Source organism: Calliphora vicina, chromosome 1 (genome assembly GCF_958450345.1).
Source record: "Calliphora vicina chromosome 1, idCalVici1.1, whole genome shotgun sequence".
NCBI classification, from domain to species: domain Eukaryota; kingdom Metazoa; phylum Arthropoda; class Insecta; order Diptera; family Calliphoridae; genus Calliphora; species Calliphora vicina.
In genome coordinates, this window is record NC_088780.1 from 20,727,629 (window position 1) to 21,015,986 (window position 288,358).

Genomic DNA, 288,358 nt, shown 5'->3' on the forward strand with positions numbered 1-288,358 from the left:
CTGTTGACATGTTATTTTTATTGTTTTCGAAATTTTATAGCAAATATAGAATATATTTAAAAAAAAAATTTCGAACCTTCGTAGGCCCGCCATATCATACTATAACTTACATATATTAACATTTATTTTGTAGATCTCCTTATGGACTTTTTGAAAGGCCTCTTTTTTCTCAAAAAATTAGTCAAATTGACACCTAAAGAGAGGATATTATATTTTTTTCAGTTAGTATAATGCTACCTTCGATCAAAAAATTAAAACTTTGACCCACTGTAAAAAAAAATTCAGACCAGCTGGACTATAAGTTTATTCTACAAAAATTATCTACTCAACATGCCCTTTCAGAATTATAGGGTCGCTAGTCTGTTCCAAAAATGCTGTTGGACAGTGTAATTGGCAGGCATTCGTTTCCAATGTTTTCTAAAGTTTAGAGCCAGTAGTAGATAACCAATTTAAGTTCATGTCTTTACAGAGTCATATTACTTAATTGCGATTACTTTCCGTGCTTTAAGGCCCAACTATAATATTCATAAGCTAGCTTAAGGTAATGTCAAAACCGAACGAAAAGTCTGTCAAATGCTTAAGGAAATTCAAAGAAACTTTTAGGTGGCTATAATGTACTTACGTGCATTCAAAACTATTTAGCCCCATTTGAACATTTATGTGCAACTTGCAATTAAAAAAATACGTATTTCTTATTATTTTATCAAAATATATAAATTTTCTTCATCCTTTTCATTTATTTCTTTATTTTCTTTGTATAAAATAAATAAACAGCTGATTCCGTACGGAATGTGCGACCAGCTTCGCACTTTGCTTAAGCAAATACAATTCGACGAAACTTGACGAAACTCTCTTAAGTACATTATAGTTTGTCACATACATTTTATATGTATTCGCACATTTGCTTAAGCTGACTTAAGCTAGTGTATGCATATTATAGTTGGGCCTTTATTCTGCTATAGTAAGCAAACAAATCACATCACAAAGCCATATTTGCACTATTGAAGTTTAAATAATGCATCCTATTCTCGATCGAAATTGTTAGACTACTTCCAGCGTTGCCACTGAACAAATCTTATTCCTACCAAATTTTTGTCAAAAAACTACCAAAATCGTTTTAAACCTACCATTTTTTTAAAATCATATACATATGTATGTATGTATGTCAAGAATAAAAAATAAGTTTTTATTTTATTAGACATACTTTCTGCCAGTTCTGCTGCTCTTATACCATTTACGTCATAAAAACGTGATATAAAATACAATTTTAAACTGTCCCATTGTTCTATAATTCTTGCAATAACACCTTCTAAAGATAACGATCTTGTTTGGCAAACACCTAATATTTTATGAGATTTTACAGAACAGTATTCCTGGGACTAGAAAAAAGTATATATATTACCACAAAGAAGCTCAATATTTGGCTCAATATATGCATAACTGGAGCAGAGTTGGAGTGAGTGACATGTGCACTTAATGTAAAACAAGTCAGTTTCATTAGTAAGTAACGTCACCAGTCATAACGTTAGCACCGTCTGTTACCAATCCGATCAAGTTTTTTAAAGGAACGTTATGTGTAGGGTTTTTATCCCGGTACAAATTTCCCGGGAATTTTGCCAATTTTTCACTACCCGATTCCCGGGATTTTTAGTCGGGAATCCCGGGAATTAAAAACTGACGAAAATACATTGAAAACAACTAAGAACTCCATTTTTTTCGCCAACAAACAGTGAAAAGTTTTTTTTACAGTTTTTTGCTTATATCTCGGCAATAATATATCGCTTACTATTATTATTTATTTGTGGTTTTTCGTATGAAAATTTAAAAAGTGAATTCATATTTATAGAATTTATTTCTTATTGAATCATTCTAATTTCTTTAAATTTCTTCTTCAAATCCATAACAAAATAGCTTCTCAAATTTATTAATTGATTAAATTTTTCTTCAATTCAAATCTAGTACAAAAAGGCTTAAGAACATTTGTTTCAATTAATATTGTAAATGATTTGATTTAACAAAAATTTAATCATTCAAAGTTGGAATAAATTCTGTTATTAATTAACTATAAATTTAATTCAGTTTAAACAAAGGCTTTGGAATGAATCTAAAAAATTAAATATTAGGAATGGATTTATGGAGTAAAATGCTGACATTTTTCAATTTAATAATTATAACGCTAAGTTTTTATATGAAATTTGGCTATAATATTCCTAATTTACAGTATCATTATATATTTCGGGTACCCGGGAATGTAGAAAAAAATTTCCCGATTCCCGGGAATCAAAAAAGGTTGGAAAATTAAAAACCCTAGTTATGTGCCGAAAAGAAATCTGTTATAAGTTGGAAAATTGAAACTGCATCTGCCTTAGTGATCTCTAATAATGCGATAAATCTATCTTGTAAATAAATACACAGAGAAAACAGATTCGTGATAGCAACCGAATTTGTTGCCAATCGAATGATACTATCTTAGTGACCGAATTTTACAGTTGTGGCTACCATATTTTGGAAGGGGTAACTAAAGTTTGGTTGCCTCAACTGAAATTCTTCTTTATCAACTGACTTTTTGTTAGAACTGAGAAATTCTATGTGTGCAACCGAATCATTCGATTGGAAACAAATTCGGTTGCTATCACGAATCTGTTTTCTCTGTGTACTTTTTGATCCAACCTACCAAAAATCAATTTAAACTACCTTCCTACCAAACGAAAAAAATCCTACCAAATTTGGTAGGAAAAGCCCAAAACGGCAACGCTGACTACTTCTATTTAGCTATTTTTCAAAATATTATAATTCAGCTCTCATGTAAAGATTGCTACCTAAGTAGAGTGGTCAAACCGGTTTTCGAATCATTCGAAAAACCGGTTATTTTCCAATTTTCCGGTTTTTTTTAAACCGGTTTTCACAAAAGGACGGTTTTCGAGTTATTCGACAAACCGGTTTTTTTGTCTCGAATTATTCGACAAAATGGAATATTTTTTTTAATTTATTTTAAGATTTTGCGATTACTTTTAATAATTAGTGATTAATTTACACAGCACTTTTCTTCTAAATGTGTAATATGATTTCATGTTCAAAGGCCGAACTATAATATGCATAAGCTAGCTTAAGGTAATGTCATAACCGAACGAAAAGTCTGTCAAATGCTTAAGGAAATCCGAAGAAACTTTTAGATGACCATAATGTACTTACGTGCATTCAAAACAATTTAGCTCCATTTGCACATTTATGTGCAACATGCAATTAAAAAAATACGTATTTCTTATTATTTTATCAAAATAAATTAATTTTCTTCATCCTTTTCATTTATTGCTCTATTTTCTTTGTATAAAATAAACAAACAGCTGATTCCGTACGGAATGTGCGACCAGCTTCGCACTTTGCTTAAGCAAATAAAATTTGACGAAACTTGACGAAACTCTCTTAAGTACATTATAGTTTGTCACATACATTTTATATGTATTCGCACAGTTGCTTAAGCTGACTTAAGCTAGTTTATGCATATTATAGTTGGGCCTCAATGCCATTAACAAGTTATGGATTTTTTCAAATCATAATTTTTTTGATAAAAACGGCTTTTTTGGGATGTATTTTGTATATATTTTATTAACTAATATTGTTAATGTTCATTTAATATTCATTTAGTAAAAGATAATTTTATTAAAAATTTATTTAAAATGATAAATCATATAAAAACTCAAAACGCATCGGACAAAACAAAAGCACCCTCTTATAAAATGTTTAAAAATTTGACTCGGTACTGCATATTTGCAATGTGAGTTATCGGGAATCACAATGAATGGACTTAAAAACTCCAAAAGATAAAAATATAGGAAGACGTAGTGTGCAAAATTTATGTTTTATACAGTTTATTGTGAAAAAAACAATTACAAGGAACAAGAACTCCAGTAAATTTAAAATTAAAGTTATTGAAGATTGGAAGACGGGCTTATCACTACATGAATTTAGTAAAAAATATTCAATTAACAGATCAGTTATTTCCAGGCTCGTTTCCAAATTTTTTAAGACTGGTCGAAAATCTCCGGTGCATTCTAGAGGTCGTTCGCGAAAGAAAACACGATATTATGATTCCTTGATCAAAAGAGCAATACAAAAAGATCCTGCAGCATCAGCTATTCAAGTACGAACAAGTTTAGGATTATGCGTTAGCGAAAGAACAATCCGTAGAAGAGTAATAGAAGCCCGATTATTCAGCTGACGACCAGCAACAAAACATTTCAATCAGCTAAGAACAAGAAAGCTAGACTGAAATTTGCCAAAGCCCACATCGACTGGAGTGTCAAAAATTAAAGACAGTACTGTTCCCTGCCGAATCCAAATACAACTTAAAAAGTTCCGCTGGAATAAGGCGTGTATGCAGACCAAAAGGAGGAAGACTGAATCCTAAGTATTGTAAAGGAACAATTAAACATGGAGGAGTAATGTAATGGTCTGGGGTTGCTTTTCTGGTCAAGGATTTGGGCGAAATCATAAAATTTATGGGATTATGGATCGGTTCATGTACCGTGATGTATTGAAAGCTGTAATGTTGCCTTATGCCCGTGAAGAGATGCCAATTATAGGGAGCTTTCAACAGGATAACGATAAGACTTGGCTACACAGCAATAAGATTCAAGTTCTTCATTGGCCTGGTCAATCTCACGATTTCAATCCTATTGAGAACTTGTGGCACATTGTTAATATGAAAATAAATCGTGAAAATTGTTGAAATAAGGATCGGAAATTTTCACGATTTATTTCATGCCGTTAAAATAGCCTGGGAAGGAATATCGAAAAACGCCATAAAAACATATTATCTTCTATGCCAAGAGATGTTCTTGTGCCATCCAAAACAAAGGATTTGCAACAAAAAATTAACTAAAATTTTTTTTATAGTATATCCTTGAAGAGGTGCTTTAGTTTTGTCCGTTTCATTTTCTACCTTAAAATATTTTTTGATTTTAAGTTGCCTCTTATAGAAACGTTAACTTTGAAAGTATTTTTTTTATCAATAGTAAACATATTAACAAATGAAAATAATACATAATATATATATATATTATGTATTATTATAAATTATAAATATATTTAAAACTTTGATTTGATACAAAAAAATACCATATGAAAAAATTCATCAAAAAAAAATACATCAAGTACTAGGCGCAGTCGCGCGTTATTGTAATTTTTTCAGGGTAATTTTTGTTTTATGCCTTTGAAAATTTTGCGTCTGTTTGATTTAGCTTCGTATAACGGTTCCTGTTCTACGTAGTTTATACCAACCGCTTGTCTTTGATTTTAATAACAAGATTTAATCGTTCCAGCTTCCTATACGTAGATATAGGTTTAGAATATATTGAATGTGACTCGCAAAATTTAGAAGCTCAGCTCAGTTTAACAGTAAAAGAAGTTCGAAATCCACTAAAAAAATAGTATTACAACAACTAGCTACTTAAAACCAGATTTTGATTACTTTTTTCAAAAAGTTAAAATAAAGTAAATCTTTTATACAATGCAATTTCAACTATAAGTGAACGTGTTATTTCTGTTACTGTTTTAATCAAAAATAAATTGAGGAATCGTGTGTCCTCAAATATTATTTTAAAAAATACAACTAACTATTAGTATGTGTTAACATTATATTAATATATATCATTTCGTTTGATTTGAAATAGTTGTGTTAAATAAATTTAATTTAATTTAAATACATTTTTAAAAGGCTGAATGATTTTTTAATTAGCTTTCATAAAAAAAAATTATTTAAGCTTAATTTATACCTCAATTGGCAAAAAATTTAAAAACCGGTTATTCGAACCGGTTTTTGATTGAAAAAACCGAAAACCGGTTTTTAAAAATTACGCTTTTTCGAATTATTCGAAAACCGGTTTTTGGAATATGTCGAATATTTAATCACTCTATACCTAAGCTAATACAGAAATTAACTATCTCTAGCTTCAGGAAGAGATATTAGTATATTAGGCTTCAACTGCGTTTTGTAAGTCCATATCTAAAAAGACTTGAAATATTTCTCAGCAGTGATAGAAACAGCTATTTATTATGGGTCGAGCTCAATCTCGGCCACAACGGAATTTAGTAAACCACTTTTTATAGCCTACACCACCATAGTGGGGAGGGTATAATGCGTTTATAATGCGTACCATGTAATCCTGATGGCCCACAAATAAGACTTTTAATGAAAGCCAACGATTTCATACATTCAGTGAATTATTTGTTGCCGAAAGTATTTACGAAATCAGAACGAATTTGTAATAGACCTTTTAAATCTTTTAAAATCTTGGATGTAATATGACCGTAAAAGTACACTATCTTCACCGTCCTTTAGACAAGTTTCCTGAAAATCTTGTATCGTATAGCGAAGAACGGTTCCTTCAAGATTTAAAAGTGATGGAAGATAGATACCAAAGTCGCTGGGATGAACATATGATGGCAAATTGCTGTTGTAGTATCACATGGGAGACTCTGAAGGACGTCCATCGTTGAAAATCTAAAAAAAAAACTTCTAACTTGTAAAAAAATTTTGTAAAATGTGGTAAAATCGTTTATTTTCGTTTTATACCCCTGCAATTTTTAAAAATCTACAAGTAGCATTGAAAAAAATAAGTGTAAAGTTAGCATCAGGATATCGAATACCAGTTTTAGTTTTGGCGACACCTTAATCATTGTAGACCCAAAATATTAATCCCCAAAATTGTCATATTAATGAATATACCGTTACAAAAGCTTTTGTTCTAAAGTTTAAGCTACAGAACTTTTTTTTGGGGGAGAAAAAGGTTTGTGTATTTGATACAGAGCTTTTAGAAAATTTAGGCATTACTACAACCACCTAAAAGCTTTGAGGCATTTACTGTTAATTCCTAAAAGCTTTAGCAAAAGCTTTTGTATTAAAGTTCCACATAAATGTTTTAAATAACATTAAAACACAGAGAGAAATTTAGGGCAGGAAACAAATTAACAGCAAACTAATGATTATATTTGTTTCAAATCAATTTTTTCTTTGCAACAACAAAATATTAAATGAACTAAAAATGTGTGGCCTTAATGAAAAATGTACCAGTTGATGGCTCATAAATTCCTTTATTTTGTTGGAGTTTTCTCTGTGTATTAAAAGTTAACATGGATGTGTGTGTCTCCTATTTAGCCTGAAATTATTTGTTTTTCTTTTTCTTAATAGTTTTTCTCTGGTCGCTGTGTTGTGTTGTTTTCTTTTCCTTTTGAATTTAACACGTTAACAGAACAACAACAAATAGAAAGTAGTGGAAATATAACACAACAACCACATGATGATGTTGATGAGTATTTACGTCACATTTCACGTTGTCCTTGCTACCGCAAAATTATGTTTCTTTTCTTTACTCTTCGTTGCTCTTGCTCTCACTCTGTCTCTCTCGTATATCAACTGTTGTTGTGTTTCAGTGTCAATGTGTGTGTTTTAAATGTGTTTGTGTATCTGTGTTTTTTTTTAAGATAAACATGTGTATTTTTGGTTGTGTAGGTCTGTTTTTTTTAATTTTTATTCCAACTGAATAAAACTGACTTCTGTTTTCTTCCTTTTTTACTGCTTGTTTTTTTTTTGAATGTGGATGAATGAAATGTTTGTTTATTTTTTGTTTTTTTTTTATTTGTTGTTGCTTATTTTACGTCTTTTTATATGAATTTTTGTGTTTTTTTTTATACATTTCATACTGACGTCAAAAGAACACCTCCTAAACACCACCTTTGGTAATTTAAATTTTAAATTTTCATAGGAAAATATCTAAGAGTACATAGCAAAATACATCTATTTTAAAAGAAACAAAACAAAACGCTGTAGTTGGATATAATCAATCTGTATACAAAACTATGAATAGTCCACAACAAAAGGAATGAAGAATAAACTAGAACCTCTTTTTTTTAGCCGGTATTCTAAAGAGTGAATTTAAACAGAAAATTTATATTTTTCATATTATTTACAATACAAAATCATGGTTTTTGAAAGAGTTTTAGAGACAAATTTAAATATGTTTTTATAGTTTTACCTCTATAAAGAATTTTAAAATTTATTTAAAGGTTTATAAAATAAAATTTTCATACAAAATGTTATTTAAAATTTGTTTAATTTCACTGTCCAACAGCATTTTTGAAACAGACTAGCGACCATATATTTCTGAAAGGGCATGTTGAGTAGATCACTTTTGTAGAATAAACTTATAATCCAGCTGGTCGGAATTTTTTTTTACAGTGGGTCAAAGTTTTCATTTTTTAATCGAAGGGAGCATTATACTAACTGAAAAACATGTTGTAAGTTGAGAGAATTCTTATTGTCAGAGTTATATTGTGAAATTTTATGGGGATCATTTTTGTGGAAGATCTTAACCCTCTAGCTCCTCTTTTTAGGGGTCAATTTGACATTTTTTTCGAGAGAATCAAAAACAGTCCTTTTAAAATGCACATTTAATGATTAAAATATTCTACGAAAATGTTTGCCAGAAAATTTCAGTGGGGTCACCAAAGATACCAAAGTTGTAAATAAAGCTATTTTCGCTTAATTAGCAAAATTATACGCTACCTTGGGTCTTAAATTTTTTTAAAAAAATCACCAAAAATGTATTTATAATCAGAATGAGCTGATATTTAAAATCTAAATAGTGCTAGAGAAGATCTACAAAAAATATATATAAATATGTAGGTTATCACTTTTAGGTCAAGAGTTATTTAGGTTTTTTTTTCAATTTAGCTCCATCTTTTTTTATTTTTTTAGATATGTCGGTCCTACGGAAGTCCGAATTTTTTTTAAATTAAAATTTCAAATACTAACTTGCTAACAGTTATTTTGTTCCTATTAAAAGTTAGACGCATCAAATTGGGAACATGTAAAAATGACCTTATTTTTTAGTTTTTTTTTTTTCCAAAAAAGTCCCTACGGAAGTTCGATTTTTATAACCTACACCACCATAGTGGGGAGGGTATTATGCGTTTGTGCAGATGTTTGTAACGCCCAAAGATATTAGTCTAACACCCACCTTAAAGTATACCGATCGACTTAGAATCACTTTCTGAGTCGATTAAACGATGTCCGTCCGTCCGTCTGGTTGGCTGGCTGGCTGGCTGTCCATGCAAACTTTGTGCGCAGAGTACAGGTCGCAATTTTGAAGACATTTCGATAAAATTTGGTACATGTTATTTTTTCGGCCCAAGGACCAAGCCTATTGAAAATGGCTGAAATCGGTCCATTATTTCACCTAGCCCCCATACAAATGTCCTTCCGAAATTGGACTTTATCGGCCATAAATGTTTAATTTATAAATGTATCTCCACAAATTGTGCTCCAAATAAGTTTTATATACACAAAATTCATGTCACCAAATTTTGTTACGATCGGTCCATAATTAGTCATAGCTCCCATATAGACCCGCTTCCGAAAATCACAATAACGTGCATAAATCGCTTAAAAATGTTGGTATACTCACAAAATTCAACATAGTAAACTTTCATAGAGACATAAATCACACGACCTAATTTCATGGTGATCGGTCCATAATTAGTCATAGGCCCCATATAAGGCAAACTTCCGAAAATCACTCAAAAATATAAATTATTGAAATTTTAAAAGAAAATTGTTTTTGCTCTTTTACTTAGTGTAGGGTATTATATGGTCGGGCTTGACCGACTATACTTTCTTAATTGTTTTTTCTTAAATAAAAATTTCGAATACTAACTTGCTAACAATTATCTGGTCCCTATAAACTTAAGAGGACCTAGTCGCCCCCAGACCTAACCAAACTTGGCCAATTTAAAAAAAAAATTTTTGATTTGAGTAAAAAATTCTAAAAGGGCAAACCACCGATCCTTGAAAAAGCTCCATGCTTGTATAGCCCTATATATTATTTATATACATACAAAGTTATTTTGCTATCGCACGGTAAATAACGTCACAGTAGCTATTTAAAAAAAAACTCAGTTTTTGGAACACATTTTCCCCCTTTTACGAATTTTGGTATTTGAAAATAAAAACTGTCAAAAATTAAAATGCCATTGATTTATGGACATTTGGATCTACATTATTTCCAAATTTTGTTATAATATCTTTAACCGTTAAAAATTTACATTAATTCAAATTTTATATTTTTGTTCATTGAAAATTCCTATATTAATTTTTTTTTGTTTCTGAGGAAAATGACGCCCGAAAAATTCATAAAATTATTTAATTTCACTAAATTGTTAATCTTCAAGTCCTAAGGTTTTCACCAATACCAACTACTTATACAAAAAGCTTATATCTTTTCATCAGGAGCTCCACAAACCTTGCTCCCTTTTAAATAATGTTATATATTCCATGCAAAATGTGTTTTGGAAAAAATTTAAAAACATGAAACTCGAATACATATGCCAAATTTAATGTCAACTAGATCAACCAGTTACAAATTGCAGATTTATTAACAAAATATTTTTATTCTGCCCCCCATTTCTGCGGTGCTTTATATCTTTCCCCTTAAGTACACTCTTTTAAATACCTGTCTTTATTATTAACAAACTAGTAATTCTATTCATAAATAAATTACCAAACACCTGTTCATTATTATGACTCCATTCCAGGAACAGAATGGCGTTTTAATTTAAGCAACAAATTAAAACACACACACACTTTTCTCAAATCCCAACAAATGAACATAAATTTACGGCGAATTATGTTAATTTTTCTTGGTTAAGCATGTTGTTCCTTCCACCAGCAAAATAATTTTAATTCACAATTTAATAAATGTATTTTTGTCTTTCCATTGCTGTCATTTTTTCTAAGAAATCTATGTCCTATTTTAGTTTAATTTAAATTGAGTATTGGCGCCATTTTGCGCCACGTGCTACAGTAATAATCATAACGCACAAACCAACACAAAAAAAGGAATTAAAATCCTTTTGAAATGAAATTTATACAATTTCAAAACTTGAAATTTATAAGGCCTTTTTTGGTTGGTTTCTATAAATAAACACATATTTATTCCTTTTGCCATTTGAGTATTATTGGCATACAAACCTTAATATCAATGCGTATTCTTGTTTTCAATGATTTAGTATTAAAAAAGGATTTAAAGGATCTAGAAAATTTGGAGACAAAAATAAAATCTTTTATTTTAAATAGTGCTTAATAAGGTTAATGTGCCCACACTTTGTGATGTCTACTACTTACCATTTGCATTACTTAGATGTAGTTTAGTAACGAAATAGACCACGACCAAAATCATTACAAACGAAAACAAGTAAGAAAGTATGGTCGGTCAAGCCCGACCATATAATACCCTACACTAAGTAAAAGAGCAAAAAATATTTTTCTTTTAAAATTTCAATAATTTTTATTTTTGAGTGATTTTCGGAAGTGGGCCTTATATGGGGGCTATGACTAATTATGGACCGATCACCATGAAATTAGGTCGTGTGATTTGTGTCTATATGAAAGTTTACTATGTTGAATTTTGTGAGTATACCAACATTTTTAAGCGATTTATGCACGTTAAAGTGATTTTCGGAAGCGGGTCTATATGGGAGCTATGACTAATTATGGACCGATCGTAACAAAATTTGGTGACATGAATTTTGTATATATAAAACTTATTTGGAGCGCAATTTGTGGAGACACATTTATAAATTAAACATTTATGACCGATAAAGTCCAATTTCGAGAGGACATTTGTATGGGGGCTAGGTGAAATAATGGACCGATTTCAGCCATTTTCAATAGGCTTGGTCCTTGGGCCAAACAAATAATATGTACCAAATTTGATCGAAATATCTTTAAAATTGCGACCTGTACTATGCGCACAAGGTTTACATGGACAGCCAGACAGCCGACCAGACTGACTGACGGACGGACGGACATCGTTTAATCGACTCAGAAAGTCGATCGGTATACTTTAAGGTGGGTGTTAGACTAATATTTTTGGGCGTTACAAACATCTGCACAAACGCATAATACCCTCCCCACTATGGTGGTGTAGGGTATAATGACTTCGATTGTTGGATTAAATTTTGGAAAATCTTAGATTTTTTGTTCAATTTGAGATAGATATTTTAATAATTTATCTTCAGAAATTATTTATGTATTATATTCGAATAAAAACCCTAATAATTTAATCGATTAATTCAATAAATATGGGAATATGTTAACTTTTTATGCAGTTTAAGCTTGATATTTGAAGAAGTTTTATTTTTTATAATTTTAAATGAAACTTATTCGAATAAAAAAACCGAATAAAACCCTAATAATTTAATCGATTATTCCAAGAAATTTAGGAATATGTTAAATTTATTTACAATAAATATGTAAATATGTAAGCTTGATATTTAAAGAAGTGTTTATTTTGATAATTTTAAATGAAAATTATTCGAATAAAAAAACTGAAAAATTTATTCGAATAACATTTGGAAAATGAAACTTTTTTAAGTTAAAGATTGATATTATATGAAGTTTTATTTTGCTAATTTTAAATGAAAATTATTCGAATAAAAAAACTGAAAAATTTATTCGAATAATATTTGGAAAATTAAACTTTTTTTTAATTTTTTATGAATTTTGTAATTTTTTTATGAAAAATATTCGAATAAAAAACTGAATAATTTATTCAATTATACGAATAATTGGAATATTAAATTTTTTGGATAGTTTAGATATTGTAATAAGTTTTGTTTTGTAATTTTTTATGAAAAATATTCAGAAAACAAACCGAATAAATTATTCGGAAAATTTGGTAATTTTAAATGAAAATTATTCGAATAAAAAAACCGGATAATTTATTCGAATATCATTAGGAAATTTAAACTTTTATTCAAGTAAAAGTTTGATATTACATTAAGTTTTGATTTCGTAATTTTTTTATGAAAAATATTCGAATAAAAAACCGAATAATTTATTCAATTGTACGAATAATTGGAATATTTAATTTTTTAATAGTTTGATATTGTAATATGTTTTTGTTTTGTAATTTTTTTATGAAAAATATTCAGGAAAAAACCGGATTATTTATTCGAAAAATCTCTAATTAATAATTTTGAAAAATTTTGGAATACGATAAGTTTGTTTGCAATTTAAGCTTGATATTTTAGTTATTATTAATGAAAAATATTCGAATTAAGAACCAAATAATTTATTAAATTGTGGAATTTTGGTAATTTTAAATGAAAATTATTCGAATAATTTATTCAATTATTCGAATAACATTTGGCAAATTAAACTTTTTCAAGTAAAAGTTTTAGTAATTTTTTATGAAAAATATTCGAATAAAAAACCGAATAATTTATTCAATTCTACGAATAATATTTGGAAAATTTTACTTTTTTTAAAGTTAAATTTAGATATTATAATAAGTTTTAGTTTTGTAATTTTTTATGAAAAATATTCAGAAAACAAACCGAATAATTTATTTGGAAAATCTCTAATAAATCATTTTTAATTCGAATAAAGATCCGAATAATTTATTCGGAAAATCTCTAATAAATAATTTTTAATTCGAATAAAGAACCAAAAAAAACTAAGTTAAAGTTTTATTTTATATTAAATTTTGTAATTTTTTATAAAAAATATTCCAATGAAAAAAATGTTTTTCAATATTTGAAAATATTTCCTTTTTTTATAATTTAATTTTGATATTACATATAAGTTTTGTAATTTGTTATGAAAAATATTCAGAAAACAAACCGAATAATTTATTCGGAAAATCTCTAATAAATAATTTCGAATAAATTTTGGAATATGATAAATTTGTTTACAGTTTAAGCTTGATATTTTTAAAAGTTTTATATGTATTTGTAATTATTCATGAAAAATATTCGAATAAAGAACCAAATAATTTATTCAATTATACGAATATTATTCGGAAAATCTTCAAATTTTGATATTTTAAGAAGTTCTCTTTAGTAATTGTTCATAAATTCGATTATTCGAATAAATTTTCAAATAATATTAAACAAAATTAATTTATTTGGCAAAAACATGAAAAAAATCAAATAACTTAATCGATTAAAATTTTTTAAATGTCCAAAAATATTTCTTTTTTTTTTGCAAAAATCTAAATTTCAGAAAAATTTTGTTAAATATTCTAAAATTAATTTTTTAAACAAAAATATGAAATTTCTGAAAAATTTCAAATAAAACGAATAAGTTAATCGGATAAATTTTTTTGGCAAATCAAAATTTCTGAATAATTCAAAAACATAAAAAATTATTCCATTTAAAATTTGGAATATTCGAATAAAAACCCCGAATAATCGATTACAATATTTTAAAAAATTTATTTTCTCGAGAATATATGTATAAGATTTTTTGAAAATTTCAAAAAAAAACAATCGAATAATAATCTGAATACATTATTCGATTAGAATTGTACATTTTTATTTTATTATTTGCAAAATATAAGATTTAGGGAAAATTGTGAATTTTATGAAAAATAATCGATTAAAAATCCTATTAAATTATTCGATTAAAATTTTATAAAATGAAAAATTCAAAAACATAAAATATTTTTCCATTTAAAAATAAATTGAATATCCGATCAAAAAACTTGAATAAATTACTCTATTAATCGACTAAAATTCGGTGAAAAAATTTCCCGAAAATATCAGATTTTTAAAAATTTTAGGAAAATTGTGAAGTCTATTAAAATACTTAATTAAAAATCCTATTAATTTTGCGATTAATCGATTAAAATTTTATAATATTTTTAAAAATCTTATATTTTCGGAAAATTTTTTCACCGAATTTTAATCGATTAATAGATTAATTTATTCAAGTTTTTTGATTGGATATTCTATTTATTTTTAAATGGAAAAATATTTTATGTTTTTGAATTTTTCATTTTATAAAATTTTAATCGAATAATTTAATAGGTTTTTTAATCGATTATTTTTCATAAAATTCACAATTTTCCCAAAATCTTATATTTTGCAAATAATAAAAAAATTTTCAAAAATTTAATTTTTTCACAGAAATATAAAAAGTGATTCTAAGTCGATCGGTATACTTTAAGGTGGGTGTTAGACCAATATTTTTGGGCGTTACAAACATCTGCACAAACGCATAATACCCTCCCCACTATTGTGGTGTAGGGTATAAAAAATCCAAAAACCACATAAATTACACGATTAAAATTTTGAAAAGTTCAAAAAAAAACCCGAATAAACCGTTCTTATTGTAAACTGTTGGAATAAATTGTTTCTCCATATAAAAACAAATAATACGGCATCATTTGAAATTATTGGTGTTGTGCTAGAGAACGTCAAATCTTTTCGTTGTCTTGGTAGCGAATAGTGGCTGCAGTACTTCTGCTTCCTTCCTGCATCTTTTGTTTTCTTCTCAGCTATAAAAATCAATATATCGAAAACCGACTAAATCATTAATATTGATAATTTTTTTCATTATAATAACTACTCAATTGTATCCCCTAATGTCACCAATTATCACCTTATGTCTTCAAATCTAATATTTTGCATTAACCAATTATCAAACGCTTACATATTTTCATTTCCTTAAAAACTAAAACACAAATATTATTCCTCAAAACCAAGATAAACTTATAATTTAAAAACATATTCTCCAACACGTGCTGTTATTTAAGACACCATTATCACCTCTCACAGCAAACTCTGGCAAGGGAAGCAGAAAAATTTAAATTAACCCAAAGTGTTAAAAAGAAACGTGACAATATTATGAGAGTAACTAAAGAATAAACAACCTTTTCGGAAAAATGTATTCAACAGCAGCTAAAGAAATCAAACACAATTACTAGCTTATACACACACTCATACTTCTTCTTACTTGCAACAAATAAGAATCTACTCGTATTGAAAACTCTGATTTAAGAAAACTATACTCTAAGGAATAAAGGAATGTGTTAAGAATAAAGCTGTTGTACAAAGGATGGTGAGAGGTAGTGGGAAACCTCACATGTTTAGAAACATATTTGAGATTAATGAAGGAAATTTTTTAATAAAGAAAAAATATAACAAATGTTACTTTATTGTTACGAGATGAAACTATATAATTAGAGTTAGGTTTATTCGGCGGAAGATGGCAACGAATTAGGAATACACTACATATTAAAATTCAAAACCAAAATAAGTCATGGATCGAACGTCATCAAATTAGGTCGCCAGATACTAACTAAAAGCCGGAGTTGCTGGCATCCATAGTCATTAAGAGGATGTGCGTTGGTTTCGTAAAGACTTGGCTTTCCGTTCAACCCTCTTATAGGATTGACAATCAACCCGACCAAGACGATTTATTTGCCATTTTTATATCCTTCACCTTCGTGAGAAGGGTATATATAAGTTCGTCATTCCGTTTGTAATTTCCACAATATAATCTTCCGCCCCTATAAAGTATATATATTCTGGATCCTTATAGATAACGGAGTCGATTAAGCCATGTCCGTCTGTCTGTTGAAATCAATTTTCTGAAGATCCCAGATATCTTCGGGATCCAAATCTTCAATAATTCTGTCGGACATGCTTTCGAGCAGTTTCCTATTTAAAATCAGCAAAATCGGTCAACAAATGGTTGAGATATGAGGAAAAAACCAGGACAACCTCGATTTTTGACCTACATATATCTGGATTTTTGACCTATATCTGGATTAATATAGACAATATGGATATCTAATGATAGATATTTCAAAGGCCATAGTAAGTTGGACCTACAATGGGTCAAAATCGGAAAAAATATTTTTTAAATTTTGTTTACCAAAAAATATTAAAAATTTTTATTTTGAAGTATACTTTGGTGAAGGGTATATAAGATTCGGCACAACCGAATATAGCTCTCTTACTTGTTAAAACTCAGATGGCTCGACTATTTAATGCCCTCCTAAACTTAACTTGTTCTGGTGAACTAACGGGATGCACATTCTTTGTGTCATGTAGCTGCGAAACTCTTTAATCAGTCAGTCAATGTATAAACCTTGCTGACTGTTATTATGGCTATCATTCTCCTCATTCATGGAAATACACCGAATACTTTTATTTGCAAATAAAATCAATTTAGTAGTTTAAAATATACAAGAATGCAGTTGATGTTAACTCTAACAGCGCCTGTAATAAATTCACTCGCTACTGCAACCGCAGCCATTATTTATCTTCATTCGACAAAACTAGAATACTCGAATTCTAGAGCTTTCAATGTTAATGTTAGCAGCTTAAACATTTAGTGTTGGTTAATCGAATATTAGAATCCATTACTAGAAGATTACAATCGATTAATCGAATATTATAATCGATAATTCGAATATTATAATTGATTAATCGAATATTATAATCGATTAATCGAATATTATAATCGATTAATCGAATATTATATTATAATCGATTAATCGAATATTATATTATAATCGATTAATCGAATATTATATTATAATCGATTAATCGAATATTATATTATAATCGATTAATCGAATATTATAATCGATTAATCGAATATTATAATCGATTAATCGAATATTATATTATAATCGATTAATCGAATATTATATTATAATCGATTAATCGAATATTATATTATAATCGATTAATCGAATATTATATTATAATCGATTAATCGAATATTATAATCGATTAATCGAATATTATATTATAATCGATTAATCGAATATTATAATCGATTAATCGAATATTATAATCGATAATTCGAATATTATAATCGATTAATCAAATATTATAATCGATTAATCGAATATTATAATCGATTAATCGAATATTATAATCGATTAATCGAATATTATAATCGATTAATCGAATATTATATTATAATCGATTAATCGAATATTATATTATAATCGATAAATCGAATATTATAATCGATTAATCGAATATTATAATCGATTAATCGAATATTATAATCGATTAATCGAATATTATAATCGATTAATCGAATATTACAATCGATTAATCGAATATTATAATCGATTAATCGAATATTATAATCAATTAATCGAATATTATAATCGATTAATCGAATATTATATTCGATTAATCGAATATTATAATCGATTAATCGAATATTATAATCAATAATTCGAATATTATAATCGATTAATCCAATATTATAATCGATTAATCGAATATTATAATCGATTAATCGAATATTATAATCGATTAATCGAATATTAGTATTATAATTCATTGATCGAATATTGTAATTGATTAATCGCTATTTTTTTTGATTAATCGAATATTAGAATCGATTAATCGAATACTGGAATCTATTGATCGATATTTTCGAATTTTAGAATCCAATAAAATCAAACAAATATATCCAATATTAGAATCCATTAATCGAATATTAGGATCCATTAATAGAAGATTATAATCGAATATTAGAATCGAACGGCATGTTGCCGTATAGATGAATGTTGCTGGCTGTCGTTACAGATCGTTAAATTCGAATCGATATTTGATGCGTTTGACACTCTCTCTTAGAGTAGTGTGTGGGAGAAAGGCTTGTGTGGAAGGCCCCAGCTCTATGTTAAGGAAGAGAGTTACATTACTGCTGAAAGCGAGATTGTTGCAAGATCATCCTCCACTAAATCTGAACTTTTCCATTTGTCTGGCTCATGTTAGGGACAAACTGTTTATTTGGTTTATCTGGCTCTGATCTGGTGAGGAGATGATGGACTGTCAGTGACAAAGGGTGGGTGTGGTATAAATGCATAAGATGTTGTGGTTATCTGCTGTTATTCTTGATATTCTCATCATTGCTGGAACTCTAAAAACTCCATCCAAGTGTTAAGAAAAAATATATGCTCCAAAAGTTGCCATTGACAGAGTTCAAACTTTCAATTAGTTTAATTTAATCTTTAATGGAAAGTTTAACAAATTTGTTGAGATATTTTTCTTCCAAAAAACACATATTCCCACATTGCTGTTGATTCAACACTCAAAAGTTTGACAAACTCTTGTCATTATTTTAGTTTAAAGAAAAAAGATCTATGATCAACTCTCCCTAAACTGCAATAATATTTGTAATACTTTTCATTACATTTTCCACCATATTGCAGCTGTCCAGTGTCCTGCTAAGAACCAACTACTTCTTAATCATTCTTACAATACCCAGACAAAATGATTGATTAACTTGGTATACCAACAACAATTTTACAAACCCCAAGCCAAACTTTCACCAGTTAAAAAGAAATCATCAAGGATACATACTCCGATATAACAATATCCTATTAACACGCTGGCAAATATGTATGTAAGAGTATATGTCTATGTATATGAAAAAGTAGTGGCATGAAATTCTTACACGTGCAATATTTTCTCGTTTTTACTCCGCCAACACTTGAGCATGTGATAAAGGATTTAAAGGAGGGAATCAAAAGATGTTGCAAAGAAACAAAAAATAAACTTCATAACTGTTGACTTGTGTGTTTATATGTATATTTGGCTGTATAAGTGTTTGTATAATAATGATATTAATCTAGAATTTGTCCTGTTACATGGCGAACATCCTTAGAAATTGTTTGCTGGCTTGTTTGCCTTCATTGTTTTGATTCATCTTTTTAACTCATTAAAAGATGACTCATCTTGTACGGAATCATTTATACAAGCGGGGGTATTCAAACATTTACACTAGGGTGGACCTTAATTTGCAATTTTAAAATTTTCTATGCTCCCAAATGTTCAAAATTTAGTGTGCAGAATTTTATAGGGTGATTAATTTCTTAAAACTTTCAATGACTTATGTCGAAATTTATGTTAATATCATTATATAGGTGTTATAAGGGGGATAGGGACCCCCATGGGGACTAGGTGAAATCATGAACTTATACTACCCATTTTATCAACAGAGAGTATTTGTAGAAAATATCAGCCAATTAGCCCCTTTTGTTTGGGCCCTATCGTGAAGGACGGACATAGCTAGATCGTCTTAGAATCTTATTTGTGGGTCTGCGATGAATATATCGATGTGTTACAAACGGAATGAAAAAATCAATATACCAACCATCTTGTTATAAAAATCATCTGGGTATAAAAACAATTTTGGATTTTTATACGCTTCACCTTCGTGAGAAGGGTATATATAAGTTTGTAATACCGTTTGTAATTTCCACAATATAATTTTCCGACCCTATAAAGTATATATATTCTGGATTCTTATAGATAGCGGAGTCGATTAAGCCATGTCCGTGTGTCTGTCTGTTGAAATCAATTTTCTGTAGACCCCAGATATCTTCGGGATCCAAATCTTCAATAATTCTGTCAGACATGCTTTCGAGACGTTTCCTATTTAAAATCAGCAAAATCGGTCCACAAATGGCTGAGATATGAGGAAAAAACCAGGACAACCTCGATTTTTAAAATATTTTTTACCTATATATCTGGATTACTAAGTCATTAATATAGACAATATAGATATCTAATGATAGATATTTCAAAGTCCATTGCAACGACGTATATAAGACCATAGTAAGTTGGACCTACAATGTGTAAAAATCGGAAAAAATATTTTTTAACCCGAATTTTTTTTCACCAAAAAAAATTAAAAAACCCAAAAAAAAATTTTAAAATTTAAAAAAAAAAAAAAATTTTAAAATTTAAACAAAAATTAAAATAACAATTTGTATATAATATAGCTAGCTCTCTTACTTGTTTTTCATAATTAAGTTTTGGATTTTTTATACCCTACACCACCATAGTGGGGAGGGTATTATGCGTTTGTGCAGATGTTTGTAATGCCCAAAAATATTAGTCTAACACCCACCTTAAAGTATACCGATCGACTTAGAATCACTTTCTGAGTCGATTAAACGATGTCCGTCCGTCCGTCTGGTTGGCTGTCTGGCAGGCTGTCCATGTAAGATATATGTCGCAATTTTTAAGATATTTCGATCAAATTTGGCACATATTATTTTTTCGGCCCAAGGACTAAGCCTATTGAAACTGGCTGTAATCGGTCCATTATTTCACCTAGCCCCCATACAAATGTCCTTCCGAAATTGGACTTTATCGGTCATAAATGTTTAATTTATAAATGTATCTCCACAAATTGAGCTCCAAATAAGTTTTATATATACAAAATTCATGTCACCAAATTTTGTTACGATCGGTCCATAATTAGTCATAGACCCGCTTCCGAAAATCACTTTAACGTGCATAAATCGCTTAAAAATGTTGGTATACTCACAAAATTCAACATAGTAAACTTTCATAAATCACACGACCTAATTTCACGGTGATCGGTCCATAATTGGTCATAGCCCCCATATAAGGCCCACTTCCGAAAATCACTCAAAAATATAAATTATTGAAATTTTAAAAGAAAAATGTTTTTGCTCTTTTACTTAGTGTAGGGTATTATATGGTTGGGTATTGTATATTCGGAATAAAGAACCGAATAATTTATTCAATTATACGAATATTTTAGAAAAATCTTAAAATTTTGATATTTTAATAAGTTCTCTTTACTAATTGTTCATAAATAACATTCGAATAAAAAACATTGACCAGGAGCAAATTTATTAAGAACGAAAATTATTTCGTAAAGTTTAAACTTGATATTTTAATAAAAAACAAGTAAGAGAGCTATATTCGTCTGTGCCGAATCTTATATACCCTTCACCAAATTATACTTTAAAATAAATTTTTTTAAATATTTTTAGGTAAACAAAATTTAATTTTTTTTTTTAATTGTTTTTAAATTTTTTTTTTTTTTAAATTTTTAAAAAAAATTTTTTTTTTTGGAAAAAAAATCTTTGATGAAAAAAAAGTTCGGGTCAAAAAATATTTTTCCCGATTTTGACCCATTGTAGGTCCAACTTACTATAGCCTTATCTACATCGCTGCAATGGACTTTGAAATATCTATCATTAGATATCCATATTGTCTATATTAATGACTTAGTAATCCATATATAGATCAAAAATAGGTCAAAAATCGAGGTTGTCCCGGTTTTTTGCTCATATCTCCGTTATTTTTGGACGGATTTTGCTGATTTTAAATATCAAACTTCTCGAAAGCATGTCTGACAGAATTATTGAAGATTTGGATCCCGAAGATATCTGGGGTCTTCAGAAAATTGATTTCAACTAACAGACGGACAGACGGACATTGCTTAATCGACTCCGCTATCTATAAGGATCCAGAATATATATACTTTATAGGGTCGGAAATGAAAAATGTAGAAATTACAAACGGAATGACAAACTTATATATACCCTTCTCACGAAGGGTATAATAATCGATTATTCGAATAAATTTTAAAATAATATTAAACAAAATTAAGTTATTTGGCAAAAACATGAAAAAAATCAAATTTATTAATCGATTAAAATTTTTTTAAATGTCCAAAAATATATACAGAAAAATTTGGTTAAATATTCTAAAATTAATTTATTAGACAAATATTTTTTTTTTTTTGAGGCATCGAAAATTTGCTAAAAGTATAATATAAGAACCACCCTAATACACATAATGTAAGTGTGTGTTTTAGACCCACATATTCATGTATGTATGTTTTAAAGGATATGTTTGTATGTGTGATGTTTGAATATAGATTAATGACGCCATGAAACCTTGACTGTCATGAACAGTTTGTAATCATCTGGTGTTTTGTTATTTTCAAACACACACGCTTTCCACTCCTTTTCTATAGTCTGGTAAACAGTGTTGCTGTGAGTAATATTTTTGCCATGCTTTTGTCTGTCTGTCCGTCTGTCTATTTGGTTGTTGTTTTTTCTTTAATGGTAAATTGGCGTCTCATAATTCAAAATAATGGAAAACCTCCCCGCCTAAAATAATAACAATTTCTTAACTTGCAGGCATTTTATTAATATATGAGAGCATGAGTCTTTATAGTTGTTGAGCCTTTTGTTGTCCTTTTTTTATATTTCTTGAGTATGAAAGCGAGGGACGATTTTATTTTTTGTTTCCAACATGACAACAATTTTTGTGTTAGGAAAGTGTTGTATTTTTTTGTTTTGGTTTGTTTAAGTGGACAGCCAAACTACGGAATTAATTGGTAATGGCGAAAATGTTTATGAATAGCTTGATTTGTAATAAAATAGGGTTAGTTGTAAGGCGGTGGTAGAATGTTTTGAAAGGCCGGTGTCTGTGTTATTTATAGAGATTTTATGAAAAAAGGGGAATTTTGTAAATGTTATGAAGGGAAAACACTTGAATGATTCATGTATGATTCAATGCAGTTGTATATAAAGAAATATAATCAAATGAAATCAGGCCGAAATAACCGTTATTATTAAAATATCTCTACCGATAGAAGCCAAAATACCGTTACCGAAATATTCCAAAAGCCGTCACCATTGAATCGCTTCGAATCGGTAGCCAAACTTTTATCATAAAAAATCCATTTTTCCTATAATAACGAACTGAAATATAAACGTGACTCTAAGTCGGTTAATAGAGGTCCTAATGCAAAAAGGATGGTAATTTCCAATTACTTATAAAGGGTATTTTTCATAGAGGCGTAAACCCTTTAATTGAAATAAAAGAGAGAAAAGCGTTTTTAATATCCATATAGGGTTCCTAATCGGGAATTTTGTGCCAAAAAAGCTTTTTGTACCGAATCATTACTTGCGATAAAAAATGGATCCATTACGGTAACCCAAAGCGTAAGAGATCGTATTTGAAGGCCAGCCAACCAGGGTAATCGACACCAAAGCTGAAATATATATGGCGCTAAGGTGATTCATTGAATTTGGTGCGACCAAAAGGGTCATATATATTATGAGTTCCAGAAATCTGGTCAAACCATTCCAGGGAATCTGTATCGAACGCAATTGGCCGAAAAACAGCCAGACATGAAACCGTAATATTTCTTTATGACAACGCTAGGCCACATGTTGCCATACCTTTTAAAAACTACTTACAAAAAAATGGTTGTGAAGTTTTGCCTCACCCGCCTTATAGTCCAGACCTTGCCCCGTCCAACTACTATTTGTTTCGATCGATGCAGAACGTTCTCTCTGAGATACTCTTCACTTCAGAACAGAGTATCCAAAATTAGCTTGATTCGTTCTTGGCCTCAAAAAATGAGCAGTTCTTTTGGCTCGGATTCCATATGTTGGCACTAAGATGGAAAAGGTCATAGCTAACAATGACAAATACTTTGAATACATTTTGAATGTACTAATGTTTCAAAATAAATGTATTTTTCATGCCGCACTCACGAGTCGAATATTCGCTTCAAAGTGCTCGATCGTTTCTGGTTTATCTGCGTAGACCTGAGGCTTTACATAAACTCATAGAATATAATCGAATGGCATAGAGTATAATCCAACAGATCGATTTCGTTGGCCAAATGTTTCCCTCCGTAAATTGAGTGTACGTATGCCTTCCAATAGAGGCAAGAAAAGGATAGTGAGCTTGTCTCTATATCACTCACTTGACAGTAGCGTTCTGACCATCATTATTTGTGAAGAAATATGGACCAATAATTCCATCGACCCATAAAGCGCCCCAACCAGTGACTTTTTCTGGATGTAATGGTGTTTCGACAATAGCTTGAGAATTATTATCGCTTCAAATGCATGACAATGCCTACATTTAACCATAAGTGTGCTTCATCACTGAACAAAATTTTCAAATGGAATTGTGGGTCATGTACGAGTTGAATCGTGTAAGAACACACAAACCAATATCCTTTCGCAAGTTTAATTATTGAGCACGATGACGAATTGATACATTTGGATCATCATCAACACTACGCTACAATTTAAAGTTCTACCAATTTTAAGTTCTCCGAATCTATAAAAAACATGCTTTATTTCCAACCGAAAATCGATTTTTCATATGAGAATTAACTGAAACCTAATTGAAAATTGATTAATTAAGAGCAATTTGAGTTCTTGTCTGATCTTGTTTTGTTCTTTTTAAAAATCCTTACCTATAGGTTAGATACTCCATCAACAAGTAACAAACTTTCTCAATAATAATAATTCTATATAATTGAAACATTTAATACTTTATTTAAATATTCCATTTCATCAAACTTTATACCGTAAAAGGAAACTATTTACATACTATCTCCCATTTCCAATAATACACAAATCATCAAAGAGTTACTGGCAATTACTTAGTTTTCCTCTTTAAATGAAACAATATCATGCGGTGATGTTACTTCATATACCAAGTAATTGTTGTAATATAAACAACCAACAAAAAGCCAATCAATGAGACAACGACGTCATATATACGTCAATGTTAACAGCAATTTATTAAAAAAAACATGTAAATTTTAAAGCACAAAAAAAGTAAAAACTTTCAACTTCATAGGAAAAAATAGTCTAGTTATATTAAACTATACACTGACCCCCTTTACTTATTACTCTAGCAATCGTTGTGATATGGGTGAAATCAAAAAATGTTATACTTTTTAATTAATTTTAAAATTTTGAAGATTTGTTTTATTACAATCTTCACAATGTCAAATAATATTGATATTAAATATGTCCGTTTAAGGTATCGTAATATTTTTATTTTTTAAATTTAAATAGATTTGTTATGTTTTTAATGAATAATTTAAAAAATATTTTTATAAAATTAATGCAATTGAATAAAATGCTATATTCTCAAGGCTACGATATATTTAAAAAACAAGTAAGAAATCTACATTCGGCTGTGCCGAATCTTATATACCCTTCACCAAATTATATTATATTTTTGGGTAAACAAAATTTTTTTTTTGAATTTTTTTAAAAAAAAATTTTTTTTTTTAATTTAAATTTTTTTTTTGTTTTTATTTTTTTTTTAATTTAAGCGAAAAAAACTTTTGGTGAAAAAAAAAATTCGGGTTAAAAAATATTTTTTCCGATTTTGACCCATTGGTCAAAATTGGTGCGTCGTATATAAGACCATATGGTCTTATATACGACGCACGGTGCTTTGTCTCATAGCCAAAAATCAAAAAAAAAATGTTTTGTCTCAAAATATGATAAAATATATATTGATCGATAGCTACCAACACAACTCAAAAAAATTTTGGGGAATTGATTTTATTTGACTCTCCTAGACTTCACCAGAGGTCGCTAAATTCAGTCAAATTTAATTCAATTGCTTCAAAAAAATAATACTCAAAAATTCATTTTTTAAAAAATTAATTTAAATTTTTGTGTTTTGAGTTCTTTAGTATTTTCAAAATTCGATAGTATTAAAATTTTTATTAAACATTTCGACTAAAATTATTTTTTATCGCTCAAAAAAATACATGTTTTTCCAACAAATTAAAAAATTACAAAAGTTTGGTGGAATTTTAAAAAAATCTTATAAAATCGTACATTTTTTTATTTTGGTTTTTCTTAGTAAACAGTGTTGTTAACCCAGATATGCCGATTGCTTGAGCTTGATCATTTTAAAATTAATTTTATATTATTTTGGAAGCAAATGAGAAATAAAAAACAGAGCAATTAGAGTTTTTTAAAAATTTATTGAAAAAAGTTTTTTTTAAGTCGTCCAATATAGAGGATATTGGGGTCACAACAACAAAACTAAAACGCAATAAGGAAACATTCATGCATATAACAATCAACCAACTCTTCATAAATATAAATTCCAAAAAAATATAGTATTTATTCACTTGTAAATGTACAAAATTTTACTTTCCGTAGAAACGAGATATGTCCATAATGACTGAATATGGGCATTATGAAAATATCACAAATTAAAAATTCAATAACTCAAAAATAGTAGCAAAAAATAATGCGATCACACAATCTCCCATGAGGTATTGGTGTGTACTAAGTATGTGAACAAAAAAAATGGTATTTTAAAATAGGTCTAAATTTTTACTTAAATTGTATGTATTATAGAGTAATAATGTTAAAGTAATGTTACGAGATATATGAAATAAAATTAATATCTTAAATTAAATTAAAGACATTTATTGTATGGAAGTCAAATTGTGACGCAAGACTTTTTTTCAAAAATATGGGAATCAAAAATGGTAGCTGAGTTTACGAGATTTGACACTTATATAGAAATTTTTGATTGTGAATTTTTATTGAAAATCCCACAATTCCCAAAAATCCCATAAAATGGTATTTTTAGATTTCTCTTTACAAGAATGGTTTTAATTTTTTAAAAGCACCTATGCTTTGGAACTTGCAGTTATAAAATTTTTCAAATTATTTTTCTTTTATAGTACTTTCCATAATATAACAATAAAAGGTAGAATCACTATAAAATATGTTCTCAATTATACATGCCTTGAATTGTCAGACTAATATAAAATAAAAAATAAAAGTACAATTGAAATAAAACATCAAAAATCAAAAATTAACTACATAAATAAATTGAAAAATAATTTAAATTCAATTTCATAATTTATGAAGAAACATGCGTGTTAAATGTTGTTTGTGTAAATCTTTGTCTTTGTGTAAATGTCCTGAAAATAAAATTAAAGAATGGAGTGCAGCCATCGGTGTTGAGCTGAAGAAACACTCCCGGATTTGCATGCATCATTTCAATGACTCCGATTATATTGAACTGCATCAAGCCACAAAACGTGCACGTCTAATACCAAATGCGACATCTTCTCATGAGCCAGTAAAAGGCGTAAGTGATTTTTTTTCGTATTTCAAATATAAACAAAATATTTCTCAATTTTCAGTTGTTATTATTCGTATTTTCTTATTTCTGTTTTTTGTTTTTCTATTAATTGACGTAACAAGGCATAGCATTTTAAACTCACTCCCTAGTGATTCTACCTTCTAATGGTTGTATCATGGTACTTTCCAAAATATTACCTTTGAAAAAAATATAAACACATTATTATACCCTACACCACCATAGTGAGGAGGGTATTATGCGTTTGTGCAGATGTTTGTAACGCCCAAAAGTATTAGTCTAACACCCACCTTAAAGTATACCGATCGACTTGGAATCACTTTCTGAGTCGATTAAGCGATGTCCGTCCGTCCGTCCGTCTGGTCGGCTGGCTGGCTGGCTGTCCATGTAAACCTTGTGCGCAGAGTACAGGTCGCAATTTTGAAGATATTTCGATCAAATTTGGTAAATATTATTTTTTCGGCCCAAGGACCAAGCCTATTGAAACTGGCTGAAATCGGTCCATTATTTCACCTATCCCCCATACAAATGTCCTCCCGAAATTGGACTTTATCGGTCATAAATGTTTAATTTATATATATATCTCCACAAATTCCGCTCCAAATAAGTTTAATATACACAAAATTCATGTCACCAAATTTTGTTACGATCGGTCCATAATTAGTCATAGCTCCCATATAGACCCGCTTCCGAAAATCACTTTAACGTACATAAATCGCTTAAAAATGTTGGTAAACACACAAAATTCAACATAGTTAACTTTAATATAGACATAAATCACACGACCTAATTTCATGGTGATCGGTCCATAATTGGTCATAGTCCCCATATAAGGCCCACTTCCAAAAATCACTCAAAAATATAAATTATTGAAATTTTAAAAGAAAAATTTTTTTGCTCTTTTACTTAGTGTAGGGTATTATATGGTCGGGCTTGACAGACCATACTTTCTTACTTGTTTTGTTTTTCTTTTCTGTATAACTAAATGTAAGTACTTTTTTTCGAATAAAAGTTCTTAAAAAAACTACTTTTTAAAATATTATTAATTTAAATGCACATAACTTTTGACTTAGTAAAGATTTTTTCCTATTACTAATAGATTTGTTGGTAATTCAAAAATGTATATTTGAGGATTTGGATCGACTAAAACTTGAAATTTTAATTTTCAAATGTTTCCTGTAGATTTTATACCTATTAAAATCATTCAAATCAGATCGAGATTTTAGCATCATTTTTAAAGTCCAAATTCAAAACTAAAACGCAGCTACACTACCTCTATAGCTATGGATTTTTATTAACTTCGGACTGTTGGTGTAGAAGTTATTAGTTATTTCCACATTTTTTTCCTTACTACCCTGTGCTCGAGAGGACATTTGTACGGGGGCTAGGTGAAATCATGAACCGATTATGACCAAAATTAGCAAAGTTTGTCCTTGGGTCGAAAAAGTGATGTGGACCAAATATCATGGGAACATGTTTAAAATTGCGACATATACCTTGATTAACAAATCTAAATGGAAAGACGGACAGACCTATATATGGAGGACGGACAAAGCTTATTCAATCCAAAAAGTTATTCAATAAATACAAATAAATATACCAAGTTTCATTACAATCAGATCATTTTTGCAAAAGTTATAGAATTTTTACAATTAAGGATATATGGCAGGACCAATAGTCCTTTCTGTAATCACAATAACAATTAACAGAAAGATTGTAAGCTTAGTGCGTATAACAAATGCAGATTTTCATGATTTTTAGATCAATTATGCCAAAACTAAAAATTATGTTTTTGGCATATATGGGGAGATAGGCGTGTCCTTGATCCAATTTTTTCCAAAAATTAAATTTTTCTTACCTAAGGTATTTTATATTGACATACCAAATTTCAAAGCTCTACGGCAACTCCTTCTATTTTTGTCCCATCGTTATATAGGGACAAAGCACTGTGCGACGTTGCAAAGGTCTTTGAAATATCTATCATTAGATATTGTCTGTATTAATGTCTTAGTAATCCAGATATAGGTAAAAAAAAATCGAGGTTGCCCTCATATCTCAGCCATTTGTTGATCAATTTGCTCGATTTTAAATAGCAACCGACCCGAAAGAATTCCGGAGATATTGATGTATGAATCGTGTATGTAAGTTATTTGGGGAAATTAACAAGTGAGAGAGCTATATTCGGCTGTGCCGAATCTTATATACCCTTCACCAAATTATACTTAAAAATATTTTTTTTTAAATATTTTTATTTAAACAAAATCAAAATTTTTTTTTAATGTTTTAAAATTTTTTTTTTCCAAATTGTTTTTGAATTTTTTTTAAAAAAAGTTTTTTCAAAAAAATTTTTTTAATTAATTTTTTCGGAAAAAGAATTTATGACAAAAAAAATGTTTGATGAAAAAAAAATTCGGGTTAAAAAAATATTTTTTTTCCGAATTTGACCCATTGTATGTCCAACTTACTATTGTCTTATATACGTCGTTGCAAAGTTCTTTGAAATATCTATCATTAGATATCCATATTGTCTATATTAATGACTTAGTAATCCAGATATAGGTCTAAAATCGAGGTTGTCCTAGTTTTTTCCTCATATTTCAGCCATTTGTCGACCGATTTTAAATAGCGGCCGAGCCGGAAGAATTTCGGAGATATTGATGTATGAATCGTGTATGTAAGTTATTTGGGGGCTTCGGAAAGTTGATTTCAACACACAGACGGACAGACAGACATGGCTATATCGATTCCGCTATCTATAACGATCCAGAATATATATTCTTTATGGGGTCGCAAATGAAAAATGTGGAAATTACAAACGGAATGACAAACTTATATATACCCTTGCCACTCATGGTGAAGGGTATAAAAACGCAGTGACAGACTTATCGAAGGTGAACGGTATAAAAATACTTCAAAACTATGATCCCTCAATTAGATATTAAAATGGTACGTGGTTATGCAACATTCTATGATTTCACCCATATACACAATAAATAAAACAGAAATTCCCTCGGAGCTACAAACAAAAAAAAAATATTAAAGTTATTTTCAGAATCAATAATAATCTAAATATACGATGTATTCGTACTGTGTGTGAATAAAAATATTGTTGTACATGATGATGATGGTGATTGTACTACTGCCAGTGCTGTTGTTGACTGACGACGACGACGATGTTGATTATAGTGGGAGTGCAACCGCAATTTAAGTATTTAATGTCAATGACGACATTAACCATGAACATGATACAATGACACAAACTCACAGATACAAAATGCAAACACAGGCTCACCACCCAGTAATTGCAATTGTACAATACAAATGAATGGTTGCTACAACAAGTGTATTTTTGTTTTTAATTGTGTGTTGAATTTTTCTTTTGAAAATAACACTCACACATACACACTGTGCAGAGAAAGTACCCCGTTTTTGAAACAACACAGCCATAGATACAAAAGGACATGTACATGCCGAATTACAGGCTGAGATACCCATACGGTGTCTGACTCTCGGAGAAGAGAGCAGAAGATATTTTTAAATATAATTACACGTCTTTGTTTGTTTTGTCAGTCGTACGAGGGTCTTATGAAGAGTGATTTCTGGCAGTTTTGATTTGCGAAATTTTTTCCAATTTTTGGCTTTTATTTATGACCTTTTCTCATCTTTCTGGCAACATATGGATTCCGAGCCAAAAGAACTGATCAGCTTTTGAGAACAAAAATGTATCAAACCAATGCACAGTGGTTTAGAAACACTTTTTTTTGGAAATATTTCGGTATCTTGGGAACTATTGGAGATATTGCTATTTCACATGGTTTGAGCTGAGGTGTTTTTGAGTTGATTTACGTTTGCTTAGCTTCCTAGCGCTAATGCGGGCCAGTGCAAAGCCCCTCAAATTTGGTAACATCGGGTCTCAATTTTTTTTAAAAAAATCGTCAAAAATCCATTTATGATCCGAATGAGCTGAAATTTTAAATATAAATAGTCCTTGAGAAGATCTACAAAAAATAGGCCTACAAGTGTAAGTTATCTCTATTAGTTAAAGATATATTCAGGTTAATTGATTTATTTTTTTTTAATTTTGCTCGATCTTTTAATGGTTTTTTAGATATGGCTGGGCTACGGAGGGTCGAAATTTATTTTTAAAATATCAGCTATATTCGCGATAAAATTCTAAATACAATAAATCAAACTTGCTAACAGTTATCTCCTCCCTATAAAAAGTTATACTCATCCAAATTTGGAACTTTTAAAAAGGGCCGTATTTTTTACGTTTTTTCCCAAAAAAGCCCATATATTTTTTCTTTTGTAGAAACAAAATTTTCTTCCAGGCTATATAAAATTTTTATATGAGCCGGAAAGATAACTTAATAAAAAAGCATATAAAGAAAAACTTGGCTCACTTTAGCGGACATATCACCCCCCAGACCTATCCAAACTTGGCCTATTAAAAAAAAAAAAAATCCGGTTTGAGTAAAAAATTCTAAAAAGGCAAAGCACCGATCCACGAAAATGCTCCATATTTGTCTAACCCCATATGTTTCTTAAATACTTACTAAGTGTTTTTACTATCACACGGTAAATAACGCCGCGTGGGCACTTTTCTAAAAAAATTCAGTTTTTGGAACACATTTTCCCCGTTTTAGGAATTTCGGTATTTGAAAATAAAGAATGTCAAAAATTCTAATGCCATTGATTTAAGGACATTTGGGTCTATATTGGTTCCAAATTTTGTTAAGATATCTTTAACTGTTAAAATTTTACATTAATTCAAATATTATATTTTTATTCGTAGAAAATCACAATATTATAATTTTTTTAGTTTTTAAGGTAAATGAAGTCCCAAAATTAAAAAAAAATGATTTAGTTTTACTAAGTTATCAATCCTCAAGTCATAGTGTTTTCAACAATATCAAATACTTATATAAAAGGCATTTATTTACTCATCAGAAGTTCCACAAAGCTTGCCCCCTTTGACATAATTGTACCTACGTTTTTTCATATAAAGCGTACAAAATGTTACTAACATATCAAATGTAACATTATATGAAAAAACGTACAAATTTATCAAATGGGGCAAGCTTTGTGGAACTTTTTAGGAGTAAATAAAGGCTTTTTATATAAGTATTTGATATTGTTGAAAACCTTAGGACTTGTTGAGTGATACTTTAGGAAAATTAAACAATTCTATGAATTTTTGGGGCGTCATTTACCTTAAAAACTTAAAAAATTATAATATGGTGATTTTCCATGAAGAAAAATATAAAATTTGAATTACTGTAAAATTTTAACGGTTAAAGATATCATAACAAAATTTGGAACTAATACAGACTCAATTGTCCTTAAAACAACGGCATTATAATTTTTGACATTTTTTATTTTCAAATACCCAAAGTCCTAAACCGGGGAAAATGTGTTCCAAAAACTGAGTTTTTTAGAAAAGTACCTACTGTGACGTTATTTACAGTGTGATAGTAAAAACGCCTTTTCAAGTGTTTAACAAGCATATAGGGTTATATAAATATGAAGCTTTTTTGGGGATCGGTGCATTACCTTTTTAGAATTTATTACTCAAATCTAAAATTTTTTTTTAAAAATTGGCCAAGTTTGGTTTGGTCTGGGGGGTGTTGTGTGCGCTTTAGTAAGCCAACATTTACTTTACACGCTTTTGCATTAAATTCTCTTTCCGGATCATATAAAAATTGTATATAGTTCCGAAGAAAATTTTTTTCTACAAAAGAACAAATATATGGGCCTCAAAAAAATACATCACTTTTTCCAAGTTCCACTTTTGGATGCATGTAATTTTTTATAGGGACAAGATAACTTTTAGCAAGTTGTTTTTATTTTATTTAGAATTTAATCGCCAATGTAGTTGATATTTTAAAAATAAATTTCGACACTCCGTAGGGCCGCCACATCTAAAAAACCATAAAAAGATCGAGCAGAATTTAAAAAAAAAATTAATAAACCTAAATATCTTAAACTAATAGAGGTAACCTACACATGTTAGGGTATGTTTTATAGATCTTCTTAAGCACTATTTATATTTTAAATTTCAGCTCATTTGGATCATAAATGGATTTTTGGCGATTTTTTTAAAAAATTTGAGACACGAGGTGTCCAACTTTGAGGCGTAACGCACTGGCCCCCATTAGCGCTAGGATGCTGAAAAACTGCAAATCAACACGAAAGCAACTCAGCTCCAACCATGTCAATATAGTTCCCGAGATACCGAATTATTTCCCCAAAAAAATAAATTGTCTAAACCACTGTGCATCATCACAACTAATGAGTTGAGGGAATGGACTCGACCGACACCGATTCATATAGAAATTAAACGACGAAAATGGTCCTGACTTGGAAATACCCTACGCATACCACAATATGATGTAACAAGACAAGGAAACCGAAGGATTCGTCCATTCGTTTCCTAGTGGAAATGAAAGCAGCGGAGGCTGATGTATCCTGGAGCGAAATCAAATATATTGCTAACGACAAACCAAGGTGGAAAACTCCGCATATTCTGGGCGTTTTTCGGCCTTTGCTCGCTTCAAACGAATGAGTTGTGTTCGGTAAAGGTTCCCTGTGATGGTCTGCCCAGATTTCAGCAGCTCATAATAGATAGAACCCTTTTGCTGCGACCAAATACAGAGCATTACCATAGCGCTATTGATATTTGGCGTTGGTGTCGATTCGGCTGATTGGCCGAGGGGGAGGGGTCGTCCATCCAAAACCTGGCGCAGACTTTCTTTTATTGCTTTGAAGCAGCATTTCGTCTTTCAAGGTTTCTCAGCTTCAGTTCGTATGGTACCCAATTTCCCTGATTTTGGATGAATCCTGCTGCTCGCAAAAGTTTTGAAATTGCTGATTGAGTTGGTCCCAATGATTTCCAAACTCTTGTTGAGTTTGACAACAATCTTCCCGGAGTAATGCCTCCAAATCTTAGTCTGCAACTTTTTTGGTTGGCCTCGATTCATATCTCGTAAAGTAAAGCAAAACTTCCCGCATATGAGATTTGTTGGCACAAAATTGAATATTTTCAATAACTAAGTGAGAATAAATGACAAATATGTACCGTTCCAAATTACACATAAGTTAAAAAAAAAACCCCGTTCAAAAGATCCCGCATTTTAAGTCATACACCCAATAATACAATTAATAATATGTATTTTTCTCTGCTTTTGAAACGAATCTTACAGCCCTCTCTCGTATCATTATTAGTCATGCTTTCTATTCTACATTTCACCATAATTCTATTCTTATATATATTCCCATTGTCTGCTATTGTTTGAATTAATATTTGTATCCTAAGTATTGTAGAACTAGTATGTATTTGAGGGATTTTTTTCTATTTTTTTTAACATTTACAATTGCAATTATTTGCATTATACGTTTAGTTTAATTTCTTTATACATCTATAAGTATAGAAAAGTGTTGGTGTAACTTACTACGAGCTCAAAATTTAGTGTATTACGAAAACTAAAAAGCTTTTCATTCATTAAATTTGTTTGCGTACTTTGTTTTACGGAATTTGCTTTTGTTTTCTATTCCATGAGTTTCTGGCGTTTACTTTTTTTTCTCTGTTAAATATGTAAAGCTTTTTTGTTTTTCTTTTTTTCATGTTTGCTTTGTGTGACGTTTTCTCTTTGTTTTTCTCAATTTCTTTTCATTTTTCTTTATTTTTGTTTAGCTAGAACTTGACGAAACATGATGTTTTGTAGGTGTTTGGGTTAAAGTTGTTATCGAAAATAAAGCATTTTGTTTGAAAAAAAAGGAAAAATAACTTACCTAAAAATATGCTTGTATTATGCTTTCAACAAACTAAGGGAAATCTGTAAAAAAAAAAAAATTAAGTAAAAGTAAAATATTTTACTAAATTTCTCTTTCCCTATCAACAATAAAGAATAATATAAAAAATCCCTTGAAGGAATTTTTTTTTAAAAAAGGGAAATTTTTTTAATTGTATTTTATATGAATTATACAACTAATAATAATCATAATTGTTAAATTTTGAAAATTTACTTAAATATAAAATTTCCTTGAGGGTAATTTTTAAAAAAAGGGAAATTTCTAAAATTGTTAGCTAAAAGTTTTAAAAATTCCCAATTAATATAAAATATACCCTGAAGGGAAATTGGTTGAAAAACGGAACATTTTTAAAACTTTATGTTATTTTACTTAGTTGAATAAACTGAAACATAAAACAAGACCAATTTCAAAAATTGTCCAGAAATATGAAATATTCCTTGAAGGGACTAACCAAAAATAAACAAAATTAAAGAAAAATTTCAAAAATTTAGCAAAAAAAAAATTTCCCTTGAATGAAATTTTTTAAAAAAAGAAAATTTTTAAAAAAAATTTATTTCAAGGAAAAAAAAGAAAATTTAAAAAAACCTTAGACCATTTCTCTTTCCTAATTAGAGTAAAACTAAATTCTAGAAAAATTTCCAATAAATACAAATATCCCTAGAAGGGAAATTTATTAAAATTTTATGTTATTTTACTTAGTTGAATAAACTGAAACATAATGCAAGAAAATTTTCAAAAATTGTGCTGAAATATAAAATTTCCCTTGAAGGGGACAATTTTTAAATAAGGAAAATTTCACAAATTGCAAGCTGTTTCTCTTTCTTAATTAAAAATAAACAAAATGCAAGACAATTTTCAAAAATTGAGCAAAAAATAAAATTTCCCTTTAGGTAAATTTTTATAAAAAAAGGATAATTTCTAAAATTTAATGTTATATGAATTATATAACTATAGATGCAAAATTTTACTTAAATATAAAATTTTAAATACAAAAAATTCCAAAAATATTTCTTAAATATAAAATATCCCTTGAAGAGAAATTTTTTAAATAAAGGGAAATTATATTATCTAGTTTTAACTTAATTATATAATTAAATAAAATCATTATAGATAAACAATTTTTAAAGTTTTGCTCAAAGGGAAATTTCTAAAATTGTTAGCTATTGCTCTTTAGTCCCCATCCATACTGTGAAACATTTGCTGCAAAACATTTGAGTTTGTTGATGAAAGGGGAAAGAGGAATGGAAAAGGGTACTCTGTTTCATGTACATGAAGTTTTTGTTGAGTATGTCATCCACATTTATTCGTTCATATTCGTTCTGTACAGAAATGTCAAAAACTGAAAATCAAAAACTTCACTGTGTGGACACGAATGTAGTTTCAAAGGAGAATTTAAAAATGTTTTAAAGCAAAACAAAATGCAAGAAAAATTTAAAAAATCTGAAATATAAAATTCCCTGGAAGAGAAATTTACATAAAAGGGGAAATTTTATGGTATTACTTTTTCCTTTTTAAAATTAAATTAACTGCAAGACAAATTTCAGAAATCTATCTTAAATATAAAATTTCCCTTGAAGGGAAATTTTTTAAATAAAGGGAAATTTCTAATCTTTAATTTTAAATTAATTATATAATTAAATAAGTCATTAAAGATAAACAATTTTAAAAATTTTACTTAAATATAAAATATAAATTTCCCTTTAAGGGTAATTTTTGTAAACAAGGGAAATCTTTAAAATTCTTAGCTATTTCTTTTTACTAGTTAAAAATAAACACAATGCAATAAGAACTTCAAAACTATTTCCTAAATATAAAATTTCCCTTAAAGGGAATTTTTTGTAATAAAAGGAAATTTCTAATATTTAATTTTAAAAAATTGTATAAATAAAAATAAACAAAATGCGAGAAAAATTTTAAAAATCTTTCTTAAATAAAAAATTTCCCTTTAAGGGAAATTTTTGTAAACAAGGGAAATTTCTAAAATTGTTAGCTATTTCTCTTAAGTAATTCAAATAAACAAAAATCAAGAATAATTTCAAAAATATTTCTTAAATATAAAATTTCCCTTAAAGGGAAATTTTTGTAATAAAGGGAAATTTATAATACTTCATTTTATAAAATTTTATAAATAAAAATAAACAAAATGCAGGAAAAATTTTAAAAATCTTTCTTAAATATAAAATTTCCCTTTAAGGGAAATTTTTTTAAATAAGGGAAATTTCTAAATTTGTTAGCTATTTCACTTTACTAATTAAAAATAAACAAAATGCAAGACAAATTCCAAAATTATTTCTTAAATATAAAATTTCCCTTGAAGGGAAATTTTTTAAATAAAGGTAAATTTTTAAAATTGTTAGCTATTGCTCATGTTTAATTAAAAATAAACAAAATGCAAGAAAAATTTCAAAAATATTTCTTAAATATAAAATTTCCCTTAAAGGGAAATTTCTGTAATAAAGGGAAATTTATAATATTTCTTTTTAAGAAAATTTAATAAATAAAAATAAACAAAATGCAAGAAAAATTTTAAAAATCTTTCTTAAATGAAAAATTTCCCTGGAAGGAAAATGTTTGTAAACAAGGGAAATTTCTAAACTTGTTAGCAATTTTCCTTTATTTATCAAAAATAAACAAAATGCAACACAAATTTCAAAATTATATCTTAAAGGAATATTATCTGGAAGGAATATTTTTGGAAAAAAGGGAAATTTTCAAGTTTAAGGATAAATTAATATTATTATAAATGAAAAATTACTAAAATTTCCTTAAATATAAAATTTCATTAAAAGTTTTTTTGTTTAAAAAATGTAAATTAAAAAAATTGCTTTGAGATACAAAAATTTATAAAATTTTACTTAAAAATAAAATTTCCATAAAGGGAAATTTTTTAAATTGTAAACTTTCTCACTTTCCAAATTAAAATTAAAAATATCCAACAAAATGAAATTTTCCTTAAAGGGAAATTTTATGTTTATCACTTTTTAGATAAATTTAAACAAAAAGCAAAATACATTTTCAAAATAAGAGTGGAACAGCCTTTTAAACTTTCCATCTAAACAAATAAAACTTTTACTCTCTAAAACCTAAGTGAAAGTGTAAATAATTTCCTTTTGGCATTTTCCCGCCTAAAAGCTTTTGCTTTCTGTTTTCAACTTAAATATCAAACTATACAACTTTAAGGCCTTAAACAAAAACGTAACACCGAGTAACATCTCTAAAAATGACCTACAAAAACTCTGTTGCAAAACATATACATGGAAAAACAAGCAAAAGCTTTCGTTAAATTTCGTTAAAGCTTTTACATTTTTACAATTCCTTTTTGGGGGCTTTTAGAAAGCCATTAAAACAATTTGACAGCTGGGCACGCAATGTGAAACTTCGCCAGCGAGAAGAAGAGTAGATAAGCAAATGGCAAAAAGAGTATACATATATGCAAAGCTTTTGTTACTTTAGTACTTAACGGTATTTCAAAGATTACGGACATAAAAATAGAAAAAGCGGTAAAATTGGAAAATATTTAATAAATTTTGGCAGCCACAAATCATACATACACACACAAACACACACACACATCAACAACTAACTACTCTACATACAAAGAAAATCAAGTGAAATTTTGTTTTAACCAAGAAAAAAAAATTTGTAAAAAAGAAAAAGTGTCCTAGAAATTTTTGAAGAAATTTAGAAAGAATTATTTAAAACAAAAGTGTTGGAGTTTTAGAAGGTTTAACAAAAAAGTTTAACAAATTCTTTAACTTTTAACAAAAAAAAAGAAAATCTACAAAAATCAATCTTCATTTCTTACGCATTTCCTAACCCCTTACAACTTTTTTTTGGGCCTCTTCTTTGTCCCAAAAAAAAAACAAAAAATACCAAAAAAAAAAGAAGAAATATGAAACAAATGAATAAAAGAAAGTAAAAAATTGTGTGTGTTTTTTGTGCTTTTTCAAACTACATTCATTAAAGTGAATTTTAAGTGAGTAGAGTGTGTAAATATCCTCAGCTTTTCTATTCTATTTGGAAGACAACAAATAAGAAATTAAAAAATATAAATAAATTTAGTTGGTTAACAAAGCTACTTTATCAATAATTTATTTTTATAATCAACGCTCTTATTATTAAATACTTTATACAACGCTCCCTTCTAGCGCCTGCATGTCATCAATATTCATTTTTTGCTCATTTTTTTATTCAACATAATTTTTGCTTTTTTTGTAAAAACCAAAAAAATAGAAAAAAAATGTTAATACTAAGTTTTATTTGCCAATTCATCGTTTTGTAAAAAAATTAATAGAAAATTTAAATCAAAATATTTCTAAAATATAAAAATAGCTTAAAAGTGTTAAATAAAAAGCTTCAAAATTACTTAGCTAAATAAATAATAAATATAATTCTAACTATTGATAAACAAGTGCTTTTAAAATATAATATAATGCGTGTTTTTTTTTAATTTGTCAGCCAAAAATTAAATTTACGTTAGTTCTCCTCATTTGACAATAATTTTTAATGTTATCAGAACAATTTACGCCGTCTAAGGCGTTTAATAACAATTTACCCCTAAATGCTGCAACTGCAACTAATCATACAACATCAACAACAACTATAACAAATCATCTTAATAAAAGGAGTTCAAAAGGTAAAATACTTAAAATGTGTTTCAGAGCTAATAATTCAGAAATTTGTTTTAAGTTCAAAGTGAAATTTTCTTTTTTTTTAAATTTTTCTAATATTTGTTCCAAAGGTCCTTGACAGGCGTAACGAATGCCATGAAAGAAGCCGGTTCAATATTGAAATTATTAAAATCGCACTAATTTAATTTTTCAATTAAAATCTATGCCAACAATAGTATTGAAAATTTTAGGTTAGGTTCCATTTTAACCCCAAGTGCAATTAAGGGTTAATTTTATTTCTTGTGCTTTTAGTGTAAATACTAGACCTTGTATTACTGTTTCCTTAAGTTTCATCAAAATCGGCCCAAAAATATATAACATTTCGCTATCTTTCCATGAGAAATTCCAAATATTGAAAAATTGACCTTTGACTTTCACGATTTAAGGGTTTTAGTAAAACTTTCAGACTATATTTAGAACTACATGTACTATAATATTCTGAATAGGTTTTACTTAAAATTCATAACAGTAAGGAAATTGGTGCGATCATTCGCCAAAATATGGCCAAATAAAATCGCAAAATTTAAATCTCAGGTATGGAAAAACTATAGGAGGTATTGTCATATTTTTTCATATTTTTATTTCCTATTATGTTCTCAATAAATCCCAATGTGATGATAAAAAAAATTCTGAAATTTGTTTAACAAACTTTTTAACAATTGGAAATTGGAGTTTTGAAACTGCCATGAGAAATTCCAAATATTAAAAAAAATTACCTTTGACTTTCACGATTTAAGGGTTAACGTTTACCGATTTTAGTAAAACTTTCAGACTATAATTAGAATTAACTGTACTATAATATGCTGAATAGGTTTTACTTAAAATTCATACAACTAAGGCAATTCAGTTCATTGCCCAAAATATTGGCAAAAAAATTAGTTTTTCTCGAAAATCGAAAAATTTAAATCGCAGCACAGTGCGGCCAAAAGCACCTTGATCTATAAGTTTGCATATGGGGGTTTTTGGGGTCGCTGATTACGAATCCGTTATAAGAATTAGAAAATTCAAAATGGCCGACCTAATATGGCTTCATTTCATACGAAAACAAATTAAATGAATTTTTTAATTTATTAAAAGCTTTTGTTTTGTTATTAGTAGGGTATATAATTGAAAATTTATTAAAAATTAACAAATTTACAATGGTGAAATGCAATATGGCGATGTTAGAGTACATTCAACAAATACATGCATACGTATTTGTGTAGCTCTACCTTAGTTCACGTTTTCGAGAGCAAAAAAAATGCGCCGTAAAACCTCTAGTAAAAATGTTTGCAAGGCAGTTATCAAAAAAAAATTTTTTTGCCGAACGTAGGGCAACTTGCAAATACGTGCAGCTGAATTTTATTTTACTTTGTTAAAATACTTTGACTTATTACCTCCAATAGCTGAGAGAGCAGGAAAATGCAGGAAACAAAATTTCACTCAATTACATACATTTTTTTTAACAAATTAAAAATAAAAAATAAATAATAGAAATTTACATTCAGATTTTGATTTTACGTATTAAACTTACCTTCAGCTGTAGAATCCATTTTGTTTCGTTTGATTTGCTTGATTATAAAGACTTTGACACGTGTTTAACGGAAACTCCTAGTAGTCGATCTTTCCTACGGCAGTCTGTCATTCGTGTGAAGTCCTCATTCAAGCTGAAATTATGAATGGCATTTGAGGCAAGGGACCTTTCTATGATAATTTTTTATCTCCTAGAGCATTTCTTTAACCAATCCAATGACACAAAACCTTGTTTTTTCGTCTTTTGGCCGGACAAAGGTGCCTTTGGCCGCACTGTGCGCAGGTATGGAAAAACTATAGGAGGTATTATTGTCGGACTTTTATTCCCTATTATGTTCTCAATAAATCCCAATGTGATATTAAAAAAATTCTGAAATTTGTTTAACAAAATTTTTAAAAATTGGAAAAACGAGTTTTGAAAATTAAATTGTTTTGGTTACACCTGCGAATAGGTTAACGGCATCCTACGAAGACAAAAACTCATATAAAAGTAAATATTGATATATTTTAAGTAAAAATAAGCTTTCATTTTAATATTTCACAAAATATATTAATTTTGTTTCTTTATTTCTTGTTCTAAGGGCCTGAGGCACGTTAATGGCCTGGGGAATATTTAATAACTTTTTTAACCAATTTCCATTTTGTATGTCTCATTAGAACGACAATTACGTACACATTTCTATTCCTTTAAATTTAATTGCAAAAGTAATTTTTTAATGACAACATTTTTACAGAAACTCTAAAAATTGAATTTTTTTTCCACTTGTAAATGCATAACAAAACTTGCAGCGGTACTGCAGCGGTACTTTTTTCAAACTAAAACTTCCCGCATATGACTCTTTATTGGCACCAAATTCGACATTTCATTGCAAACAAAAACTTTGTTGTTTACACTATAATGTTCAATAACTAAAAAAAACGCATTTTGAAGTCATACACCCAATATATAAAACTCATTTGTTAAAAAATGTGTGTGGGTATCGATATAAGTCAAGCATTTATGGCCGATAAATTCCTATTTCGGAATATCATGTAGAAAATGTATCGCTATCTTTAATTGTCTTTAGAATAATTTTGCAACAACTTTAGTTTTCTGTAAAACAATTTATCGATAACTTGAATTTTATGTAGAAACTTTATCGATAATTTGAGATTTATATTGAAAATCTATCAACGAATTTCGATAACTTAAATTTTCTAAAGAAAATGTATCATTAACATGAATTTAATGTGGAAAACTATCTTTAATTGTCTTAAGAAAATTTATCAATAAATTATAATTTATCGATAACTATGAGACTCTACTGTGCTGCTCATAAGGGGCCTTTGGCGTCCGTCGTTAAAAAAAAAATTAAATAATTTGTTCGATAATAATTTTTCTATGCATAGTTTATCGATAACTTGAACTTTTGAATAAAATCTTTAATTTTCTAAAGAAATTTAACAATAACTTATGGTTTCTACAGAAAATTTATTGTTATTTTGGATTTTCTATAAAAAAATTTTTAAATATCTTTACAAAATTTAACTTTAATTTTTTTATCTTAAATTTTATATAAAAAAAAACATTTCAATAACTTGAAATTTCTATGCAAAACTTTTCGATAACTTCCTAGTAACTTTTAGAAAATCTATCGATAACTTTAATTTTCTGAAAAAAAATAACATGAATTTTTATGTCAATCTTTCGATAACTTAAGTTTTTTGTAAAAAAAAAAAAAATTGTATTGAAAATTTAACGATAAATATTAATTTCCATGGAAATGTTTTATTTTTATTTTAATACCTGAATACCAGAAATTATTTTGTAATTTCAATTTCTGTTGCTAAAGAAAAAATGCTTTTGTTACAGAATGTATACTTTTCATTGGCATTCGATTAAAATTGCAGTTAAATAAATGTTAATTTCATTGAAATTACAAGTAAATTTTTAATGCAATTAAGTGCATATTTTTGTAATTCACTTTGCCAACATATCAAACAATTGTAATGAGTAAAATTACCTTGTAGCCTCAGGCAGGCAACTGCTTTGGTAGTTTACGAATCATTTATACATTCAAAGGGGTAATTTGCTACTTTTTTTCATCCCTGTGATGGTACTTTTTGTTTGTTTTCTTTCATTCATGGTTGAAATAAGGATTTGTCGATATGTCACCAACTTTTGGTGCATTATTTCCAAAGGGCTCAATTTATGGTACTTTTTCATCCCAGTGATGGAATGGGATGCTTCTTTTCTTTTCTTCACATTTGAAATAAAGATTTAGCTATATGCCTCTTAGTTTTGGCACATACAAAGGGGACATTATTGATACTTTTTCATTCACAGTTGAAATAAGTATTTATATCTTTTGTCACCAAACTTTTGGTACATTATTTCCTAAGGGGTCAATTTATGGTACTTTTTCATCCCTGTGATGTACCTTTTTCCTAAGGGGTCAATTTATGGTACTTTTTCATCCCTGTGATGTACCTTTTGCTTATTTTATTTCGTAATCTATATGTCTCTAACTTTTTATATATATTTTCCTGAGAGAATTAAGGAACCTACAAATGGTTCAATAAATGGTACTATTTCTTCCCTGTGATGGTATTTTTTGCTAATTTTCTTTCTTTCACAATTAGTGGATTAAGAAACCTACAAATGGTTCAATTAATGGTACTTTATCATCCCTGTGATGGCACTTTTTAGTTTTTTTCTTTCATTCTTTCACAAATGAAAAACAGATTAATCTATATGTCTCTAAGTTTTGGTACATAATTTCCTGAGAGAATTAAGAAACCTACAAATGGTTCCATAAATGGTACTACTTCTTCTCTGTGATGGCACTTTTTGGTTATTTTCTTTCATTCACAATTGAAATAAACTTTTGGTACATACTTTTCTGAGTGAATTAAGAAAAATACAAATGAATCAATTTATGGTACTTTTTCATCCCTGTTATGGTACTTTTTGCTTCTTTTCTATCCTTTACAGTTGAAATAAAGATTTAGCGATATGTCTCTTAGTTTTGGCACATACAAAGGGGACATTAATGATACTTTTTGATCCCTGTGATGGTACTTTTTGTTTAATTTCTTTATTTTATAGTTAAAATAAAGATTTATCCTTATGTCTCCAATTTTTGGTACATTATTTCCTAATTGGTCAATTTATGGTACTTTTTCATCCCTGTAATGGTACTTTTTGCTTAGTTTCTTTCATTCACTGTTGAAAAAAAGAGTAGTCTATATTTCTCTCTAAGTTTTGGTACATAATTTCCTGAGTGAATTGTGAAACCTGCAAATGGGTCAATTAATGGTACTTTCTCATCCCTGTTATGGTACTTTTTGCTTTTTTCTTTTCTTTACAGTTGAGATAAAGATTCAGCGATATGTCTCTTAGTTTTGACATACAAAAGGGACATTAAAGATACTTTTTGATCCCTGTGATGGTACTTTTTTGTACATTATTTCCTAAAGGGTTAATTTATGGTACTTTTTGCTTATTACCTTTCATTAACGGTTGAAATATGTCTGTAAATTTTGCTACATACTTTGGTTCAATAAATGGTACCTTTTCATCCCTGTGATGGTACTTTTTGCTTATTTTCTTTCTTTCACAATTAAAATAAACTTTTGGTATATACTTTTCTGAGTGGATTAAGAAACATACATATTTTTTCCTCCCCGTGATGGTACTTTTTGTTAATTTTCTTTCCCTCACAGTTGATGTAAAGATACACAGGGGACATTAATGATAATTTTTAATCCCTGTGATGGTACTTTTTGTTTAATTTCTTTATTTTATAGTTAAAATAAAAATTTATCATTATTTCTCCAATTTTTGCTACATTTATGGTACTTTTTCATCCCTGTGATGATAATTTTTGTTTAGTTTCTTTCATTCACTGTTGAAAAAAAGAGTAATCTATATTTCTCTATAAGTTTTGGTACATAATTTTCTGAGTGAATTGTGAAACCTGCAAATGGGTCAATTAGTGGTACTTTTTCATCCCTGATGGCATTTTTTGCTTTTTTTTCATTCCTTTACAGTTGAAATAAAGATTCAGCGATACAAAGGGGACATACAAAGAGGACATTAATGATACTTTTTGATCCTTGTGATGGTACTTTTTGTTAATTTTCGTTCTTTCACTAAAGGATAAACTTGTGGTACTTTTTCATCCTTGTGATGGTACTTTTTGCTTATTTTCTTTTATTTACGGTTGAAATAAAGATAAAGAAGATATATGAATGTAAATTTTACTACATACTTTGGTTCAATAAATGGTACCTTTTCATCTTTTGGTTTATACTTTCCTGGATGATTTAAGAAACCTACAAATGGAACATTAATGGTACTTTTTTAACCCTATGTTAGTACTTTTTGTTTATTTTCTTTCTTTAGCAGTTTAAATAAAAATTTTAATTTTTGTGTCCAGAAGCAAGTGACAACCTTCATTGCTATTTTGTGTACTTTTCAAGTACATGGGGGTATGTCACAAAAGGTCACAAATGATTTCAGTTCTTTTTTTTCTCATATCACAAAAAAACTTTCTGTAAAACCGTTTTTTTATTCATTTTCAAAAACAAACAAATGTTAATTGAATTGTGATACTGTGACCGTAAAAAAACCGTTTGCTACGCACTTTGTTTAAGACTTGAGGGAATGTTATCAAATCGTTAGGTCAAAGGTCAGTTCAATGGTACGAAAATTTGTAATTGTTTTCTGTAACAGTAAGGATGATTTCCGTCTATTAAATTCTGATTTGATTAAAAGAATCAATGGTTTATTATACTCTCTAATAAAATCTAATACAAAAAGTTTAATATTTTATAAATATTGGCTTTAAACCAAATTTTTTTCTCGAGGCTTTTTCTAAGTGGAAAATAAATTTAAGTTCATAACACATTAGCTGACAAAGAATAACAAAAAGAGAAACGCTAACTTTAAGAATGTTTTACTAAAATGTTTTTTTATAGTTTTCATTCTGTTTACATCTCTCTCAAGTATGTTAAATTCTCATAGTACTTGTATGCGAGAAGAGAGAGATGTTGTTGTTGTACAAAAATTATTATTCTTATAATATAATAATTTTTGTAATTTCAAAATTTGAAATTCCTTGTTTGTTTAAAACAAAAAATTCTCAGAAAGCTTAAATAAATTAAGAACTGTAAATTTCACAATGACCATTGGCATTTTAATAAATCGTTATTAAATTACAATAAAACCTCAAAACATAAATGCCTATATTAATGATATTTACAATTCTTGGAAGAAATAATATTTAATTATGTGTTAAAATTTATGTAAATATCAAATTCCTATTAATTGCCCACATAAACTATGTAAACTGAGTAACGTAATTTGTAATCAAATAAAATTAAATGTTTTTACCAGAAAGAAGTTTTCTCTAAATTCCTAGAACAGCTAATAATTCAACAGATTTGTTGGCCTTCATTTAAACACTTTCAAATAGCACCTTGCCCCAACAGCAGTTTGCCCCACCAAACTGTCAAATAAGTATTTTCGTAATGCAACAATCTTTTACTTAAACAGTAGAGTATGTAAATTGTACTCACCCAACAGTTAAGCAAGTAGTCTCAATGTATCCCTTATAGTCAGTAATTGTCACTTATGTCTGTTCAATTGTCTGGCTCCAATTCATATATTTCGGGTCATTTGGGTTAGTGTTCTTTGTAGTGCAGAGAGAAGTCAATTGGTTACTTTATACAACCCAGGTAATTTAGCGTGAAGGCAATTGTCACTTTAGTGTCTCGAAGTAATCTAGAGTATAGTCACTTTACACGTTCATTTTGTACTGCAGCCTTTTATAAGTAACTCATACAAACTGATGACACATATCTGCCATCCCAATGATTTTGCAAGCTCAACAAGAGCTTGCAAAATCATTGGGAGCTACTTAAGTAGCAATTTCAAAACGTTTGCGAGCAGCAAGATTCATTCAAAAGCAGGGAAATCGGTTACATACAAATTGAAGCTGTGACACATTGCAAGTCGATTTAGCATATACGAAATTAAGCTTGAAAGCTATAAAAAATCATTTTGCGATGAAAACTGGATACATTACGATAACCCGAAGCGTAAGAGATCGTATATGAAGCCCGGCCAACCAATTGAATTGACTCTAAAGCCAAATATCCATTTCTCTAAGGTAATTCCCTATACTTGATGAGAGTCCTATATATTACGATCTGCTGAAATCTGACCAGACCATCAAAGGGAGCCTGTACCAACAGCATCTGGTTCGTTTTAATCGAGAATCGGTCGAAAAACGACAATGCCATACATGAAACCTTAATATTTCATCATGACAATGCTCGGCCACATGTTGCAATACCTGTTAAAAACTATTTACAACGAAGTGGTTGGTAAAATTTGCCTCACCCGCTTTATAGACCGTGCCCCTTCCGACTACTATTTGTTTCGATCGATGCAGAACGCTCTCTCTGGGATACGATTCACTTCAGAACAGAGTATCCGAAATTGGTTTGATTCGTTCTTGGCCTCAAAAGATGAGCAGTTCTTTCGACTCGGAATCCATATGTTGGCAGAATGATGTGAAAATGTCATAGCTAATAATGGCCAATACTTTGAATAACCAATAACCAATTATTCTCATACAGTTTATTTGTTTTTCGCTTATATATGTAAGTATACTGACATCCCATGTAACTTAGCGTGAAGTCAGTGGTCATTTTAATGCCTCTAAGTAACCTGGAGTGTATATATATTCCTTCCTATGGTTCCAAGGTTGAACAAAGGGCCACAACAAAGATTTTCCATAGTGATCTATCCTTTGCTATCTGCTTCACTTCGGCCCAGAACATTTCAGTTGAGTTTGTTTCAGTTTTGATTTGTCTTCTTAGTTAGCGGGTCTGCTTCATCTTCTACTGCCTTGGGGGTTCCATTTTGGTGCGTCTGAGAACATGGCCAATCCAACTTAATTTACGATTGATGATCTGGATATGTATTTCCCACAGGTCTCTGTTTGACATAATCGTAACATTCTTCCAAAATATCTTGAGCAGTTTTTATTACGAGCGATTAATGAATACCTGCAAGGATTACAAGTCTCTAGCTGTGGTGTTTCTGGACGGAACACGTGTTAGATGAAAAGATGTGCAGCTTGATCCTCAGATGAAGTGATAGAGTGATTTTCATGATTTTTGCAGTGCGATTTGAAATATCGTTTCGCAAACCTAATACTGATATGGCTCTACCCAGATATGTAAAAAAGTTGTCTATTTGGAACTTTTGCGAGTTTCTGGTATTTAAACGCAATACCTTGGTATTTGCTATGTTAACTTGAAAACCAGCATTTCCCCTAGTTTTGCTGCATAATCGTTGAATGTGTGGGCTAGGAGACATATGTTGTCGGCATAATCGAAATATTAGAGGAGTCCAGTTAGGCCCCAAGTGTTGCCTCTTCTAATGGTTGTTACCTTAAGCATTATAACGTCATGTACTACAGCCTTGTCGTATACCTGCCTTAAATCTAAACAGTCTTCCCAGATTGCGTCCATGTATCACCAAAACATGTTGTTTTCTGATATAAGGCACTATATGAAACAGCAATGGAGAAACTCAGCCTTGTAGTACGCCTGCTTTAACTCTAAGTGATCTTCCCAGATTGTGTCCATGCTGCACCATTCATGTTGAATCCTGGTATAAGGCACAGATTAGATCAATCAATTCATGTGGAACTCTTTTGCACTGTAGCGCTTGCCAAATAGCCTGCTGGTATTGAAGGCTTTATCAAAGTCTATAAATATGGTGGCGGCATTGTGTAGTGGTTGAAGTGCTTGACTACAAAGCCAAGCACCTCAGGGTCGATCCCTGGTAGAGGACGAAAAATGTTCATCATGGTTTTCGAGTTTTTAAAAATTAACCCACTGACCTACCCTCCCCCTGAAAAGAGGATAACATCATGGTAAATATCAGGCAGCCCGCCACCCCCTGGTAAAAAAAGTAGGAATCAAAGAATTAACAAGGTTCCCCACCACTACACAGGATACACAGAGGGTGTTGTTTCTAGGCAACGACAGATGGCAGCCCCATTATCCTAGACCAGCTACAGCAGACCAATCCATACTTAGCTGGAATAACAAGCGTTTAACGAAACTGATACAAAATAATAATAGACTGGTTGTAATGGCAACAACGTACAAGGTGGCGCAAAAGTAATCCTCCTATCAGAAAATGCTATAAATTTTGCGATTGGCCCCTAATGTCAGTTCTGTTTTGACATTTGTGTAGTAAACACATGCGAAATACACGTTAATAAACAATGTTACGCTACACTGCTCCATAACGCGGAATATTGCTGACTATTTATTTGACCAATAATCGGTCGGTTTTTTCATCAAAAATAATCATAAGTAATAAGGCCCATTTCCATCTTAGCGGGTACGTAAATAAGCAAAATTTATGCTTCTGGGACACTGAAAATCCGCGTGTAACCCACGAAGAGCCATTACAACCGCTCAATGTCACTGTATGGTGTGCTGTTTTCGCTGGAGGAGTCATCGGACTTTTTTTCTTCGAAGACGTCGTGGGCCAAACGGTTACTGTGAATGGTGAGCGCTACAAAGCAATGATCAACGAGTTCTTTTTGCCGCAACTTGATGAATTTGGATTGGAAAACATGTGGTTTCAACAGGACGGTGCAACGGCACACACTGCATGTGCCACAACCGATATGCTGAAGGATGTATTTCCCGGAAGGATGTATTGACCGCTCCAGACTTCTTTTTGTGGGGCTTTTTGAAGTCGCGGGTTTATGTCAACAAGCCTCAGACTATTGCAGCTCTTAAAGACAATATCCGTCAAGAATGTGAGGACCTATCGCCGGAAGTTTTGACCAAAGTGATGGAAAATGCCATATAAATGGCTCAAATGACAATCAACTGTGGCGGCGGCCATTTACATAACATCATATTCTCGACTTGATGTAAAAAAAATTAAAAGACCAAATAAAAATAATCCACAAGAAGAATCAAAGTTTTTCATTTTTTTTTTAATTACAGCCAAAAAACATCGGAAGTTTACTTTTGCGCCAACTTGTACAAGGATACGCACGATACTCCAATAACAAGGACAATGCATTCTACATGGGAAATACGCAAACAAATCGTATAAGATGGAGATGCTTTGTGGAAGTAAAAAACAAGAGGAGTAATAGAGAAAAAAAAATAAATATGCAATATGGAGGGGATCGCCCTTTCACCGATTGTTCGGTAATACGAAGGCTGTTCATGTGATCCGTGCATGAGTGATGTGCGCTAAAACCAGCCTGCTCAGATCGAAGATGGAAAGACGATATGTTATTGGACTGTCTATGAGATGACTTTTGAACTGAATAGTTGAGGTCAATAAGCAGCCGTATATTTTAAAATAATCAAGTTAGGTAGCTAGTAAGTTCACTTACTCTATGTAAACGGTATGTGAATCCAATGCGTTGACTACTTCGGACAATCTATCAATCAATGTCTCATTGTAATCCAAAAGGGTCAATTGACCCCCTACTTAGGACAGGAAAAATAACTAATCACGTAGCTAGTTATGTAACTAGTTGTCACCCTAAATGATAGATAAATTCACCAGTCCGGCACAATCTCCCAGAACTGCTGTGCTACTGTAGTTTTTAGTCAATTTAAATATTATTTCAACCTTAAACATTTTTGAAGGATAATAATTTATTTGAAAGTGTGTGTATGTATGTATGTGTGCAAGAGAGTGGTCGGTCTTCTGGACTGTCGTATAATTTAAATGTTTTATTTTTGCTCATATATTTTACTCTTTTTGAAACAAGTACATGTCTCAAGGGTAATTGAAAGAAAAATAAACACACAAAACCAACTAAATTAGGTGGTAATTTTAAAATTATTATAACTATTATTTGTGTGTGTGTGCTGTATTTGCCAACACTTGGCCCTTTCTCTTTTTTTATTGTATTATTTTTCATTGGCAATTTGTAAATGATATGTCTGGTTGGTATTTTACATAGGCAGAATGAAAAGTTTCAATACATCCCGCCAGAGCAATTAAGCATGAAGTCAATGTGTCCCTTTTATACAGTAATTGTCACTAATGTCTGATCACTTGGCTGACTTCACTTTATATATTTTGGGCCATTTGACAAGTATGCGCTCTTTGTAGTACAGAGAGAAGTATATTGGTTATTTTATACATCCCAGGTAATCTAGCAAGAAGACAATTGTCACTTAAGTGTCTCTAAGTAGTCTAGAATGTAGTCACTTCAAACATTTATTGTGTATTGTAATCAGGTAACTATTTAAGTAACTATTTGCCACCCTAAGTGGTAGGAAAAATCCCTACTTCCGGACAGTCACCCAGAACTGCTGGGAAAGGAGAAAGCTCCCCCTATGCAGTGACTTTTGTTAAACACCAATACAGTTCAGTCCTAGATTTTCCATTGATTTATCACATTTCCCTCGTACTATCCATAGTGTTTATTATCAAGTGTTGACGACTGCTGGTGTGTAATTTACTTGACGAGGTTACTGCAATTCATTTACACACTTTACATTGTTCAATTCTCAATGTGTGTTGTTGCAAAGGACGAACCAACATATCCAACAACAAATACATACATATCGACAAACAGAGCCAACAATCAACCACCAGTTAATAGCATGACCAAAACAACTCACAAAACTACATGCTTGTCTAGCAAATGGGTCTTTGAACAATTCAAATAATTGCTAATAACACTGACCTAGGCAACTGGACTGGTAGAGGCCTGCCTCAACTGCAACTGTGAATATAAGGCTACAAGGTAATTTCACTCATTACAATTGTTTGAGTTGTTTCGCAAAAGTTAAATACAAAAATATGCACTTAATTGCATTAAAAATTAAATGTAATTTAATTTCAATGAAATTAACATTAAATTTAACAACAATTTTAATCGAATGCCAATGATAAGCTGGAATTCAGCAACAAAGGAATTATTTTTGTTTAATTTTAATTTCCGTTGAATGTACATATGTTTATATGCAAATAAAGAATGCTTTGAGCCCTGATGCATTCCCAGGAATACTGACATATAAAGACCGAAATAGAAATAAGGCATTTCTAATGAAAGTTAAAAAGTTATTGATAAAATTTCTAAAGAAAATTAATGTTTGCTATAATTATAAAAAAAATATTTTGGAAAATAATTTTTCTATAGAAATCAAAAATTATTGATAACCTTTCTATAGAAAAATGTAGATATCGATAGATTTTTATAGAAAACTCAATATTAATATTAAAAATATCGATAAAATATCTACACAAGTAAGAGAGCCTATATTCGGCTGTGGTTTTTTTAATTTTTTGGAAAAAAAATTTTCGAATTATTTTTTTAAAATTTTTTTTTTTTTTCAATTTAATTTTTTTTTATATTTTACACTTTTTTTTTGGATTTTTTTAATATTTAGCGAAAAAAAAATTTTTGGTGGCCAAATTATACTTCAAAATAAATTTTTTTTCCAATGTTTTTTTAAATTTAAATTTTTTTTTTTTGTTTTTTCAATGTTTTTTAAATTTTTTGGAAAAAAATTTTTCTTCACATCAAAATTATTTTTTCTTGGAATTTTTTTTTTTAAATTTAAAATTTTTTTTTTATAATTAAAAATTTTTTTTTTAAAAATTTAAAAATTTTTTTTTTAATATTTAGCGAAAAAAACTTTTGGTGGCCAAATTATACTTCAAAATAAATTTTTTTTCAATGTTTTTTTGGAATTATTTTTTTAATTTAAATTTTTTTTTTTTAAATTTAAAAATTTTTTTTTTGGGATTTTAAATTTTTTTCATTATTTTTTGAATTTTTTGGAAAAAATTTTTTTTTTAAATTATTTTTTTAAAATTTTTTTTTAAATTTAAAAAAAAATTGTTTTAAAATTTAAAAATTTTTTTTTTGCTTTTTTCAATTTTTTTTTAATATTTAGCTTTTGGTGGAAAAAAAATCGGTGTCCTAAGTAAGTTGGAAATCTAGCAAAGGTCTTTGAAATATCTATCATTAGATATACATACATATTGTCTATATTAATGACTTAGTAATCAAAAATCGAGGTTGTCCTGGTTTTTTCCTTATATCTCACCCATTTGTGGACCGATTTTCTCCATTTTAAATAGAATTCCGGAGATATTGATGTATGAATCGTGTAAGTTATTTGGAGGCTTCGGAAAGTTGATTTCAACAGCCAGGCGGACATGGCTTAATCGACTCCTCTATCTATAAGGATCCAGAATATATATACTTTATAGGGTCGGAAAATTATATTGTGGAAATTACAAACGGAATGACAAACTTATATATACCCTTTTCACGAAGGTGAAGGCTATAATAAAATCAGTATATATAAAAAAATAAAAATATTGATAAATTTTCTATAGATAATTAAAAGTATTGATAATTTTTTATAGCAAATTAAAGTTATCGATAAATTTTCTAATTTAAAATTATCGATGAGTTAGCTGTAGAAAATATATTTTCTATAACAAACTGAAGTAATCGATACATTTTCTATAGACAACTGAATTTACCCCTAAAAAAAATTAAGTTATCCAACATTTGATTATAGAAAATTCAAAATATCGATAGATTTTCTTTAGAAAACTTAGTTTTTATATAGAATTTCTATAGCAAATTAAATAAAGCAATAAATATTGAACACAAAACTCAAGTTTATTTATGTATTTAAAGTCTATAGAATTAAAAAAAAAATCCTTACAGACTATGAGAAAAAAAAACTTATAGTTATCGATAATTTAGATAATTTACTGATAACTTAAGTTATCGATTAGTTTCAATAGGAATTTTAAATTATAGAAAAATAGTCCATAGAAAATTATTCCCAGCACTTCTAGGAGACTGTCTCGAACTAGTGATTTTACCTATAATTTAGGGTGACAACTAGTTACATAACTAGCTACATTTTAATACGTGCATGTCCTAGCATTTTTTGATAATAATGAGACAATGACTGATAGCTAGTGCAAAGTATTCAACTCATTGGATTCATATATCGGTTACATAGAGTCAATTACCGTATTAGCTATCTAACTGGTTACTTGATTAGCTACATAACTAGTTATTTTAACATTTACGGGAGCTAATTGACCTTAAAAAAAGACATCCCCTAAACATTCCAATAAACGATTGCTTGTAAACAAACCTTCCTCCCACAATTCTCCAATAGATTGGAGACTAAAATAACTACACCATTTCCAATTGTATTTCAGAAGTTTCTAATTGTATTTCAGAAAATTCCAATTCAATTTCAGAAATTTCCATTTATATTTCAGAAATTTCCATTTATATTTCAGAAATTTCCAATTATATTTCAGAAATTTCTAATTGAATTTCAGAAATTTCCAATTATATTTCAAAATTTTCCATTTATATTTCAGAAATTTCTAATTGCATTTCAGAAATTTCCAATTGTATTTCAGAATTTTCCAATTGTATTTCAGAAATTTCCATTTGTATTTCAGAATTTTTATTTTGTACTTAAAAAGTTTCCAATTGTATTTCAGAATTTTCCAATTGTATTTCAGAAATATCCATTTGTATTTCAGAAAATTCTAATAGCAATACCAATGAATATTTCTGAAATACAAATAGAAAATTCTGAAATACAATTGGAAAATTCTGAAATACAATTAGAAACATTTTAAATATAAATTAAAAATTCTGAAATACAAATGGAAATTTCTGAAATACAATTGGAAAATTCTGAAATACAATTAGAAAATTCTGAAATACAATTAGAAAGTTCTGAAATATAATTGGAATATTCTGAAATATAATTAGAAAATTCTGAAATATAATTAGAAATTTCTGAAATATAATTGGAAATTTCTGAAATATAAATGGAAATTTCTGAAATATAAATGGAAATTTCTGAAATTGAATTGGAATTTTCTGAAATATAATTAGAAATTTCTGAAATTCAATTGGAAATTTCTGAAATACAATTAGAAACTTCTGAAATACAATTGGAAATGGTGTAGATACTTTCTAAAGCTGTACAAAGTAAAAGTTTAAAGTGGCTACCCTCTAGATTACTTAGAGACACTAAAGTGACAATTGACTTGACGACGAGGTAACATGGGATGTCAGTATACTTAAGCAAAAATAAAATAAAAGAATTATTTACAAAAAAAAAGTGCAGTACAAAATAAACTTTGAAAGTGACTACACTCTAGACTGCACAATTAACTTCACGCTACATTACCTGGGATGTAAGAAGTAACCAATTGATTTCTCTCTGCACTACAAAGAGCACATCTGGGCAATTCCACGAGAATCGCTACCACGACTGAAAAACAAAAACCCTTGAAACTTTTTTCAAGATGATTTGAATATTAGAAAATAATAAAATGTTACTATGTGAAAGTATTTAGAAAATATTACAACATTTTAAACACAAAAATAATAGTTTAAACTGATTGGCCCATAATCATAGTCAAACACTAAAGTCGATTCTTTTTAGAAACAACTTTAAAATAAAAACCAGCTTTTAATTATTTTGCAACTATAGTCAAAATTAAAGTGTGTTTTAAATGGAACCAATTTTAACTGGGTGGCACCTCAAATGTAGAAAATCTTTTCATACAATATAAAAAAAATATAGACAAGTGGCACCGCTGAACAGCTGACATAGAAAATTAAAAAAACAAAAAAGGTAAACAATAAAAGTAACAGCGAAATCTAAAGAAAAAAAGCAAATTGTGGTGGAAAAATGGAATAAATAAGATTAATATCATATTTAAGATATTTTGGTACTAATTTTATTGACAACTGTTCAATAATTGCAAAATTTCTGCCAATATCTTGTAACATAAACATTTATGACTTGTTGTTGAAGTTTTTTACTTGAGGAAGATGAGTTAAAAACAGCTTCAGCTGGTTTTATATTTACAGTCGACTTTAACGTTAAAAGTATATTTTATCTTGTCTATGGTAGACCTAAAGTCCACTCTTAAGTAAAGACGACTTTATTTCTCTTAAAATATACTTTATTTCTGACTATGATTATGGGTCATTATATTTAAATTTTATTTATTATAAAATCATCCAAAGATTGTTTTTATTTAAATATGACAGATTGTAAAGGAAAAATATTTCGTTTAGTGTAAGAAATTAAAAGAAAACCTAACGAATCTCACGATTCGAATATTTTCGCATATTTCTACTTGTACCTCAAAATGAGTTTCGTTTTATGTTACGGCCGATATACCCTTATTTCGCTCAATATTTTGGACAACAATATTTCGAAAGAAATCACCCCCAGGTGATTTTCGGCAAACAATGCCAGTCAACGCCAGCCGATTTGAATTTTAAGATTTAAAGTGAAATTGCTGTCGTATTGAGGACGTACAAATCGGTGGATTGCATTACTTCCCAAAATGATGTCGTCAACTAAACAACACATACCATTTCTTTGTTTACCATCCGATTTCAAAGATTTTTAAATTTTTGCAAAGCGCTCGATTAGGTATATAATTTCCGAATTATAGGCATTTCAAAATTTAAATTTTAATATTTTTTTTTAGTTAGAAAACTAAATTACCAATAATATACAAACAATTTCAGAGTAATATCAATTATGGATCCAAAAAAAAACGATTTTCAATTTAAAAATAGTAAATTTATACTTTAATGATTTTTTTTATTAAAAAAAAGAACTCTATTTAAGAACATTTAACAATTTTATATTTTTCTGGAAGGTATCTTTACGGAGAACATTTTGGTATAAAAATCATGTCCTATTTTTCTTAACATGTCGCCACTACGACCTATGGAATTTGACCTATTTTTTATCAAAATTTCAATTTTGGGCCCCATGTTCTAAAATCCCAAAGCTAGGATCAGAAAACAGAAAGCAGCTTTGGAAACCTTGACGTGTTCTCTATTTATCCCCAAAGTATTTTCCCAGCCCCAAAGGAAATGTGTATCTTATAAGCAAAATTGACTGCAATTTTTAGGAATTGTGGGATTCCCTTTGACATTTTGACAAGTTTTTTTGAAAATTTTATTGAGTTCGGTTAATAATAAAGATTTTATTACATATTTATTGAGTTTTTAAAACTAAAATTTGTATCAAAATTTTAATAGGATTGCAAATATTAGGAACCATTTGAACTCACTTTTTTTGTTTAGATAAGTTAATTTTTGGTCTTACAAAAAAAATATCAAGTCAATATCTCAATTAGATTAAAAAATGTGCCACTTTAAAACTCCGTCCTTCAAAAATATTGCAATTAAAAGAAGTAAAGCAAATTTTCCCGCATATGACGCTTTGTTGTTTACATTATAATGTTTAATAGCTAAGTGAGAATAAATGACAGATATGTACCCTTCAAAATAACATATGTATATGTTATCTATATATATAAAAATAAAATGGTCCATGTATGTAATGTCATCACGTGAGAACGGCTGGTGCGATTTGGCTGTTTTTTTTTTATTCGATTCGAAATTTTCAGGAGATGGTTGTAAAGAAAAAAGTTCAAAAATTCAGGGTAAAACTCGGAAATTCTTTTTTTTGTGAGTCCAGTCAACTTTAATAAAAAAAGCTCCCTAAAGTATGCAGTACAAATTTAGATATTTCATTTGCAAATAAATAAGAACAGGCTGGTGTGCGTGGGTTGGAGAAACTTGAAGAACTAACATTAGTGAATGCTACCGGGCGAAACCGGGGCGATCAACTAGTTAAACATAAAAACCGAATTCAAAAGATACGCCACCCATTCTAAATCCCGAATTTTTAAGTCTTAATTTTCTATCGGAAACATAAGATATCGAAAGTTTCCTGCCTAAAATTTCCATTATTTTTTTAAGTAATAAAATTAGTATTTATTTATATTTTCTTTAGATAAAATCCGTTCTCTTTAACTGGAATTATTAAATAAACTAACAAAACTTAAGTCCTATTACTTATCCCATCATTATCAACATTAAGTATTAAATGTTGTATAAAATTGACTTTAAACTGAGTCATCAGCCATATAATCAACCCTTGTCTTTACCAACAGCATTTAGTTTTCCATATTTGACTTAATGCTCTAAAAAAAAAAAAACAAAAAAAAAATATAGGAAAAGGAAAAAAAATGCCAAACAAAAAGCCAATACTGGCACGTAATATTTTAAATATTCCTTAAGCCATTATTGCACTTCCTTTTAGTGAAATCTTGGCTGTATGGCGCGTTGTTCTTCAGTTATTGGTATCAGTTGGTGTCGCCCATATCGGGCTGGCTCCCTTGATAATCTATTTATAATTTACAATACGATTACAAAAAAAAATAAGTAAAATAAAGAACCATAAAGACGCTACACAACACTACAGTGCAGTGCCAGAAGGTTAGTTATTGAAAAGAATGGCTGCAGCAGCAGCAGCAAGAAATTCAATTATTTTATTTCATTCTGTTTTATTTTATAAAACAGAAAATTCGATTAAACGGATAATAGTGCCAGCGAACGAGCGAATAATAAACGTTGTGTAGTTTGGTTGGGGACAAACAGACAAACTCAAACAAAACACAACCTTAAAGCTTTTGTTTTAAAACAGAGCAGCAGCAGTAGCAGCAGCTTTTTGCCACTATTTGTTCATAAAACAACAGAAATGTCAGTGTATAAAGAGATTTATAAATGTATGCTATGTGTGCACAACAGCAGAGAGAGAGAGAGGAAGAGGAAATGCCATTCAGTGTTGGTTAAAGTTGCGGAAGGAAGGAAAGCAAGGGTTAATATTAAATGTATTTTATACTTATTATTATTTTTATTCTTTATCATGTACAATGACGGATGCGAACGTTTTTAAACTGCGAAATAAAAAGTAATAATGGTTGAAATTGTTATTTAAAAAATGCTACGTTTCGGTTTGACTGGTTGGCTGCTGCTGACTGACTGACTTGTTTTTGTGGTATAAAACCGGGGATTTTCATTTGAATTTTTTTATTTTCGTGTCCTCAATGATTTATGGTTTACTAAATGCAATAAATTTTTACTTTTACATAGAACAAAGTGTGTGCAAAAGTGTGTCTTCACAGTAAGAGCATGTTGCTTACATGTGACGTATGAGTAATATTCTGGCCAAGTGATAAATGTTCATACAAATTGAATATTACTCATACGTCAGTGTGTCAAAATAAGAAAAATTATATTGTTGTGAATGTGCATAGTACATAACTATTTAAATTAATGATTAAATAATATATTGCCACAAAATAGAATTAAAAAAAAAATGGGGCAAAGACTTCAAATAACAAGATGTTCTTAGATTAATTGATAGAAATTAAATGTATAGCCAACTTAACCTTAAAATCTGAATATATCAGATATAGGATATTAACAAATCTTGTATAAAGATAAAAGATACTTAAATTATAGATACATTTTCTATAGCAAACTTAGGTTATCAATATGTTTTACAACTTAACGTTTCGATAAATTTTCTATTGAAATATTATTCAATATTCCATTGATACAAAATTGAAATAGAACACTTTGGAAAATTAAAGTGGTGTATAATTTTTTATTGGAAATTAAATATATCGTATAGTTTTTATGTAGATATTAGGTTATCGATACATTTTCTACATCAAACTTGAGTTATCGATAAACTCTATATTAAAAATTAAAAACATCAACAACATTTACGGTTAAAAAAATGTTAACATTAGAAAATAAAAGTTATCGATAACTTTTCAACAGAAAATAAAAGTTATCGATATATTTTCTACAGAAAATAATAGTTATCGATAACGTTTCTAAAGAAAAAAAAATTTGTCGATAACTTTTCTACAGTTATTGATACCTTTTCTATAGAAAACAAAAGTTATCGATAACTTTTCTATAGAAAGTATATATATCGATAACTTTTCTCTATTAAAAATAAAAGGTATCGATATCTTTTCTATTGAAAACAAAAGTTATCGATAACTTTTCTATTGAAAACAAAAGTTATCGATAACTTTTCTATTGAAAACAAAAGTTATCGATAACTTTTCTATTGAAAACAAAAGTTATCGATAACTTTTCTATTGAAAACAAAAGTTATCGATAACTTTTCTATTGAAAACCAAAGTTATCGATAACTTTTCTATTGAAAACAAAAGTTATCGATAACTTTTCTATTGAAAACAAAAGTTATCGATAACTTTTCTACTGAAAACAAAAGTTATCGATAACTTTTCTATTGAAAACAAAAGTTATCGATAACTTTTCTATTGAAAACAAAAGTTATCGATAACTTTTCTATTGAAAATAAAAGTTATCGATAACTATTCTATTGAAAATAAAAGTTATCGATAACTATTCTATTGAAAACAAAAGTTATCGATAACTTTTCTATAGAAAATCAAATATATCGATAACTTTTCTATTAAAAAAAATTATCGATAACTTTTCTATTAAAAAAAAATTATCGATAACTTTTCTGTTGAAAATAAAAGTTATCGATAACTTTTCTATTGAAAATAAGGTTTATCGATAACTTTTCTTTTGAAAATAAAAGTTATCGATAACTTTTCTTTTGAAAATAAAAGTTATCGATAACTTTTCTATAGAAAATAAAAGTTATCGATAACTTTTCTATTGGAAATAAAAGTTATCGATAACTTTTCTACTGAAAATAAAATATATCGATAACTTCTCTATTGAAAACAAAAGTTATCGATAACTTTTCTACTGAAAATAAAATATATCGATAACTTCTCTATTTAAAATAAAAGTTATCGATAACTTTTCTATTGAAAACAAAAGTTTTCGATCAGTGGTCTATTGAAAACAAAAGTAATCGATAAGTTTTCTATTGAAATTAAAAGTTATCGATAACTTTTCTATAGAAATTAAAGATATCGATAACTTTTCTACAGAAAATAAAATTATCGATAACATTTCTATAGAAAATTAATATCGATCACGTTTCTATAGAAAATAAAAGTTATCAATAACTTTTCTATAGAAAATAAAAGTTATCGATAACGTGTGTAACGAAAATAAGGGTTATCGATAACTTTTCTATAGAAAATAAAAGTTATCGTTAACGTTTCTACAGAAAATAAAGGTTATCGATAACTTTTCTATATAAAAGTTAGAGATATCGATAACTTTTCTATAGAAAACAAAAGCTATCGATAACTTTCTTATAGAAATTAGGGATATCGAAAACTTTTATATAGGAAAGAAAGTTATCTCTAAATTTTTCATAGAACATTTAAGTTATCGATAACTTTTCTATACAAAATCAAACTTGTCTATAACTTTTCAATAGGAAATAAAAGTTATTGATAACTTGTTTTTAGAAAATTAAAGTTATCGGTAAATTTTCTATATACAATAAAAGTTATCAATAACTTTCTTATAGGAATTAGAGATATCGATAACTTTTATATAAAAAAAAATGTTATCGTTATGTAACAAAAGTTATCAATAACTTGTATTTAGAAAATTAAAGTTATCGATAACTTTTCTATAGAAAATTAGAGAAAATCAAAGTTATCTTTAACTTTTCTACAAAAAATTAATGTTATCATTATATTTGCTATAGAAAATCAGAGCTATCGTTAACATTTTTATAGAAAATCTAATTATCGTTATTTTAGCTATAAAATATGTTATCGATAACTTTTCTGTAGAAAAAATAATGATATCAAAATTTGTTTATAGAAAATAAAAGTTATCGTTAGGTTTTCTATAGAAAAATTTGGCAGAATACCGAAACTGTTATATGAAAAACATGGATTGTTGATCTTTAAAGGAGAAACAACTTTTGCATGTAATAAATATAATACAAAAACATATATTTTATTGTAAAATTACTAAGCATTACTGTAAGAGGAATCCACAAAAAAAAAACTTCAGTTCAAAATGATAAAAAAAGATTAATGGACTCTAGAATATAAATTCGATGCTGCAGGGCACATAAAAATGAGATAAAACATATTCTGTAATTGATATAATAAATATTTTTCGTAAACTAATAGTACATTTGAAAAGTTTGAATTTGTTTCGGATTAGATTTTTTTGGCCCAATATTAGTTTCGGTTCGATTTCATCCTAAATCCCCGGTTGCGGTCACCCTCTAAAAATTTGTTTATAAAAATCTTAAGCTTTCGATAAATTTTGTATAGAAAAATAAAGTTATCAGCAATTCTTTGTATAATAAATCTAAAATATCCATAATTTTTCTGTAAAAAACGTAAGTTATCTAGAAATTTACTATCGCAAACTAAAGCTATCTACAAATAATATATATTTCCTAAAAATTTCAACAAAAACTCTCTATAAATCAACTAATTAGCAAATATTTCATATTTCATTTGAACATTTAAACAATCATACTTATTACCATATATTATACTATTAAAAAAAAAATCCAAAAATAATAATTCGCTTTAATTAATTATTACACTATAATTAAATTCATTTTAATTAAATTTCATTATGATGAGAGCACTTTCATTCAGTTAGCTCTAAAATACTTATGCTCCAATTAAAATGTGTCAAAATGTCATTCCCACAGTTGCTGTTGTTGTGCTTGCTCGCATTGTCTGATTTCATTTTGTTTCAATTCATTCAGTTTTCAGCACAAAAATACTCTGGCGTACAAAAATATAAAAGTGTCGTCATACACATGTCGTACAAACGACATGTACATTTTCATATTTATGTATTTATTCGTTTATTTTTTTGTTTCCTCTTTAAATGATTTTTTGACTTCATCAAAAAGTTTTTGTTGACGTTCGAAAGCAGTAGCAACAATCAACAATAATAACAATAACAACAGCAGAAAACAGTAGATAATTTATGATCTAGTGTCACGCATAACGTCATTCGCGTACATCAAGTTTTTGCGAAATTAAATGAAATTACATCTAGGGAGGAAAGAGGAAGGAGCAGGGAGGATAATTTAAAAACAAAAAAAAGTTTATTATGTGTAATAGGGTGGCCCTAGATCTTAAGGTCTACGATTTGTATACCCTTCACCTTCGTGAGAAGGGTACATTCATATAAGATTGTCATTCCGTTTGTAATCTCCACAATATAATTTTCCGACCCCATAAAGTATATATGTATATTCTGGATCCTTATAGATAGCGGAGTCGATTAAGCATGTCCATCTGTTTGTCTGTTGAGATCAACTTTCCGAATCCCCCAACTATCTTGCATACACGATTCATAAATCAATATCTCCAGAATTCTTCCGACTCGGTTGCTATTTAAAATCGAGAAAATCGGTCCACAAGTTTTTTTAAATTTAAAAAAACAGTTTTTTTCGCTAAATATTAAAATTTAAAAAAAAAAAACAAGTAAGAGTGCCAAATTATACTTCAAAATTTTAAATATTTTTAGGTAAACAAAATTAAATTTTTTTTCGATTGTTATTTTAATTTTTTTTTTTTAAATTTAAAATTTTTTTTTTAAATTTAAATTTTTTTTTTTTAAATTTAAAAATTTTTTTTTTAAATTTTAAAAAAAAAAATTTTTTGAAAAAATAAATTCGGGTTAAAAATTTTTTTTCTGATTTTGATCCATTGTAGGTCCAACTTACTATGGTCTTATATACTTCGTTGCAAATGTCTTTGAAATATCTATCATTAGATATCCATATTGTCTATATTAATGTCTTAGTAATCCTGATATAGGTCAAAAATAGGTCAAAAATCGAGGTTGTCTTGGTTTTTTCCTCATATCTCAGCCATTTGTGGACCGATTTTGCTGATTTTAAATAGCAAAATTCTCGAAAGCATGTCTGACAGAATTATTGAAGATTTGGATCCCGGAGATATCTGGGGTCTTCAGAAAATTGATTTCAACAGACAGACGGACATGGTTTAATCGACTCCGCTATCTATAAGGATCCAGAATATATATACTTTATAGGGTCGGAAATGAAAAATGTAGAAATTACAAACGGAATCACAAACTTATATATACCCTTCTCACGAAGGTGAAGGGTATAACAAGTAAGAAAGTATGGTCGGTCAAGCCCGACCATATAATACCCTACACTAAGTAAAAGAGCAAAAAAAATTTTTCTTTTAAAATTTCAATAATTTATATTTTTGAGTGATTTTCGGAAGTGGGCCTTATATGGGGGCTATGATGAATTATGGACCAATCACCATGAAATTATGTCGTGTGATTTATGTCTACATTAAAGTTAACTATGTTGAATTTTGTGTGTTTACCAACATTTTTAAGCGATTTATGCACGTTAAAGTAATTTTCGGAAGCGGGTCTATATGGGAGCTATGACTAATTATGGACCGATCGTAACAAAATTTGGTGACATGAATTTTGTATATATAAAACTTATTTGGAGCGCAATTTGTGGAGATACATTTATAAATTAAACATTTATGACCGATAAAGTCCAATTTCGGAAGGACATTTGTATGGGGGCTAGGTGAAATAATGGACCGATTTCAGCCAGTTTCAATAGGCTTAGTCCTTGTACCAAATTTGATCGAAATATTTTCAAAATTGCGACCTGTACTCTGCGCACAAGGTTTACATGGACAGCCAGCCAACCAGACGGACGGACGGACATCGTTTAATCGACTCAGAAAGTGATTCTTAGTCGATCGGTATACTTTAAGGTGGGTGTTAGGCTAATATTTTTGGGCGTTACAAACATCTGCACAAACGCATAATACCCTCCCCACTATGGTAGTGTAGGGTATAAAAATTCGAAAAAATTTTCACCAAAAGTTTTTTTTTCGCTAAATATTAAAAAAAATTTAAAAAACAAAAAAAAATTTTAAATTTAAAAAAAGTTTTTTTTCGCTAAATATTAAAAAAAAAATTTTTTTACAAAAAATATAAAAAGATATTTAAAATTTTTATTTTGAATTATAATTCGGGGAAGCGTATATAAGATTCCGAACAACCGAATATAGTTCTCTTACTTGTTCTTCCTCAATTAGAAATCAAATTCTGAAAATTTGAGCAAAATCGGATGACGTTTAAAGGTTGCACGTATATTTGAACATTTTCTTGTTACTTTGACATTATCCGATTTTGTTAATATTTTCAGCATTTAATTTTTAGATGATTTGAAGCATCGAAATTCCATAGAGAGCCACCCTAATGTGTAAATTTACAATTCAAGTTGTTAAGTATTTGTAGTTGATTTGAAATACTAGAGTTTAAGTAGGAGAGTGAGTGTGTGTTGGAGAGAGAGAATGATTGGTTTGACGTGTCTTTAATGTATGTGTGAATGCAATTTTTGATTGACATTATTAGTATTGTTGCTGTCGTTGGCTGTTTTATTGCATGTAGTAGTTGTTTATTATTAGAAAAAACTATTTAAACATACGAGTGCGGTTTGTAAAGTATATTTATTTCAGAACAGGTTTGACATCAATCATTATACTTCCAGCATGAAATAAATCAGTTTTACTATTAATTAAAAAATCACTGTAACAATTTAACATTAAATATTGGTAAAAATGAAATCCAACCTCAAATATGACAGCTGTGTGACAGCTTGCCACTCAAAATCTTTTATAAAAACTCTTAGATTTCTTAATAACTTTTCCTTTTAAGCAGCTACTTTTGCATTGTAAAATTCTAAATTTGTGTTAATTGCATTTATGATCGTTTGATTAGCGTGCTTTAAGTAAATTACATTAATTATTGTGGTTGGTCATTGTTGTTTCAGCTGCTACTACAACTTGTTATTGCCATAAATATAAATATAAATTTTAATTTTGTTGTATGACTGTCATAGTAGTGACGTTTTTATTTTGTGAAATGACAACACACGAATAATTTTACAACACGCCACCACTCATTTAGCAGTAGTACTTGTGAGTTATAAATAAGTGTGCCCAGTCACAAAGGCATTTCAAAAATATTCTCTGTGGTTGATTTGTAAGTTGTGCTGTATTTGAAAATCCTTGATATTGGTATTTAGTTTACACACATACACAAATGCATTACATTCACATACACACTTACAGTGAATATATGAATACTAAGGAAATGAAGGATTATTGCGTAGGTCTTTTAAATTATTAAAAATGAAGGATAATTTACTTGTAGGAGTTTTATTCATTGAAGGTTTTTTCTGCTGTTCTTGGGTATTAAAAAGAAAATTATAAATAAATTAAAATATTGGAAATATATTGGTAATTTTAAGTGAAATGTTTATAAATATAGATTTTAAGAAGCCAAATCATGATCGATTAATGAAAAATTTTTTCATTTTATTTTATATTTCGCATAATGTCGCGTTCTTGTAAATTTTTGTTATCAGTACTCTTCAAATGTTCTAAACAAGTGGATGAAATTTTTAATTTAAATCAAAATTTAGTGGCTTTAACTTAAAATTATAACAACACAAAACATTTAGTTTTTTAAAAAAATGTCGTGTTCGCTATAGTAAATGTTTTTTTTTTCTTTCAAAAATAAAAGTGTTTTTGTTTTAAACTGCATATTTAGATGGATAAAACGTAATTTTTCCAAAAAACCGTACAATTTAAAAACGATTGGTTTAGATTTTGGGTTAGTTTATTAAATATTATGATAATATATAGGGACAATAATGTCCCTATATGAATCATGAATATTTTGTGTTTTAATCCTCTAAATCTCGGATCTGTGTTTCACAAAAAGGAAAATAAATATGTATTTCATCTGAAAATCGCATTTGTCACAATTAATAAATGCTAGGCAACAATCGAAATAATTTGGTGGATGAATCATCAGGATCAAAAATCTTGTTATATATTGTTAGGTCAGCTTTAGTATCAAAATTGATTTTTTTTACCTTATCTATACCCCTTTTATCGGGCAATATATAATTTTAAATGCAAATACTTATTTTTCTGTTACATATTTATTCAGAAAAACTCATGTATTACAGAAGTTTTGAATATTTTATGATAGATTTAATGCACGGAAGCAATATGACCAACCTGGTCTTGACGCACAGCTTGTGGTGGAGCATGTCGAGCCGGTCATTTGGACTTTTTTGCTTTAAAATCTGGTTCAACTGATCTCGTTATTATACCCTTCACAATGAGGGGCATGGGTATATACAATATAAGTTTTTTATTCCGTTTGTAATTTCTACATTTTTCATTTGCGACCCACAAAGTATATGTCTATATTCTGGATCGTTATAGATAGCGAAGTCGATATAGCCATGTCCGTCCGTCTGTATGTTGAACTTACAAACATTATTGATACATCAATATGTATCGCGAATTCTCCCGGCTCGGTTGCTATTTCGAGAAAATCGGCTAACTAATGGCTGAGATATAAGGTTAAAAGCGGGACAACTTCGATTTTTGGCCTATTTTTTATCTATATATGGATTACTAAGTCATTAATATAGACAATATGGATATCTAATGATAGATATTTCAAAGTCCATTACAACGATGTACAGTGAGGCCTCGATTATCCGTGAGTCGATTAACCGGCAACGATTTCGATTTAATTTTTTTTTGCCTCGATTAACCGTAATTACCTCTATTATCCGGGATTATAAGCATAATTTTGTTCGATTATTTTTGAACAATCAATTTGAACAATGTGAATAAAACGAAAAAGGGGAATTCCATCTATTGCATACGATGATTCGGAAGCATATACAAAAGTAGATTTTGCTGTTTATGAATGGTTCCGGAATTAAAGATTTAAAGGAACTCCAATTTCTGGATTAACAGCGAAGAAAAGGCTAAAATATTTCACTCAAAATTAAATAAAAAAGCGACATTTTATTCACAAACTTAATGCAGCAGGAGAAAAATATGCAGCTGATTATATAGCTGCTACAATTTTTGTGGAAAAATTAAATGAATTCATATCAATGAAAAAACTCATCAATGAGATAATGGAGATTAAACAAAAATTTTTTGAAATTTTTTACCTGAGAGCAGTTTGCCTTAATGCTGAAAACGTTATTGTGAACGTTTGTCCACCAAATTGGACGATATTGATCCAACTGATGGATCAGGGTGCAATAAGAGCCGTAAATGTCATTATCGAAAAACTATATGTATTAAAAAAACTACTTAAAATTGGTACTCAATTAACCGGGAAAATTGATTATCCAGAATGCTCCCGGTCCCGACCATTACGGATAATCGAGGTCTCACTGTATGTATATTAGGCTATAGTAAGTTGGACCTACAATGGGTCAAAATCGGAAAAAATACTTTTTAACCCGATTTTTTTTTATCAAAAGTTTTTTTTTTTGCTAAATATTAAAAAAAAAATTTTAAAAACAAACAAAAATTTTAAAATTTAAAAAAAATTTAATTTAATAAAATAATTGGAAAAAATTGTTTTCAAAAAAATTATAAAACAACTTTGGAAAAAAATAAGATTTTTTTAAATAAAAATATTTAAAATTTTTATTTTGAAATATAATTTGGTGAAGAGTATAAGATTCGTCACAGCCGAATATAGCTCATATATAGAAAATAAACTGCTCATCTTTTGAGGCCAAGAAAGAATCAAGCCCGTTCTGAAGTGAAGCGTTCTGCAGTTCATAATAGTCAGGCTCACGTTGAAACCGATTGAACACATTTACCATAAGCTTCGGTGTGCTTCAGCGGCACTTTCTCTTCAAATTATAGAAGTAAAGCAAAACTGCATATGTCGTTATGTTGGCACAAAATTCGACATTTTCGAATCAAAAAAAACTTTGTTGTTTACACTATAATGTTCAATAGCTAAATGAGAATAAATGACAGATATATACCCTTCAAAATAACGTATGAGTAGCCGCGGAACAAAATGTACTTTTTCGAATTTTTTCAAAAATTGTTTTTTTTTTTGTTGGTATTTTTATAATATTTGGGTTGAAATCTTCTAGAAACAATCAAGTTAGCAACATTTCTTTAATTTGTTTACTAAGTAAATGGTACAACACTAGTATAAAACGAAAAATAAAATATTTAATTTCAATGTTTAATATGTTTATACATACAGTGGTGGTCAAAACATATGCAACTAGCAACAGAATTTTACAAAAGTTGTTTAAACTAGTTTTAAAGGTAAACAAAAATATTCATTTGCTTATAATATTTGTTTATTAATGCTTTAAAAATGAGAATATGAAATTTAATTCAGAATTTTTAGCATCGAAAAGAAAAAAAATTAAAAAAACTACGAATGGGTTGATATTTCAATGGCCAAAACATATGCAACTAATTGCTTCTAAAACATTTATGTCTATAAAACTTAATATTTGGTGGCAAATCCTATATTTTCAATGACGGCCTTACATCGGCAAGGCATTGAAGCTATCATATTGGGAATAAAATTTGCAGGAATAGCGTTCCAAGCATCTACCAATCCTTGAAACATAATATCTGAATTAGTGCAATTTTCGGGGTCGATTCTTTGATTAACGATTTCCCAAAAGTTCCTAATGGGATTTAAATCCAGTAATTGTGGTGGCCATTTCATTACTGAAACTCTTTCTTGTGCTAACCTCGATTTAACAACATGTGAAGAGTGCTTGGGGTCGTTATCGTACTGAATAACTCATGGAGGAGGCATATTATCCTCAGAATTTGGAAGCATTACTCATTCCAAGATGTCTCTATAGATAAATCCATCCATTATTTCATTAATTTTGAGCGATGGGCCAACTCCAGCAGCTTAAAAACAGCCCCCATACCATTATGTTACATCCTCCATGTTTCACTGTCTTTTTGCAGTATCGTGCTTGAAGCCGCGTGTTAACTGGTCGTCTTACGTAACACATGAAATCACTTCCGATGATATTAAATTCGGGTTCGTCGCTAAATAGGACGACTGGTCCATTTGTTTTCTGACCAATTTAAATGCTCCATAGCAAACTTCAAACGATTCTTTTGATTACGTTTTGATATAAGCGGTTTTTTGCGCGTAGGGAAAACGTCGTTGAAGCATGCAGGATGCAACGTAATGGTATGGGAGTTGTTTTTCAGCTGCTGGAGTTGGCCCATCGCTCAGAATTAATGAAATAATGGATGAATTTATCTATAGAGACATCTTGGAAAGAGTAATGCTTCCAAATTCTGAGGATAATATGCCTCTTCCATGAGTTATTCAGTACGATAACGACCCCAAGCACTCTTCACATGTTGTTAAATCGAGGTTAGCACAAGAAAGAGTTTCAGTAATGGAATGGCCACCACAATTACCGGATTTAAATCCCATTGAGAACTTTTGGGAAATCGTTAATCAAAGAATCGACACCGAAAATTGCACTAATTCAGATATTATGTTTCAAGGATTGGTAGATGCTTGGAACGCTATTCCTGCAAATTTTATTCCCAATATGATAGCTTCACTGCCTTGCCGATGTAAGGCCGCCATTGAAAATATAGGATTTACCACCAAATATTAAGTTTTATAGACATAAATGTTTTAGAAGCAATTAGTTGCATATGTTTTGGCCATTGAAATATCAACCCATACGTAGTTTTTTTTAATTTTTTTTTATTTTCAATGCAAAAAATTCTGAATTAAATTTCATATTCTCATTTTTAAAGCATTAATACAAATATTATAAGCAAATGAATATTTTTGTTTACCTTTAAAACTAGTTTAAACAACTTTTGTAAAATTCTGTTGCTAGTTGCATATGTTTTGACCACCACTGTATATTAGATCAGGATTAAAAACATTAATTTAAAATGTTACCGTTAAAAAAAACGCTAAAAAAATTACTTTTTAATTTTGTTTTTAACAAAACGTACTTTTTTTATTTTTTAACAAAAGGTTCTTTTTCCGATATTAAAATGGTTTTATATCAAACATCCTTAACATTTAATGTGGTGACTTATGGCAGTTAGATGTATCTACTGATAAGCAAGAAACTTGTTAACATTTCCAGGTTCATGCAGTTTTGTAAGGGGGCGAAATAAATAGAACTCAATTTCCCAAAAATTTTAAATGAGCGAAAAAGTACCTTTTGTTCTGCGGCTCCTCTTATAATTTATTAAAAACAAAAACCACGTTAAAAAAAATAAGCCATCTACTGAAAATCCCGCATTCTGAAGTCATACACCCAATACATTTGGTCTGTAGATTTCTGTGTTTATAGAATAATTCGTCTTCAAAAAATGCAGTTGCAGTTTTGTCTTACAACAAATTTGTACGTATGATTGATATTTTCCCATACAATTGACATTCATATTAATCATACGCCTCTTATGTTTGAATAAAGCGTTAAAATTATGAATGAATTTGTAATGAAATTGATATTGTTCACTGTAAGATTTAAAGGAGAGCATCTTAAATAAATAATACATTTTATTTTCATGAGAAAGGGAAATATGCTCTAAAAAGCGTTTTTAAGGCTTTTAAAATATCATGTAAATGTCGAAAAAATATGCTCTAAAAATTTTAATAAATATGCTACAAAAAGCTGAATATGTAACTAGTATATTCCGAAAATGATTATTATTAAATTAAAATTTTGTTGAAAAATATTAAAACACTTAAATATAAAATTAGCAAATATTGCTCTAAAAAGCCAAATATGCTCCCAAAATTCACAATATGCAATAAAAGCTAATACATGCAAAAATATGACCTCAAGGGCAAAATATGCACTAAAAAATCGATGCCAAAATCCTTAAAATGTTCTGAAATGAATAAACTACTTATGCACAGAGCCATAGGACGATTCCGGTTTACCTGATCATAAGTATAGAAAAATATTTTTTTCTAAATAAAACATAATTAAAATATATTGATGGTTATATGTATGTTGACATTTCGTAACTAAAAATTGTTTTCCAAGATGCCAAACATCATCTTCATGATGGAGGAATCAATTAATTAACAAATATAAAGAAAATCTAAAGACTCAAGGTCAAGATTTTGACAATTCATCACAAAATTGTCACAATTTTTTTTTTTAGTTGTCGGTTTTTCTTAGCTTTTTCTCGCTTTTTTGTGTTTATATAAGTAATATTTGTTGTAGATCTTTTTATATTAATCATTTTTCTCACACTATTAAAAAGACAAATAGTGTTGACTAAGGAAACAACTAACATTTAAGACTAATTTTTATTTATGTATCTAGTTGCAATGTTGTTACTTATTCCAAAAATCCTCTATTACTTACAAATTATAAAAAGTTACAAATAATACCATATCATATACAACAGTTAATAGTATCAGTATATAAATAAATGTACCTCTTTACCATAATTTCCGTTAACTAATTTATTTCAAACATAAAGACTATTTGGGGCCAACAGAAATTTATTTTAATACTAAAAGCTTTTTATTTTTTTGCTTTTCTATTTTGCGGTAAATACTCCTACATTAAAATATATGTATGTACACACAATCACACACAAAATTCATTCACAATTACCACATACATACAATAAAAAAGCAGCTAACAAATAAAATGAACCATTCAAATCTTCATAAATTTAATTGCTTTATTCACACTATCACATGCTAAAAACCTAAACATGAATTAGACAAACAAACATTGTGTGTAATATTTAGCAGAATATCAACAACAAAAATCTATTCATTCACAAATGTTTGTTTTTCCTTTTCTAAATAAAAATATTCCTCAATTTATCAACATTAAAATACTTATACACATAGAAAAACAGAAAAATTCAACATTTTATATATTTTTTGGATAAAAAAAAGAATGCTAAACATCAAAAACATACTACTACTTACTCTCAAACATTTGGCCACTTTGTCTTGCACATGCTGTTACCAACAACAATAAGTCACATGTCAAAAACTCAACACACAAAAACCCCAACAACCAAAAAAAAACACAAAAAGGAATAACGAAAAAAATGAAAGTAAATAAAGCAAAAAAAGAACTAACGGCATCAAAAAATATGTATATACTCGTTAATGTTTGAAACTGTATGTATACAAGTTTGGAGAAACTAAAAGAGAGCTTTTATTTTTGGCTGTAATACATATTTTTCGTTAAAAATCACAAATAGAAGTACACACACACTTCCTTACTTACACACTATAGACAACAACAAATAAGATAAAAAAAAATGGCAGCTCTAGTAAATAGTAGTAATAAAAGCAACAACAACAAAAACATCATGCCCAAATGTAAGGTTAACTAGGGTTATACTCACTTCTTGTACTCAAAATTTGTACTCAGAGAATGTAAGTAATGGAAGGTATGGATGGTATGGTAGGATATTAAACAGTTAGAGAAAGGAAAACAAAACAACAGCAACTACATTAATTTTAACTAAAATAAAACAACAACTGGTTGTTTTTTATTACCTATTTGTATGTAAATATGTTGCTTACTCTGTTTTCTTCTTCTTCTTTTTTTATTGTCTAAGACATCATGCGAGAAAGTGTGTGTACGTTTGTGTATCATATCATTATTTTTTCTGTTTTTTAAATATAGAACTGACGCAGGTTTATTTTCATTCATTTTTTTATTTTGTAAAAAGAACTAAAACTTACAACTAGAAAAAAAAAAGAAAACAATCCTGCATACAAACACGCATTAGAGCATTTGTCAGTTTGACAGTTTAATAGACTGACAAAGGCAGGGAAGTATGCAACAGTAAGAGCTGTGGATTTAATGGATGTTTTTCTATAGTTTAAAGAAACTGTTAAAGAAAATAAATGTAAATAAACTGCAGCTACTACGTCTTTATTGTTATTAATTTTATAAATATGAGTCATTGTCAAATGCATTAAATTAGTAAACTACACAATTTTTAAAGCCTTCACCATGAGTGGCAAGGCTATATCGTCCCCTTAATAAAACAATAGTGTATAATTTTTTGCCATTTCGATATAATTGAGTTTAAAATTTTTGTGTTAGTAGACATCTGGAACAAAAGTAATGTTTCAATTGATCTTTTGACCCACTTTGTGGAAGTAGAATTTCACCAAATTTTTATCACATATAAAATCAGTTATGTATATTATTATTATTCAATAAAAAAAATAATGGTGTATATGCTTATACACTATTGTTTTATTGAGGGGACGATATATAAGTCTGTCATTCCGTTTGTAATTTCTAAATTTTTCATGTAAGACCCCACAAAGTATATATATTCTGGATCGTTATAGATAGAGGAGTCAAAATAGCCATGAATCTGAAATCCGTCTGTATGTTGAAATCAACTTTCCGTAGCCCCCAAATAACTTACATACATGATTCGTACATCAATATATCCACTATAGACCCGGTTCGGTTGCTATTTAAAATCGAGAAAATCGGCCCACAAATAGCTGAGATATAAGGAAAAAACCAGGACAACCTCGATTTTTTACTTATATCTGAATACAATTCATTAATATAGACAATATGGATATCTAATGCTAGATATTTCAAAGACCTTTGCAACGACGTACATATATAAGACTATAGTAGGTTGGACCTACAATGGGTCAAAATCGGAAAAAAATATTTTTTAACCCGATTTTTTTTTCACCAAAAATTTTTCTTTTGCTAAATATTGAAAAAAATAATTTTAAAAAGAAAAAACATTCTAAAATTCAAAAAAAAAAAATTTTATTTAAAAACAACTCGAAATTAAAACATGTTAAGAAAGTATGGTCGGTCAAGCCCGACCATATAATACCCTACACTAAGTAAAAGAGCAAAAAGATTTTTCTTTTAAAATTTCAATAATTTATATTCGTGAGTGATTTTCGGAAGTGGGCCTTATATGGAGGCTATGACCAATTTGGACCGATCACCATGATATTAGGTCGTGTGATTTATGTCTATATGAAAATTAATTATGTTGAATTTTGTGTGTATACCAACATTTATAAGCGATTTATTCACGTTAAAGTGATTTTCGGAAGCGGGTCTATATGGGAGATATGACTAATTATGGACCGATCGTAACAAAATTTGGTGACATGAATTTTCATCGAAATATCTTCAAAATTGCGACCTGTACTCTGCGCACAAGGTTTACATGGACAGCCAGCCAGCCGACCAGACGGACGGACGGACGGACATCGTTTAATCGACTCAGAAAGTGATTCTAAGTCGATCCGTATACTTTAAGATGGGTGTTAGACTAATATTTTTGGGCGTTACAAACATCTGCACAAACGCATAATACCCTCCCTACTATGGTGGTGGTGCAGGGTATAAAAACAACTTTGAAAAAAACAAGTAAGAGAGCTATATTCGGCTGTGCCGAATCTTATATACCCTTCACCAAATTATACTTTAAAATAAAAATATTTTTAGGTAAACAAAATTTAAATTTTTTTCCAGTTTTTTTTTCGAAATTGTTTTTAAATTTTTTTTTTTATTTTTAAAAAATTTTTTTTTTTAGTTTTTAATTTTTTTTTTTAATATTTAGTGAAAAAAAATTTTGGTAAAAAAAAAAATTCGGGTTAATATTTTTTCCGATTTTGGTCCATTGTAGGTCCAACTTACGATGGTCTTATATACGTCGTTGCACAGGTCTTTGAAATATCTATCATTAGATATAGACAATATATATTAATGATTTAGTAATCCAGATATGGGTCAAAAATAGGTCAAAAATCGAGGTTGTCCTGGTTTTTTCCTTATATCTCAGCCATTTGTGGACCGATTTACTCGATTTTAAATAGCAAACGAGCCGGAAGAATTTCGGAGATATTGATGTATCATTCGTGTATGTAAGTTATTTTGGGGGCCTGAAAGTTGATTTCAAGACACAGACGGACAGACGGACATGGCTATATCGACTCCGCTATCTATAACGATTCAGAATATATATACTTTGTGGGGTCGCAAATGAAAAATGTAGAAATTACAAACGGAATGACAAACTTATATATACCCTTGCCACTCATGGTGAAGGGCATAAAAATAAATTTTGTTTACCTAAAAATATTTAAAATTTTTATTTTGAAGTATAACTTGGTGAAGGGTATATAAGATTCGGCACAGCCGAATATAGCTCCCTTACTTGTTTTAATTGAAAAACGCTTATTTTTTTGGATCCACAATTTCTATTGCTCTTAAATCGTTTGTATGTTATTATTAATTTAGTTATCTAACTAACAGAAAATATTCGAATCAATTCTTTCCAAAAGTACGCCCAATATTTTTCAAAAAAGTAGACCAAGGTATGGACAAATTTTAAATTTACAATTTTGAAATGCCTATAACTCGGAAATATGTAAAAGATAAATAGCACACGCATGTTTTTTCAAGATCTAGACAAGCGCTTTCCAAAAATATAAAAATCTTTGAAATCGAATGGAAACAAAAAGTAAATGTCGAAGGTACTCTACATTATGCCCCTATAGAACTTGTAGGGCCCATTTTAATAACTTAAACTTGAATTCTCCTTGGCTATGCTCATGTCAAAAATTTTATTTAAAAACAAAATTTTATTTAAAAACAACTCGAAATTAAAACATGTTAAGAAAGTATGGTCGGTCAAGCCCGACCATATAATACCCTACACTAAGTAAAAGAGCAAAAAGATTTTTCTTTTAAAATTTCAATAATTTATATTCGTGAGTGATTTTCGGAAGTGGGCCTTATATGGAGGCTATGACCAATTTGGACCGATCACCATGATATTAGGTCGTGTGATTTATGTCTATATGAAAATTAATTATGTTGAATTTTGTGTGTATACCAACATTTATAAGCGATTTATTCACGTTAAAGTGATTTTCGGAAGCGGGTCTATATGGGAGATATGACTAATTATGGACCGATCGTAACAAAATTTGGTGACATGAATTTTCATCGAAATATCTTCAAAATTGCGACCTGTACTCTGCGCACAAGGTTTACATGGACAGCCAGCCAGCCGACCAGACGGACGGACGGACGGACATCGTTTAATCGACTCAGAAAGTGATTCTAAGTCGATCCGTATACTTTAAGATGGGTGTTAGACTAATATTTTTGGGCGTTACAAACATCTGCACAAACGCATAATACCCTCCCTACTATGGTGGTGGTGCAGGGTATAAAAACAACTTTGAAAAAAACAAGTAAGAGAGCTATATTCGGCTGTGCCGAATCTTATATACCCTTCACCAAATTATACTTTAAAATAAAAATATTTTTAGGTAAACAAAATTTAAATTTTTTTCCAGTTTTTTTTTCGAAATTGTTTTTAAATTTTTTTTTTTATTTTTAAAAAATTTTTTTTTTTAGTTTTTAATTTTTTTTTTTAATATTTAGTGAAAAAAAATTTTGGTAAAAAAAAAAATTCGGGTTAATATTTTTTCCGATTTTGGTCCATTGTAGGTCCAACTTACGATGGTCTTATATACGTCGTTGCACAGGTCTTTGAAATATCTATCATTAGATATAGACAATATATATTAATGATTTAGTAATCCAGATATGGGTCAAAAATAGGTCAAAAATCGAGGTTGTCCTGGTTTTTTCCTTATATCTCAGCCATTTGTGGACCGATTTACTCGATTTTAAATAGCAAACGAGCCGGAAGAATTTCGGAGATATTGATGTATCATTCGTGTATGTAAGTTATTTTGGGGGCCTGAAAGTTGATTTCAAGACACAGACGGACAGACGGACATGGCTATATCGACTCCGCTATCTATAACGATTCAGAATATATATACTTTGTGGGGTCGCAAATGAAAAATGTAGAAATTACAAACGGAATGACAAACTTATATATACCCTTGCCACTCATGGTGAAGGGCATAAAAATAAATTTTGTTTACCTAAAAATATTTAAAATTTTTATTTTGAAGTATAACTTGGTGAAGGGTATATAAGATTCGGCACAGCCGAATATAGCTCCCTTACTTGTTTTAATTGAAAAACGCTTATTTTTTTGGATCCACAATTTCTATTGCTCTTAAATCGTTTGTATGTTATTATTAATTTAGTTATCTAACTAACAGAAAATATTCGAATCAATTCTTTCCAAAAGTACGCCCAATATTTTTCAAAAAAGTAGACCAAGGTATGGACAAATTTTAAATTTACAATTTTGAAATGCCTATAACTCGGAAATATGTAAAAGATAAATAGCACACGCATGTTTTTTCAAGATCTAGACAAGCGCTTTCCAAAAATATAAAAATCTTTGAAATCGAATGGAAACAAAAAGTAAATGTCGAAGGTACTCTACATTATGCCCCTATAGAACTTGTAGGGCCCATTTTAATAACTTAAACTTGAATTCTCCTTGGCTATGCTCATGTCAAATTTTATCCCGATCGGACCAGCCGTTTAGAAATGCCAGATTTATTTCCAAAAAATTTTGATTCTGCCCCACTGTGCACAGTTATTTGGCTTTAGAATCGATTCGGCTGATTTCCCGGGACGATATCTTATGGTTCGGGTTATCGTAATCATACATGGGCATACTGCATTACTTTTTTACTGCAGTAAGAGTTTCAGTAATCAGTAAATGCTTACTGATAATGAAATATAATTTTCATTACCAGTAAATTTTTACTGATTACTGAAAAAAGAAATCAGTATTCAGTAAATTTTACTGATTACTGAAAAAAAAATCAATTCAGTTATCAGTAAGTTAGATTGCAGTATCTTGAGATTTTCACAAAAAATTAAAAAAAAACTTCAATTGATGTTAATTTTAACACGGAAATGTCATTGAAGGCAAGTACTTAGTAAGTAATGGTACTTCAAAGGGCCCATCTATGGTACTTACATTTTTTTAGTATCTATTAAAAACGTCCGGATACTGCATTCTTATCAGTTATCAGTAATCAGTAAAATTTACTGATTTTTTTTCAGTATTCAGTAAAATTTACTGATTACTGAAATTATTTTTCCAGTAATCAGTAAAAATTAATATATACTGATAAAGTACTGGTACTGCAAAGTGCCCATCTATGATCGTAATGGATCCATTTTTCATTGCAAATACTGAATCGCTGCAAAAATGATTTTCTTTTATAGCGTTCAGATATCATTTTGGGACTTGCAACATTGTCTTTCAACATCTCTCGGTTTAAATTCCTAGAAACTTCCCGTATAATTTTAACCCTTCCATATATTAAAAAATGATTTAAAGACTTTTTTAAAAAAATAAGCAAACAAGCTGTTTCTTCTTCTGTAATCAATTTCCCAAAAGCTTTGTCATAAAACAATGTTCTATATTTGAACTTTATAATAATTTATTAATATTGCTTTCAAAAATTCCATCTTTATAAATATAAATAGCTAAAATTTCCAATTTCCCAAGGGTAGCTTCTCATTTAAACCACAATAAATATTAAACACTAAAAATGCTACTAAATAAATTATTTATAAATTAGTTATTTAGACTTAAAACTTTACAGTTACTAGTGAAATATGTACTTCCTTTCAACTTCGTATTGGAATAATAACTTATTTAACTTTTCGTTTCCGTTGCAGATGAGCATTATCTACTTAACTCAGGCTATAAACAACTTCATACAACTACCAGCAACTGTCAACTTTCCACTGCAGGAGCAGCAGCAACAACAACAACATCGACAACAACAATTTCCTGTTTTGCTTACAACAACACCCCAGCAACTACAGCAACATCTACATCTACATCATCTACCACAAACTCATCTATTATTGCAGCAACCACAACAAAATTTACTCTTAATCCAATGACTAAACAATTGTCTAGCAACACAACACCCTCAGGAGTTACCACTGCTGCAGCACAAACAGCTGCAGCGGCAGCAGGAGCAGCAACTTCCTCCCCAATTAATGGTGTAGTAGTGGCTACCGCAAATGGTAGCATTGCAAACACATTTCTCAATACAAATCTAACTCCTACAATTATATCACCCACGGCCTCTTTATCACCTGCAACCAATTCACCACAATACTCCTCCATAACGGGCACCATACCCAAGAAAACACAATTGCAAATACCCTCCCACAACCACTCCCACATAATAAACCACAATACACAAGCAGTAACAGCTGCAGCAGCAACATCTCTATCGCCCACCTTTACGGCAACAAATCACGGGACAACAGCCACAACAACAACTTCACCCAACTCGGCAACAGCAACTGCAAAAACAACATCGGCAGCAGCTGCAACAGCCAAAAAATCTTCATCTTCTTCGTCCTCTTCGAATGATGCCAATGGTCGTTCGGCTGCCTTAGAGCGTGCCTATGTCCATGATGTCTATGAGAATTGCGAGGAGCCAACTGGGTCATTACGACCGCGTGTTGCTCAATTTCTTAGTAATTTAGAAGCTGGCTCAGTGGTCTGTGATGTTGGCTGCGGTAGCGGTCGCTATTTGACACAATGCAATCCCTCCATCTGTACGGTGGGAGTGGATCGTTGTTATCGTTTGAGTCGTGTGGCCAAGGAAAAGGGTGGCGAGGTAAGTGTGCAGAGATTTATTTATTTTTTGGGGGGTAATAAACAAACAAAATAATAAATATGAAAAAGTTTATTTGAAAAACAAAGTGTCATCATACAGTTGACATAGTTTGGCTTTTGGAAAGATAGGAAAAATATAAAAGTATGCACTTGTTGTTTATCGAGGGCTGGGGAAGCTGTTATTGGTAAAGTTTTGATTTAATATTTTAGATTTAAATGTAATTGTGAAATTTTAGTGTCTGAGCTAGTTGAAAGACTAGGGATTTCAATACAAAGTTTTTAGTTTCAAATTTCCTGTATAAATTTCCTGATTTTGTACGGTTTTTGGCGGTTTTTTACAAAGAAATTTTAAATTATGGTACAGCTTTGTAAAGTTCATGCTATTTCCTTTCTATTGATATAAAATATGTCTAACTTTTGTTTACCTAATGTCCAAAAAAATAAGGCAAACTTTACTCCCAACGAATTTTGTTCTATATAATGTTTGCATAAATTTCCTTACCCCCTGTCTATACTTGATATATTTGTATCATGATAAACTTCAAAATTATTGTCAAGATAAAAATTTATTAGGTATAGTCCCCATTTATTAGTATTATTGCATCGTTATGACAAAATTGTTAGTGCTTATGCTCAGACGACTTTGTCTTGAAAACAAACGTCATTTATTGTTTATTGATAAATACTTGGCAAGTGTAGACAGGAGGTAACATGTTCATTGATATATAACATAACTAGCTTTTAATTACCATTTGCCTAAAAAAAGGACCACAAACTTAAATCCACTTGCCTGGTTTAAAGAAGAAAACTAAAGATTGTTAAGTTTGAGTCCATTTTTTTGGCAAATGTAGGGAGGAAAATGTATTGAAATGTTATATCAATAGAAAGGAAATTATGATTTGTTTTTAAAACTTTAAAAATATTGAAACAATTTGAATATATATTTAAAAAAAAATCATCATAAAAATGTGGTTCAAAAAAATATTTAACAAAAAAAAAAATGTTTATATAATTTTATTATATTTTTAATAAAATATCAAAATATTTTTAAAAAATTAATATTTCTGAAAAGTAGACACAATTACCTTTCATTTGATATACAACATAGCTATCTTCTCTTATGCATGTAAGACAAAAAATTAGCTCAAACTTCAATACCTTGATTAAAAAAACCTTCTGAAAGTGCAATTTTTTAATAGATAAACCCCAGCTTTAACTTAAATCCTTTTTAAAAATAACTGCTTTAATATTAACATTTAATACCACAAAACCTATTGCCTTAATCCCACATGAAAAAAAAAGAAACCAACGCTTTTTAGTAACACACAATCGCAATATGCATTGCCTTTAACAGCAATAGACTGGAATGCATTATTATTGGGTCATTATAAAAGCCAATATGAAAAAAAAATAACATAATTATGCCCACAATGAAACCCTCTTTCTACAGCTCCGCTAAAAGATAAAAATATCACAAAATGCCACAAACAATAATGAAAAAAGCGTGTAAAAAAATAAACTAGGTCAAAAATATTATTGAAAAAAAAGAGAAAACTGAAATAAAAACGACAGCATAATAAACTGAACAGATTATAAATGCAATAAATAATGGCTTAAAAACAAATTACAACACAAACTCTCTTTAATGTTAAAATGAAATTACAATATAAATTAAAAATATTGCAAAAATGAACATATAAAAAAATCATAGATAAAACAAGTAAAGAAAGCTGTAACGAATCTTGTATACCCTCCATCTACAGTGGTGGCCAGGAATTTAAGACAACAATTGTTTGCTAAATTCAACGTGATTGTCAATTATTTTTCAAATATTTCCACAAATATGTATGCATGAGGACTGTTTTAACACACAAGTGTGTTTTATTCGACACATACAATTTTTCTAAAACTAGACCAAAAAAATTTTTTGTAAATAAACATATTTTCTCACATTTATATCATTATATTTTTATTATTATAAAATATTCGGACCAAATTTCGTATTTTTAGTTCCATTAGTTTCGCTCATATCATGTTATTAACAGCGGATGTTCGCTGAGGTGGGTCAACGTATTTCCACATATCTTTGCCCATATATGTTTTACCGATTTTTCCAAACATTTTTCAGAAACTAGAAACATTAATAATAAATTTCATACCCTTAGAGGTCCTTTTATTTTGGCTCTATCGCACTTAAAATTCAGTTGATGAAAAAAATTCAAGTATTTGTCTTAAATTGGTGGCCACCACTGTATATGTAGTTTTGGCCCTCTATGGGGACTTGGCGCAATTAAGGACCGATCCTTACAAAAGTTTGTAGAAAGACTCAGGTTCATATAGAACTGGTTTATGTCAAATTTCATCATGATACTATTGGTTGGATGACTTAAAAATGCGGGATTTTTTTGAAAAATTTTAGCTTTTATTTTGAAACATTTTTACAATATAAATTTATAAGAATCTTTTTTTTTGGAAATAATTCGGTATCTCGGGAACTATTGGAGATATTATTACGAAATTTCACATGGTTGGAGCTGAGGTGCTTTAGAGTTGATTTGCAGTTGTTCAGCATCCTAGTTCTAATGAGGGCCAGTGCGTTGCCACTCAAAGTTGGTCACCTCGGGTATCACATTTTTTAAAAAAATTACCAAAAATCCATTTATGATCCAAATGAGTTGAAATTTAAAATATAAATAGTGCTTAAGAAGATCTATAAGACATACTCTAACATGTGAATGTTATCTGTATTAGTTGAAGAGATATTTAGTTTTATTTATTTTTTTAATTCTGCTCGATCTTGTTATGGTTTTTTAGATGAGTCGGGCCTATGGAGTGTCGAAATTTATTCTTAAAATATCAGCTATATTGGCAATAAAATTTTAAATCAAATAAAAACAACTTGTTAACTGTTATCTTGTCCCTATAAAAAGTTACACGCATCCAAAGTTGGAACTTGGAAAAAAATTTTCCCAAAAAGATCCATATATTTGTTCTTTTGTAGAAAAATTTTCTTCGGAACTATATACAATTTTTATATGATCCGGAAAGAGAATTTAATGCAAAAGCGTTTAAAGTAGTGTTAACTGTTATCTTGTCCCTATAAAAAGTTACACGCATCCAAAGTTGGAACTTGGAAAAAAAATTTCCCAAAAAGACCCATATATTTGTTCTTATGTAGAAAAATTTTCTTCGGGACTATATACAATTTGTATATGATTCGGAAAGAGAATTTAATGCAAAAGCGTGTAAAGTAAATGTTGGGTCACTAAAGCGCACACAACAACCCACAGACCTATCCAAACTTGGCAAATTTTTTTTAAAAAAATTTAGAATTGAGTAAAAAATTCTAAAAAGGCAATGCACCGATCCTCAAAAAAGCTGCATATTTGTATAACCCTATATGCTTTTTAAATACTTGCAAAGTTTTTGTTACTATCAAATGGTAAATAAGGTCACAATAGGCGGTTTTCTAAAAAAAAAAATCAGTTTTTGGAACACATTTTTCCCGTTTTAGGAATTTAGGTATTTGAAAATAGAAAATGTCAAAATTCTAATGCCATTGATTTAAGGACATTTGGGTCTATATTGGTTCAAAATTTTGTTATGATAACTTTAAGTGTTAAGATTTTACATTAATTCAAATTTTATATTTTTCTTCACGGGAAATCATCATATGGTTACGTTTTAACCTTTTCAAAACGTTTGTTTATTTCCTTTAAATAAACCGGATACTTTTGATTGCAAATAAAAGCCGTTTAGTAGTTTGAAAATGGTAACAACTCTTTATTTATTCAAATGTACAACAACAGAATTAAATAGTCACTCAATGTTTTTTATACACGTTTATAAATTCTCAGAAATGCAGACACTTTATAATGTATGCGAATTCACTTGAAAAAAACACAACACACTTTAAGGCACTCAGTTGATGTTTATTCGAAAAGCGTCTCTGATAAACTGACTAACCACTGCAACCTCTGCCACTATTTATAACACTGCATTACCATCTAGAAAGCTCTATTTCTACAATGTTCTTTAACTGAATATTCGAATATACGTTCGCAGCAAACAGCGTTGCCAACTTACGATCAATGGTCAACTGAAAGCTTTTATTTAATAATGCCCACAGATATGTTACAGTTTGCTATTACAGCACTGTTATTTGAAAGTATTATGCTACTTTTAAATCAGCCCTTAAAATCGTTATATTTGAATTCAAGTACAATTTCGTAACAATATTATAATTTTTGAAGTTTTTAAGGTAAATAACGTCACACAAATTTATAAAATTTTTTAATTTTACTAAAATATCAATCTTCAAGTCCTAAGGTTTACAACAATATCAAATACTTATATAAAAAGCCTTTATTTACTCCTTAGAAGTTCCACAAACCTTGTCCTCTTTGAAAAAAATTTTACGTTTTATTCATATATTTCATGCATTTTTAAACACATGCCATTTTTTGTTTCCCATCCGCTATCAAATATTTTTTTATGTTTTTGGAAAGACATTTAAAAATTTAAATTTGATAATTTGGCCATACCTTGGTCCACTTTTTTAAAAATATAGGGCGTACTTTTGGACCAAAGGAACTCAAATAAATTGCTAGTTAGACAACTAAATTACCAATAGTATACAAACGAAAAATAAAAGATTTACAATTTAAAAATTGGAAAAAACAGTAAATTTTTCTTGTTTTTTTGGACGAAAAGGTGACTTAACTCTTTCTTTGTAAAAAAAAAAAAATCTTTCTTTAAGAATATATAACAATTTTATGTTTTTCTGTAAGGTATCTTTACCAAGAGCATTTGGGTATAAAAACATGTCCTATTTTTCAAATATGTCACTCCTACGGCCTTCGGAATTTGTCCTATTTTTTATCAAAATTTCAACTTTGGACCACATGTTCTAAAATCACAAAGCTGGGATCGGAAATCGGAAAGCAGCTTTGGAAACCTTGATATATTCCCTATTTATCCCCAAAATATTTTTCCAGCCCCGAAGGAAATGTGAATCCTATGAGCAAAATTGTAAAAAATATTATTTTTGGAAATTTTTGCTGCAATTTTTAGGAATTTCCGGATTTTCTTTGACCTTTTGACAATTCTTTTTACATTTTGTTATTAAGAATGACAAAATTAAAAAACGTTGGAAATTTCATAGAGTTTTGTTAATAAATAAAGATTTTATTACATATTCATTGAGTTTTTAAAACTAAAATTTTAATAGAATTGCAAATATTAGTAAAAATTTGATCCACATTTATTCCGAACAATTTCTTTTTTGTTTAGATGAGTTACTTTTTGGTCTTACAGAAAAAAATTCAAGTCAATATCTCAATTAGATTCAAAAATATGCAACTTTAAAACTCCATCTTTCAAAAATATTGCACTTTTCCATAATAAACAAGTAAGAAAATATAGTCGGACAAGCTACATACCCTACACCCGCCTCTGGAGCATTTGTATGGTCCATTTTCATAACTTAAACTCGACTACTCCTTGGTTACGTCCATGAACAATTTTCTATCGATCGAACCAGCCGTTTAGAAATGCCCGATTTATTTCTGCCCCACTGTGCATTGTCATGATGGAATATTACTGTTTCATGTATGACTGGATATTATGGTAATTTTTCGGTCAATTTTCGCTTGAAACGAATCAGTTACATACGGTACAGCTTCAATGTGATGGTCTGGCTAGATTTCAGCAGCTCATAATAGATATGACCCTTTTGCTCCCACCTTATGCAGAGCATTACCCTAGCGCCATTGATATTTGGCTTTGGTGTCGATTCGGCTGGTTGGCCTGGCTTCATGTACGATCTCTTACACTTCGGGTTATTGTAATGGCTCCATTTTTCATAATGATTCGGTGCAAAAACGATTTTCTTTTAAAGCGGTCAAGCATCATTTTGGACATGCAAAATCAAGCTTCATTCGATAAAATTTCTCGGCTTTTGGGTGAATCCTGCTGCTCGCAAACGTGTTGAAATTGCTGATTGAGTAGCTACCAATGATTGTGGAAGCATTTGTTGAGTTTGTAAACGATCTTCATGCAGTAATGCCTCCAATTCTGGATCTTCAAGGTTTTTTGGTTGGCCTGGGCGATCTTTATCTTCGTGTCAAAATCACCACTTCTGAACTGAAGAAACCATCTCTTGCACGTTGAAATTTATGGAAAACATTCAACATAAGCTTTGGTGAGCAGTTGATGTGCTTCTTTTTTTTCAAATTAAATAAGTAAAGCAAAACTTCTCGAATATGACGCTATTTTCAAAGCAAAACAAAGCATTTGTATGGGGGGGAAATCATGGACCGATATTTACTATTTACAATACCAAACAAACCTTATAAACAAAGAGTATTCGTTTGGGCATTATAATGATTTCAACAGACAGACGGATGGACATAGCTAGATCGTCTTAGAATCTTATGAGCACCCAGGATATATACCAATATTTCAATATGTTACAAACGAAATGACATAATCAATATATCTACCCCCTCATAGTTTTTGATGGTCGTTAAAAAAAAAACTAAATAAATCTTAAAATTTTTATGACTAACGCGCATAAATGTATTTAAAAAAAATAACTATTATAACAGCAGTCAGGATTCATGTACCCAGGACATGTACTCCAGTTTCAAAAGGATACAACATTTATATATGTATGTATTTGTTTGTATACTTATGTAGTTGTAAATCTATTTATGCACATCCTGGTGCCATTTTCATCCTACCATTGCATCCTATAGTTTTATAAATGTAGAAAAATATTTATTATTATTATAATAAGTATATTATAAATTCAATGGCAGCAGAAATGAAGTATGATAAATAATATAATAAAGAATTTTTAATGATTGTAGTAGGACTAAGTATGAGGAGGAAAATAAATATTATAGAATAAATACATATTGTAGAAATATAAATACGAGTACTTGTAGTTGTGCTCTTACAATATTTGCAATTTTATTCAAGACTTGATTTTTTTTTTTGTAATATTTGTTTCCTTAATATAATGTAAGTAATTTATATGCATTAAAACTAAAATTTGTTTATTTTACCATAAAGTAAAAGTCATAAGAAATACGAATATGTTTTTATGAACGAGGGTTGTTAAAAAATTCAATAACATAATCTTCTCGTAAAGATATTTCCTAAAACATTGTATTAATTTGTACTATAGGTTCCCTGTACCCTAGAAGATCCTTTAAAAAGTAATTTTTTGGAAATTCAAAGGTTTAGTGGGTAAAAAGGGGTAATCCTTAGGGTGGCCCGATTTTAATGAAATTTAACAATAATATAACACAAAGCCCAGTATTTACAAAAACAGCAGAAAAATTAAAATTAACCCTATATAGCACTTGGTGTTAAAATGACCCCAAACTTCTAAAACCATAAAAAAAATTATGATTTTAAAAGTTTGGGGTCATTTTAACCCCAAGTGCCATTAAATGTTAATTTCCATTCTTGTGCTGTTATTATAAACCCTAGAGTTTATGTTATATTTTTTGTTAAATTTCATCAAAATCGGCCCAAAAATATACAACATTTCGATCATTTCGAAATCTTTCCAAGAGAAATTCCAAATATTGAAAAATTTGACCTTTGACCTTCACGATTTAAGGGTTAACGTTTTCCAATTTTAGTAAAAGTTTCAGAGTATATTTACAATTATCTAGACTATAATATTCTCAATAGGTTTTACTTAAAATTCATAAGAGTAAGGAAATAGAGCTCATTGGCCTAAAAATTGCCAAATAATTGGTTTTTCTCGAAAATTTCAAAATTTAAATCGCAGGTACGGAAAAACTATAAGAGTTATTTTCATAATTTCTTCACATTTTTATTCCCTATTATATTCTTAATAAATCCCAATGAGATGATCAAAAAATTCTGAAATTTGTTTAACAAAATTTTTAAAAATTTGAAAATGGAGTTTTGAAACTGCAGTTAAAAAATTTTTTATTTTTTTGTTCATATTTAAGAATAGGTTAACGGTATCCTACGAAGACAAAAACTCATATACAAGTATATATAGACATATTTTAAGTAAAAATGAGCTTTTATTTTAATATTTATCAAAATATGTTAATTTTGTTCCTACATTTCTTGTTCTAGTGGCCTGAGACACGTTAATGGCCTGGCGAATTTTTAATAACTTTAAAATTTTTTTTACCAATTTCTGTTTTTTATGTCTCATTAGAATGACAACTACGTACGCATTTCGATTCTTTTAAATTAAATTACAAAAGTAATTTTTTAATGGCAAAATTTTTACAAAAACTGAAAAAAAAAATGCATTTTTTCCCCTTGTAAATGCATCTCAAAACTTCAGAGGGCTTGCGGCACGTCTTAACCCCAACCGATTTACCTAAAATTTTTTCAGGATGATTTTTTTACTAATGTTCACCAATCTGGGGGGTGAGAATGGCCAAAATCCAACTTTCATTTATTAAGGGCCACCCTAGTAATCCTATTTATATGCTTAAAAAATTAACAGTTTGGTACATTTTTGAGAAAAAGGGTATAAAAAGGGTACTTTTTTGGTCCCCTATGTATCTTTTAAACCAATAAAAATTAATTTTAAATCGTATTATTTACTTATCAAAAAATAAAAATTTAAATTTGGTACTTTTTGGAAACTGTGTTTGGTACTTTTTTGGCATTCGAACTCTTTAAGGGAGAAAATGGGTAAAAACTATAAAAACGTGTAACCCTATATCTTAAATGCATTTTTATCTACTTAAAAAATTAAATTAAGTTTGGTACATTTTTGAGAAAAAGGGTATAAAGTATGTTTTGGTACTTTTTTTGGTCCCCTATTCATCTTTGAAACCAATAAAAATAAATTTTAAATCGTATTATTTACTTATCAAAAAAACATATGTAAATTTCGTACTTTTTGGAAATTGTGTTTAGTACTTTTTCGACATTTGAACCCTTTTTAGGGAGAAAACGGATAAAAACTATAAAAACGGGTAGCCCTATATCTTAAATGCATTTTTATCTACTTAAAAAATTAACAGTTTGGTACTTTTTTGATAAAAAGGGTTAAAACTATGTTTTGGTACTTTTTTGGTCCCCTATGTATCTTCTAAACCAATAAAAATTTATTTTAAACCGTATTATTTACTTATCAAAAAAAAACATATGTAAATTAGGTACTTTTTGCAAACTGTGTTTGGTACTTTTTTGACATTCGAACTCTTTAAGGGACAAAACGGGTAAAAACTATTTGTTGGAACTTTTTTTGGTCCCCTATTCATCTTTTAAACTAATAAAAAATAAATTCAATTTAAATCGTGTTATTTACTTACAATATAAAAAATTAAAAAAAATTTTACCTTTAGGGGTAAAAATTTAATTTATTTTTGGTACTTTTTGCATAAAATGAGTTTCTCTTAATTTGCCAGAGACAACTTTTAAACCAATAAAAATATAAATAAATTTTAAATCGTGTTATTTACTTACAATATAAAAAAGAAAACATATATAAATTTGGTACTTTTTGTAAATTTTTACCGTAAGGCGTAAAAATTTTATTTATTTTTGGTACTTTTTTCATAAAATTATTTTCTCTATAAATTTGCCAGAGACATAAGAATGTCTTATTACGAGTTCTTACTTTGATACTAAAATGTATTTGAGTGGACAAAAAAGTACCAATACCAGATACATTGGTCCCCTACAACCAATAAAAATTAATTTTAAATCGTATTATTTACTTATCAAAAAAAAAAACAAATACAATAAAATTGGTAGTTTTTGGAAACTGTGTTTGGTACGTTTTTGACTTTTGAACTCTTTAAGGGAGAAAACGGGTAAATACTATTTGTTGGTCCCTTTTTTGGCCCCTATGTTTCTTTTAAACCAATAAAAATATAAATAAATTTTAAATCGTCTTATTGACTTACAATATAAAAAAACCCAAATATAAATTTGGTACTTTTTGTAAATTTTTACCGTAAGGCGTAAAAATTATATTTACGGGTAAAATCTATTTGTTGGTCCCTTTTTTTGTCCCCTATGTTTCTTTTAAACCAATAAAACTATTAATACATTTTAAATTGTGTTATTTACTTATAATATAAAAAATAACCAAATATAAATTTGGTACTTTTTGAAAATTTTTACCTTAAGGGGTAAAATTTGTATTTATTTTTGGTACTTTTTTCATAAAATATGTTCATCTATAAATTTGCCAGAGACATATGAATGTCTTATTACGAGTTCTTACTTTGATACTAAAATGTACTAAAAAGTACTAAAAAGTACCAAAAAGTAAAAACGGGAAAATAATTTTTTTTCCGAAATTATAAAGTCAATTTTTTTTCCTCCAGTCATACAAAAATTAACTAACAGGTTGTTATTTGAAATTCGAATGCAAAGTTTCAGATTGGACCACATACGATTAAACAGCTTGGTACTTTTTTGGCGAAAAGTTAAAGCAAGAATCAATTTCCATTAACTTGTCATACGAAAGTTTTTATTATTAAAATAAACTATTTAGTTTAAAAATCTTTTAAGTAAGAAGCTTAACTTTTTAGAAAACATTTTTTTAAATGAAAAAGTTTTTTTTCAAGAAAGAGCTTTTCACTGAAGGGTTTTTATGTAGAAAAGCTTTTTTAGTAAAATGAAATTTTAGTTATAAAAGCTTTTTTAGTGAAAAAAAATGTTTATTTATAAAAGATTTCTATAATTAAAAGAAAAATGCTTTTTCGATAACCAACTTTTTTAGTGAAATTTTTATTTTAGTTAAAAAGTGAAAAAAGCTATTTTATATAAGAAAACTATTTCTTAGTAAGTAAATAACTTTTTTAGTAAAAAAAAACTTTTTTGGGATTTTTAAATGAAAAACTTTTTTGGAGAAAATAAGTTTTTTTTTGCGAAATTTGTATTTTTTAAAAAATTATATTTTTGTGAAAACAGCATTTTTATAAAAGAGCATTAAAAAGTATAATTTTGATGAATAGTTTTTTTACTGCAAGCAGTTTTATGGTATTATTAATAACTTTTTAATGGAATAAGCTTTTTAGAAAGAAGCTTTTTTAAGTAAAAATAACGTGATTTTTAGTTAAACAGATTTGATAAAACTTTTTTAATGAAATTTGTTTAAGCTTTTTTAGTTAAAAAAAACTTTTAAACAAAATATGGTTTTACAGTGAACAATCCTTTTGAAAGCTTTTTGTGAAACAATTTTTTCTAGACCGGTAGGGAGCTTTTATAAGAAAGCTTTGTTAATGTATTTTTTTTAGAGAAACCTTTTTTTAGTAACAAATATTATTTTGATTAGTCTTTTTTGAGAAAACCGCTTTTTTTGGATAAAACTTATTTTGCTTTTATCTCAGCCTTTTATTACACTGATCCCTCGTAATCCCTTAAGCACACTCAAATACATTAAAGTGATATTCCATCAATATATTATTATATATAAATGTATGTAAATATGTGCATTAAAGTGTTTATGTTTTAAAGGCCTTCAAAATTGTGATGAGGCACAGTGGTATTTGCAGATTTAAAAATTGTTCATTTCGAGAGATTTGTTAAATTGGAAAATTTCAAGTTTTTTTAAATTTTAATAAAACTCAATATTGTGATAATTTTTTAATATTTTACATTATGTAAACAATATGTAAATAATGTAAAATGTTTACAATGTCTCGAAAATGTAAACAAATTTGATAAAATGATAAGAAAAATTAATATTTTAAAATTTTACATCATGTAAAAAATATTTACCTACTTTACATCATGTAAAACTGTTATAAATAATATACAAATTACTTAATTTTGTTACAAAACGTGGTAAAATATAACTATTCGATAATTTTACATTATGTAAACAATGTGTAATAAGGGTAAAATATTCAAAATAATACAAAACTAAAATTTTCAATATCAAGACAAAATTTATGAGAAGTCCTGAATTTTCAATTATTTACATCATGTAGAAAATATGTAGAGAATGCCAAAATATTAATACACAAACAAATTGTGAATTTGTAAACCTTTTGGCATCATGCACATAATGTAAAATAAACAGAGTGTTTCGAAAATATAAACAAATTTTATAAAAACAAGACTAAATGAACATTTTGTAATGTTTACATCATGTAATAAATACTTTATTTACATCATGCAAACAGTTTTTAAATCATGTAAAAATTGTCATGACAATTTTAATTTATTTTTAAATTTTTGTAAAATACAATTATGTAAAATATTCAAGGAATGTTGAAAATGTAAAAAAAAAAATTATAAAAACGAAAGAAATCTGAAATTTGAAAAAGTTTACATTATGTAAAAAACTCTTCCACATTTTACATCATGTGTAAATAATGTAAAAATTGTCATAAAGCTCCATTTTTAGTAATAAATTTTAAGAACATTAAATTTTACATTTTTTACATTAGTTAAACTATGTGTAGAAAATGTAATATTTCACAAAATAATGTAAATAATTTAAAATTGTTTATATATCTTGAATTTTTGTTGAAATTTGGTGTAAAATACAATTTTACATCATGTAAAAAACTTTTCCAATTTTTACATCATGTAAAAACTGTTATAAAGCCCTTTTTCTAGGAATAAATTTTAAGAACATTTACTTTTGCCAGCATTTTACTTTAGGTAAACGTGTAAAAAATTTAAAATTTTACAAAATAATGTAATATTGGTAATATATCTTGAATTATTGAAAAAAAAAAATTTAAAAATATAATTTTACATCATGTAAACAAATTTTCCATTTTTTACATCATGTAAACAATAAGTAAATAATATAAAAATTGTCATAAAGCTCCATTTTCTATTAGAAATTGTAAGAACATTAAATGTTGCCATCATTTAAAATTGTTTACATTAGGTAAACAATGCGTAAAAATTGTAAAATTTTACATAACAGTGTAAATAATGTAAAATTTTGAATATATCGCGAATTATTGTTAAAATTTTTTGTAAACTTCAATTTTACATCATGTAAACAAATTTTCCATTTTTTACATAATGTAAATAATGTAAAAACTGCCATAAAGCAGCATTTTCAGTAATAAATTGTAAGAACATTAAATTTTGCCATCATTTTAAATTTTTTACATTAGGTAAACAATGCGTAAAAATTTTAAAATATTACATAACAGTGTTAAATAATGTTAAATTTATTCATATATCGCGAATTATTGTTAAAATTTTTTGTAAACTACAATTTTACATCATGTAAAGAAATTTTCTATTTTTTTACATCATGTAAACAATAAGTAAATAATGTAAAAACTGTCATAAAGCTGCATTTTCAGTTAGAAATTGTAAGAACATTAAATTTTGCCATAATTTTAAATTGTTTACATTAGGTAAACAATACGTAAAAATTGTAAAATTTTACATAACAGTGTAAATAATGTAAAATTTTTCATATATAGCGAATTATTGTTAAAATTTTTTGTAAACTACAATTTTACATCATGTAAAGAAATTTTCTATTTTTTTACATCATGTAAAAAATAAGTAAATAATGTAAAAACTGTCATAAAGCTGCATTTTCAGTTAGAAATTGTAAGAACATTAAATTTTGCCATCATTTAAAATTGTTTACATTAAGTAAACAATACGTAAAATATATAAAATTTTACATAACAGTGTAAATAATGTAAAATTTTTCATATATCTCGAATTATTGTTAAAATTTTTACGTAAAATACAATTTTACATCATGTAAAGAAATTTTACATTTTTTACATCATGTAAACAATAAGTAAATAATGTAAAAACTGCCATAAAGCTGCATTTTCAGTAAGAAATTGTAAGAACATTAAATTTTAAATGTTTTACATTATGTACACACTATGTAAAAACTATAAAATTTTACATAACAGTGTAAATAATGTAAACATTTTTATATTATTTACACAGCAGTTTAAAAATTCTATATTTGTAACCATTTATTTTCTTTGCCTTCCCACAGTGCCCTGATATTTTTTTTTTGTTGCTGCTGATGGCATGATATATTCTCGTTGTACTTAAACTTTCGTTTTCCATTCCATATAGCATGTCTTTCTTCTATTTGTTTTAATTTGTTTTGGCCAAAGAACAAAAATATTTTATTAAACACCAAACTGCAGAATCTTTTTTTTAAATTTTAATGGCATATTTTTAGCAATCAAATCAGAGTTAAAAAATCACAACACAGTAAGGAATTTATGCAGTAGTAACACAATTTCCATCAAAACGCAAAACTAGTTTCAGGGCAAACCCCCACCCCAAAAAAAAAGAATATTTAAATGCTGCAGTTACTATACTATACAAATTAAACCTTCGTGGCTTTTAAATATAATTTAAAGAATTTTTGGATAAAAACTCGTAACAAGAAATTGGCACACAAAAAAATACATAAAAACAGAAATGTTATACAGTTAAACATTGTTTGAACTACTAAATTTATTATACAAAAAAATTAAATAATCTCTTTTAAAATAAACACCAATTTCACATTTCAACTTAAACTATACATTCTTCCTATTTTATAAAATTTCACCCAGTTTAAATTTTATTAAAAATACTACTGCAATTTTTTTGTTTTAACAACATTGATTGGCTTTTTAACATTGTTGAACCAACTAAAAACGTATAAACTTTGGTTTTTAATGGTTTTCCATTCTGTTTCACCAAAGAAAAACTGAAAACTGTGCACCAAACTGCACAGCAACTGCTGCACAAAAAAAGTTTTATAAATGAAGTATCATAATTTCACTTTCAATTTATACATTTAAATGCCTGGCAAAAGAAAAGAAATAGCACGAGTACATGAAGTATAACTAAGTATTATACAAATTTTTTTAAACGTTTTAATATTGGAAACTACTTTTCTGCAAATTTTTATTCATTCTTTAGTTTTTAATGGTTTTGTAGGGAAATTGAACAAATGTTAGCAATTATATGCTATTAAGTAGTAGTTGAGGTTTGTTTTTAGAAATTTATTTTTAGTTTTAATTTAGGTTAGAAATTATAGCAAAAACTATGTAAAATAGAAAAAAAACACAGGTTTTCTTCTAAGAAAATTGTTGAAAAAAATTAAATATGGCATAAATTGTGGCAGTTAAATTATTTTATAGTAAAAATTAAAAAACAAAGGAGGTCAGTTTATCTAAGCGTATGAATAATTTTATTTATTGCAAGACATACTCAGCGTATGATTGTTTTTTAATTTATTTTGAATTAGTTATCAATCATACGTCATGGAGTGGGGAGAACTAGAACAGAACTAGAACAGAACTAGAACAGAACTAGAACAGAACTAGAACAGAACTAGAACAGAACTAGAACAGAACTAGAACAGAACTAGAACAGAACTAGAACAGAACTAGAACAGAACTAGAACAGAACTAGAACAGAACTAGAACAGAACTAGAACAGAACTAGAACAGAACTAGAACAGAACTAGAACAGAACTAGAACAGAACTAGAACAGAACTAGAACAGAACTAGAACAGAACTAGAACAGAACTAGAACAGAACTAGAACAGAACTAGAACAGAACTAGAACAGAACTAGAACAGAACTAGAACAGAACTAGAACAGAACTAGAACAGAACTAGAACAGAACTAGAACAGAACTAGAACAGAACTAGAACAGAACTAGAACAGAACTAGAACAGAACTAGAACAGAACTAGAACAGAACTAGAACAGAACTAGAACAGAACTAGAACAGAACTAGAACAGAACTAGAACAGAACTAGAACAGAACTAGAACAGAACTAGAACAGAACTAGAACAGAACTAGAACAGAACTAGAACAGAACTAGAACAGAACTAGAACAGAACTAGAATAGAAGCCATCGTAGTACAATGATAAAGCTGGAGTTAAAAAATTAATCAAATCCTTGTTTATATAACTCTACAGTACAATTTATTAAAACAAACAAAATACTACATTCGCCTTTAACGTACATTTTTAATATTTCATTAGTTTCATTTATACACAGTTTTTTCTCAATGACTTTTTAACTTTGAATTGCATTTTTCTCGTAATTTCCGTTGTGTGAATGAATAACTAGATACAGCATTTTAAATTTGACTTTATGTTTATTTAATATTTTTATAATTTTTTTATCTTGACATTCTACTACTGCGACTCATACAACTACAACTACTACGAGTACGAGTACGTACTACTTATTTCATTTTATTTTATGTTGACATATTACGTGATGCTGAATGCAATAAAAAGTGACATGACACAAACGCTTACAAACACACACTCACACACACAGTTGGAAAGCCAACACGCACTCATACGGATGTCATAAATTTATTTTGATGCAGGGAAGTAAAAAAAGAAATTATAAAATATAAAGCTTTAAAATAACATACTTAGAATGAATGTAAATGCAGATATACATAAATTTGTTTACATTTGGATAGTCCTAGAATGAGGAGAGTTTGAAAATCCAAGACTTTTGTAAAATTATTTTCTGAAAATATCAAAAATTTGACAGCATTTTGGCGCTATTACTTAAAATTTGACAGCCTACTCTTTGAATAGTTGTTATTTGTGGTTAATGCACCATTTTTGTTAAAATTATTAAAGCAATTTAGGTTTTATCCTCGTATATTCAATGACACTTATTCATTAACACAAAACTATTCATATGCACAATAGGGTGGCCCTTATTTTAAACATTGTCCATTTTCGACGCTCCTAAGGTCTTAAATTGTACATTTTAGTTGATGTTTCGTATTTGATTTTAAGATAACAGAAAACCTTGGCAGCATCGAAAATCCCTAAAATACAAAATAAGAGCCACCCTAATACACATACCCCTATACATGGAAAATTGTCATACACACAAATAATTTATTATAGTGTTGACAGTAGGAATTTTTCTGTTGCATTTACTACTGATGATGATGTTGTTGTTATTGTTGTTACTATTATTGTAGTACATAGTTGGTTTTTGTTGCAGATAGTAAAACAAAAACTTTTGCAAAACTATAAAAAACATTCATACACTTTTATTAAACAAATGTTTCTTTCTTCTCAGTAGTTTCCTTGCAACGTCATGCGTAACTTTAAATAACAACAAAAAAAAAGAATGTTGCAACACAAACCTATACACTCTATATACTCTTAAACATATTTCACAAAAACAAAAAAAAGAGGAAAGCAAAGAAAAAACGACAAAACTCAATAGTGAAAAAGGATTTTCTGCCTTATTGTTCAAGAAGAAACAAAGAAGCATAAATTTTCGCGAACCAACAACAATAACAAAAAAGGACTAATGTAAATTCTCCACAAACAATATAAAAGCACACATTCACACTCACTGACACACTCACAAGGCTTTGTTTTTGCTAAATGAGTGTGTGTTTTATACATTTGCCACCATTTGTTTTCTTTTCTCTCTCTCTCTCTAAATGTTTCTATAAAAAGGATGCAAAAGGATGTGTACTCAATGGAGAAAGAAACGTTTGTGTTGTTTTTTTGCTTGACAAATTTTAGTAAAATTAAATTAAGTATATAAAATTGAAACAAAAGCATTAATGTACAAACACATGCTGCTTTTTTATAGTTTCTTTTCTAATAAAACTAAATTAAATGTCACCTAGTTCTTTTTTATTTCATGGTGGCAAACAACAAACAAAAAATGTTAAATTTATTTGTTGGTTTAAGTTGAAAGGCAAACAAGAATTTGACATAATTTATTTAACATATATTTTTTACTTTGAAGTGTGGCAACATTAAAGAGAAAATAAAAATGCAAGATTCGCAAAAAAAAAAAAATAATGGAAAAACTAAGAAGGCCTAAAAGTTCTAGTTCTGTTCTAGTTCTGTTCTAGTTCTGTTCTAGTTCTGTTCTAGTTCTGTTCTAGTTCTGTTCTAGTTCTGTTCTAGTTCTGTTCTAGTTCTGTTCTAGTTCTGTTCTAGTTCTGTTCTAGTTCTGTTCTAGTTCTGTTCTAGTTCTGTTCTAGTTCTGTTCTAGTTCTGTTCTAGTTCTGTTCTAGTTCTGTTCTAGTTCTGTTCTAGTTCTGTTCTAGTTCTGTTCTAGTTCTGTTCTAGTTCTGTTCTAGTTCTGTTCTAGTTCTGTTCTAGTTCTGTTCTAGTTCTGTTCTAGTTCTGTTCTAGTTCTGTTCTAGTTCTGTTCTAGTTCTGTTCTAGTTCTGTTCTAGTTCTGTTCTAGTTCTGTTCTAGTTCTGTTCTAGTTCTGTTCTAGTTCTGTTCTAGTTCTGTTCTAGTTCTGTTCTAGTTCTGTTCTAGTTCTGTTCTAGTTCTGTTCTAGTTCTGTTCTAGTTCTGTTCTAGTTCTGTTCTAGTTCTGTTCTAGTTCTGTTCTAGTTCTGTTCTAGTTCTGTTCTAGTTCTGTTCTAGTTCTGTTCTAGTTCTGTTCTAGTTCTGTTCTAGTTCTGTTCTAGTTCTGTTCTAGTTCTGTTCTAGTTCTGTTCTAGTTCTGTTCTAGTTCTGTTCTAGTTCTGTTCTAGTTCTGTTCTAGTTCTGTTCTAGTTCTGTTCTAGTTCTGTTCTAGTTCTGTTCTAGTTCTGTTCTAGTTCTGTTCTAGTTCTGTTCTAGTTCTGTTCTAGTTCTGTTCTAGTTCTGTTCTAGTTCTGTTCTAGTTCTGTTCTAGTTCTGTTCTAGTTCTGTTCTAGTTCTGTTCTAGTTCTGTTCTAGTTCTGTTCTAGTTCTGTTCTAGTTCTGTTCTAGTTCTGTTCTAGTTCTGTTCTAGTTCTGTTCTAGTTCTGTTCTAGTTCTGTTCTAGTTCTGTTCTAGTTCTGTTCTAGTTCTGTTCTAGTTCTGTTCTAGTTCTGTTCTAGTTCTGTTCTAGTTCTGTTCTAGTTCTGTTCTAGTTCTGTTCTAGTTCTGTTCTAGTTCTGTTCTAGTTCTGTTCTAGTTCTGTTCTAGTTCTGTTCTAGTTCTGTTCTAGTTCTGTTCTAGTTCTGTTCTAGTTCTGTTCTAGTTCTGTTCTAGTTCTGTTCTAGTTCTGTTCTAGTTCTGTTCTAGTTCTGTTCTAGTTCTGTTCTAGTTCTGTTCTAGTTCTGTTCTAGTTCTGTTCTAGTTCTGTTCTAGTTCTGTTCTAGTTCTGTTCTAGTTCTGTTCTAGTTCTGTTCTAGTTCTGTTCTAGTTCTGTTCTAGTTCTGTTCTAGTTCTGTTCTAGTTCTGTTCTAGTTCTGTTCTAGTTCTGTTCTAGTTCTGTTCTAGTTCTGTTCTAGTTCTGTTCTAGTTCTGTTCTAGTTCTGTTCTAGTTCTGTTCTAGTTCTGTTCTAGTTCTGTTCTAGTTCTGTTCTAGTTCTGTTCTAGTTCTGTTCTAGTTCTGTTCTAGTTCTGTTCTAGTTCTGTTCTAGTTCTGTTCTAGTTCTGTTCTAGTTCTGTTCTAGTTCTGTTCTAGTTCTGTTCTAGTTCTGTTCTAGTTCTGTTCTAGTTCTGTTCTAGTTCTGTTCTAGTTCTGTTCTAGTTCTGTTCTAGTTCTGTTCTAGTTCTGTTCTAGTTCTGTTCTAGTTCTGTTCTAGTTCTGTTCTAGTTCTGTTCTAGTTCTGTTCTAGTTCTGTTCTAGTTCTGTTCTAGTTCTGTTCTAGTTCTGTTCTAGTTCTGTTCTAGTTCTGTTCTAGTTCTGTTCTAGTTCTGTTCTAGTTCTGTTCTAGTTCTGTTCTAGTTCTGTTCTAGTTCTGTTATCTTCCATATTTAGATAAGTGCTAATATTATTCGGTTACATCTATTTAAAAGGGAAATTTGTATGAATTTCCAATCCTTATATGTTTTTCAGTACAAATGTTAAAGTTAACTTCTCTCAGTTTCCTCCGTAACTCTAATGTGCATCCATTGATTACAATCAAATAATAGTAAACTAATAATATTTGCAGCACACATACTTTTGAAAAATTGCAATAATACTGATGAACGAATTTGACATTTCACAGCAATAATTTAACGTTTACTCAATGTTTGTCAAACGTGTCTGACATATGAGTTTCCAACAAACTTAATAATTTCACGTACTCAAACATTAGTCAATATTTTAATAATAAAAAATGATATCTAGCAAATTGCAAACTTATAATGGTAATAAGAGTTTTTAACTACACATAAATACATTCAAATACTTGCAACGCTGTCACATTCATACACAAACATATCATTGCTCAAATACAACTCTGCTAATATTATTATTATTGTTATTGAAATTGATGTTTCAATATTTTTCCGTTTTATACTTCTTGTTGATGATTTTTTTTTTAATTTCAGTTTTCCTTCTCAATGTTCAGTTAGTTTTGTTATCTGTTTTGTTGCTGTCGTTGTTGTTACAACAATTTTACATTTGTTTTGATAACATTTGGGTCAAGGTTTTTTGTAAAACTGAAACTTTTTCTTTCTACGTGATATTTTAGATGTTTATTTGTTTGTGTGTGTATATATGTACTTGGTATTTGTATTGTGCACCTTCATTCTTTACATGATTACAAATGTTAGGGCACATAGTGCGAAATACTTAAATAGGGAAAGGGGATTTTGGGAAATTTTAACAGTTCTAGTTCAGATTCTAGTTCAGATTCTAGTTCAGATTCTAGATCAGATTCTAGTTCAGATTCTAGTTCAGATTCTAGTTCAGATTCTAGTTCAGATTCTAGTTCAGATTCTAGTTCAGATTCTAGTTCAGATTCTAGTTCAGTTCTAGTTCAGTTCTAGTTCAGTTCTAGTTCAGTTCTAGTTCAGTTCTAGTTCAGTTCTAGTTCAGTTCTAGTTCAGTTCTAGTTCAGTTCTAGTTCAGTTCTAGTTCAGTTCTAGTTCAGTTCTAGTTCAGTTCTAGTTCAGTTCTAGTTCAGTTCTAGTTCAGTTCTAGTTCAGTTCTAGTTCAGTTCTAGTTCAGTTCTAGTTCAGTTCTAGTTCAGTTCTAGTTCAGTTCTAGTTCAGTTCTAGTTCAGTTCTAGTTCAGTTCTAGTTCAGTTCTAGTTCAGTTCTAGTTCAGTTCTAGTTCAGTTCTAGTTCAGTTCTAGTTCAGTTCTAGTTCAGTTCTAGTTCAGTTCTAGTTCAGTTCTAGTTCAGTTCTAGTTCAGTTCTAGTTCAGTTCTAGTTCAGTTCTAGTTCAGTTCTAGTTCAGTTCTAGTTCAGTTCTAGTTCAGTTCTAGTTCAGTTCTAGTTCAGTTCTAGTTCAGTTCTAGTTCAGTTCTAGTTCAGTTCTAGTTCAGTTCTAGTTTAGTTCTAGTTCAGTTCTAGTTCAGTTCTAGTTCAGTTCTAGTTCAGTTCTAGTTCAGTTCTAGTTCAGTTCTAGTTCAGTTCTAGTTCAGTTCTAGTTCAGTTCTAGTTCAGTTCTAGTTCAGTTCTAGTTCAGTTCTAGTTCAGTTCTAGTTCAGTTCTAGTTCAGTTCTAGTTCAGTTCTAGTTCAGTTCTAGTTCAGTTCTAGTTCAGTTCTAGTTCAGTTCTAGTTCAGTTCTAGTTCAGTTCTAGTTCAGTTCTAGTTCAGTTCTAGTTCAGTTCTAGTTCAGTTCTAGTTCAGTTCTAGTTCAGTTCTAGTTCAGTTCTAGTTCAGTTCTAGTTCAGTTCTAGTTCAGTTCTAGTTCAGTTCTAGTTCAGTTCTAGTTCAGTTCTAGTTCAGTTCTAGTTCAGTTCTAGTTCAGTTCTAGTTCAGTTCTAGTTCAGTTCTAGTTCAGTTCTAGTTCAGTTCTAGTTCAGTTCTAGTTCAGTTCTAGTTCAGTTCTAGTTCAGTTCTAGTTCAGTTCTAGTTCAGTTCTAGTTCAGTTCTAGTTCAGTTCTAGTTCAGTTCTAGTTCAGTTCTAGTTCAGTTCTAGTTCAGTTCTAGTTCAGTTCTAGTTCAGTTCTAGTTCAGTTCTAGTTCAGTTCTAGTTCAGTTCTAGTTCAGTTCTAGTTCAGTTCTAGTTCAGTTCTAGTTCAGTTCTAGTTCAGTTCTAGTTCAGTTCTAGTTCAGTTCTAGTTCAGTTCTAGTTCAGTTCTAGTTCAGTTCTAGTTCAGTTCCTTATTTTACTTCCTCGTAGTGTTCCTAGCAACATTCATACATTCTCACACACATAAATCCTTGTGCACTAGCATTATTATCATGATGTTGCTGATGGTATGAATTGCTTTTGTTGTTGGTAATAAAAGTTTGTAATACCAACAGCAACAGCAGCAGCAATAACAATTTTACTGCAAAAACGTATCACACAATAAAAGACACACCTTTTGTATTCCTTCAACACAAACCATACAACGAACAAACAAACAACCAGTAACAAAATAATATTTAATTGTAATTTCTTCTTTTTTTTCAACATTTTCTATTTAATCAAGGTTTTTCTTTTATGCACTCTGGCTCTTCTTCCCCATCACACAACATGTCTCCGACTGAGTTCGTTTACAATTTAAACACACATAATTGTACAACATAAATTCAATTTCAAAAGAATTAAAATCGATTGCAGGCACAATGTGCAACACAGAACGTGTGTGTGTGTGTTTGAAAGTTGTGGAAATACCTGTGCAGCTTAGTTGATAATGCAACATGGGTCAATGCGTTGCCAGTATTTAGTTCAGTGTGAATGTAGTAGATGTTGAAAAAAAGAGTGTTTTGTATGTTGTTTAAAATGTGCTAAAAGTGCAGGTAAATACTGATTAACAACAGTTTAAACTATGCTAAAAAGCATTTAATTTCCCTTAAACTTTATTACAACTACTTGCATACAGACGACATACATTCTAGCAAACATACTGATATTAGGTTAGCTCTTATTTTGAACTGTTTGGATATTCAATGGTCCCAAGAGGGTGTAAAATTGTTCTCGGTTATCGAAAATGTGATGAAGGTGTTGAACAATTGTTAATCTATTTTTGATGCTATGACATATTTAAAGTTAGAGACTTTTTTACTAACTGTTTGTAGTGTTATCAAATAGTCGGACTACATCTATATACTTTATTAAAAATAGAGAATAATAACAGGATAAAATTCGAAAATGTCGATATAAATTAAAAAAAGTCGAACAGTCGACTTTTTAAAAACCGAAAAAAGGTCGAAAAGTAGACTTTTTAAAAATTGAAAAAAAGTCGAAAAGTAGACCTTTTAAAAATCGAAAAAAAAAATCAAAAAATCGACTTTTTGTTTCAACTATAGAATGCTATAGAACTTTAAACTATAATCCAAAAACATCAAGATGTATTAAGGTTAGATTAGTTTTATTTTTAGATTAACTAATTTGATTATTAATTGGAATTTGATTTTCTAGTAAAGATCAAATGGCAATTAATAATCAGAAAAAAAGTCGAAAACTCTACTTCTTCAAAATCGGCCAAAAAGTCGAAAAGTAGACTTTTTAAAAATCGAAAATAAGTCGAAAAGCGACTTTTTGTTTCAACTATAGAACCCTATTGTGTATGTCAATACTACGAATTTTAAACTATAATCCAAAAATATCAATGTGTATTAACGTTAGATTAGTTTTGTTTTTAGATTAACTAGTAAAGATCAAATGGCAATTAATAATCAGAAAAAATCGAAAAGTCGACTTTTTAAAAATCGACAAAAGTCAAAAAGTCGACTTTTTAAAAATTGAAAAAAAGATGACTTTTTGTTTCAACTGTGGAATCCTATAGTGTATGGCAATACTACGAATTTTAAACTATAATCCAAAAACATCAACATTTATTAAGGTTAGATTAATTTTATTTTTAGATTAACTAATTTGATTATTAATTGCTATTTAATCTTCTAGTAAAGATCAAATGCAAATTAATAATCAAAAAAAAATAGAAATGTCGACTTTTTATAAATCGAAAAAAAGTCTTTAAGTCGACTTTTTGTTTCAACTATAGATATCTATTGTGTACTTCAATACTACGAAGTTTAAACTATAACCCAAAAACATCAACGTGTATTAACGTTAAATTAGTTTTATATTTAGATGTTCTAGTAAAAACTGTCTTATTATTCTAAAATTTTCAGCATTTGCTTTTTAAGTGAGGGAGAAAAATTTTAGATCTTGGAATTGTAAAAAGTGAAGAAATAGGGGCCACTGTAATATAGACATAGTTATACAGTGCACAAGTTTTTAATTGTAATTGTAGCAGGAAATGGTAAAATTGAATTGAACGCCACATTTACCCAGAAAGCTTCTACAATACATTTCAATAGGGAAGTTGTCTAAGGAGAATTATAGGAATTTAGAATTTGTTTGGTGTAAATTATAAAGTATTTGTTTGACCTCGTAGTCTTTAAAACAAAACTTTAAAATGTAATGAAGTCATTACAAATTCTGATTTGAAATTCTACGAGCTTTAAAAGCTTTTTTTCATTTTATAGGTGGCCAATTTTGATATCTTACACTGTATTATAGCAGCATGATTTCAGTTTAAATTCCCTGAAAACATGCAGCCTAACCATAAAAGAAATTTTAAAGTTAATTTTTGTTAAAGTCGACTTTATTTTAAAATAGAACTTTTGTTTTTTTCGTACCATAAGAAATATTTTAAAAAAGCTTTCAAAACTTTTTCCAACTCATACATTTAAATATGTAAATAAAAAATATTTTTCAATGAATTTTGTTTTTTTTTAATTTTTTGAAATTTCCTTTTTTTATTTACATTCATTGAAAAATATTTTCAATTATTTGAATGTATACGCTTGAAAAAGTTTTGAAGCTTTTTTCAAATAAAAACAAAAGTTCTATTTTAAAATAAAGTCGACTTTAACAAAAATTAACTTTAAAATTTCTTTCATAGTTAGGGTGAAAATGTACATAAAAGTTCAAAACTAAAAGCTTATTTTAAAATAATAAAACAACATTTTAAATTATATTTGAAATTTGTTTTATGGTACGAAATTTTAAATAATAATCAACTTTATGGACTTAAAATCGACTTTAAGGCTTTTGTGGTTAGGCAGATAAATTATCTATTTAGTAAGTTTTTTAGCTTTCTTTCAAATTATAAATATTATTTAAATAAATTCACTGAAATTTACTATTATGTGATAAGTTAGTTGATATGCTTATATTTCTGATTGCTTAGGCCAGATCATCAGCAAACCTTTTTCTAGTTTAGAATTCCTGCTGTACCTTGTATTAAATTAACTCTTTTTCTTGTTAATAAATATTCCTAATGTTTGCCTTAACTCAATTCCTGCTGGAAAAAACATCAACAGCTTTCATTAACTTCATTAAAACTGTCTCTATATCGCCCTGAGGCTACTGTCCCAGTTTTTCATCCAAGTGCATTGTTTGCTTGAGCACTCATTGTACTCTGGCACACACAAGTGGCTATGGAACATAAAGACGCTTCTGTCCGTCCCATTAGAGACAATAAAAACAACTGCATTACAGCCACAACAACCCAATCATACTTATAAGCAGTACATACTTGCTTACCCAGCAGTTCTGGGAGACTGACCCGAATACTAGTTACATAACTAGCTACGGGACTAGTACGGGACTACTCTTATGGATTACAATAATACTGTGCGATAGCTAATCCAAAGTAGTCAATGAATTGGATTCACATACCGGTTTCATAGGATCAGTTACCATGCTAGCTATCTAACTGGTTACTTGATTAGCTACATAACTAGCTATTTGACTTCAAATAGTCAGTTAAAAAGACATCTCATTTCCAATAGATTACTTCTGGCGGGAAAATAAATACTTTTTAAAGTGCAGTACATAATAAACGTTTAATGTGACTAGATTATCTGGGATATATAAAGTAACCAATTGACATTTATCTGCACTACAAAGAGCACATATGTACCTTACAAATGACCCAAAATATATAAACTGTTGACAGTGACAATTACTGTCTATAAGGGATACATTGACTACTTGCTCAACTGCTGGGTAGTTACACTGATACACATAAGTAGATACACTCTGATATTCCAACGTACATAAGTGTTAGTACATAGATCCCGATTTTAATTTCTTTTAAATGTCTGAGTGTTTTACAATCACCTACCTATACATGGTTAGATTCCCTATGACATTTCTAACTACATAACATACACTCACACACACTTACTTACACTCACGCGCCACAGAAAATACATGTACAAATAAGCTAGCATTAATGTAAATTAGGATGGCCCCAAAAAACACTGTGATTTCTAGATTAATATAATTTTTAGATATTTGTATTCTACTATTCTGCTGCCATTTTTATGATTTCAATTTGGATCAGTACTCGGCATAGAGAGAACATAAAATATTGATTATAATAACAGTTATTGATTGTGATTGTTGTTTCCTATTAGATTACTTCAAAATCAAAATATCAAATCAAAATAAAAAATAAAATAATCTTTAGATACTTATAGATTTGGATATATTTGGATAGATATGATATCCTATTTATGAATGCTATATTTTTCAAAAATGTTAAAGATATTATCAGGAAAATTATACATATGGGGGATTTCGTGTCAACTTTTAAAATCGATGTCTTCCGATCGGGAGGTAATTTTCACTAAGGTTTGATAGTAATTCAGACATATTTTTTCAACAAGATCGGTCAAGAACTCTCTGAGTTAGAGGGGGTCAAAATTTGACAAACATGTTATTTTTCTCATTCATGTAATTTATCTATTGTTCTCAGGGCCCGTAATAATTATGACATTTATAATAAAAATCACAACATAATTGTTATTTTTTGATTTTTATTTTTTTTTTTGTCAGACTTTGATTTTTATTTTTTTGCCAGAAATATATGTCAGTTTTTGATTTTTTTTTGTCAAGAATATTTGTGAGATTTTGATTTTCATTTTTTATTTTTGTACGAAATAATATTTGACAAGTAAAAATTTGGGTTAAATACAGATTAGAAAGATACTATTTAAATCAGGTTTTATTGCTGAAATCGTATGATTTGTTGAAAATTTATTAATTGTTTTTCTCGAAACAATTTTTTTTAAATTATGACGTTGCAGCAAATGAGCGATATGAAAATAAAAAATAAAAAATCAAGCATTTAAAAATCATGTTATTTTATGAAAATATATGTATGTAGTTGAAAACGATCCTATGCTTGACTTGACTACCGTATATTTTCTTGTGATGGCTTTTTTCCTTTGAAATTTCAAGAATAATTATTATTTTCGGTCCCTGATTGTTCTTAGCAAAATGTGTTCCAAATAGTTTCTTCAATCTTTAGAAAAAAAAAAAAAATTTAAAAAAAAATAAAAAATGTTTAATATTTTTTTTCCGAAATCAAAAACATTTTTGGCTTTTTTTATAAAATGGGCCCTTTTTTTCTTAAAATAGAGCTTAGATATTTTCCTTGAAGACCCATTTGGTCGCTTAGTGGGATGCGAGTGGGATATCTATCAAAATAAATGTTTTGTAACTCAAAACATGCAATTTTTTACTTTTTTTTTTGCAAAATTAAAAACTTTGTTGTCTTTTTTTTCAAAACGGATCCATTTTTTAATTTTATTTTTTGCTAAAAAAAAAGCTTAGATATTTTCCTTGAAGACCTATAAATGTTTTGTAACTCAAAACATGCAATTTTAGCAAAATCAATTTTTTTTTCCCAAAATGGGCCCTTTTTAAAATTTTGTTTTTTTGTTCAAAAGAAAGCTTGGGTCTTTTCCTTTAAGACCTATTTGGTCGCTTAGTGGGATGCGAGTGGGATATATAGTTATTTTGCTATGTTTTGTAACACAAGATATACAATTTTATTGTGGGATTGTGTCTGAATTACTATCCAATAGGTCTAAATTTGATGTAAATCCCGATCAGTCCACAAATGGCTGAGATATAAGGAAAAAAAAAACAGGACAATCTCGATTTTTTTACCTATTTTTAATCTATATATGGATTACTAAGTCATTAATATAGACAATATGGATATCTAATGATGGATATTTCAAAGACCTTTGCAATGATATAAGACCAAAGTAAGTTGGACCTACAATGGGTCAAAAATCGGAAAAAAAAATTTAACTCGAATTTTTTTTTCACCAAATGTTTTTTTTTTTCTAAATATTAAAAAAACAAAAATAAAATTTTAAAATTTAAATATTAAAAAAACAAAAATAAAATTTTAAAATTTAAACAAGATAAGAAAAATTTAAAAAAAACAATTCGAAAATTTTTTTTTCCAAAAAATAAGAAAAAACATCTTGAAAAAAAAATAAATTTTGTTTACCTAAAAATTTTATTTTGAAGTATAATTTGCTGAAGGGTATATAAGATTCGGCACAGCCGAATATATGTAGCTCTCTTAATTGTTTTTAATCTAATTGGGATATTGACTTGAAATTTTTTTTTTGTAAGACCAAAAATTAACTTAGCTCAACAAACAAAAAATTAGTTCGGAATAAATGTGGATGAAAATGTTCCTAATATTTGCAATCCTATTAAAATGTTGATACAAATTATAGTTTTATAAACTCAATAAATATGTAATAAAATCTTTATGTATTAACAAAACTCTACCTCTTCCTCAACTCAACCTTTTTTTAAATGTGCCATTCTAAATAACAAAGTGTAAACAAAACTTGTCTAAAGTTCAAAGAGAATCCCACAATTCCTAAAAATTGGAGCGAAAATCCCAAAAAATTTTATTTTTTTAAATTTTGCCCATAGGGTCCACATTTCCTTCGTGACTGGGAATATATATTAGGAATAAATAGGGAATACATCAAGGTTTCTGCTTTCCGTTTTGTGATCCCACCTATGGGGTTCTAGAACATGTGGCCCAAAGCTGAAATTTTAATAATAAACAAGTAAGAAAGTATGGTCTGTCAAGCCCGACCATATAATACCCTACACCAAGTAAAAGATGCAAAACATTTTTCTTTTAAAATTTCAATAATTTATATTTTTGAGTGATTTTCGGAAGTGGGCCTTATATGGGAGCTATGACCAATTATGGACCGATCACCATGAAATTAGGTCGTGTGATTTATGTCTATATGAAAGTTTACTATGTTGAATTTTGTGAGTATACCAACATTTCTAAGCGATTTATGCACGTTAAAGTGATTTTCGGAAGCGGGTCTATATGGGAGCTACGACTAATTATGGACCGATCGTAACAAAATTTGGTGACATGAATTTTGTATATATAAAACTTATTTGGAACGCAATTTGTGGAGATACATTTATAAATTAAACATTTATGACCGATAAAGTCCAATTTCGGAAGGACATTTGTATGGGGGCTAGGTGAAATAATGGACCGATTTCAGCCATTTTCAATAGGATTGGTCCTTGGGCCGAAAAAATAATATGTACCAAATTTGATCGAAATATCTTCAAAATTGCGACCTGTACTCTGCGTTTACATGGACAGCCAGCTAGCCAGCCGACCAGACGGACGGACGGACATCGTTTAATCGACTCAGAAAGTGATTCTAAGTCGATCGGTATACTTTAAGGTGGGTGTTAGACTAATATTTTTGGGCGTTACAAACATCTGAACAAACGCATAATACCCTCCCCACTATGGTAGTGTAGGGTATAAATAGGTGAAATTCCGAAGGGCGACAAAATAGGACATGTTTTTTATACCAAAATGTTCTCCGTAAAGATACCTTACAGAAAAACATAAAATTGTTATATATTCTTAAAGAAAGTTTTTTTTTATTAAAAACAAAGTTAAGTCACCTTTTCGCCCAAAAAACAGCAAAAATCGAGTATTTTTTTTTAATTTTTACATCGTTTATTTTTGGATCCATAATTTATGTTGTTCTAAAATCGTTGATATATTATTGGTAACTACAAAAAAAATCGAGTCCATTCGATCCAAAAGTACGACCTATGTTTTAACAAGTAAGATACAAATTTTAAATTTTTTTAGGTAAACAAAATAAATTTTTTTTTCCAAAGTAGTTTTTTTAATTTTTTGAAAAAAAATGTTTGCGAATTGTTATTTTAATTTTTTTTTTTTTGGTGAAAAAAAATTTGGGTTAAAAAATATTTTTGATCCATTATAGATTCAACTTACTATGGTCTTATATACGTCGCTGCAAAGGTCTTTGAAATATCTATCATTAGATGTCCATACTGTCTATATTAATGACTTAGTAATCCAGATATAGATCAGAAATAGGTCAAAAATCGAGGTTGTTCTGGTTTTTTCCTCATATCTCAGCAATTTTTGGACCGATTTTGCTGATTTTAAATATAAAACTTTTCGAAAGCATGTCTGACAGAATTATTGAAGATTTAGATCCCGAAGATATCTGGGGTCTTCAGAAAATTGATTTCAACAGACAGACTTAATCGGCTTAATCGACTCCAATATCTATAAGGATCCAGAATACATATACTTTATAGGGTCGGAAAATTATATTGTGGAAATTACAAACGCAATGACAAACTTATATACCCTTCTCACGAAGGTCAAGGGTAGAAAAAGGCGGACCAAAAAAAGCCATAACTTGGAAATGTTTTATATAAAATTAAAATATTAACCATATTTTTTGAGTGACCCTCCTAATATTCATACATATGTACATTCTAGTTTGTTATACAAGCTCTACTACATGGTGAATGTATCCTGATACATAAAAGTTTTGAATTTTGCCATTCATTGTGTGCCATCATGTTTATTTATGTTATTCCTCTTGTTATTCCAAACTGAGATACATGGATACATATGAATCTAAATAGGTGTATGGGTGTTTTTGCATACATACATATGTATCTATGTGTGTAGGTGTGTATCTATGTGAGTGGTAAGCATGTATCTGTGTTTGTATGTGGTTAACGACACGTGTAATGTTCTTTAATTTCTCGTTGTGATGCTGGCAACAAATCGTGCTCTTGCCACTGCAGCATGTAGCACTAACTGGCTGTATGAACAAATAGGAATATACATATTGTAGGTATGCTTGAATGTTGGTTATGTTATTGTTGCTACAACTACTGGCTGCTGTTTAGATTAGCTTGTTATTTACATTCTTTGTTTTTTTTCTCTCTCCTTTAGCTAAAAACTATAGTTTATTCCTGGCAACAACAAAAGACTCCTGATTATGTTGTACACATGTAGCATGTAACTGTATATGCTGAAGTACTAACTAACAAACTAAGTAACTAGTGTAGTTTAAAAATACTTGCTATTTAGCCCTGCGGAGTATTTTCTTTGTTTCATTACATTTCTCTTACTTCATTTGTTGTTTAACTCCTGTATGCAGATACATTCATATAGATTTCTAACTAAAGCTTGTTAACATGCTTTCTTTTCAAATGCATGTATTTGCTAAGTGCAATTAAAACAAAACACAAACAAAGTATGTAAATTCCAGATTTTTTTTTTAGTTTTATGCTGCCGGGAAACCTTAAGGATACTACTGGCTCTTTTATATAGTAAAAGTATAATTGGTAGATAGTGTAAGGGAATCCCATCTATACTGGAGGTAATTAAGTTGTGTAAAATTAACAATATTGTAATAAAGTTCTGAAGATTAGTATAAAAAGTTTACATAGCTGATTAGGGCCAATTGCCCACAAAAAATGGCCATAAATCAGGGATGGAAAATTAGAGGTTCACTTATTCTTCACACACACGCAACTATATAGAAAAGTGTTTTTGGAAGACATTTTTCTATATGACAACGTCTGTGGAAGACACTTTTCTATAGGAAATAGTCTGTGGAAGACTAAACAACATATTTAACACTATTTGTTTTATAAACCTTAATTGTCTTAACGTTTGAGTCCATCTATCTGTCTTGTTCATAAAACTCTATTAAATTTTAAAAAAAATTATAAAAAATATTAAAATTATGGCTAAAAATGTGAATTAACCTTTATGTCAAGAGCAGAACTGCTTTACGCACGTCAACAGCAACATACCTGGGTATGTTCATACGTTTTGTATGGTGAATAGCTGCCGTTAGCATAAAAATGCTAACGCTATTATTTTTTTATATTTTCTTAGAAATAGACAAAAAGTTCAAAAATTTTATGATAACCAGTTTTACCCCTACATTTAGTCAAATTTTTTTAATTAAAATTAATTTTTTATTTATTAATAGATTTTAATGAAATTTTACAGTTATATAGACTTTTCTATTAGATATAGAAAAATAAAAACAAATTTTGAAATTTATAATCAGGATTCCCGTAATTCCCAAAAAAGTTTTGAAAAATCCCAAAAATGGTATTTTTTAATTTTTTTACTATAATATCCACACCAGGAGCAGGATTATCGGGACCCTTTACAAAATAATTTAGAACATATTTGGCCATCTAAAATAGGTTACTTTATTTTGATATCGACTAAGAGATTTGAGAATTTTTGCCCTAAAATTGAATTTTACTTAAAAAAATAGGCGTTATTTGAATGGTCCTGGTCCGCTCCTTATCAACAATTTTTAAATTTATTTTCATTTAAAATATTTAATGTAAAGTTAGCTTTTCAAAAAGTATAAATTCCTAATACATCTTCTTTGAAATTTTTTATATAACTTAAAAATAAAAAAGTACTTTTTTCCCAAAAACTAGTGAAAAATCGCCTTTTTAATTTTTTTAAAATTCAAATACATATAACATTGGACTCAGTCACGCTTTTTAAATAACTCTTTTTTTGTTTGACATATACATTTGTTGGTAGTCCAATAAATTAAAAATGGAGAAAATCGGGATATATTTGGTACCGCTGTTATTAAAAATGTGGAGTAGGATGGGTAAAAACGTTGAAAAAATACTATACTTTTCAATTTTATCATTATATTTGCATGCGTTTTACTATGGATACCCAGGTATGTATGCTGTTGACGTAAGGGTGCAACTTTGTAAATGGGCTTAATTTTCCATACGGGTGATCCTATCCTAACCAAACTTGGGACAATTGGCTAGGATATCAAGAAATTTCAAGTCGATCCGAATATCCAATTAAGAGATACAGCATTTTGAAAATCCAAAACATACCCAGGTATGTTGCCGTTGACATAAAGGTTAACTCATAATTATTATTAATCATACGTCATGTTATACATTTATTCAAAATAGTCTTATTTAAACCCAAATTTAAGCCTTTTTCAAAAATAAAGTAAGAAAGTATGGTCCGTTAAGCCCGACCATATAATACCCTACACGAAGTAAATGAGCAAAATCTTTTTCATTTAAAATTTCAATAATTTATTTTCGTGAATGACTTTAGGAAGAGTGCTATGATGGGAGCTATGACTAATTATGGACCGATCGCTATGAAATTAGATCATGTTATTTATGTCTATATGAAAGTTATTGAATTTTATGTTTATACCAACATTTTTAAGAGATTTATGCTCGTTAAAGATATTTTCGAAAGTGGGTCTTATATGAGAGCTATGAGCAATTATGGACCGATCACCATGAAATTAGGTCCTGTGATTCGTGTCCACATTGAAGTTATTTATGTTGAATTTTATGTGTATACCAAAATTTTTAGGAGATTTATGCACGTTAAAGTGATTTTCGGAAGCGGGTCTTATATGGGAGCTATGACTAATTATGGATAATAAAATTTGGTGACATGAATTTCGTATATATAAAACTTATTTGGAGCAAAATCTGTAATGATACCTATATAAATTAAACATTTATGACCGATAAAGTCCAATTTCGGGAGGACATTTGTATGGGGGCTAGGTGAAATAATGAACCGATTTCTGTCAGTTTCAATAGGCTCCGTCCTTGGTTTTACCAAATTTTATCGAAATATCTTCAAAATTGCGACCTGTACTCTGCGCACAAGGTTTACATGGACAGACATCCAGCCAGCCAGCCAGCCGACCAGACAGCCAGACGGACGGACATTGTTTCTGAGTCGATCAGTATATTTTAACTCCCTAATGCTTAAGCATGCCTCAAGGCACTCATCGCAAAATGCCAATAAATGCAAATATAACTGATATTTCATTTCAAAAACTTTGTAAGCTTTTTAAAATAATTTAAGTGCTGTTTTTAGCAACTGTTACATGGGTTTTTGAAATGCAAAATAAGTTAATTGGCATTTTTGCGATGAGTGCCTTGAGTATGCTTGGTCATTAGAGGGTTAAGGTGGGTGTTAGACTAATATTTTTGGGCGTTACAAACATCTGCACAAACGCATAATACCCTCCCCACTATGGTGGTGTAGGGTATAAAAAGTGGTTTGTGTTACAATCCAAGATATTTTATATGTGATTGACAATAGATGGCCTATCTTTTGAACGAAGTTTTTGTTTTTAAAAACTTATATGTCATTTTGAAGGGTAGATATCTGTCATTTATTCTTAGTGAAAATTATAGTGAAAACAACAAAGTTTGTTTTTGTTTAAAAAATGTCAAATTTTGTGCCAACAAAGCGTCATATGCGGGAAGTTTTGCTTTACTTCTTTAATTTGCAAAAAAGTGTCGCTGAAGCACACCGATTGCCACCCAAGCTTATGGTAAATGTGTTTCATCGGTTTCAACGTGCGAGAGATGGTTTGTGCGGTTCAGAAGTGGTGATTTTGATATGGAAGACAAATATCTCCCATGCTAGCCAAAAAAGCTTGAAGACAAAGAATTGGAGGCACTACTCCATGAAGATTGTTGTAAAACTCAACAAGAGCTTGTAAAATCATTGGGAGCTACTCAAGCAGTAATTTCAAATCGTTTGCAAGCAGCAGGATTCATCCAAAAGCAGAGAAATTTAGTACAATACGAATTGAAGCCGAGAGACCTTAAAAGACAATTTTGCATATCAGAAATGCTGCTTGCATTTTTGCATCGAATCATTACTTGCGATGTAAAATGGATCCATTACGAAGGTAATGAATTCAGAAGGGTAAGTGATCGTATGTGAAACCCGGTCAACCAGCCGAATCGACACCAAAGCCAAATATCCATAACGCTTAGGTAATTCTCTGTATTTGGTGGGAGCAAAATGGTCCTATCTATTATGAGCTGTTGAAAATCTATTTGATCAGACCATCCCAGGGAACCTGTACCGAACGTAACTGATTCGATTGGAGCGAGCATTAGCCGAAAAAGCCCCAGAATATGCGACCATATATGAAACCGTAATATTCCATCATAAAAATTTTCTAACACCTTCTAATACCTGTTAAATACTATTTATAAGTAGTTGGGAAGTTTTGCCTCACATTGTCACATTGTCTCGCTCGATGAAGAACGTTCTCTCTGGGATACGCTTCACTTCATAACAGAGTAGCCGATATTGGTTTGATTCGTTCTTAACCTCAAAAGACAAGCAGTTATTTTTTCTCGGAATCCATATGTTACTAGAAAGATGGAAAAGATACCCTTGACACTTATGGTGAATATCTCAACTTGTCCATGCTTGTTTAAACCGTATCTAAAAATATCTGTATATAGTCCAGTCCTTGCCTCGTCCGACTACTATTTGTCCCGCTCGATGAAGAACGTTCTCTTTGGGATACGCTTTACTTCATAACAGAGTATTCGAAATTGGCTTGATTCGTTCTTGGCCTCATAAGATGAGCAGTTCTGCTGGTATGAAATCCATATGGGCCCAGGAAGATGGAAATAGGTCAAGGGCCAATGGCCAATACTTTGAATAAATGCAGTCTATACCTGTAAATTTGTTCTCTTGGTAAAATGTTTACGTTTACTATCACAAAAATTTATCAGGGCCCTGTTACTGAACTGAAAAATTATAAATAACTCATCTTGATTTGAATTTTCTTGTACTTGTCTGATTCACTGAGCCACTTACCTAAAACCTTCTCCTATAAATCACATTCTCTGTGTTAGTTTATACAAAACAAAATGAATTTTATAAGTTAAATGGTGAGAATTAAAGTGGCCACCTTATTTTCAGTCTCTGGCATTTTGGTTTAAATTTAAAAACAGTTTTGCTAGTGCTAGAGTAATAACACTCACTTTACTTTAAAGGCTAATTAAACTCAGCAATAATGTGTATCTGCTACATTTTCCAGATCACGTTCAAATTTGAAATGTTACAAATTGCAGCTATTAGACACCCTCAAGCATTTTGAACTGTTCTGATAACGATTCTTAAATATTTACTTCTAAAGAACATCTAAGAATGTTAAACATTAGTAAAGGTTTATAGTTATATACAATACAAGCTAACTAACTCTTTATTAAACCACTTTCATTGTCATTAAATTCATACACAAGATTTCAATACTTATTTGTTTAATATACTCTATATATGTACAAGTATCTAAGTATAGTATAGTGTAATGGCATTTATCTTACTTTCAATCTCTTACTTGTGCCATTTTCCTAGCTGCTCCATATAAACGAAAGACCATTACAATTGAACTATTTGAAATTTTGCCAAAAAAATAAAAAAAAATGGGGAAAAAACAGCAATTCAATATAGCAAAATTCAATTGAAAATCTACCCACAATGGATGTACGATTATGTTTGCATGTATTCCTATGATGTACTATATCGATAGATAGATAGATAGATGGTTTAATAATAGATTTGTTTATATAACGTATACAGTTTTATTTTTATTGTTCTAAGAACTATTTCTTTATATTATTTTTGCATTAAAGTGACAATATAAAACTCCTACGAAATAATAAATGGCAACATTTCCAATGAAAAATCAACCCAAATACATAAAAAAGAAAAGAACAGCAACAAGAAAAAGGATAAACCCGCAAGATAGACATAAAACTTACACAGTAGGATGTGAATGAATGGGTATGTGAATGAATGAAGGAATAAATGAATGAATGAATGTCTATTTGACTTGTACAGTGGGTTTCAAAATAAAATATAGAGTAGGAGGCATAGAATTGTTACTGAGAGACAAAAAACCTAAGACTGCTGCCTAAAACCTAAGTCTTGCAAGAACAATATACATGTAAATCAATGTATTTTTGTTGTGTCAGAGAGAGAACGTATGTTTAACAGATTTTACTCTCAGTTGCGCCTCTAGTTCTACTCTATGGTTTGCAGAAGTAATTTTTAGGAAATGTATAATATAAATAACTTATAGTTTGTGGAATGGCTAACGAACTAGCCACTTTACTAGCGAATAGAGGTCACTACAGATTACTTCATGAAAAAAAAAACTAGAAAATTTAAAAAAATTATTTATTTTTTTATTGAAAATAAATACATTTAGATAACATTAAAAAATCAACGATTCTTTCTTTACAACAAATTTGATATACACCTAATACCCTTTTTACACAGAAACTTATTTTGTGCTAAAAGAGGATGAGGTGTAGTGCAAAATCAGAATCACAATTTTATTACTCCATGTCTTAATATTCCATTCCGATCGAAAGTGGATTTTATTCCTCATTTTGCTTCATTTCGAAAATTTCATGCGGAATGAAACCACTTTCAGTTTTCAAAGTTTAATTGATATTCGTTTGTAATTATTTGTCTTTCTTTACCAAAAACTTGACTTTTGTTTTAATACAAAAAACATTGCCAAACTAAATTTGGAAGTTCAGAATTATAAACTATTTTGGGAACTGACAAAATCAAACGGAATCTGAAGAAGCTAAAACAAAATCTATCGGAATAATAACTTTGGCATTGAAACCATTCCGAACCATTCCTGTGACAGGCCTGACTGAGTCAGCACTACTAAAAAGTATTTAACCCTCTAATGCTTAAGCATGCCTCAAGGCACTCATCGCAAAATGCCAATAAATGCAAATATAACTGATATTTCAATTCAAAAACTTTGAAAGCTTTTTAAAATAATTTAAGTGCGTTTTTTAGCAACTGTTACATGAGTTTTTGAAATGCAAAATCTGTTTTGCATTTATTGGCATTTTTGCATTGAATGAATGCCTTGGATTAGAGGGTTAAGAATTTTAAAATGTAAACACATATAGACCTTCTCTTGAAAAAAGTTGTTACAGCTACTTTATCAAAATAAATTTCGATTTGTTATAAGACACCATTTTGAATTAAAACTAACTGTAGTTGGGTCAGACCGAAGGACCAAAATGTCTAATTTTTATGATAAATACTAAAATTTGAGGGATTTATTTAAATGTTTAGCTTTTATTTTGAAACATTTGTATAATATAAATTTATTCAAAGTATTGACCATTGTTAGCTATGAACTTTTCCCATCTTTCTGGCAACATATGGATTCCGAGCCAAAAAAAACTGCTCATCTTTTGAAGCCAAGAACGAATCAATCCAATTTCGAATACTCTGTTATGAAGTGAAGCGTATCACAGAGAGAGCGCTCTGTATCAATCGAAACAAATAGTTGTGGCCCAGCGTTGTCATGATGGAATATTATGGTCGTAAATTCTGGTCGATTCAGACTAGGGATGCCAATCCCGAAAATCCCGGGATCGGGATTTCCCGAATCCCGGGATTTGTGAAAAAGAATCCCGTGATTTTTCGGGATTAACAAATCCCGAAATATTATGAGATTTTTGATATTTTAGGAAGATTTTTGAAGCACCCAAAATACTTAGAAATCTAAATTTCAGCATATTTTTTATAATACTAATCTCGCTTCAAATCCAAACGCAGCCAGATTTTTTTCATTTGAATCGGAGAGCAGCACGTCTCCCTTGCATTAACAGGCTTTTACACAATTTACACTTTTACGAAATTTATGTTCAAGTTATTTTCTAAAGGGGACTAGGGGCAAATGTAGCCCGATTTCCGCAGTACTTTACAGTATAATTTCAGAGTACTTACAACTTATTTTGTGCAAAATTTTATAAGGATTGCCTCATAATCAAGATATTTATGACTGCTCAAACAGTACTCCGGGGGACAATTGTATGGAGCTAGGGGAAATCATGGACCATTTTATTTTAATTTAACGCATTAGTTTTTGATTTGTTATGTTTTTACTTAAATATATTAATGAAATAATAGTTTTTATTGTTGAATTTGATGTTTTTGACGTTTAACTAAAATCCCGAAGTCCCGAAAAATCCCGAAATACCGAAAAATCCCGGGATCCCGAAAAATCCCGGGATCCCGAAAAATACCGGGGTCCCGAAAAATACCGGGATCCCGGGATTTACATTTCTAAAATCCCGAATCCCGGGATTTGTAAAACCCAGTCCCGTTTGGCATCCCTAATTCAGACGATACAGATTCGCTGTGATAGTCTGGTCAGGTTTCAGCAGCTCACCCAATCCCACCAAATACGGATAATAACCTTAACGCCATGGATATTTGGCTTTGGTGTCGGTTCGGCTTCACATACGATCTCTTACGCTTCAGATGGATTAATTGGATCGTAGTCGTATGGGGCACGGTCTGGACTCTAAAGCGGGTTAAGCAAAACTTCCCAACCACTTCATTCTAAATACTTTTTAACAGGTATTGCAACATGTTGTTGTAATTGTATAAATAACTTCTATTAAAATTGTTTGTTAGATTAACCTACATTTTTTTAAAAAAAATTATGATACGACCGACCCTGATATATTTGTAGAAAATTTTGTCACATCTTGTAAAAAAGTTTCAATTTGGGTTTAAATAAGACTATTTGAAATAAATGTATAACATGACGTATGATTAATAATAATTATGAGTTATTTCTAATATAATACAATTTCTAAAACGTTTGGAAAAAATAAAATTTGGTTTCTCATAAGACATTGTTTTGTTTTAGAACTTTACTAGACTAAATTTACTGATTTACTAGACTAAAGGATCAAAAATTACTTTTATAAAAAATCTAGTTTTATTAAAATTGTTTTTGATTAACATATATTTGGGGTATTCACACGGTCTACTATTTGGTCATATTGTCATAATGTCCTAATGTTTAAACAAATCTTTGTTGTGTTTTGTCATAAAATAATACTTTTTTATGGTTTAAAACACAACAACAACTATTATAATATATTAGGACATTATGACAATATGACTAATAGCAGACCATGTGAATACCGCAATTATGTATAGAAAAGTATTTTACATTTGTATAAAATTTCTTGGATTCTTAAATAAGAATATTTTAAATAAATAATCATGAGTTATTTTACATTTTTAGTCAGTTATGTTTATATTTTAGTTAAAATCTTTAAAATTATAAAAGCTTTTTAAGGCAATTAATGTTTAGAAAATAAAAATTGAAAAGATTTGGGGTTTGAACTAATTTATAGTTTTAAAAATTATGCAAAAATATTATAAATTTTTTTATAAAAAATCTGATGTCTTGTAATTGTTTTGCAGTATCAACAAATTTTATTAAAACTTGAGTTTGATTAAGCGAAATACTTTTAAATTTATGATAAGAGAGTCGTATATCTATAGAAAAATAATTAAAATTTATATAAAATGAGTTGGATTTTAATATAAACCACTTTTAAAATTTTAAAAAGGCTTCAATTTGGGTTAAATAACACTATTTTAAATTAATGTATAACATGGCGTATGATTAATAATAATTATGAGTCATTTTACATTAGATAAGTTTGTTCAAATTTTAATACAGTTTTATTATCAAGACTTGCAGCTTAGTAGCTGTTTGATTGATGGACTCTAGATTAACACAATTAAGGTTTAGAAAACAAATATTGAAAAGATTTGGTATTTAAACTAATAAGGATTGTATTTGATTAAATATTTTGTTTAAAGTTTTAAAAAAATTATGCAAAAATATTATAAATTTTATCAGAAAAATTATGCTGTGCTGGAATTGTATTGCAACAACTTTTTCAACAACTTTTATTAAAATTTAGGTTTCATTAAGGTGAATACTTTTAAATTTATGATACGTCTATAGAAAAATAGTACACATTTGTATTAAACGTCGTGGATATGTTACAATCCAAACACATTTTAAATTACAAAAAATTTAAATTTGCCTTTACATAAGACAACTTATTTTAAATAAATGTACAACATGACGTATAATTAATAATAATTATGACTTATTTAAAATTTTGTAGTCAATACTTATGAGTTATTTTTGCAAATATTTTTAAAAATTAAATTAGTAGTTATAGTAGCTGTTGGATTACTGAACTCTCTAAGGTTAAGATAATTAAGGTTAGGAAAAAAATATTGAAAAGATTTGAACTAATAAACTTTTATTAAAATTGTGTTCGATTAGACGATTTTTTTTTTAATTTATGATTCGGTTCTCGTCTTTGTATTAACAATTATTTCTCATTTGTATAAAATGTCTTGGATTCTAACATAAACCACTTTTTAAATTTTCAATTTGCCTTTAAAAAAGACTATTTTAATTAAATGTAAACATGGCGTATGATTAATAATAATTATGATTTATTTTAAATGTTTAGCAATTACTGTGATATCTTTGTTAATATTTTAAAAAATTAAAGTGGATTTTATAATTAAGACTTGCGGCTTGATTATGACATCATAATCATGGTTCTTTTAGCCTAAGATGACTGATACCGTCACCCAGAACTGTTGGAGTGTTTCTGAAATAACTGTGGGACATTAAAGGGCTAAGTGATCCCAAGATAGACCAGTCGATAGTATGCTGGACTATTAATCTGAGGGTTGCAGGTTCGATTCCCATCAGAGACTCTGGGTGTATCTGCAGACAAGCAAAACGCTTCGCAGTTTGTGTTGGTTACAAAAAAATAAGACCAATTTGGTCTTAAGTAATCATCAAATGGTACAATATATAAATGGTATCATACTATTAAACAATCTAACGTATCTCTGTTATTTTAGAAACAGTAAAGCACAGTTAGATTCAAACCGAGTAATGAAAAATACAAAAACCATATGAAGTATTGGCTTTTCACTACAAATGAGCCTTCAATAAATAACAATCGAATAAAAAAAGTGCAAATTAACCAAACTATAGATAAATTTGGTCCTAAGTAGTCAATCAATGGTACAGTTGTTACATAAGAACCAATATCTTAATCAGTCTAAACATTCTCTTTCCACCAAGATACAGATCCTAACGGAAACAATCATTTACCTAATCTGAAAAGTAAATCCCAACAAATCAAGTCATAAAAATGGTCTTTATTCCAAAATTAAACAAAAACTTGTTAACTGACTACATAATAGTTAACATGGGGACAGCAAAGTGTCAATTGGTCCCAAAATAAATAAATTTGTTCCGGTCATATGACAGGCTCTTGAACTGCAAATATGCTGCTGCTTTAACACGAAAAGAACTAGTGGTGTCAACTGGCTACACAATAGTTAACATAGGGATAGTAAAGGGACAACTATCTCGAAAAGTATTAGAAAAACAGGGTTTTTTAACACCAAAAGAACTGGAGGATTCTCTGTACAAATGTGAGATTTGTGAATATGATTTGTGTAAATAATAAGCAATACAACGACAACAACAAAAGTAAAACTTTTCATTGCACATATACTAAAAGCGGAAACGGATGTCCCTTAGCTTGAAGCAATGTTCAAATTCCCATATGGTTAGAAGAATGGAAAAACTAGCAAGAAAACAAGTTGGAAAGTGTATATAGAAACACAAATGAAGTTATTTTTTAAAAAGTTTAAATAATTCAAACCCACACAAACGCTCACTCATATGCATATACAAAAAAAAAAGCTATTTGCTAAGGAAATGTGTGTGTGGGAAGTGCATTCATTCATTCTTTTTCTACAAAAATCCCCCTTAGGTTTGTGTCACACTCTTGTCCTTTTTTTTTGGTTTGTCCCTCCATTACATACAAGTGTCTCCTATTATGTTGTTAGTGTTGTATTATTTATATGCATACACTCTCATTTTACTCGCTTTAATTAGCTTGACATTAAAATATGTGCAAGCATGCTTCTACATGCTCAACATTCAATTCAATTTATTTTTATTCTATTCTATTTTCCACTTTCATTTTTGTTTTTTCTTTGTAGGTTGCACTATGTGACAATCTTGAATTACCCTTCCGGGATGAATCATTTGATGCTGTTCTCTCCATAGCTGTGGTACATCATTTTGCCACCACTGAGCGCCGGGTAAATGCCTTGAGGGAGTTGGCTCGCATTTTGCGTATTGGTGGCAGGGTGGTTATTACTGTGTGGGCTTTGGAACAACGTCATAGACGTTTTGAGTCGCAAGATGTACTGATACCCTGGCAACCGCCTAAAAATCGTAATTTCAACTATTCGGATGAGGAAGATGATGAGGACTTTTTGCCGCCGTATCATGCGTACACAGAGGATTCAACGAATTCCAGTCGTTCGGCTGGAGATGGTGATAGTTCGAGTTTGTCTTCGTCGTCGCCGGGCGAGTCGTGTTACAGTTTTGTTCGCCGGGCCATACAGGTAAGTTTGGGAGCTTAAATCACTAAAATTTTAATTTACAGATTTTATTAAAGTTTCTAGAAGCTTTTCTAAGAATTTAAAAAAAAAAAAAACATAATAGTTTTGAGATATGGCAACCTCAGTGCAAATAAATTAATGACGTCATCAGCTTGGTAAATTTTGAAGTATTTAATGCTACATTTCATTTCTAACCTTTTGAAATTAAACACCTGAAAAACGTCATTGTGATCTTGAAATGCGGCGAATAAAAAAAAGATGAAGTTTTTCATCTTCAAGATCAAAATCGCAAAAAACTTTAAAAAATTCGATTTTTTTTACCTTTTTCCCCTGTTCAGGTCCATAGGTAGCAAACCGTTCAAAATTCAAGGAAACAATCGACTACAAAAATGTACCTAAGATCTCAGTAAACAACTTTCTAGAACATATTGTTACGAAATTGTACTTGAATTCAAATTTAACGATTTTAACGGCTGATTTAAAAGTAGCCTAATGCTTTCAAATAACAGTGCTGTAATAGCAAACTGTAACATATCTGTGGGCATTATTAACATTGAAATAAAAGCTTTCAGTTGACCATTGATCGTAAGTTGGCAACGCTGTTTGCTGCGACCGTATATTCGAATTCGAATATTCAGTTAAAGAACATTGTAGAAAGTATACCACAGATGGCGTATGTATTAGAAACCTCTAGACAGTTAAAGAGAAATCTAGAGTACAGATGGCAGTGTTATAAATAGTGGCAGAGGTTGCAGTCGTTAGTGAGTTTATCAGAGACGCTTTTCAAACAAACATCAACTGAGTGCTGTGTTTTTCAAGTGAATTCGTGTACATTATAAAGTGTGCCTGTATTTCTGCGAATTTATAAACGTGTATAAAAAACATTGAGTGACTATTTAATTCTGTTGTTGTATATTTTAAATAAATAAAAGCCGTTTAGTAGTTTAAAACTTGTATTAAACTACTAAACGGCTTTTATTTGCAATCAAAAGTATCCGGTTTATTTAAAGGAAATTAAGAAACGTTTTGAAAAGGTTAAAACGTAACAATATGAACTTCCTAGGAATGATTCTTAACACCGTTTATGTAGGTCAATATAAGATAGTAAGAATAAACTAAACTATTATAAATTAAAGCATACTTATAGGCAGCTTTAAAAAAATTATTTCAAATATTTTAAAATTGTTTGCGATTTTGATGATTTTGATTTTGAAGATGAAGTTTTTTTGATTTTATATGTTCACAATTTGTGTGCTTTATGACAAGGGCTACAACTTTGCCTCGGATCACAATGGGCCACAGGGCCTCCGAGTGAACTCGCTAAATTGCGAGCAACCCACGTAACCTAACCTTGCCTCGGAGAGTAAATCAAAATTCCGAACTATTTGCAAGATATGACCCTGAGAAAATTATTACTTTTTGGCAAAAATTACACCCAGGCCCCAAATCTTTGGGGGCCCATAAAAAACATGCATGACTTTGGGCAAAACTGGTCTTTTATCACGTAGTGGTGTCCGTATATGGTTATATTTCCATGATTAAAAAAAAATACACACATTGTATTCCAAGATCTTCAAGTGACTTATAGAAACATTTTTACAAATTACATGAATCTTTTAAGACGATTTTCCAAATACAACCATAATCTTAGTTCGAACTTTGTGAAGGTTGTTCCTAACCAATTGTGGTTCCACAAAACATCTCTCTTATACGGCAACTATTATTGCAAGATCTTCAAGTGATATTCAAGGACATTTTTATAAATAACAAGGATCAGTCAAAATGATTTTCTAAATTCAACCATAGTATACGTTTGGTCTAGAACGAACTTTGCGAAGGTCGTCCAAAGTCGGTAGCTAGTTCACAAAACATCGCTGCTGTACGGAAACATGCAGGGCCATCTTGTTTCTCTAGAATTTTCTTAATAATGGTCTATTGTTGTTCCATAAATTGTCCCTACAGTACAAAAACTGATATTGCAAGATTCTTCAAGTAATTTATAGGAAAATTTTTAACAATTTACATGACAATCACCTTAAAAAGAAAGCGCGTACTCATATCCAGTGAAATCTTGTAAAAACTTCATCACATGTCTTCAAAAAACTTGTAAGAGTTCGTGAAATTCGACTGATTATGCATTTATAACTAATTATGAATTTATGAGTTTTCCAAAATCACATATTTAAGCATATCGCATTCTGGAAGAATAAAAGTCTACCCGACAAATTGAAAGAAGATATAAACATGGTGTAGTGTTTAATGTGCTGGCCTACAAAACCAAACACCCCAGGTTAGATCCCTGGCAGAGGATCAAAAATGTTCATCATGGTTTTGAGTTTTTGAGTTTTTAAAAAGTAACACCCTCTAAACATTCCATCCAAGAAGACCCCTGACCTTCCCTCCCCCTGGAAAAGAGCATAACATCATGGTAAAGGTCAGACAGCCCGCCACGATTAGCAAGGTTCCCCACCACTACACCAAATACACAGAGGGCGTTGTTTCTAGGCAACGAAAGATGGCGGCCCCATTATCCTAGACCAGCTACAGCAGACCAATCATCTACTTAGTTGGAACAACAACCGATTAACGAAACTGATACAAGACAAATATAACAATAGAATGGATCTTATGGCAACATCGTACATGTATCGCAGAACCCGCTACAGCAGACCAATCATCTACTTTGCTGGAACAACAACCGCTTAACGAAACTGATACAAAATAACAATAAAAAAATACTGGATCTAATGGCAATATCGTACATGGAGACGCTCGATACTCCAATAAAAGAGTACAATCATACATGGGAATTATGTGAAAAAATAACTAATCGTATAAGAGATGCTCTGTGGAAGCCAAATGCCCCCAAGAGGGTTAATGGAGAAAAAAAAATATTTTGTTTTGCACAAATAATCCCAAAAGAAACTCATACAAATTGATATTGCCACTGGGACAAGAACACATAGGATTTAGGACACACAAAACCACTATCGATCATATAAAGAGTCCAAGCGATATCGTCGATCAAGCTGTGGAACGTCGAACACTACTTTCTCAATCTGTACTTTACTGATTTCGGGAAAGCATTAGAAAAACTAAATCATGTGATTTGAAGCGCCTTGAAATATAGATATGTCTATTTACCAGAACGCCAAATGTCGAGTTAAACAAGAACAAATGTGGAATAAAGTAATGAAGTTGGAAACTAGAGTCCGACAGTGTTGCATTATATTTCCCCTGAAATAGCCTTCTTCACAGTGGCAAAGGAATAACATGGGGATTGTAATATTTGCCTTCTAGAAAACAGGTTCCCAAATCTGTGAAACATGTCAGAAGCATTCGTTGCTACAAGCCAGAAAATAAACGTTTCCTAACCTAAAGCCGTTCATGTCAATGCGCCGAATGATAAAGAATTCGCAAATATAAGATGCCAGTATGTTCTGCTATCCAAATATCCAAAGATGATTAAGGCCTATTTAGAGCACATCTTTTCCCTCTCTCTCAATGCGCAAATGTAGCCATGTTAGGTTAGGTTATAAAGGCAGCTGGTATCAACCAGCTCACTTGGGTCCATGAATTGGTCCTTGGGTCCATGAATTGGAGATGTTCAACCGTCTCATCCTCTTCATCATCATGGCATGGTGATGGTCAAAAACGGGCCATGTGAGTTTTGATATCGAGTAATTTGTCCGATTAGACCATCTGAGATGAGCAGACTCAAATAATTTACGCTGTATGATTGACTTTCAGCAAGATAGCGGTAAACCGACCAAATGATCGATCTCATCAGACGTGAGCCTCTTTTTGCCAGTTCAATGTAGGCATCTTCAAAGCAAATATGAAGTCCAGTCTGATATAGGGTTGTGAAACGCGGAACACTGAAGCACGAAAGGACGATTGGATTAGGTTTTCGTATTACAGTCCAATGTTGAAGTCTATCATTTAGAAATGATCAATTGATATGACAGATATTAACTTAAAGACCAACGAAATAGATTTTCAGTTGCATGCAACTTTGTACTTCAAGGATTATCCCAATAAAAGATCCACTTCTAAAAGGTATTAGAATCTTAACCAGCATCTAGATTTCCAAAAAATTTAATTCTAATTAATCTCTAAGCCCTGAGAGCTCAATATTTATACTGTAAAAGTATTTGGTGGCTTCAAATATCCTCTAACTATACTAGACCCATCTGGTTATTGTTTTTCGTAACGATACAATCATAGAATAAACACATAGAACGGAAGGAGAGAGTAATATATATTGAAAAATTACTCTCTTTTCACACATACGGGTGATACAATAACAAAATACATGCAATACATTCTCATGAATTAGGTTTTTGACACCAGACTTAGGTTTTTGGCTCTCAGTTACCTATCTAGTTGTTGTCTATGTTTATGTGGGATTTAAATATGAACAAAATCAACTAAAGCTGGCTCTAGGAGAACTCACATTAATTTCTCTATTTAATATTCTTAATTCTAGCTACAGATCCAGCTGCAAAATATTAATTTTAATATACATATTCCTTCAAATTTATTACAATACTTCACTATCTACATCTCTTTTCAGAAACTAGCTGGTGGCCGCAAGCATGCCTGGTTCCTGGACTCCTGGACCTCCAAGGATACCAAAAACGATAGTAGTTTAGATTATGAAGATGCAAAAGATTTACCCATTGAATTGCGTCGCTTAGAAGACTTTGAAGATTTTACAGATCCGCCCCTATCGGCGGGTCTAAAATCTCGTAGTCTAGGTAGTATACTCAATCCACCACCACGACAAATTGTACGCTCACGTTCAAGTGTACCAAGTCTCGGTGGTCCCCTACTGCATGTCGATAAGAATACAAACTCTACACAACTCTTAGATGCTCATGTCGCCGGACAGGCGGCTAATATCACCAATTCCGCCACTACCAATAATCATACGAATGGTCATTCACCCACAAATCAAACGCTAATAAATGCTAATAGCAACACAAATGCTGTTGCCACAGCTCATGCATCAACGAATCTTAGTCGCCGTCCTAAACTCATTAAGCAAAAACAGTCTCTTTGTGATGAAGACTATGAACTGCCAGATATGCCATTTCACATGTTGAGCCAGTACAATGTAAATACGAATGGTGTCACCAATACACTGTTTGCCAAACAGCATTCGCTGCCCGGGCAACATCTGACCACCCGCCAAATGCGTAAACAGAGTTCGTTGAATGAGGAGCTAATGGCTGGCAATAGGATAAGGGAAAAGGAAAGGGTACGCAAAAGGATACAAAAGCAAATGTCACTCAATGAAGCGTTTCTGTGTCGTTCGGCCCTGTTCTCTAAGCGATTGCAGGTTATACGCGAAGGTTTTACCAGCAAGATCAAAAGCTCTACTGGCAGTTTGGAGAGAGTAACCAAAACCGGTCTAAACAAAATAATGCAAAATTTGAAAACCACACCAGAAGAGAAAACGCCCACAGCGGCCCAAGTTAATAGTAAAACTCCCAAGGGCAATATTTGCACGCATGAGCATCATCATCATCACCATCATCATTACCAGCAGCAGCATTCTCCTTTGGTGAGTAATTTCCAAACCCATTTACATCATTTGCTGCATCGCCAGAATACCACCAACAAGTTTGCGGGTCCCGTAACAATGTGCAAAAGTTTGGATTGTAGCACCACGGCCTGTTATTGCCAGACCTATCATCAAGCCTGTTCGCAATGCACCAATGCGGGTGATGAGGAGAAGGCTAGAAGACACTCCCGAGAATCGGGCTCTGACTCTTCCAAAGACAGCAGTTTGCAATCTGATACTAGTATAGAATCCGAAGATAGTTTTGCCTCGGTTATATTTATACCCAAACCCGAGCAACATCAGCAGCAGCTGAACTATCAGAAACAACATCAAAATTCCAATTCCAGTTCGAGTAATTCCTCCTCCAGTAATGGTGGGGGTTGTCATGTGCACAAAACCTGTTGCCAGAGTAAGTGTGTTTCCTCCTCCTCCACTTTGGGCGGCCAATGTTGTAAATTGGATATTAATGGTCATCGTATATCATCTGTGCCAACCTCCCCTCTTATAATGCCCTGCCCTCCAACGCCTGCTCATTCCCCGGCTGCCGCTCAAACGGCCGTTACTTCCCCGCCCCAATCCATGCCTGCGGTTATAGCTGCAATGGCCATGTTTACACCTCCTGCTAAGAACACTCTGCCAGAGAAAAGCTCTGAGGATAAAACTCTTTTAAATGGCCTTAACAAGACCAGATTTAATTTCGATGAAGCCCATATAAAACAGCAAGAGTCCAAGGATCTGCAGCAGCAGCAAGAACTGAAACAAAAGCAACAACAGAAAATCCAAGAAATTAAAATGGAAATGAAAAAAGAATTGGAACAACAACCTATAGAGATTAAGATAACCAGGCAGACCATCAAAGATTTGCCGCCCATACCGAAATTCCGCAAACAGCAGTCTTTACAAATTACCCGGCAAAGTTTTCCCATAGTAAGAAGAACTACCACAGCCGGAGGAGGAGCGGCCATAGCCACCATACCTAAACTAATGTCTTTAGAGCTATTCAATCCGGCTACCGATGATTTGGATAGTGATTCTAGTGAACCTTCCTCGCCCGATTCGGTGGATAGTGTCATAAGTGCGCCTAGGTCCAGCAATTTAACAACAGCTCCCAGCTTGGATCAGGCCAAAGATGTTACTCCTAACGAGGATAAGCTACAGGGAACTGAAACAAAAGCCGAAGGTTTGCTGGAATCTGAAACAGACTCTAGCATGATAGTCAACGATGACAAATCGGATATATTACCCAACAAATATGGTGGCGGCATGCAATCAAACCAGCCACAAGATTGCCAAGAATTTGCTGAACAATTAAGTGCCCAATTGATGCGAGAGTTGGAGGAGAAAAACAATAAAGCCGAAACAAGATCACTGGAAGCCAGTGAAGAATTCTTTGAAGATCCCTTTTCGCAACCACGCAAGCGAAATGGTGAAAAAGATTTCGCCGCCTTACGAGATGAGCTCAGAGAACGTAGACTTATGTTGGCCAATTTATCAACACAACCCAGCCTTAATCAATCGCCTAACTCCTCCTCTACTTCATCGCTCTCCTCACAGACCAGAAGCTTCACCATACACGAAGAAGACGAGGACGAGGATGAGGAGGAAAATGAGCGTAGCTACACTTTGCAGTTGTATGAAAATTGTAAAATTTCCAAATTTAATTATAAAAGACATCTACACAATAACTTACATCCGGAAACGGCTTATTTGCTGCAAGATGAAGACTCCTCCATTAAGGATGACGAAGAAGAGGAATTGGAGGAAGTGGAACATGATGTCATACTGGAAGAAGATGAGGACGAGATAAGGGCTGAGGCTGAGGAAACTTTGGCACAACAGCAACAACAACAAACGACCAACAAAACCATTACAGCTAAATGTGATTCTATGGAGGACAAGGAGGAAGAGCCCACCACCACAGCAACAACAACGAAAAAGAGTTCGGGCGAAGAGACCATCACCAATAACACAAACTCCACCATGCAAAATCGCAATCAATCGACCGAATCTTGGGAGCATTCAAATAGCTCAACCACTTCACTTGATAGTCCATCACAAGGTGGCGCCACCACACACCATCGCTACTATCACGTTTTTCGCGAGGGCGAACTTGATGCTTTAATTAATCATCATGTGGCCAGTCTGCATATAGTATCATCCTACTATGAACGTGCCAGTTGGTGTGTGGTAGCTGAAAAAGTGCAAGTATGGACAATTTGAGTGGTTGGTTGGATAGAGTTCATAAAAATACTACTAAATTTACAAAAGAAAATCGCATTACATGGAATCTATGTATACTTAAATAAATATTTGTTTTTGGCAAAATGATATACAACAATATATTGTAGTATAAAGTACATATGCAAAATTACAATAAAAGCTCAAATATTATACATAAATATACATACTACATATATATTTATATACTCGTATTTAAGAATCAAAAGACATTGAAGTATCATTAAGATAAAAAGTTTATAAAAAAGTTTTTTTTTTTCTTTAAAGATTTATTAAATATAATGAGATTTTATAGTGTTAAAAGTGTGTTAATAGAAGAATTTGAAAACTGTTGAACATATTTGAAATAAAAACTTTGAAACTGATGAAAGCTTTCTCAGTGGAGACAACATTTTCTGTAGAAAAACAAATTTGAAAAGAAAAAGCTTTTTCGATGGAAAACTCTTTTTGGAAAAAAACCCTTTTCTGTGATCTTTCTTAACCTTAGTGGTAAAAGCTTTTTTGTGAGGAAACTTATTTTGTGAATAATGTTTTTACTGAGAGAAATCAATTTTTTTCTTTAATAAAATTAAGAAAAAATATTTTTATAAAAAAGCTTTTTCGGGTAATAAAACTTTTCAGTTAAAAACGTGAAATAATCTATTTTATACAAAAAGTTTTTTTTGTGGAAAAAAGCTTTTTCTGTGAGGAAACTTTTTTTGTGAAAAAACTATTTTTCTGAGAGAAATTCTATTTTATTTCTCTGAAAAAAATATTTTTCTAAGAGAAATTCTATTTTTAATTAAAAATTAAAAAATTTTATTTTGAAAGAATCTATTTTCCAAAAACAAAGCTTTCTGTGTGAAAACAACCATTTCTGTAGAAAAACAAATTTCAATAAAGCTTTTTCTGTTTTTTGGAAAAACTCTTTTCTGTGGTCTTCCTTAACCTTTGTGGTAAAAGCTTTTTTGTGAGGAAATTTATTTTGTAAATAATGCTTTTTCTGAGAGAAATCCATTTTTTTTCTTTAACAAAATTAAGAAAAACGAAAAAAGTCTTTATTCAACCTTATGTGAAAAAAGCTTTTTCTGAGAGGAAACTTATTTTGTGAAGAATTATATTTGTGAGAGAAATTATATTTTATTTCTCTAAAAAAATATTTTTCTGTGAGAAATGTGTTAAAATATTTAAAAAAAACTTTTTGAAAAAAAGCTTTTTTTGGAAAATATTTTTTTTTGTGAGTAAAAATTTTCAATTAAATATTTTTATTGTGAATGAATATATTTCGCAAAAAAAGTTTATGGAAAAAAATTTCTGTGATCTTTCTTAATATTATGTGAAAAAAGCTTTTTCTATGAGCTTTTTTATAAAAAAGCTTTTTTTGGTAATAAAACTTTTCAATTAAAAACGTGAAAGAATCTATTTTCCAGAAAAAGTTTTTTTTTTGTGGAAAAAGGTCTTTATTTAACCTTATGTGTAAAAAGCTTTTTCTGTTAGGAAACTTTTCTGTGAAAAATAATTTTTCTGAGAAATTATATTTTATTTATCTGAAAAAAATTTTTGTGTGAGAAATGTGTTAAAAAATTAAAAAAAAAAAAAAAAATTTTTGTAAAAAAATGATTTTTTTGTGAAAAATGCTTTCTGAAAGAAGTTTTTATTTTATTTTTCTAAAATAACATTTTTCTGTGACATCCTTATGTGAAAAAAACCTTTTCTGTGAGAAAACTTTTTTTGGGAAAAATTTTTTTTCTAAGATAATTAATTTTTTTTATGATAAAAGCTTTTTCTTTGAGAATTTTTGTAAAAACAAATTTAGAAAATGTTTATTTGAAAAAAACCTTTTTTTGTAAATGTTTTTTTAGCGAATAAAGAAAGCTTTTCCAATATCAACCAACCTTTTGTGAATGAAGTTATTTCTCTGAACTAAAACTTCTTTGGTGAAAAAGCTATTTCTGTAAAAAAGTTTTTTTCTGTAAATAAAAACTTTTTTTTGAATAATGCTCCTTTTTGTTCGAAAAATCTTTTAAATGATAAGTAATTTCGGTGAAAAAAGTGTTTTTTGTGAATATGATTTCTGGGAAAAAAGTTTTTCTCTGAAAAAGCTTTTCTATGAATGAAGTTATTTATCTGAACTAAAACTTTTTTGGTGAAAAAGCTATTTCTGCAAATAAAAACTTTTTTTGAATAATGCTTCTTTTTTGTTCGAAAAATCTTTTAAATGATAAGTAATTTCGGTGAAAACAGTGTTTTTTGTGAATATGATTTCTGGGAAAAAAGTTTTTCTCTGAAAAAGCTTTTCTATGAGAAAGTCTTTACTGTGAAAAAAACGTGTAGAAGTTTGTATTGCCAATACAGTTTAAATCAGTTTTCAAAATCTTATATTAAAATCCCACTTAATATCACAATAAAAATCTAACTAAAAATAAAATACTCTTTAAGCCTAAAAAGACAAAAAAAAAAATAGAAAACTTTTCTCAATTTAATTAATAAAATTGGACCAAATAATTGGTAAACAATTAAAACTAAATTAAAAATTTAGAAAAGTTTAAGAAAAGCCATTGAATTTCATTATAAATAAAACCATGGCAAAGCAAAAAACAGAAATTTAATTTAAAATTACATAACATAAATACGAAAAAAAAAATTAAACAAAAAAACATTTCCTTTAAAGGATATAAAATAGTTATAAGTTTAATTACATTATAAAAACAAAATACAAGAAAATATTACAAATTTATAACTACAAACATCAAACTATATTTAGGAAAAATTAGCTAAATGCATAATTTAAAAAAACAAACAAACATTTAAAAAAGGTTCAAAAAGGAATTGCAAAATTTAAAATTTTTTTAGCATATAATTAACATTATTTAAGTAACTATTAATTAATTATAAAACATTAAACATATAAACAAAATTAAAATAACTAACTTTAATCGTGTTATTTAGATTTTTTATACTTTTAACTATAACAGAAAAAACAAATTATAAATAATTTCCAATTGTATAGGTTTAAACAGCTGACTTTGAATGAAACATTATTATGTTGCAGACTTTTAGGAGAGCTTATAAATAGTTTATTTAAGAATAATTAATGCAAATTATGAGAATTTAGTTTTTGTTTTTTTTTTAATATTCATAAACCCTTTTGAAATAAAGTGTGCTTTCTAAGAAATAATGCACATAATGCCAAATGTCTTCTAACATTTTTGCAAAATAAGTAAGGAGACAGAATCAAAATATTTTTGAATCTGACTGTTCCGATTCACATGAAATTTGGCAATCCACCGATCAATGATGCACAGATTGGCTGCAATACAATTTCTAGTTCTAACTGGTTCCGATTTGACATGAGGAGTATTATTAAAGTTTCGACGAAGCAATCTAGGAGCAGCGCTAGGGTCTATATGTAGGGCGTCTCAGAACCGCTTGCCAATTTGTTTGTGTTTCTTCCGATTCCGATTATACGCAATTTTTCAAAATATTGGACTCAGTAGAAGACCTACAGCGTTCAAATTATTAGTGTTGGACATTCTCATCTGGAATGATGGAATATTACGGTTTCATGTCTGGCTGCATATTCTGGGCGTTTTTAGGCCAATGCTCGCTTTAAAGTCGGTTGTTTTCGGTACAGATTCGATGGTCTGGTCAGATTTCAGCAGCTCACAATAGATAGGACCCTTTTGCTCCCACCAAATACAGAAAATTACTTTAGCGCCATGGATATTTGGCTTTTGGTCGATTCGGCTGGTTGGCCGGGCTTCACGTACGATCTCTTAAGCTTCGGGTTATCGTAATGGATTCATTTTTCATCGCAAGTAATTTTCTTTTATAGCGTTCAAGCATCATTTCTGAAATGCAAAATCGTCTTTCAAGGTCTCTCGACTTCAATTCATATGGTTTGGATGAATTGCAAACGTTTTGAAATTTCTGAGTGAAATGATTTTGCAAGCTCTTGTTGAGTTTTACAACAATCTTCATGTAATGCCTCCAATTCTTGGTATTCTTTTTTGGCTGGTCTGGGCGATCTTTATCTTCTGTATCAAAATTACCACTTCTGAACCTCACAAACCATCTATTGCACGTTGAAACATATTCACCATAAGCTTTGGTAAGCAATCGGTGTGAGCCGCTGAATTTCAAATTAAAGAAGTAAAGCAAAACTTCCCGCATATGACGCTTTGTTGGAACAAAATTCTACATTTTCAAAGCAAAAAAACTTTGTTGTTTACTCTATAATATTCAATAACTAAGTGAGAATTAATGACAGACATGTACCCTTTAAAATTACACATAACTTATTCTGATCGTCTCAGAAATTTATAAGGTCTCAGAATATGGAAAAAATGTTGGTAGAATTTTAAGATGTAACGGCTGGAATATTGTGACACTAGGCATAAAAGTTATGTGCTGAAAATTTAAGCCAAATAGGACGACGTTTTCGGGAAGAGAATTGATATATTTTTATACCAATATTTTGATATGTTACAAACGGAATGAAAGACTCAATACAGCCCCCATATTTTTGGTAGTGGGGATTTGCAAGAAGATCCAGTTTAAAATCTGACATTATTTGCAGTGTATTTATTAAGGATTTTATTAATGAGAAGAACTTACTTAATAAGTCTTCGAGGTACTGCTGTTAAGTTTTTTTTAAAAATACTTTAATGTCGTTAAACTTCATTCAAAAGGGTATTTATTTAATCATAAAAATCTGTATGTTTTTCCTAATTTTTTTCCATTTTTCTGATTTCAACTGTATAAAGTTTTATTTCTTTTTTAAATTTCATAAATTCTTTTGCTATTTTTAACAAACTACATATGTATTATCAACAACGACTTGTTACAAAGAAATTTATGTAAATTTTCTAAAAATAAATACAAATAGTTACAAAAAAAAAAGAATATTAAAACAAGTAATATCTTGTAGTCTACTAACTAAAATAATAAATTTTAAACGTCCATAAGCTCACCTCTTTAAAATTGAAAAGAAATATATAAAAAGAAATAAACTGTAAAACGAATTCTTAAAAGAAATTTATTTATAAAATAAAAGCTTTTTTTAGTTTAATTAAGTATTTTTTTTAATTCTACAGGCATGTCACAGATTTAATACATTATTTTATAAAGTTTTAATTTTGAAAATAAACAAAAGAAAAAAACTTTTTGGCCAGAATTCAATGAACTTGACAATGAGATTTGGTTACAATTATTCTGGGTTGGACATAACTTCCAATTTACTTATTGAAAATGTTATACTTATCAAAACAAATAAATTTTATTTGTTATATTGAAATTTTATTAATTTTAGTATTGCCAGCTTTGCTTTTTTAAAATGGCAATACCATAAAAATAAATTATGGCAGCTCAATCAATATCAAATATAAGTCTGCTTTTACACACAGCAAGTTTACTTGAAGCAAGTCTCTTCGATTTCCTTTTAAACTTGCTCGACTGCACAGATTATTACAGATAAGAGACCATTGACAGCTGTCAAAAAAGTAATTTCGAACCGTATGGTTTTGTTTACATTTTTTTTAACATTTTTTCAATTCCGCCATTAAGGCAGATCTTAGAGCGAGAAAAAAAAATAAAATGTAGTAAAAAATCGATGAGTGTGTGAGACGAGATATAGAAAGATAAATTTATATGTTTGTCCCTCTTTTAAATCTACCGTGGTTTATTATACATTTTCTTTTGTTAATTTTTCGTAAATTTTTTTTGTTTGCCTCCGCCATATTGCTAATAACAGCTGATTCGGGTCTATGTTAGTCTATGCTCGACTGTTTACACACAGCAAGTCTGGGTTCAATTTTGCATGTCAAAACCTTATAGACGCCATAGTGAAAATGAGAAAACAAAAGAGAATTGAAGCAAGTGCAAGTCGAATTCATACAAGGTGGTGGTAGTTCTACAAAAACAACAAATGGTCTTAACAAATGTCAAAAAACCAAAATTAAAAATTAAACAAATATGTATTAAAACTAAATATAGTGTAGATAATTGAATAGTGAGGGCTTTACTTATTTATGCAAAATATAAATATTTTGTTAATTAGCTTTGAATATATAGATGTTGAAGTATAAAAACAAGCTTTGACAGATGTTAGAACCAAACAAGCGAAAAAAGAGTAATCAGCTGATTGACTGACTCCACCTTGTATAAATTCGCCTTGAGCAAGTGTGTACCCCTCTTCTTTCTTCTTGCCTCTCTCTCCTATAAACTCTAGACTTGCGCAAGAAAACTTGCCCTGTGTTGCCACAGGTTGAGAATAATAAAATTACTCACATTTTTTAAAAAAAATCGCCGAAAATCCATTTATGATCCGTATGAGTTGAAATTTCAAATATAGAAGATCTTCAAAAAATATAGGTTATAGGTTTTCTCTTTTAGTTGAAGAGATATTAACCCAAACTTTAAAAAGCTAAAAAAAACATTGTCGAAAAATTTTTTTTAAGGGTAATTATGACCCAATAAACTCAGAACAGCCATCATAAACTAATTTGCAAATTAAGTTTAGGAACCAGGTGCAGAAAGGTGAAAATTTCCTCAGGGCATTGTTGCTGGTTTAGGTGTAAAAAACAATAATTATGATACGATTGTATTGAAAAACTAATTAAAAAGAAATAATAAAAAATATTTCGAATAGATGGGGCGACAAAAAGTTAGTAAAACTTTGATTTAAAAAAAAAATTACATATACGTGCTAAATGACATCACTCACAAAACAGCTGACAGAACAAAAACTTAAAGTCAGAATGGATTTCGACCTTCGAGGGAAATGTTAACAAATCTGTAACTAAAGCCACAGTTAAATTTAAAAAAAAAATTTAATTGCTTTTTGAGATAATTGGTGTTTTGCAATGCATGCCTTGAGGCACTATTGCGGGTTAGAGGGTTAAGGTTTATTTATTTTTAATTTTGCTCGATCTTTTTTTTTTGGTTTTTTAGAGCGTTTTTTCTAACTTTGAGAAACAAATTTTCTTCTAGACTATTTATGATATGGAAAGAGAACTTAATGCATAAGCGTGTAAAAGAAAAGAAATAATTTCCGCTACGAATCCATTATGATGTGGAAAGAGCCAATGAACCACCATGACGATTGCTATTTTTGTTTGGCATTAACCGAAAGAATCGAGTCAAATGGGAATATCATACCTGGAAAAATTTACTGAATGCGACCTGGAAACGCCAAAACCATTTAATCAAGATGATTTAAACGACATAATCAGAGATCTGCGACAGTCGAAGTCTGATTCCGAAATTTTGGCTTTTAGGATATAAGAAAGTAGTAAAAAAACTAAAATTTATTATTACCGCACAAGAGAGATATTTTGCTAAATTGAAAGGCAGACATACGAAGTTTGTGGGCAAGGGGTTGAAGAGGTAGAGTGTGTTTTACACAGGTTTAGGTTAGTTCAAAAGAGAATGAGATTTTGTATTTTGTAAAAATCTACCTGGTTAATGGCTGCAATGGGATAAAGAAATTACTTTTCTAGTGAGTGTCGTTTATTCATGGACTCGTCAAAAAAGTTAGAGAAGAATATATATCTATTGAAAAATCTGGCTCATATGGTCAACTTTATTTTAAGCCAACGAGGTGATTACACAAAGTATTCCTGTGTTCTTTGCTTGTGGGATAGTAGAGCTAAAGATCAACACTTGGGTTAAAAGGGATTGCCCTTGTCGGAAAGTGCTAGTTCGAGGACAATAAAACGTGATAATTACGCCTTTAGTATCACGGGATAGTATAATTTTGTCTTCGTAGAGCTAAAGATCAACACTTGGGTTAAAAGGGATTGCCCTAGTCGGGAAGTGCTAGTTCCAGGACAATAAAACGTGATAATTACGCCTTTAGTATCACGGGATAGTATAATTTTGCCTCCGTCGCATATACAATTAGGTCTTATAAAACAATTTGTTAAAGGCAAATTGTTTCCTTTTTCCTATTAAAAAAAGTTCATAAAACTGAGGACAGAAAATATAAAAGCGGGAATTTTTAATGGGCCACAGATAAGATCGTTAATAAAAGATATCTACTATCTATTCTATTTATTTTCCCGTTAATCTTGGGAATCTAAATGAAGAACAGGGCTAGCGATTCCATCAGGACCTTCGTACGATGGAGGAACGCTATCAAGGCTACTGGAAAGCACACATGATGCATGAGTATTGTTGGTGCATTCAGAACAATTCTCTTACTTCAAAAGAAAATTACTTCAACTTAATAAAATTGGATTAACTTTAAACATATTGTTACGTTTTTACCTTTTAAAAATGGTGTTTTTTTTATTATAAACCGTATTCTTTAATTGCAAATAAAAGCGATCAGTAGTTTAAAATTTATAACAAATCTTTATTTATTTAAATTTACACAACCATGTAAATAAATAAACACTCTCTTTTAATTCACACACTTTAAAACAAACACTGCAACTTGCTGTACATATTTATATACACAGTGCCATCTTCTAGAAGTTTCATGAATTATATCTAATGGACAAAACTAGAATGTTCTATTTCTAGAGCTTTTTCAGCAGCCTTGATGTTAGCAACTTCAGCAGTTAATGTTGGCAGCACTGTGCTGTCAAGTATCCACTTATGACACTGTATACAAAAGCTGGTGGATGTGGAAACCCATTTTAAAACTGTTAAATGCAAATAGATAGTGCAATTTCGTAACAATATTTAGTGGATTCACAAGGTATCCATTATATCATGTCATAATGTTCTAAATATTTCACAATGATTTAAAAATGTTGTTATTGACTTTCAAGCCGGATAAGCCAAGCCGCAGAGTCGTGAAATATTAGGGATAGAATACCTTGTGAATCCATTAATGGAGTTTTTTTTTTAAAAAAAGGCTCATATGCCACATTTTCTAAGCTAGAGCTAGCTGATTGATACATTTTTATCACAGATTTGAAATCGTCATTGAATATTATTAGGCTAGTATCATGTTTTTGTTGTGATTGTGCGAAAGTTTAATATGTTTTTATTTTACTTGCATTGTAAATAAAAATCTGTGACATGGCTGATTATATAAACCAGTAAATTTCTCATTCCTATACGCTAATATATAAAAAAAAACCTGCAGCCACAAGCCCACACTATCACATATAATTAGGCAAATGTCAAAGGTTATCAATAGTATTAAAAAAACGAGAAATTCCTTATTGAAACATTTCAGTACCATGGAATAGCTGTTATTTTTAAACCAGTGACATTTGACTAAAAGTATGGGAAAGCCTGGAGGTGTCAATAAGTTTTTTTTTTTTGTTTGAATATTTATGGAGAAAAAACAGGGGTTTGAAATTTTTCGCTGGAAATGTTATAAATAAAGTAAATTATTTTTTTTTTAATTATTAACATAAAACTAACCATTGAAGATCGTTAAATTTAAAAACTTTAAAAGTAAATTATAAAAATTACATCTATACAAAAAAAAATGAGTCACCACTTGCTTTAAAATTAAATTAAAATTAAAGCAAAAAACAAAAAAACGAATAAATTTATATAATTAAAGCAAATAAAATAAAACTACTCCCCCAAAAGTTACACAACCTACAAATATTTCAAAAACCAAAATATCAATAAATTGCATTTACACTTAAAGAAAAGAATAATAAACAAAATTCCCAGAAAATAAATTCATAAAAAATGTAAATGAAATCAAGAAAAACATAACCAACATTAAGTGAAAAGTAAAGAAAAACAATAAATTAAATTCTATTTGCTGCCATAATTCAAAAACCCAAAACTAAAAATTAACTAAACAAACCACTACAAAATAAAAAATATCTAAAACATAATAAAAAAAAAACTATTTAAATAAATATTCTCCACGAAGTATAAAATTGAATAAAAAATAAAAAACCAAGCAAATTCGTTAAAATAGCATCCCATGGCCAAGCAAAAAACCAACATTTAAGATATTCTTAAATTCAAATAAAAACTATTAAATATTTTATATGGTATTTGCAAAATACATTAATAATAAACAAACAAACATACCTACATACATTATATATATACAAAGTATAGATAAACCGAATATTCAAAACTAAAACAAAAAAAAACCTAAAATTTAAATAAAAATTCAAAAATATTTAAAATAAAAATCAATGAAATTGTCTGACTGTGAATGAGTTTTTATGTAGCTAGCCAAAAATAAAACAAAAACTAAAATAATTATTAATAATTATAAATTTAAAGAAAAAATAAACAAACATTAAACAAAAGTGCATAATAGAAAACATGTTGAATATACTCATAATGAAATAAATAACAACTTTGTAAAAAAGAAAAATTATACTAAAAAATAATTATATGCTTTTTTTATATATAATAAATATTATTATTATTATTAGTATAAATTATATACTTATTATTATTATTAATATTATTCAAAATAATATAATTATAATTAGGATCTTCTTATAATTTAGTTCAAATACAAACAAACAAACAAAAGAAATCAAATAAAAATTGAAATTATTATTCCAGATTCAGATACTGAACATTAAATATATATTTAAAAGGTATTCACAATTCATTTATCGTGTTTTATTTATAGTCGTATAGATTGGGTAAATAATAAAGATCTTACTTCGTTTCTTACAGTGTATAGTACATACTTGTACTTTATTTATATAATCTTCTAACTAAAATAATACATTTTGAAAGCCATAAGCTCAATTATTTAAAATTTAAAAAAAAAATAAGTAACGGAGCTATTTCGGCTGTGCTGAATCATTATACTCTCCCTATCAAATATTTTTAGGTAAAAAAAATTTAAAAAAAAAAATTATTTATTAGCGAAAAAAAATGTTGTCAAAATTTTTTTTTTTAAATTTCTTTTTTAATTTTTTTTAAAGTTTTTTTTAATTTCTAAATTTTTTTTTTAAATTTAATAATAAAAAAAATTTAATAACAAAATAATTTTTTTTGATGAAAAAAAAACTCGGGGTAAAAAATATTTTTCCCGATTTTAACCCATAGTGGGTCCGACTTACTTTGGCCTTATATACGCCGTTGCAAAGGTCTTTGAAATATCAATTATTGGATGTCCATATTGCCTATATTATTAATGACTTTGTATTCGAGTTTTTCACGGGAATTCCCGGGACGTGAAACAAATAGACCAATAACAAGTTCATTATTCAAATTATACTAAAAACTCATGAATGTTCAGGGCTGTCACAGAATTCTATTCCGATCGATAGTTGAATTATTTTAGTGTTTTGCTTTTTCACAAAGAGTAAAACGAAAATTTTTGGAATAAAACCACGTTCCGTGGAATTGAATTTTGTTCAATATTATTGAGTTTTCTTCAAGTTTTAATGAACATCTCTTTACTTAATTTTTGATATAATACGCAAAACATTGCCAATTCAAAATTAAACAAGAGAGCTATATTCGGTTATGCCGAATCTTATATACCCTTCACCTACTTATACTTTAAAATACAAATTTTAAATATTTTTAGGTAAAAAAAAAAATTTTTTTTTCAAGTTGTTTTTTTTATTTTTTGGAAATTTTTTTTTTTTTCGAATTGTTATTTTTGGTGAAAAAAAAATTCGGGTTAAAAAATATTTTTTCCGATTTTGGCCCATTGTAGGTCCATCTTACTATGGTCTTATATACGTCGTTGCAAAGGTCGTTGAATATCTATCATTAGATATCATTATTGTCTATATTAATGACTTAATAATCCAGATTTAGGTCAAAAATCGAGGTTGTCCTGGTTTTATCCTCATATCTCAGCCATTTGTGGACCGATTTTGATGATTTTAAATAGGAAACTTCTCAAAAGCATGTGTCACAGAATTATTGAATTATTGGATCCCGAAGATAGCTGGAGTCTTCATAAAATTTATTTCAACAGACAGACGGACATGGCTTAATCGACTCCGCTATCTATAAGGATCCAGAATATAGATTCTTTATAGGATCGGAAAATTATATTGTGGAAATTACAAACAGAATGACAAACTTATACATATATACCCTTCTCACGAAGGTCAAGGGCATAAAAATATAAAATATTTATTTTTTGCGAATTAACAGAATTAATTGGAATCTAAAGAATGTAGAACAAAATCTAATGGAAATTGAAGCCATTCCGATACAAATGACAAATGGTGACTAGTTTGTATATAACCAAAATTAGAAATCGAGTCAGTTTATCTCTATATATTAAATTTTTATTGGATTTTAAAACCAAAGACATTTTTTAGCTTTTTAACGAAGTCTACATTCGGGATCCTGGGAATTCCCGGGATCCCGAGAAATTTCAAAACTAATCACGATTTCCCGGGAAATGAAAAAGTGCGGGAAAAGAAAAACTCTACTTAGTATAGATCAAAAATTGGTAAACAATCGATGTTATCCTGGCTTTTTCCTTATATCTCAGCCATTTGTGAGCCGATTGTCTCGTTTTAAATAGCAACCGAGCCGGAAGAATTCCCTATATATTGATGTATGAATCATGTACAGACCGACATGGCTACATCAACTCCGCTATCTATAACGATCTAGAATATATATACTTTGTGGGGTCGCAAATGATATTACAAACGGAATGACAAACTTGCAACTCATGGTGAAGGGTAGAAATGTATATAAACAGAAATAAATTATAAAACGAATTCTTGAAAGATACCCAGTAAAAACTTGCACTTACTGAACAACTTACTTTTCAATGACTAGTTCATACCGTCTGCATTACTTAGAAGTAGTTTGGTAATGATTGACATTTAATCAGATATATCCAGTACTGTTTTACCAAATTCATAATTAAATCTTTATAAAACTCTTTATAAACATTTGAGTGATTACAATTTTAATATTCAAATTGATTTAAAATTTTTCACCATTCAACATCTTTTTTTAATCTATTACAATTTAAATGAAAAATAATTTTTCAAAGACAATTTGTAATAGATATTTAAGTTAATATTTGTAAGAAAACGTGGTAGTACTTGCCTCCAATGACACCACCGTATTAAACTAATGAGTTCAAATTGTCAATGTATAAGTAGTGAAGAGTGAATATATTATTAGCATTTTAACCCAATACTTTGCAATATAAGTTATTTAAAATAATAATAAACTGTTCCTAACCCGACCATTTTCCGCTAAACTCCGTACAGTTATATGAAATTGATTCATACAAAGTTAAAATACTTTTAAAATTGTAGTTCTCCTGATATTCGAAATTAACTATGCACTTTGTATGCGAGGTAATACGCAAACTAATCCAATTCCGACTAAATAATGTAAAATGCTAAGAGTTATTCGGACTAAGCTTGAAAATCTCACAATTATAGTTCTCAAGATATTTATAAATTACTATTTAGTGGTGACTTACCCCCTGTTTCGCTCCTTTCCATTTTTGTTTGATCTTCATGAACTGATAAAAAATTGAATCATGTACAGTTTGAAGTCATTCACAATTATAGTTTTCCAGCTATTTGATATTAATTTTTACGTAAGGTGCCACGTCCACTTGGAATTTCAAAATATAAAATAGCAAATTGTTCGTTCCATCCTTCCTGTTATAGGGGAACGAACATATAGCAAAAATTTCAAGAGGATCGGTTCAGTGGATTAGCCTCCTATAAAAAAATAAATGAATACAATTAATACTGGTATTTCTTGTTTGTGTTTAATTTAGAATGTGAAAGGTATAAAAAGACTTTCAATTTTATATTAGCAAATCCATGGTGTGCCGAACAAATTGCATCGAGATTTCGTCTGAGAAACAATGTGGAAAGAAAATCAGGAAGTGGTCGTCCACGAAAAATTACCGCTCGCCAAAGTGGTAAAAATTTATTTGGCTCAGATGGATATTCTCCCCATAATGGTGTGGGATAAGAAATAATATCCATATAAGATTGAACGTAGGTAGCTCATTTATATTTTAAACTAGCTGACCCGACAGACGTTGTCCTGTCCAAATTAAAAAAAAAATCTTGTGTTCGATTTGTGAGAAGCGGTTTGAAATGTCTTGCAACAACAGAATACATGTAAATAAAATGAGTGATCACAGATCGAGCGTCTATTCTTGATTAAAAACTTATTGGCCAAGTTATTAGCGATTTTAGATATTTTGAGTTTTTATATTAAAAAACGATTTTTGTTCAGAAACATGAGTGATCACAGATCGAGCCCTTTTCTTGACTAAACGCTTATTGGCCAAGGTATTAGCGAATTTAGATATTTTGAGTTTTTATATTAAAAATCGATTTTTGGTCAGAAATATGAGTGATCACAGATCGAGCTCCTTTTCTTGATTAAACGCTTATTGGCCAATTATTATTGATTTAAGATATTTTTAGTTTTTATATAAGTAATCGAATTTTGGTCTGAATATGAGTGATCACAGATCGATGTATTTTGTAAATGTATTTAATAAGTGGACGTGGACAATTTTTATTTCTGTAAAAACTTTTTCGGACTATTGCGAACATTAAAAAAAGAAATTATCCAAATCGGTCCAGGCGTCCTGCGATTTTGGATATATCAAAAAAATTGGGGTGGTCAATTTTTCATTCAATAAAAATCTAAATTGGATTACTATAAACATTGAAACAAAAAATTGGTAAAATCGGGGCAGCCGTTTTCCGATTTTGGATAAATCGTAAAAAGTGGGCGTAAAAGTGGGCGTGGTCAATTTTTCATTCCGTAAGAACATAAGTTGGACTATAACCAACATTTAAAAAAAAAAATTGTCTAAATCCAGTCGTTCTCAATTGATGCAATTACCAACGAACGACATTTGATTTTTATTTATATAGAAGATATGGTATTTCTCCCGTGATGGTGTTGGTGGTCCTGTAACAAAAATTTAAGGAAATAAGAATGCCATTAAATAATGTGAGATACACATGCATGCTCTTTTTCATGAAAAAATGGATCTAAGCACTCTATTCGCTTTTCAAGCAATATTTTAAACAACAATTATGTTGTTGTTGTTGTAGCAGCAGTGTTTGCTGAGTGAACTCGGGTCATTCCGGTGCGTAGAACCGGCTGTCGTGGGTGCAAGTTGTGCAATGATGTGCAAGTTTTCGAGTGCAGGCCACAATCCCCCGATCTCAACCCCATATAAAATCAATGGGAGCTTGTATGTAGATCGGGAACTAAACAAGAAAGAATGTAGTTTTAAGCCTAGTTTTAAGCGTTTCCTTTTTTTGTACTCGCAACTGTAAGTAATTTGTTAAAAGTTAAGAAGACTTTAGCTATAAATAAGTACTTTAAATATTCGAAAATAACTAACTTATTTACTTTGTATAATCTGATTGATATATACCACCCATTTACAGATCTCCAGTTAGACCCCTTTCACACTAGGCAATTTAGTTGCGCAAGTCTCTTGTGTTTGTAGATACCCGAGGTAACGTCGGGTTAAGGAGAAGAAAATTTTACATGCTGTTTTGTTGTTGGGCAAGAGACTAGCGCAACTAAATTGCCTAGTGTGAAAGGGGTCTAAGTCATTCATTCATTAATAACAATTCCACTCACTTTAAGACAAACAACCGGTAATGGCAACAAACACAATTCGTTCGCACGACAATCGGTCAAAGATTGTCAACTCAACTCAGCAACCCGAAGTTTTTTCCCCAGGGAAGAACTTCCAACAAGAGCGGAACTGTTATAACACAATTTAAACGAAGTAGGAAAAAACTGAAATAGTAAATAGTAGTTCCCAAAACATTCGATAATGAAATTTTATCTTTAAATGGGAAGGAACCTCCTCTTGTTCAGAACTACGTACAGTTGTTTGTTGTTGTTGTTCTCAACTATCTGAGTACATGAATGGCAACATAATAACTCACGCAAAGTTTTCAGAATCTCACATTATTTAGTAATCCATAAATAGATAGATGTTAGATATATTCGATAATAATAAATATTTACTTTGTATGGGAGGGGTAAGTAACGTCCATTTCTCCGACCACTTTAATTTCTAGCTTAACAGGAGACACTTGCATTAACATCCGCGCCGCTTTTGGTTAAACCTAAATAAATGCACTGACGATAATATGCGGTAACAAACAAATAAGGAAGGAAGAAGGGAGTCTCAGTCACAATTTCTGCAGATATTCGAAAATACTATCAGCCCAATTATGAATAAAAAATTCCGCGGGAGTTCGTTCCCCGGGAGTTTTTTCTCATTGAAATTGAATAGGAAAAATGAGAAAAGGGAAAAAACTCCCGCGGAATTTTTTATTCATAATTGGGCTGTATACCTATTTACTTTGCATTCAATGTGTTGTACGTACCTTCCTTCAATAAAAATTAAATAGTAATAACAAAGTAATTTGGTAATAAATAAGTAAATAAACTTGGAATTTCAAAATAACTGTATAATACATAATTATATTATTATTATACACTATATATAATTAATATACCGGATATTTAAAAATGTTTATCAATTTCACTACCGACACATACCGACCGGAAAACGCGCGTAGAACTAAAGAAAACAGTGTTGTATTTAACACTGACATACTTGTATAAAGTAGGAGTATTTTTAGGCAGAGTTGAAATTTGTAGGATTTAAATGCTAGCGAAAGAATATTTAGCCGTTATTTTCAAAATTTTAGAACATTTTTCCATATGAATGTTTTTATTGAGTAGAAAAATTTATTGCAGATATCTTTTATTTATATGAGCATTGTTCACATCAAAATAACTTTATTTATTAAACAACTCTCACTGCTATCTCTTAGTCTTGTATATTTACATCTCATAAGCCATTGGCATGCTTACGTTTAACATGTTTATTACGATTTGAGCTATCAGCAAATGTTTTATCACAATATTCACATGAATAAGGTTTAGCGCCAGTATGTATCTTAATATGAGCATTGAGAGCGCTGAGAAAACGAAAACGTTTATCACATTGTCCACAACTGAATGGCATTTCGCCGGTATGTGTACGTTCATGGGCAATTTTTTGAATTTTCTTTCGGAAATTTTTATCACAAAATTCACACTTGAAGGGTTTTTCTTCGCTGTGTATCACTTGATGTTGATCGAGTGATAAGAATGTTTTGAAACTAAAACGAAATTAAGATATTTATTAGCAATAGCAATAATATAAGTGTATCCCCATACAATAAATAACTAACCTTTTGTTACATATATTGCATTTATATAAGTTTTCATCTACATGAACGTAAAGATGTAATCCTAAGCTATTTTTATTGGTAAATGTACTGTCACAAAAGCTGCAGAAGTATGTATTTTTATCTGCAAATTAAGTTTTTTAATAAATGTTTGATATATTATTATCATATAACAACACCCACCTGTGTGAATTTGCTCGTGCACTTTTAAACAACTCTTATACTGAAACTCTTTATTGCATTCCATACACTGATATTTCGATTTACCTTTTGGGGTATGTTGCATTTTGTAATGTTTTTGTAAGCCGTATGCATTGTGAAAACTTTTGAAACACTGATTACATGGTACAGTATGTACATTCTGGCTCGCTTCTTTACATTTAATACTGCGATGATGCGCAAGCTCCTCAAAGGTCTGACAACTTAAATCGCACACATCACATCTCAACTTTAAATTGGGATGGTGTTTGGAACGTATGTGATTGAGGAAGAAGTTATAACGTGGTATGACTTTTTGACAATCATAACATTTGTATTGTAACTTTTCCTGTTGTGTTTTCTGGTGATCTTGTGCAAAGTGACTGTATAACTGCGTAAAATTGGAAAAATTGCTGTTGCAAATAAAACATACATATTTATAGTGTTTCCAAGAATCTAATTGTTGTGCAGGAGGATGCTGGCAAAGAGAAATGAATAATTGTTATTTTTCATTGGAAAGCTTTAAAATAAAATTTGCAATAATATAGACATACCTTTATTACTTGATCATCATTTATTGACTGCTTAATATCTAAGTTAGAATCTAAATCATCATCTTCCTCTTCGTCCTCATAATCATCCATATATTCAAATTCAATATTTAATCCTTTATCCGGTACTACAATATCATCAGGTTTTTCGTTAAGCTCCGTTGCCTGTAATTCAATATCATTTAAAACATCTATAGGGTTTTTAGCCGTAATCTCCTCTACATCATAATGTTCTTCTTCCTGCTCACAAACATTTTGAGAATTAAAATATTTCTCTGTACTTTCCTCTGTTAAATCTTCAACATCGTTTTCTTCTATAGTTTCTAAAATTTCGTAAGAACTCTCCAGCATGGCTTCTTCTTTGGTCATATCCAGCATTATACATACATCTTCTATAAAGTTTTCCCGCAATTTGTTTGTTTTCGTTCCACTCTTATCATTTTGGCACTCATTTAAGGAATTGTTGGTTTTTACTGCCAAACATTTTTCTAATTTGATTTGTTTTGCTAGAATTTTTGGTTTTTCATCGGTAGTTTTAACTTTATCTCGCTCCAACACAGATGAGCTACGCTTTGCGCTATTTTCCTTTACCGCTGACAAAGTTTCCACTAGAGATGGCTGCACGGATTCAATTTCCTTTGGACTATTATTATCTTCTTGTGAGCTGGAGTCGGGATATAATGCTTGCAAAGTTTCTTGAGCCTCGGTAACTTTTGTATAAAATTTATGTGATTTATTTAAGTTTTCTATACATTCTAGGCATATAGATTTTGGTAGAGCATCCTGCATCTTTATATTGAGTTGAAAGCATTTTCGCAACTTTTCACATATTTCACTGGATTCATCTTTAATGGAGAATAACACATCCATTTTACGTAGGGAGGCGCATAAACGACATAAGCCCACCATGGCTTTTATTTAATTTTAAATATTTTCGTTTTTTTATAAATTTTCGCACAAAAATAAATTTCCTACAATTTTGTTTACAAAAGTTAATGCTTCTTCTTGTTGCTTAAGTGATGCACAGTGAATGAGGAGCGAGTAGGGTTCTTCTAAAGTTAAAACAAGAAGTCAAGCTTTCGACCTTTTTTCGTTTTTATGAAAGTTGACTTTTTATTTAAATCGATCATTTTCGACTTTCCGACTATTTTGACTTTTTTCAACTTTACCATTTGTTTCTACATTTATGTAGCAATAAAAATGAAATGTATGAAGGCGATAATAATATTATCACTTTTGTTTCTAATAGTTAAATGTAAGTTTATAAAATAGTAAACACATTTTTACATTACTAATTTGACATGTTTATTATTAAACACTTTCCTGCATTTCGACGATATGTATAAAAACTTTTAGTTTGTACAGGAAAATGTTGGATAAATTTTGTATAGAAAAATATTTATTTTATAATAAAAATTTTTATTTATTATTTAACTTTATAAAAAATACAAGTGCACCAAATTGCACGCTATCATTTTATTTATATTATTGTGTTTATATAAATAATTAATGTTGAAGTTAAATATTTTTTGTAACAATCTAAAAAGTTGTCTGTCAACATTCGACTTTTTTAAAAAATATTTCCTCACATATTGGCAACACTTTATCAGATAATATTATTCAAGGCGAATTTAAATATCTGAATTCGCATTGATCAAGGCGAATTTGTAGATTCGCCTTGGTATTAATATTATTGTTTTTTATGAGCCTTTTTATAATTTTTATAAAACTTTAACTTAAAATGGACGCTTTTTTGCAAAATTTACCAAAAATTGAATTGCATGCTCACCTCAATGGGTCCCTGAATACCCAATCAATTAAAGAACTCGGCCAGCAATTGTATGGCGAAAATAGTGAACAATTTTTAAAATTATGTGAAAAATTCATAGAATTTGATAACACAGATTTGGATTATTGTTTTCAAAAGTTTGCCTTTATGCACGAGTTAACTTCAACTACAAAGGGTTTAAAACTTGCATGTGAGATGGTGATAAGGGACTTTGCCAAGGATAATGTGATTTATTTAGAACTAAGGACTACACCCAAACTAAATGAGAATATGACACGCCGGGAATACATAAAGCTTATAATCGAGGCTATACAGGAATATAGCGAAAAGTATAGTATTATGGTAAAGCTTTTAATATCTATTGATCGTGCCCAATCGGTGGAGAGTGCTGAGGAAATTGTCAATTTAGCCGGGGATTTTAATGAGAAATACCCCGATATAGTCAAGGGCGTAGATTTAAGTGGCAATCCCAACAAAGGCAAGTTCAATGATTTTATAAATGTTTTTAGCAAAGCCAAGCAATCTATGTTAAATTTAGCATTGCACTGTGCTGAAGTCTCAAATCCGGAGGAGACTCAAGAAATGTTAGATTTTGGTTTTCAGCGCTGTGGCCACGGCACATTTTTAAACCAAGTCCAGCTACAACAGTGCCTACAAAGTCATATTACCATAGAGTGCTGTTTAACCAGTAATGTGAAATGTGGCACAGTTACCTCCTATGACAGCCATCATTTTAAATATTTATTTCAAAATAAAATTAAAGCAGTTTTATGCACAGACGATAGCGGCGTATTCGATACTACGTTGACGGAAGAATTCAAATTAGCTTGTAAACATTTTGAATTAAACAAAACTGATATTAACATACTATCGCTTAATGCAATTGAAGCCTCTTTTGCCAGTCAACAAGAAAAGTATATCTTAAGGCAACACATTGAAAAGTATTTTAAACAAACCAATGAAGTTTATAAATAAACACAATTTTTATTATGTAAACTCATCCGTTTGAGAGACAACATCTTCACTTTCTATAATTTCATCAAAACTATAAACAATTTCTGGATTTTGCACATAATTTTGAATAGTATTAGTAGCTGTACTTAGCTCATCCGTACTTTGGTCGTTGTCAAACTGAGCAGCTTCACCGTCCGCCATAACATCGGCATGTAATTGATGTTTGCGCATGTGTTGCACTAAATGTGAACGTTTTATATAAGATTTGCCGCATAAAATACAAGTGTGTTGTTTCTGGCCCGTATGTATGGTCAGGTGACTACGTAAATCTGTATGCTGACGAAAACTTTTATCACAATAACTACACTTATAGGGTTTTTCACCTGTATGTGTTCTCATGTGAAATTGCAACAGAAAGACACGGGTAAAGGTTTTGTTGCAAACCGTGCAGACATGGGGCCGTTCGCCTGTGTGTGAGCGCATATGAACCGTGAGATTACTCTGTTCGTAGAAGGTTTTATTACAAATCGTGCAAATATAATCAGCTTGGCCAGTGTGCCTGTAAAATGAAACAAAAAGAAAAAACTTAGGCTCACAACTAAGCAGACATAATTAAGTTCCTTTACCTTTTATGATGTACATTTAGTTGTGATTGTGTTTTGAAAGATTTCGTACAATATTTACATTGAAATGGTCTTTCTCCTGTATGTGTCCTTATATGCATACGCAAAGCAAATGGCGTAGGAAAATCACGTTCACAATATATACATCTACGATTGTTATCCTGTTCTAAGGCTGGAGAAAAGATTTTATCGGTTTTCAGTTTTTTATTTTCTGTGCTAACATCTGCAGTTGTTTCTAAATAATTGCAGGTTTCTGCATGTTTGTAAAACTCTGTTTCTAAAGAGAACCAATGATCACATTTGTTACAGGTAAAGCAATGCATAGGATCGTGTGATTTCTGTAAATGTTTTTGCAAATTAATGGCTTGTTTAAATATGGCGCCACATATATCACATTTAAAAATAAGAGTTTTTTTCAATTTATCACTTAATGTTTTGGGTTCACTTAAAATTGTTGATTTTTCCTGTACCACTACATCAGAATTATCCCATGAAACAATAACAGGCATAACATGTTCCTCCACATAGTTCTCTGTGACTAAATTTAATTTATCGGAATTATCTTGTATTACTGCAGACTCCTCTGTTACGTTTTCATGTTCCATGTGATTAAGTAATTGTATTTCGTGTGGGGCTTCATTAATGTTTTTTCTTAATAAGGATAAAGCACTATCCTGCTTCTCTGCAGCTACTATATCCTCAATTACTTCATCATTTTCTTCTGTTTCTGCCTCTAAAGGTTGTTCTTCAATTATGAAATCCTCTATGTCTATTTCATTCAATTCTTCTGCACAGTATTCTATAATATCGTTTGAGTTCGATGATTCTTCAATTTCTATCAGCTTTGCGTTTTCTAATATTTCATGAAGAATTTCTTTGGATTTATCACATTTCTCACGGAATTTCGATGTTATTAATAGTTCTCTTGTACAATCTTCGCACAAGTATTTAGGGAAAATATCGTTTTCATTAATCTGTAAAGGAAAATTTGTAAAATAGTTTTTACATTCTCTGTAGCATCCACAAACCCACCTGAAGGTCAGCACATGTTTCTAAGAGATTACAAAGGTTTGTGTGTAGTTCTTCCAACTCATCGTAGATGTTTATTAGAACATTTTGTTCTTCCAAACAAACGCGACAAGTTAATTCAGTAATATTTAACATGTTTTATTGTAAATTAATTTGTTATATTTTCATTGTGCTATGTATGAATCGGTATCTAATTAATTTTTATTTGTAAACAAGTCGCTGTCAAATTCTTCTTGGGAATTTAATATTGCCATATTTATTTTGCTAATGGTGGGGAAAATGGAAGTGGTTACTTTAGTTCAGAGCTTCAAATTAATTAAATTTGTATGTAATTCTCTAAAATCTAAAATTTACATAAATTTATAACCGGTTATGGCCAATAAAAAATCTTAATTGATCTTTTGAAAATTTCAACAATTCATTTCATAAAAACATTAAAATAAAATGAATTTATTAGTTAATTTTAAAGGATTTTATTTGATTATGCAGTGAATGACAATACAATGAAATTGCCAAATATATCATGAGAGCTTATAACCATGAGAGCTATCAACTCACAAAAAATTATGAAAATGCAAACAGTTTCGACGATCCTGATTTATGCCTATTTTTTAATTTAGAATAAACATGTAGGGCTAGGTGAAATTATTGACCGATATTGGCAATTCTCAATACCAAACAAACATTATCAGCACAGAGTATTTCTCGAAAATTTCAGGCACCTTGCTCCTTTCGTTTGGGCCCCATAGTGTTTTCTACGGACAGACAGAGAGGCGGACATAGCTAGATCGACTTAGAATCTTAAGAGGACCCAGAATATAAATACTTTTTGGTTATATGACCAATGTTTTGATGTGTTACTAATGGAATGACAAAATCAATATATCACCCATATTTTTGGATGGTGGGTATACAAATTATTCGATCAATAATTGTAGATTACTCAAATAAATTTATATTCAGCTTAAACTTTAAAAGATTTGTTGTAATGTTATTCCAAGTTTGTAAATTGAAAATTTTTTATTGCAAACTACTTTATACATTTAATTTCCAATTGGACTTTGGATTAATTAACTTCTTATTCAAATCGAAAGCTAATTAACTTTACAATAAAGCAATTCCCAAAACGGGAACATAATACAGTTAGTCCGGTTACGCTTTAAAAAGGAACATAAGTGTGGCAGCCTTAATTTTAAATATTTGTTGACAAGCGTCTGAAAAAATAAATTTTTTTGATAAAAATTTTTAATTTTTCTTTTTAATTATGTTATTTTCCTTAATAAAATTATAAAAACAAAATGAATACCGAAAAAATATGTAGATGCTGTCTGGCTTTGGATGCGCCATTGTTGTCCATATATGATGGTGGATCAGCTGGAAAGGGTTGTGTGGCGGATATGTTAAAGCAAATAGCCAAATTAGTGGTATGTAATTTGTATTTAAAATACAAAAATATTTAATAATTGTTCCTCTCCTATATCTCTACAGCCTCAGTTGGGCGATAACATGCCCGAGAAAGCATGTCTGCAATGTATAAGTGAAATCAATCGTTGTTTTGTGTTCAAAATGAAATGTGAAAATTCAGATAGAACACTTAGGCAATTATTACCAAATGCAGTACCTGAGCCATTAGATTACGTTCCCAAAAAACCTATTGTGACCTCTTCCGCTGTACAGACAGACGATAATATACTTATATCATCAATGGTACTAACTGTGCCTGTAGAGAAGCCTTTACAAAGTCATAGTAGTGTACAAACAGGACCACTTCTAAGCCACAAGGAAATACAAACGGAATATGAGATTACTCCCACAAATGCCTATATATTATGCGATGATTCTAATGCTGATTCCAATTGTTCGGTAGTAGAAGAAATATTTATTCCCACTTCAGAACAGCAGCCAAAAAATACCGAATGCAATCGCATTGAATACTATGAAGGTGATGTAGAAGAGACACAAGATGGACAACAAAATCAGATATACCAAGACACCGAATATATATACAATGAAAATTTAAAAACTGACAATGAGTATGAAATTGATAGTTCGGAAGGCACAACTCCCCAAGAATCCGATGAAACTGTAAAACCACAAAAATCATCCATCTGCACAAGATCATCAAGTAAACCAAAGGGCCAATACAAATGTTCGCAATGCATAATGACATTTATTAGTCTTAAGGTTCTTAAAAGGCATTTAGCCAATAGACACGGTATTAAAAATGCTGATCTTATAATTGACTATGTACCCGCTGCTGAACCAGTTGAACCTATAATGAGTGTTGAAGAGCCGTCTTCTTCTGATAATACAGCCAAACAAAATAATATGAATGTGGAATTAACAGCAGATAATGTGGCTAAACCTCAGTTACTGCCAAGAGAAAAAGTAACGTCATCGGTAAATGAGGAACTACTGTTAACAAATATAAAGTATTTTTGTGATTACTGTCAGGCTGGATTTGCTCAACGTAAATCATTGACATATCATATGAAGAATCAAGTCTGTATGATTAGTAATTTTAAGGTAAGTTTGTTATATAGTTTTCCCAATATAGGTATGCTATACTATTTCATATATGATATATTTATGTTTGTATTTTCCTTGTAATTCCTGCAATAATTATTTGCGGACCTATAAATTCTATATAACTAGATGTTTATAGGTAGGAGAATCGTTTTAATGATCCAAAATTACACAGATACATTATCTCCCTGTTTTGTAAACCGAGTGATTTCAAAAACGAATAATTTATAAGTTGATCGCATGTTTTTGTGTTTAACGAAAACTTTACTCAATTTAAAGAGCAAGATGTAAAAAAAGATGTTGCTAAAAAATGTTTTTTAAAAAAAAATATTGGCTGTTAAATTATTTTTTTGGACGCTTCGAAAAGTTGATTTTAACAGACTGACACACATGGCTATTTTGATTCCAGTATCTATAACGATCCACAATAGCTATACTTTATGGGAAGGCAAATGAAAAATGTTGAAATTACAAACGGAATGATAAACATACCACTCATTGAGAAGGGTATAAAAATTTGTAATAAATTAGTGAGTAATTAGCAAAAAAAAAATTGTAAACCGAATCCGAATAACGATTTAGTTTGCTCTTCTGTAAATCAAGTGGATTCGATTTACTCGATTTGTTTTTACATGATAAATTTTAAAAATTTAATTGCGCTAGACATACGCCCACATAGTTCAATAAATTGGTGTTATAAAAAAAACAATATTTCAGCAAAACGATTTTTCCTAATTATATAAATATATTCTCTTTCAGTGCAATGAGTGTAAACGTAATTTTGTTTCCGAAGAAAATTTGGAAGCTCATAAACGCACCCATGAAAATCCACATAAATGTCTAGAATGTGCTACTGTTTGCAAAACTATGGAGGAACTAAGTCAACATATGATTTCAAATCACAATAGAAACGCACGTAATCAATGTCATGTCTGCAAAAAAGGTATTTTCAAATAATTATTCTCTTTGAGTATGTAAAATTTAAACACAATTTATTATATTACAGTTTTTACCATGAAAAATTCACTAATTGATCACTTGCGCGTACATAGTGGGGAAAAACCATTCCTCTGCACAATATGTGGCAAGAGTTTTAGTCAAAATTCAAATCTACGTCAGCATTTGACACGTCACAACAATGAGAAGAATTTTAAATGTGACATGTGTCCCAGTGCGTATGTAACCAAGTCTGAATTATTTTCCCATAAACGTACGCACACTGGTGATCATCCCTTTAAATGTGAGATTTGTCCGGCTCAATTTAGCTCACCCAGTTCCCTAAGAAAGCACATGCGCAAACACACGGGTGAACGGCCTTATGCCTGTGAATTTTGCCCAATGCATTTTGCCACTTTGTGTGTATTGAAAAATCATCGACGTATACATACCGGCGAAAAGCCGTTTAAATGTCGCTATTGTACAAAATCATTTACACAAACCGGTGATTGTCGTATGCATGAAAGAACCCACATAAATAAGGCTTTCCAATGTTTTTGCGAAACGAAATTCTCGAAAAAATCCAACTTTAGACATCACATTAAAACTCAGCATCCTGACTTTAATAAAAAAGAAATACAAGCTTTACTAGATAAGTCAGTAGTTGACAACGATAATACAGAGTATCACATAACATTAATGGAAATGGAGGATACAGATGGTAAATTTGTTAATAGTCCCAGTGGTGGTGATACTGAAAATGAAGCTGATGATTATGTAACAATTTCTCATGATGCTAAGAATAATTTAGCAGCTGCCAGCAATAGTTCAAACAGTAATGAAGAACTTTTGGAAATTGTTATGGAAGATGTAGGTTAAATTGCCGATAGATATGATAAGGTTTAAATTATCTAATATTTTTCAAAAATTCTTATATTTATTTTAAGGTTATGTAATATAAAAATAGATGCAATTAAATTAATCTAATTCAAGATATCAAGATACATATTAAGAAAAACTGGTAAACGGTAAGTGGAATTAATGTAATTATATTATTTATATATAATTGTTCTACGATCAAGTTTTTTTTCTCAATAACAATTTTATGAAATTTTAAAAAATACAAGAAGTTTTTAAACTTAATCAAACTTCAGTCCGCCATAAATATTTTTTTAAAAAAAAAACAACGCCCACTTGAAAGTTTGCGTCCCCGATAAAAAAAAATTGTGTACAACTTTCAATTTCATTATAACCCGAATTCTAAAAACCATTTTTATACCTTTCAGTACGACTTGCATATTTGGTTTGTAATTTATACATTTTTACAATGCAATATTATATTCGAAATCAAGGAAATACGAGCTTATCTTCGAAAAATTGATAAAGCTGTTAAAATAATCTCGAAATCTTATAAAAAATAACTTTAGTTTGAAGACAATTTCTCATATTTTCCAATTTCGAACTTAAAATTTTTTTTTAAAAAAATAAAAAACAATTAAAATATTTTCGAATTGTTTGAATATTTCACAAAGTGTCACATATCACTTAAAATTTGTTCAAATGCAAACAAATTTGTCAAAACTTCTTTTCACCATCTACTTTCAAAGCATAACGAAAAACAAATTCAGTTTTTTAAAAGATTTCTTTATTTTTTCACTTTCTTTTTCTTATCACTTAAAACTATTAAAAAAAATGTTATAGGCTGCATTTTGAAGTATTTGTTTGTTTGTTTTCCTAGAAACTTAAACCACAAACTGTATTCCTTTTCTGCTTAACTTTACAAAACTAATAGTACTGACCAAATTGTTGTTGTTGCACTTGGGGACCAATTGGTTGATGTATATATTGAACGGTTTGTTGCGGATGATTCAAAATCACCTGAGGCTGGGGAGGCAGTTGATGATGCATAATCATCTGCTGCTGCGGTAACATTTGTTGCTGTGGTTGTTGTGTGGAAGTTGAAGCAATAGGTTGTTGCTGTTGTGTTAAAGGTTGTTGCTGTATTACAGTTTGTGCTGCAGGTATATGAGGGGTGGGATTAGTGGATGGTAGAAGTTGTTGTGGTGGCTGCAGCTGTTGCAGAGGATGTGACGGTAAATGTGCAGCGGTTATTGGTATTTGTAGAGGCTGTTGCGTAGGCTGCTGCATCACTGGTTGATTAGTGGGTAATGGTACAACTTGATTAGTGGCAACAGTAGTATTACCTACCCCAGCTGTAATGGCGGCAACACCTCCAGTTGCCGGCGGCGGTCCTTTTAACCAATCAATTAACGAATGATGTATACTCTGTACACATTTCAATTGATCGGCAATAAGATTTTCGGAATATTTGACATGATTGGCGTAGGCTTCCTTTTCGTGTAGAGCATCCTTTGACATACGATGTAAATCCTTCAGTATGGCTGAACCCCACAGCTGAACATGTATATCGGGTATTTTTGATGCCAATTGCATAGCTGGTGTCACCATATTCATACTCTCTTTAGAGTTACCTATGCTGAGGAAGACGTGAGACAACAAAACCAATGAACAAGATGTTAAACGATTTAAATCCTCTGCATTGGCCATTTTTAAAGTTTCACGCAGAAAACGCCTAAAAATTTACACAAAATATCAATCAAATGTCTACTTTAAAAAACTTTAGCATTAGTCTACTTACTTGGCTTCATGGAAACTTGCCTTGTGAAAGGCATGAAGACCCTGGACATAATAAAATCCACCCATTAAAGCTTGAGAACTATACGTGTGAGTATTTTCTGTGGAAACAGCATCCAATATTTGCTTCAAATCCTGATCTCTTTTTGTTCTTAAGTAAATTATAGCCAAATTTAAATTAGCGAATAATTTCAAATCTCTTTCGCTCGTCTCGGCCACACAGGTTAGAAATTGTTTTTCGGCGTGTTCAAAGAAACTCGTGGACATGGCATACAATCCCACCAAACAGTGCAATTGTGCTGAATGACGCTTAAGTAATTGACCATTTGGGCCCTTGGCCAAACATACGTCGCGACAGGCAGCTATTTCCCGTATGGCTAATTCACGATTGCCCATAACCATGCGGCACATAACAATGTGCTCCAGTAGTATGACCTTGAATACCGCTAATATGGGTTTGTCATCTTGTGCTTTTAGCTTTTCGATTTGTGTCAAAGCCTTTTCGGTATACTTTTGTGCTTTATCCATGTAGCCAGCCATCATGGAATGTGATACCGTTACTAAGTAAACTAATACATACAGTTGCTCTTTGGGTAGCCATCCAAACATATCCAGGGGATTTTGTCCAAATATTACTACAAATAAAATATAAAAAATTAAGAAAAATAATAAACATACGCTAAGATTCTGCTGCTTACCATCATCTGCCGGCCAATTTGGCGCCATAATTGTTTGTATAGACATTTGCAATTGCTTTAGACTTGGCTTCACCGTTTTCACCTGTCCCAAAGCCAAATAGTAACACACTTGCAGCACCAAGAAAAACACCTTCAAGTACTCCTTATGATGTGGATTTGTTATGTGATTGTCGATTATAGCACCAGCGGAATTGAGTAAAGCCAACACATCGTTAGTTTTTCGTTCTATCATCAAGATCATGGCTCTCGATAGTAAGAATAAAACTTTCAAATACGTGGCACTAGCCTCGTCTGCCGATTCAGCACCCACAGCCAATAGTTCTGATGCCAACGTGTATTCCTTGTCGTTGGCATGCAGTTGTGCCAGTTGCAACAATAGTTTGCAGTGCCAGTAAACGTTGTTTTGCGACAGCTCTATGGCCTTCCGCAACATTGCTTTAGCCAAAGAACTCTGTTCCGTTTGTCTGTACAACTCCGACAGCAATGAAGCAGTATCAAATTTGACATCATCGAAATTCAGTAAGGGCTCTGACAATTTCCATGCCGTCTCTAAATGCGTGCGCGCCAAATCGATGTTATTGGTGTAGGCCATCAGTGTCTGACCCATTTGCAGATGAGTTCTGGCCTCAACTTTGGAAGGTGGATGGAACGTAAACAATGCTTGCAGGCATTGTATACACTTTTTGATGTTTGGTGGTTGTGAGGTACGAAAATGTTCTGCCAAGCCTAACAGCGAGATATAACAAGCATCCTGGGAAGTTGTTGGAGTTTGGGCAGTAGCCGGTTGCAAACTCATGGTTTTTGTCCGTTTTATATTCTACTTAATAACGTATGAATATTTTTACAGGTAAATTGCACAAAAAATTTATATTTTTCCATAAAAAACCCGTCCGCCTATATTGTTTACTTTCGCTAAATGTCAAAATGGAACGGAGTGTCGCTAGTGATTTGTATTTTAACTAGTTGTTGCTACATGGCGACAGGTGGCGTCGTGGTGGCACAGTGTTGTATTTGAAAGAGACGTAATTGAGAAATTGTGTTGCCAGATTAGCAATCTTTTGAATGGGATTTCGTTAATTTTTCTTATCATGAAAAATTAAAAAAAATATATATACGAAGGTCATCTCGTAAGTCCTTGCAAAGTTAATTTTGTGTTTATTAAAACACATTTATGACTCTAAGCGATTAAAAGCATAATATGTAGACTTTTGAAGAAGGTAACACAAATAAGTTTTTAAACAATTGTTTGGTGTATTTTTTAAGTATTTTTTTTCTGGTGAATTGGATTTTGAAAAACTCTTGTGCCCTTTTTTGATATAGAGCAGTTATGGTCTATATCCAAAAAGCGCTTTATGCAATAGTCATTTCTATATAGAACCCACTAATGAATGAAAATTATAAAGCAAATATATTTTTCTATTATTTATTTAAACTTATTATTCTTATACAAACAAATAAATTACTAAAGTATTTATGTATTAATTGATTAAATTCTTCTCACAAATATGTAACACTTAAAATTAATTAGTAAAACAAAATCACTTTTCAAGTAAAATTAATACAATTGTACCCATTCCTCTTTTTCGAGGATTTACTCAAATAGTTTTAAATCCCTGGCAATTTTCTTAATTTTATTATCTAAAGTTTTGTCTTCATGTTCACAAATATAATGATGTCTGGTAGTACACTCTTGACCATAATAATTGTAACTGTGTTTGGCCGAATTATAAGACAATCTCAAACATCTTCCCTGACCTTCGATTTCCACAGTATTATTTAAAATGTCAGTACTATCAGTTTTTTTCTTGTCATCTTTCTCATCAACATCAATAGTATTCGATTGGGTATCTTTGTCTTGTTTCTCCTTGTGAGACATGGCTATGGAGGTTAGATTCATATTGGGATTTACGGGTTTGGCTGAATTGGCCCAGATCCATAAAAGTCCGGGATTTAAACCACCTAACCAGTAATCACGACCACGGTGATTTGGTTGGTTTAATAAATAGGCCATAATTTCTTCATTTTCAGAAGCCTTTTCAAATTCAGCCAAATGAGAATTTAAGGCTTTGCAAGCGGAATTAGCTGTTTTCCAATTAACAGCCTGATAACTGTTTATATAGTAACAGTTATCGCTGATTCTGGTAAAGTTTGTAGGACAGGGATCACGTACTGAAAATAATGAGATATAATTAAAAAACAAAACAAATATGTATAACTAACATTCTTATATACTATTTAATATTTACCTTCTGTTTGTTGTTTATTGCCAGCCATTAGATAATAAATCAATTGTTCTGTTCTTCTCACTCTACTCTCCAAATAGTCTACACGATAGACTAACTTTTCTATGGCACCCAGTAGATATAAATCATTTTCCGACACTGCTCTAAATGTTTGCTGACCATTGTGTATTACATGCTGTTGCTGCTGCTGCTGTTGTTGTTGTTGCAACGGCAGTGGTCTTATATGTTGTTGCATTTGCGATCCTCCCGGAGACGTGGGAATATTTGAAGTGGGTCTTGTAATACCCGACTCAGATCCACCTAAACCAAATAATTGATGTAATAGTCCGGGTTGTTGATGTTGTGACATTTGATTTGTCATTGGTCTGAATTGTGGATTAACTACTTGTTGGGGCGGTCTTTTGTGGGGTTCCAATTCTACACCTACTTCTCCGATACGTTTATTTATAAATATAGTTGGCCTTTTATAGGCAGAGGAATGATAGTTAATGGGTTGTTGTGGATTTGAGGGATTTGGACCCATACCGGGATTTATCATCATTTGATAGGGTGGTCCACCACCAGGTCCAGACATTTCACTATAATAGGGTAGATCTTTCGAAGTGCGGCTAGTAGGACTTTGGCTAAAATATAAGTAATGAAAGATATATAAATATAATACAGAAGAATTAAGTATATTTTATTAGAACAAATAAAATGGAATATTTGATCCAAACAATTATGAGCATAACAATTGTAGGGTTAATGATATGAACAAGTTGATACTCTTACATCTTTTCAAATCCATCCCACGAAATTGGAAAAAAAGCATGTCTATTACATTTGAAGTTTCGAATGTCACCTTATTCAATGACATCCGAGTTAGTGAAACGTATTTTCATTTCATTTATATGCTCTTCACAAGTCCTGTATAATCGTGCTTCATAATCTGGGGAAATTTCATAGCTTTTACGGGGGTCATGGATATTTTATTTAAGTATAATTTTTTATGTTAAATACAATTACAAGTTATATTGTAACTTAACTAACTTTAACTATTCTGTAACGATCACCAAAGAAATCATTCGCAACACTATTCATGGCTCTCAAAGCACTAGCCGTCAGCAATTGGAGCATGGATAATGAAACCTTAGATATTAATAAGGTCGGTCAGTGATCAATAACGCTTCTCCAGTATCACATTTGTTGTGTGATAACCCTTGGAGAAATATTCGAAGCTGCCAAAATGTTGCATGCAACAACTCTCGGTTGTTCTTATTTGACATTCATTGAAATTATATAAATTCCGCACGTTAGATTGGATATCGCATGATTGTCGTATTTAGTTTGTCAGTTTCTCATCGCCCATAGCAGACTCTGAGAAACAAGAGTAGGTCTGGCACAATATTGGGCGTGAGTGTCTTGGTTTTGAGTGTATATTGTTTCCGCTAAGACCGTACCGTCTCTAATTTATATCCAGGTTGTCGTCAAGGGTGCCTCATGACATCCCAGCAAATACTAATTTTCATTGCTATATAGGGGTATAGACTAACCCGGTAGAAGTATAACAATTACTTAACCTTTACATCGATGCCGGATTCCCTAGATTAGAAAATTGTATAAGCTCATTGTAGTGAAACAGGCCTGATTCTACTGACCGGCTAACTGACTGCTACACATACAACTAGCCTACCGGGAAACCCATTTTTTATTTTTCCTAATAATTGTATGTCTTATTCTCAGAAATTCAGTTTCATTTATAAAATCATTTGATCAAAGTAACTGAGTAATTTCCACAATATTCCACAATATAATTTTCCGACCCTATAAAGTATATATATTCTGGATCCTTATAGATAGCGGAGTCCATTAAACCATGTCCGTCTGTCTGTCCGTCTATCTGTTGAAATCAACTTTCCGAAGCCACCAAATAATTTACATACACAATTCATACATCAATATCTCCGGAGTCTTCCGGCTCGGTTGCTATTTAAAATCGAGAAAATCGGCCCACAAATGGCTGAGATATAAGGAACAAAACCAGGACAACCTCGATTTTTGACCTATTTTTTACCTATATCTTGATTAATATAGACAATATGAATATCTAATGATAGATACTTCAAAGACCTTTGCAACGACGTATATAAGGCCATAAGTAAGTTGGAATACAATGGATCAAAATCGGAAAAAATATTTTTTAACCCGAATTTTTTTTTTCACCAAAAGTTTTTTTTCACTAAATATTAAAAAAAACAATTCCAAAAATTTTTTTTTCCAAAAAATGAAAAAAACTACTGGAAAAAAATTTTGGTTTACCTAAAAATATTTAAAATTTTTGTTTTGAAGTATAATTTGGTGAAGGGTATATAAGATTCGGCACAGCCGAATTTAGCTCTCTTACTTGTTTTGCTCGGTATTGTTCTTGAACCGGAAGTTGTGAAAAGTCTGCTAGTACATACGTTTCATCATCCATCACACAACAGGTGTATTTTTTATAAAAGTTCTAAGTTCTTTACCGCATTGCGATCTGGAACTTTCTGAACTTTATACGACTTCAACCCAGCATTAGCTTGGCTTTGCGCACAAAAGGATCAGAGTATTTTATTTTCCGAGCTTCTTTTCTGATATAAGTGTTTGGTGCTTTTCAAACGAGTTGTTCGACTTCTTTTGCCTTACTGTTAGACCTTTTTTTTCCTGATTCAGGTTTTCTTTCAATGTTCAAGTCTTTCTTATACTGTTTATGAAAACTTTTAATTATTTTTTCACATACTATTCTTTCGCTGTTTTAATAGCAGTTTGTTCGTAAATGCGCCTACTTTTATAAAACACTAGCTTGGCCCGGTGCGCTTCGCTGTGTTTTTATGATAACATTTTTTTCGGGTTATTTTGGAATAAAAACCTCACCCACAAAACCCAAGATTTTTTAAAGTCAAAATTTTCTAAAATTTTTATTACTTCTCTTATTTTTTATAGTAAAACAGCCGATTTTTTCCCGTTACAGCAAATTTTAAATATAGATTCTAGCCAGAAAAAATTTAATAAAAAAAACATAAAAAATTATTTCCAAACTTTATCGCGTTTTGTGGCTGAACTTTTTTGACTACCGCGAAAAAGTATTACCATTTTTTTAAATAACATTCAATGCTCTATTCGACTATGCTAGGGCCATTTTGATATTTGCTAAAAATGTAAAAGAGTTGTAGTCCTAATGACGCTATATTTTTCTGATCTCTTAAAAATTACTAGACTAATCAAAACCGATAGGTGAAGCTAGGCCGATTATATTAATTGATTGTACTTAATAATTAACAAGTAAGAGAGCTAGTATATTCGGCTGTGCCGAATCTGATATACCCTTCACCAAATTATACTTCAAAATAAAAATTTTAAATATTTTTAGGTAAACAAAATAATTTTTTTTACAGTTTTTTTTATTTTTTGTGAAAAAAATTTTTCGAAATGTTTTTTTGAATTTTTTTAAAAAAAAAATCGGGTTAAAAAATATTTTTCCGATTTTAACCCATTGTAGGTCCAACTTACTATGGTTTTATATACGTCATTGCAAAGGTCTTTGAAATATCTATCATTAGATATCCATATTGTCTATATTAATGACTTAGTAATCCAGATATAGGTCAAAAATAGGTCAAAAATTGAGGTTATACTGGTTTTTTCCTCATATCTCAGCCATTTGTGGGCCGATTTTGTTGATTTTAAATAGCAAACATCTCGAAAGCATATCTGACAGAATTATTGAAGATTTGAATCCCGAAGATATATGGGGTCTTCAGAAAATTGATTGATTGAGACAGACAGGCGGACATGGCTTAATCGACTCCGCTATCTACAAGGATCCACCAAGGTGAAGGGTATAAAAACAGAGTTAATCACCCTTATCGTGGTTGGCGTAAACGTCATACGCCTACGACTGTTTCGTACTAGATTAAAGACAAAATGCAAACTGTTTCTTTAATCTAGTACGAAACTGTCGTAGGCGTATGACGTTTACGCCAACCACGATAAGGGTGAATGAGAGTTTTGGCAAAGTTAACTTCAACAAAACTGCCCGTTTAAACCTAGATTATTAACAATATTAACATTTATTGCTTAACCTACGTTTAAACGACAGTCGCAGAAACCACACCTTAAGCATTACATTTTGTTTTTAATGACTGTGTTTAAGGTTGTTTTTATGTGAATATTTTATTGTAAATGTATACCTTAAAACATAATCCTCTAGAAATTCCGACCACACCATACTACCAGCTGAATCTTCAAATAATTCGCGTGCCTCCAATAATGATTCATTCGCATATTTAGTAGTCACAGCAGTTTTTGGATTCGAATTTATCGCACTCGTTGTTGTTGTTGTTGATGACATTTTGTTTTCACTCTCTTTTTCATTTACATAATTACATAATGTTAAATTAACTAAGTTTATAAGTAAAACCACAAACAACCACGACACCATAATTGTATTTTTATGATGATTATGACGACGTTGTTTGATTGACATTGACAACGTTAACGATGGCTCAATTTTTCGCATATTTTTCAACACTTTCGTTTTCATATCGTTGTAAAATTTTTAAGAATACACATTAAAGAGAATTTAATAAATGAATAATACAAAATTAATTTGTTTTTAAACTAATGTTTTTTTTTTAAATAATTAACACGCTGTTGTTATAATGATGATTTCAAAACGTTTAAAACAGAGCAATAAACTTAAAGAAATAAGTTTTTCTTTAAATATTTAATTGTTGATGTATGTTTGTTTTAATTTAAAAATGTCTTAATAAATTTCGAGGTATTACGTTAACAAAATTATGAATTTTGTGTTATTAAGGAGTGAGATCGAAAAATTCTTAACACACGTTTTTCATTACATTTTTTAACCCAAGTATTATTTGAATTTTTTTTTGATCAAGTTACCTTTGAAAAACATGTCAGTTATTATGTGTAATGTCAATTATATTAATTTTTTTGTTAATCTGATTAAAATGAGTGACCAGAAAAAAGTGCGTACTGAAATTATTAAATATTTTCAACAAAACCCAACTTGGTCTTACAAAAAGTTGGCCAAGCATACAAAGGTCTGCCGTCAAACTGTTTCCAATGTTATTAAACAGTACCGGGAGAACTTGTCAGTTGATAGAAAACCTGGTTCAGGTAGAAGGAATGGTCCACATGATGTTTCTAAAGCCAAAAAAATAGAACGCATTTTCAAAAGAGCTCCCAACACATCCGGTAGGAAAGCAGCCCGGTTAGCTCAGTGCTCGGACTATTTGGTACGAAAAGTTAAAGCTAATGCAGGTTTAAAAACATACAAGGCTCAAAAAGTTCCTGACAGGAACGCTACTAAAAATTTAGAGGCCAAAAACAGAGCACGGAAATTGAAGTCAAGTTTTATAAAAAAATATTCTTGCTGCATAATGGATGACGAAACGTATGTTCTGGCAGATTTTTCGCAACTTCCAGGTCAAAAATTTTATGTTGCTGATGCTCGAGGGAATGTTGAAGAAAAGTTTAGGACCCAAAAGCAGACAAAATTTCCCAGAAAGTTCTTGGTATGGCAAGCAATATGCAGTTGCGGCAAAAGAAGCCACTCATTTGTTACAACGGGCTCTATAAATACCGAAATTTACATCAAGGAATGTTTACAAAAAAGGCTGCTTCCATTCATAAGACTTCATAATGTGTCCACTTATTTTTGGCCTGACTTGGCATCCTGTCACTATGGCAAACAAGCCCTTGAGTGGTACAAGAACAATAATGTGGTATTTGTACCAAGAGAGGCAAATCCTCCAAACTGCCCGGAGCTAAGGCCAGTGGAGAGATATTGGGCTCTTGTTAAAAGAGAATTGAAGAGTACAAAAAAGGTGTCCAAAAGTGTGGTAGATTTTAAACGGAGATGGACTACATGTTCGAGCAAAGTGACAGAAAGCACTATAAAAACGTTAATGGAAGGGTTTCCGAAAAAGGTTCAAAATTTCATCACTAGTGATTAAAACTATAAAAATAATTTTTTTTGTAAATTGTAATAATAATTTCAATCAAATAAAAAAAAAATTAAAGCTGTAAGTTTAGTGGTTTCTTTTTTATAAACATATATGTATGTTAAGAATTTTTCGATCTCACTCCTTATTATTAATGTTTTTTTTTGTGGGTTCGTGCGTTTTTATTTTCAAAATCTCTGTTGCTCCGTTCCGTTTGTTTATTTTTTTTCGTTCGTATTGTGTTGTTTATTTCTTCACTGTTTCAAGTCAACTGCACGCATGCGCATTATTTTTCAGTTAACAGAGCAGTGATTGGTGGTGAGCAGTAGTTTCTTAACTATTTTTTTCATTTTTTTTTTGTTTGTAAATTTACTTACCAACATTTGTTTAATACCGGTGTTGATGCGAAAACTTTGAAACTTTCTCCAGCTGGTTTTTAAAACATGCACATTGTAGTATTATTGATATTTCTTGTTAATAATGTCGGTGATGATGTTGTTATTTGTTATATGTAAGTCCCTCTGTTTGTTTTAAAGCCCTTTTATCATTTCAGTGCTCTTCCAGTATTAACACACTATAGTTTTTCCCAAAAAAAAAAGATTTACATCTCTTGATATTTCAGCTGTGATTAGAAAGCAAATGTTTTATTATTTCTATGATTTATTTGTGTTGAAAAAGACCCTGAATCTTTATTTACTTTGCAATTATTCCATCATCAGCCCACATATATTTAAATATTTAGTTATTTTTATTTGAAATTAATTTAAAATTCATATTTAAGTGTAAATTTTTAGTTGTTTTGTTTTCGATGGCCTCTTTCTCTCCCAGTAAACATTTTAATGGTTGATTTTGAATGAAAATTGCTGTATTAAACTTGTATTGATATTTGCATTATGAATTCTCAGTTTTAAACAAGGCTTAAGGTTATTTTAACGATAATGACAATTGAAACTTTTAATTACATGATGGGCAAATTTGAGGTTACGAAGGAATTTGAGGTTAGGCTTATAAACACATTTTTTTGTTGCAAAAATTAGTTTTATTTATACCAGTGTAGTGTAGAAATATGTGAACTAGTAAAGGTAAATTATGTCAGCAAATGCCCACTTCTATCACCTCGACAGACGTCAGCGCATTTCACAAAATTTTTAACCACATTTTGCAAAAATTTCATACCTCGGCAGCGCCGAATTTCAACATTCAGACCATCAGGCTGTTCTTGTAAACCTGGTGTTTCAAATGAACTCAGAATAAAATTACCCGAACAGGACGGCCAATTAACGTCAACAAGAGAAATTACGCGACCGTTAACTTTCTTATGCGTAACAAATGTTCCAATGCGTTCCATGTTTAAAATCTATTAAAGATTATACTAAATAAATGTCAACGGATGACAGCTCAATTCTTGACATTTCATCATTTGACAGCAAATTTAACCTCAAATTCGCCCATCCTTTATAAAATATGTTGTTTTGACGAAACCACAACACTCAATGAAATCGGTGAAACGGTATCAAGACTGACAGGTACATACATATGTGATGGAAATCGATTTTGAAAAAGAATCGCTTTGAAACTGAAAAAGGTTGTGTTGAATTTATAATGTTACGAAATTGTACTTGAATTCAAATATAACGATTTTAACGGCTGATTTAAAAAAGTAGCATAATGCTTTAAAATAGCAGTGCTGTAATAGCAAACTGTAACATATCTGCGGGTATTATTAACATTGAATAAAGCTTTCAGTTGACCATTGATCGTAAGTTGGCAACGCTGTTTGCTGCGACCGTATATTCGAATTCGAATATTCAGTTAAAGAACATTGTAGAAAGTACACCACAGATGGTGTATGTATTAGAAAACTCTAGACAGTTGTGAATTCGTGTACATTATAAAGTGTGTCTGTATTTCTGCGGATTTATAAACGTGTATAAAAAAACATTGAGTGACTATTTAATTCTGTTGTTGTACGTTTTTAAATAAATAAAGAGTTGTTACAATTTTCAAACTACTAAACGGCTTTTATTTGCAATCAAAAGTATCCGGTTTATTTAAAGGAAATAAACAAACTTTTTGAAAAGGTTAAAACGTAACAATAAGTTTCGTTAAAAATTCGAAATTGACATCATTTTACCATAAATTTTCATCACATTTGTAGACTAAATTATTTTAAATTGCTTGATATTTGTAATATAGGATGTAATTTGAAAGAAAATCATAACCCGTACTTGAAATCGAACTATATTCAATACACTTTTTTCACTCGTTTTGAAACCGATCGATTTCCATTACATACTGTCACTCAGGTATACAATAAGATTATAAATCAATATACATATTAGTTGTGTTCGCGTACCTGATAATTTGTAATAATTTGTACAAATTATCACTGAAAGTTACGAGATTCCGTTCGTTTACTTTTAAAAACTTGTAACGAGAGAGTATTAAAAGTGACAGTTCATAGATAGAGAACATGATATTTTTTACTGGACATTTTTTTGTCCAGTAAAAATATCAACATAAGAAATATGTTTAAAACATATGGTTGCAAATGTAAACAAAACTAAAAAGTTGAAATTAATACAATTTACATGTTTTGCAAAGAAAAGAAGTAAAATAACATAAAACAAACGTTTTAAATTGATTTATAATAAAATACAACTTATTTTTACAAATTGTTGTTCGTGAACTTTTTTTTTGGATATTTTTCAGATTGAGAGTAATTTATTTTTACTCTCTAAAATAAAGTTACTGGATATTTTTTACTGGAAAGTACGCGAACGCACCTATTATCAAATGAAGAGAAGGTCATTCACATAGGAAGTTTATAACTTTCCGCGGTCCTGCTGCGGCAATAACTCTTAAAGGAAACTTGATTGCTTACCGTTCGCCTAGATAACCGGGTCATATACAATAGTTTTATATTGCGTTTCTCATAGTATATTATTATTGTAATAGTTTTCAGACATGTTTTAATTTTGTGCCACTTATTGTCAGCCTTCTGAAGATAGTGCCTTATAACTTCAATTTGAATAGTCCCAAGACATCTCATTACCGTAGTACCAGATCGTCAATATCCCAGTCTGAAATACACTAGCTTTACCTAGAAGATCTATTGAGAACCTTAAATGGAGTTAACTACGCAATTCCATTAATTTCCGATTGTTGATGTTTTCCCAAATAATGTAACATTTAATATGTATGGTTGAATATTTAGAAACAACTCTCATTGACCTGATGAAATCAAACATTAATCTTAAAACTTTTGTAAGAACTCTGACAGGCAATCATTTGTTTTTGTCTTTTTATCAATGAATGATCGATGTAAAAAGTATATATTATGTAGTTTATTAGAAAAACTGCATAAAATAATTACAACGATTTGATTTGTGTTTCCCTGCTATTTGATGAATACTGCTGCTTGCAAACGTTTTGAAATTGCAGGTTGAGTAGCTCCCAACGATCTTTGTCTTTCTTGTCAAAATCACCACTTCTGAACCGCACAAACCATATCTCACACTTTGAAACCGATGAATGCATCGGCGGCACTTCTTTCAAATTAAAGAAGTAAAGCAAAACTTCTCGCATATGACGCTTTGTTGGCACAAAATTCGATATATTCGAAGCAAAAAATCTTTGTTGTTTGCACTATAATGTTTAATAACTAAGTTAGAATAAATTACTGATATGTACCTTTCATCTATTGTAATATTTATTCTTTAATTTCTGGTAGAATCGTTAGTAACTGAACAGTTACCTTGCTTCTTTGTCATTCTTATACATGCTTATTTAAATGTTTATTGGGTTACCTTGTTTAGTTACCTGTTAACTATACTCTATACTTACGTCTTTATTTAAGCCATACAAATACTGTTACCATATTTTTTTTAAGTTTCATTGAAAAGTTTTGTGACGCATTCATATGTTTTAGGGATTTCCCAACAAATTATCAGTAAATCAACCCAACACATACTTGGAAATTGGAATAAACGACCACAAAAAGTATGTGTACAATTTAAGTGACCTTTTTAACTGCCCATATATTTAATATAGGATGACTGTGTTCCGTTTTATTTTGTGGTGACAAACTATATGTATTTCATTTAAAATTCATGTTTTTTATTTAAAAAAGTAAATATTTCTTACATGCATAAAAATAATCTTTAATAATTAGCACCAACGAATCGTCATATTGCTCACCAGAGATTATGGTGAATGTGTTCCATCGGTTTCAACGTGCCAGAGACAGTTTGTGCGGTTCAGATGTGGTGATTTTGACACGGAAGATAAAGATCGTCCAAAAAAGTTTGAAGACCAAGAATTGGAGGCATTAATCCATGAAGATTAAGATTAAGACAAGAACTTGCAACATCATTGGGAGTTACTCAAGCAGTAATTTCCAAAACGTCTGCGAGTAGCAGCATTCATCAAAAATCAAGAAAATTGGGTACCATACGAATTTGTTTATTTCGATCAATGCAGAACTCTATCTCTCTGGGATACTCTTCACTTCAGAACAGAGTATCCGATATTGACTTGATTAGTTCTAGGCCTCAAAAGATATGCAGTTCTTTATTCAGTTGTTATGTTGCCAGAATGATGGCAAATGGTCATTTGACTAAATTTATATTGTACGAATGTTTCAAAATAAAAGCTAAATATTTGAAAAATTCCGAAAAAACACCCAATACGTATGATGATTAAAAGCATCCTGTGAAATACTGTCGATTTTCAATAATTAATATTTACTTTGTATAGGAGGTAGCACCCTCAATACATATTTTGATATCGCTGGATGTATCTCTATTACGAATAATGATCAAGCAATATCTTTAATAGTTCTCTAGATATTCGATAATTACACTGTGCTCGAAATTGACACATTTTTTTCTGTCAAGAGGGGCACCTGAATTCAGTGGTGCTAACCGTTTTTTTAGGTTAGCTCGTTTTTTTTTCGAGATATACCGTTATTTCGAGAATGGAGGAGGTTGCACAACATATATTCGCGTAACTCAAAAACTGTTTACTTTATTGAATAAACTGAAAAAACCGAAATCTGCGCAGTCGTTGTTGAAATAATAATAATTTTTTAGTAAAATTTCGAAATTTTTATTTTTTAAAACGTCATAAAAAATTGGAAAATGCGGAAAGAAATTGGAAATACTACGCAGATTAAAAAAAATGTTTAAGCCTTACTTAAAGGTAATTTTCGAATTAAGGGTATATCTCCAAAACAAGATCTAATCTAAAAAAATTGTCAATATCACACCCCATTTTAATCTAAATTACTTACCATTACAATAAAATAACTCATGTAATGAAATGAATATAGCAGTCGTTCTTTGACATTTATTTAGTACAAACTTGGGACCAACTTTTAACCATGAAACGTTACTCTCGTGTACAACTAATTATACCCCACAGCACCATAGTGGGGAGGGTATTATGCGTTTGTGCAAATGTTTGTAACGCCCAAAAATATTAGTCTAACACCCACCTTAAAGTATACCGATCGACTTAGAATCACTTTCTGAGTCGATTAAACGATGTCCGTCCGTCTGGTTGGCTGGCTGTCCATGTAAACGTTGTGCGCAGAGTACAGGTCGCAATTTTGAAGATATTTCGATCAAATTTGGTACGTATTATTTTTTCGGCCCAAGGACCAAGCCTATTGAAACTGGCTGAAATCGGTCCATTATTTCACCTAGCTCCCATACAAATGTCCTTCCGAAATTGGACTTTATCGGTCATAAATTTTTAATTTATAAATGTATCTCTAGAAATTGCGCTCCAAATAAGTTTTATATATACAAAATTCATGTCACCAAATTTTGTTACGATCGGTCCATAATTGGTCAGAGCCCCCATATAAGGCCCACTTCCGAAAATCACTCAAAAATATAAATTATTGAAATTTTAAAAGAAAAATGTTTTTGCTCTTTTACTTAGTGTAGGGTATTATATGGTCTGGCTTGACCGACCATACTTTCTTACTTGTTTTTATTTGTGAAAATCTACGAAATTGTGAACATTTTCTTTATCACTTCGTTATATTCGAAAAGCCCAGTTAATCAGGCACGTTCGGAGGCAATTTTCTAAAGTTGACATTAGCAATATTTGGTTTCAGCAAGACAGCGCTGCAAGCCACACATCGGGGCCAAACAATTAAGTTATTGTATGAGAAAATAAACTACAGATCCCGTGATTTTTGAAGAACTTCGTATCAGTGAACGTGATTTATAAATCAATGTTCTTTTAAACAGTTACCATGATCACGATTTGTCTATGTTACGCAAAATAACAATGTTTAGAAGAATATATTAGCGGAAATCACTCTTCGTTGCAAACTACCGTGAAAACCTTTCTGTATATTAGGTTTGTTTGATATTGAAAATGAGCCCCCATACAAATGTCCCCCGGAATACTGTTTAAGCACTCATAAATATGTTGACTATGCGGCAATCCTGATAAAATTTTGCACAAATTAGTTCTAAGTACTCTGAAATTATATTGTAAAGTATGGCGAAAATCGAACAACATTTGTTCATATTCCTCATACAAGGTCCCCCCCCCCCAGAAAATGATTTGAACATTCATAATTGTCTTGCAATAATTAATATCATGATGAAATTGGATATAAAAAGTTTTATATGAACCTAAAATTTGTACCAACTTTTGTGAGGATCGGTCCATAATTGACCCTACTCCCCATATAACCCCCATATCAGAAAAATATTTTATTGTCACATATTGATTGTGACTATACAAGATTCGGCACAGTCGAATATAAGACTCTTGCTTGTTATACCCTTCAGCTTCGTGAGAAGGGTATATATAAGTTTGTCATTCCGTTTGTAATTTCTACATTTTTCATTTCCGACCCTATAAAGTATATATATTCTGGATCCTTATAGATAGCGGAGTCGATTAAGCCATGTCCGTCTGTCTGTCTGTCCGTCTGTCTGTCTGTTGAAATCAGTTTTCTGAAGACCCCAGATATCTTCGGGATCCAAATCTTCAATAATTCTGTCAGACATGCTTTCGAGAATTTTGCTATTTAAAATCAGCAAAATCGGTCCACAAATGGCTGAGATATGAGGAAAAAACCAAGACAACCTCGATTTTTTACCTATTTTTTTACCTATATCTGGATTACTAAGACATTAATATAGACAATATGGATATCTAATGATAGATATTTCAAAGACATTTGCAACGACGTATATAAGACCATAGAAAGTTGGACCTACAATGGGTCAAAATCGGGAAAAAAATTTTCAACCAGATTTTTTTTTTTAAAAAATAAAAAACAAAAAAAAAATTTAAAATTTAAAAAAAAAAATTTTAAAATTAAAAAAATTTTAAATTTAAAAAAAAAAAATTTTAAATTTAAAAAAAAAAATTAAAATAATCGAAAAATTTTTTTTTTCCAAAAAATTCAAAAAACAACTGGAAAAAAAATTAAAATTTTGAAGTATAATTTGGTGAAGGGTATTTAAGATTCGGCACAGCCGAATATAGCACTCTTACTTGTTTTTTTTAACATTAGTAGTATCTATCTTGTGTTCATAGTAAAAGCTTTTCATATTTGAATGAAATGTCATATTATAAAATATGGTTTTAAAAATCATTACAATAATCTTCGCTCCAACTTCATAAGCTTTTCCAATTTGAATGAAATGTCATATTATAAGATAGGTTTTCAAAAGTCTTTATAATAATCTTGGCTCCAACTTTATATACTCTACCTTCTACTGCTTTTTATTCTTAAACTATAGTTTTCTAATTTAGATGTTTAAATGGTTAATACATATATTTCTTTTCTTTTGGATTTTTTAAACAAATTTTCAAATTGCTCTCCCTCTTTTTTATTTAATTATACATAACTCTCTTTCGTCTACCTTTAATTACATATTTTTGACAGCTCTCTCGTCATGGTGGCTCTCTTATACCCTCATAGTAGTACACAAAAATATAAATTGTTATATTTTATAATGGTTTTTTTTAGTTACTATTATTAAAATAATGTATAATTATTTGTTTTGAAAATAAATAGCATTATGGTGGTTTTTTGTTTGTTTTTTGGTATTTTTTTTGTTTTTAATTAAAAAAAGATGAAATTAAAATTAAAAATTGTTTTAAAATATGTACGAGTATAAATTATGAGTTTTTTTCCAAAAAAAAAGAAGTTTATTATCGATATTTGGCATTTTCAATTCACATTTAAAACTTGCAGAAACACACTGACACACACATACATTTTGCAATAACTAAGGCTGCTGCCGGAAAAAATTTTGAATTGATCCGTTTGTTTGTTCACAAAAATCTTTTGGAGCAGTCAAGTATTCGAGGGATGTATGGATGTGTGCCGAGTGTGTGCTGCTCTGCTGGGAGCATCATGCAGTGTGATGGTATCTTATGAAGATGATGTTGTGTTGTTTTGTTGATGTTAGATTTAAATTTTGTATTTTTTAGATTTTTTGTTTTTATTTTTTTTTACAAGATGATGGAAAACATATTCAAATTATAAAGAGACCAACAATTTAATAACCAGCCAATTCGGCGAATGTGGAGTCCATTTCGTCGGCCAAAGACTTGTATCTGTCCTTGTTGATGCCCAATTCGTCTATAAAAATGGTAGAAGAGAGAAAAAATTCAATTAATTTTAATGTTTTATAATAAGAAATAGACAAATAACATTTAAAAAAAATTTGTGTAGTGGTGCTTTAACAATATTTGTTTTCTTCATTTTTTTTTTTGGGTTAGTGACAAAAATATATTTGAATTAGTGCAGAACTATTCTTTCAGTGCTTTTTGGTAACGTTTAAAATAAAAGTAGACATACACTTAAAGAAACATTTACCATGAAAAATGTGTTCCATACATTTTACTTTTTCATTTTTAAATTTCTTATTATCCAAAAGGAAACCTTAAGTTGTGGGTTTCTTTGAATAGGTTTTTTGGGTTTTGGTATATATACTTATTTTATTAATTAGAAGGAATTAAGGTACACAAATATGTGTGTTATTAAGTATTGAATGTGTTTTTTTGTTGTAGGATTACACAGCGCCTTTAGTAGAGCCTTTTTTCGGTTTTACATATTATTATTGACAAATTGTCATTAGAAAATTTTTGAATACTATTTTTGGTTTCTCTATACTTTCACTCCCAGAGAAGTGCGCCGAATGGCTTTAATCCGACCCGGCCGAAAATTTATCAGCCTAAGTCGGCTGGAAAATAGCCACCGTGTTTGGCTTCAATCCGACCCGGCCGAAAATTTATCAGCCTAAGTCGGCTGGAAAATAGCCACCGTATTTGCTATAAATTTTTTACAATTTGAATACTTTTTCTTTAGCCGATTTTGTGCCGCCGTTTACATTTTTAGAGTCCGCCGCAACCGTGAAACTTGGTCGGCGCAATTGTCTGTTCAGTTCTCCCTTTTTTTTTTGTACATTTTTAAGCCACTATTACTACTTCATCTGAGTTCTTAACTAAGAAATTAGTTTAAGGTTGTCCGATTATCTGAAAACCTTATAATTTATCAGACCAGAACAGTTTTTCTGAATCACCGGATAGTTGTTCAAATACACGAATAATTTAACAAATTAGATACAATTTCGAAAACGATCTGAAATGAATTGTCAAATAATTTTCTGATAAGTTTTGTCTTTTTACTTCCAGATAAATCACAAAAAATGTTAACTTAAAAAAGATATTCAAACTTTGAATTTGAATTTATTTCCATTTGAAGCAGGCACGGATCCAGGCCAACCATTTTGGGTGGAAAATTAAATAATAAAATTTATTTTACATTTTTCTCTTTTTTATATTAAAACTTTTCGGTTTTCGATCCTCGCCTGATTTAAAGTGTATCAAAATTGTTTAATACTCTTTCACTTACAGATAATAAATTATTCAATTTAAAAATTTCAACAATTCATTCCATAAAACCAAATTCTTTAGTTTATTTGAACATAATTCATTCGTTGTTGAATTAATTCATAATGGAATTAACTGTCTATTTTTATAAAATTGACGAGTTTCTAAATGCACGAACAAAAATTGGTTTATTTTTGCATATAGTTTTATGTCAACATTTCAATTTTGTTTGAAAAATTTAAAATTCTTTTAAAAAAGAGGAACACAAATTTCTTTTATTACTGTGACGAAATCAATGAGTTAAAAGTTTTATAAAAATATGGGCAAGGCGTATTAATCAGCCTTGCCAACAAATGGTTTAATGTCAACAAAAAATATGAACAAATAAACAAATAATAATCAGCTGTGTTCGTTCGTAACTTCGCCTTATTAATACACCTTGAACATAATAAAATTCATTCAATCTTTGAATGATTAATTTTTCGTTAATTGAAATCTAATACAAATTTAATGAAAATATTTTTTCTTCATTTAGTTTTGTTTTTAATTTGAAAAAGAATTATCTTCAGTCTTTTTGTAATAGATTTGAATTGAAGAAAAATTTAATTTAATGGAATTTAAGAAAATTCGAATGATTCACTGAAGAATGAATTCTTAAAGGAATGAATTTGGAGTACTAAGGAATTATGCCTAGGAATTAATTCGTACATGATTCATTAATGTTATGGTTAAGACATTAATTTCATTTTGGTAATTGATTTAAGAATTAATTGTGTCGTACCTTTGATTGATATGGAGATTTTCCAATTTGAAACATTTAAAATTTTCTTAATTTTGAACCTTTAATATCAGGGGATTTTTATGAAAATGTCAACAATTTGGTATGTCTGTAAAATTTGTATTTCTTAGACCTACAAAAACAGACGATTTTCCACAAAATGCAATAAATTATCTAAATAATTTATAACTATCTCTTATTTACAGTCATGCTACTGTATCTCTCGCATTACTGTTTCAAAATGGCGGCATATTGAACATATACATAGTTACAGTCAGGCTACACTCTCACATCATTATTTCAAAATGGCAGCATTTTGAACATAAACATAGTTACAGTCAAGCTACTCTCACTCTCACATTATTATTTCAAAATGGCGACATTTTAACTTACAATTGTAAACTATAATTTGAAATGAGTTTACAAATATTCAAAAAAAAAAGAGTTGTCAAATTATTAACTCAATGTAATTTTCATATGACAATAATAAAATTCGGGTAAATTACAAAACGAAAAATTAGAAATATAATCAGTAAAACATTAACGTGTGCTTATTGTGTGACCAAGGGTGTTTTTTTGTTTGGAATCAATATCATGCCACATCAAACATTTAAAAGAAAATAGTAAAATTCAACTCAAAATTATATATATATAAAAAAATAAATTACATAAAGGCTTACAACAAAATATTTATAATATTTGTAACTGACTGGCGCGATAATTCAATCACCTCACTATGGTTGGTTGATATTTTTTCTAATTTACAAGAATCGTAGAAGGCAGGTCAGGTCAGGTTGGTTTGTTTGTTTTATTTTTAAATAAACGCTGTTTTGAATTTCTTTTTACAATGTCGTTTTTTTTAAGTGTGTTTTGTGTTTGATATATACACTTAGAGAAAAAAATGTATTGAAGGATAAAAGCACAAAATTGTATATATAATGTGTAGTATGTATGTATGCATGGATTGTATGGTTCCGAAATATGTATAATAATGTAATTGTTTTACAAATTATGAAAATAAATTAGTAAAAGTATTTACATGGCCGTGGAAAAAAAAATAAAGAAACGTTTAAACGTAAATGTTTAATAAAATTAGGTAGGGGGTTGGTAGGGTAAAAAAGAGGACATCTTTCCAACACGTTTTGGAATAGAGTTGAGGTTTCAGAATTTGAAAAAAGTGGGAATAAAGATTTGTAAGTGTAAATTGTTTGGTGTTTTGTTGTCTTTTTGTGTAGAACAATATGCAGTGTGTTTTTTTGTAATTTGTTTGAATTGTTTGTTTTTTTTTTAATATCCGGTAAGTTCGGCGAAGGTGGAGTCCAAATCATCGCAGATTGCTTTGTATTTTTCTTTTTCATGGAAGAGACGGTCTGCAAAAGGCATTTTTATGTTTGTTTTTGGTTAAATAATATTAAAAAGCATTTTAGCATATTTTTATAATAAAAATAAATTATAAAAATATAAGTATATACAAAAAAATAATAAAAAAAATAGAGAATTATATAAAAAAAATTTTGTCCATGGTTAGTGGTATTCAAAGCGAAATTTTCTGTTTTTCCTAAAAAATTTTTATAAAAAAAACCCCGACTGACTACTGTTAAGAAAAACGTACCTTCTAGCCTGTCGACTTCCTTTTGAAGACGCTTGACATGCTTCTCAGCATGTTCAGCACGTTGTTCAGCTTCCTTCAATTTGACGGTCAAAGTCTTCATTTCACGCTTGAATTCTTCAACACGTTGGTTGGCCTTTTCTTCGGATACTTCCAAAGATTTCAAGGAGTTACCGACGACCTTTATTCAAATACAACAAATTATATAATTGTTCTTTTGATGATATTATTTTAATTTTCGTAATTACCTTCAATTCTTCTTCAAGTTCCATGATCTTGGCTTCACCGGACCTGACACGATCTTCAGCAACTTCCAATTCATCTTCAACGAAGGCCAACTTGCGGGATACTTCATCAGATTTGGTATCAGCATCTTCAGCCAACATACGGGCTTCCTTCAATTGGTTGGTCAATTGATCCATACGTTCTTCATCTTGTTGAGAACGGTTCTCCAATACTTTGCACATACTGTAAATGTCAAAAGTTAATTTATTAATTTTAGTTTCAGTAGCAAATTGATTGTCAGAAATCTAAGTCTGTTGCCAAAAATCAAAGAATTGGTGAAATATATTCACAACCACTTCTGAAAATTAAGTAATATTACTTTACTGTAGTTTAGTAAACGTTTTTGGCATTCGAAAATAAATATTTGGCATCACTGCTTTATGTCAGCCATTTTTTAATACAAACGGTTGGCAACGATGCCACACAAATTGTTTATCCACAAAACATGACTTTCAAACAATAATTCGCAAATTTATTTCATTTGTGTTGGTCAATTAACCTTGACCTAATAATAAACTTTAATATTTTGAATATAATTCCTAAGAATTTTTAATTAATCTGATGACATCAGTACAGTTAACCAAAGAAGTACAGTGATTAAAAAAGGTGGTCAATTAGTTATTGTGGTTTTGGAAACGATTTTTATGTCAACAAAATTACTCGTATCATTAATACTGTAAATCGAATTCTAGTAACGATTTCGTTTTTAAAACGAATTTACATTGTCGAATTTACAATGCAAAAAATTTGTGCGATTTTGAAATCACTCGATTTAGATAATAATAACACCTACCGGTTGTTTTCATCAGCAGCTTGGGTAGCTTCCAACAACTTTTGTTGAGCACTGGTTGAGCGTTCTTCAGATTTTTCCAAATCTTCTTCAATCTGTTGTACCTTACGATTCAAAGTGGCTACTTCGGATTCGGTGGAGGTCAACAATTTCTCTTTCTCTTCCAATTCTTGGTTGGACTTTTCCAATTGTTCCTTGGATGTAATCAAATCGGCTTCAACTTGCACCAACTTCTTCTCCAAATCACGTACCTCCTCCTTCAATTTGTCGGCACGGGAGTTGGCATCTTTAGCTTGATTTTCACAGGTATCAGCCTTATCAACGGCATTATCCTTCTCAAGCTTCATCGCTTGCATCTTCTTCTTGATGGCATCCATGTTTGTGTTTTTTGTTTTTAACTACTAAACGGGAAGGAAAAATTTAAAGAAGATATAACACTGCAAGAAAATGAAAAGAATAAATTAAATTATTAATAAATCAGTAAAAGTTTAATATGCATATTATTATTAAGTTTTACGGAATATTTGAAAGAAAATTTATGCCGATAAAATAAGTTATTTGAAACTTTAATTTACCACCTATCACTAAACTTTATGACAATGACAAAATTATAACAAAAATGGTTTTAATAAAAAATTTTCAAAATAAAATTTAAAAATTCTATTCAAATACAAATCCATAAGTTTACAAAAATTTCTAGAAAAATAAAATTATTTAGACCTGATCGATCTCCTGCTGTATATTTCTACACTTAAAAAACTATTTACTCAAATATTTAAAGTATCTGAATTCTATCAGTTTATTTTTTTTGTTATTTTTAGTAAACAAAATATAAACAAACATTTATTTTCCCATTTCATTTGGCCTCCCAATTGAAAAAATTCTTTTTACCCACACACATTTTTCTCCAATTTTTATTAGCTCATACATAAATACATACAAATAGCTTTTTGTTTTTTATGAAAAAAAAGCTTTTTTTATGTTTTAAAAATAACTTTTGCCTAGATTAAATGCATATGAAGATTTGGAAATATATCAATATTTTAAATTTAAACTTTTTCAAATAACAATGTGGGCGTTTTTTCTTCTCTTCTTTCTATTTTTTTTTTGGACTATTTGTTTATTTGAAATTCTAAATAAAAAAAATGGGTTAACTATGTATTCATAGATATTGTAAGTAATATTAGGCCACTATATATTTAGCTATTTATTGAGGCCATTTTGAATATATTTTTAAATGAAATCGTAAGATTAAAATGCAATAATTAATGATACCTATTTAACAATTTTTTCCACAGAATTTGTATGGATATATTTTAGGGTTTTTAGCAGTATTTTTTATTAAAGTAGGAGTTGATATATAAAATTTATTATACATTTGGTCAATGTCAGCATGTGATCAATAGTACAGATATACATAAATATATGTTTGTATGAGGACTTTCAATATTCTTTCGAACTCTTGAAGTTTTGGAAATTGTTACTTTTGTAACTTTTATTCTAATATTCCCAATGCTAAAAATGCAAACAAAGTGTACCATTAGTTGTGTTCGCAAACACTCTTATAAATGCAGTAAATTTGTGCATCAACGAGCCAATGATTTGCAACTCATATGCAAAAATTATTGGCATCTCTGCCTAACATTTGACGTAAAACTTTTACATAAAGTAAATCACTCATCTTTAATACTTTGCTCTGAAGTTCGATGAGAAGCGACTTGGATATGTAAATCTATGTTATTTACAGCTGTCAGTTTACTGCTTTAACCCATAACTTTTATAATTAAATAATATTTATGATTCCCGGCCAATTAAAAACTATTAGAAAATATTGAATTTTGATTATTTATATTATTTGAGGGTCCTTCGAACCGAGTGTTAACTAGTATTTAGAACTTTATGAAATTAAATATTTTGAGTAAACGAATTCAGTTCGAATGGCAAGGTATTAGATTGAATTAAGGCAGAGTAAAGAAAATAGTGAGAAAATTAACTCACCTTTCTTGTTATTGAATTTTGATTATTTAAATTCAGTTCAAATGCCAAATAACTGGATTGAATTAAGAGGGAGAAAATAGAGTAAGAAAAGTAATTCAACTTTCTTACAAAAGGGGTCGATAAAGATCTTAAATTTTAAAAGGTTAAAGAAATAGCGTTTGAATAGCGTTTGATTTCTTATAGAATCAAATCTTTGAAGTCAAATGCCGAATTTGAAAAAAAAAATCAATTGTTAGCAACCTGTTTGAATTCCGGTAAATAAATGTTCTATAAATACTTTTCTGGAAATGTATTTAAACTTACTGCACTTAAAAGCTTATATACGAGTATTACTTGCAATGAGCGAGTGACAGTTCTCCTTATTTGACTACAGATCTACTGTCTCTCTCTTGGGGCTCACTTCATAATGATCCTTCGAACCGCTATGAACTAAAAAGTAATTTTAAATATGATTTCAAAAGATTGAAATACATTTTTGAATGGAATTTTGCAATTTGTACACCATAAATGAAGTATATATTCTCCTCATTTGACTATCGCTCACTCTCTCTCCATCACTTGGGGTTTCATAGCGATTCGAATGACTTTTTGTGCTAACAACTTCAATATAGGTAATTTTAATTGCGATAAATTGGAAAAAAGGGTTAAGGAAAGGTCAGGCTGGATAATTCAGATAATAAATGAATAAGGTTTTCTGGTACAAATAGCAAACAGTTTCCACTAAAAAAGTCGTTTTTTCACAGAGCATAATATAACAAAGTTGAATATACCAGTAAGTAAATAGTTTGGGGTTACACCACTTTTGCGCTGATAGCCTCAATTCTTTTAATATTTTTTAAACAGATTTCAATCAAAATGAGGTTTATCTCCGTATTCTGAACTTTATGACGGTGAGAGAATTGTAACAAAAGTAAATAGTTGAGGTTTATCTCAGTATTCTGAGAGAATTGTAACAAAACAGAAAATTTTACAACTTTTGTATGGAAATTGATATTAAAAACATTTTCATATTTTCATAAAAATAAATTCCATTCAAAATTCTGATTAGAATGAATATTTTGAACAGTTTTCACCCGAAACAAGATTTGAATTGAATTTTTAAAACAAAGTCCATTCAAAGTGCTTTTAAAAATCGCTTAAGGTTTAAATTCTAAATAAGCTTTGAATGTAATGCATAAATAATCAATTTTTTAAAGATTCCAAAAATACAAAATCTAAATTATTTGGAACAAAGTTCGAAAGCCAACCTATTTTATAATTCATTATAAAACTAAATAAAGTTTAGGAAGTTAAAATTTTCAAAATATCTAAAATTTATCAATGTTAAATTTTTTCAAATATGTAACCATTTTCAAACTGTATTGAAAATTCTAATAAAAATATTTCCGAAAATTTTAAAATCAAATTCAAAAATAAGCTTTTTAAAGTACATTAAAATTCAAAAAGCTTTTAAAAGTACATATATTATTATAAAAAAATTAAAAAATACTATTTGAATTTTCTAAAAAGTTCATAGTTTAAAAATGTTTTCCTAATTCTCATCATAATTTAAATTTGAATGAAAATATGAGATTTGTGGGCGTAAAACTCAAGGCTGTTTATTTTAATATATAGAGTATATAGGGAAAGCTCACAAAAAAGCTTTATTTATACAAATTATTTTATGTGCATAGATTTTCTTTCAAAATTCTCAAATAGTGTATATATTTTCAAACACCTTTAACAATACAATTTATGAGATACTCAAAAAATATTTATTAAATTTTATAATTTTTTTTCAATATATTTTTTTGAAATATTTTTTATAGTTGTGCTTATATGTGTGTGAGTAATATGTATGTGTGTGTACGTGTGCGTAAGAGTGTATATGTTTTTGTATATGTATATGTCTACATATATACAAATATTAACATATACACACACTCATAACATTTTGAAAGTATTTTTTTTGTTGTTGTAGAGATTCGATTACAAAATGCCTTATTTGTAAAAATTTCAAATATATATATGTAGTTTTTATGTATTTTTAAATATCAACACTCTCAATTTAAGGCAATAACAACAAACACTATTTTGTATATTTTAAATATTACGTTATTTTCAAATATTTGTTTATGACATTTTTCTTTTTGAAATAGGTGGACTTAATTTTAAGTCTATTTTTAAAGTTTTTCAATACTTTTTTTTTGTTAAATGAGTTTATTATGTCATTTCTTAATAGATTTGTATTTAATTTAATTTGTTGTTTTTTTAATTTATTATTATTTTTGTTTAAATATTATTTCTCACACACACACATATAGGCACAATTATTAAATTTTTATTTTTTTTATTTTTTGTAATATTTTTATAAAATTATTATTATAATTTCATTTTTCAATATATGATAATAATTTACAGTTCTTTTTTAGGTAGATGTATATATTTTTTTTGTTAAAAATTATTTGTTTCTTTGGTCTTTAAATTATATTTAAATTAATAATATTTTTTTTAATAAAATATTTTTTGAGGTTATCCTTTGATTTTTTTGCTGTTAGAACAGCAACTAACCTTAGCGTTCCAACACACACTATACGCTGTCAAAACCCCGAGAACACTGATGCAGACCAACTTTCTAGCCACACAAAGCCCCCGACGCAAAAAAATTATTTCGTTTCACTTACACACAGGAAAAAAAACAACGTTTCAATGTATGTGCATATTTTGAACCATTTTCACTTATTTTCATTCAAAATCTCTGCTAATACCAACAACTGCTAATACCAACAACAAATAATTTCCCCCTAAATTTGCTCTCATCAGATGGTACACATAGAAATTTTCCTTCCTACAGAAATTCGTAAAACTTCCCAATTATTGCACCTACTCATTTTCCTAGACGTCGTCATATATGAACTCATGCATAAGTGTGTTTGTAAACATCCATACCATACCATCCCAAATCGTATATATATTCCTCACCGATTTCCCTCTATATGTATACATGTGTCTTATATATGTATTATAGCAAGAAACCTCCATATATTTGAATATATATATTCACCTTGTTTCCGATTTTTCTTTTCATTTCATTCATTTGAAAACACATACACAAAATTTCCTTAAATTTTATTCTCTCATTGATCTTTCTCTCTCTACATAATTTTCTCTGTATTTTTGCTTTTCATTTAAAATATTCAAAATTATAAATAGATCCCTGCTAATTGTGTGTATCTAACAAAGCTTTTTTGTATTTGAAATGTATTCCATTTTTTTATTTCTTATTTTTTTTTTAATTTAATCTAATTTTTGGAATATTTGTATTTTCAAATATTTTCATATCTATTGTTTTCCAAGGCAGGTCATCTTTTAACTAAGCGTTAAATAGTTCCCCATATACATATTTTCAACATCATACATAATTTTCGTAAATGTAGGTCAAACAAAATTGTGTCGATTTTCTTGTAATATTACATGTATTCGAATTAATAGTATTTTTGCTTTTCTTTTTTTTCATATTTCAAAAATATATTTAAAAATATTCATATATTTTTAAATGTTGTTTATAGAAATACGATCTACATATATTTTTATTATGATAATCATTAGTGTGTTTCTTGCATATATACAGTTTTGTTCTTTTTCGGTTTTTCTTCTTTTTTTTGATAATGAATGTGGGTGTTTGAATTGGAATATATAAATTTTTTTTAAGAAAAAAAATACAAAATATTTTTCTCCATACATCAAATTATTTATCACCTTTTAACAAGTTGTGTTTATTTTATGGCAAAAGAAAATCATTCAAGCCATTTTGTTGTAATAACAATTTATTTTAAATATTTTTGAGGATTTTTTTTTTTTGTAGGCCAAAATAGTCCTTCGCAATAATTGTTATGTGAACATAATTTACCAATAAAGTTATAAACTACATATAATAGTAACTGACATTTGTCGCAGTTCAAATTCACTTACCATTAATTATATAAATAATCGATCTTGATCTACAAACATAATAACTCAATATATAGATTTTACTTTTTTTCGGCCTAATCCGAAATTTAGGAAACTCATAGATTATGGAATTTTAAAAGAGAAACCAGTTTGAATGTAATTAAAAGAATAGATAAATAGTTTTGAAGGGATGTGCACTATAGAAGTACACTTCTACTCGGAGACCCATAGGATCCATAGTGATACCCTTAAGAAATATAACCCAGTGTGAACTTAAAGTGAAGAGAAGAAATGAAATTGGAGAGAAAAAAGAAAAAAATCAGGTGCCATAAAAGATAATTAAAGTGAAATAAAGGATTATATAATATCTAAGCATCCTGTAAAAAACTTTTCTGTTCAAGATCGTTCGGTTTCGGTCAATTTGTCAAAATTGGTTGGTTAATTAAGGATGTGTGTAAGAAAGTATAGTATAGAAAGAAAGTATAGTTGGTCAAGCCCGACCATAATACGCTGAATAAATAAGCAAAAATATGTTTGTTTTAAAATTCAATAATTTTTATTCGTGAGTTATTTTCGAAAGTAGCTATGATCGTCATCAAATTAGATCGTGTAATTTATTTTTATATGAAACTTATTTCTATAGAATTTTATTTGCATACCAACATTCGTAATCGTGATTATGAAAAATCTTTCTGAGGTTACAAAAAGTCAAGAAATAATGCATAAAATATGTGATTGCAAATAACTGTGAGTTTTTGCTTGCATTGTCGCATATTTTGCTGTCACGTGCGACATTGAAAAATAACATTTGTTATCAGTGCAGCTAATCAACTAAAATAAAAACCTTGCTGAAGAATAAAAAAATTGGTACTTATCATAAAAAAGTACCAATCTAAAAATCGATTTTTGGTCACAAATACGAGTGATCACCGATCGAGCTTCTTTTCTCTATTAAACGCTTATTTACAAACATATGGACTATTTATGAATTTTTGTGATTTTCACATAAAACTCGATTTTTGTTCAGAAATACGTGTGATCACCGATCGACCTCCTTTTCTCTATTAAACGCTTATTTACAAAGATCATAGATGGGGGTAGTGCACTAATTTTGCAGTTTGCACTAATACTTAGTGATAGTGCAAAATTAGTGCAAACATTTTGTTCATATTTAGTGATGAGTTGAAAATTAGCAGCCTCACTAAACATTAGTGATAGTGAGTTAAAAAATTTTGCACTCAAAATTAAATTAGTTGATTTAAAAAAAATGCAATCATTAGTTTATTGCAACTTTTTTTCTATGCACTAATTTGAGTGCAACTTTAAATTGTGCACTAAATTTTTAAGTTCAAAATGGTTTAAGTTTATTTCTGTACACTAATTTAAAACTTAAGACTAATATTTCATTAAAAATAACAAAAAATATTTAAAATGTTTATTTTTCGAATTTGGATTCAACAATTTCATTACTACTCATTTTTGAAAATTTAGTGATAGTATGTTTAATGCAGCTTTTTTTGATTGCAGGTTAAAATTTTGCACTAATTAATTGTAGTGCAGATTTTTGCACTAAATCTTCGTTTAGTGATAGTTCAAAAATTATCACTATCACTATTTTTTTTAGTGCTAATTAAGAAATAAGCATTATCACTAAAGCTGATAAAAAATAGTGAAAACTAATTTTTTGGCAATTTTAGTGAGTGATAGTGCAATGCTGATTTCAATCAACATTTAGTGCACTACCCCCAACTATGACAAAGATATAGACGATTTAAGAATTTTTTAAAAAAAATTATATAAAAGTAAATTTTTGGTATGAAACAAGAGTGATCACCGATCGGGCTTCTTTTCTCTTTTAAACGCTTATTTACAAAGATATAGACGATTTAAGTATTTGAGATTTACATATAAAAATAGATTTTTGGTCAGAAATTGAGTGATCACCGATCGAACTCTTTTACTCTTTTAAACGTTTATTTACTAAGATATAGACATTTAAGAATTTTTGATATTTTCATATAAAAATCGATTTTTGGTCAAAAATTCCTGTTATCACCGATCGAGCTTCTTTTCTCTATTAAACGCTTATTTAAAAAGATATAGACGATTTAAGAATTTTTGATATTTTAATATAAAAATCGATTTTTGGTCTAAAATACGAGTGATCACCGATCGAACTCTTTTACTCTTTTAAACGCTTATTTGCAAAGATATAGACGATTTAAGAATTTTTGATATTTTCATATAAAAATCGATTTTTGGTCAGAAATATGAGTGATCACCGATTTACCTCCTTTTCTCTATTAAACGCTTATTTACAATGATATAGACGATTTAAGAATTTTTGATATTTTCATATAATCGACCTCTTTTACTCATTTAAACGCTTATTTACAAAAATATAGACGATTTAAGAATTTTTTATATTTTCATATAAAAATCGATTTTTGGACAGAAATATGAGTGATCACCGATCGAGCTTCTTTTCTCTATTAAAACGCTTATTTACAAAGATATAGACGATTTAAGAATTTTTGAGATTTTCATATGAAAATTGATTTTTTGTCAGAAATATGAGTGATCACCGATCGACCACCTAATTTTCTCTATTAAACGCTTATTTACAAAGATATAGACGATTTAAGAATTTCTGATATTTTCATACAAAAATAGAATTTTGGTCCGAAATACGTGTGATCACCGATCGACCTCCTTTTCTCTATTAAGAAATTTTGATATTTTCATATAAAAGTCGATTTTTGGTCAGAAATATGAGTGATCACCGATCGAGCTTCTTTTCTCTATTAAACAGTTATTTACCAAGATAAGACGATTTAAGAATTTTTGATATTTTCATATAAAAATCGATTTTTGGTCAGAAATCGAGTGATCACCGATCGAACTCTTTTTCTCTATTAAACGCTTATTTAAAAAGATATAGACGATTTAAGAATTTTTGATATTTTCATATAAAAATCGATTTTTGGTCAGAAATACGACTGATCACCGATCGACCTCCTTTTCTCTATTTAACGTTTATTTACAAAGATATAGATGATTTAAGAATTTTTGATATTTTCATATAAAAATCGATTTTTGGTCAGAAATACGAGTGATCACCGATCGAGCTTCTTTCCTCTTTTAAACGCTTATTTACAAAGATATAGACGATTTAAGAATTTTTTAAGATTTTCATATAAAAATCGATTTTTGCTCAGAAATACGAGTGATCACCGATCGATCTTTTTTTTCTTTAATAAACGCTTACTTACAAAGATATAGACGATTTAAGAATTTTTGAGATTTTCATATAAAAATCGATTTTTGTTCAGAAATACAAGTGATCACCGATCCTCCTTTTCTCTATTAAACGCTTATTTACAAAGATATAGACGATTTAAGAAATTTTTGAGATTTTAATATGAAAATCGATTTTTTGTCAGAAATATGAGTGATCACCGATCAAGGTTCTTTTCTCTTTTAAACACTTATTTACAAAGATAAAGACGATTTAAGAATTTTTGATATTTGCATATAAAAATCGATTTTTGGTCAGAAATACTAGTGATCACCGATCGAGCTTCTTTTCTCTATTAAACGCTTATTTACAAAGATATTGCCATTGTATTAATTAAGCGTAAGCAACAAATCGATCCTTGCACTTTTATGAAAGTTTATATATATATTTTTAGTGTTAATAATTGCTCTTTTTTATTTGAGTTTGGTATTATTTATTGCAAACAATTTTGTATGGAATTTTTGTTTTATAAAGCACCTTAAATGCTTGTTAAATAAATTTTCTATTTAACATTCGACCTACAAAACATACTTTTAAGTTTCTTTAAATAAATAAAACTCTTACAAAGACAAGTAGTACATATTTTGTAAAATAATTGATTTTATTTATTACTTGTGAAAAAAACTAAAAGTAATAATGTCATAAAAATAGTTCAATGCTATTAAATATTTGTTATTAATTTAAAGCTAATACTATAAATATTTTTAATTTTTCATAAAAAAGGCAAAAATGCGTAATACAATTATACATTTACACATTTATTTTAATTCTAAACTAACTGAGATAATTGAGTTTAACTTTTTAAAATGCCAAATAAATTTAGAAACAAAATTAACATGTTCTTAAGAGAATGAATTGGTGGGGTCTATGAATGTGATAAATAGGGCAAAATATATTTAGTATTGTAATCTTTTCAAAATCATAAAATTGCAACGATTTTATAGTATGTAGTGTAGTTGTAGGTGAATGAGGAGAGCGTATTTTATTTGATTTATATTGTTAAAATATGGAATTTAATAGGCAGTTTATGTTTTATTTTTACATATACATATATTTTAAATACGATTTTCTTTAAATATTCTAATTAATATGGAATGGTTTGCTTTATTTTTTTTTCTTTTTTCTTTAAATATGTATTAAATTTTCTTTGTAAAGTATCATTGTTTTTTGTTTGTTTTATTAGTAAATAAAATTTGTATCTGTTGTGTGTTTTATATATAACTAAATCAGGGATTAGGTGTTAAATCAGGTTGTCTGGTTAGCCTTCCCTTAAGTGTTAAGAAATTAGTAGTTATTCATTTCAGCATATTCCAATTCTTGGGCAATATTTTTGTACTTCTCTTTGCTTTTGCTTACTTCGTCTGTAAGAAAATGTTTGATAATTCTAGATTTATAATTTGTTGTTCATTCAAATAAAAAGAAAAACACAATTTACTACTTTTCATTCAAATGCTAGTTTATTGAAATAAAAACTAAAAAAAAAATATTAAACTAAAATTTAAAAAATAATAATTGTAAAACAAACACAAATATAATTTTAATAAATATTATGCTGACAACTGTTTTATTTCATTTTTTCATCTTTAATTACACAAAATACATTGTAGCTAAATAGATAAATAAATACGAGTTAAACAACAAAAATCCAAAAATATTATAGCAACTAAAGATATATAAATAAAGGGGGGGTGTTTCTGTTTTTTTTTTTAAATAAATTTCTTTATTTTTTTTTTGTTACTACTCTAAAACCAAAGTTTCAATGCTGCTACTGTACTGCCAATGGAACAACAAGAACAGTAGAGTATGGCATTTGCCAGGGACTTAGAGAGTTTAAGGCACGGTTTGGTGAAGTTATTCCTTGAGGATAAGTTCGACGAAGGCGGTATCGAGATCGTCTCCGATATCCTTGTATCTTTCCTTTTCCATGACAAGGTCGTCTATGTAAATTAAGGGAAAATAAAATAAATGAAAAGAAAATTAAAAAAATATACATGTACAAAAATATAAACATAAAAAATACATAAATTGTTCCTAACACATGATTTTAAACACATCAATAACTGATAATTTCTTCTATACACAACTTTTTGAACATTTACAATTTGTTTCCTTTAACATTAATATGTAGAATAAAATAAAAATTTACCTCTTGTAGAACAAAATAAAAAATAAAGCATGTTGATTTAAAGCGGCAGCAGTTTTTAAATCTGGAGCTAAATGTTTTAGTTATTTAAAGATGTGTTAATGAAATAAAAATAGTTCAAAAGAATGCTTAGTTAGAAAAATTATATTTTATAAAATCATGCTTATGACAACGTAACATTTTGCATATTTGTTTTTGTTTGGCAGCGTAGTGTTAGCGGTTGTGATTGTTGAATTATATTCCGATGGTAGTTTTTTATATGTACATAGGGGTCGTTAAACATGTTCAAGATGCGGGCGCTTCAGCCGGGGCTGCTTCTGCTGGTGCGGGAGCAGCTTCAGCGGGTGCTGGAGCAGCTTCAGCGGGTGCTGGAGCAGCTTCAGCCGGTGCCGGAGCGGTTTCTGCTGGAGCCGGTGGTGCAGCTTCCGTTGGAGCTGGGGCAGCACCTTCTGCTGGAGGAGCAGCTGGAGCATCAGTGGCTGGTGGAGCAGCACCTTCAGCTGCAGGAGCTGCTGGAGGTGGAGCTGCAGCATCAGCCGCAGGTGCTGCAGCACCTTCAGCTGGAGGAGCTGCTGGTGCGGGAGCACCCTCAGCTGGTGGGGCAGCACCCTCGGCTGGCGGTGCTGCTGGTGCGGGTGCACCTTCAGCAGGTGGAGCAGCACCCTCAGCAGGTGGAGCAGCACCCTCAGCAGGAGGGGCGGCTCCCTCAGCTGGTGGAGCTGGTTCAGAACCTGGTGGTGGAGGTTCATAATTCTTAACAAATGGTACTTCAGCACCTTCTGGTGGCAAATCAATGACATATTCAAATGGTGGTGGAGGTGGTGGTGGCGGTGTTGGTTCCTTGGGTGGTTCGGGCGCAGCAGCTGGTGCGGCTTCAGCCGCTCCCTCAGCAGCCTTAGGAGAACCAGTGCCTGCAGCAGCAGCAGCCGCAGCAGCAGCAGCAGCGGCTTCAGCAGCATCAGCTGCTTCGGCAGCAGCCACTGCCGCAGCTTCAGCAGCAGCCACTGCGGCTTCCTTAGCTGCAATTTCTTCAGGTGTAGGTGTAGGCACTTTTGGTGTCGGAGGCTTAGGATTACGTGGTGTATAGAAGGGTTCTAAACCTGGTATCAAATCCATGAATGCCAAATCCAAACTGTCTCCAATTAAACAATAACGTTCCTTTTCAACAATGATATCGTCTTTTTATTATCGGAATTTTATTTGTATTTATTTTTAATTTGTTTAAGGAATTGTTTTAATATGGTTTATAGATTTATAGATAGAGTATGAAGCACAGAAGCAAAATAAAATATGATTGTTTAAAAAAAAGAAAGAGAATGAAATAAAAGAATGCGATAAAAAGAAATTGTATAAAAGAGTAAGGGGGATAAAGAGATAGAGAAAAGTCTTAGGAGTCTAGTTAAAGCTAAGAATTGAATTCAACGGTAATTCAAGTAGGAAATAGAGAAAATTTGAAAAGACAGGAGATACAAATGAAAATAGAAGAAAAATGATGTGATACGAAAACATACAAAATGACAAGCCATCATTTTCAAGTGTTAGAGGGAATTTTGAAAATTAGTCATTTGAAAATAGGATGAAAAAATCCGATTTTCACACATTTTAAAGTCATAATTTAGATCAAAAATCACAGCTTTATTGTACAGCTTTTGGAGAGTGTGTTTGTATTAAGTAATAAAAAGTGTGGCAGCTTTTAAGCTGGTGGAGCTTCGGCAAGAGGAGCGGGTGCAGCAGCTTCGGCAGCAGGAGCTGCCTCAGCTGGGGGAGCGGCTGCAGCTTCAGCTGGTGCGGGGGCTGGTGCTCCTTCTGCAGGGGCTGTAGCAGGCGCAACCTCAGCTGGTGCTGCGGCCGGGGCACCTTCTGCAGGAGGAGCGGGCGCCCCCTCAGCTGGTGCTGCGGCCGGTGCACCTTCTGCTGGTGGCGCAGGAGCTGCACCCTCAGCTGGTGCTGGGGCCGGTGCACCTTCAGCTGGTGGTGCAGGAGCAGCACCCTCAGCTGGTGCTGGGGCCGGTGCACCTTCGGCAGCTGGTGGCGCTGGAGCACCCTCAGCAGGAGCTCCTTCTGCTGGTGGTGCACCTTCAGCTGGTGGCGGTGGCTCTTGACCAGGTTCATAATTCTTAACATATGGCACTTCAGCACCTTCTGGTGGCAAATCAATGGCATATTCAAATGGTGGTGGAGGTGGTGGTGGGGGAGTTGGTTCCTTTGGTGGTGGTGGAGGAGCTGCTGCAGCAGCCTCTGCCGCAGCTTCGGCAGCAGCAGCGGCAGCAGCAGCGGCAGCTGCCTCACCGGCCGCTGCGGCTGCATCCGCAGCATCTTTAGCTTCAGCAGCTGCCACAGCCTCAGCGGCCGCAGCTTCTGCGGCAGCCACTTGTTCAGCTGTTGGTGTTGGCTCTTTAGGTGTTGGTGGCTTAGGATTACGATCAGTATAGAAGGGTGGCATTCCCATTAATTCTACAAATGTAACATCCAAACTATCGCCAATTATGGCATAATGTTCTTTCTCCGTTATAATTTCATCTGCCCAGCATTTGGGTTTTATGTGGCGAAGGCGTTTTTACAATAAAAAGGTGTGGTTGGTTGGTTGAGGTGTGACACAAATTTGAAATCAAGGTTGGTTGGGTTGGGTCGCATTTTTTATTATTATTTGTTTGAATATTATTATTATTATTGGTTTATTTTGGTTAGCATTTATTTTGTTATTAGGCAGGAGCGTAGCATAATTTAACAAATTCAAAAATAAGAATAAAAATAAAGAAAATTAAAAATTAAATAAGGGAAGTAAATTGAAGGATTTGTTGTGTTTTTTAACTATAAAGCGTTGAAATTGTAAGAAAAAGATGGCCAATAAATGAATTATTTTAGGAAAATAAAGGAGTAGGATGATATTATACAAGGGAAAACAAGAAACAGTCAAGACAATTTCAAATACATAGTTAAAAAAACAACACGAATTTGTTAAGAAAAAAAAAAAGCAGTCCCAATTTTTTTGTGTGTGGTAACTTCTTTTTTTATAGATTAACAAAATGGAGGGTATGACATAAAATGTATGTTTTGTTTCTGTTTTTATCTTTTTAATCAAGAAACAAAATGGAGATTATTACAATTGTTGCCATTTTTTATTTTTTTGTTTATACAGAAACAAAATGGTGGACATTACAATTGTTATCTGTGCATCAAAATAATTAAGATTAGTTTTTTATTTATTTTTTTGAAAATACTTTTATTTTTTGTGCAAATTGCAGCGAAATTTGTTTCTTTTTTTGTTTTTTTATGTTTGTTTGTAGTTTATTTTGTAAATAATAGTTATATATAAATAATAATTAAAAAAAAGTAGTTGTAAATAATGAAAATATACTATATTGTCTTTTTTTAATTGTTTATGTTTATGTTGTTGTTGGTGTTTTTTTTTTCATTTATGCAAAATAATTACTATTTTAATAAACTTTAGAAATATATTTTAAAAGAAATACATTAATAAAGTATAATTTATTATTTGTATATTATAAAAAATCAAAATTTTTTTGTTTTGTTTTAAGAAATTAATTTGCTTAAAAAGGAATGCTAGTTTTTTCTTGTTTGTTTTTGATTGCTTTGTTGTCATAGTTAATAATGGAAGTTGGTATATTTAAAGAAAAAAAAATTTTGATTTAAAAAAATTAAATAACTTAAAAAATATTACACAATGAAATTAAAAAAAAATGGAATTGTATTTTTTACAACATTTAAAAAAAGAAAAAATATTAATACAGAAAAAATACATACAAATCTTAACCAAAAAAAAAAAGAAAATTATAAACTTTTTTTTTAAATAAAAAAAAAGAAAAAGACGTTTTTGTAGCAGAAAGAAAAAATAAAAACGAAAGAAATTAAAATTTACTGGCAAAAATACTACAAAAGTTTTTAGGTTTAAATGGAATGCTTATTAAATAGTTTCTTGCGAAACACACAAAAAATAGAGGAGGAAATTAAGATTAAATTAAATTGGAATTTTGTTAAAGTTATTAGCGAAAATACGGCGTGTGTTTAACATCATTAGAAGTTAAAATCTTTTTAGGCAAACAATAAATTATATAGTAAATCTCTTTAAAAGAAATGAGAATTCAAGTTTACGCTGCATTTTCTTTTTTTTTCCTTTCTCATTACAAAAAAAACAAAGGATTCATTTAAATTTGTTGTCTTGTTGCTGAAAATTATGAAATAAAATTTAAATGAATCCTTTAGGCTAGTATGGTAGTTTTGTTTTTCTTTTGTTGTTGTTGTTGCAATAATTATATAATGTTATTAATTTAAGTGTTTTCACATATTTTGAATATCATGCAGAGTGGCTTCCATTTCCTCTTGTAATAGTTTATTTTTGGAGCGTTCGTTCATCAAGTCATCTAATTTTATTTTTGTTAACAAATATTATTAGTTTAAAAACAATGTTTATTTTTAGGTAACACAGCAGCACAGGTACGCACGTACACATATTTAACGCAGGATATTGAGTTTGGTTTTGAGCAGGTTTTTTAGTAAACATTTAAACAAGTTTTTTTTTGGGCAGGCAGGCAAATATTTTAAATTAAAGCGTTTTATATATAAAAAAATAAATAAAATAAAAAATTGATTAATAAAAAATAAAAAAAAAATAAAAAATTATATAAATATACTAAATTTTTGGCTAATACACTAAACAAAAGGATACATTTCAATTTTTCCTACTGAAATAAAACTTTTTTTTTACTAAAAAATCATTTAAAATTAAATTGAATTTAATAAATTGATCTAAAAATTCCTACATATTCATTTAATTTAATTTATTAAAAAAATAATAATAATAAATTTATTTAAAACTTACCTTCGAGCCTGTCGACTTCCTTTTGCAATTTTTGAACGGAACGTTCGGCGAATTCAGCACGAGCTTCAGCCTTTTAGGTAAAGGGTAAATATAAAAAGAAATTTGTATAAGTATTTTGATACAAACTGATAAATGGCAATACAAAACTTTTAAAGAAAACAAAGACAATATCAAATACTTTTACAAATTCATAAATACCAGATTTTTTTACTTTTTCTTTTTCCATTACAATGACAATAACAAATTTGTTCATGAAACTTGTTAATTTATTTTACTTTTACTTATTTTTTTATCATTTTGTTTCTATATAAAACTATTTTTAACTTATTGTCGTTATTTTCTTTCTGTTTAAAGTTTTGTTTAATTAAAAAATAACATAAGCTTCCCAAAATATTTTATTTATAATAAATTTACTACCAAAACCATTGTTAAACATACACATTTTTAACTTCACTTGTTGACTTTTTTATCAAAATTCCACTTAAAAGTTAATAAAACAAGCTGAAGCATTATAAAATAATATTAAGGCAAATTATAGGTTTTATAAGGATTAGTAAAAACTTAATAGTTTTTTGTTAATTGAAAATTTAATAATTTTGTCATGCTTTAAAATTGTTTAAACTTTTCTTATTAAGTATCAGTTTCTGTATATTTTTGGAAAAAAAATAGTTCAATTTAAAATTGAACCTTTATCTCAAAAGAGATATTGGAAGAATATGTGTTTCTTATTAAGGATCAGTTTCTGTATGTTTATCAAACATTTGTATAGACATTTTGGAATTATGTTTCTTTCGATATTTAGAATCCCCTGGAACGAAATTCTTCGAACATCCGAATCCTCTTATGAGATTCTTATTAAGGATCAGTTTCTGTATGTTTTATCAATCATTTGTTTAGACATTTTTGAAAAAGGTTTCGTTCGATTTCATGATTCAAGAAAATTTAAATTTTTTAGTTGTAACATACTCAATAGCCCTCACGGAGGCGTAAAAACTAAGCCCCCTGGGAGCTGTTGTGTTAATTGATTTGAAAATAAAATCATTTCAACATTTTGAAATTTGTTAATTGCGTAAATTGATTCGAATAGAACATATTTCGAATAATTTGTAACAAAAGTTCACAGTTTTCAACAAATATTTCATTTAAGGAACCTGCTAGGGGTAGCTACTGTCTAATTTAATACAAATTAAAGCAATACATAAATAAATAAAACATGCTTTTAACAAAATCAAAATACTAAATTTAAGCTGTAATAAAACATTAAAGAAATTAAATAAATTTAAAATTAATTTAAATTTCTACATAATTTTAGCTATACATACTAATATTTATTAGCTTTACTTTGTCATACTTTTTCTACACGGTTTAATAATACTCTTTTAAAAAGTTTTAACACAATTAGACAACATGTATATGAACTTTACGGTTTGTTTAAGGGAAGTTTTAAAATCCTATAATATAATAAAAAAAATATATATAGATTTAGTTTATGTTTACAAATATTAATACCAAGATAAACTACCATCAATCAATCGTAAGCAGCAATTACTTGTTTATTTGCTTGGTTTTCTATTGTATTATAACAAAACTTTACAATTTGTATTTTATTACCCCAAAAAAACTTACAATTGCCAAAGTTTCTTTTTCTTTTTTGATTTCCTGTTCGATAAGACTTTGGGCTTCACGGGCCTAAAGTAATGTTAAAAGAAAACATGAGTATTTTTTGCTGTTGTTGTTTATAAAATTGAAATTTTCTTTACAAAACAACTACCGATTACAGTTCATTTATCACATTTCATTTCAATTCACAAGACCAAAATTATAAAAAAAATTATTAATTTCCAAAAATTATATATATATTTTTTAAAAACTTTAGATATGCATTCATTCCTTTTATAAACATTCCTTCTACAAAAAAAGTTTATTTTATTTATTATTTTATTAAACAAAATGTGTTCTTGCAATCAATGCACAAAAAGTTGTTTTCAATTTTATATTTAGCCAAAACAAAAAGTGTACATTACTTTAAAACTTTTGTAATACAAGTGTAACAGACAACGTTGTTAATTGTTTTTTTTTTTTTTGTTTATTTTTCTTTCAAAATCCTGTGGAAAATTCTGTTATTTTTCTAAACAAATTATTTAAATACTCATGTTTCTTTGTCATGACTTTTTAGGGGTCCGTGTTATGGTTAATTTTGTATTGTTAAAAAATACAATAAAAAAAAAAGAAAATATCAAATAATTTTATTTATACATAAAGAATTTGTTTGTGTTTTTTTAATTTAATACAATATGTACATTTTTTTAATTAAAATTGAGAATAACAATTTGTGCAATTTAATATTTTCTTTTTTTTGTTTTGATTTAATAAGGAAGAATAGGATCGAAATAATACTGTTTTAGAATATTGATTATATTATTACAATATATTAGGCGGGTTTGAGGGAAATCTATAGGAAATTATCTATGTTACAAAAAAGTAATAGGAAAAGTGTCGATTTAATTTAATGATATTATTACTAATTGAAGTTAAAAGAAATTTAAAGAAAAGTTGATTCAACCTACTGAATTTGAACCAAATGATTCGATCTGTCTCTGCCTAAAACTATATTCTTCTGCAGGGGAATTATAAAGAGTCAATCTTCTTCAAAACTACTGAATTTTTAGAAAATATTTGCAGAATAGAGAAATTCTAATGAATATTTCAGTATTGAAAATATTTCTTTAAAAAAAATTAAAATAAGATGAGGATAACCTTGTAATTCGTCACGAAAATGAAAATAGACAAAACAATACTTAAGAAGTGAAAATGCCCCATGGGGTCTACCGTTTAAATTAAACAGATTATGCAAAGGGAGCTACTACGTACTTTAATGAGCAATGAAACCTAATTTTATAGACTTGCTATTTCTTCTTGAGTATTTCAAGTACAGGAATGAAATCTTGCAAAACCCGCTGGTAGTCAGATTTACAGGATTTAGTCGAAATTTATCAGTAACATCATAAAACCTGTAAATCTGGCAAGTACTGGAACAAGATTATAACTTGTTTGAAACCGTATAGTCTATCTTACAAAGTCAAATAAGACTGTGCCCCCTGGGTCTATCGATTAAGTTAAACATAATTCAATAAGAAAGGAAACCGAATTTTGTACGTAAGTGCTATTTCTTCTTCTAGAGCATTTTTTTATAAATCAAAATATTGACTAATCTAAAACAAATTAAAATCTAATACTAAAATTACTACCATCACCAAATTAAAAATAAATATTATAACTTATATACTAAGATTCCACACACCAAAAATCATAATCATAATAAACTATATAATTATTAGAAATCTTGTGTATTGATACCTCTTTTAATTGATGATCCAAAACTCTTATTTGTGTTTCAAAAGTTTCCTCTTTTTGTGTGGCCTTTTATTTTGTTATATAACATAAATAAACATTTAAATAACAAATGTTTGTTGGTGGTGGTTACAGTGGGTGGCAGTGGTTTGGTTGATTGGTTGGTGGTTTTAGGTTTTGTATAACAACAACATATTTAACAAATATTGGTGGCACCAGAGCGATTTTTTTTTGCATTTAACAAATATTTGCATACAAAAAATAGGTTAATTTTCAAAAAAGCATGCACAATTAGGATGTTAGCAATATTTTTTTTGTGGACAAAAATGCGTTTAAAATTTGTTTGTAAATTTATTTATAATTAACAACAAATTCAGTTATTTTTTTTTTCAAAGCAGCAAACATTATATGAAAATAAAGAAATGCAAAATTTATATTAATTTTTTTTTTTAAAAAGTAAGTATGTATATAAAAAAACATCGGTAGATATTTTATAAATATAGTATAAAATTTATATAAATATTATATAGACATAAAATAGGGGTTAAACAAAAAATAATTAAAGGGCGGAAGATAAAAGATGATTAAAAGAAATAGTGAAATAAAAATGAGCATTTTCAAAATAATAAAAGTAATGTTTAACGGTTTTGTGCGTTTCTTTCTTTTTTGACGTTTTAACAAAAAACATAAAAAGAATTTTCATATTTTTTTATATCTCGTTCAGCCAACAACAATAAAAACATTTATGTATTTTTTTTTTCTTTTTTTTTTGGTTAGAACATTTAAACCAAACCCCTAGACTTTGGGAGAACCAATATTATTTTGTTATAGAAAAATAAATTGGTTCTTTGGATTTGTATAATTAATACATTAAAAAATTCATTCATTAATACATTCTTTTCAATACGTGTAGAGTGTAAAGAAAAAGTGTTTCATTTTTTTTTTTGGGAAGTTTCGTTACTTTTTGTTTGCAATCAGCTTTTCTTATTTCTTAATAAGAAAAGTGATTTTTTAGCATTCTGGTTTTCAATATATACCTCCTTGAGACGGGTGTTCAAGGTCTTGATTTGGTTCTTGTATTCTTCTTCACGTTGGTTAGCCTATTTATTGTTGTTGTTGTTGTGGTTTTACAGCAGGTGTATAGATGGTTTGGGGGTGGGTATGGTTGGGTATATTTTGGTTTAATATACAATGTTTTATGGAATTTAATGGAGTTTTTTGTTTGTTTTTATATATATAAATGTAAGAGGTAAGGAGTAGATGGTGTTTTTTTATATATATATATAAAGAGGAGGGAAATAAATAAAAAATATAAGAGTTATTAAAATAATATAATGAATATAAAGAATTTTAAGTAAGACCCTTAGGAAAAAAAAATAAATGTTTTGAAAAGATTTATTCTCAAGGCAAAATTCGAATAAAGTTTGTTGTTTAAATATGAGGTCAAGTCTTTTTGAACTTTATAATACAAAAAAGTACTTTTTGAACATTATAGTACAAAAAATACTTCTTTGGACTTAATAGTATCTAAAGTACTTTTTTGAAGTTTATAGTACAAAAAAGTACTTTTTTTTACTTAAAATGAAATTTGAAATCTAAAGTACCAAACAAGAATTTTGTTTTAATCTAAAGTACCATAAAAGTACCTTTTTGAATGTCAAATAAAAGCGGAAACTTGTCATTTAGAAGCTTGAAAAAAAAAACTGAAATCATGAAAGATCTGCAATCTGACAAAAATTGTACTCTTAGTTGCTTGTTCACTTCTGTGCCACAGGTGTTATTATTATTGATACATAAATACATTTTTTATTGAAGGAAAAAAGTACTGAAAATATAAAATTTATGCAATCAAAGAAAATTTTTGAAATTCCACTTTAAACTCAACCCTTCATTTAAACAAACAAATTTTGTCAAATTTTCCTTAAACAAAAAAATTTAAAACATTTGCAAACATTTCTTTTCCAAAGATTTCACTAAATAATTATTTTATATTACTTATACAGAAGAATGTTTATATACAAGTTATATTTATAATTTCTATACTGACCTTTTCTTCAGAAACTTCAAGGGATTTCAAGTTGTTACCAACGACGCGGAGTTCTTCTTCAAGTTCAACAATTTTGCTAAGAAAATTTTAAATATTTTAATTAATATTATGCTTTAAATATTAAAATTGATGTTAAAAATAAAGTAAAATAGTTTTTGATATTTTGAAAGTTAAAAAAAAAGGAAATCTGTGGCAAAATTAGCAAGTCATTAAAACCAATTACTTTTAAATTTCTCTGGGAAATCGAAAGTTTAAAGAAAAAGGTGTTAAAATTAAAAACATTTGTTATTGAAAATTTTAAAAGAAAATTGAAATCAAAATATTAAACCATGAAGCCCCATTTTCACAATATATGGTTAATTTGTAACCTAAAGTTATACTGACAGTTTTCATACAAACATTATAACTTTAAGTTAATAACTAAAAATGGAGCTTAATGTTACATTTAGATTTTAACATCTTATCTTCAAACATTTTAAAGATTTCTTTTTTTCTTTTTCTTAATAATAAACAAAACTATTTTACTTTCTTTTATATGGAAAACATAAACGAAAAACAAAAGCATTTTATAGTTAGTTTAACAAATAACAAACCTTTCAGCAAGTTCAACTTTTTCCTCAGAACGTTCTAAATCTTGTTCCATGAGGACTAGTTTTCTGGCCACCTTTTTTTTGTGTATTTTGGGTGTTTTTTTAAGGTTAGTTAATGTTTTGCACAAAAATAGTAACAGGAAGAGGCATCACACATCAAATACACGAGCAAATCCCATTAACAAATAGCAAAACATTACAAAAGTTAATAATAACAATTTGCAATGAATATGTATTTGTTAAGAAATTGTATTTGAAATTATATTAAAGTTAGCACACACAGGAGCAGGATTTTAAAGGTTAGCAGCGCACATAAAACATTTTGAAATAAATTTCGCAAATGTTTATAGAAAGCATTCAAAAATAATAAAAAAACAATATATTAGTTATAGAAAATTAAAAGAAAACATTAGAAAATTATAAAATACAAAATTTACAACTTGATTTATGGCAAAAAAAATGTGAATGAATTTTGTTTAAAAATTTTACAGGAAATTGTGAAAAATGTTGTTTTTTACAAATTGTAATTTTATATGCGTTTTATATTAAACAAATAAACATGCTTTAACTACAAACTATAGCTAATTATTCACATTTTTTATACAAAAACAAGTTGTTAATAATTTATTTAATTAAATAAAGAAACTAGCTAGCTAAATTTTGTTTTCTTTTTTTGCATTTTTGAGGTTAGGTTTTTAGTTTTTTTATTATTTTTTTTTCATAAATAATAAAAACACAATTAAACTTATTGATTTTAGTCCAGGCTTAAACGTCAACATTGAAAATAAACAACACACTTGTAATATTTGTAAAAAAAAAACCTACTTTTCTCCTTGTTCGGCACGTTCTTCAGCACGTTCCAAATCAGCTTCAACCATGGCCAATTTACGGGCAACCTTTTAATATTCATATGTGTAAATTAAATAACAAATTTCACACAATCATTTTCAGAGGTTTAAATAACGCGTACAACAATTGCAGAGGTTGGTTGGTGAGGGGTTGGGGGGAGGAAAGAGGGAAAATGAAACAGAAAAACAATAATAAGTAAACAAGAAAATTCTTTCCAGGTGGGTGGTTTGGCGGGCGTGTAACGTAACATCAACAACATTAACAAAAATTAAACGCTGGCATTCTTTTTTTTTTAATTTTTCTTGGCAACAATCAATGATAGACAATGTAGAAGCATTTAACAACAAACATTATTAAGTAACACAGCATGGTTTTGTTTGTTTTTTTTTTGAGATTTGCAGCAGTAGCCATTTGGTTAATAGCATTAGTTGAATTTTGTTTTATGTTTTTTTTTTTGGGAGCAGCCAGCATCTTAGCTGTTGATATGCTATATGATTTACATGTATACACATAATAGTATTTTTTTTTTTAAGAAATTAGTAGTAATTATATATTTTTATTGAAAACTTGTGCTTAATAATAAAAATTTTTCGTTGATTTTTAAAAAAATGGCATAACCTTAAAATAATAATAAAATTTATAAAAAAAAATCCTTTTGGTATAAAATTGAATATTGAATTTATTTCTTAGCATTCTAAGTGAATCGGAGAGTTGAGTTTATTCTTAAATTTACCCAGTAAAAATTGTTCTTGAAAGTTTTCTTTAATTAAAATTATATATAAAGTTTGTTTTTATTACTTTAATTTAGATATAAATAAGTACCTGTCTCGGTGTATTAATGATTAAATTAAATTAGTCTTCAATTCAAATCTATTACAAAATTATTCAAAGGTTGAATGAATGTTATTGTGAATAATTTCCATTATGAATTAATTCAACAATGAATGAATTCTTTTTCAAATAAATCCTTTGAATGAAGCTAAAGAATTTGTTTGTTCTGAATTAAGAATTTAGTGAATTAAGCCAAATATTAACTGAATAATTAAAGCTCGAAACCACGATCAGTTTTCTCAATGATCATGAGAAGTAAAATTCAAATGTAGGATTTCCGGGTATTTTAAGATCTTGATCTCGTTCAGGTCCTCAAGAGGTCCTTCACATGTCGGAAAGGGGCTCGATGCCGAACCAACCTGACGCACGAATCCACCTTCCTAGCATCCATACCCATTGTCGTAGACCGTGTCAGACAGAGGAAATGTTCAAACGTTTGCTCCTCCGTCTTCATCATGACAACTTCTACAGAAGTCATTATAAGGAGTGATAGTGTCCTAGCATGCTCACCAATTAGGAAGTGCCCTGTAAGCACGGCTATCAAAATACCTAGCCGAGCCCCTTATGGGACATTGACCTATGATGATCATAAACAGGCCAAGTAAGACTCGATATTGATCTATTTGTCAAACTAGACCATCTGAGCTGAGCAGACTCAAACAATTTACGCTGTATGAGTGATTTACTGCAGGAGAGCGGTAAATCGACCAAAAGATCGATCTTGTCGACTTGCAAACGTGAGCCTGATTTCGAATTACAACACACCCAAATATAAGAATTCGTTTTAAAAACGGATTCGATTTACAGAACTGAGGAAATGTGTCAAATATTTACACTATCTCAATTCTCATGCGAGTTGAAAAAATTAAGGTTAATATGTCAAATTACATACATTCGGGCACTATAACTGACATAGTGTAATGATAGCTTAATAAAACGTCAGTGCATGGTTTGTTTACAATTTCATTCAAAGATGAAAAATATTTTTCTGCTAAAAAAATATTTTTGAAAACTATTAAGGAATTGTTGGTTGCGACAGCATTTTGAGCAAACCCAATATATATTAATAAAACAACAAATCCATTAGAGAGTGTACATAGATCTAATTTATTTATAATTAATATTAATATACTTTTTAACACCTTGTCATTTTTAATTAATAAAAATAGCAACAACAACAAAAACTTGCACTGATCTACAACTGATAACTTTATTTATTGTGGAAACAAAACAAAAACAACAACAAAATAAGCTACAAAAATAGAAAATAAAACCTCTCCTCTAAATAAGAAAAATATTTCTATATATATAATTGTGTTATACAGTTAGCGAGAGATTAAAACACTCCACACACTCCTTCACTTTTTATTGCAATTGTAGAGATTTAAAAGAATTCATTAATTGAAATGAAAATAATGAAATTTTTTTGAAATTCATATCCCATTATTAAATTCTAAACATTATTGCAACATTTGTGAATTTCCTTAGTAAATTAAGCAATTTTGGATTCAATTCTTTCAAAGATTTGTTTTTTTTTAAATCAATAATTAACTAATGGCTGTTTATTTTTAATTTGTAATGTGGTAAGGTTCATAAAACCGCAGCCTCATCATCATCTCTACAAAGAAGAATTTTAACCTACTTTGTGTATGGTATGATTGGTATAAAAAGTAAACAAATACTATATTTTTAATTTCAATATTATTATTTTTTATAAAATAAAAGTGAAATTTATACAATATTAAATGAATCATTTCAATCATTACTTCATTTGGCCATAAAAAAAAACCAAAGCCAAACATTGAGTGTAAGGTAAGGGTACGTACTGTGCTCCAACCATTAAATGTACATAAATAATGAATGTATGGAATTTATCTACACAGCTGCTGGAAGCTGTTGTTAGTGGTCAATCATTCATGGCCAAATATAGTATTTTAACATATGCATGTTTAAGATTTATATGTATTGTATATATTTTTTTATTTCTTTTTCTTTTTTTTTGCATAAATTTATACAAACAATAATACGAACATGAAAATATTTTTTTTTTTATATAAAATCAGCCAGCCCCAGCTTTCTTTTACACTTATATTTACTGTTTTAACAACCAAGTAGTCAGCCAGCCAGCCACTCAGTTATCAAGTGGTATGCATGAATCATTTAATAAACAAATTGTATGATTGTTTCAAGAAATATTTGAAGATACTCCAGCCAAACAAAAACAAAATGTATTAAGTGTTTTTTTTTTCTTTTGGAAATTAGGTAATAACACCATTTGTTTTTTCCAAGAATAAATTTTTAGTCAATTATTGCATAAGTGGGTATGTATGTATCTACTCATAGTTTGGGAGTTTATGTCAAAAAGAAATCATTCATTAGTGAGTTTTTCATTGTTATCGATAAGAGTTTTAGTTTTGTTTAATTTATATATTCAATCGAAAAAAGTTGACGTCATTATTTGTAGAGAATGAGAAAACTGTTTTAAACATTTATATAGAATTAAAGTATATAAATCACCATTTGTTTATTTAAGGGTTAATCATGTTGAAACATTTCTTTGGAAAAATTTATTGGAAAAAAAATTTATTGGTAAAATAAACAACATTATTATCAATTGAATTGTTACAGTAATTATTGTAGAGACCTTCAAAAGTCCAATGATTTTTTATAACTATGAAATACTCTATGTTATTTCTCAAATTTTGGGCAGTAGTCAGTCACTGTTAGTATGGAAACTAAAAGAGGCGCATCTCTGTCAAGTTTTAGTATGAAAAAAGATATGACAATTTTCTTAATTCCTGGGTCGAAGAGTCTATTTTTCTTATTAAATATTGGTCCAGTTTAAGTTTAAACTAGTGTGTTTTAACTCTTTGATCTTAATTGTTTTCTCAGCTGTCAGGCTTCCACGATTTAATGACAATTTACATTGTCAACCAAATAATATAATGTATGCTTGGGTATCACCATGGATTCAGTTCAGAATGGTCTCAAGCGAATTGCTTGGAAAGTGGCTGCCAACTGTACCTAACCATATATAATCTATCAAACTTTTGTGTAGAATAGTACAATGTAATGAAAAAATACAATAAGAGAACCAATTTTGGCGAAACTGACGAATTGTTGGTAAAAAAAAAATTCGGGTTCCAAATTGTCGGTCCGAATTTCTATATATATACGTCATTGGAAAGGTCTTTGAAACGTCTATCATTAGATATCCATATTGTCTTAGTAATCCATATATAGGTAAAACAAAATAAGTCAAAAATAGAGGTAGTCGGTAGTTTGTACATTATTGTGAGGTTTCTGAAAGTTTAAACAGACAGACGAATTCTCTGAACAGAATTTTATGGTACCGCAAATGAAAAATGTTTAAATTACAAACGGAATGACATATATCCTTACAACTCATGGTGAATGGTATAATAAATCCATTTGATTTTTACAGAAAATATCTATGAAAATTCTTTGTTAAAAAAAAATATTTTCTTAAACGAAAATTCAAATTTTCCTCATCATTTTATTGTCTAGATATATGTAAGTCTCTAATGTCAAATGAAATGATAATAAAATTTATAATAAATCCATTATTAAATGACTTGAAACATAATTTCTCTTCTGATTTCCACTATTTTGATGATTATTTTTTTTACTCAATCTCAAAATTCTCTATATTTACTTATTGCCATCTGGCAGTCCTGCTCGTTTGTTTACAGTAACAAGCTGTCAGATTTCGCTGAGTGAAAATATCCGTAAATTTTAATATTTTCTATATTTGTCACCTGGTACCATTGTTTATTTGCTAAGTACAACAGTATCATGCTGCCAGATGACGTTTAAGGTTTGTAGAACCGAAAATAATCATATTTTAAGTCATTTATTTAACTTTTTATTAAAAATACTCAAATTTTAACATCTTATATTGTTATTGGCAACTAATATCAAATTGAATCTTCTCTTTAGATACATTTTGTAAGAATGTGTAGTATTCAATTGATTTAAATTCAACAAGGAAATTTCTAAAGTATGAATCGTTTTATGCGTCATTGATTTATCGATGTTCAGTTTAAACTGCCATTAAGTTGCAAGTTAGTTTTACAGAAGCAAAGTTTAAATCTCAACTGATTTATAAGCCCTTATATAACCTTATAAGCTCAAGTTTTTATCCATTTTATGGCACCAAAGGTTTTAATACATGAAATCGTTATGACAAAATTTGAGACTTATTTGATTCGGGAAAATCTGTATAAATACCAGACGAATTTAGACCGATTACCGAAATGGAATCTTTTATATAGGAAAAACATAGATTATAAAATTTTAAAGGGGAAACAAGTTTTGAATTTAATAAATAAAATTCAAAAAATTATATTTTATTATAAAGTGACTACGCGTCTTGTAAAGCTATTCCCACAAAAAACTTTTCAGTTCCAATTGAAAAAAAAAACAAGATTAATGGAGACTACAATGTAAAGTGCTGCAGGGCACCTAAAAATAAGCTGAATCATAGTCTAAAATTAAAATATTTAATTTAGTTTTTTTTTTTTGGAAATAAATAGTACGTCTGAAAAGTTTCGGGGGCCAAATATTAGGTTCGGTTCAGCCCGAAAAAACGGTTTCGCTTGGAGTCTAACAATTTCTAAACCAATTATAGAAAGTCTTGTTAAATATCACTAAATTCCCATTGATGCATCCCGTGCAAGACCAATTGATGAGACATTTGAAACATTTTGCTTTTAAATGAATCATCATCACACTTTTTACAAAATTGCCTTGTCTAATTAGTATGTAAATCTTTTTTTGATATGTTTCGCCATATAAATGAATCATCAAGGTACTTTTAATATAAAAAATATACCAAATCTAAAAGCTTTTTCAAAAGAAATTTAAAATAGAAAGAAAATAGATTATAACTATGTACTATAGTTAAAGTTGTCAATGTCTGTAATTTCAAATAACTATTACATCATATAACATAATCTAATTAGGTTGTCAAAAATCGATAAATATAGAACGAACGTCAGTGTAATAAATTTTGATTAACTACTTTGAAGTTTAGTTCTAAAATTGTGGTAAATAGTTTGTGTCAATACATATTTCCAAACATTTGTTATTCGTATTTAGTTGTATAGAACCACAAGTCATTAATTTGCGTAAAATTTTGATAAACAAAATTATTATTATTGATAAAAAAATATATTGATAAAGTAAAAAAGCACTCACTTATAAATAACTTATCTTTTAGAATTCAGTATTCAGCTGAAAAGCCAATATTACATTTCCCTTACAAAAAAAAAAAACTTTCAAGAACATTGTTTATTTACTCTCTATTTAGAAACTCACTCAAACTCTCTTTTTCACTCTCTGTTGTGTAATGCTCCATTTGTTTTACGAAATAAATACAAAATTCAATATATTTTTTTGCTTTTTCATTATATGAAGATCATGTTTAAATCTTTATTTAAATAATTTTCTTTATAATTAAACTTATTTTAGTTTATAGAAAAAAATAAATTTAAATTATAATTAAAGCAAAAAGGGGATTTTTTTTATAAATATGCTCAGAATAAATATGTATATAGACAATAATAATTAAATTTGAAAAATAATAATAAAAAAATACACTTTACCAAAAAAAAATTAAATTTAAATAGACTACAATTTAACAAGGGACATTTTAAAATAACATAAATTGTATGGATTAAATTTAACACAAAAAATAATAAAAATTGTTAAGATTTATAGTTTAAAGAAATTATATATTTTTTTTGCTTTATAGAAAAGTGCTAAGCACATTTTTACAAAATTTTTATTTATTTTTTTTTTTTTTTTTTAATTTTTAGCAAGTAGAATTTTTTTTATAAATTTTATTTAAGAATCTCTTTAAATAATTTAAAATTTGCTTAAATTATTTTAAGGCTTTGCCATTCTTTATAGTATTATTTTTTTAGAATTTTTTTTATAATAAAAATCAATTAATCAATTATAATTATATACAACTGATAAGTAGTTTTTGTGTTATTTAGAAACGATAGATAACAAATTAAAATAATTTTTCTCAATTAATTACATTTTCATTGTTTTTTTGATTTTTTTTTTAAATTTTAAGCAGCACAAGTTTTCAATATGTGTAAACATCATATGTATAGATAGTAATTCATAGTTTTTGTTTGTTTTTTCTTAATTAATAAGAAACCAACTCCTTTCGTTTTAACAAACATACAAATCCAAAAAGGATTTATTTTTTTTTTGTTCTAAAATACTTTTTACAAGCTTTACAGTTAAAGACATGCTCGTGCGTTTTTTTCAAAAACAAACTCTACAGCTAAGAGTAGTTACGAGTATGAATTTAATAAAATATCAGTGATGATCGTTTTTTTTTTGTTTTGTTTTCGATTTCAAAACAAAGTTTTTTTTTCGTTTTAGAATGCAGAGCAAAATATATACGTTATGTAAAGGAAAATAAAAAGAATCAAGTTTGTTGCAAACTTTCGGGAGTTGGTGGTGGTACAATTATATCAGAATTTGATGAATCCTTATTAGTTTTGGTATTAGTACAATCTGAATTATTATTAGTAATAGTAGCACACTGATTTGCATCATTATTGTTGTTATTATTATTATTATTGTTGGTAGATGATGAACAACTAGCATCGGCAATAAGTAAAGTTCTTAAATTGGTTATAATTTGCACCTCATCGTATTTCTTGTCAGCCTCCTCAGCAAGGAAACGAGCTTCCTTCAATTGATTCTCAAGAGCGTCCATGCGTTCTTCATCGGCAAGGGCGCGGTTCTCAAGGATCTTGCGAGCACTGTTTGTTGTTTGTGTTTACAGATTTCGTATTTATGGTCGTTTAAAATTGCCCATAGAAGACATCCAAGATTAATAGCGGAGTGTATTGCAATAGAAAACCATTTCAGATGTTGTGTCATTCATCGTCCACAAGAGATGAAAAACATTTACGTAGGATAGAGGCGACAGAGACATAGACACATACACATAAAACAACATAGACAACAAATTGTTCGTGGTGGTGGTGTGGTGCACAGTAGTGGTTGGCGGCGGTAGTGATTTGTTTGATGGTGATATAAGTTGCCATTCACATGGTTGAATATGTAGCAGTAGAATAGTAGTAGTAGTAGTTTGTATATAGCATCCAAAAATAATGTTGACGGTGGAAAACAAGAAAATTTTGCAAATTTTTAAACTAAAATTTTAAGCCATTTTCTCTAAAGATTTATATGTTTTTTTTTTTAAAAAAAAAGGCACATTTATTGTAAAATATTGTTAAGGAATGTGTATGAAGGTATACAATCAGGTAAATGTATTCAGTGTTTTAATTTATTTTTTTTATTTTGAAATTCTTTAGGGCCTAATTGAATCAGTGCAGATTTAACATTGATGTTTTGTTTTATTTAAATAAAATTCATTCATTGCTGAATTAATTCATTACAAAATTCATTGAAGCTTTGAATGATTAAATTTTTGTTAATTCAAATCTAATACAAATTGAATGAACATATTTTTTCTTCATTCAATTTTGTTTTCGATTTACTTTTAATCAATTACAAAATGAATTGAAAAATATTGTCTTCAGGATTTTTGTAATAGATTTGAATCCAAGAAAAATTTATTAATTCAATACAGATTTAATTCTATAAAGAAGTACTCTATTTGATATACTAATAAAGTAAGCCTAGGAATTAATTCGTACTGAGTGAAGTCTTTAATGGAATAGTTATCCAAATTTACAAGCCCTTTGGTCGCTATTTTGTTTTAACATAAGCAATTTGCCGATGTGACATTAAAAGGTCATGCAATTTTTACTAAGATCTTTTGTAAGATCATTTTTTATACTTTAATGCTTGGTTCAAAGAAATTATTTGGTTTTCTCAAACATTCGATTTTTGGGTGAAAAAAACTTTTGGGAAAAAATGTTTTTGGGTTAAAAAATATTTATCAATATTTCGACTATTGTGGTTAAAAATTTAAAGGGTATAAAAACTCAATCAAGGCTTTACTTAGTTTGCAATAAAAAATCACCAATAAATAGTAACGAATTTGAAAATGTTATGACAGCCAATTTACTGTTAAACTTGGTTTAAGTGTTAACTAGTTTAAACTTTCTTTAAACCAAAAACCTGAATGATCTTGCATTGTTTAATTAGTCCTGTTTTTTTTACAAAAATAAACAATCGTTTAATAAATGAATTCTAAAAAAAATTGCCTTTTTCTTAAAAACATATAAATCTACTACAGCACTTTCATTTTAACAAACATTTAACATAAAAATAAGACATACATCATTTAATAAATATTTATACTTAAACTAGGGTGATAAATTCGTTCGAGACATAAAAAAATCTTAGGTGTGCAACAATCTCTTCAAATATTAAAAATAATAGTGTAACAAAATAAAGGAATTAATTGGCAGTTCTAAAATTTGTACTACAGATAGCTGAGGGCGGAATTAAGGAGATAATTTATCTAATGAATTACTAAGTAAAATAGTTTGCTTAACATTCCCAAGGAACACAAACAAAAAAGAAAGGTAAAATCTTATGATATTAAAATTACAAATAATAATTGTTGCATGCCTAATACCTAATATTAAATAAATTGACAATAATTTAAAGACGTATTGCTTAGAAATAAAATATTTAAATAAAACTGCCTTTTTTATATTTAAACAAAAGGCAGTTTTTTCCATTTTTTGTTTCAATAAACTTAAATATAATTACATTTAAATAAATAACACTTTATGGAGCTTTAAAGTGTTTGGTTTACCTTTTAGGATTACACAAGTTAAAGAGAGCATTACCCAGTTTTACCTAACCTCAATATAAATCAAAAAAATTAAATAAATGATTTCCAAAAAAAATCAACCTAAAACCCTAATACCCTAAACAAAAATGATATATAATTTTGTTTTGTTTTAATAATACCTCTTCATATTTCTTATCGGCTTCTTCGGCAATTAATTTAGCCTGTGACAATTGGGCTTCCAAAACAGCTACTCTGTCATCTTCCATATTTGTACGATTTTCAAGAGCCTTTCGTATCCTAATTTATTTAGTTTAAATATTTAAATCATTATTTCTCTTATTAGAAATATTTAAAACGAAATCAAACCAAAAATTACGTAATAACCCTTCACCTTATAACTTAAAAATTAAACTTAATATGGAAATTTTCTCTTTAAAAATATTAAAAATATTTATAGGTATATAAAATAAAAAGAAATAAACAAATATTTCAATACAGTTCGCATTGAAATGGAATACTAACCGTTCACTTTCATCAGCAGCTTGGGAAGCTTCAGAGAGCTTAGCTGTGGCGGAACCCAAACGTTCTTCTGAACGTTCCAAGTCTTCTTCGAGCAATTGAATACGACGGTTCAAAGCAGCAACTTCAGATTCAGCCTAAAAATTATGTTTTCAAAATATAAAATAATAAATATTTTTGCTTTTTCATACAATAACTTAAAATTAGCCTTAAGTTTTGGTTTTACTTAAATCTTAATATATAAACTCAAATATATGCTCCAAAAAATATACGCTTTCAAAAGAAAATATACTTTTAGTTTAAAGTATTTGTACACCTAAACTGGAAGCCCAATTTTTCTGATATTTACTAAAACCTATAACTGGGTTTAATAATGCTCTCTTTATTATAGTTTTTGTGTATATGGTTTAAATGAAATTCTCTAGAATTTCTGTTGAGATTTATGTCCTGTTTGTAGAGCTGTAAAAGAAACTTTTAAAAAGAAAACTATGCTTTTTTTCTTTTTTATTTTCGATTTAACAAAAGTATGCAAACATTTGTGTTCTATGTGTTAATAAAAAGGCTATAAAAATTAACTGACATCATCCTGGCACGTTTTTTGTTCTAACAACTGTATAAATATTACTGAAGTCGTAAAAAGGAAGTAATTTTATTGTTGAAATATTTTGCTTTATTCCATATAGAACAAAATAAAATTAAAACTTTCGAGAGAACCCTAAATTTTGAAGCCGAATTTGAGTTAGAGGGTAGAATTATTTACAACTTTTTGCATTTGTCAATTAATGATGCGGGGGTTGCAAAAAAGTATGTCATCACTGCCACACATTTGCATTAACAAATGTTTGACGTACAACATAATATAAGAATCTAAATTGCTGAAAAATGCAAAAATCGCAACATTGTGTGTGATTTTGGGCTAATGACATTTCTATGAAGACATATTGAAATAGTCGACTGCAGCTTAGGTCCGACTGTTTTTAAGATAAAATTTTTTTATTCTCCCATAAATTAGGCCTAAAACATATTAAATTATTGAAAATAAGATCTACGCTTGGGAACGATCCGAGTCTCACTCTGCCAAGGATTAATCAATAGCAGTATCAACCAACAGTTTTTTCTGGCAAGAACTTTCGATAACAGTGGAATGCAATATTTTCTTTTTAAAGTACAAAACTTCTTTAAAATGACACATTTTTTATGAATCCCTCTTAAAATTAAAGATAAAACTTTGTTAATCATAATTTTTGCATTAATTGTAAGAAAATTTAAACAATTTTCATTTCAAAATATTTTGATTTACAATTTTCATCTTAATTTCTTAATTTCCTTAGTAAAAGTTTTTAAGAAAATCCGTAATTTACATGTAACATTACACATTTTGTATAAATACAATAAATGTTTATTAAAAGGCCTGTTTAAAAACACTAGCACAAAATTACGTCATCATTATAACAAGCTAGCTAGCTGCTGTTAGGGTAGAGAGTATATTTTTTTTTTGGTGTGTGTCTGTGAACATACTCAAAAGCATAGAAATTTTAATATTATATTGTTTTCGAAAAAGTCATTGACAAAAAGGGAGTGAAGTGTATGCTCCAAGTGTTTGTACGAACATGTGTGTCTGTGTATGAACGTTGCCAGGGGGCAGCAAATTTGGGACTTGGATATTCAGCCACAATTCATCAAACATACTTATGTACGCTTACAAAAATAAAGATAGCCAGCCATATACCCCAAAAACAAAACGGAAAAAATGAGCAAACAAATAAGTTTTTTTTTTACGTTAAATAAATATTGAAGCAAAAATGTGAAATTTGTTGTTGTTTCAACATGAGTACAAAGATGATAAAACTAATTTTTGTTTTTTTTCTGCTTTGCTGATGAGCAACAGTTTTTGTTGGTATTTTATTTGTTTTGTTCATTGATAATAAATTATACATACGAGAGCAGAATTTATGAAACAGAACAAACAGCTGAACTGAACTGTTTAAAAGTTTTGCATAATATTTGAATACAAAATAAATATTATTAATTTACTATTCATGTGAAAACACAGTTGAAATTTATCATAAATAATAAAAAACCGTTTAATTTCAAAATAAAGCAAAAATTTATTTAAACAAAGAAACTAAACAAATTTTAATAATGTCATATTTGTTAAAAATTCTTTGAAAAATATTATTCTTTAGGTTTTGTTGTTATGAATTAAAACGGTAGTGGCAATATTCATTAAGTTACTAGACTTCATAAATGAATTCCTAAATTCAATTTCTGTAGACTTGTTACCGATTTTTTTGCATTCAAAAGTTTAAATATGTAAAATATTCAGTATTTGTGGATCATATTAAAAATTAGTTCAATTTAAAACTTATTTTTATGTTTTTTAATTACATATTTTATTTTTATTTCAGAAAAATAATCATGCTGATAAGCGATTTTCCAGAAATAAGCCAAACTAAATACAGTTTAGAATTTTCAAACAATCGAAAATTCTAAAATCGAAATAGACTTTTTGTTCGGGAAGAAGTCAAACAAATCGATTACGTTATCAAAAAAAAAGGTGAAAAGTTCTTATACCTTGGAAAAGTATGAATAGTCCAAAATTCTACATTTAATAAATAACAGAAGTCGAAAAGTTGACTAAGTATTAAAAAATTAAATCTACAAATTCTTAAAATGTCTTTCTGCATTAAAGAAATTGATGAGAATTAATAAGAACAACAACATTTACAGATCGGTCTTTAAAAAGAAAATTAGTGTAAAACATAGCTATTTAAAACCGGCCTTAATAAGCGAACTTTGACATTACTAAATGTTACTATTTTGTTAATATCAAAACATGTGACTTCTTTTCCTCAAAAAAGCATATTTTTCTGAAACCAATTTTCAAATTCAATTAATTTTCAAATGACCAAAAAAAATAAATGTTTACAATGTTTTTTTTCTCACTGCTCTATAACATTGAAAACGGACAAATTATTGAAAGTAATGAACGCTAATTGTAGCAAAATTAAACAAAAACACACTACACTATAAGGGGAGAATGATGAACATAATGGAAATTGAAAAACAACAAAAAAAAAAGTAACATTGAACTTTTTTATATTTAAACACGATACAAACATGGTTGGGTTTAATGTTTCCCAACCATAATAATCGGAATAAAGAATAAACAAATGGCCGTAAAAGGTAAAGAATTCATTTTACTTTTTTTTGTGAATGAGCTGGCTGGCGACTGATTATGACCATACAGAAATATTAAGCACAGCAGTGTCAAGTATAAACGCACACAGAAAACACCCCCAACAACAAAAAAAAAAACAAATGAGAATTCATATTAAAGCAACAAGGAAATAAAAATAAAGAAAACTAAAAAAATATATTACAAATAACTATTTTTTTTGTTCAAATTAAAAATACCTATATTAAACCAGCTATTAACTAAACACCCTGTTTATGAATTTCTCTTTAATAAAATATTACTGCAAAATTCAAAAAGAGCATTAATCAACTACTCTTTGAAAACTTTCTCTTGAGTACTTTTTTGTGTTATTTTTTCATTATCCAATACTATACAGTTATCCTTGTCTCTCATTATGGCAATGTATTGAAAAATCCAAACTAATAAATGTAATAATTTATGTAAATATCTAGATTTTCTTTAACATAAAGAAATGTTCTTGTATTTTATGGAAAGAATTCTAATCTTTATAAAAAGTATATTTTCTTTCGAATATTTTTTGGAGCTTTTTTTCATCTAATAAAATTTGAAGTTTTTCCAACTTACTTCTTCCCGTCTTACAACTTCTAATTGCAAGCGCTTGTGATATTCTTCACATTCGTCTTTATATTTTTCCATTTCTTCTTTGGTCTGACGCATTTTCTTCTTCAGCACATCCAATAAAGTGCCTTGTGGAATGTTGGTGGTCATTTTTGTTTGGGTTGCTTTTTGTTTTATTACTTTTAAATAAATATATGTATATGAACAATTTCGGCTTTTAGCACTTGCTGTTTTACTTTAAACAAGTAGTTTTTCTTTCTTTTTAAGCACCTTTTATTACTTGTTAAGATTTTTTCAAAATAAAATCTTTTTTTATTATATTTTTCTTTTTTAAAGAAATAGCAGAGTGAACAGTAGTGTTAAAGACAGACTGAGACAACGAATAATTTTTAAAGCGGAACGTTAGATAAAAAAAAACGACCACCGGTTTTTCTGCTTCTTCTTCTACTTTTCTTTTACAATTTTTTTTCTTTTTATCTTGGAGTGGTTTTTTTATTTCACGTTTTATCTTTTTAATTACTTTTTTAAAAAATAAGTTTCCACTTTATAATTTTTAACAATTATATGAAATTTATTTAATATTATTTTACTTTTTATTATTATAAAAAAATTATAAAATTTCTTTGTAAAATGCCAACAACATAAAAACTCTACACACAAAACGAAGCTTACGTCTCGAACTTTTTGCAGCGAATGAGCTCATTTAGTAAATTTTTTGAGTGGTGACAAACGATTACGTTGACAAAACATATCGGCTTTTCGGTTGGGAAAAATGTAATAAGAGAAAAAGAGTAAACTATGAATGCGTGTGCCTAAGTGTATGAATGTGTGAGTGTTAAATCTACAACAAAAAGCCTCGCCTAGATTTTCTACACTCTGTTTTTATTTTCTTAACTAAACACTCGTACTTAACCATAAGTGAGAGAGAAAGAGATAACTGTAGGTGGTTTTGCAGGTTATACAAATGTACAAAAAGCATGCATTAAAAATTATATTAATGCCGCTTAAAGTTGTTTAAAAATGTTTTTTTTTTGTATAAAAATAATAAATATTATGAACAAAAATTAATACCATATTTAAGTAATACAATTTAATTAATTTCATTTGGTTTATGTGTGAAAATATTTGCAAAATTGATAAATTTCTAGATGATTATTTTAGTAATCTTATTGGAATTTTGATTGAAGAGAAACAACGGTGAGACAATAAAAGAGAGTTATTCAACAAATGTAAAAAAGAGAACATGTAAGAATGGTATAATACACTGAACAAAATATAAGTAATATTATAAATATTTTTAGACAGTTTTGAATTTAATTGTAAGTAATACAATCCAGTAGCATAAATTATAATATTTTAAGATTATAATGTGTAAAATTTAACTTTTTGAATAAATGCCCTTCACCTTTAAGAAAGTTTAGCGCCATTATCTTTGTATATTAAAATAAATATAGGTAGGTATACCATTTTATTTCTCTTTTAATAATTAATCTTATCACATTTTTAGTAATAATACCAAAGGTAAAAGAAATAAAAATACATGACTAATAATAAACAGTTTAAGTGACGCGTCTGCACGAATAAAAAAACCTAACCGTTTATAGTTTCAAAACAAAATTCAAATTAAATTAAACGCTGATAAATTTAGCCAAATATGGTATTCTTGGAAGATTATTTAATTAATATAAAATAAGTGTGTTTACTACACAATGAAAACCATAAAAAGCTTTTCTTTTTTTTTGGTTTGTAAAACAAAATAGAAAAGTGTTTAAATTATGAATTTAAACAAAAAACTATATAAGTATGTACACATAAACAATTAATTACACTTGACTGGCAATGAAAAGAAATTAAAAGTGAATTCCTCATATGTATTGTTATGGAACTAAACAAATCCAAACAAAAATCATATCCAACCATTTACAATTAACAATAATAAATAAAAAATGAGTAAATTGCAACAAATATGGTTACAAACGTCATTAGGAAGGTCGTTGACAAAACAATTTATGTTTGCCAGTGACATAGAAAAACAAAAAAAGCATAAACACGTTTTTTTATTTATTTATTATAATTTTTTCGCTTTTTTTAAACTTTTTTGTAAGAATTTTTAATATGGTATTAATATGGTTGGTAATTGCTTGTAGCCATAAAAGGATAAAAATAATAATTGATTTTTTCAAATGTTTTGAAAATTTCAAATGACAACAGGTTGTTTGTTATTTTTTTTTTTTAACTAATTTTGGTTTTATTTTGTTTTGAAACTAAACAAAAAAAGTTAAAATCGAATAAATAAATACAAAAAGTTTAAACATGTTTAATTGAAACTATCTCTAGTTTAGTTTGCTTTAAATTTGTAAATATTTGTGTAATTGAATCTCTTGTTTACTGAAGTATTGAAATACGCCTATTTTAAGAGGGCGTGGTACAATACTTATGATTATATTCGAGTTTATAAATAATAGAACGTATATTTTCTTTCAAGTAAGACTAGTTTTGACTTCTATAAAAACAGATTTGAAATATTGTCCTAAATAACTAAATTTTTGACAAAAATATATCAAACACGCCTACTTTAAGGGGGCTTGATACAAAATTATGTTTATATACCAATGGTTATATTTAGAAATTTTAAATTTTATTAAAATGTGTTTATAAATGTATAAATAATAATGTTAAACAAGAAAAAATTTATTATTTTACACATTTGTAAAAACCATCATTTATATTTATGTAAATATATGAATGTATGCCCAGCTAATTTTAATTATCTTGTTTCTATCATTTAGGCTTGCTAGATTTATATATAGCATAGGCGACTAAACAACTATTTGAATATAAATAGAAAAAATAATTTGCAATTGTAAAACCACAAACTTAAATGGTTTTGCTGCGGTCAGAAAAAAGAATTGACAATAAAACAATACAATTAGAAATGCACAGTCATTTGCTAAAACAATTATTAAATTAAAGATTTAATGAACGAATTATTATTAGTATATTGTTTTAAAAAACGTTTTTATTTTAAATTTGTAGACATTTCAAACTAAATTTTACTTTTAGAATTGAAACCTTATCAAAATGAATCTGATTAAGCTGTACATAAATTTCTTATTACTTTCATTAATCGTTTAAATAAACCTCCAATAAAGAAATTGTTACAATTGAATTATTTTTTAATTAATTATGGTTTCTGGTTTTCAAACACTATAGTGTGTCTAATAGAAAACAAACAGCAAACATTGCGTAATTGTTTTAATTATAAAACATACAGCAGAAAAAAAGTAAACGAAAGAAAAAAATAATTAAACAGAATTTTGTTTTATGCAATCGTTGTAGTTAGAGAGTCAAAATTGAGGAAGAAAAATTCTAAACCCACAAGAGCGAAAGACATAGAACAAAATAGCAATAAAAATAATTGTTTAATGCAAAATTATAGACAGTATTAAAAAAAAAACAATTAACAAAACGAAAACTGAGAAGGTCGTTTGTTTAGAGCAAAGATTACAAATTTCTTTCAATAAGTAAGTGATATTGAAAATTTGTTCTTTAAAATCTTCTAATACGATGGAATGTGCACAAAAGAGTGTCTGAATGTCTATTGTATCTTCTCTTTTTATACAAAATTTACTAGATTCTATACAATTTAGCGCTTACAAGTGTGACAAAAGAATGTAGCAAAAAAAAAAAGAATATATATGTATAAATACAAATAAAGTGGGTCATTGTACAAATAATAAATGTAGAAAAAACGAGTTCAAAGACAAAAATAGGTATATATGTACAAATATACAACAATATATTTGATGAACAGAATTCTGAAAAAACTGCTAAACCAATAATAATAAGAAACTAGCCAAGACTAAGAATATTAAAAATACCAACACTAGGTACAAAAAGAAAGAAATTTAACGAAAGCCGTAATAAAATGTATACTTTTACGTATTGTTCTGCCAATACTAAATGTATATACCCACATTTATATAAAGTTATCTTTGTTTAATTGTATTATAACAAACAACAAAAAACCAGAAAAACGTTTAAAAGAGCTGTGCAATAATGAGTTTTGCTTTACCGGCAAATTGTTTATACAAATTTTATAACTTAAATACACATAAACACTTTAGTTCTTTTTTTTATATTGTATAAAACTAAAATCTACATAGTATGTACTACATTATTTCAAGAGTATCGATACAATACTGAGTAGAGAATAGAGAATATATAGAGCAAATAAAATTAAAAATTCTTTATAATACTACGTAATCATTTGCAAAAATAATTTATTGTGAAAAAAAAACAAACACAACAAAAAAAGTAGGAATTGTAAAAGGGAAGATGTTTTAGGAATATAAATTAATTGTAAAGTCTATTAATTGTTGTAAAATGTTTTCTTGAAATTGGCAATTGTTCAATGGGTAGAAAAATGTTAATGGAATTTTTAGTAAACATGTATGTATGTATATTTCCTATAAAATATAATTTCCTAAAAAGGAAAACAAATTCAAAGTAGACGAATTTTATTAGACAACATTTTGAATTTGATTAAATTAGTATGACATTTTCAGAAAAATAATTGTATGGGCAATTCTGTATAAATATATACATTTTTGTTATTAAAAAAATAATTTTATTTCTTTTATTATTTCAGTTCAAAATTTTCAAAATACATATTTCGAAAGTTTAAAATTTAAAAAAACTTTTGAAATAAAAATTTTCAGAATAACAAAAATATTTAAAATTTAAAAACAACTTTTGAAATAAAAAAAATCCTAATTTTGAAAATTCGTAATTTTTAAATTTCAATTTTGAATTTTTAAAATTTCCAAATTTTATTTATTATGTATTAGAATATTTTGAATTTAATCTATTTTTAAAGTTTTATTGTTATTTTCGAAATATTAGAATTTTATTTTTGAATTTAAATATTTCGATATTTTAAATATTACTTTGGAAATCAAAATTTTAAAATTTTCGAACTTTTCAAATTTCCAATTTTTATTATATTAGAAGATTTTGAATTAAATTGTTAAATTATTTTCGAAATATTAAAAATTTATATTTCGCAAGATGAAAATTTAAAAACAACTTTTATAATTAAAAAATCAGAATTTTGAATATTGAAAGTTTTGGAACCAAGAAATTCTAAAAGTTTTCAACTTTCCAAAATTTGGAAATGTTTTCCAAAATTTCAACAGTCTAAAATTTCCAAAATTTGGAATTTTTAATATAAGGGTTGGATCAACGAAATTCTGAAATTTCAATAATTCAAATTTTAAAAATATTATTTGAATTTTCAAAAATGTATTTTATATTTCGAACAGTATGAAATTTTCGAAATTTCAGTATGCATTTTAAAATTTTGTCTAATTTAAAATATTCAAAAAATGTTAATATTTGGAATAAACTTTAAATTTACAAAAATTTTTATACATTTTTAAATTTGGAAAATATTCAAAATTTTGCAATAATGAAATTTTAAAATTTTCAAAATTTGTATTTTCAAAACAGATTTTAAAATTTGGTTTGATTTTGAATTTTCAAATAAATATGTTTTAAAACATTTTAAATTTCGAATATTATGAACCTTGTGAAATTTTTTGTAAATTCGAATATTAAATTTGTGATTTTGATTCTTTATATGTTTTTATAAAAATTTTGGAAAATATGAAGTTAATCCAATTTTGGCATAAACTCAATATTTAAAAAGGTTTTCATAAAGTATTTATGATATTCTTTTTTTTTTGCATTTCCTATCCGAATAAATATTTAGATGTGTTTTTAGTCATAATTTAGTTTAAACAAAGACTTCCACAATTGTCCACACACCAGTGAGTGGAAGAATGGAATCATCATTTTAAATTATTAAAATTTTTAATTGCCTTAACATGCTAAACGTACGACACAGAAGACAAAGCAAAAAGATCGACATAAAAGTTGACATTGAATTGTTCTTAAGAAAAATAATAAAAAATATACCCCATTTTTTAACCCCAGCTAATAACAATTATACTTAAAAAAAGAGAAAATCAGTAGTTGAAAAATGTTGTTGTGTTGTGAAATTTAAAATGGCTCTGTAATAATCTTATCGATCGGTTTATAAAAAATGTTTGCATAGTTTTGTTTTTTCGACGAATATAAAGTAAATTTAAAAAGCATAGTTTTTAGAAATATTAATAAAATGTAAAATTTTTTATAGAAAAAAATCTTATTTTGTTTAAAAATGTATTAATAAAATAAATTTTGTACTGTTGTTTGTAAAATAAATGAGACTAAAAGACTAGAAAGTAACCACAAAAAATTGTTTTCAATATTACCATGAAAAAAATTGTTTATACAATTTTCAAATAAACAGATAAAATATACAAATAGAAGAAGCCATTAGTTATATAAAATCTTCTTGGAACTACTTTACTTTATAAATAGCAATTTTGTTAAATTACAAACATTTTAAAGTATTTTTTCAGTAATTTTTCTAGTCTCTTGTATACACTTGAGTTACAAAATAACAGAATTACCAAACCATTACCAAATGTAAATGAATTTTTAAAACAAAATAAGATTTAATTTTTTGTTTGAATGTTTTCCAATTACCCTTTTCAACTGTGTATTCATGATGTTATGTAGTTCATTGCGTATGATATTGAATTTCATCATAGTGTCCGATGAAAAGATGGAACGACCAAAAGCCAAACCGGGATAATCGGCACAACGATTTTTATTACGTCTTGCCTCTCGCTCGGCCACAATTTCAGCCGCCTCGCTGGTGCATCGTAGATTGGCCCATTCGGCCGACTGCAAGTCATCATCATCGATGGCTATGCCTTCGTCGGTAGCTGCGGAGGCTGTATCGTTTAGGGTCTCGGTGGACTCTAGACAAGCGGAAGAACGTTTTGATTTATCTTTTTTTGATTTTTTGGACTTTTTCTCTTTGTTCGCTTCTGATTTATCAGACTTATCACGTTTTGATTTGGATTTCTTCTCTTTGGGTGGCTGGGCGGCAGCTGAGGTAGGTGTTTGAGCTGATACTACTCCTTCGTCCAACATACTACTGTCGTCAGTAGGCGTGGGACTGTTACTACCCATAGAGGTGGTTACCGACTCGGTTAAAGGCAAGTTTAATGAGGCTTTAATACGTTGAGCTGTTATCGGATCATCTTCCGGTTCATCTGTGTAATGATGTGTATAGGAATCGTCCATAACATCTGTCTCCAGATTGTGACCAGCATCGGCAGAATCTGCATTTGCTTCTTCATCATTCTTATATAAGGCTGCTAAGATTTCCTGAACATTTGGTGGTACATTGGGACGTCGTGTACCCGAAAAGCGTGGATGATGTTGATGACCACGTCGCTTTAGAGAGGACGGCACCAACGATGAGTTGCACGACGAGGCCGATGATGTGAGACTATTGTTGCTTATGGTAGATTGGGCATCTTCATTTTGAGTTCCCAACTGGGAGTTTGCGGCAGAGGCTGCTGCTGAGGAGGAGGAGGACATAATGTCACTCCAACTCCAATCACATTCACTTAAGGAATCTGGTTCTTCTTCACCACAGGAAGAATTTCTTTCTAAATAGTTTTCTTTGTTTATGGAATCGTACCACGCTTTCAGAGCAGCATTCTCATCTTCATCACAATAATACAATAATTTATCCAATAAATCAAGTTGTTCTTCTATGGAACACCAACGCGATGATATTATCGACTCTTGATCATTAAATTTGTTCGATTTCAATTTCTTTTGTTGTTTACTGACGACGCAGGATGATGAATTTTTATTCTTTTGTTTACTTTGCTCTTGCTGCAATTGTGTTTTTGTTTTCTGTTGCTTTAATAATTTTTTATTATTATTATTTAATTCTAGAGAGTTTTTATTATTGCCACTGCTAAGTTTTAATTTTTTTTGTGTTTTCTTTAATGCAGAGGAGGAGGTTGACGACGACGATGATGATGTTGGTGAGCAGCTGTTTTTTTGACAGTTCGTTTGGTGTTTTTGTTGTTTATCACAACCTCCACTCGTTAATAGATGGCGGTGAGCTCGTTTAATTTGACGTATCTCTTGCTGATTCGAGCGCCTTCTATGTACTTGTTGCTGTTTTGCTTTGGTATTGCCAACTGCCGTTAAGCATGTTGTGGATTTTTTCAACTGTACTTGTTGGCTATTCTCTTTCTGTTGTTTAGCTTGCAGTGTTGCCACCTTGTGTTGTTGTGTATTTACCGCTAACTTTTTGGGTGTTGACGTTTTATTCTTGGAAATAGTCTTTGTTGTTGAGTTTATTATATTTGTTTTATTAATCACTATGTCTTTTTTACAACTCTTATTAGTATTTATTTTTGTTGCTGTTTGTTTTGTTTTGCCATTTGTCACAATATGCCATTTATTGTAATAATTATTTGTTTTTGTTTCTTGTAATATTTTCTCCACCATATTAATGTAAAATTGTTGACCGTTATTTTATTTTAGTTTATAAAAACTAAACTGTTTTTATTTCGTTCTTTGTTTCAATTAAAAACGCAATTCTAACACATTTTTACAGAAATTTCTTTGAAATTGTGAAATTTTGGCAAATGTTCAATATATTTATAAGTATTTTTAAAAAAATTGCTAATCAATTTGATGTAATAAAAGTTCTTTCTTATTTTTTTAGGGTTTAAATTGATTATACATTTGTATATATGTATTAATAAAAAAAAGAAACTTAATTTAGCTTGTATAACAAAACTATGGAAAATTTGGAATACGTTTCAAGTCAATGAGATAATTTTTATAATATGATGATTTCACAGATAGCTTTTGTATAGTTTTATTTAAGAAACTATTAGTTTACTGTAATTCTTGAACACTTCAAATTAAATACGTTAATTTTGCCAAAAAAATTAAGTTTTAAATTGACTTTCGTATGAAATTTGTTTTAAAACTTGTTATTTTATTTCAAACAAAAAATAAAAGCAAGTTTTTGTGTGTTTCGTAGTTTCTTTTATAAGTTTAACATTAATTAGTTCATCATCACAACACGCTGTGAGTTTTTTTTTTAATTTATATATATTTTGTGTATATTAATTTCTTTTTATAACATTTTTTGCGCACTTTTCACTTTTTTTTCTGTTTTGTTGGGTTTATAATAATATTTAATGGCTTTTTATGTGTGTTATTACAACATAGCGTAAAAGTTTAATTATATTTTGTTGTAGTTTGGCTTTCCGGCTTGCTCATATACAATAAATACACAGACTGATAGTTAGATACTCATCATCCATTTGCGTCAATATATATTAGAAAATTTTACAAAATTATTTTATTTTTTGCAAAATTGTTTTAATATTTTTATATTTATTTAAGTTTGTGAATTAATTTTTATTGTTTCCATTGATTAATTACTAATTTCCAAAGTTCAGAGGGGTAAGAAAGTTTAATAGATAAACTTATTGTGTCTTCTTTAGCCCTGTGTTTTAGTTGTAGTCAAATAGTAATGATTGTATGCTCTGCGCTGCCTTGTTGTGTTTTAAATTTGGTATATATGATTTTCTATATTTGCAGCCATCCAACAATGTGCTCCCCCAAAAAAACAAATAAAGATCTGACCGACCCGTCTAAGCTATAAAACGTTGCCGTATTCTTTTACTTAAGTTAACCATGACACTCATTACAGTGCGTTAGAAAGAGTAAAATAAAAAAGAAATCATGCTCCCCCAAAAACACAAGCGGCGCACAATCTCTTCTCTTCTGTTAGTTAAATACAATTTCCTCGTAAGTGCGCTCTAATTACCGATCTTCACCGCCATTATACAACCCACACATTTAGCTTTTTTTGTTTTGTTTCACTCTCTGTTCTTTAATAAAACAACAACAATAACAAAACAAAAAAGACTCTCATTAATTTTGGGGTGTTGTTCACTGTATTGAATATTCAAATACAAAAAAAAAATCTCAGGAAAATTGAATTTTATTTTCTGTATATGAAAAATCTATTACTCATAAACACGTAATATTTATTTCTGGAGTGAATATGTGTATGTATATGAATTAGAATTTATATGGAAGAAGTCATTCTTATTTTTTAGATTGAATAGTAAAAGGCATTTTTAATTGAACATAAATTTCTAATACATATTGAAGAAAATTGAGTTTACCTTGAATATTTTTCAAATCACAAATTAAATGTTTTGATTTAGGGCCAAACACAAAATTTGTCCCATTTAAATTTTTCATATTTTATGGCTTATTCATTAATTTTAAATTCCAAATGATGAATAACACATTTAAAAACTATAATTTAGCCTTGATCACCTCAGAAGAATTTGTATTTACTGCAATTTTTGTTTTTCCTCAATAATTTTTTTTTGGAAACCATCCAATACCTATCAAAAATTCCTAACAATTAGTCAGTTCATTTTTGCATATTTGTATAATAATATCCAAACATTTTTATTTGCAACGCATGCTCTTTTTTCCATTCCATTTTTCCTATAACATCGCATTTTTTACGATTTTCATTTTGTTTGTTGTATTTGTTTTAGGTTATTTGATATTTTCAACACATAAAAGTACATTTTCTCTATTTGAACTCTATACTATATAAATTAAACGAATTTGGCTAGATACATACATTATTTTATAAGCAGAAATACTAAAAACAATGTGCAAAATGTGATTATTTTATTGCTCATTTCTTTTTGTGAGTGTAAAAATAGCAGAATTTTTAAATTTTTTATCAGTTGGCAACTTTCAACATAGCACAGGTAACTCAGAGAGCTGCCATATGTATGAGCATGATCAAAAAAACCGTTAAAAATAAAACTGTGATGCCACATATAAAAGAGTTACCACATGTGTGCATTTAGTGCAAATACCCAAGGGAATGTTAAAATATCAGAATATTTAATAATGTTTGAAAATTTATGTTTAAAATATGAGTACATATTTTTTTATAACTAAGGGCTTTTATATTTAGTTTTTTTTTTAAATGAAAATTAAACTATTCCTATCGAAATGCATATATTTGAGTTTATATTAAGATTTTTAACTAAAACTAAACACCGCATAGGTGTTAAAAGATTTATTACTTAATAGTGTGTATGTGTTAAAATATAAACATCACCAAGAGCGCATATATATTTTAACACTTACATTTAGATCTAGGAAAAGATAATGTTTACAGTATGTTGAAAATTGTATTAATGTGGATGTTTGTTTAAAAGTAATTGAACTTTACTGATAAACAAATCTTTACTTTATGATCTTTATTTACATACATACTTAAAAAAATATTAAAAATGAGGACTCAAATAAACTTACGTTTTGCAAAGCTTTGTTCTTTTCTTCCAATTTGCCAGTAACCAAAGTCAAGGCTTCTTGTGTTTGATCCAATTCGTTTTCAACGGTTTGGATCTTCTTTTGCAATTGGCGAGCTTCTTCTTCGGCCTATATTTTGGAAAATAAAGAAAGACATATAAATAAATCGTGTTTAAGTGTCATGTAGGCATTTGTAAAACATAAACATTAGTTGTTTATTTTAGTACAAACTTTAAGAGTTTTTTATTTATTTTATATATTTACCTTTTCGGCACGAATGTTGGCATCGCGTGCTTCTTGTTCACAGGTAGCAGCACGTTCCAAAGCGGCATCCTTGTCGATTTTCATCGCTTGCATCTTCTTCTTGATGGCATCCATGGCTGTAGGTTTTTTGTGTGTTTACTCGAGAAGAAACTGCAAACAGAAATAGTAATACAAAAATATAATTAGTTTTATTGTAATCCACATAATATTATAACTTTTCATTTCAAATTCATTCGAGTGAAGAATGAAGTAATTAAATGCGTTTTCATTTATAAATAATTTAAATAGTGATTTGATAAACATCTTGAATTCAGTTTGATTTTACGGTTTAAGATTTTGTATAAATTTTAATATATTGAAATTATATTGGCGTATTTTTTCACCTAAATACTAAACAAATTCAAAGTAGCAAATATTTGATCAAGACTTGACACCTTGTCAACTGACACGGTTCAAATGGATGACAATCATGTTTAATGGTGTGTAGTAGTGCAATTTGTATGTGGCATGTTCTTGAGATTATCATGCACTTGTACACGAATTTGTTGTCAAGCAATCTGTTCGGTTTTGTCCCCCTTAAGCAATGCCAAAATTCTTCTTCATGGTATTGATGAAATTTGGCATTCTGATTACAAATAGTAATTAAATGGTCATTCATAATATAATTTAAGTTTTATATAAAAGAAGAGTATGTATAAGGAATCCTAAGAACACGTTTTCAGTATTTACAAAACAATTAATATTATTTAAATTACTGCATCCCGCTATATTTTCATTGATATTAATACTGCCATATTTTAGTTAGCGGAAGGGGCAACACTTTGTAACGGTAAAAAGCAAGGTTGTATTTAGAAAAATAAAACAATGTTACCATAGCAATAAAAAATCACTGTAACGGTAAATTTTAAATATTTCCCATTTGCTATAAATTCAAATAACATTTCTTAATTGTTTTGAAATCTAATTAACTGATTTACTACCAGTTTCTATAAAACTAACATTTGAGTTACGAAGAAATTTCATAAGTGAAATTTCTATGCATTTTTAAGACACTAATATTACAGAAAATAGGATAAAAAAGTTGCCAGTATGTGTTTTATTTTGAAATACATAGTTACATAGAAATACACTAATTTTATAATAGTTCTTATATGTTCTCCCTAAAAATTTCGTATTTTGTGAGGTCATGAATTTATTCTTAATTAAATTTTCAAATTAAATATTTTCTCTTAACCATTCCATTAAATAATTCATTATAATTTAATTCCTATGAACTTCAGGAATTAATTTTACAATGAATATTCTATTAAAATAAAATAGCCTTTGAATGAAGCTAAAGAATTTGTTATGTCGGGAATGTTTAATGGAATGATTTGCTGAACTTTTTAATTCTGAATTAAGCTTAAATTGAATTAATTAATTCTATGATCTGATATACCTATAACAATTATTAAATAAAAATTTCATTCTTTACACATTTTCCCTTCCTTTAATATTAAAACATTAAATTCTTCAAAATATTCTATAGGAATTTGTTGGAATTTTTTTTGCTCAAGTTATTCATGTGACTTTAAAACTAATAGCTGCCAGACATTTACAATATTTCTTGCCATATAAGGGTCACTATTTGTATGAGTAACACACAAAAAATACTATCAATCAAAAACATTTTGTTAAGCCTAAATCAAGACAAGACAAAAACAAAATTCAAGCTTAAATTTTGTAAACACACGCTCCATAAATTTAAATTTCACCTTGTTGCAGTTTAGTTTTGTTTTTCTTGCACACAAAAAATGCAATATTTTTTTCGTGTGAATAACAAAAATAATAATAATAATAACAACAACAACAAGAAAACAAGTTGAAAAGTAAGATAAACAAAATATGTTTATGAATCAAAACATTGGTATTTTTTATAGCCCCTACATCCAGATTAACATACATTTAGTATTATAAGCAAAATCATAACAAAAATTCATTACATTCTTGTTCTAGTTACTGTAGTTTCCGAACTTTTCTATTCCTTAGTACTCCAACACTTTACAACACTGTTTTTGAGAGAGAAATCCCCGTTATATTTGCATGTCACCTCTAAATAGTGTTGCCACTTTTTAAGAGCATCTTGTTTATCTATTTAGATTTTTCAGTTTAATTTTGAACTAAAACGATTTTTAATGAAAACTCATTACTCTCTCTTCCTGCTCTATTTACTGTAATTTTCGAACTTTTCTATTCCTTAGTATTCTAATGTTGTTTACTAACAAAATACACACACTTTACAACACTGTTTTTGAGTGAGAGAAATCCCCGTTATGTTTTCATGCCTCCTCTGAAAAGTGTTGCCACTATTTTAAAAGCTTCTTGTTAATCCTTTTAAATGTTTTAGCTTAATTTTGAACTAAAACGATTTTAAATGAAAATTTTATATATTGTTAAATATTTAATTTTTATTCCAACAATACATACAATTTAAATAATGAGTATTAGTGTATTTCCAAAAAGGGTGTATAAATCCCGACCTTGCCATTATATTTTGTTTTCTTTCAATATGTTGTTTTTATTTATATGTAAAGCTATTTAATGACAATGCAAATAAGAAATATTTTAAGCTAAGATCAGCAGAAATCTTAGTATTGAAAAAATTCCAAAAAATGCACTTGACAAATTAATTGTAATTTGTGTTTAATAAAAAAAAACAAAGAAAGAGAATTAATCATTAACTTTTAAGATTGGTTTAAAATACAATTTACGTAAAAAATATGCATTTTATAATTAACTCTTTAAAACAAATGCAGTAACAAAATCCCAGTTTTATAAAAAGCCCCAAATGGGTTAATAATTCTACCATAACATTTTGAACAGGCTATTGGCATTTTAAACTTATTGTCAGTCAAAAAACGCATAATTTAGTAAAATGTACATACTACGTATTTACAATATGTATGGCTTAGGTGTGTATGTACTATGTATGTGGTTTTTAATGTTTGTTAAGCAAATATTGTAAATTTTATTTTGTCAATTTAATTCCAATCACATACATACAATACCATATAGTAATAGTGATTCAATTTTAATTTCAATAAGAGAAGGTTCTGTTCTTAACAGAAATTTATTAAGTATAAGATAAAAAAGAGTTGATTTTTGAACACCAAAGTGTGTCAAATTCTTTATACTTTATACATGTGAACTACTTATACATATGAGCCACGAAATTATGTATAATATTGTTTTTTTTTTTTTTGTGATGAAACATATCATGGAATAATTTGAATGAAACAAATTTAAAAAAAAAACAAAATAATTCTATGGATATTTTTAGAATTTTTATATAGATACATACATTTCGAATAGACGAAGAAAATTGCGAGAAAAAGAAAAGCTTTTTTTCTCCTTTTCTAACACTTATGGGGCGTTATGCAGGCAAATCATACATACACATACATATACACCTCATAGATTTCAAAATTTTGAAATAGATATTGTGTTAAAGATCGTTCGTTCTTTTTCGCTAAGTAGCTAAAAATAATATATTTCAAGGCATCTGTTTAATATTATTTACGCTATTGGTTGGCTCTTATACAATTTTCAACAAGATTTTTCACAGTTTTCAAAAAATATATGTATAGATAGACATACAGACAAATAAAAAAAGCTTTTTCTTATGTACAGCTAGGATGGGTTTTCTTTTTCTCTCTGTCTTTATTTCTCTGAGTTGTTTACTCTTTTCAAAACTAAGAATTGCGTAATTGTTGAAAATTTTGTTTATAAATAAAATTTCCTCTAAGGTGTACAGACTTAATGCTTAACCTAATTTTTAAAAACTAAATTTTATAAGAAAATATTTGCTTCCTGAGTACAGTCAAAATTTTGAATATAATTTCTGTTCTATTGATTTTTTGTTTACAGATTTTAGATATTTTTTTATAATTTCCAGATAATTTTTATACATAAATACTTTATTATTTAAACAAATTAATGCCAATATTTCTAAAACTACTTTAAATTGAACTTAAATAACTTTTATATTTATTCATATTTTAATATGATAAGAAAAGTTGTTGCTGATTTTAATTAATTTAAGGTTCATTTAAAATATATTCTGAATTGTATTAAATAAAGGAATTTTAATGATGAGTTTCCATAGAAATTTGTTGGAATTTTTATTTAAATGTACCAGCTTTAGTCTGATTTGCAAGTTTAGTTCAGAATTTATTGAAAAGGCTTCTCTTTCATTAATAATCTACTGTTTTGTTTACAAATTCAGTCTTAAAACCTATAAATCTGACTTGTAAAAAACAGAGCTTATATATTTTTTTATTGAAAGGAATTTAGGGCATATACAAATTTGAATTACAAACAGAGCAAACAATTATTTTAAAAATAAAGAAATGTTTGGTCATATTTTTATGTTAACCCTTGTATTCTGAACTTTATGACAATTTCAAAATTATAACACAAATGTTTTAAATAACAATTTCTAGATAAAATCTTAAAATTTTCAATTCTTTTATAATATTGTCACTGTCGTATTGTCAACTTTTGTATTAAACAAAATCCTTTGGTTCAAAAATTTTAATAGAAATTAAACTTAATTATTTTTAGAAATACTTTTTCAATATCATAAATATTCAATAACAAATAGATTTGTACAATTTTACGAAATTAATATATTTTTAATATAAATTACCACAAATAACTAAGTAAATATCAAAAATATGTAAGTTTTAAACAATTTAAAACAAAATTTTAAATTAACCTTTTCATAACTTTTAATTGTTGTCAATTTGAATCTGAAATTAAAACCAATTTTAGTTTAACCTTATCATAACTTTTAATTCTCATCAATATGAAACTCTGCTTTATAATTTTTCATTTTATTTTAAGTTTTCTTTTCTGCAAATAATTTGGAAACTTTAAACTACAAGTTGTGGTTTGTCTACCATTAAAAATTATTGAGAATGACATCAATTACATTATTTATTGTTGTTATTGTTATAAATTTAGAAGAACAAAAAAAAAGGTTTTTAACCTCAATTAAACTAGTTTAAGTTCTTTAACAAAATCATGTACATACATATTTTCAAACAATATTAGTTACCTGTGGTTTTATACTTAATGTTTTAAATAAAATACCAAATCTTAAACCAAAAAAATCAAATCCAACGTTTTAACTCAAGGAACAACTATTTGTACTATAAATTAAGAAAAATAAACCAACACTTTACAACACTGTTTACTGAAGAGAAACCAAATTAAACTAAAAAAAACCGTTACTAGTTATAATAACAAACAACACTGGTTAAAGAGAAGCCTTTATTTTCGTTATTTTCACCCACTAAAATGTTGCCACTTTTTTCCAACAATTTAATAATAATCCTTTAATGTTGTTGTTTTTGTATTTTTTTAACTGATTGTTTTTAATGATTTTATATATTTTTTTGATAATTTCATAGATTTTTTTATTTGTAATATGTTTTTTTTAATATTTTTATTTGATAATTTACTTACAATATAAAAATACTAAATATCGGAGTTATCCGCGACTTGAACGGATTGTGATGTTCAACTAAAATTTGTGTGCAAACGGTTGACTCAACTGGCTGCGATCTCAGTGGCTAGACTACATGTGTTAGTGCAGGCAGATGTGTATGTGTGCGTAAGTATAAATGTGTTAGTATAATTTTTTTTTGTTTTTTTGTAGAAGAAACTGAAGAAGAAAAAATATACATGTATGTATGAACATTTTTGTTTTTCTTTGCTGAAAGAGCATTTTGCGCATGTGTTAAATATTTATTTGCTTTATAAAAAATCTGTTTTATTTCTTCTTTTTATTGTTTCATTGGTACGTTTGATCTTTAGCTAGGCCAACTGCTTTACCAAAATGCAATGCAGAACTCATTAAACACCCAGCAGCTGTTTATTGATGCTTTACTCTCCTCACCACCCACTTTTCTACCCACTAGCCACCCATCTACATACATAAGGTGGAGATAGTTCTCAGTCTAACCCATGCAGTGCTTTTCGAGTGCATTTAGCTTTATTTATGATTTTTTTAATTCCAAACAAAATTCTGACACACACATGTCTTTAAGTTTTTAGCCTAGACTCGCTCTCTCTCTCTCCTTAATTTTTCCAATTTCCTTTTCATCTCATCTTACCTGACATTTGTTTTTTTCTTTAAATTACTCATACTATTGCATTTTGTCTTAGTATTTGTAATTGTTTCTTGGTATTAGTGTATTTTTTCGCTACTCTCCTTTTTGTTTTGAAAATTCTAAAATTTGAATTTGAAAAATTTCCCTTTATTTGAATCATTCGTTTTCTTTGCTCATCCGCAGTGTCCCCGTATTTATATTTTTATTTTATTAAAGTATTTTATTTTGGAATCTATGTATATGTGGGATTTTTTCTTCTTGCAAAATACTATTGACTTGCCTTATATTTTATTTCTTTTATATACATACAAGTAGATTTTTCAGATTATTAAAGTTTTTTTTTTCTTGTTTTTAAACGTAAATTTGTTAATATAAGATTTATTTTTAAATTTCCGTTATCGATACCAAAATTTAAGAAAAAATACAAACAAATTCATGTCAGCTTGTTGTTTTTGGAATTTTTAAAAAATTGTTATTTGGAATATTGGTTTGTTTGGGCCAAGAAACCACTTTTTATTGAATGCAACATTTGGGAAGTTTGTTTAGGAAGAAAAATTGCATGATCTTTGTAATATTTTGCTGAGAAGTTAAGCAAAGAAGTTATCAGGTTGAATACTGGTCACTTTCCAGTATAAAACAAATGTTGCAATTGACTTGCATTAATACTATTCAAATATTTATCTAAATTCCATTAAAATAGGTCCAAATTCTGGCCAAAGCTTTACCATTATTTATTATTGGATTTGTTTGTGATGATATATTTTCTAAAATATCGAGTTCCTTGTAAAAAAGAAGTTAAGAAAAAATAATTAAGTATCCAGAATGAAACTAATGTAGTTGCAATTAACTTCAAATTCATCTCAAAATCCCTCAACATGTACAACTTCGAGTTCATTGTAATATAAAATTTCGACTTCCTTGTAAAAAGGAAACTCGAATAATAAGCAAAAATAATTGAATTTAAAATCTGTCATCTCCAGAATAAAACTAATGGCGAAAATTAACTTGAAATTCGTCCCAAAATTCCTGAAATATCAAAATTCAAAAAACATTTGAAAATTCTACACAAAACACCATCATTATTGGATTTATTTCTGATTAAATATTATCTATAATTAAGAGTTTCTTGTAAATGACTAAAGTCAATTTAAAAACCAACATAATAAACGATTTTAATGCCACATTGAAGCTAAAAACTATCTGTGATAAATAAATATTCAATTAATAAATCAGCAGTTTCAACAATAATTATAACATTTTGGATAAAGTCCTCGTAAAACTACACCCAGATAAGATCACTTGTATAGCAAGAGATTTTAAGAAATTAACAAAAAATTACTCCCCTTGAGGTTATAAATAATCTAAAATTGGAAATTAGATCTCGAACTGTTAGCCTTAGTTCCTTATTGAATCACTAAAGATTTCTTTAATTCAAATCCTTAATAAAATTTTGTTTCAATTCAAATCTATTACAATAAGCTTTATAATTTTTAATTTTGTAATAGAAGAACTATTTCCGTTTTATTTGTATTAGATTAAAATTACGAATAAAAAAATGGTTGAATGAATTTTATAAATGAATGAATTTTATTCAAATAAAAATCTCTCAATGAAGCTATAGAATTAATTTTATTGGGAATGTTTTTATTGAATGAATTGCTGAAATTTTGAGTTTCCAAAAAACCTAAGAATTTCAAAACCGCGGTTTCGGTTTTAATAAATTGAAAACCGATCGGTTTCGGTTTTGTGATAATTTGTTAAATATTAATGTTATAGAAACAAAATCTGTTAATAATATAGGAATTGCTATACAAATTTTTAATTCAAGAGGATAAAAGAAAATTGGTACTCTTTCTTTTATTGTTACTTTTTTAATATGTATTTAATGTTGGCTAATATGCTTCACAGTAATGAAATAATCAAGAATTGGGGGCTCAATGGTATTATGATACCAAAAAAGGAGAACTAAACCAAACTAAGGAGTACTTTTTGAATGTTCTATAATATTGAACCTATAATCAGGAAATTACTTTGATTTCAAACATGACGGGGGTTTAAGTAAAATTGTTAGGCACACATGATTCTGGATGAGTTAAAATTCACCAAATGTGACTTCAGTGTTACCTTTCATTAGCATTATCTACAATAGTGGACCCAGAATCAAGATGCTGAGTGGGAATACAAAATGTGGCTATTTATGGTACTTTTTTATTCTAATAATACGTTTTAAATGAGATAGAATCCACTTTACAATGAATCAATCAACATGGAACTAGAGACATGTTATCCTGAATTAGCATTAATTCGCAAAAGGAGACTTAATAGTACTATTTCTTTCTTCCAATTGGGGTGGCGAAGCACACCGGGACAGGTAGTCCTCCATACTTTTATCAAATCTTTGAAAATAACTAAGTTTTTGTAACAAAAATGTTGCATTATTGTTTTTAAATTAAATAAATAAACAGTCATTTGAAGTTTAATTGTCAGGAAATACTCGTATAATCAATATTTTTAATGAGTCATTCTTTATTAACAGGTTTCCTTGCCTAGCCTGCGAAAGGTAGCCAATACAATTTAAAATATTTTAAGAAATCTTAAGATATTTTAACTGATTTGGTTTTTGAGAAATTAGATGAATCATTGAATGAAAAAATTTGTTTTTCATTTCTAAATTTTGAATTTTTTTACTGAAAATAAATTAAAAGTGAAAACCGAAGAATAATTGTTGGTTTCGGTTTTAGGCCTTGAAAACCCTCGGTTTCGGTTAAAATCGAACACGAAACTCTAGTTAAAACCAAATATTTAAGAATGGACTAAATTTAGAGATATAGGATATTTTCTAATTATGTACATACATATGTCAAGAAATAGAGGAATTATTGAAGATATATAGGGAATTTTTTTTAAATTTTCTTGAAGTCATTAGTTATCTGACGTGTAATATAATGTAATTGTATTGACCACCATCATTCGTACGAGGAACATTCATATAAAGAAGAAAATTAATTCAAATTTATTCAAATACATTTATTGAATAAAGAAAAAGAATTGTTTGCTTTGGAATGGCTTCAAAATATGAAGATTTAAGTGAATGGATTAAGTTTTAAGTGAGTTAAAAGTTCGAAGCACTGCTAAATTTCATTCATTCATGAAACTAGAGAAATTGTTACTTAATACATAGTGCAGTTTGTATGTTTTTAAGTCTATGTAAGTACGTCATCAATTTTATAGATTATTCAATAATCTATCTAATTTGCATTATTTGCTAGCCAAACGTATACATACAAATTCCATACACAAATTTATTTCAATATCATGTCACAAAATGTCTAAACGTCTGATCTAAGATCATATTTTTTACTTTTGATTTTCAATGTTTTTAAGTCATGAAAAGAATTTGAAATTAGATAATATGCCAAGCAAGTGCTTTTCAGTATTAAGAATTGTAACAAATCAAAGGAAGGAACAGAATCATCATCATTGATATAAAGATAAAACAAATTCAAAGAAATGATTCATAAATCTAGGTTACAGTAAAAATCAGTGTTGGATTTACTTTAATACCCGGGAGTAAATAATTTCTATAGAGAAAATCGGTCCACAAATGGCTGAGATATGTATAAGGAAAAAACCAGGACAACCTCGATTTTTGACCTATATCTGGATTACTAAATCATTAATATAGACAAAATGGATATCTAATGATAGATATTTCAAAGACCTTTGCAACGACGTATATACTAAGACCATAAGTTGGAATAGGTCAAAATCGTAAAAAATATTTTTTAACTCGAATTTTTTTTCACCAAAAGTTTTTTTTTCGCTAAATGTTAATAAAATAACCACAAAAATATCAAAATTTAAAAAAACAATTCGAAAAATGTTTTTTCCAAAGAATTTAAAAAAAAAAAAGTTTGGAAAAAAAAATAAAATTTGTTTTCCTAAAAATATTTCAAAATTTGTATTTTGATTTGGTGAAGGGTATAATTCGACACAGCCGAATATAGCTCTCTTACTTGTTTTCATGCAAATTAGTTTGCTTTCTCATTATCTGAAACATTTTAGGTAATAGGGTTGTCATTAGGGTTGTCAAACGAAAAACGAGTAAAAAATATTATTTGAATAATTTAAATAAATATATGTATAATATGGTTAAAATATTATAATGATTTGTATAAAATATCCTTGGATAAGGGGGTGTATAGAACTATTATATAGATATATTTTCATAAGAAAATTAATAGTTTTTATTTTTTGTTATGAAGAAGAATATAAAAGGAATTTTTAAAAAAATATTTATTTCGAAATAAAATAAAATTCATTTGTTTTATTATTTTAAATGCAAAAATTTTTTAGTTTTATATTTTTAATTCTATATAAAATAAAAATAAAATGACAATGGTCATACAAACAAAAAATCTTGTAATTTATATTTACATTTCCTGGCAGCTGATCAACAGTTTTATTTAACTATATATTACATTGATATTCGTAATACGAAATTTAATTGTCTACAACAAATGTTTAAAACAATTTTTTACAAAACCTTGAAATGAAAAATAAACTAAAAAGCGAAAATTTTATAATAAGAAAACAAAATACAAGTCTTTCAAGAAAATAATAATAATAAACGGCAACTTTCTGAGAATACACGATTTTTTTTTTGCATGAAAAATTTGATAAAAACAATAGATACTTTAAAACTGTGATCATTTCCACTTTTTATCAAAAATCAAATTTCTTTTTTATGAAAAAGTTGATAAATCTTCTATAACTGCGTTTTTTGAGAAATTTTTAATCTGTGATCACTTCTGAATTTGATTGAAAAAAGTTTTTTTTAATATTGTGAGGAAATAAGATTAACGTGTCAGCAATCACTTCCACTTTCTATCAAAAAATTGGTAAACTATTTTTAGAAAATAAGCTGTGATCAGTTCCAGTTACTGTCAAAAATCGATTTTTTCTAAATCCTTTAATCATTTACAACTGTAATTTTAGGATTTTTGAGAAAACATATTCTGTTCTGATTTGATCAGAATACAGAGTTTATACTTGGTTTTTTTTTTTTTTTTTGAGAAAATAAAATCAATTTAATTTGTGATCCTTGTTTTTTATACCCTTCACAGAAGTTTGTCATTCCGTTTGTAATTTCTACATTTTTCATTTCCGACCCTATAAAGTATATATATTCTGGATCCTTATAGATAGCGGTGTCGATTAAGACAACCGTCTGTCTGTCTGTCTGTTGAAATCATCTTTCAGAAGCCCCCAAATAACTTACATTCACGATTCATACATCAACATCTCCGGAATTCTTCCAGCTCGGTTGCTATTTAAAATCGAAAAAATCGGACCACCATCGGTGAGATATAAGGAAAAAACCAGGACAATCTCAATTTTTGACCTATTTTTTTTACCTACATATATATAGACAATATGGATATCTAATGATAGATATTTCAAAGACCTTTGCAATGATGTATATAAGACAGGCGCGGATCCAGAGGGGGTGAAATAGGAAAAACCGAAAAGTGTTCATATAAAAAAAGGAATAAAAAGAAAAATGTAGAACAAATTTAAATTTTTTCACACCCCAAATGGTTGACCTGGATCCGTGCCTCATATAAGACCATAGTAAGTTGGACCTTCAATATCGGAAAAAATATTTTTTAACCCGATTTTTTTTCACCAAAAGTTTTTTTTTCGCTAAATATTAAAAAAAAATTTAAAATAAGAAATTCGAAAAAAAAAAATTTTCCATGAAATGAAAAAACAACTTTGGAAAAAAAATAAATTTTGTTTACCTAAAAATATTTAAAATTTTTATTTTGAAGGATATACAGTGGTGGCCACCAATTTAAGACAAATACTTGAATTTTTTTCATCAACTAAATTTTAAGTGCGATAGAACCAAAATAAAAGGACCTCTAAGGGTATGAAATTTATTATTAATGTTTCTAGTTTCTGAAAAATTTTTGCAAAAATCGGTAAAACATATATGGACCAAGATATGTGGAAATACGTTGACCCACCTCAGCGAACATCCGCTGTTAATAACATGATATGACCGAAACTAATGGAACTAATAATACGAAATTTGGTCCGAATATTTTATAGTAATAAAATTATAATGATATAAATGTGAGAAAATAAGTTTATTTAAAAAAATTTTTTTTGGTCAAGTTGTAGAAAAATTTTATGTGTTCGTGGTGAATATGTATGAATTGACACAGTCGAATAAAACACACTTGTGTGTTAAAACAGTCCTCATGCATACATATTTGTGGAAATATTTGAAAAAATAATTGACAATCACATGGAATTTTGCAAACAATTTTTGTCTTAAATTCCTGGCCACCACTGTATGTATGTATGTATAAGATTCGAACATACCGATTTCAATGTACATAATTAAAAATCAAATTTCATTACAAATTTTACCAACGTTTCGACAGTTTTTTTTGCTGTCTTTATCATGGGATTCGTCTATTTCAGTTTTGATCACTTGATCAGTGTTATGAAAAATACATTTTTTTCTCAAACCTTAAATTCTCTTAAACTCTGTAAGAAGTGATCTCAATGTGGGATCACTTTTGCAAAGATAATTTTTTGTTTGAAAAATCCTATATAAAATCGTTAATAGTGCGTTTTTTAGAGAAAATAAAATTAATGAGTGATCCTTCCACTTTCGTAAAAATAGATCCCTTTATAACTCTTTAAATCAGAGACATAACTGTTATAAGAAATATCTAAAAAAAATTTTAATTTATATTGTAGAAATAAATTTTTGTTTCTTTAAATAATAGTTATTCTCAATGAAAATAAGTTTTGCTTTTCAATAAGTGTTATTCATAATAAATATTTTTTTTCGTTGCTCATAACTTTTATTTTTGATTTTTATGTTTTTACGTTGCCTTATAAGAGTTATTCATAATAAATATTTGTTTACGTTACTCATAACTTTTATTTTCGATTTATATTTTTTTACGTTGCCTAATAAGAGTTATTTATGATAAGTATTTTTTTTCGTTACTCATAACTTTTATTTTCGATTTAACTTCACCTGAAGTATCTCCACTTCAACCAATATCCGATTTTCTGATTGACGAATCTAAATATGTCATCGTTGTTCGGAACATCAATTAGAGAACTTGAAGTGGATTTATCTTCAGATGATGACAAAGGCAATACATCGCGAGAGTTATTAGCAGCTATAGCTGAAATAGAGAGCTTTAAACCTATGAGACTGGACGTAGAAGCCGATTTGTTGCAATATTAGGAAGAGAAAAAGGATACTTTAGCAATTTTTAAATAAATTGGTTCATATTGTCTATGCACTGCCGGCTAAACGGCTTTCTGTTGAAAGAGCATTTTCAGCTTTGCGTATTTTGTTGACTGAGAAAAGGTGCAACTTGGCGGACAATGCGTTTGCTAAAACATTGATTGTGAAACAAAATTCTTCATAATTAAAAAACAATAAAAAACATCAATCTCATACCAAGATTATTTTTTTGCGACTTTAAAGGTTAAATTCAATGTATGTACTAATAAAATGCAACCAAGGTGGCGAAAGAAACTTCTTTTGAGTTATGAGCAACGAAAAAAATATATTCTTTAGAATAACTCTTATTAAGGAGTGAGATCGAAAAATTCTTAACACACGTTTTTCATTACATTTTTTAACCCAAGTATTATTTGAATTTTTTTTTGATCAAGTTACCTTTGAAAAACATGTCAGTTATTATGTGTAATGTCAATTATATTAATTTTTTTGTTAATCTGATTAAAATGAGTGACCAGAAAAAAGTGCGTACTGAAATTATTAAATATTTTCAACAAAACCCAACTTGGTCTTACAAAAAGTTGGCCAAGCATACAAAGGTCTGCCGTCAAACTGTTTCCAATGTTATTAAACAGTACCGGGAGAACTTGTCAGTTGATAGAAAACCTGGTTCAGGTAGAAGGAATGGTCCACATGATGTTTCTAAAGCCAAAAAAATAGAACGCATTTTCAAAAGAGCTCCCAACACATCCGGTAGGAAAGCAGCCCGGTTAGCTCAGTGCTCGGACTATTTGGTACGAAAAGTTAAAGCTAATGCAGGTTTAAAAACATACAAGGCTCAAAAAGTTCCTGACAGGAACGCTACTAAAAATTTAGAGGCCAAAAACAGAGCACGGAAATTGAAGTCAAGTTTTATAAAAAAATATTCTTGCTGCATAATGGATGACGAAACGTATGTTCTGGCAGATTTTTCGCAACTTCCAGGTCAAAAATTTTATGTTGCTGATGCTCGAGGGAATGTTGAAGAAAAGTTTAGGACCCAAAAGCAGACAAAATTTCCCAGAAAGTTCTTGGTATGGCAAGCAATATGCAGTTGCGGCAAAAGAAGCCACTCATTTGTTACAACGGGCTCTATAAATACCGAAATTTACATCAAGGAATGTTTACAAAAAAGGCTGCTTCCATTCATAAGACTTCATAATGTGTCCACTTATTTTTGGCCTGACTTGGCATCCTGTCACTATGGCAAACAAGCCCTTGAGTGGTACAAGAACAATAATGTGGTATTTGTACCAAGAGAGGCAAATCCTCCAAACTGCCCGGAGCTAAGGCCAGTGGAGAGATATTGGGCTCTTGTTAAAAGAGAATTGAAGAGTACAAAAAAGGTGTCCAAAAGTGTGGTAGATTTTAAACGGAGATGGACTACATGTTCGAGCAAAGTGACAGAAAGCACTATAAAAACGTTAATGGAAGGGTTTCCGAAAAAGGTTCAAAATTTCATCACTAGTGATTAAAACTATAAAAATAATTTTTTTTGTAAATTGTAATAATAATTTCAATCAAATAAAAAAAAAATTAAAGCTGTAAGTTTAGTGGTTTCTTTTTTATAAACATATATGTATGTTAAGAATTTTTCGATCTCACTCCTTAGGCAAAACATACAAATTGGAAAAAAAAGTTATGAGCAACGTAAAAAAATATAAATCGAAAATAAAAGTTATGAGCAACATAAAAAAATATTTATTATGAATAACACTTATTAGGCAACGTAAAAAAATATAAATCGAAAATAAAAGTTATGAGCAACGAAAAAAAATATTTATTATAAATAACTGTTATTTGAAAACGTAAAAATTATTCATTGATTTATGCCTAACTTTTTCAGTCTCAAAAAATTTAATAACAGTTATTTTTGGTCTCTGCTTTAAATACATAACTTTTTGAGAAAATAATCTCATTCTGCGATGATTTGTACTCTTTATGAAATATCCTCTTTAAAAATAAGCTCAATCTATGATCACTTAAAATGTTTTAAATCCTTAAATCCCCTATAACTCTTAATTATTACTTTAAATCAGATTTTTGGAAAAATAAATAGTATTATCATTTCCGAATAAAGAACATACATATTTCAAAATAATTTATGTTAAAAATATACACATATCTTGTATTTATATTTAGAAAATAGCTAAAATGTCAAATCAAACAATTTTGAATGATATTTAAAAATAAAACCATAAAGTTTATTTAAAAAGTTGTTTGCCTTGACCATTAAAGTACATTACGTTTTTTTTTTTTTGGTCAATAAAGTAGTTCAAAGTTAGATTTCCTTTTGTAAAATCAAAACAAAACAAAAAATAATAACATGATTTTAATTTGAAAAAAAAAAAATAAAAATAAACTTGTAATGTTTAGAAAATCTAAAGGAGTTTACTCGTACATATGTGTAGAATAGAATTGAGTCATAGTAATCGAGTTGCAGTCAGTTTACAAGCCTATGTGTAAACGTCAGTGCAGTTTAGTGGATGATAATGGGGTTTAAAACACACATAGAGACCACCACATTATGGCGTCAAAAAGGCGCTTTATTTAAAAAAAAAAAAAAACACAACGTATGTTTGTACTCGCATCGATGTACATTCTCACTGATCATTAAATTCAATCAACAATTTTTCCCATAATACGAGTATCTGTTAACTGAATTTATTTTGTTTTGTGTTCCAAAGTTTGACGTTATCGTTCATTCGTACTTATATTTGTCGTCATGGCAATTTTGTACATTTGTACGTTGACATTGCTTGTTTTCAAATTTAAAGCTTCGATTTTAACCAAAAAAGGAATATAATTTTCCAACAAGTTGGAGTTTTTTTTCATTTTTTGTATTTGTAAAATAATTTAATATTTATTAGCCAAATACAAAACAAACATTTTGTGACACTTTAAATTACTTATTAAAAAAAATGTATTGAAAAAGTTTGATTAAATAAATGATCTTGAAGTGTTATTGTTTTCAAAAATCATTTTAGGAAAACAAACAAAAAATATTATTCTTAAACATATTTTCTTAATTTTTTTTGTTTTTTTTTATTTATTTAAAATGTATACTATATTTTCATTAAATTTGTATTCTTTTTTCGCATTTTACACTCACACAATTTCTAAATTTAAATTTTTATTTGTGAATAAGAACCAACAAAAAAACACACATTTAAAACATTGAAAGATTTGTATAGTCAGTATATTTTATATATTATATATTCCTTTCAACACCATTTTAAAAATATTTTTTTTTCTTTTTGAAATTCTAAAAAAAATTAAATCAAAGAATATTCAAATAAATCAGGTTTTTAACTGAATTTTAAACGTCTAATTTCAAAGATTGGCTAGAGTTTCGCTTAATTTTAAATTTTTTTTTTGTTTTTTAATTTTTTGGTAAAAAAAAAATCGGATTAAAAAATATTTTTTCGGATTTTGACCCATTGTAGGTCCAACTTGTTATTATATCCGTCGTTGCAAAGGTCTTTGAAATATCTATCATTAGATATTCATATTGACTATATTATGATGACTTAGTAATCCAGATATAGGTCAAAAATCGAGGTTGTCCTGGTTTTTTTCTCATATCTCAGCCATTTGTGGACTGAGCAACTTCTCGAAAGCATGTCTGACAGAATTATTGAAGATTTGGATCCCGAAGATATCTGGGATCTTCAGAAAATTGATTTCAACAGACAGACGAACAGACGACTCCGCTTTCTATAAGCATCCAGAATATGTATACTTTATAGGGTCGGAAATGAAAATTGTAGAAATTACAAACGGAATGATAAACTTATATATACCCTTCTCTCGATGGTGAAGGGAGAGAGGAGATTATTAATTGCGTTATTAGGTCACTCTATGGAGATCCCCATGTCTGGTCTGGTTAGCCAATTACTATTCCTTATAAAGGCATTAATGCACTCTAGTCTCATATTCGAGAGCTCAGAAAGACTATTTAGGGAACGATGTCCCAGAAACCTTAAGCGTAGATCTACTAATGCCGGACAGTGACAAATAAGATGAAAAATGGTCTCATCCTTGTTTTGACAACATCTGCAGATGTCGTTGTAGGGCAATCCAAGTCTCTTCACATGGTTTCCAAAAGTGCAGTGTTCTGGTTATAGTATATTATTTCAGCCTGAATAATGCTGATTCATTTGGAAGTCTAAAATATAGCCTAGTTTCGAATTCCTGAATGTAGACACCTACGCCAATTCGATCTCCCTTCCTAGAACCGTCCGTATAGACTGATAGACCCGATCGAAACGATCATAGATTGAGTTAAATTTTCTCAAAAAACTCAGTGGAAGTGATTACTTTTTCACATTTGAGTTTCATTTCTCAAAGCAATCAGACAGTTTTATAGAAGCTTTGAAATTTGTTTGATAAAAATATGAAGTGATTATAAATTTTCTTAAAAAACTCAGTATTTATGGAGTTAAAGATAATTTCTAAATAAAAAGTTATCACCAGGGAAACCAAAATAAGCAAATGCATGTTTTTTCTGGTGAGTCTAATGAGCACATGGATAAGATATTTACACGTTTCAGAACTATTTAAGAATTTTGGCATCGATTTGTTAGTGCATATTTTTGCATATTTTACCCTTAAATTCACATTTTTACATACATATATTTGTTTTAAGAGCATATTTATGTCATATTTTTGCGTTTTTAGAGCATATTTAACTGTTTAATAGCATATTTTTACTTTATCAAAAACAAATTTAAAAAAAAAAAAAATTAAATTTAAAAAATGAAAAAATTTAAAAAAAACAATTCGAAAATTTTTTTTTCCAAAAAAATAAAAAAAATGTTTTTCACCTAAAAATATTTAAAGTTTTTATTTTGAAGAGTAATTTGGTGAAGGGTATATAAGACCGAATATAGCTCTCTTACTTGTTTTAATATAAAATAAGCACTATTTTAATAATAGCGCCATCTAAATATCAAATTTTAGTTATAATTCAAACTTAACCGTTCTAAGTGTTAAAGAAATATTGTCTTTTAAATTTGCTCCTGTAACATCAGTTGATGTCGAAAGAACATTTTCTATGTATAAAAATGTTTTCAGATCCAATAGACAACGATTTTTATTTGAAAATTGAAGTCAATTTTTTTGGTTAAAAATTATGTAAAAGTTTGTTTTTTTAAGAGCATATTTTAAAGTATTTACTGCATATTTAAAGCGCTTTTTTACGGTATATTTCCAGTTTCCCTGGTTATCACTGATTACATAAACAATTTTACCTAATTTAAAATGTTTACAAAATCTTCCAATTTAAACAATTCTTTAAGTTTTTTTTTTTTTTTGGTTTGGAAATCGTGTAAATTTATTTGTTATTTATTTATAATCAAATCGTAAAAATGTCTATGTGTGTGGATTTGTGTTTATTTCAAAATCATTTGTTCTAAACGAAAAGAAATTTAAAATAATTTAGTTTAGGTTCTTTTCATTTATTACGTCATTGTGTGGGTTGAATAATTTTCTTTATTTTTTTTTATATTTTTTTTGAAAACATTTTACGATGGTATTAATGCAATAATAATATTCGCAGACATACAAAATACATACATATAAACAGATAAATTTATTTTGTTAAAATATATTGTATACAGTATACATATTTAATTTTGGAAATTTAAAGCAAAAAAAAAAAATAACAATTTAATAACAAAATGTAGACTATTTAATTTATTAAAATATGTAGGATGGTATTGTTTTATAATTTTTAACATTAATTCAAAGTTTATTTGTATGAACTTTAATTTAAACTAATTCTTACATATTTCAATACGTAATTCTTAATCATATTGCTTGAACTTCATTAAACAAGAATTTATTGAAACTTTTGTGAAATATGTATTGTATGTAACAATTAAATACAATTTAAGTGGATTTTGGTCAAATGAAATTAAAAAAAATCTACACAATTAATTAACCATCTTAAAATTTATTCAAAATTTAACTTGCATCGAATGTAAAGATCAGTTTTAAATCAGATTTTAAAGTCAAGTATATGCGGACATTTAATATAAATTTGATTAATTTACTTTTCTTAAAAAGATAACACTTTTTAAATCCCACATATGATTTTGCAAGGAAAGAATTATGATTTTTAATTAAGAATTTCTGTTTTACTATTATCTTTTATTAAACATATTAAAAAATCCGTTGAAAAATATTCAATATTGCAAAATTATACGATTACAAATTTTCCATTGAATCCTAATTTTAATTTCAAATATTTCAAAAGACAAGTCCTAAATATTTAAGGCCTTATTCATTAACCATTTTTTTAAATTTAAACAACGTTTTAAATTTATATTTTAAATTTTTTTTATTTCATTAATTATATTGTAATTTACAATAATAATATTTAATACGGAAATATACGTAAACGAGCCACTTCGACACATTTTAATATTTAAATATTTGAAAATAAAGAAACAAGATTTGTATTGATTTATTTTCTAATTTAAAGAATCTAAAATAAGTAAACAAATATTAACCAGAGAAAACCAGAAAAAAATATTTTTCCTATTCTACTTGTGCTACAGATTTTGTGATTGTTATGGATATTATTTAAATTTTAGAATAAAATTGCCTTATTTCTTAAATATCATGAAATATTTGATTCATTTTATTCAAATTTACTAATTGTGATCGCTACTTTTAAGAATCGTTGTAAACGAAAACAAGTAAGAGATGGATTACTAAGTCATTAATAAGACAATATGGATATCTAATGATAGATATTTCAAAGACCTTTGCAACGACGTATATAAACCATAGTAAATTGGACCTACAATGGGTCAAAATCGGAAAAAATATTATTTAACCCGATTTTTTTTTCACCAAAAGTTTTTTTTCGCTAAATATTACAAAAAAAATTAAAAAACTAAAAAAAAAAATTTTAAATTTAAATATAAAAAAAATTTTAAAAAACAATTCGAAATTTTTTTTTTTCCAAAAAATTAAAAAAACTGGAAAAAAAAATTAATTTTGTTTACCTAAAAATATTTAAAATTTTTATTTTGAAATATAATTTGGTGAAGGGTATATAAGATTCGATACAGCGATACAGTTTTTTAGATTATTTCTGTTAGTGAATACTCTTATTCAATGTTTTGAGTAACCATCAATACTCTAAAACCACACAGCACTAATAAACAATTGTCATTTTCCAAAAACAGACTTGTTATACATAAATTTTCACCTCAAACTTTTATTTACATACGCAAAAAAGTAACCCCATTCAAATGCAAATATATTTATTTTTAAAAGATATGTAAATTATAACACAAAACAAATAATATTTGTTTAAAGAAAACTGATGTATTTAGTAATAAAATAGCTTAGAAATATAAGTAATATCACTAAAAATCAAAACGCATCACAGCTACAGAATAAGTGAAAGTTCCTGGTGATATGGCCAACAATATAAAAAAAGTTATTTTGGTAAGTGGCAAGAGAAAATGCGGCAAAGACTATTTATCAGAGAAATTACAAAAACGGTAAGTTGAGTCAATAAAAAAAGCGATACACGGTTATGATAAGGTCAAGATAAAAGATTATTGTACATATTTAAAGATTAGGTGAACGAAGTCAAATTGTACGAATTTCTGAACCAATTAAATCAGAATGGGCACGCAAAATGAATCTCGATTTGAAGGAACTGTTGAGTGATGGACCCTATAAGGAGAAATATCGCAAAGATATGATTACGTGGAGCGATGAGGTTAGAGCAAGAGACTATGGCTATTTTTGTAAGGCTGCAATGGAAAAGGGTAAGACAATTTCTATAAAATTACTTATAAATTTAAAGATTTATATTATTTTTAACTCTAGCTGAAGCAGAGATCGTTATTGTTAGTGATGTAAGACGTAAAAATGATATAAAATATTTTCGAGAACGTTATGGTAAAAAAATTTTAACCATACGTTTAACTTGTCCTGAAATTATACGTGCCGAGAGGGGTTGGATTTATACGGCCGGCATTGACGATATAGAATCCGAATGCGGCTTGGATGACTATGAACAGTGGGATTTAGTTATTGAGAACAATAATCAATTGGACGGAAATCAAGTTGTTGACTTGATTGTAAATAAATTCAATTTTTGATATGCTTAAAAACTGTTTTCTTTTTGTTAGATGTTATTCGATTATTTTGCGCAATAAAGGGTAAGACCAGGTCTTGCCACGTATATAATTATTAATGTGTATTAAGGTAACAATAGAGTTAATTTTAAATGTGTTTATATTTGTAGGCCCCCCACCAAGGGGTATTCATTATAAATTTTTGTCGAATCTACAAGGAGTAGGTACAAAATTCGCATAAATCTCATGAAAGTTATGCAGGCTGGAACTGTCAAAGCCTGTTGCCTTTACGTTTGTTGTAGTATGAGCATTCATTTGTAATTTTTCATTTGCGACCCCATAAAGTATATCATTGTATTATATATAGGGTCTATAGATGTCTGTTGATATCGACATTCCTAAGCTCCCAAATAGCATCAATGATTCAGTAGCTATTAAAAATAAAAAAAGTTTTGATCGATTTCCCCCTAAACTATATCAAAAAATAACGTAAAACATATAAAGTAACGAAACATTTACGAGTCCTTTCAAATTAGAAATATAAAGTAGGTATTTGTTTGAACAAAATCAATAACGTTCAATATTGTTTTTTATAAAATATCCCAAAACTAGACGTAACAAGACTTAAAATATTTCTCCCTAAAGGTAGGGTCACACATGACAAATATTTGACGAAAAAGAAGTAACCGCTAAATAAACAGCCCAATTATGAATAAAAATTCCCCGGGAGTTTTTTCCCTTTTCTCATTTTCCCTATTCAAATACAATGGGAAAAAACTCCCGGCGAACAAACTCCCGCGGAATTTTTTATTCATAATTGCGCTGAAAATATATTTTAATTCTTTTACTTATTGTCAAAAGCTCCATTTACTTAAGACAATTCAGAACAAATATTTTGTTTTATTTGATGGCGTTTGATCTTACAAAACACTTGTAAGAGAAAACACGTCAAATTTGTGCTAAAAAAATTGGTTACGCTTTTTTGAGTAAATATTTACCATGTGTAACCGTACCTTAACACTGGGATTATATCTGGCATGAATACCGTATTAATTTTTTCCCATATTCATATTTTTAAATCTGGCAACTTTTTTATTACCACAAACCAGATGTTCCGTTGAAACACGAGTCGTCATTATTTTGTAAACAATTCCTAATTTTTGTAAACTTAAACAAAAATGAGTTCCCGTAATCGTGGAAAAGGCAAACGTGGTGGAGGAGGAGGTGGTGGTCCTTATCGTAATGTAAAGTCGAATCGTAACTGCGAACGATCATTTGCACAAAGAGAATGTGAATTGGCTTCCGATTCTGAGGACAGTTCTGGCTCTGATAGCTCATCGTCCACCGAAATTGAAAGTCATGGCAAGCCACCAAATTTTCCCATTGCCATGTGGGACCTAAATCACTGTGATCCTAAAAAGTGTTCAGGACGCAAGTTATCAAGACTGGGACTTATAGAAAATTTGCGTTTGGGTCAGAAATTTGCTGGTCTAGTATTAACGCCTGTCGGCGTTAGCTGTGTGAGTCCAGTGGATAAAGAAATTGTAGCCAACTCAGGTGTGGCCGTAGTGGATTGTTCTTGGGCTAAATTAAATGAAACACCCTTTTCGAGAATGCGTAGTCCTCATCCAAGGCTGTTACCTTTTTTGGTGGCTGCAAATCCTATCAACTATGGCAAGCCTTGTAAACTAAGTTGTGTGGAGGCAATTGCTGCTACCTTATTTATATGCGGTTTTCGTGAAGAAGCTAAATGGTATATGGGCAAATTTTCCTGGGGTCATTCATTTTTGGAACTCAATGAGACATTGTTGGAGAGGTATGCGGATTGTAAGTCTAGTGAGGAAATATTGAAAGTTCAAAATACCTATCTGGAAGAAGAACAAGGTGCCAGAAACAAACCTAAGGATTACAGTGAGTTTTATCCAACTAGCAGCAGTAGTGAGGAAGAGGAGGAAAATGATGAGGAAGAAACTAAGGATACTACTACGGATAAAACTAAATAGGGATTTATTTAAAGTTGACAATAATTAGTGTTAGTATTTTAAAAATTCATATAAATGAAACTAAAATTTTTTTTTTTTATACTTAAACTTTGTTAGTAATTAATTTTTGTTCTCAATAAAAGCAAATAAAACTAAATGAAAAAAACCAATTCTTGGAAATCACAATGGGATCAGTTTTGAATGGACCCAACTGAGCTGCTTGACGAGTGGCTTTCCATAACCTTGTTTAAGAAAATTTGCAAAAATATGTAAATTCCTTTATTGTTTTACAAGCAGCTGGTATGGTAAGTTGATGTCCGGAAATAACACTTGGTAAAAATGGTTTATTTCCCCTAAACTTAGTTCTTTAATATGTTCACCAGAAAAACTATTTTTTAAATGAATACATACTACAATGTTTATTACCATTTACAGATTTGAAAATGTTGTTTCAATAAAAAACTACGTTTACTGATATTGTTTAAAATGTTCTACAATAAGAAAATAAACTTATGAGCAATAAATTGTATTTTTTTTATATAAATCTAATAATTGATAGCTAAATTTTATTATGAGAAAATTATTTTTAATTGCTAAAATTCAAAAAAGAAATAAAAAAACAAGCCAACATCCTTCATTCTTTTTAAAAGAGAAAATCTTAAAATAAAACTCAAAATAATGAAAACACGAGAAAAAAAATAAGATATATAATTATAGTAAAGCGTTTAAACAATAAAAAACGTCTGTGAATTAATGAAGAACAAATTAAAATCATTGAGTATGACGATGATATTCCGGTGTGACATTAACAAAACTGGACATGCTAAAGAATGTAGCACTATTTTTTACCATAAATTTAAGAAAATCATGTAAATGCGCCAACAGCATTTGCATGGATTTCTCGTCTAAGGCTGAGTAGCCCAACATTGAACCCAGTTTAACAAATAAACGGAGCAAATGAAAAGAGCCATACAGTTTCGACAAGGGAGTATCTGGATACTGTTGTAAAATCTCGGCATATTGTGGACGTTCAAACTTATACAGAAGTTGTGAGCCCAACATGACATTAAAATATTCTATAACGCCATTTAATACATCTGATATAGCCAACTCTTTGCATGCATTCGAAGATTTGGCCGACTTTTTCAAGTTTATATACTGATCAACTATATCTTGTACGGTTATCTTAGCGGGTATATCTAAAAGTTTGTGCTGACGAGTTATAGCATCCCAATCATCGGCTAAACATTGTTTCAGTTCATCGGGTATTTTAATTTTTACCTCTATTTTAGCCAAAAAGGTTTCCTCGCTTTCCACACAAGAATCTAAGCGACTGATAGAAGATGGTGTCGATGCAGCTGAAGCAGGATTTGTCGCACCTACTGTTACTGTGGGTGTTGAAGTAACATCAGCTGGTGCGGTGGAGGTGGTGGTGGTACTACTTGTGGTAGTAGTGGTGATGGTGGTGCTGCTACTTGTGGTAGAAGATTTTGCATCTGTTGATGTAGCTACTGTTTTGTCGGGATTAGTCGATGTCGAAGTACCTCTTTTCTTTTTAGTGGCCGGTTCATCTTTATCGTCTTTTGTTGCATCCTCTTTTGCGACGGCGGTATCTTTTTTTGTTTCTATGGCTATGGGCGTGGCATTCTGTTTAGAACGATTTCCTCTACCACCTGTAGCTGTCGTACCGCCTGTACTTGTGTTAGCACTTGTTGAAGTATTTAATTCTTTTGAAGGCGTTGAAGCTCTTGACTCACTACCACCACTACTAACCGCTCCACTTTCTTTGGGAGCAACTGCCATTGTTTCACCCTTTTTCCCCTTAGGTGTACCTAAAAGTTGTATGCGGTTATTGAAATTGTTTTATTGTTTGGTCTCTCTAGAATGTTTTCCGATGAATATGTGATTTTTCGATTATTATAGTCTGCTTTTCGTGATAAAATGTATATCTGGTTGAAATTATTGTATAAACTGGTTATATCACGATACTTTTTACTTTTAAATATTATGCATTATTTAATTAATAAAAATAACTTTCAAGATTTTTACATTTGTAAACCTTTCTAAATATACATATCGAGGGACTATATTCAAAACCCTTGTTAATTATTTTTTCTACAATATATATTTAAGGCATTATTTTTGCATTATTGGCAATTTTGTTAACGATATTTATTTTATAAAAATAAAATTTCTAGAGGGTTTTGCATTGTAAGAAATGCATTTAAAATTTGGTTTATTTTAGGACCTCTTTTAAGCTTTCCAGAATTCAAATTATTGTTAAGAATTATATTCCTTTAAATATTCTGAATTCTTTCATTTATTTGAAGATTTTTAAATTGGACCAGAATATAAGAGTTTCAGGTCAATATGTGGTTTAATTCGAACAGGAAGTTAAACGTAATCTTTATCAAACATTATTTTATACTTTACGCACCCACTTGGAAGATGTAAATCTATAAATATTTGCACCTATTCTGAGGCAAATAATTATAAAAACAAAAAGTTGAACGATGTCTCGAATTAAAAGTATTTAGTCAGATTCATCATGAGAATTTCGAAATTAGTAAGAACAAATATTTCGTAAGTTTTCGTATAGCCAGCATTGAACCATATGTCTCTTTGTCAACACTATTTCCCTATTGACAATTGCACTAGTTAGAATGTCGACAACTTTCCTTTAAACGTCATGGGATGATTTAGAGACAACAGTTCTATGTATTTCTATTGGCATTCCGTACAGGGACTTTTGTTCATTTTTTCTATTTTCCAGAGCTTTGTGAAGCTTCATGCTCAAAGATCGAGAAAGTTTAATAGTTCAATCTTAACAAAGTAAATTTTATTATTTTCTATCATGTAGCAGTGGGTGTCCTGGTATAACGATTAAAATATAAATTCATATTTCGGCTAAACTAAGGGAGAACTGCCAAAAAAGATTACCCTTACAATAAAAAAGCTAACAAAATATTAAAAATGCACTGAGCTTTATTTATACCAGTTTTTCAATAGGAATCTTTGGCAAGTTCAAGCCTAATTAAAACAATTCTAAATTTTTGCTACTAAAATTCATCGCCTGCTGATATTTACCTTACAAAATCTATAACAAGCTCAAAATATCTATTGCTAGTTGATTTTATTTATACTTATTTACTAAATATCTATCATTAGCTCACTGTTCCTAAATAAATCCTTCGCTAGCTCTCGATTATCTTAAGAATTCTGTCGATAGCTCATGTTTTGGCAAAATCTTTTGTTGGCTCAAAGTATAAATTCCTAATCTTTTAGAAGAAACATAAATAAATATGGCTACTATCTATCTAGCTAACAGCTGTAATTGTCCAGTGCTACAAATAATGAACATCAATCTCTTACCTTTCTTATTTTTCTCTTTTTTGGCATCATGTTCCTTTTGTAATTCCTTTTGTCGTTGCAAATTAGTATCGTTGTACTTTAAAACACGATGTTCCGGTACCCATTCATCCCAACTACAAATTTAAAATCACACACAAGTGAGTAACATATTTCTAACGTAATTAGTTGTAGTGCCAACAGAAAATACTCACTTTTTATTCCAGCCGGCATAGTGGACAAAATATTTTAGTTGTTTATCTTTTGTAGTGGTACTTTTCAATGCTTTGGCTTCATAGATTAATGGCCCATGGAAACATAATACTTTTTCGCCTGTAAAAATCAATTGCAAGGTATAATTGTTTATATTTTTTCTTATTGGTGGCCAAATATTGTGGACAAACGCTTCAACAAATAATGGCGCACTTTCTTACCTTCGGCGAATTTATATTTAGGTTGCATTTCCGGTGTCGACGTTATTTTGGCGGCTTTATTTAGTTTGGGATGCAAAAAATAAATTCCTTTAATTAATTTGTATAATTATTTTATACAATTTTGTAAATAAACACAAAATTTTTCTTTGGATTTTGTGTTATTTTTGTATAGTAGTAGTTGTTGTTTTCGTTAAACACAGCTGTGCAACTTCGTTAAATTATTTGACGAAGTTGTCCTAAGTTGCCATATTGTTAACAATATACTGAAAATGGGTATTTTTAATCCATAAATAAATGTGATTAATTTCTTACTAAATTTGTTTAATTTGAAATAAAATATTTATTTTTTATGCAAATTTTGTCGAAATTATGTTTTATTTAATAAAATTATTTACAATATTAATTTTTTATAAGGTTAACATTAAGACCAACGAAATTATATCAGTTCATTTGCTTGCTAGTTTTTACTATGTACTTATTTATACTAGCATTTTAAACAAAATATTATAAATATTTAACTTGCAATTGGACGAACAGACTATATTTAAACTTATGATTACTTGGTATTGAAATTTTCCTCCCATGGTCTGGGTCCTCTTTTATTTTCCCAATCATCCAAATTTAGTGTCTTAACTTTTTCATACACCTTATCTATGGTCACCTCTTCGCGTTTTTTCATCGCAATTCCAAATTCTTCCAATTCTTCAGGTGTTACCGTTTGTTGTTTAGAAAATTGATATCTGTGGTCGAAGAGAGAAACATAAACATTTGCTATATATTGAATGAAATTGTTAAACTAACCTGATTTTTGTGAATTCTTGTAGACCAAATGAACCTCCAACCATTAGAATTAAAAAGGGTATTCCATATTTAAAGGATTTGTTACGTTTTAATTTATTAAACTTTTGTAAAAACGACATTTTTTCCATATTTTTTTGTGGTGTTGTGTTTACATAAACCTTGACATACAGCTGTTGATTGCGTTGCCGGACTAGAAGCTATTTTTCGTTAAAATTGTTAAAGTTGCCAGATGTTTTGAATTCCAAAATCCGTATCTGGCTCTCCATAGTTTCAGAAAAGTGACCAAAATGAATGAAAGACAATGGACAGATTAACGATTAGATTCGACTGGGAATGCACGAAGGGATCATTTTTACTTTTTATTTTAATTATTATATATATTGTAATACATATTTTGTTAATTATTATTTGCTTTTTAACCAAGTCGTTATTAATTTTACTAATAATTGTGTGGAATTGGTCAATAAGGATTCCACATTACAAATTAAATGTTTACTTTTCTATACTTCATAGAAAAAGAGCTGTTGTTATTAGTTTAAATAATGTCGACTAATCGACCATATACATTTTTTAATTCCCTTTATCATATTTTAATGTAAAAACAATAATACCCAAAACATTTATTTTTTAAAATTTCAATAATTTTCATTCGTAAGATATGAATTATGCATTATATGAGACTATCTTATATATGTATATTGATTTTTTTTTGTATATGTGATTTTCGTAAGTGAAGCTTGTTGGGAGTTATGACCAAAATTTAGTTTCTTATAGAACTGCTAAAATAAGACAATGAACTCAAAAGCAATATTTCTATTATCAGTGTAAAAATGTATTAATTAATTAAAAAATATTTTTATTTACGTTTTACTTAAAAATATGTTTGATATTTTTTAATTATTAAGCCTACATAAACTTAGATCTCAACTTGAAATAAAAAAAAAAAAGTTATGTACTTCTAATTTGTTTTTACTAATTACATAAAATTTATCATAGACTACAACCATTTACAAGAATACCTCGATTACTAGTTAATTTTAAAATTAATGCAACGCTGTAGAGAAAAGAACGCAGATTTTTAAAACACTCCGTATATATTTTCGGTATTTCTTCAGAATTCCAACTAAATACAACCCTGCTTTGGGCATCACTATTTTCCGTTAAATTTTCTAAGCACTTACGAGCACTTTTTAGTTTTACGTCATGTCAGTTCGCTTAACAACACTGTTTGCCTTTTATTGTATACACACACCAATGCCAGTATTCGTCAAGTCGCCATTTTGCTTTAGTACGAAAATGTGGCATCATTGATTGAAAAATAACCAACGCTGAATTATTTTTCCAACAAACTGGCGAAAAAAGTGTAAGAAAAAATATTGTGCAAAGAATAAAAAGAGCTGTTAAATTTTGAAAATTGTCCAAATATTATTTAAAAACTCACATAAATATAAACAGCATTCAAGAATTTCTATAAGGTATGAGAAATGTGTGTGGAAAAATTGAAAGAATTAACAAAATTATCGTAAATAGAAAGCCATCGGTCGGCCAATAGTCGTCACAAGCAAAAGAGACAAGTAAAAATGCAAATGACAAAACAGAAAAAATATAGAAGCCTTTAGTTAAAGTTTTTTTTTCTAATAATTTATAGAAAAATTATTAGAGTGTAAACAAATTAAAGGATAATTAAAGCAAACGTGTAAATAATTTATAATTTTTGCATTACGAGACGCTGCTGGCTGTAAAAAGAAAGGTACAGCATCGTTTGGGTTTGTGTGTTTAAGGGGGTCTTGACGAATGTTTGGGTTGTGTACTTTTTTTTTCCTACTGTGTTATTATATTAATATTGAGACTGATTTTCGGATTAGATTAAATTTATTGATTAAAATCAATTATAACAATAATATAAGTTAAAAAATAACTATTCTTTACTTCTTTTATTTTTTCTACTAGTACAGTCTATTACAAAAGAGGGAGAAAGGAACAAAAAAAAAATTAAAACAATCTTATCAAATTTGCACAACACAATTTTCCGCCACTGTTTGCTGACATTTGCTGCATCATGGGCGAAATAAAATCTGTAAAAGTTGATAACTGGGGAGTATTCTTCCTGCAGAAACTACAGAATTTTTTCAACAAAACCGATTACTGTGACTTGACATTGCAATTCCGTGACAATTCCCAATTAAAAGTACATCGTTTGGTTTTGAGTGCTTGCACGGATTATTTCAATGTTTTGGAACAAACCTGCGAAGTGGTGGATGATGCCATCATTATGCCCAATGGCTTACAGGCCGATGTTGTGGTGCCTATTGTTAATTTCATGTATACCGGCACTCTGGAATTTGAGCTGAAAATGTATAATCGTCTGTTGCGCACGGCCAAAGATATGAACATGACTGTACTATTGAAATTATTGGAAGCTCATCGACGAACAATGGAAATGCATCCACAGAAGACAGCTGGTGTAAGTTTTAAAACAACATTACATATTTTTACATAAATCTTAACCCAAATATCTTAGTTGAGTGAATAATTGTGTTATTTTTGTTTAATATTCTAGCCTGCCAGCCCTAAACCACGACGCAAAGCAACAGCTCAAACGGCTGCCGCCAATGTACCCACTAATGCTGCTGGACGTTCTTTGATACAATCAAATCAAGTTAAACGGTTAGTAGTTGGGTCAAATGTTAATGCACCACAGCAACGCAATGTTTCAACTGGCAATACATTAACACGTATACCTACAACTGGACAATTGCCCGTTAGGCAAATTGGCTCCACTACTTTCACTCGCATTAAGGTAGAAAATGAACAGCAGGAAACACTACTCAAACAGTTGCCTCAGCAACAACAGCCTACATCACCCTTCGAACAACTAAGAAAGGGCTACAACAATAACAAACGTCCGGCTGTATCGACATTTGTTTCACCCCCAGCCAAAAAACCAAATTTGGAAGATGTCAAAGAATTTGCTGAACAACAACGTATGCGCAAGCAAATTGCGGCCGAATATGGCGATGACGATTACGATGCCAGCAATATAATGGATGATGACACCATACACAATGACGACGACGATGATGAGATGATGACAGCCGCTGGACAGGCAACACAAACACCGGCCACCTCAGCTTCTGCTGGCGTCCAGACGATGACTTCACAAAACCAACAACAACAGCAATCGGAAGATCCACCTGGCACCACAACAATTATCGTGAAACATGAAGGCCCCGACAAACCACCCACCATAGTGGTTAAGGACAATGGCAATTCAAAAATGAATCATGCTAAAATCATTTCAGAAGTCTTAAGACAATATCCGCATTTAGTCAAGACTAATAAAAATATAAAATTAAAAATAATGCCCAATGCGGGGGGACAGGCACAAAAGATTATAGTGAAAAAGGAGCCCATGGAAGCGGAAAAATCAATGCAACCACCGCCCACTAAGTTGCCAACAGGTCAAAAAATTGCCGATAGTCAGCATCAGCAGCCAGCGAAATCATTAGCTGCCAGTATAGTTGCCAATAGACCAAAAACTCTGCAGCAGCAACAAGCGGAAATATCTTCAAGCGGTAAACCAACACAATCTGGCATAAGTAAAACATCAGCTGCTAGTTCAAATACTACCGCTGGAACGCAACAAGCGCAAAAACGTCGCATTGATAGTAAAACAATGCACGCTCTTATAGCTTTAGGTGCTGAGAATACCACTGGGCCCTGGCTATGTCTGCGTTGTGGCCGCAATGGTCATCCCATTAGTATACCTTCGTATCGAGGCTTCCGTCGTCATTTAATTAATACTCACAAGGAATCCATAGATCCCGCTCTGTGTGAACATTGTGGTTGGCGTTCGGCCGGCAAGCGTGAACTCCATTTCCACATGCGATTGGAACATAAAGTTAAAACCAATCTATACATATTCCCCGAATGTCAATTATGCCAACAAATGTGCATTGATAGTGACGGACTAAATCAGCATTTGATCGACAGTCATCCGGATGAAAATAAACAACAATGTATTTATTGCAATAAGATCTTTCCCGAGGAAATACAGCTGTACACACACATGAAAACGTTCCACAAGAAGCAGGCCTTGGAAGATGGTATAATTGATTATTCGGATGATGAAAATCCAGCTCAAGCTACACTAACTCTACCACCAGCTGATTACGAACAAGACATGGAACTAGAACACAAACGGCAATTGCAGCAGTTACAGCAGCAACAAGAGAAGAAAATAAATATTCTCTCCGATATAAGTTTACCCATTGCTAGTTCGATTATTAAGACCGACTCCTTTGTGCAACAACACGAATCGACCACTTCTGCTGCCTCTGAAGAATATTTGCAAGATCAGGAACACGAGCAAGAACACACTGAAACCAAGTTTGTAGCGGCCGATGGCAGTGAAGTAATTTTAACAGCAGAACAGCGTAAAGAAATCTTATCGCAGTTGAATCAAGAACACGAAGGTTCGGGCGTGGTAATGGTGGTAAATGAAAATCCACAACAACCACAATATGGTGAGACACAATCGGAACAAGGTGCCATTAGTCATGACGAAACTTCACAAGCCACCACAGCCACTAATGAAGAACGTGCTGATGAGGAAGAGGAGGAAGAAGAAGAGGAACATGAACAGGTGGCTGAGGAAGAAGATGATCAACATGACGATAATCAAATATATAACGAAATGAAAGCAATGCATGCAAACTTAGAAGATGATTCCACAAGTCAAACCGAGGCGGCCGCTGAAGCAGAAGAAGCTTCCCTGCACGAGGAAGAACCCGAGCAGGAACATGATCATGAGGATGAGGAAGCAGAGCCGGAACACGAGCAACGGGCCGAACATTTGGATGAAAGCAAGGAATCGGTTGATAATCTAGAGTGGGCGCAAAATTTGCTATCCGAACATGATTTGGCTGATGATGCGTTATCATCATCGCAAACTGCAAACGAGCAAACCGAAAGCAATAAGCCAGAGGTAAAAGAAGAGGTAAGTGATCAAATATTTAAATACCCTTCAGCAAAGTATACTTTAAGATTGAAAACAATTTTTGGTTAAACAATCAACAAATTTTTTAAAAATTAGCATATGTGGACCGATTTTCTCGATTTAGAATTGCAACAGAACCAGGTCTATATGCAATATATTGGTGTATCTATCAATCATGTTTGTAAATTATTAGGAGCTAAGTAATGGTGATTTCAACGGACATATGGGGTCATGGGGTTGTACCAAATTCACTATCTATAACGATCCAGAATATAATACTTTATATGGTCGAAAAATAAACAAATGTGGAAATTACAAATGGAAAGACAAATTTATATATTGATAAATCAATAGTCGGATAATAGCCCTGGTTGGGAAGCTATTAAAAATCGAGAAAATTGGACCTCAAATGGCTGAGATATAAATAAAAATTTTATTTTCACCAACATTTTTTTTAGCCGCGACTACCTCGGTTTTTTTTACCTAGTTTCACCAAAATTTATTTCACATTAATAATTGATAAATTTTTTTTAATAATTTTAGGAAATAAAGGATGATGACAACAAGTCGCAAGATGAAATAAGTAAAAAACTTAAGGAACTTACTGGGGATTGGTCCGATGATGATGACGAGGATATGCCTGAAGAAGAGCCGCTACCCGAATTATCACCAATTAAGGAAATGACTAAAGAACAACCAGAACAAACAGCCGTAACAGATGTTGAAATGGCAGAAGCAGAAGAAAAAGAAGCAGTAACGGAGACGCTAGCTAAAGAACAGCAAGAAAACGCAGAACTCGAAGATCATGCTGAATTATTGGCTTCATTACAACAAAGCACAGACAGAGATGAATTAAATGAACATAAAGAAATTACTAGTGCAGTAACACATGCAGCAATAGATGATAGCGAAAATATTGATGAAGATGATATTGATATGGCTTTAAAAAGTCTACACAAAGAAGACATAGAAGAGGAAGATATCAAAACTGTGGTGGAAACAGTTGAAGAAAAGCACGAGAATATTGTAGACGAGAAAAAAGATGAGGAGAAGCCAATTGAGTCTGCAGAGGAAGTAGTAGAAAAATTAGCTGATGATGTAACAGAAGAGTTAGCTAAAAAAGATGATGAAGTTAAAGAGGACGAAGTTAAAGAGGGTGAAGTTAAAGAGGATGAAGTTAAAGAGGATGAAGTTACCCCTGAGGTTGAACAGGAAATAAAACATGAAGAAACTGAAAAAGAGGATAAACCGGAAGAAAAACTAGTGAAAGAATTAGAAACACTCGAAGAACCCGAAGCATCATCATCTGCTATGGTGGTGGATGATGAAACCAAAAAAGATTTAATAGAAAGTCTTTTAAGTGAACAAGCTGAAACTATGGAGGATACTGCTATTGAAACGCCCACTACAACTGCAGCGGATAAAGTAGAGAAAGAAGTGGATAAAGTGGTAGGTGATACAAGTGATACAACAGCTGAAACAAACACTGAAGCAGAAGATTTAGTGGAAAATATACCCTCATTGCAAGATGAATTTTTAAATATTTCAACTGAAGAAACTTCAATCGATAATAACGCCACGACTGCCGTCTCCAGATCTACTACTAGTACTTCTGCCACAGAAGCCGTAACCACAACAGAGGTGGCCGAGGCCTCTTCAACTACTGCTAAAGAGGAAAACACTATAACTTCAGAGGAACGTGTTAAAAGTCTTATTAGTGAATGGGGTGACGACGATGAAGATGAGGACGATAACGATACAGATTTAAAAGCAAATCTATGAATTTTAGATTTATTTACTTTGTAAGTAAATTTTCATATAATACACCAACACACACAGACAACAAAAACACATTAGATTTCTAATCAAAAATCATTTAGAAGAAACACAAAATCAATCGTTTTTCTCTTTTGAATATTTTTTTTTAGTTTTAAAATCCTAATTTTAATTTTAAACCTCCTTACATAGATTTGTGTGTATTACCTTAAATGCATATATCTGAATAAGATATATACTATTAGTTGTTCTATTTATATTTTCTTAACTTTTCTCTCTGAATATTTAAAATTGAAAATATATTTTTAAAATTGTTTGTTTTTATTTACATACACTTACATTTACGTACATTCATAAATACATAAATATATGCAATAATTATAAATATGTAGTTAAGCAAGAATTTTTCCAAATGAATTAAAAATTTACACAATTAAAACTGAACTAATTATAACAAAAGATTAAATCTTTGTCAAAAATATTTCTCGAAAATAATGAAGTTTTTTTTCCTTAGAGTTTTCATAATTGAACAAATAAAACAAACACTTGCCTTTGGTTTCAGATTTAAGAAAGATAAAAAAAATATAATAAAACATAACATATTCAAAAGAGACCATATAACATTTGTTTAGCTTAGCAATTACCTACATAATAAACAAACATACATATTAATTAATAACATATACACGTATTTATAGTTTGAAGAAATGAGATAAATTAGAAACATCTTTTGTAGGCAATAAGATGATATAAAATGAAAAAGTATCAAGAAAACAAAAGCACATTGTTAGTTTTTATTTTATATAAAAATAATATGAGAATTTATTAGTTACTCCTTTTTCTTTTAAAACAAATAACAAATTTTCCTATATATTAACCTAATAATCCTAAATTATTACAGCGTTTAGGAACATTCATCAAGCATCATCTATAATTAGATTAAAAAGAATTAAAAAGAAAAAAAATGTAAACAAATATATATATTTCAAATGCCATATAAAACCTACCATCTAAATAAAAATTTATTATGCACATGGCAGAAAAACCTATAGCCACTACCAGGAACTGCGCAAAACCAGCTAAACGCCTTTCAGAATTCAAATGCCATCTCGCTTTTTCTCGTGGTATCACTTCGCACACTGTTACATACAGCAGAGTTCCTCCTGCTAAACCTTGTATGACGGGTAGTGCTGTCGTTGACCAGGAACTGGGAACATCAACTATGATCATGCCTAAACCAATACCGCATATAGCACCCATAGCAAAAACCGATATGCCGATTATTTGTGATTTCATTGGAGTTTGAGGATTTGAACGGAATTCCAAACCTAAACAGAAACCCATAACAAATTTATGACAGGCAACAGCTCCCAAAAGGAACAAGACCTAAAAGAAACAGGTTATTATTTTGCTTGTAATGAAAACTGTCAGTATAACTAGGTTAAAACATAACTAGTCATTGTGGAAATTGGGGTAAATGTTATCTTTATATATAAAAATTAATCACCCTTATCGTGGTTGGCGTAAACGTCATACGCCTACGACAGTTTCGTACTAGATTAAAGAAACAGTTTGCATTTTATCTTTAATCTAGTACGAATCAGTCGTAGGCGTAAGACGTTTGTATATTTGTTAGAAGTCCATGGTCGGATAAACGGCTAGGCGGATTTCCTTGAAGTTGTCAGTGCCTCCCTGTGTACCTTGAAGGAACTATAGGCTACAAAATATATAGTTATTAGCGAATATTTTTGAACTGTAATGTATGTAATTAGACGGAAAACTGAAGGTATTGGATTAGCGGGTGTAGAACCTCCCATATAGAGCAAATAGTTATTTTCAAATATCTCTATAACTGTAATTGCGAAAATCTTTAAATGTCATAAAGCTTTGTCTAGTTTGGTTGAAAATGTGCGGGATCGGATTAGAGGACATGGCCTCTCCCATATACAGCAAATTGTTATTGAATATCTGGGAACTATAACAGTTAAAGCCACTAAACTTGACATGAGTGATTTTGTTTACAATTATACATAGATGAAATACAAATGGGTGGGTTCAGAACAGTGGGCGTGGCATCTCCTATAACAAGTAACTAGTTATTTTTGAATATCTGATAAACTTATTTGCAAGCGGTAGAAATATTTTTTAACCCAAATTTTTTTTCACCAAAAAAATTTTTTTTTATGCAAAATTTTTTTTTAAATTAAAAAGATTTTTTGCGATACAATTTATTACGCTAATAAAAAAAAATAAAATTTAGTTTACCTAAAAATATTTATTTTAAAGTATAATTTGATGAAGGGAATATAAGATTCGACACAGCCGAATATAGCTCTGTTACTTGTTTATATTTTTATACTTGGGGTACGGTATCACATCGGGATAAGCTAGTAATTGTAGAAAAATAAAAATGAGCTTTCTAGTTGTCTAGAGTTGTCTAGTCTAGAGCTTTCTATGTGCACATAAGAAAGATGCAATAAATGTTTAGCTAAGTTTTATAAGTACATAGAAAAGTATTATCAAATATAGGTCAAGATTGCTTACAAACTTATATGTATGTATGTTGATAAAGTTGTTAGTTGTAGCTATTTTATCAATGAAAGCATTTTTAGTTTCTTTTTCACTCATTTTAGGTTGATTTAATTTTATAATGCAAAATTTTGCTTAAAATATGGAGTATTTACATATTTAACTGATAACATTAGACGTGTTTTATTTAATATTTATTTCATGTTATAATTAAGTACAAACAAGAGTGAGACTACTATATACTAAATTTAGATTAGCCCAGTTTTGTATACTCAAAAGCTTAATGCGTAAAAAATTTCCTTAAAAATATTCGTACGTGACCTATATTTATTTTGAGCATAATAAAACAATTGAATTAGAAATATTCCTATGGGATCTATATAAAGGGAGTTTTTTAGAATTTAAGAACTGTCAAATGAACTGTCATACTGCGCTCACTTTTTGACAATTATGATAAGTAGTTCCTGCAAATCATCAAAAATTAGAGAAAATTGTGACAATAATGCTGGTTTCAATTTAGTAATTTTTTCCAGATTTAATCCTAATCTTTTGATATCCGTTATTGAATTTGGACCGATTATTTAAAACAAATGTATTGGGGCGTAACTCACGGGAATGTATAGATTTTTTTATTTATTCCCGGGAATGGAAAAAGTAACGGATATTAAGAGCCTTAATTTAAATCAAATGTATATTATGTTGAAAGTAATTAAAAGGGAAACCAATTTGAAACTAACCTTTGTTGAAGAATCTTGCACGCCTATAGCTAAACCCTCAATCGCTGAATGCAGTGACAAAGCAACAAATAACCCCAATGTTCCCGTCATTGATTGTGAACAGGGTTCTGTATGGCTAGTATGACAAATGCGGGCATTAGCATCTTCCACTATTTCATCATTACAATGAACATGTTCATGATGATTTTCCTCATGACTGTGATTATTGCCATTGCCATGTTCATGCAGATGAGCGTGATTATTATGTTGTTGGGTTCCCCCGCTGAAATGATGAAATAAAAATGTTATTTATTTTATTGCAAAAATAGAAGATTAATGTAAAGTATAAACTTACTTCGCCTCTGTATTTTGTGCACTCAATAAAGGTGCTGACTCAGAATTATGTAAAGAACCGTAATTATGACGATGATTATTTGATAATGTGGTATTTTGTGGTGTTGTATTATGACTGTGGGGTTCATCGTGTCCATGAGAATGTTGTATAGCTTCGCCAAAGAAATAGTGTATAAATTCATCGACAAAGTATATAGCAAAGAAACCAGCGCATAGAGAAATTTCAGCCCAATTTGAATTCATTTGTTTGCGAACCTGCAAAAGTTTTTAAGAATATCAATACATTTTCATTCAATTAAAAATGTAAACCCTTTATTTTGCTAACTACTTTACTTTCAGATATTTTTAGTACTTATATAAAGTGAGTGACAATACAATGGAAACTTTTTGATGTAATATTTGTATATTTCTAAGATAAATTCAAATTTACTACAAATTATATTAAATTTCAGCGTTTTTAAGCATTTAAGTTTAACAGAATTGGAAACTGTTAAACTTCCATAAGAAAGAAGACTTCACCAAAAAGAATATGTAAGGAAATGATGAAAAAGTCATCATACATGTTTTATCGTGAAGTGAAAAACTATCTGGATTGAAGCAAAAAACTATCTGTGATAAATATTCAATTAATAAATAATCAATTTCAAAAATTATAAAGAAATTTCCTGAGAAAGTACTGTAAAAACTCAAAATTTGGGAGGAAATCACGTAAACTCACTTCAAGACAATATAATTTAAAAGCAAGAGAGTTTAAGAAATTTCCAAATATAACTCCCCGGGAGGTTGTATAGTATAGGAATAGTTGTATAAAGTTTGTAATATGATGTATTGGTTTTCGAGAGATCTTAATAGAATTTGAAGTATGTTTTTTTTCGAAAGATTTCAAAAGTATGCTTAATTAAAATTTAACACTAATTTTCTATCCAAGTCCATTTATAATAATTTTCATAAAAATGCAAATCTACATACATATATGAAGAATATCTCCTTAGAATATATCTTACCTCTGGCAATATATGAATTAACGCCGTCGCCAACAATATACCCGCACCAAAACACAACATGAGCGAAGTGGTCAAGGGAAATCTTCGGCGATTACGTTCAGATATAAAGGCTGGCAAAATACCTGATATAAAACTGCCTAATCCCAAGACAACCATAGCCAATACTTTTTCCATTTCTCCCTTGCCATCCTGCAGCGTTGTAGTCTCATTGAAACTATTCAATTTCGGCCATACTAGTTCAAAATTTTGTGTTAAATTCATATCGTGTTCGTTTATCCCGCAGCACAGGCAGTGATTAATTTTTCAATCTTTATTGTATAACGTTTATTAATGTACTGAATTCAGTCTATTATAATAGCAGTTAAATGTTCAGCAGGCATATTAACAAAATCTCGTGAGGGTAGTAGATTGGCTGTAGTTGTCTGCCTGTCTTTGTTTACATTTTTTTCGCTGATTTGTTAATTAAATATAATTGTTATTGTATTTTGTTTGTAGGCCGTGTGTTATTTTTGAATCTGTAACGAAAGTTATAAAAACTGATAAGAAATCTATCTCATCTCTTTATTTCACTTTTATTTTTTTTGTTTTTCACTAATACATTTTATATTATTGTCATAGCTAAATAATTGTTTTACTTATTTATATCAAAGATTACTAATATTAAGCTAGCGCTAATGTAGGGAGGGTGATTAGTTGTTTTTGTTTGAATTTGAACAAAACAAACCGACAGTGCTGTTGATTAGCGATTTTGAAATCAATTATGGAGGGAAACATTATTTTATCTATTAACGGGAATTCTAGCGTTTTGTTATATGAAAACTAAAAAATAATTTATGTTAATTTTGTAAGTTAAAATTAATATTTTAAAATTAATTAATAGCAGAGCAAACAGTATTGCTCTGCATTATTAATAGATATTTCTCAAGCATTTGATAACGTCTGTCACGATGGACTTATAGATCCATAGAATACTACCCTGGGTTTTTTCAATTTTTTTTTTTATGAAAAAAAATTCGGGTTAAAAAATATTTTTTCCGATTTTGACCCATTGTAGGTCCAACTTACTATGGTCTTAATGATAGATATCCATATTGTCTATATTAATGTCTTAGTACTCCAGATATAGGTCAAAAATCGAGGTTGTCCTGGTCTTTTTTCTCATATCTCAGCCATTTGTGGACCGATTTTTCTGATTTTAAATAGGAAACTTCTCGAAAGCATTTTCAGAAAATTTATTTCAACAAACAGACTAGAGTATCCAAAACCGAAACCCGGTTAACCGGTTTTTTCATCTTTCTCCATCGGTTTCGGTTTTTTGAAAAACTGGTTTTTGTAAAACGAGTAACCGAAACCGCTTCACCGGTTTTTTAAGAGACAATAATCAAAATCGGTTTTTTCAAAAACACACTATTTCGGTTAAACCACTTTTTCTAAAACAGACGGACATGGCTTAATCGACTCCGCTATCTATAAGGGCTAATTTTATTAGCAGAAAAATATCAATCAACAAACAAATAAAATATTTGTAATACTATCGTATAAACAAGAAATGTATTTTTCGAAAAGATTTCTTGACATACCGAATGATTTCAATATTTTAAATTTGAAAAGTATTTTAATCTATCAAGGTGAATTTATAAATTCACCTTGACCCATATGCAAATCCTCACAACACTTGTCTGGCATCACTTTACACTTTACAGCATGTATGATACAACATCAGGTATGATGACATAAAAGTACTTTTATGGTACAAAACAGCACTTAATACATAATACAAATAATACATTTTTAAATAAATATTTGCGTTAAATTTACAGTATATAAACAGAACATGGTTTCTATAACGGATGCCTATGATTTCTAAAAAAGAAAAATAGTAAAAATCATCTTGGTATATTTAGTTTTTAGAGAAAAGTACAATATTTTAAGTTCTTGTAATTAACATTACACATCTCTGCTAAATAGAAATTAAACAACAAAAAGAAAACAGCTGTTGTTCTTAGAGAACTATTTCTAATAATTTGTTTCCACATCGTTAGTTTAATTATATTTTCGATACAACAAACTAGTTTATTAAAACACTCGCAGCTAACGAGAGGTGATAATAAACAGCAATAAACATAGAATTTTTGAAATATAAACAAAAACCGTGCGTATGTGTATCAACATAATATATATACACATGTATACTATAAATTAATACATAAACAAACGAACGAACGAAAGTTGTGCATATTATTAATAAAAAATTGTTTAACTTGGATTTTCTAAAAGAAACAACAAAATTTTTGTTAATACTATTCAATACAAAATCTTAAACGGTTAATGAACTTTATAGCAAATCTGTAGAAAGAAGAAAATATTATAACCTCTGGACACTTGGAGTTTGATGGTTTGTTAATAACTAAAGGCAAAGATTTACAAAAGTAAGAACAACAACAAGAAACTCGAATAGTGATAACTAAAATGAAATAAAGTGTTTTTTTTAACAACAGCCATGCAAAATATGAAAGGCCCAAAAGGCATTTATTATACTATTGCTGCTGCCTGCGATATTGCTTAACTCAGCAGTAATTATACAAAGTATTTTAAATATTTTTATAAATTAACAGCAACTGCCAAAGTAAACATTGAGACGTGTGTTAGAGAAACTAAGTGTATTTACTTCTACGTGTCTTAAAGGATTTTTAATTGCAACATTACTTAAACGTATTTGACCCTACAGTCATGGCTCTTAAAACACCAGATATTATAATATGGTAGGTTTAGTTTTATCACAACACTTAGCTAAATGTCTAATCAACTATAATTTAATTAATTTTATCAATCTTTCGGGTTTTTCTCTTTTATATATTTTAGCGGGTTTTTTCTTATCACCTTGCTGGTCATACACTTCTTCTCCGACATTTTAAGGTCTACTTTGGGTGGCTATGATACACACAAAACATTATCCCAACTGATAGAGTCACAATCCAAAGATTATTCGTGGATATTAAAACTATTAGTCAATTGTTTTGGTTATAGTTGTGTTTTTGTACCTGGTTTCTTAATTTACAAATATGTTCAGCGCACAAACTATTTGGAAAAGAGCGGTAAGTTTGACTAAAACAAATAAAATTGGTGTTTTCTGATCTTTTTATAACCTAGTGGGAAGGGTATATTAGTGCTGATGTTTGTATTGTCCTAACACCCACCTTAAAGTATAAGAATCTGCTCAGGATCACTTTCTGAGTCTATTAAGCGATGTCCGTCCTTGTAAACCTTGTAATTAAACTACAGGTGGAAATTTTAAAGATAATTCTACAAAATTTGTCACAAGCTTCTATAGGTATTGCCCCAATTTAAAACTTCTCCGTGTAATGATAAAATCGGAGAAGTTTTAAATTGAAACTAAGTTTTATGTTATGACGCGTCACACCATTCTACTAGTTGGTCTATCATCTAACACGAAGAACTCCATATTATGTGCAATTAAGCAAGAAATTAAGTTTTATATTATGCAATTTTTAATTTATTTACTTTATGGAAAACCGTTAATGGATGTAAGTTTTGGTGCAGTTTTTGTGGCCTGTGGTGTTTGATTTGAAAAATAGACTTCAATATTTCATTACAAATGAAAATTGTCGATCAAAATCAAATATTTTCTTTTAAAAAGCTAGAAGCTTGTCGCGAAATTTTGTTGATGCTTTTAGCGAATTTCGAATTTTCGAACATATTTTAAAAAGCTTATATTTAGATTAGACTATATTAAAAATACATTTAAATTCATGAACATTTGGATTTTTTTTCTTAATTTTTTCAAAATTAAGGTTTTAAGAAGAATTCTCATGATTTAGAACATAATATTGCATTGTCATCCGGTATATGCATGAATGAAAGATTTCAGTATACATAGTTGGGCTTTGATTACTGGTCAAAATTCAGTTACAAGTTTTGATCGTTAAAGATAGAGGATTCAAATTTTTTCACTAATTTTTTTTTTAACATTTATCTTTTATTAATAATCCCATTTTCCCATTCAAATTACAGATAAATCCTATATACACATGGCTGTTAACATGTGTATTAACGGCAACAGTGGTAGCGAGTCCGACCGAGATGAACCCTCAGAAAAAACCCTACTACCAAATGATCCGACGGCTACAATATTAAGTACACCACCTCCTCCACAGGCCGCTATAGCAGCAACACCAAAACGTTCCAACTCACACGAAGTCATCCTCCTGTGTTGGTGTTTTGGCGGTCTTATGGTATCCTATCTAACGTGGGGCGTTCTGCAGGAGAAAATTATGACGCAAGAATATTATAATTTTGATGGTGTAAAGTCACATTTCAAGGATTCGCAATTTTTAGTATTTTCCAATCGTATTTTAGCCTTTATGGTGGCCATAGTGGTGTTGCAATACAAACGCCCGCCCACACGTCATAAGGCTCCCCTATACAAATACTCATTTGCTTCGTTTTCTAATATTATGAGCGCCTGGTTTCAATATGAGGCCTTGAAATTTGTTAATTTTCCAACACAAGTTTTGGCCAAATCTTGCAAAATCATACCCGTCATGCTGATGGGTAAAATTCTGTCGAAAAATAAATATCAATGTTATGAGTACTTTACGGCTGTGTTGATATCCACGGGTATGATATTTTTTATGATGGGCTCGGCAGATAGTTCAAAGGCCAATGGTGTGACCACCATGACGGGTATATTTCTGCTGGCAATGTACATGTTATTCGATAGTTTTACAGCCAACTGGCAAGGTGATTTATTTAAAGGCTATGGCATGTCTCCCTTACAAATGATGTGTGGCGTGAATTTATTTTCGACCATATTTACGGCAGCTTCTTTAAGTGTTCAGGGAGGATTTATAGATTCACTGCAATTTGCTACTGAGGTAAATAAAATAAATTGGAATAAGAAATTAATAATAATATTTTCTTATATTTTTTTTTTGTACTTTAGCATCCCAAATTTGTATTTGATATCGTTATACTGTCTATTAGTTCAGCTGTCGGCCAATTGTTTATATTTTATACCATATCCGTATTTGGCCCAGTTGCGTTTACCATCATTATGACGTTAAGACAAGTAAGTAAACAAGTAATAATATATCATTAACCTATATACAAATTCCAAAATGCTGGTTTATGTTTACTTTAGAAAATAAATTGTTTATTTAAACAAATGTTTCAATAGTCTGTAGCTTTACCTTTATTTGTGTTATACAATTTTCGTTCTCTCCATTTCAGGCTGCAGCCATTTTACTTTCTTGTCTAATTTATCATCACAGCATATCGGTGTTGGGAGTATTGGGTGTTATGGTAGTATTCTTTGCCATATTTATGCGGGTCTATTGCAATCAACGCATGAAGACCATGCGTAAGCGAGCCGAGGCCCATAAGCCCAAAATGGCCGTGTAGTAATTGTTGTAGTCGTAGCAATATTTGCTGAAACGAATATATTTATTCGAATATAAATTTAAATTAAATTATTGCCTAATTTATATTACAAGCTTCTGGCAAGCAAGAGAAATACCTTAAAAAAACCAAGGCTCAAATTAAGTGCTAAGTTCTTTTGTAATAGTAATCGTTTATAATTAGAATATTTAGTGTAATTTTTTTGTATATAATTTTTTATTATTTCAACGATAGAAAATGAGCATAAGAATCTACCGGACTCAAAACATCGAATTTTATTTGATTATATTTAATTTTTATACATATATAATTTTGTAGAGCTCTGTTTTTAAAAAATAGAATGTAAACAAATGAAATACTTAATAACTTAAAGATATCTTTAAATAATAAATAGTTATAATTATAATAGTATACATAAAGTATAAACAAAGTTAAAAGAAAAACAAAATAAATGGTTTTTTACTTTTCAACTAAATCTTAGAAATAATAGAAAATATAAGTATTTCCAAACTCTATTGACTCCAATAAGACTGTATATTTTTGGTGTAGCATAGTGTAATTGGTTTACATTAAACGATTGGCTCAATATGTTTCCTTATTCACCACAAATGAAGGAAAATATAAAAAAAAAGGTATACAAATTGTGCAAAAAATATTTTTCCCGATTTTAACCCATTGTCGGTCCGAATTACTATAGCGTTATATCGTTGGGAAGGTCTTTAAAATGTCTATCCTTATAGTCTATATTAATGTATTGGTAATAGGGTATTCAATCGATTAACCGTTAATCGGTTAACCGATTAATTTTGGACGGTTAACTGTTCGAATAATTTAAAATCGCCGATTTTCAAATAACAAATAAACCGATTAATTTGTGTCGATTAACCGATTAACCGAAATTCCTTTTTTTGCACTTTAACATATTTTTTGGTTTTTATTTTTCCGTTTTAATTCCAAATGTGAAATTAAAATTACATATTTTTCGAACATCAAAGAAACATGTTTAATGAGTATAACAACTGTATTTACATGTATTTGAAACTTTGTTTGTATTTACATGCATAGATGAAACTTTTTTTTGAAAGGAGTCTTTTATCAGAACTTAACGAAAATATTAAAAGTATTCAAAATCTAAAACAATCCAAAAAGGACTCCAATGGTATAACGAAGGATTTTATTTTCTTAGATAAAACTAAAAAAAAAGAACTGAGATATTGGATATTCTTTATCATGCTTTCGATTTCTCCAACATCTACAATCAGCGAGAGAGTTTTATCAAAGTCAAGTTTTATTAATTCTAAAGAAAAAAAATCGTTTAAAAGGAAAACATTTAAATTATATTTTGTTTAAAAGATTATTTCAGAAGATCTCACTAAAATCCTAAAAAAAACTCACAGGTGTATACAAAAAGGATTTTAAATACTATATTTGCTATTATTTTTGGTTGAATTGTTATGTTTTGTTTGTTTTTAATGTTTTTGTACACAAAATTCGTGGTTGTATTTTCAATTTAAAATTAAAATAGAAATTATTCGGTTAATCGAATAATTTGAAATTAACCGATTATTAACCGAATAAATCTAAACCCCGATTAATTATTTGCTCGATTAACCGATTAAATCAGAAACCCGATTAATTGAATACCCTAATTGGTAATCCAGATGTAGATAAAAAATAAGTATAAAATCGAGTTAGTAGTGTTTTTTGCTTATATCAATCACAGAAATTTGTGGGCCGATTTTCCCGAATTAATATAACAACTTCCGCTATCTGAATATATATGTTCTTTATAAGGAATCATATGAAAAGGGTGAAAATTACAAACAGAATGTCAAACTTATATGTATGTAGTACAACCTTACCACTCATAATAAAGGGTATACAAATTCGACATGGACAAGATAACACCCTTTATCTAGGCACACTGTTTACGAATTTATGAACCATACAATCTGGCAGCAATTTGTTTTTCTTATCCATATAAAGTGGCAACTCTTAAGTAAAAAGAATACGGGAATAATAAAAAATACAACAAAATTAATGTTTTTGTTTGTATTTTTGCAAAAAAAAAAGTGCAGTTTGTTTAGATAAAATTTAGATAAAAATGTAAAGAACTATTGCAATAATATAGAACATAAACCGGTTTTAGTAAAAAACATTCCATCACAGACGTACTAACACGAATACTAACAAAAAAAGCACAAAATAACCTAAACGCAATGAACGATATAGATTTACAATTGAACTTGGCTGAATTTTGCTTTGATCATTTCCAACACAATGACTCCGCGAAAGATGACCAATACAAGACACCATTGGGTAGCAAAGATAATTCACCCAATGGCAATGAGTCGGAAAGTATAGAAGTGGTGGAGACACCTTCAAATACTTATCGTGGTCCTTTACAAGAAAGTACCATTAGTACAGCAAGTACTAACAATACGGACATTTGTGTCTTGGACTCCCACTATACGAATGATGATATACAATTCTTGCCCGACGATGACGATGAAATAGATGATGGAGTGAACGATGAGTTCGTTGAGAGTGAGGAAGGTGATGATGTATTTGTACGTGCCGTTGATGTTTTGGATAACCACGAAGATTTTACAGTGCTACAGAAGCCCATAAGGACACGACGTCTATGCAATTGTGAGGATTCTACCGAGGTATTAATGTTAATTAATTCTGAGTATCAAAATAGGCGCAAGACCACCTATTCAGGAACCGATTCAGATGTAGAGGTTTTAATGACAGAAGACATGGACGAATCAGATTGGTCATCGGCTAATGGTTTAGATGATCGTCAACAAGGCGATATACAAGTACATCAAGCTACAAGTACTCTAAGACCGAATTTGATTTCAGACGATGAAGATTCTTCGCCATCTTGTCTACAACATTCTTGTGATGGGAATTCTTTGAAAACACAAGCTTCTACAGATTTGGATGTTTCAGGCGAGGAATTGGTTGATGCTGCTATACAAAATGATAAATATCAAAATTTAAATAGAATTGAACTTTTACAACTTATACAAAAGCAAGAGTTGTGTATACAAGCTTTAGAAGCCACCGTGGAACGTTATCAAAAGTCCCAGCAACGTTTGTTCGATCATGTTGATGCTCTGCGCTTAGAACTAAGTGAGATTCGAATTACACCTTTGCAGAATGTCGATGAAAACAAGGACATTTAATTTTACTTCTAGAGTCGGCAACAAATATTTTAAAGCATATTTATTTTAACTTGGTATATTTAATTATCAGACTAAGCATTTGTTTAAATAGGTAACGTTTCGCAATTGGCATACATTCGACTATTAAATATACTTATTTTAAAGATCTCAAAACATAATATACCTACATTATGTATTTAAATTAAAAAAAAAAAATAATTGCTTTTTTAAATAAGATTGCCCGTAAATTGTATTTATTTTTAATATTGTAAAAATAAAGTTTTACCGAACATTTAAAACAAGCATTTTATTAAATCATTAAAAAAGGAACATTTTTACCATATGGGAAAAAATTTCTTTATTCAAAAGTTATCAAGTTGAAATTTCAAACATCCGTAAAGGTTGCAATTTTTTAAAATTTTTGCAACTGAAGCAATGCAATGGCGAAACAAATGTTACTCAACCAGTCCGTTATCATTAGAGCAGCGAAATGCAAACTCACACCACTACAGTTTTTAGATATTGTAGTTGTATGAGTTGAGAATTATTCTCTGGCAAAAACAAAAACAAATAGCTGAAATAATGAAATAAACAAGCATAAAAGCGTAACACAACCTGCTTCTATCAATGCTCATGCGAGACTGACTGTTTTTATACAATGTGTGTGCTTGCCAGTGTTGCCACCAATAAAAATATAAACTACACATGCCTCATGCCTAAATTACACATACGGGAAAAAATTACACATGTAAATAAATTTTCGTGATTTCAATAGGAGAAATGGTCTAAAATTGTCATGAATATGTTTGGACCAAATACGATCACTTTATTGTCAATGGACAATTTTCACTTGCGGTGATTTTAATTTAACCAGGAATTGGATATATGAGGGGTATTAAATCAAGGTTAGCAATGTCTTTTTTTAGTGAACTTTTATAATTTAATGAATTCTTGAGATCAGTCAAATATGTCAATCCCAAATACGCTTTTAACAAATATTAATCAATGTCCATTCGGAGATTGTTCCATTTTAAAATTAAAAAATAGCACACTGTTTGCTTTCGAATTTTAATTTATTCCTAATTTATATTAAGTGCTTTGAAATCAGTTTTGTTTTCAGTTTCAAAGATAAATATTTTTTACTATTTGTTTAAAAATTATAGCTCTGATCATTTTTCTTCCCAGTAAGTACTTTACCAGTAAAATCTTGTAACGTTTATATTTTTAAAATTTGTAGTTATAAATTTGAAATAAAGCTTCCAAAATAGTAAGTCAGTTTTATTGTTTATTATTTAAAACACAAACCGGAAACCAGACAGACAATAGCATAAATACAAAACAGTTCTTACAGGTATAAAAAATAACTAGTAACAATTTGTAAATAAATTTTTCTCCCACAAATTCCTACGTTCTTGTTTTTTTCTCTTAAGATTGGCTAACGTTACTCCGAAATAACTGCAATTACCGCTACCGATATTACCTTTATTCTATAAACAATTTAAAATTATAAAAATACAAATTTTAGATTTTGGGTTATCTTGAAAATTAACGTTTTTCCAATAACAATTTGTAATAACTTGTAAAAATGTATAGTTATTGTATAGTATTTGTTGTTTTATATTTTTTTCATGTTGAAATTAAAAGTCTTATATGTATATAAACTAAAATTTAGTTTCTATTACCAATATTACGCAAACAAAACTATCACAAACGGCGAAATGTCCACTTGGAAAACCAAACATAGCAATCTCCAAATTACTTATCGTATTTTTCTGCAAACCTATTTTTCGGCCACGTGCGATCCTAGTACATATAATTCCATTATACTGAGTAACAAACGAGTACAATATAATAAATATTGTTACGAAATTGTACGTGAATTCAAATGTAACGATTTTAACGGCTGATTTAAAAGTAGCCGAATGCTTTTAAATAACAGTGATGTAATAGCAAACTGTAACATATCTGTGGGCATTATTAACATTGAATAAAAGCTTTCAGTTGACCATTGATCGTAAGATGGCAAAGCTGTTTGCTGCGACCGTATATTCGAATTCGAATATTCAGTTAAAGAACATTGTAGAAAGTACACCACAGATGGCGTATGTATTAGAAAACTCTAGAATATACGAACTTTGACAGTTAAAGAGCAATCTAGAGTGCAGATGGCAGTGTTATAAATAGTGGCAGAGGTTGCAGTAGTGAGTGAGTTTATCAGAGACGCTTTTCGAATAAACATCAACTGAGTGCTGTGTTTTTCAAGTGAATTCGTGTACATTATAAAGTGTGTCTGTATTTTTGCGAATTTATAAACGTGTATAAAAAAACCATTGAGTGACTATTTAATTCTGTTGTTGAACATTTTAAATAAATAAAGAGTTGTTACAATTTTTAAACTATAAACGGCTTTTATTTGCAATCAAAAGTATCCGGTTTATTTAAAGGAAATAAACCAACGTTTTGAAAAGGTTAAAACGTAACAATATGAATACATTTAGAGATACTGGATTTTTATTTATCAACTAAAATAGACGATATTGCTACTATCCCTCATATAAATGTACATATTTATTTCAATCGGTTTTGAAATCTGAACAATCCATAATTCATTCATTCAATTAAAATCTAAAATATAGATAAAAGACATACATTGACAATATATTTTGGATATAATTGGAATTTAAAATTACACATGAATTACACATTCACTCAATTACACATGGGCTACACATCCAAGTTAAAATTACACACAATATGTGTAATTACACATGAAGTGGCAACACTGGTGCTTGCGTACATGTGAAAATAAAAACAAGAGAGCTCATTTGAGAGCTCATTGCATTTCGCTGCATTAGAGTATCCAAAACCGAAAACTGGTCAACCGGTTTTTCATCTTTGTAAACTCCACCGGTTTTTTGACAAACCGGGTTTTGTAAGACGGTTAAACGATTTTAATGAAATATATTTTCTAAAGCTCATTCAAACACATTTATGAAAAACTTTGATACCATTTTTTAAAAAAAATATTGATTTATTTTATAGAAAATTATAGCACTTGACAATGTTTCGTAAAATGCTAAATTTCCGAAGATTCTTAAAACATTTCATATTAGCGTCTACAAATAAAAGTAAATTTAAGGAAACCTTTTTCATATTAAATAAATATTTAATATTAACCGGTTTTTTAAAAAGACAATAATAAAAACAGTTTTTTTTTTCAAAAACACATTTCTTCGGTTAAACCGGTTTTTTAAATTTGCCGGTTTTTTGGACACTCTAGTTATCATATTTCTGTACTTTACATACTTTAAAGTAAAAAAACAGCCCAATTTTTGTACTTCGTGCTGAAGTTGGCTGTACTGATTGGAATACACATCCACAAGGCGAATTTATACAAGGTGGAGTCAGTCAAACAGCTGATAATTTGTTTCTTCGCTTTTTGGTTCTAACAACTGTCAAAGCTTGTTTTTATATTTAAATATCTACATATTCTAAGCTTATTAACAAAAATTTATTGTTTACATAAATAATTAAAGCCCTCACTATTCAATTATCTACACTATATTAAGTTTAAATACTTATTTAATTAATTTTTCTTTTGGTTTTTTGACATTTGTTAAGACCAATCGTTGTTTTTGTAGAACTGACACCACCTTGTATGAATTCGCCTTGCACATACATGTATTTAACTGCAGCTGTCAGTTGTTTAATCCCATGAAGAAATATACATATGAAGACTATACCTGAGAATTTTTTATCTTGACATCCATTTTGACTTTTATCAAGACTAAAATTTATTAGGTATAGACACAGAGTTATAGTTGCTCTAGCAATCAGTATTGACAAAAATTCTTTTTCATTTCCCACAGTTTATAAAAAAGGGGAAATCTGGATTCACAATAGGAGAAAAGAAAGACATTTTTATTTATGATTGGGCTGATTATGTTTAGTAACTATAGTTACATATAGATTAACATTATAATGTTAATCTCTATGAATTCCCAAAATTTCCGAAATATTAATAAGTTATGGTAACTCTATTTTGCTTAATAGGTTGGCTACTCCTTATTACAACCCTGTTTATTTTTTTATGTAGAAAGATGTCAGCCATTTTTATTTCATAATTTGTGAAGAAAAAATAAGTACATACAGAAAAATTTTATTCACAGTGCATACCTTTGAAGAAAAAATACAATTTAAATTGCTTAAGAACTTGAAAAAAACTACCTACAATCAAAATATATAATTAAAATAAAGCAAAGAAATAAAAATTATAAAATCTAAAGATTTTGTGAACAACTTTTAATTTTCCTCGATAACTGAGAGAAAACTAATTATTTTATCAAAACAACTTAATAAAAGGTATGTAAAGGCTTAGTGTTAATTACTTTATTATTATTATTATTTAAATGCAAATGTTTTAAACAAATGCAAACAAACAATATTTGTTTTAATTTTATGGAATTAAAAATATAACCTCAATTTGCGGGAGTCCTCATTAATGAATCTTCGCCATTTTTATAAATTTGTTAGGGGGTAAAAACAAAAATGCATAATTTTCAATAATTTATGACTCACAGCTAAAATTAAATATCTAATAATAAATGCTTTTGTCATTAAACAAAGAAGATTTATAGTTTTGTATATGTAGTGCATTATACAATAATAGTTGTAGAGAAATGTTTTAATTTTTTGCAAATAATGCATTAGAATCTAGGTCAAGTTTTCCTATGGAAAACATGATCGTTAGATCATGTTTTTAGAAAAGTTACTATCGCTAAATAGAAATTATTGAGATCTCTAGCTCATTCAAAAGCTAAATAACTTCAAAAATTATAACATTTTAATAGCAGACCTTTGTCTGATATGTTTAAAACCGGCGTTACCCAAAAATGTTCAGAAAATTTGAGTTTCTTACGGAAATGCGGGTTTTTTAACTAAAATAATAGAGAACAGTCAAATTACTATTATCTCGAATCCGTCCGAATAAATCGACCTAATACCAGTACCGAAACTATTATGTTTTCAATATAATTAACAGAATACAAAATTTCGAAAAGAAGATTGGTGGAGTAAATAATGTAAAATAGGAGCTGTATTTATATTAACTGTAAAAAAATTGTACAAATTTGTGCAGAGAAATTTCAACTTAAGATGAAATTAGAATAGTCACCAGATATACTTGTAAAAATTTGTATGTAATTATAATAAGTTCTTTTCTCTTTTATTTTGTTACAGTGTGACTTTAAAATCTACTTGAATCACAACTATTTGCTACAACAACATAAACTTAAAGACACAAAAAAACTTAAGAAAAAAGTCTAAAATTAACAAAAAATTAGACATGATGTCTTCAACATTAAGTAAAATCCATGTGACCAACTCTACGGGCGTTTCATTAAATGAACGCTTTACGGCCATATCGACACAACCAAAAGTGGTAACCAATATTGGTACCGCACGTCGCAGCCGTAGTCGCAGTGTACAACGTCAAGTACCCGTGGCAGCAGTAGCCGTAGATAATGTAAATTCTCGTGCCAATCAACGTTTATTGGCTCAACTCCAGAGGAAACACAAAGTACAGGCTGCTTTAAAATTGAAACGTGTATGTGTAAAATTAAATCCTAAACAAATTTTTATTTAAAACGAAGCATAAAGTACAAGTTTCTAAAAAGAAATTCGATTTTGAAAACAAATATTTTCACGGAATTTTACTTTCTTGAAACATCTGAAATGCCATGGCCGATGTGAATGGCATAAATTATTACCTTAGTGGTTAATTACTGGGTCAAGTAAAAAAAAACTCTAGTTCAGATGATTTTGAGAAATTCTGTAGAAATAGTCTCTCGCCTAACTAACCTCTTTCCCAAAAAAAAACCCAATTCTATTCAAATATTTTTAAATCTCTGCTCGTTGGCCCTAGTGTAAGCGTATTATGCGTTTTTTGGGGAGTTTGATTTTCATGAAATACAATAACCAGGACTATTTGTTTTCCTAGCTGATGATGAAAAGTAAATGTAAAGCAGTAATGCACAAATTTTCTTGACATTGAATGGATTCTTGAATTATAGCAAAGGTTTAAAATGTGGTCTTAAAGGAATGTAAACATAGAGTACAAACTGCATGTTCTTCGCTTGTTTCATCAGATGTTAAAACACTTTGATTCTCATCTATTGCAAGAGCATAACTTCAAGATCACATTACGTTAGCAGATCTGGTCAGAGCGACTTGAATACAACCACAAATTAGTACGAGCCTTATATACTTTTACATCCCGAAGCATGCTGAATCATAACTTGATGTAGGACCTCAGAGTTAGGGACATAGCGAGTCATTAAATAAATAATCTGCTGGAACCTTCTGTAAAACTCCAACCTCTATCAATCTTCAAAGGGATTTGGATGAAGACAACTTTTGATTTCAAATGCGGGACATGATTTGAACTTTGAACACTCTACAAATATCTTGAAATTATATCTTCGCTCCGGAATGAAGCAAATGTCAGTCGACCAAATATTGCCAACTCATCTACCAGATATTTTCTTCCAAGGAAACAACTTCCGACATTAGCTTAACTGTTAAAACAACCGATTTCTTCAGTAGTAATTAAAATAGCTTATCTACCAATATGCAAGAGAATTAATCTACCCCTGGAAATAACATACAACATTAGCTGAACTGTTAAACAATCAATTTCTTCAGAATTATTGCAGACACTCTACTTTAAATCTAAAAGAAATTAACACAAAAGTAGTGGAATAAATTCTAATTAATACTTTCAACAGATGCCACAACAAATCTAAAAAGGAAATTACATTATCATTCTATGACAATTGGTTTGCAGTTCCCTAAAAGAAGTGTTTCTAGATAAAACTTTGTCAATTTCAGGACTGATGTATTTACCTGAGGGAGAAGCGTTTGAAGTAGTCAACTGACCATTCATCAAGAACTTTCAATAACATCCTCATTCCGACGATAATTGGATCTACGTGCAGAAATGATCGATTGTCAACTCAGCGATAGCTGTATCAACCGGACGTTTTTCCCCACAGATAAGAACTATCGACGACAGCAGATATGTTCTAACAACAACAATAATATCCTAATATACTGAATTATGGATTCGCTAAGTTTCCCTTTGCTACAAAATTTCTACATAAAACTAAACATTACTAGTAGCTCAATATTTGTTTTTGAAGAACTTCGAGACACAATTTGTCACTTTCCTCTGACAATTGGATCTTCGCTCCTGAATGAACTGAGGTTTTAATCGAATACAAATTGTTTCTCCCCGGAAGGAACTTTTGATAACATCATAACTGTTATCAGAGCTCAGTTATTTACAAAGAAGTTAATTTTACTGTTATACATCTCAATTGGAAACCAAAACTTATATTTTTCGACATCCTGAGGAACGCCAGACGAATGATTCTACAAAATTGTTTACAAATACTTTTTTTGTAGAATGTGTAAAACACGGGTTAATTATCTTTATGAAGAATTCTTATATAAAACTTTTAAAGTATAAAAAATGCTTTGCTGTTCAAAATTCCAACTAATCTAAAATAAAATTCCAACTAATCCTCGAAAGGATTTCTACAAATACCACAAAAGACCAGAAAGCAAAACAAAAAAACTAAATTTATGTTTGAATGGGAACTCAACAGGAACATCTATCTCTACAGCTTATAAAATACCAAAAATATTTACTTAGAAATCAAATAAAATGCCACAATAGAATTGGGTTGGGTTAAGGCTACGCAGTAAGCAAGAGAGAGAGGAAAAAATAAAAGAAAGAGATTAAGAAAGTGTGTTAATGAGGAAGAAGAAAAGAAAGAAAGCAAACAAATAAAAAAAAACGAACACAATAACAACACCTTAATAATAACAAAACAAAACTATTTCTACACACCTAATTTGCGTGTGAATCTTACAGAGAAGTATGCGTACCGTCGGTGGAGGATCTAATGGTAATGGAGGAGCTAACAACAGAATACGACGTGGCACTGTTAAAGCATTTCGCGTAGGAGTAAATGGAAAACCTATACGCACTAATAGCCTGACTCGTGTTGCAACGTAAGCATCTTTTTTTATACATATATTTTAACTCTACTACTACTAAAATCTTAAGGAGAAAAATTCTAAATCAAAGAAAAAAAAAATAGAAAAAAACACTCCACTTACGCATAAATTTTTAATACCTAAAAAAATAACAAAATATTACTTCAACATTATCAAACCTGCTTAGCATGAAAGCTGACCGAGAATCAATAAACAATCACAGCAGACCCTTGCGTCGTAACAATTCATCAAGCAACCTAGCCAATCGTTTGGGACCAAGACGTCCCACTGTGGGTGGTGCTGCTCAACGTGTGGCCAAAAGAAATATTGATCGTCAACGTCGCGGCAATGGCAGTAACATCAGCGGTCGCGGCAGATCTGCTGGCCTTAATAATCGTGGCCGCTCACGTAGTCGTTCTCGTACACGCACCCTGTCAGATAACGGACCCAACCGTTCACGCACACGCAACAATAACGACAATCAACTTAACGGTCGTAACCGTTCCAGAAATCGTAATCGCAATGATTTAGGCAATTTGCAATCGCCTAACAATGCCCGTCGTGGTCGTTCGCGCAGTCGCAGTCGTGGACGTGTTGCTGGCAATTCAAATTTGCCAATTAAAGCTCGTTTGGGTGTACGTCCTGGGGCGATATCAAATCGCGCACCAAATAATAGACGTCGCACTGCTAGTCTAACCAGACGTGGTGTACAAACAGGTCGTGTGCAAAAGAGACGTAATTCTACAAATACTAATGCGGCGGCTGGCAACGATAACAATGGACGTGGTCGCATTCGATCAAGGTAAGTGAAAATTGATTATTCTTTTAAGTTCATTCAAATTGTGTAATACAGAAGTAAATATGTAGTATTAAGGGCCATTACTACTTAAATAAGTTGATTAAAAATAAAAAAAAAAAATCTATTAAATTAGGGAAAATTGGCCCGAATCGGTCTGAGATATAAGCAAGAAACCCCGAATACTTGGATTTTTTTCCCCAAAATCTGGATTACTAATATAGGCAATAATATATAAGACATATAGAAATTAGAAGAGGCAATGGATCAAAATCGGGAGTTTTGTTTTTTTAAATTTTCAAATATTTTTTATTTTTAAATCGGGGGAATGTTGACCTAACAAGAATTTTTACTTGTTAGGAAAATTTCAAGAAACATGTTTTTAACACAATTATATTTACAATCAAGTCAAATTTATTTAAGTCTTTAGTTGAAGTTTTGAGTGACTGTGAGATCAAAAGTCAAAA

General features: G+C 29.3%; 17 protein-coding genes across 39 annotated transcripts in view; 8 read left to right on the forward strand and 9 right to left on the reverse strand.

Moving 5' to 3' along the window:
* Positions 1–27,318: 27,318 nt before the first annotated feature.
* Positions 27,319–131,763, forward strand: fid (fire dancer). The gene is made up of 5 exons (XM_065507606.1): positions 27,319–27,537; positions 39,898–39,997; positions 79,896–80,857; positions 123,567–123,977; positions 128,551–131,763. The coding sequence occupies exons 1-5, from the start codon at positions 27,319–27,321 to the stop codon at positions 131,761–131,763; spliced, it is 4,905 nt and encodes a 1,634-aa protein (XP_065363678.1).
* A 16,716-nt stretch (positions 131,764–148,479) lies between these two features.
* On the reverse strand, positions 148,480–154,203 carry LOC135957027 (zinc finger protein 624-like). The gene is made up of 7 exons (XM_065507721.1): positions 154,046–154,203; positions 153,017–153,987; positions 152,430–152,949; positions 149,651–150,565; positions 149,082–149,574; positions 148,902–149,022; positions 148,480–148,829 (listed from the first exon to the last, which is right to left on the reverse strand). The coding sequence occupies exons 1-7, from the start codon at positions 154,175–154,177 to the stop codon at positions 148,517–148,519; spliced, it is 3,465 nt and encodes a 1,154-aa protein (XP_065363793.1). The 5' UTR covers positions 154,178–154,203; the 3' UTR covers positions 148,480–148,516.
* Ada (adenosine deaminase-like protein) lies at positions 151,389–152,452 on the forward strand. Its single transcript, XM_065506082.1, has one exon. The coding sequence runs from the start codon at positions 151,389–151,391 to the stop codon at positions 152,409–152,411; it is 1,023 nt and encodes a 340-aa protein (XP_065362154.1). The 3' UTR covers positions 152,412–152,452.
* Positions 154,204–155,257: 1,054 nt separating the features above from the next.
* Positions 155,258–218,630, forward strand: LOC135960158 (zinc finger protein ZFP2). Its single transcript, XM_065511422.1, has 5 exons — positions 155,258–155,466; positions 155,531–156,568; positions 157,328–157,511; positions 157,575–158,532; positions 217,991–218,630. Exons 1-4 carry the CDS (start codon positions 155,341–155,343, stop codon positions 158,381–158,383), a joined length of 2,157 nt encoding a protein of 718 aa, XP_065367494.1. The 5' UTR covers positions 155,258–155,340; the 3' UTR covers positions 158,384–158,532; positions 217,991–218,630.
* Positions 159,128–161,770, reverse strand: Mau2 (Mau2 sister chromatid cohesion factor). The gene is made up of 3 exons (XM_065506186.1): positions 160,858–161,770; positions 160,164–160,794; positions 159,128–160,097 (listed from the first exon to the last, which is right to left on the reverse strand). Exons 1-3 carry the CDS (start codon positions 161,651–161,653, stop codon positions 159,290–159,292), a joined length of 2,235 nt encoding a protein of 744 aa, XP_065362258.1. The 5' UTR covers positions 161,654–161,770; the 3' UTR covers positions 159,128–159,289.
* LOC135948811 (uncharacterized) lies at positions 162,267–163,704 on the reverse strand. The gene is made up of 2 exons (XM_065498263.1): positions 163,104–163,704; positions 162,267–163,026 (listed from the first exon to the last, which is right to left on the reverse strand). Exons 1-2 carry the CDS (start codon positions 163,672–163,674, stop codon positions 162,449–162,451), a joined length of 1,149 nt encoding a protein of 382 aa, XP_065354335.1. The 5' UTR covers positions 163,675–163,704; the 3' UTR covers positions 162,267–162,448.
* On the reverse strand, positions 177,389–187,113 carry Tm2 (tropomyosin 2). Its single transcript, XM_065506388.1, has 5 exons — positions 186,971–187,113; positions 182,426–182,859; positions 181,596–181,815; positions 181,351–181,528; positions 177,389–177,707 (listed from the first exon to the last, which is right to left on the reverse strand). The coding sequence occupies exons 2-5, from the start codon at positions 182,797–182,799 to the stop codon at positions 177,625–177,627; spliced, it is 855 nt and encodes a 284-aa protein (XP_065362460.1). The 5' UTR covers positions 182,800–182,859; positions 186,971–187,113; the 3' UTR covers positions 177,389–177,624.
* LOC135958948 (tropomyosin-1, isoforms 9A/A/B) lies at positions 192,733–236,582 on the reverse strand. 20 transcript variants are annotated; one of them, XM_065510904.1, is made up of 10 exons: positions 236,428–236,582; positions 230,920–231,069; positions 230,659–230,784; positions 215,586–215,719; positions 215,243–215,360; positions 204,623–204,693; positions 204,030–204,105; positions 201,989–202,051; positions 198,632–198,701; positions 192,790–193,009 (listed from the first exon to the last, which is right to left on the reverse strand). In XM_065510904.1, exons 2-10 carry the CDS (start codon positions 231,031–231,033, stop codon positions 192,933–192,935), a joined length of 849 nt encoding a protein of 282 aa, XP_065366976.1. In that variant the 5' UTR covers positions 231,034–231,069; positions 236,428–236,582; the 3' UTR covers positions 192,790–192,932. The 20 variants fall into 20 exon arrangements, with proteins under 20 accessions (XP_065366554.1, XP_065366546.1, XP_065367295.1 ...); XM_065510507.1 differs by lacking the exons at positions 192,790–193,009; positions 201,989–202,051; positions 204,623–204,693; positions 215,243–215,360 and adding exons at positions 193,184–193,585; positions 203,020–203,082; positions 205,445–205,515; positions 212,991–213,108 and having other exon boundaries at positions 236,428–236,581; XM_065510594.1 differs by lacking the exons at positions 192,790–193,009; positions 201,989–202,051 and adding exons at positions 193,184–193,585; positions 203,020–203,082 and having other exon boundaries at positions 236,428–236,581.
* Positions 193,918–195,007, reverse strand: LOC135960256 (tropomyosin-1, isoforms 33/34-like). Its single transcript, XM_065511539.1, has one exon. It carries the CDS (start codon positions 194,905–194,907, stop codon positions 194,077–194,079), a length of 831 nt encoding a protein of 276 aa, XP_065367611.1. The 5' UTR covers positions 194,908–195,007; the 3' UTR covers positions 193,918–194,076.
* A 15,057-nt stretch (positions 236,583–251,639) lies between the features above and the next one.
* Pmvk (Phosphomevalonate kinase) lies at positions 251,640–252,536 on the forward strand. Its single transcript, XM_065513488.1, has 3 exons — positions 251,640–251,915; positions 251,992–252,188; positions 252,250–252,536. Exons 1-3 carry the CDS (start codon positions 251,830–251,832, stop codon positions 252,522–252,524), a joined length of 558 nt encoding a protein of 185 aa, XP_065369560.1. The 5' UTR covers positions 251,640–251,829; the 3' UTR covers positions 252,525–252,536.
* A 1,127-nt stretch (positions 252,537–253,663) lies between these two features.
* LOC135961756 (18S rRNA aminocarboxypropyltransferase) lies at positions 253,664–254,569 on the forward strand. The gene has a single exon (XM_065513364.1). It carries the CDS (start codon positions 253,679–253,681, stop codon positions 254,501–254,503), a length of 825 nt encoding a protein of 274 aa, XP_065369436.1. The 5' UTR covers positions 253,664–253,678; the 3' UTR covers positions 254,504–254,569.
* Positions 254,570–254,873: 304 nt separating this feature from the next.
* MRG15 (MORF-related gene 15) lies at positions 254,874–258,476 on the reverse strand. Its single transcript, XM_065513238.1, has 4 exons — positions 258,265–258,476; positions 258,046–258,163; positions 257,855–257,967; positions 254,874–256,314 (listed from the first exon to the last, which is right to left on the reverse strand). The coding sequence occupies exons 1-4, from the start codon at positions 258,290–258,292 to the stop codon at positions 255,254–255,256; spliced, it is 1,320 nt and encodes a 439-aa protein (XP_065369310.1). The 5' UTR covers positions 258,293–258,476; the 3' UTR covers positions 254,874–255,253.
* A 127-nt stretch (positions 258,477–258,603) lies between these two features.
* LOC135948812 (cytochrome c oxidase assembly protein COX16 homolog, mitochondrial) lies at positions 258,604–259,264 on the reverse strand. The gene is made up of 2 exons (XM_065498264.1): positions 259,066–259,264; positions 258,604–259,004 (listed from the first exon to the last, which is right to left on the reverse strand). The coding sequence occupies exons 1-2, from the start codon at positions 259,191–259,193 to the stop codon at positions 258,821–258,823; spliced, it is 312 nt and encodes a 103-aa protein (XP_065354336.1). The 5' UTR covers positions 259,194–259,264; the 3' UTR covers positions 258,604–258,820.
* A 1,105-nt stretch (positions 259,265–260,369) lies between these two features.
* Positions 260,370–266,619, forward strand: Cp190 (centrosome-associated zinc finger protein CP190). Of its 3 annotated transcripts, none has more exons than XM_065514505.1 (4): positions 260,370–260,428; positions 261,016–261,529; positions 261,626–264,064; positions 264,608–266,619. In XM_065514505.1, exons 2-4 carry the CDS (start codon positions 261,125–261,127, stop codon positions 265,844–265,846), a joined length of 4,083 nt encoding a protein of 1,360 aa, XP_065370577.1. In that variant the 5' UTR covers positions 260,370–260,428; positions 261,016–261,124; the 3' UTR covers positions 265,847–266,619. The 3 variants fall into 3 exon arrangements, with proteins under 3 accessions (XP_065370577.1, XP_065370411.1, XP_065370495.1); XM_065514339.1 differs by having other exon boundaries at positions 260,373–260,540; XM_065514423.1 differs by having other exon boundaries at positions 260,373–260,540; positions 261,021–261,529.
* A 5-nt stretch (positions 266,620–266,624) lies between these two features.
* On the reverse strand, positions 266,625–271,051 carry Zip88E (Zinc/iron regulated transporter-related protein 88E). The gene is made up of 5 exons (XM_065514590.1): positions 270,444–271,051; positions 269,441–269,694; positions 269,107–269,368; positions 266,848–267,226; positions 266,625–266,768 (listed from the first exon to the last, which is right to left on the reverse strand). The coding sequence occupies exons 1-5, from the start codon at positions 270,702–270,704 to the stop codon at positions 266,758–266,760; spliced, it is 1,167 nt and encodes a 388-aa protein (XP_065370662.1). The 5' UTR covers positions 270,705–271,051; the 3' UTR covers positions 266,625–266,757.
* A 1,968-nt stretch (positions 271,052–273,019) lies between these two features.
* sll (slalom) lies at positions 273,020–276,313 on the forward strand. The gene is made up of 5 exons (XM_065514936.1): positions 273,020–273,205; positions 273,306–273,538; positions 274,476–275,338; positions 275,407–275,532; positions 275,694–276,313. The coding sequence occupies exons 1-5, from the start codon at positions 273,174–273,176 to the stop codon at positions 275,862–275,864; spliced, it is 1,425 nt and encodes a 474-aa protein (XP_065371008.1). The 5' UTR covers positions 273,020–273,173; the 3' UTR covers positions 275,865–276,313.
* An 8,032-nt stretch (positions 276,314–284,345) lies between these two features.
* The window catches only part of LOC135963318 (uncharacterized protein DDB_G0287625), a 5,568-nt gene continuing 1,555 nt past the window's right edge, over positions 284,346–288,358 (forward strand). For both annotated transcript variants that reach the window (XM_065515121.1, XM_065515130.1), the window contains exons 1-3: positions 284,346–284,639; positions 286,971–287,110; positions 287,283–287,897. In XM_065515121.1, the coding sequence (XP_065371193.1) occupies positions 284,379–284,639; positions 286,971–287,110; positions 287,283–287,897 (1,016 nt within the window). In that variant the 5' untranslated portion in view covers positions 284,346–284,378. The remainder of the gene's footprint in view (positions 284,640–286,970; positions 287,111–287,282; positions 287,898–288,358) is intronic.

Bases quoted from the DNA above. Each gene is read 5' to 3' on its own strand.
- fid (XM_065507606.1), top strand. From the start codon at position 27,319: ATGCGTGTTAAATGTTGTTTGTGTAAATCTTTGTCTTTGTGTAAATGT. The intron at 27,538-39,897 runs GTAAGTGATTTT...ACGCCGTCTAAG, and splicing joins CTCATGAGCCAGTAAAAGGC to GCGTTTAATAACAATTTACC. The intron at 123,978-128,550 runs GTAAGTTTGGGA...ATCTCTTTTCAG, and splicing joins TTGTTCGCCGGGCCATACAG to AAACTAGCTGGTGGCCGCAA.
- Ada (XM_065506082.1), top strand. From the start codon at position 151,389: ATGGACGCTTTTTTGCAAAATTTACCAAAAATTGAATTGCATGCTCAC.
- LOC135957027 (XM_065507721.1), bottom strand. From the start codon at position 154,177: ATGTTAAATATTACTGAATTAACTTGTCGCGTTTGTTTGGAAGAACAA. The intron at 153,988-154,045 runs GTGGGTTTGTGG...TTTCCTTTACAG, and splicing joins AAACATGTGCTGACCTTCAG to ATTAATGAAAACGATATTTT. The intron at 149,575-149,650 runs GTATGTCTATAT...TCTCTTTGCCAG, and splicing joins ATGATGATCAAGTAATAAAG to CATCCTCCTGCACAACAATT.
- LOC135960158 (XM_065511422.1), top strand. From the start codon at position 155,341: ATGAATACCGAAAAAATATGTAGATGCTGTCTGGCTTTGGATGCGCCA. The intron at 155,467-155,530 runs GTATGTAATTTG...ATATCTCTACAG, and splicing joins AGCAAATAGCCAAATTAGTG to CCTCAGTTGGGCGATAACAT. The intron at 156,569-157,327 runs GTAAGTTTGTTA...ATTCTCTTTCAG, and splicing joins GTATGATTAGTAATTTTAAG to TGCAATGAGTGTAAACGTAA.
- Mau2 (XM_065506186.1), bottom strand. From the start codon at position 161,653: ATGAGTTTGCAACCGGCTACTGCCCAAACTCCAACAACTTCCCAGGAT. The intron at 160,795-160,857 runs GTAAGCAGCAGA...TTTTATTTGTAG, and splicing joins AAATTGGCCGGCAGATGATG to TAATATTTGGACAAAATCCC. The intron at 160,098-160,163 runs GTAAGTAGACTA...GTAAATTTTTAG, and splicing joins GCAAGTTTCCATGAAGCCAA to GCGTTTTCTGCGTGAAACTT.
- LOC135948811 (XM_065498263.1), bottom strand. From the start codon at position 163,674: ATGTCTGGACCTGGTGGTGGACCACCCTATCAAATGATGATAAATCCC. The intron at 163,027-163,103 runs GTAAATATTAAA...CATTATTTTCAG, and splicing joins CAATAAACAACAAACAGAAG to TACGTGATCCCTGTCCTACA.
- Tm2 (XM_065506388.1), bottom strand. From the start codon at position 182,799: ATGGATGCCATCAAGAAGAAGATGCAAGCGATGAAGCTTGAGAAGGAT. The intron at 181,529-181,595 runs GTAATTACGAAA...ATTTGAATAAAG, and splicing joins AACTTGAAGAAGAATTGAAG to GTCGTCGGTAACTCCTTGAA. The intron at 177,708-181,350 runs GTACGTTTTTCT...CCATTTTTATAG, and splicing joins GGAAGTCGACAGGCTAGAAG to ACGAATTGGGCATCAACAAG.
- LOC135960256 (XM_065511539.1), bottom strand. From the start codon at position 194,907: ATGGATTTGATACCAGGTTTAGAACCCTTCTATACACCACGTAATCCT.
- LOC135958948 (XM_065510099.1), bottom strand. From the start codon at position 227,790: ATGGTGGAGAAAATATTACAAGAAACAAAAACAAATAATTATTACAAT. The intron at 213,109-215,585 runs GTTAGTATTCCA...AACAACAAACAG, and splicing joins GCTGCTGATGAAAGTGAACG to TGCTCGCAAGATCCTTGAGA. The intron at 204,106-205,444 runs GTAGGTTTTTTT...AAATTTTCTTAG, and splicing joins CGTGCCGAACAAGGAGAAAA to CAAAATTGTTGAACTTGAAG.
- Pmvk (XM_065513488.1), top strand. From the start codon at position 251,830: ATGGCCAACAATATAAAAAAAGTTATTTTGGTAAGTGGCAAGAGAAAA. The intron at 251,916-251,991 runs GTAAGTTGAGTC...ACATATTTAAAG, and splicing joins TCAGAGAAATTACAAAAACG to ATTAGGTGAACGAAGTCAAA. The intron at 252,189-252,249 runs GTAAGACAATTT...TTTTAACTCTAG, and splicing joins TAAGGCTGCAATGGAAAAGG to CTGAAGCAGAGATCGTTATT.
- LOC135961756 (XM_065513364.1), top strand. From the start codon at position 253,679: ATGAGTTCCCGTAATCGTGGAAAAGGCAAACGTGGTGGAGGAGGAGGT.
- MRG15 (XM_065513238.1), bottom strand. From the start codon at position 258,292: ATGCAACCTAAATATAAATTCGCCGAAG. The intron at 258,164-258,264 runs GTAAGAAAGTGC...TGATTTTTACAG, and splicing joins TAAATATAAATTCGCCGAAG to GCGAAAAAGTATTATGTTTC. The intron at 257,968-258,045 runs GTGAGTATTTTC...TTAAATTTGTAG, and splicing joins TATGCCGGCTGGAATAAAAA to TTGGGATGAATGGGTACCGG.
- LOC135948812 (XM_065498264.1), bottom strand. From the start codon at position 259,193: ATGGAAAAAATGTCGTTTTTACAAAAGTTTAATAAATTAAAACGTAAC. The intron at 259,005-259,065 runs GTTAGTTTAACA...CTTCGACCACAG, and splicing joins CAAGAATTCACAAAAATCAG to ATATCAATTTTCTAAACAAC.
- Cp190 (XM_065514505.1), top strand. From the start codon at position 261,125: ATGGGCGAAATAAAATCTGTAAAAGTTGATAACTGGGGAGTATTCTTC. The intron at 261,530-261,625 runs GTAAGTTTTAAA...TTAATATTCTAG, and splicing joins ATCCACAGAAGACAGCTGGT to CCTGCCAGCCCTAAACCACG. The intron at 264,065-264,607 runs GTAAGTGATCAA...TAATAATTTTAG, and splicing joins AGCCAGAGGTAAAAGAAGAG to GAAATAAAGGATGATGACAA.
- Zip88E (XM_065514590.1), bottom strand. From the start codon at position 270,704: ATGAATTTAACACAAAATTTTGAACTAGTATGGCCGAAATTGAATAGT. The intron at 269,369-269,440 runs GTAAGTTTATAC...TCATCATTTCAG, and splicing joins GCACAAAATACAGAGGCGAA to CGGGGGAACCCAACAACATA. The intron at 267,227-269,106 runs GTTAGTTTCAAA...TGTTTCTTTTAG, and splicing joins TGCAAGATTCTTCAACAAAG to GTCTTGTTCCTTTTGGGAGC.
- sll (XM_065514936.1), top strand. From the start codon at position 273,174: ATGGCTCTTAAAACACCAGATATTATAATATG. The intron at 275,339-275,406 runs GTAAATAAAATA...TTTGTACTTTAG, and splicing joins CACTGCAATTTGCTACTGAG to CATCCCAAATTTGTATTTGA. The intron at 275,533-275,693 runs GTAAGTAAACAA...TCTCCATTTCAG, and splicing joins TCATTATGACGTTAAGACAA to GCTGCAGCCATTTTACTTTC.